Source organism: Hyperolius riggenbachi, chromosome 9 (assembly GCF_040937935.1).
Source record: "Hyperolius riggenbachi isolate aHypRig1 chromosome 9, aHypRig1.pri, whole genome shotgun sequence".
Classification (NCBI taxonomy): Eukaryota; Metazoa; Chordata; class Amphibia; order Anura; family Hyperoliidae; genus Hyperolius; species Hyperolius riggenbachi.
This window is the reverse complement of record NC_090654.1, coordinates 262852748-263102836: the sequence shown is the minus strand read 5'-3', so window position 1 is coordinate 263102836 and position 250089 is coordinate 262852748. Positions and strand designations below refer to the sequence as shown.

The 250089-nt window shown below is 47.3% G+C and overlaps 4 protein-coding genes across 6 annotated transcripts; 1 reads left to right on the top strand and 3 right to left on the bottom strand.

The window, feature by feature from the left end:
• Positions 1–15454: 15454 nt before the first annotated feature.
• STON2 (stonin 2) lies at positions 15455–135572 on the bottom strand. Of its 2 annotated transcripts, none has more exons than XM_068254438.1 (7): positions 134567–135572; positions 106407–106517; positions 101002–101229; positions 92864–93058; positions 25628–27451; positions 21578–21780; positions 15455–19383 (listed from the first exon to the last, which is right to left on the bottom strand). In XM_068254438.1, exons 2-7 carry the CDS (start codon positions 106474–106476, stop codon positions 19300–19302), a joined length of 2604 nt encoding a protein of 867 aa, XP_068110539.1. In that variant the 5' UTR covers positions 106477–106517; positions 134567–135572; the 3' UTR covers positions 15455–19299. The 2 variants fall into 2 exon arrangements, with proteins under 2 accessions (XP_068110539.1, XP_068110540.1); XM_068254439.1 differs by lacking the exon at positions 134567–135572 and adding an exon at positions 110725–110749.
• Positions 135573–142215: 6643 nt separating this feature from the next.
• Positions 142216–167799, bottom strand: LOC137532051 (phospholipase B1, membrane-associated-like). Of its 2 annotated transcripts, XM_068252167.1 has the most exons (16): positions 167652–167799; positions 166413–166477; positions 162482–162572; positions 160333–160391; positions 159634–159701; positions 157166–157209; positions 154445–154565; positions 152676–152727; positions 152217–152297; positions 151274–151339; positions 150729–150820; positions 148079–148160; positions 145457–145564; positions 145184–145279; positions 143868–143939; positions 142216–143679 (listed from the first exon to the last, which is right to left on the bottom strand). In XM_068252167.1, exons 1-16 carry the CDS (start codon positions 167725–167727, stop codon positions 143548–143550), a joined length of 1305 nt encoding a protein of 434 aa, XP_068108268.1. In that variant the 5' UTR covers positions 167728–167799; the 3' UTR covers positions 142216–143547. The 2 variants fall into 2 exon arrangements, with proteins under 2 accessions (XP_068108268.1, XP_068108269.1); XM_068252168.1 differs by lacking the exon at positions 160333–160391 and having other exon boundaries at positions 167652–167675.
• A 4107-nt stretch (positions 167800–171906) lies between these two features.
• On the bottom strand, positions 171907–232933 carry SEL1L (SEL1L adaptor subunit of SYVN1 ubiquitin ligase). The gene is made up of 21 exons (XM_068254436.1): positions 232768–232933; positions 231624–231658; positions 227562–227943; positions 221053–221220; positions 220457–220562; positions 218607–218769; positions 210178–210231; positions 206345–206404; positions 203726–203807; positions 202067–202221; positions 200756–200812; positions 198879–198947; positions 198688–198765; positions 194640–194702; positions 194461–194548; positions 190546–190694; positions 189064–189229; positions 187550–187624; positions 176594–176766; positions 174982–175110; positions 171907–173512 (listed from the first exon to the last, which is right to left on the bottom strand). The coding sequence occupies exons 1-21, from the start codon at positions 232859–232861 to the stop codon at positions 173282–173284; spliced, it is 2577 nt and encodes an 858-aa protein (XP_068110537.1). The 5' UTR covers positions 232862–232933; the 3' UTR covers positions 171907–173281.
• Positions 232934–233243: 310 nt separating this feature from the next.
• Positions 233244–246825, top strand: RPL8 (ribosomal protein L8). The gene is made up of 6 exons (XM_068254437.1): positions 233244–233343; positions 233996–234139; positions 237090–237231; positions 241298–241516; positions 244135–244250; positions 246625–246825. Exons 2-6 carry the CDS (start codon positions 234002–234004, stop codon positions 246781–246783), a joined length of 774 nt encoding a protein of 257 aa, XP_068110538.1. The 5' UTR covers positions 233244–233343; positions 233996–234001; the 3' UTR covers positions 246784–246825.
• The last annotated feature ends 3264 nt before the right edge of the window (positions 246826–250089 follow it).

The following is a 250089-nucleotide window of genomic DNA, read 5'->3' as shown; positions in this document are numbered from 1 at the left end:
CAACACCAGACACAGAACTACATGTCCCAGCATTGCCCAACACCAGACACAGGAGAACTACATGTCCCAGGATTGCCCCTCCCCAACACCAGACACAGAACTACATGTCCCAGCATTGCGCAACACCAGACACAGGAGAACTACATGTCCCAGCATTGCCCCTCCCCAACACCAGACACAGAACTACATGTCCCAGCATTGCCCAACACCAGACACAGGAGAACTACATGTCCCAGCATTGCCCCTCCCCAACACCAGACACAGAACTACATGTCCCAGCATTGCCCAACACCAGACACAGGAGAACTACATGTCCCAGGATTGCCCCTCCCCAACACCAGACACAGAACTACATGTCCCAGCATTGCCCAACACCAGACACAGGAGAACTACATGTCCCAGGATTGCCCCTCTCCAACACCAGACACAGAACTACATGTCCCAGCTTCACTTCTCCCCCACATCAGACACGGGAGCAATACAAGTCCCAGCATCGCCCTTCCCCACACCAGACACAGGAGAACTACAGGTCCAAGCACCACTCCCCCACACCTGAAACAGGAGAACTACAGGACCCAGCATCCCCAACACCAGACACAGGAGAACTACAGGTCCAAACATCACCCCCCTCCCCCACACCTGAAACAGGAGAACTACAGGACCCAGCATCCCCAACACCAGACACAGGAGAACTACAGGTCCAAACATCACCCCCCTCCCCCACACCTGAAACAGGAGAACTACAGGACCCAGCATCCCCCAGACACAGAACTACAGGTCCAAGCATTGCCCACACCACACAGGACAACTACAGGTCCCAGCATCGCCCCAACGCCAGCTACAGGAGAACTACAAGTCTCAGCATCCCCCCCCCCCTTCCTTATCCCTCACCAGACACAGGAGAACTACAAGTCCTAGTATCACCTCTTCCCCACAGGAGAACTACAGATCCCAGCACCCCCCCCCCCCCCCTCCACACACACACACACACATACATATCAATACACAGGAACACTACAAGCCCTAGTATCGCCCTTCTCACACACTAGACACTGGAGAACTACAGGTCCCAGTATCCTCCCTTCCCCCACACCAGACACAGGAGAGCTACACCTAGCATTGCCCCTCCCCCACACTAGACACTGGAGAACTACAGGTCCCAGAGATTCTTCAAAAATTGCGATTTCAATGCAAGTCAACGGGATCAGATTAATAGCTCGGTGGTGTGTCGCTGCCCTTAGAAATTGTTTACAATTACCATGTACTCTTTTCGGACCAACCAGTGGTTTGGTTTATTTTTTCCTTTTTTCACTTCCTGATCACTGTGATTGGCTCTCAGTGTTCAGGAGGACAAGAGCTAATTAAAGTGGCTCCGGACCGATATACAGAAGAAGGCCTGTGCCAGCGGGAGATAGCAGCGTGATGAGTACGCCAGATCAGTCTTATGGTGCCAAATACACAGTAAAAAAAATGGTTCAGTTTTAATGATATTTGTATATTTTGGTTTCCTATATTTGTATAGCGGTTTTCTCCTGTCGGACTCGAAGCGCTTGCGAGGCAGCCATTGGAGCGCACTCAGTAGGCAGTAGCAGTGTTAGGCCTGGAACCCACTACAAATCGCTAGTGCAATCGCTAGCATGTTTTGTAAACGATTTCATGAGCGCTTTTCGGCACTTTTGGGAGCGATTTTAAAAAGTGAAGTGTAAGCTTTTTGCCAGCGATTGTGTAGCGATTTTAATTCTGATTGGTCCTTTCAATGTATCATAATTTTTTTACAGTTTGCAGTTATTAAAATTTGCACTCAAATCGCTATGTGTAGCCATTCATGAGCGAGTTGCCAGCGCTTCAATACTTTACATTCAAGCGCAAACGCTCCCAAAATGCTGCATGTCCTGCGACTGCGATCTTGCTAATCGTAATCACTACTGTGGAATAATCCTTGTCTCATGTCGCTAAGGATGATAGTAACCAAAAAGGTCAGGAGCACCAATGTAGACAATCAGAGCGGTGTGCCAAGGTCCCACCCCAGTGCTCAAGGGGTCACCACAGCTTCCAAATCAAGGACCGGCACCACACTAGCTAGGCAAAGTAAGCTCAATTACTTTATTTCCATATGACAGCAACAACAGACTCTGTTTCGGCCGCAGGGCCTTTCTCAAGTCACAGTGTCTGTTGTTGCTGTCATTATGGAAATAAAGTAATTGAGCTTACTGTGCCTAGCTAGTGTGGTGCCGGTCCTTGATTTGGAAGTCATTTAGGGCCCGTTCACACTTATAATCGCAAAATGCCGGCGGTTGTTTTGCGGGAGTGATTTTTCCCGCGATTAACGCGGAAAAATCACTGGACACTGTGGCGGTTTTGGAGCGATCGGTCTCGTTTAGCGTGCTTTGCACGCTAATAATGATCGCTAATCGTGGAACGCTCGTCGCCGGCAGACTGCTGCATGCAGCGCGGTTGCGGTTATTGCTAACCGGAACCGCGGCAGTGAGAACACCGCCACTTGCTACATTGTGTAGCGGTTTTTGCAAAACCGCTAGCGGTTTGCCATGAGCGGGAATCGCGCGATTCCCGCTCAGGTGAGAACGGGCCCTAAGGATGATATCAGACAGTGATTAGAGGACAGTTAGTGACATAAGGCAGAGATGAGAGATCAGAATTTTTCACCTGGGGGTGTGGCCTGTGTTCAACTTCAGGGGTGGAGTTTAGGGAGCCAGAATGACTGTGTCTACAGGCCTTTGAGTTGTAAATCCGGCATTGCACCTATGATATGATCATCGAGGACCAGAAGTATTGCTACATACCTGGGGATATCACGTGAGAGAGTTGGTGCCAATATCCACAATGAATTGGACATAAGGCAGCCTGCTGCAAAGTGGATCCAAAACATTTGACAACTAAACAAACAATGAAATGTGTGGAGACATCGATGGCTGTTTTGGAACAATTTGCAAGAAATTAGTCAGATTGCCTTAAAGGATTTATCGGGCTAAAATGTCCAAAATGAGCTTTGCTCACCTGGGGCTTTCTCCATCCCATTGCAGCCAACTTTCCCTCGCCGACCGCTCCACTCCCCGCCGCTGTCCCGGTCTCCATGCTCGGTATTTAGGCCGACCGCGGGGTAGGCCTTACTGCAGCTGCGTGAAGCGCCGCTGTCAATCATGCCCACGTGGGCCATGGTGAACTGCGCAGGCGCAGAACTACATTTATCCTGATAACTCCTTTAACCACTTGAGGACAGCGGTGTCAAACCCTCCTAAAGACCAGGCCATTTTTCTTCAGCTTTAAGGGCTCACTACAACTCAGCACACAAGTGGATTCCATCCCCCTTCCCTTTCATCCCCACCAACAGAGCTTTCTGTTGGTGGGGTCTCATCGCTCATCAGCTGTTTGTTTTTTTTATCAACCCCCCCAGGTCCCTCCCTCCCTCTGCCTGCCTATCACATGGCTGTCCCCAGTACGGCGCTCTTAGATCGCAGCGCTGTACAGCCTAATTTCGCCGTTCCAATCGGAGGTGCGCCCGCATCGGCGTGCGATCCCGTGCTAGCCCCATGGGGCTCTCCATAGGCTCAGGAACGCCACCAGCGTACAAAAAAGGCACGCCCCCACTTTGGGCCTCACTTTGGAGAGGGGCCTTGCTTTCCACTGGGGGCCTGCCCCGTGCTCCTCGCGACCCCCATACTGGAGCACCTATAGTTTGCTACCTATACTGGGGGCACCACCTGTATTTGGCTAATCTATACTGGAACACCTACAGCTTGCTAGTCGCTACCTATACTTGGGCATCTATAGCTCGCTACATATACTGGGGCGTATACCTGTACCTGGCTAATTTATACTAGAGCACCTATACCTGTACCTGTCTAATTTATACTAGAGCACCTATAGCTTGCTACCTATACTGGGGGCACCACCTGTACCTGGCAACCTATGCTGGAGCACCTACAGCTTGCTACTATACTGGGGGCACCTGGACCTGGCTCACCTATACTGGGGCACCACCTGTACCTGGCTACCTATACTGGGGCACCACTTGTACCTATACTGGCTACCTATACTGGGGGCACCTATGCCTGGCTACCTATACTGGGGGCACCTATACCAGGGTAGGACAGGGCAGGGGGACAAGAGCTGACACAGAGGGTAATAAGAGGTGACACAAGGGGACATAGAGGGGGACAAAAAGGCACAGGGAGAACAGAGGGGGACAAAAGAGGCACAAACTGAGGTGACACAGAGGGAGATAAAAGAGGCACAGGGAGAACAGAGGGGGACAAAACAGAATGGCCCTAATGTCCCTTTGTCATTTGTTAACCGGGGACTACCTGTATTATTTCGCTAGTATTTGGCTCGACCCATGTCATGGCCACGCCCTGCATGACGCTTTCTTCAGCGGAGGGCCGACACCCTTTATTTGCCACAGCACACTTCACGTGCTGCTCCTTTCGGGGAGGGGGCCCCCAAATTATGAGCTGCTTGGGGCCACCAAAACCTTAGATGCACCCCTGCATCAGGCCAATTCTCCCTAGCAAGAGTCCACTATGAACCAATGAGAATTCTCCCTGTTGCTGAGGATTCCCATTGGTCTTTTGTAGCCCAATGGAGATCCCCATGCTTCTTCCCTGTGTACAGGGAAGACTGGTGATTGGTGGAAGTGCAGTCTGCTTACTGCAACAGATGCCGTAAATCCTAAGCAGCGTGATAAATGTTTGTCTGTTTAGCAATGAGCGGAGCCCGGACAAAAAAATGTCCATTCTTCGCTCTAGTGGGAACAGAGCCCAATGCCTGGTACACACAATGCAATTTTCCATCTGATAGGTCAAATCGATTGTTTCGGACAAGTCCGATCTGATTTCCGATCGTTTTTCTGATCAATTTTCCAATGACTTCGAAGCAAAATCGTCCGGAAATCAGATAAGACCTGTCAGAAATAATCGATTTGATGGGAAATTGTATGGTGTGTACTAGGCATTAGTATTTGTGCAGTATCTGCAGCTAGAGGGAAGCATGGGTCACAACAGACCCATGCTGTGCAGTTACTGCAGGTGGAGGCCTGTCTGGGCCATATCAGATCATGGTGCGAGGTAATTGCAGTTGCAGCAACCACAACAAGAGCCTTTTCTAATACACCCAGGATGGCCTCAAGTTAATTAATAAAGAAAAATCTTATGACTGTGGCACCTGTGTGAGATGGTGGTGGTGATCACATGTCTACCGACTCAGTGGGTTCAGGAGACAAGGACAGAGACTGCAGAAGGTATCCAGGGCCGTAGTTATATGCATGATATCTACATAGTAATGTCTTGTACTACGCTCCTGCTGCTGTGTGTGTCATTGCGTCTTCAGCCTTGGCAGGACTTCTGTGTAGGTACAGGAATGAGATGGCGGAAGGATGTGGAGAGTACAGACTTCTTTTTCTCCTGTCGGACTCAAAGCGCTTGAGAGGCAGCCACTAGGGAGCGCTCAGTAGGCAGTAGCAGTGTTAGGGAGTCGTGCCCAAGAACTCCATACTGAATAGGCTTACTAAACAGGAAGAGTCGATATTCGAATCCAGGTCTCCTGTGTCAAAGCCTGTGTACGCTATGCAGTCACTAGGTAGATTGTCCGTTTTTTGATTTATAGACCCAAGCAATTTTTTTAGAGTTTTTTTTTATAACTGGAGAAAAATCTAACTCGTGTGTGATACATTGTGTTTCAAATGTTGCAAGTTGAAAAGAAATATATTAAAAAATTGTATGGTGTGTGCCCAACTTAAAGGAGGCCACACACTATGCAATAAAAAGATGATCTTTTTTTGGATGTGTGATACAAAAGATCGGTTGTCCAGTAAAATCAAACATTTTATTTTTTTTTACGTGAGAAATGTGTAATCGAATTTCCAGTTTTTTTCTATATAAGTTGATTGGAAGTGCTAGCAAATTCCGATCAATTTTTCTGAAAATATAATGGTATGTGATAGATTGCCAATTTCATGATCTCTAAATCCCCAAGCACATTTTTCAGGGTTTTCAAAAGTCACAATAATTTGGAAAAAATTGTAAACCTTGAATTAAAAAAAAATCATATTGTATTATATTGGTGTACATCATTGTCTGTATTATTATGTACCCCATGCACGTTTCTTACTTTGTACAGCGCCATTGAATATGTTAGCGCTTTATAAATCAATAATAATAATTAAAAAAAAAACATTGTATTGTGTGTTGCCACCTTAAAGGATACCCGAGGTGACATGATGAGATAGACATGTGTATGTACAGTGCCTAGCACACAAATAGCTATGCTGTGCTCCTTTTATTCTTTCTCTGTCTGAAAGAGTTAAATATTATCAGGTATGTAAGTGGCTGACTCAGTCCTGACTCAGACAGGAAGTGACTACAGTGTGACCATCACTGCAAAGAAATTTCCCTTTTTATCTCTTTCCTGCTCTCAGAAGCCATTTTCTGCTAGGAAAGTGTTTTATAGTTGGAATTTCTTATCATTGAGTCGGGACTGAGTCAGCCATTTACATACCTGACATTTAACTGTTTCAGGCAGAGGAAGAAAAAGAGGAACACAGCATAGTTATTTGTGTGCTTGGCACTGTACATACACACGTCTATCTCATGTCACTTTGGGTATCCTTTTACCACTGGGCGACCGCCCCACACCAATGGGCGTGGCCACGGCGGCAGCCCCACACCAATGGGCGTGGCCACGGCGGCAGCCCCAGGACCGCCTAACGCCATTTGGCGTCAAGTCCTGGGGCTGCAGTTTGCAGGAGATCGCGTGCAGGCTGCGCGCGCATCTCCTACTCGGGGGCGGAGTTCCGCCCCGTCTTCAGTCTCCGAGCGCCGATTGCCGCTCGGGAGACTGTTAGACGGCGAAACCGCCGTCTTTAGTTAGTACAGTGCTTCTATCAGCAGCAGTGCTGTACTGGGGACAGCCGTGTGACACGGCTGTCCCCCTGGGGGACAAGAGAGCGATCGGCTCTCATAGGCAGAAGGAAAAAAAAAAAGATAAATAGTAAAATATATGTATGTAGCTACATATTTATAAAAAAGAAACCCGGGGAGGGGGGCATCACTTGTGTGCCGCCCCGCAGTTTGGCCTTAAAGCTGCAGTGGCCAATTAGCAGAAAAAAGGCCGGGTCTTTAGGGGGGTTTACCACTGGGGGAGGGGGGGGGGGCGACTCGGATGAACCTTCCTATCAAAGAGACTGTGGTGGTGTCACAGACCGATCATTGCGTCTTCCTGTGGCGTTCCGATGAGAGATTGCTGAATCGTGACCAGTGGGGGTTCTCCTGGGGAAATAACATCTGCACAATCTGCTCCACAGAATGAGGAAGTGAAACCCATATCTCATTTCTCTTACCTGTCATTGCAGCCTGCAGAGACTGAGTTCCACCACCAGAGGGCAGGAGACTGATACTACATTTATTGCTGACTGAAAGGAAATGGACCTAAACTCAAAACTTCCACTCTGCTGTAAAAGATACACAACAGCATAATAACCTTAAAAGAAAAACATTTCTTTGTTACAGCTGATACAAATCCTGCAATAAATATGCAGTGTGTCTACTTCTTGCTTACATGGAAGCAGGCATATTGCAAATTAGCTGTTCTGTCATGACAGAGGAGATGCCTGAGCTGTGAAACGTCTGAAAAATAAAATTACACTTGTGATTATTGCTCCTTTTACATTGCAGTCCTCTTCAGCATTAATGCCATAGCTGAACCGCTGCATCCCCACGGCACAGCAAGGTTCCCCCCAACTCCCCCGAAATCAGAGACAGAGCTTCAGAGGTGTAGCTAGGGTTTTGAACGTCCGGGGACAAAGACAGTTTTTGCGCCCCCCCCCCTTCCCGGAGAAAATGGGTGTGGTCATATACCAGTATGTGGCCGTGGTCATGGAGGCCACCATGTGTGTAGCCATGAAGCCCACCCTGTAGGTAACCAGAGAGGCCACCTTTAGGTAGCAAGAAAGCCCACCTCCCCTTTAGGTAGCTAGAGTAACACAACTATGTACTCTGTGGCTCAATTGATAAGAAACATCTCACCGTGTATGCCCAGCATAATGGTCCAATAATGCATTTAGATCGATTTCCAATAGATTTCATTCTGAAATCTATTGGAAATCTGTTCCTAGTGTGTGGCACACATCAGATAGATGCCTGTCAGATTCGACTTCACAGGCATCTGCCAGAAATCTATCTGATAGTCGAATCTGCTGCAAATCTATAAGTGTATGGCCACCTTTAGTCGATCTGCCCATACATCGTCTGATGTATGACACCTTAAATGGTTAACATGTTGGTACCGTGCACTAGTACACATGCATTTAGCTTGCTGTGTAATGTGTGTACAGGATGACAGGTATATTACATGACTGTATATGCCCCCCCCCCCCCCCCAAAAAAAAAGAGCGCCAGTAGCAGTAACACTGAAGTCTGACAGGAATGTTGTTTGGTAGGGCTGTTCAAATCCGGATCCGGGAGAAACCCGGATAGTTGCTATCCGGATATCTCCCAGTAAACCTGGGCGGGAGGGGGTCAAGCTTACCTGTCTGACGTCTTCTTCGTCCGTCCCTCGGCGCCTCCCATGATGTGGTCCACGCGCATCACGTGACTACAAACACTTCCTCCTTCAACCCGGAAGGAGGAAGTGTTTGTAATCACGTGACCGCCGCGTAAACCGCATCGTGGGAGGCGCCAGGGACGGACGAAGAAGACGTCAGACAGGTAAGCTTGACCCCCTCCCGCCCAGGTTTACTGGGAGATATCCGGATAGCAACTATCCGGGTTTCTCCCGGATCCGGATTTGAGCAGCCCTACTGTTTGGAGCTCAGCTAGAGCCGAGGGACTGACCCAGGACAAGAGATAGGACTTGGGGGAGAGCATAACAGCAGCAGGTTAGTGTAGAATGCTGGCCTGGCAGCTGAGCTGAGGAAGAGAGGTGCACACAGTGACCGGACAGAAAGAGAGACCCCTTATACATGCTGGTGCAGTTATATACACATATACATCCCACCCCACAGTCCCCCCTCCCAAGTCCCGCATAGCTACCTGTCCATCGACAGCTCACTCCCTTGAATTACCTGGTCTCCTCTGCTCAGCCCTGCCCCTGGAGAGGGGGCGCTCACGAGGAGAGAGAGTGCAGAGACTGGAGGAGAATGACTGTTTGCAGAGACTTGTTATTACAGTCGACTTGTTATTACAGTTGCTCCGCTCCGTCTGTTGCCAGCTCTGCACTTATCAATAAGGATCATGCGCCCTTGCTCTCCTCCTGCCCGGGGGCAAATGTACCCCTCTGACTCCCCCTAGCTACGCGTCTGCAGAGCTTTGCACTGTAGCTCTGCCTCCAGTTGCGTCAATTTCCACCGATCTCCGCCTCTCCCCACCCCTCTCAGTGAAAGAAGAAAGAGAGGGGTGGGAGGAGACGGTGATCCGCAGAAATTGACACGATTAGAGGCAGAGCTACTGCACAAAGCTCTGCCTCTACCCGGAAGGAGCCCCAAATTTTGCCCTGGGGATTTCAGGGTGATTAAGACCTCGTTGTGCCATGGAAAGAGACTCTACTTCCTCCGTCAGCTGAGGAAGTTCGGCATGGCCCCAGAGATCTTGACCAGCTTCTACTCTGCCACCATTGAATCGATTCTCTGCTCCTCCATCCTGGTCTGGTACACTGGAGCCACCGCTAGTGACAGGCTCACACTTCAGAGAGTCATCAGGGCAGCGTAGAGGGTCATTGGGAGACCTCTTCCCCCACTTGACCTCCTACACAAGAGAAGGCTGAAATCGAGGGCACCGAGGATCGCTAACGATTCCACCCACCCGGGCCACCGCTACTTCTGTCAGCTCCCACTGGGACGGAGGCTTCGGGCCATCTCCACAAGGACTTCCAGACACAGACAAGGTGCCCATACACTGGTCGATGTGCCATTAGATCGACCAGCTGACAGATCCCTATCTGATCAGAGAGGGATCGAATGGCTGCCTTTACTGCAAACAGATTGTGAATCGATTTCAGCCTGAAACCGATTCACCATCTGCTGAGCTGCTCCTGCCGCCTGTCCCCCCCCCGTATACATTACCTGATGCTGGCTCCCGGGCATCTTCTCCGCATTGCACGGCTCTGTTCCGGCTCCATTACGGCGCTTCCTGTGTTACTCCGTGACCAGGAAGTTCAAATAGAGCGCCCTCTATTTGAACTTCCTGGTCACTGCAGTGACACAGGAAGCGCCGGGATGGATGGAGCCGGAAAAGAGCCGTGCAGCGCAGAGAAGACGCCCGGGAGCCAGCCTCAGGTAATGTATACTTGATCGGATCGGCCGCCGCTAGCGACGCGCACTTTACCCGCGGGCGATCGAGGGTAATTTCCCGCACGGCGCGATAGACGGACCGATCCGATTTCGGGAGGAAATCGGATCGGCGGCTGCGTTTACCGCAAACGATTGGCAGCAGATTCGATCCCAGGATCAAATCTGCTGTCGAAACGGCCGGGAATCGAGCCAGTGTATGGCCTGCATAACTCTTTCTTTCCCGTGGCAGTCAGCCTCCTCAATTCCCTCCACATACTCCCATCTGCTCACAACAACTAATGATAGGCCACTCTTGTCTTCTTGTCCGGGTATAACTGCTGCTCTTGCATGTAAGGCAAATGTTAGTGTAATATAATGTGAATGTAAATGCTTAGTGTAATGTAATGTGAATGTTAATGCTTGTCCTCTGTGTTATATAGTGTAATACAACTTCTGTTCTATTGCTGCCTCTTCGGAGCTATATGTACCGTGCCAAACCCAATTCCGGGCATGACCCAGTCATGCTTGGCGAAATAAAGTATTCCTGATTCCTGAAATGCCGCGTTTCAGCTATGGCATTATTGCTGAAGACGACTGTAATGTAAAAAGATATAAATAAACAAGAATATTTATAAAACCGGATAAAAATTTTTTTTAAATCCGTCTAAAACAGGGGTCTCAAACTCAATTTACCTGGGGGCCGCAGGATACAGAATCAGGATGAGGCTGGGCCGCGTAAGGAATTTCACAATCGCGGCGCATCGCCGCCTCTGCCCGCCCCTCACTCTTCCTTCACAGAGAGGGGCAGGGAGAGGCGGCGATCCGTGCGGCGATTGACGCCAGGAGGGGCAGAGCTGAAGCTGAAAGCTCTGCCCCTTCCAGGAAATGCCGGCGGATTGCCCCCTGGGCGATTTGGGGGCTCTGCAGGCCTCGTTTAGCGGCGGGGATGCGGCGGATTACTTGGGAGCACTGAAGCAAACTATAAAGAAGCTTTTGCCAGCGAGGGCCACAAAATATTGTATCGAGGGCCGCAAATGGCCCGCGGGCCGCGAATTTGAGACCCCTGGTCTGAAAGGAGGGACATGGGTGGATTCACCTCCCTCAAGTACATAAAATGGCCAGCAATCTCCAAAAATAGCAACATATTTTGGAGATTGCTTTTGAAATAAATACAGTTGTAAATTAACGGCTGAATTTGGCCTGGTCATTTCATGTACTTGAGGGAGGTGAATCCACCCATGTCCCTCCTTTTAGACGGATTTTAATTTTTTTTTATCCTGTTTTGGAGCCTCTATTATTCTTGTTTATTTATATACTTAGTCCACCCTTGATGGGGGGGTGTATCCCCATTTTTTTCCTGTCTATAGAGAGCGACTTTTTAAACCTGAGTGGGGTCAGGTGATAATTCTCCCCACTTGCCGTTTTAGTGGTCGCCTGTGTGGTGACCCGTGTTTGTGAGTATAATCTTAATTACATACATTCTTCAGATTCTGTGAACATACTACACTAGATTGGGCTCTCGGTTTTTTCTTGTTTTTTAAAGTAATGTAAAAAGAGCTATTTTTTATGCTTCAGACTCTCTTTAATTACAAAGCCTGCATGCAGTGAGTTAGAATAGCACAATCCGTTACAGCGCTGTACTGTGAACAGCCTCATAGAATTGTATAGGCAGTGAGTTGGCACGCAGAATTATTCTGCAACGCAACTGAGCACTGTGAACAGGGCCTTACAAACACTGGCTTTAATTTTAAGGATACCCGAGGTGACATGTGACATGATGAGATAGACATGTGTATGTACAGTGCCTAGCACACTAATAACTATGCTGTGTTCCTTTTTTTCTTTCTCTGCCTGAAAGAGTTAAACATCAGGAATGCAAGTGACAGTTTCTGTCCAGGTGAGGACTAGGTCAGACTATAGTGTAACCCTTACTGATAAGGAACTACAGCCATAAAACACTTTCCTGGCACAAAATGGAGTAACCGAGCAGCTCAGGGTGACTCAAAACAACTAGGAAAGTATAGGGGAATAAAAGAGACCAAAACGTCTGCCTACTAAAAAGCAATGCTGTGTGATTTGCCTTCATAAAACAGAAGGTACTTGCGATAATTCAGCTTTAAGTGAACATTTGTAGTTACTTACAATGCACTGCTACTGAATATGCAAATTATCTCTTTATGACCTGAAGCCAGGCTAGCATCCAGAACCGCTGGTGTATAGCAAGCCTATAGCTTTAAATTTTACAGAGTTACATCAACCCAACATGCAGACGGCCTGTTTCAAAACTTGTGGCCAAATAGTAAATTACACCTACATACATTTTTCTTTTTTAATGAAAAGACCTATACATACATTTAAAATTTACCCCTTATCTCTCCCATACTTACCCAAATAAAACATACACACACACACACGCGCGCGCACGCGCACACATACATACATACATATTTTTCTTATTTTTTTTTTAAACAAGTAGTTACCTAAGGGACTGAACATTTTTAATATGTATGTCAAGAGGGTATATTACTATTATTATTTTTTAAATGATGGGCTTATAACTAGTGATGGACGCAAAACTGAAAAAATGCACCAAAAAAATATTTCCAAATAAAATATTGGCGCCATACACTGTACTAGGGAAATATTTTAAATTGGGAAATAAAATGTGTGGACTTTATCCACAGTAAAACGTTTCATTTTAAAACTATAATGGCCGGAAACTGAGAAATAATGATTTTTCCACCTATTTTTTTCTGGTTATTTCCATTAAAATGCAGTTAGAATAAAATAATTCTTAGCAAAAAGTACCACCCAAAGAAAGGCTCATTGGTGGCGAAAAAAAACGATGTATAGATCATTTCAGTGTAGTGATAAAGTTATTGGCAAATGAAGGGACACAGCACTGAAATGTGAAAATTGCTCTGGTTTTTAAAGTGTACCAGAGCTGTGGAAAAACAATCAATACTTGCCTGCTTACGTGAACTACAGCAATGGATGAATGACAACTGGCTGAAACTAAATGCAGACAAAACTGAAGTCCTTCTGATAGGAGGGCAGAGCATGATAACAAAACAACTTAACTTGCAGTCTTCACCACTGGGAATAGGAGGCACGGATCTGCGCAGCTCTGATCATGTGCGTAGCCTGGGAGTTCTAATTGATTGGGATTTAAACTTCAGAACTCAAATCTCTGCTGTGGTGAAATCATCCTATTTTCACCTGAAGAACATTGCAAAAATCAAGCACCTCATACCCCCAGAAGATCTGCCAACCTTAGTCCACGCCTTCATCACATCCCGACTGGACTACTGCAATGCTCTCTACACTGGCCTTCCAAAAAAGGTCTTGTACCGACTACAGCTGATACAGAATACTGCTGCCAGACTGCTAACCAACCAACCCCGTCACTGCCACATAATGCCAGTCCTGCACTCCCTTCACTGGCTACCTATAGAATGGAGGGTCCTATTCAAGATCGGCCTACTGACATTTAAATCCCTGAATAATTTAGGCCCTGGATACATGAAAGATATGTTGCAGCTGCGTAGCAATCCCCGCATTCTCAGATCAACAGGTTCTAATAATCTAGTCATACCCAGAGTCCACTTGGAAACTTTTGGTCCCAGAGCCTTCTGTCATGCTGCCCCTACGTTTTGGAACTCCTTACCTCAACAGATCAGGACAGCTCCATCCCTGGACGTGTTTAAATCCAGACTGAAAACCCACCTGTTCAGTTTGGCATTTGCAGAAATATAACTTTTGTTGTGTGAATACTTCATCCTACTAATTACTGAATCTGAGAGAGCCTAAGCGCTTTGAGTCCTATGGGAGAAAAGCGCTATAGAAATGTTATTGTATTGTATTGTATAATACTTCCTGGGGCTTCCTCCAGCCCCATAAACACTTATGAGTCCCTCGCCCTCCTCCCACGGTCTGCCGTTCAGCTTCGATCAGCCCAAGGAACTGGCTCAGTAGCGTCAGTCATGGTCTTCTGCTCAACCACGTACCTCCTGCGCATGCGCAGAAGACCACTACTGATGTTACTGAGCCAGTCATCAGGGCTGATCGCGGCTGAACGGCAGGAGGACAGCGAGGGACTCACAACTGTTTATGGGGCTGGAGGAGGCGCCGGGTAAGTATTGATTCTTTGTTTTTCCACAGCTCTGCTTTCCTTTGAGGGGAAAAACGCCCTTGGAGGTGAAGTGGTTAACTACAGTATATCAAGCCCAAGTACCCCTGGGCCCATCATACGGGTACCACACCTTGAGAACCTAGAAGACAGAATATCTCGAGACGGCCAGAAATTAAATATCTCTGTTCCAGAATAAATCATTTTACTGAAGAAGCAGACTGCCCCGATGCTGAGAACATCACCTGGGGTAATCACTATAATTCCTGAAATTTGTTAGTTTATTAATTCATAGTTGACAAAGGTTAAAGTTGTGTAAACATATTTACTAGTTCTGTACAGATGGAGCCGAATAATACGGACATTTCCAGCAGGTAAAGAAAAACACACAGGTTCTCTATAGTGCAATAATATCCAGTATACAGACCCAGAGGCGCCCCCCTCCCCAGCACTCTGCAGATCAGGGGTCATCATCCTTCCAGGCACAGAGTGCGATCTAGATCTGCGTAGGCTGTCCAGCTGCTGAGTTCGCGTTTGTGCTCCACCCCCTTGCAGTCTGAATGCTGAGGCTGACTGCAAGAGGGCGGACCTAGATCTGCGTAGGCCGTCCAGCTGCTGAGTTTGTGTTTGTGCCCCGCCCCCTTGCAGTCTGAATGCTAAGGCTGTCTGCAAGAGGGCGGACCTAGATCTGCGTAGGCCGTACAGCTGCTAAATTCGTGTCTGTACTCCGCCCCTTTGCAGTCTTACTGCTGAGAGGATGATTGAAATCTAGACAGCCACACCCAGAGAAAATGGCACTGACTCAATGTACTCAGTGCATCAGATCATGAGATCGACATTTCAAGAAATAATTTTTAGCTGCAGAGCTTCATTTCATAGAAAAATTGTAACTTTTGAGGACTGTGATAAATAAGGTGTTATATGTTATTTTCTGATCTGTGCCTGGGGATGGCCTTAAAATACCAGAACCCCCCATCCCACCCCCCCCCCCCGTGTCTGAAGACTGCAGTGAGGACCCTCTGGAAAAAAAGACACCATTGTGATACAAGTGCAGGAAGTGTCACACAACGTCAGTCCATTTAATGGTTCATAATAATGTGATGGATTCTCCAGCGCAGAACAGACAGTCCAGGCGGATGCGGTGGTCCACTGAAACATTGTGTACGGGGGAAAGGGGGGGGGCATCCATAGCGAGGCCTAGGGCAGAAAATATTTTGGGAATCAAGAGTGGGAGGTCCCTGATTTCATAATTTATATCACATGTATTAGATATGCATGTATTATAGGGCTCTCCCAATACAGTCACTTATGTGTAGCTGAACTCACAGAAGTCACGTGATCAGTTTGATCAGGTGACAGATGTAAGACTCTGATTTGCTGGTCGCATTCAGGTGTCACTTCTGCTTCTATTGCAGGCAAACCTAGGAACTGATCTCAGCCAATCAGAGTCCTAAGGCTTGTACACACATCCAACAAAGTGCAGGACAAACCTGACGACATGGCCAACCGCACGACAACCCGTTGACACGACATGCATTTCCACACCGCTAAACCAACTAAACGACCAACTCATATACGTACTGAACACACAAGCGGAACAACAGAATGCACGATATGGCCACATTCAAAAAAAGTACAACTCGTTCTAAAGTCTTGTAAAAACGTGGACGATATCAGCCCAACAGTCATGTGAGTTCATCCGCCAGTTGGATCTGGCAAACTGCCTGTTATCAGTAGTTCATCTAGTCATTTGCCACGCGTACACACACCCAACTATCGTCCAACAGACCAAGTTTGGACGGAATAGTTGCACGTGTGTACGAGCCTTTCCAAATCTATCACATGATCAGAGTGATCACACGATCTACGCGAGTTCTGCTACACACAAGGCACAAGAGTAGCCCGATATTGAGGGGTGGAGGAGTAGCACTGAAATGAGCGAGAAGTTTCTGATCCAGTGTTGCAGAAGCTGATCTTAGATGAAACTTAGAACAGGAACAAAGTTCTCAGAGAGTCCAAGGGAACATTAAAAGAAACATCATATGAGAGAACTTCAAACACTGTACAAAAAGAGTAAGGAAATAGAAAGGAGAGAAAGGTAACAGGATGTAACAAATGTAACAGGATTGGGTCACCCAACCGTCGCTTGGAGAGCTGGTGGATTTTGGGTACCTGGAGTCAGAGTTGGTGGTTTTATAAACTGAGGAGTCAGAGTTGGATTTGGATGATTTTTGACCAACTCCACAGCCCTGCTTCTGGTTACCCAGCAACTCCTCAGAACTAAACACAGTAGCAGATGTCTACGTTCCACCCCAGAGTGACCCCGATACTATAAGGAGGTGACCATGGCCTGAAGGCACTGCTGTGTAGCTCTCCTGAACTCCAACCCATATCTCCTGGACTTTCATCATTTGTAAAAAGCCTGGTCCTATCTGACCTTTCTGACAACAATTATGGAACTCATGGAAAACACCGGGCCCTGACTTCCTGCAGCAAGTACCACAAGTTAAGCTATTAGCATGACCCACGGTACTCGAGTAGTGCAACTGTTGCTACAGTAACATGCATTACTAACGAGCGTTAACGTGTGTTACCATAGCAACGGTTCTGTTACTTGAGTACCGCAGTTTGCGCTAATGTAACCAATGGCTCAACCATTTCAAGAAAACATTCCTTTTATTCGCTCAAAGCAGAATACAATAAACAAGGCTGGCACAACATTTCAGGGTTCTTCCCCTTTTCAGGTGCCTGAGGAAGAGGGAGAACACCAAAACGTTGTGCCAGCCTCATTTGTTGTATTCTGTTGAGGCACCCGAGGAAGGGGGAGGACCCCGAAACATGGTGCCAGCCTCTGGTATGAGTGAATAAAAGAAATGTTGTCAAGACAAGGTTAAGCAATTGGTCACGTTTGTGGTGGACTTTCATTGCATTAAAAGGAAAAGGTGGTACCCTCTATGTGACTCCCAGCTAAAGAATAGAAAATCCAGGTGACCTGCGGACATCCCTTGCAGCCATGCATCGCGATGGGATTAAAACTCTATCAGTTTTTTAATGTTGTCTATGTCCACTCATGGAGAGAGTCTCTGTACATCCTGTCTCAGAGACACAACAGGAAGCTAGAGGGATCAGGTGGTCATTTAAAGGGAACCAAGCATACTTTTTAGCCCCCACTGCAGCTCAATAGCACATTAAAATGCAAGCTAAAAATGTGTCTCATTAATAAAAGAAAACTTTCATTTTACCTCATCTTTTTACATTTAAGGGCTATTTACAGGTCGTATTCTTCTACAGCCCCCCTCCAACGGTCCTATGCAAGCAGCAGAAATGGAAGGCAGATAAGGACTCTTCTAATTAGACTTAACTGCGCAGTAGCTGAGATTAAACAAACCCATTCAGCATTATGGAGAGGGAACACTGTGCTTTAAACAGATAGGATAAGTCACACTTGATGAACTTCACACCAACCCAGGAAAATAGCAGTGAAAAGGGAGCGGGGGGTTAACTTCTAAAACATAACAGCCCTTTCGGTTCTTTGAAACCACAAGCTGCTAAGATCACTTTCATGATTCATGTCCAAGTACTGATCCATAACAATCATACAAAAACATGTAATTCACCTAATTTTCTGGTGCCATCTGTCACTGGGGAAAGAAAGAACTTTTCCCCAGCGGAGGACACTGACAACAATAAAAAAATTGGCAGAGATTTTAATCCAACCATACACAATGCACAATAAATGTTTGCCTGAAATGACCCGATAAATAACCTGAAGAAATTCCTGACGCTTCGGCCAAGAGGACTAGAGGTCCATTGTTGCAGCACACCTGTGACAGGAGCTCAGAGGAGATCTATGGAGGTGTTTTGTCAGTAAAATCACCCAGTAATCCTTTTGATCTGTTGCCCGGTGACCAGCAGAAAACAGTATGGCCTTGTGCCTGCTGGCAGAACCCGCTCTACAGTTCAGTGTCCACGGTGACACATTGGGCTCAGAAGGAGTGGACTACATGAATGTCCCATGTTGGTGGAACAGATGACTCTGGAAACAGGACAGACACTGATCCATTCACCTCCCCCTCCCAGAGGGTGTCTATAAAGGTCAGAAGATATTCCATTCAGTGATGTCACCCTGCCATGAGGCTACTCTACAATTAATAAACAGCAACAAGCAGCTGCAACTAATGAAGTCTCGTCAGCAGAATGCAGAAGATAGATCTAGAAGGATGTCTTTTTAGCAAGTCCTTGTGCAGAAGAAGAGTTAATTCAGCCCTTTACTGCAAATCCCTAAACATTCCTCAACGGAATATTAAAAACGACTGTGCAAATTGTATCTACAAGAAAAACTAAAAACTTTCCCTGTATAACCCGACTCAGAATCAAGATAGGACGCCTGTGTTGGTAAATTCTCTTTCGTAGCTCGTGTTGCGAGTTTTCGCAGAAGCCAAAGTTCTCACACCAAGTCCTTCTAGTGAAGAGGTTATAAGGAGTTTAAAACCGTATCATCTATAAAATATCGAGAGTCGGAACCCAAAGGGCCAGTGAAATAAAACATCTGGAGTCAGGAGTTGTAGAAGATCCTGCAGAATAGTCTCCGAGTTGCCAGTATGGACCACTGAGTTGTTCCACCTTCCACAGAAGACCCACACATAAATCTGTAACATTGCTTGCGATCAAAACGAGGCGGATGCAGATTTCCAGGAAGTAATCAGAAAAGGCCACCTATAGATTTTCACCCTACCGACCAATCTAGGTGGGACAGCAAGGCAGAGTTTGTCCCCAAGAACATAACTGTCCTGTAGGCCACATCTTTGGCTGTGGCCACGTGATCACAGGTCAGGCGACACTCGGGGTCACCTTCTTCTCTGTCTTCAGTAATTACCATTGTTCCTCAGGAAGGTTACTGAGTGACACATTCAGCAGGGTGGTCCACCTCTTCTCCTTCCTGGTCTGGATTCAGGGTCTTCTTCTGCTCGATCTCCACCTGGACAGAAGAGGAGGAGAAGGTCAATCATAAACTACCGGTCCCATTACTATTAATTCAGTGCATGTTCATTTTCACTTAACCAAGGTTTTTATTGTTAAGTAACAAAACATAAACGGAGCAGAAATCTTAAGACTGTAACGAACGGTGGAGCACAGAGAGGATCTGATTACCGGTGATCTGCAGTATCACTGGGAATACAGATGTATACCAGATTATAAGTGATCTGCAGTATCACCGATAATCCGATATACCAGCTACCCTCTGTACTTGAGTAGAGTGTAGTGTTTGGTGTAACAGTAACACTAAGAGGACTGAGCCTCAGTGCAGTGGGGCGTACTGCACGGCTTCCTTCCGAAGACCTGAACTCTCCAAGGCGGGAGGAGTCAGGCTGCAAGTAGGAAGGTAAGTCTGAGAGTGACACTTAGGGGAAAGTGTCACTAACAGGACGGGGAACCGCCTCCAATAGTGAGGTTGGTTCTCGAGGTCAGACAAGCCAGATCCACGGACAGATAAAGTACAGATTCAGAAGGCAGAGGCGGAGTCTGGGTACAGGCAGAGTTCGGCAACAGGGTATCAGAAATATCGAGGTACAAGATCAAGAGGCAGAAGCAGAGTCAAAGGACGAGCCGGGGTTCGGCAACAGAGTATCAGAATAGCAAGGTACAAGATCAGAATACAAGAGGATGGTCAGGCAGGCAGAAGGTCATAACAGATAATCACAATCAAACTAGTACTTTAAAGAGAACCTGTACTGAGTAAAATTATTTAAAATAAACACATGAGGTAACTTCAAATGAACATGACATAGTTACCTTGCCATCAGTTCCTCTCAGAAGCTCACCATTTTCTTCTTACAGTGATCCCTTCCAGTTCTGACAACATTTTGTCAGAACTGAAATATATCAGTTGCTGTCAGTTATATATCAGTTGCTGTCAGTTACAGCTGAGAGGAGAACTGATGTGTCCATGTTTCCCTATTGCTCAAGTGAGCGATGTTACAGTTTAACAGTGTGCTGACCAGGAAGCTGTTATGGGGTAATAGCCATTTTCAAAACGGAGGACAGAGAATTCCATTGATCACAGTGGAAAAACAGGACGCAGGAGAGGAAAAATAGATTGAGGAGTAGACTACACAGGAGGTAAGTATGACTTGTGTATGTTTATTTTGACTTTTAATGTTCAGTTCAGGTTTTCTTTAAGCTATCAACAGAATCTAGCTAAGTGTAGGATTACAGCTCCAGCTGGTCCCGGCACACTTAAGGATCTGACTACGGGTCTGAGTGCTCCCACGTATGTGTTCGCAACGCCAGACAAAGAGCAAGTGGACAGCCAGCAGTATATATGCACAAGGACCTCTCCAGGACCTCCCTAATTGCTGGACCAATGAGAGTAGTGGAAAATGTCAGCTGACCCGCCTGGTCAGCTGACTCCCTTCTGGCTGTTATTTAAGCTCTGCCTCTGTGCGCGCGCGCATGTCACTCTGAATCTAGGTGGACTATCAGTCCCAGCCACACCAGTACTGTTTTGCAATGTATCCAGTGAACCGAGTGCGGGAGCCGCCTCCAATGCGGATTCCGCCGTTACCAATGTGGATTCCGCCGTTACCAATGCGGATTCCGCCACTCTGCCTATGCGGCATGCGGCGTCTTTTCCGCGTTGTGACGCCATGCTGGACGCGGAAACAGCCGCCTCACCTTGAGAGGCAGCAGCCTTTCCGCGTTTCATCACAAAGACAAGATACACTCTCGACCATGACAAAAGGTGGCATCTGGTAATGGGTGCAGCAGGTGTTCAAAGCTGGGAACTCAGGACTGAAGAGATCTGATCCACCAGAGAGATGGCTGGTACGGTTTGTCCAGCCTTCAGCAAACACCAGCATGTAAAGCATTGATGGGGTGCCACTTTACAGTCACCTAGTGACCAAACTCCTCCTATAACTGTGACATCACTTCTGGGTGGAGTTTAAATAGCATACAGTAACGTCTGGATGTGGTGCCACGACAAAGTCACCCAGAGACAAAGCTCCTCCTATAAGTGACATCACTTCTGGGAGGAGTGTAAATGGCATACAGTAACTTCTGGATGTGGTGCCACTTCAAAGTCACCTAGTGACTAGGCTCCTTCTATTACTGTGACATCACTTGTGGGTGAAGTGTAAATAACATACAGTATCTGCCTGGGGGGGTCTCACCTTGTAGTAGTAATGGGCAGAGTAGTTCACCCATTTCTTGATCTCGGTTCTGTCCTCCACGGAGATGGATCGGACGGCGATCTTGGACGCTGAGGCTGCCGGCATGTGATACTCCACCTCCGCGTATCGGGCGAACGTCTGCGGAACCTCGCGGTCGGACCCCAGCTCCAGGCGGCAGTAGAAGCAGTGGGGGTGACCCCATCCTGAAAGAGGGGACAAGTGTCAGAGATACACAGAGGCATGATGGGAGAACATGCATTCGAAAAGTGGCCATACATCTCTCGAATTGGCGGGCGATTGACCATCTGATTCACTAATTAATCCAACAGCATGCCTGATCGACGTTGCAACCAATTTCGGCCGAGATTGGTCACATGTATCGGCTGGACATGCTGTAAGATGTCAGGCTGGTAGTTATTTGGGTGCGCGGTGGTGATGGCAAGCGATATCAGGTTGAGTGACGAACCCCCCTGGCACTCTTCCCCCTAGTTCACCCTGTTCTGTGCCATGTGCTATACGCTGGCGGAGTGTATACTGCTAATGGAGGAGTAGGATTCCGAAGACAGATGGCCACTGCATGGTGGGTGACACAGGACAGGTAATGTATAAATGTACACACAGGGGGTACATTTATACACTGGGGAAACAGCGGCGAGGTGGCAGTTACGGTGGACTCGGCCAATTCCCGAGAGATCTCAGGCTGAAATTGATTGGTAATCCGGCTGTGGTGTATGGGCAGCCGACAGATCTCTCTCTAATCATATTCCATCAGAGAGAGATTTGCAGACATTTTCATTTTATTATGGATAAAGAACCCATGACAACATTTTAAAGGGAACCTAAACTGAGAAGGATGTGGATTTTTCCTTTTAAAATAATACCAGTTGCCTGACTCTCCTTCTGGTCCTGTGTCTCTAATACTTTTAGCCACTGCCCCTGAACAGGCATGCAGATCAGGTGCTCTGACTGAAGTCAGACTGGATTACCTGCATGCTTGTTTCAGGGTGTGATTCAGCCACTACTGCAGCCAAAGAGATCAGCAGGACTGACAAGCAACTGGTATTGTTTAAAATGAAACATCCATATCCCTCGCAGTTTTTGTTCCCTTTAAGTTACATGGGTTAATATTTTAAATATACGGAAGAAAAAAAGAAGTGAATAGATCATATATACCATTTGTTGCCAGCAGATGGCGCTCCCGAACAGAAACTGCACAACACTGTTAAACTTAACTGCTTGTTAAAAATGGGTACCGCTATAAAAAAAAAAAAAAAAGTCAGATACTCACCTAAGGAGAGTGAAGGCTCGGTCCTAATGAGCCTTCCCTCTCCTCTCCCGGTGCCCTCGGTGCTGCGCTGGCTCCCCCGTTCGCGTCCGCCGCTGCAGGGACTTCGGAGGTCTTCGGGAGCACTCGGGCTTCCGAAGACGGGCCGCTCCATACTACGTACGCGCGAGTGCGTCATAGAGGGCGCTCGCGCATGCGTAGTATGGAGCGGCCCCGTCCTCGGGAGCCCGAGTGCTCCCGAAAGCTCCCTTCGGCATGCGGAAGTGGCAGTATTTGACCGAACTGGTCAAATACTGCCACGGGGGATCCTGCGCGGGACCGGGCACCGGGAGAGGAGAGGGAAGGCTCATTAGGACCGAGCCTTCCCTCTCCTTAGGTGAGTATCTGACTTTTTCTTTTTTGAAACGGTAAACATTCACTTTAAAGTGTACCTGAGACTTATGCTGGTCATACACGGCTCGTTTTTGCTTTTCAATTCTCCCGCTCGATCGTTTCGCTGCTCCATTCTGCAGTCGATTCTCTTATCTTTTTCCATTCACTGCTATCAGGAAACGAGCGGCGAAACAATCGAGCGAGAGATCGGACATGTCGGAAATGATCTATCGAGCCATGTATGCCCAGCATGATGCCTGGTACAACCATGCAATTTTTCCATCAGATAGACGGGTCAAATCAATTATTTCCGACAGATTCGATCTGATTTCTGATTGGAAAATATATCAGAAAACCATCGGAAATCAGATTGAAACTGTAGTAGATAATCATTTAGACCCATTTATTTCCTGGGAAATTGCATGGTGTGTACTAGGCATAAGGGTAAAAGCAGTTTTATACATACCTGGGGCTTCTTCTAGCCTCCTTCAGGCTGATCCGTCCCTCGCCGTCCTCTTCCGCCACCTCGTCCCTCCGCAATCTGGCCAGTTGGCGCAGTATGGCCGTGCGTGGTCCCCCGTCATGCTCCCGCAGCCAGGAGTGCGCACGGCCATACTGCGCCTCTGCCGACTGGCCGAATTACCGGGCCAGGTGGCGGAGAAACGAGGTGGTGGAGGAGCATGGTGAGGGACGGATCAGCCTGAAGGGGGCAAGAGGAAGCCCCATAAAACTGCTTTTATCCATAGTCTCAGGTTTACTTTAAAGTGGCCATACATTAGGCTATTTTGTGGTCCGATCGACCTTCCGATTCAATAATTTTATCAGAGGAAAATCGGTTGCCACAACATGCCTGCTCCATTAACGTTTAAAGCAATTTCAAGCTAAAATTGGTCAAATAGATTGGCATGCGGGAAAATCTTGGTTGCAAGAGCTCAATCAGGTACATGGCGGGGGCGGCACCTTTACACCAGAAGATATCAGAGCCAACCAGCAGCGCCTCAGACTGGCCACTGGAGATGTAAACAAAGAAGCCTGCAGGCTGGACCTACCGGCCAACCAGAACTTAGCCCAAAGCAAACCTTAAAGAATACCCGAAGTGACATGTGACATGATGAGATAGACATGGGTATGTACAGCGCCTAGCACACAAATAACTATGCGGTGTTCCTTTCCTTCTTTCTCTGTCTGAAAGAGTTAAATATCAGGTATATAAGAAATTCCAACTATAAAACCCTTTCCTAGCAGAAAATGGCTTCTGAGAGCAAGAAAGAGATAAAAAGGTGAATTTCTTATCAGTGAGGGTCACACTGTAGTCACTTCCTGTCTGAGTCAGGACTGAGTCAGCCACTTACATACCTGATATTTAACTCTTTCAGGCAGAGAAAGAAGAAAAGGAACACAGCATAGTTATTTGTGTGCTAGGCACTGTACATACACATGTCTATCTCATCATGTCACATGTCACTTCGGGTATCCTTTAATTTGCCAGGAGATGTGAGAAGGGTCTTTATTTGAATGCTGGGCTCCCACCCCGATTCCAGGCTTCAGGGATGAGCAGGTCACAGAGGTGTCTCTACAGGGAAGTAACCACTTGTGGTGCCACAACAACTGTATTTAAACCTCAATTACAGACAGAAACCTAACCAAAATACATGGTGCACATTTGTTGATGTCAATATTAAGTGTTGTCTAATGGTCTTAATAAGAATTTCTCCCTAGTTGCCCCTAAAGCCTGCTATACACATCCAATTTTAATTGTGCTATTATTGGCCAAAACGACCTCCATATAAAGTAGTATGAGAGCTTACCTACCCAATATGCTTATAGTATTCAAAGTCTATTGACCAATCAATCAAAATTGAAGGTGTGTACCAGGCTTCAGTCTAAGCTATTGCCTGGTGTAATCCTCCAGGCTTTTAACACCAGTAATTAACAACAACTGAATTTATTACACAGACTTTCTACTGAAACATTACAAAGCATTAAGGGTAACGGAGGATCCAGAGACCAGTGGGTGGTTCCTTATGATCCAGAGCTCTACAACTCCACTCAGAGGACAATGTTGTGACTGACAGTATGCAGGAGCCTGAAACCTCACCCCACTCTCAGTCTAAAGCAAATACAGGGGCTACCTGATGGCTCCATAACCAGTCCCTCCCACTAGAAGGCATACTTTGAATAAGGAGCACGAGAACTCAATAGTCTGATTGATAGTTATATGTCTATCATTATGTAGCTGCTTTATTAGAGATGCAATGTTTTGCAGTAGATTAAGTAACTGTCAAGGACTTGTTTATTACTTTCCAGGGTTTAACTAACATTATCCAACTCCCCTGACCCACCTACCTTGTTGAGAAAAGTTTCAAACAAACAATAGATTTAGAAGTTCTCACCTGAGTTTTTGTCTGGTAGTTTGTTAATCCTCCACACGATGGCGTTATAAGCAGGTTCATATTTAGCAGTTCCCAGCGTTACCCTCATGGATGGCTCTGCACCAGAGAAGCTCTGAGAGCCAAAACTAGCCTCCCGGTTGACTTTGGCCTTCAGAGACTTTTCCCCTAGTACACTGTCCCTCCTAAAATAGTTCACCCATTCTGGTGGGACTGGGTGTCGTATGGTGATGTTCTCACAGGGGACCTGGGATAAATTGTCTCTATTAGAAGAGAAACCAGAGGACATAACCAGCCAAGTCTGGAGCTCCACCTCAGCACCACGGACACAAGCCAAGATCCTAAGGGTGAAAGGCAAGGTCTTTTCAGAAAACACTGTCCTAAACCTCATGAGTTCAAACCTACAGGCATCCAGCGAGGAGAAGACCACCATCCTGGTGCTGTGAAACACGTCTTCATCCACTGAAGCATGGAACTGGCAATCATGCAGTCTTACCCACTTGGTGGTGGTGGTTGGCATAATGTCCTGTCTTGAGACAACTTCATTGCCTTTTATGAGGACATCGTTAAGCCCTATCCTACAATCCGCAATCCCTGAGATGAATGTAAGAACGTGGATGCGCGTGACCACAGAGTGTTCAAGGATTTGGTTCTCTCCCTTGCCCAGGATTCCATGAAATTCATCTTTAATGTCCACAGTGATCTCCTCCTCCACATAATTTTGGTGCACGGTGCTAAGGTCTACAGTGGCTGGAAGGCGGAAAAGGACATCTTGGACTACGGCAATCATGCTGAAAAAGTCTGAATAGTCTGTTGTTCCCAGCTTGACGACTTGCTCTCTCTCTCCCGTGTGACTTATCAGTGGCATTGGCTGGTACTTGCGCTTCTCCTTGTATACCACCCGATCAATACGGACCGTGTGGATCCTGCCATTATCATCATAGTTTTGAAGTTTTGGATCGGAAATCTCATGGTTGACATCTAGTTTAAATTCTCTAAATGGCTTTTCCAAACCCTTTTCATAAAAGAGTTGCAGGAATCCAGCATCAGAGACTTTGACATAAATGGGGCCCCAGTGCCTAGAGGACATTATATTCTTCTTCTCAGGAATCCTGAGCATCATTGGCCAGCCGTCTTTTGGCTGGGGCTTTGTGAAAGTTAAGCATGGGCCGAGAGGTTCGTCGAATCTTAGAGGGTCATCTGGTAAAGTAGGACTGCCGGGGGAATCAGGATCACCAATCTGAATCTGTTTGAGATGTTCTACAGCATCAGCTTGCAAGGCCTTTTTCCTATAATCTTCAAATTGGTCAGTATCAAGTTCTTCCGCAAGTAGGGAAATTGAATTTCTTTGGCTCGAGTCCTGACCACTGGACACCGAAGAACGTTGGGAACGCCTTTCTTGCTCCTCAAACCAGGTGCTGAATGGGTTGATTGGAGACGGCTGGACATCTTTCAAGGATTCATCTAGAAATGGGTTGGGAGCTTTAGTAGGTGTGGAATTTAATGACAATTGTCTGTGCAAAGATGAGAAGTCAAGCCTCTGGGCCCTGTTGAGGTCAACCAGAGAGCTCTTCGGTCGTTCCCTTTTCTTTAGTGATCCAGCAGGTTTCGAAACCGAGTCCGGGGTTGATGGAGATTTTGGACTCTCCACCGATTTTCGTGGAGAATCCTTTGGGGAAGGTGCATTTGCTTCATCCTCAAATGTCACCCAGCTCGGAAAACGAGAATGGGTAGCTGTTTCGGTGTGGCCATTAACAGGACAAGTGCTGGCTGGCCAACCAACGGTCTCCATGTCTAGCTCATCATCATCTTGGAATGAGGAGTTATCTGGAAAATAAACAACAAAAGAAAGGTGTAAAACACAATAACAGACAGCAAACAACTGACAGGAATTTTAAAACTAAAGCCTGGTACACACTTTCAATTATGATTGGCCACTCAATAACCAATTTTGCCAGCTCCACGTGGTACACAGGTGTCGAACTCCAGGCCTGGAGGGCCAGATCTATACCAGTGTTTAGTATGGACTTAGAAAGAGAGGAATGTGTTCTACCCGGACCGGTTTGACATCCCTCATGTAGCATGAGGGTTTAGCTACACAATCTCAGGGCTGCTATCAGAAATGTCTGGGCCCCATACTGGGCAAACCTACTGAGCCCCCCTGGTCTTCCGGAAAGGTGGGGCCTCCAGAAGCTATCCTTTTTCCTACCCAGGAACTGATTCACAGCTGGGGCTTGTGTGGAGGTGCTGCTGTTCGGGCCCCAGACTCTGCATGGCCCCCATACAGCTGTTCTGTTTGTACCACCGTGAAGGCGGCTGGCACAATCTGCTCATAATATTCAATATCTGTTGATCCTCATACTACACGGAGGTGGTAAAATTGATCAGCGATTGGCCAATCACAATTGAAAGTGTGTACCAGACGTAAGGATTTTAAAAAAAGTACTAAAGAACAAATGTTAGAACTACAAAAACAATTCTCAGCTATCATCTTTGCAAAGTTTTTGTAATATACAAATTTCCGAATACAATTCCCAAATTTTCCTCTTCCCAGGAACACCAGCAGTGCTGACCACAGAGCATCCGCATTCAGGAAAACACTGAGCCGGGACTCTGGCCTGCAGCTCTGAGATAAGAAGGAGGGTCGCGGAGGATGCTCAGCTGGTGAGATACATTAGCTGCAGGAAGGGAGCTGACACTTTAAGCAGCCCATACACTCAGCCGATTTTCTGGCCGACCGATCGATCCCGATCGATCGATCGATCGATCGATTGCAAATCGGTTGGCCAATCGACCGATCGACGGCCGATTTCGATCGATTTCGATGGATTTCCATCGAACTTGCAGGGTGGAAAATTTAGGTCGATCTGATGAGATTGCTTATCAGTTTGCATTGGCCTTAATGGAAATCTGATGGCAAAAAAATGCCATCAGATCGAATTTCAATAGATTTCAAACTGAAATCTATTGGAATTCTATCCTGGTAAAAAATGTTCTAAAAACGCATCAGATAGATCATCAGATGCATTTCTTATCTATCTGCTGCCAATCTGACGAGTGTATGGGCACCTTAACACTCATCCAACTTCTGTTACCCTTTACAGAAAAGCAGAGGAGAAACTAGAACCCACTGCAAACCTTGGCACCATCTCTTGTGTGTGCATAACAACCATGAAAGTGTCCAGTGAGATCACCAACACCAATCGTCAGGGCTACAATTCACATGGAATGATTATAGGTGACCGTGGTGAGGACTTTAGAGTGTAAGCTCCTCAGGTGCAGAGACTGATGGGAATGGATCAGTGATCTCTGTACAGCACTGTGGTATATGTCAGAGCTATATAAATGTATAATAATAGTGTGTGCCTGTGGTGAGGACATTAGAGTGTAAGCTCCTCTGGTGCAGAGACTGATGGGAATGGATCAGTGATCTCTGTACAGTGCTGTGGAATATACCAGAGCTATATAAATGTATAATAATAATAGTGTGCACCTGTGGTGAGGACATTAGAGTGTAAGCTCCTCAGGTGCAGAGACTGATGGGAATGGATCAGTGATCTCTGTACAGCTACAGTATATATTAATCAGTAATATGAATTATTGACAGTGACCTGGCTGATAGATGTCCCAGGAGATGACAGATTATTCTCGTCTGGTGGTTGTATGATGTCCAGGACTGACGTGCAGAAGCAGATCTGGTGACAGTATGGTTGGCGGTGCAGGAAGTACAGATTGTGTTTGTTTACAGATGGGACACATGTGGGAGGGGAAGGGGGGGGGGGGGGGTTTCAGTGCTGATTGAGAGCTGAGACAGCTGCTTCTGTTTATGAACTTGTCCTTGGATCGGATGCGGTCTCCAGTATAAGCAGGCTAGCAGGTGGCAGGTATATAGGCCAGAAGTGTCCCCAGTCACTGGGGAGGTGACAGGATGTAATCTCATAGAAATTAGATGGTAATGGAATATATGAGAGCAACACAACTGGCATATATCTTAAAGGGCACCTGAAATGAGAGGTATATAGTGGCTGCCATGTTTATTTCCTTTTAAATAATACCAGTTGCCTGGCTGTCCTGCTGATCTCTTTGGCTGCAGTTGTGTCTGCATCACACACCTGAAATTAGCATGCAGCCGGATAGTCAGACCTCAATCAGAAAAGTCTCATCTGCAGCATGCTTGTTCAGGGTCTATGGCTGAAAGTATTAGAGGCAGAGGATCAGCAGGGCAGCCAGGAAATCTGTATTGTTTAAAAGGAAATAAATATTCATATATAAGGAAGTAACACCTGTGACCAACAATCTCATGAAATAAATATTTTCCTGTGAATGTAGTCAGCACAATTATGTTAGAGGAAATGGCAGTGACTTATCTGTCCTACCCCAATGCCATAAGGCTATCAGCATGGAGTTTGTATGCTCTCCCCATGTTTGTGTGGGTTTCCTATCAGTTCTCCGGTTTCCTCCGACATTCCAAATACACACCAGTGCGGTACCTGGCCTCCCCGAAATCTAAAGCCCCATCTACACCATACGATTTTTTGTGCGATTCGATTCAATTCAATTTGATTCATTGACTCAATTTGATTCAATCCGACATGTCCAATCTGGATTCGATTCATTTTGTCATTGTTCTGCAATGGCAAAATTAATCAAATCGAATCCCAATCGGACATGTCGGATTGAACTGAATCGAATCAAATCGCACAAAAAATTGTATGGTGTAGATGGGGCTTAATGCCTGGTAGTTTTGGGGTGTCAAATTGTGAGCTCCCTTGTGGGACAATCAGTGGGGTGACTTGTTCTATATCAGTGATGGCTAACCTCGGCACTCCAGCTGTGACAAAACTACAAATCCCATCAGGCCTCTGCCTCCCCGAGTTATGCTTAGAGCTGTCAGAGTATTGCAATGCCTCATGGGACTTGTAGTTCCACCACAGCTGGAGTGCCAAGGTTAGCCATCACTGTTCTATATATTACTCTGTGACGTGTCAGCGCCTTAAACATACATCATTGTTACATGTTAAAGCAAACCTGAAGTGAAAATAAACGTATGAGATAATGAATTGTATGTGTAGTACAGCTAAGAAATAGAACATTAGTAGCAAAAAAAAAGTGTCCTGATGTTTTCCAGTACAGGAAGAGTTAAAAAAAAACTTCACTTGTTATCTATGCAAAAGAGCATCTCTGTGCTCTTCAACCCACTATGTGGAATACAGTCCTGTTCTCTGAAGCACTTAAAGTGTAACTGTCGGGCATAAAATAAAAAAATCAATTATTTATTTGTATCTGGTAAACAAGTAATAAGGATGCTAACCAGGCAATCCAAAAGTTTAAAACGCTCTTTATTTTCTTTGGTAATAAATAATCATTCCCCAGTTTACCCGACTCTTATCTGGTACACACAAAATTTGGTACACAAAAAGGAAGTTGCAGGGCATGCTGGGTTGTCCTTTTTTACTTCTCTACTTCCCCTCAGACTAAACTAATGCAGCCTGATTGGCTGAAAACTCTTTCTCTCCTGTTTTCCCCTCCCACACCTTTGTTCCTCTCTGATTGGCCAATATTTCTCATTCTGAGACAATGCACTTTCTATAGTGAAGGGCGGGCAAATCAGGCAGAGGAGAGTAAGGCAGGAAATGACATAAGGATTGGCTTCAAAATAGCCACACTTAAAATGGGAAATGCTAAGAAGGTTTTTCTCTTTTTTTTACTGTAGAAAAATCACTCTAATCAAAACGTGGACAGTGCAATACATATGTAATTAGAGCAAGTATTTATCTACTTATATACAGTATGTGGGACAGCTTGAGATAAGGTTTTACTGAAAGAAAGTTCAAAGGGTCATTATTTCTGCTGTGTTTTATAGCTTAAAAGATAGATTGTGGTTTTAAAACCGCAAATATGGCAGAATGATGCAATGTTATAAAGCAGCTATCTAACTAAAAATAAAAAAGACTTTTTTTGCTACTAATGTTTTATTCATTATCCGTACTACACTTATAATTTATTATATTATACGTTTTTTTGCATCAGGTTTGCTAAGTAAAGATGAGATGATGTCCTCGAAGCTGACTGACGTCACATCTATCTCGTGACATTATATGATGCGGAAGCCCCCTTTAGTGTGAAGAATTTCAGCGGGTTACAGAGATTGATCTCTGGGAATGGAACGCTCTGTGGTTATCTCCTCTCCCTGCTCATAGCGTGACATGGTCACATGACAAACATGGCCCCCAGATGTGGCACTTTCATATCAGGACCGCGACCGCCGATGTGCGGAAATCATTGCGGTTCCTAAATAAGAAGCAGATTAATTATCAGAAGGCAGATTCAAGTCTGGAAAACTGTTCAGTAGTAATAAGAAGTATATATGTAATATATTCCCTCACGTGTCACAGCCTGCAGAATGTGCGTTAGCCTGCAAAGGGAGATAGAAATATGGGAAGCAGAGGTTGCAGCCGCCCCAGGGCCCCTGGACCAAACAGGCTATCCAGGGGCCCTCCTTCATCCCTTGTATCAGCTCCTCCTTGGAACTATCCTGGTAAAGATCACCTCTTTGTGCTGTGAATAGTAGTAATCATTAATAGTCTGCACCTCTCCCCCTGCTTACACCTCCCTTACACTGCGGCTGTCCCCTCTTCTGCTTACACTTCTCTGACACGGCTGCAGTCCCCTCCCCTGCTTACACCTCCCCTACACTGCGGCTGTCCCCTCTTCTGCTTACACCTCTCTGACACTGCAGCTGTCTCCTCCCCTGCTGATACCACTCTGTAACTGCAGCTGTCTCCTCCCCTGCTTACTCCTCTCTGACACTGCAGCTGCCCCTCCCCTGCTTACACCTCTCTGACACTGCAGCTGTCCCCTCCCCTGCTTACACCTCTCTGACAGTGCAGCTTTCCCCTCCTCTGCTTACACCTCTCTGACACTGCGGCAATTCCTTCCCCCTGCTCACATCTCTCTGGCACTGTGGTTGGCCCCTCCCCTGATGACACTCTGACACTGTGGCTGTTTCCTCCCTCGCTTACACCTCTCTGAGACAGAGGTGGTCTTCTCCCCAATTTACACCTCTCTGACACTGCGGCTGTCCTTGGCAGGTTTTGGACTCCATATCGACTGCAATTTATAGAGTGCTCAAGGGACCTCAATGTAAAACACGGACTAGGGCCCATAGCTTTGCCACCGATTAAAGTGATGATGGCAGATATATACAAAAGGCTGCTTACGTTACTGAGGACAGATGGCGACATGCAGCAGTAATCACTGTTCAGGTATCGCAGTGCTCAGATATAACACTTGCTCTGGGACTGCAATGGTTAATAATGAGATAAGTACAAACTGCCACTAATCAGCACAAAGTACCAAATGACTGACCCTCTCGCTGACACTTGGAAGTGACGCGTCTTCCTGATGAACCTCTTCCCAGCAGATGTCAGCGAGGATTCCGGCCAAACGTTAGGAAATGCCATAAAGTGTGACAAATGTGACTCTGGGAACTGGCAGCATGGCAGACGGTGCAGAGGAGCGTTACCCTCCCTCCCAGAAGCCTTTGCTGCAGCTGCTCCGATTCAGCCAACCAATAGCAGGAAAGTTATGCTCAGCCATCTGCAGATGTGAGACTGTGAGCTATTAACACCATGCTTCTGATTTAACAATACACCAACGGTGATATAATAATACGTCCCTGGGTGATATATTAATATGTCACTGGACGATATAATAACACGTCACTGGATGAAATAATAACACGTCACTGGATGATATAAAAACATGTCACTGGACGATATAATAATACGTCACTGGGTGATATAATAATACGTCACTGGATGATATAATGACACGTTACTGGATGATATAATAATAAGACACTGGATGATATAAGAACACATCACTGGATGATATAAGAACATGTTACTGGATGATATAATAATAAGACACTGGATGATATAATAATAAGACACTGGATGATATAATAACACGTTACTGGATGATATAATAACACGTTACTGGTTGATATAAAAAAAAAGACACTGGATGATATAAGAACACTTCACTGGATGATATAATAACATGTCACTGTATGATATAATAATACTTCATGGGACTATATAATAACACTTCACTGGATGATATAATAATACACCACTGGATGATATTAAATAATACACCACTCACTGGATGATATAATAACACAAAACTGGATCATATAATAACACATCATTGGATGATATAAAAACATGTCACTGGATGATATAACACAACACTGGATGATATAATAACATGTCACACGGTGATACTGAACACATACTAAACTTTGCACAAGACCAAAATAAGGTCTTCTTTTTCTTTTGCATTGTAATTATTAGCAGTATTACGCTATAAGTTGATGTATTTGAGGACATTGGCATCTATAAACCGCAGCAATGATCTCTTGCTGGCCTCATGAAGGATATCACAGCGCTGCCACCACCGCAATACATTCACAGAGTCGCTCATTCTCATCTCATGATCTGGGGCTGATTCACTTGACTAAAGAGACTTTAGAGATTCATTCAGGGAGTGCACCTGCCTGGCCGCTACTAACAAGCCTGGAGCCCCCCAGGCTGTGCCCCCCCCCCCTTCCCATTAACACTGGCTGGGAGCTGCAGAGTGCCCTGAGGGGGCTGCAGACCCCAAGAGCACAATTCGGGTCACTCTCCTGGAATAAAGCACTGGTAACAAGTCCCTCTGGGGGGCCCTGTGTCTGAGGAGGTGTCCCCTGCAGGCCTCTAGCCGTACAATAGAGAGAGACAATGGGGGCTGAGAGAAGAGAAAGCCTTCAGTAGAGCGGAGAGGCGGTGAATGTGGAATAAACAGCATTACAGACATGTTCAGGCATTGAGGGAGCTGCAGGGGAATTACAGCTTCCATTCTGAGACCTCTATGAGCTGGGGGGGGGGGGGGGGGGGGGGGGGGCGACACACAGCGCAGCCCCTATTGTCTGTCCTGCCATCACATAGGAGGGGGCCGAAACTTCTACTAACAACAGTGACACAAAAGGGACAAATGTCACAAAGTATTCAGCCCCCAAGAGATGTCTAATGCAGCCACTCACATCACAATCATATTGTACAGTCCTCTGGCCGCTGTGTGCCTGCAATGCCGGACCTGGATCATCCACCAGGCAAACCTAAGCAGTTGCCTAGGGCCTGGGAAGACTCTAGGGGCTACATGGATGCTAGCCTTCACCAAATCTTACTAAAAAAAAATGCCAGGTGATCATCAGCAGTGGGCAAAAACTGCTATCGTGCCTATGGCCCCATTTCGTCTTAATCCTTTTCTGCCGGGACCCCCTGACTGCACAGGACCCAAGCCCACCCTTAGAGAGGTTACTTGCAGGCATCGCACAGTTCTGGTATCGCCTGGGTCACATTCCAGGATCGGAAAGGCTTTGGGCTTGATTCACTAAGACAAATAGCATGGTTATCAGTTAATACGCCTTATCAGAGTTAACACTCCTTGGCCCACATGCAATTCACTTTTTCTCCTTAGTTTTCTCCAAGTTGACATTTTCACATCTTGTCATAAAATCCCTAATAAGCCACCAGCAAGCAAGAAAATACTTAAAATTATTTTGATAGTACTTTTTCTTTACTTTTTGGTACATTTTAGATTACAAAATGCTGCAAAGTTATTTTAAAAACAAGAAGTTTTAAATCAGGATGATACCATTTATTGGCTAAAAAATGGTATCATCCTGATTTAAAACTTCTTGCTTTTACTGATGGCTAACACGGTACAATACCCTACTGCTACTATTATTTTAAAAAGAAGTAGAAAAAATATCTCCAAGGAGAAAACTCAAGTGAAAAAAAGAATTGCATATGGGCCCTTATCTGCGTTAACACACCTTACAGTAGCATAGCGAGAGCTAGGAACTTATGGCTGCTAATTAACAATGACAAGAGCTCCACTCATCCTGCCCTGACCCCCTGCGGGTCCAATCACTTTAAAGGACATTATCCCCTCACTTTGATTGGCCCAATAGGTTGCCTGTCAAGTGACAAGTGGACCCGCAGGGGCTCAGGGCAAGACGAGTGGAGCTCTTGTTATTGCCAATTAGCAGTCACTATGCTACTCTGATAAGGCGTGTTAACTCTGATAAGGGATGCTATTTGTCTTAGTGAAACAAGCCCTATGTGTGCTAAACGGGGGCAACAGGCCCGGATTTACATCACAAGAGTCTATGGGCACAGATGTTCTGGTACCCTACACATGACCCTCCATTAACCTACAAACCCCCCTCAAACTGCACCACAAGTGTGCTGGCTGGCCCAGCTGTCACTTCTCCCTCACTTCCCCTGCCCAGTGTAGGTAGCCACAGGTGTCCCTTAAAGGGAACCTAAACTGAGAAGGATATGGATTTTTCCTTTTAAAATAATACCAGCTGCCTGACTCCTGCTGATCCTGTGCCTCTAATACTTTTAGCCACAGCCCCTGAACAAGCATGCAGATCAGGTGCTCTGACTGATGTCAGACTGGATTACCTGCATGCTTGTTTCAGGTGTGTGATATAGTCACTACTGCAGCCAAAGTGATCAGCAGGACTGCCAGGCAACTGGTATTGTTTAAAAGGAAACATCCATATCCCTCTCAGTTAAGGTTCCCTTTAAAGTGAACCTTAAGTCAGGGGGAAAAAATTAGTTTAACTCACCTGGGGCTTCCCTCAGCCCTCTGCAGCTGATCGGTGCCCTCGCAGCCCCGCTCCGATGCTCCTGGACCCACCGGCGGCGACTGCCGGTTTCGCCGTTACCGGCCGACAGGCTGGGAACACGAGTGATTCTTCGCATTCCCAGCCACATTAGCACCCCCTATGCTGCTATTGAAGGCTGAGGGAAGCCCCATGTGAGTTAAACTCATTTTTTCCCCCTGACTTAAGGTTCACTTTAACCACCCCAGCGGTATGGACAGAAATGTCCATCCATAAAAACATGTAATGAACAGTATAAACGTGCATACACATCAATACTCTCCTGCACTGTATACTAGACCCTTGCTTGACACATTTTGGCAAGTTACAGGGAAAAAAAGTTTTAAAAATAAATTTTATCACTTTTTGCAATCCTGGGAAAATTGAACGCTGGGGAGGTTAAAGAGAAACCGTAACCAAGAATTGAGCTTCATCCCAATCAGTAGCGGATACCCACTTTTACATGAGAAATATATTCCTTTTCTCAAACGGATCATCAGGGTGCTCTATATGGCTAATATTGTGGTGAAACCCCTCCCACTGGAAACTGTGAGGACCATGATGCTGGCAGTTTCCTGTGTCAACCTTGTTGCATTGTGGGAAATAGTTATTTACAGCTGCCAAAAAAGCAAGCAGCAGCTACTTCCACTGACATCACCTACCAGCAGTAAAAATGTCACCATGTGATAAATTTCAGAATGTAAATCGGGGAGAGGAAAGCTTTTACAATGGGCAAATACTGACTAAACAATTTATGCATACATTTTTTTATTACATTATTTTCACAGGAGTTCCTCTTTAATACTGAGTGTAACTCTGGCTACCTAAGTAGCTAGAAGTGCCCCTGGTATTAGGCAGCTAGAGGTACCCCAAACTGAAGGGAGATCTCATCAGTGGAATGCTGAGACTCAGGTGAGTAACCTCTCATTTATGCTCCACTTGGGACTCTGTATAGGGAAGGAAGGAGAGAGTCACTCGAGGAGGGGAGTGAGATGCCTTTCCATCATTAGGCGCCTGTAGGCCCAAGCCTACAGTGCCTTATGGTAAATCCAGCCCTGGAGGGCAGAGAGATGGTTATGTAGGAGGACGAATGCTGCTGGTCTCTTCAGCAGTCACAGAGGAGGACTATAGGCTGCGGACGAGATGCCCAAGGAGCACCGGCTGCAAGAAAGAGGACAGGACTCTTCAAGCAGCATAGGAGATTCCTGGCAATATGAGATATAACAGAGTAGAGTAAAATAGGTCAGATTGGATGCATTTGGATACAGATACTTCAATCAATTTCCCCCGAGGAAGCGGGATTGCCCGCAAAATGCGTTGCAATTTGGAGTTTGTTTGTTTTATTTTTTAACTAAAAATAAAAGCTGTGTTTTGATATTAGACCAATCGAGTCTGACTTCCTGGAAGTGAGTCCACCACTACCTCCTTTTCAAACTGGTCTTAACCTATTTTACTCTACGATGTTGCCTGTTATATTGTTCATCTCAATCCTTGCTATCCACTGGAAAGGTGTCATCCCTGTTTTCTACACTACAGACAAGTGACTTTCAATGAACTTTTTTTAATTTTTACTATTATTTTGTGCAAAATAAAGTTTGAAGTACCTGCCGGGTCTCCCAATGTCATTTTCTGCCGGCTTCCAGCACTTAGCCCCACCCCCTTGCACAAAAGGTCAGAGGTGGTTCTATGTCTCCTCATAATGATGCACCAATGACCTCTTGTGCTAGGGGGCGGGGCTACGTGGCAGAGGACGGATCTATCTGAGATAGAGTGAGTGTAATAAGCTGAGGCCGGGAGCACACTGGTCTGTCAGTTTTCTGTATGCGTTTTCTGCACACCATGGGCTGGATTCACTAAACCGTGATAACTCATATCACGGCCGCGGTAGCGTTTTTGCATTTCCGCGCGCAATCGCAAATTCCGCGCGCAATTGCAAATTTTATTCCTGATTGCGCGCAAAAATTTGCGATTGCATGCGAAAACGCTGGCATGGCCGTGATATGAGTTATCACAGTTTAGCCCTATGTGTGTCTGTATGTGTGAAAACATGCACGTATTATCACAGGAGCTAATGTAATTGATAGAGAAATTGCATGCAGTGCTTCACTGCTGTCTGTTTTTATCTGCATGAGAAAAACACATATAAGTGTGCACTAGTCAATTAAATAACATTGGTTCTCAGTTTACCTGTGCAAAAGTGAGGGGGGCATCCAAAGTTCCACAGGGTGGCTCAGTGATTTCTAGTTATGCTCCTGTTCAGAGGAATTGTTTGAGGGAGGTTCCCTCCCGGTCACATGGTGCGTTCTACCTTCCCGCCGTCACCTGGATACTGCATATAGGTAGCATTGTCTCTGGTTATGGATTAACCCAACCAGACGTGGACAAGGAGTCATAGTGAATAGGTGGATAAAGGCTCCAGGGAGAGTCTATCAGCTTCTCCACCTTATTAGTCAATACTGAGAAGAATAGAGCAGGTGACGGTACAAGTGCTGAGTTACTGGAACATTCCATGGTTTCCCTTTCGTGACTGGATGTCAGCAGATGGAGAATAAAGGGTTAATTACAGCGGCAATATCCTTATATCTATACATACTCATACATAGTAACTTCAGATATAAATCCACTGCCTCCTAAAGAGAAACCGTGACCAAGAATTGAACTTCATCCCAATCAGTAGCTGATACCCCCTTTCCCATGAGAAATCTTTCCCTTTTCACAAACATATCATCAGGGGGTTCTGTATGGCTGATATTGTGGTGAAGCCCCTCCCACAGTGTGATGTAAACGCCTCACAGCACTGAGATACTGACATCACACTGTGGGAGCCTTGTTGCATTGTGGGAAATAACAGCTGTTTCCAACTGCCAAAAATGCAAGCAGCATCTCCTTCCAGTGAAATCACCTGCCAGCAGTAAAAATGTCACAATGTGATACATGTCAGAATGTAAATCAGAGAGAGAAAAGATTTTACAACGAGTAAACACTGACTAAATCATTTATACATAATAATTGTAAAAACGAAGCACTTTTTTGGATTACATTACGTTCACTTGAGTCCCTCTTAAGTGGGAAACTGAAGATTCAAGTACAACCACTATATGAAGCTCCCACAGGGGTAAACTGTTACATCACTAAACAAGTGGTCGTTGTGGAGACCAACTCCAACCATGCTTGTCACCATGGCAACCACTGTTCCTACACTATTTAATCAATTCAGCCAAAATGCATATAAAATGCAAAATGTATAAAAGATTGTATCTCCGAGCAGTATAGCAGCGTGACCACATCCTACATACAACGTATTACCTCCATATGCAGATGAGGGAGGTTCAGAGTTTCTCCTTTCTTCCTTAAGCATACAACGTATTACGCTATGATGGAATACAGAGACCAGCTACCGTACTAAAACCACTGACTGGCGATGTGAAGAACCCTTATTATCTCGTCACAAAGATCTGGGATAAATTACACAGCAAGTCAGTCCGTTATTGTACCCGACGTGTTGGAAGAAGGAAAAATGGTCAAAATGTACGAATCTGCAGTACTCTGACAAGGGCCAAAGTATGATGTCTTCACAACCAGGTCAAAGCATCTCCAAAACAACCGGTCTGGTGGTCACTACCCACCAAAAGTTCCCCAAGCAAGGGCAACTAGTGACAAAGTTACTGGACCAATCAAATGAACTTCCTGTTGATTTGAATTGGTCCACTTCCAAACTGTGTCCAAACTTGCATTATATTTGCATGAAAGCTAGAAAAATTTGCATCTCATTGTCCCTTACATAGATCTGCTTGAAAATCCTCCACCCACCCTGGTGGGTAAATTATTAAAAAGTAGGTGGCTTACCTCTGAAGACACTGGATTTGCAAATAAAATATTTATTATGCACTGGCAATGCATTTCATGGGTTTACGCCCACCTCCTCAGACCAATTGAAGGTATACACCAGCACTAACTGCAAGGGGTGATACTAGATGTGACGTTATTATATTGGTGACAGGGACTCTTTATGGACTATGAAGTGGGAGGTTAAATAGTGAGAGGGACTCGGGGGTCTGTCCCGCCCTATGCACACAAATATACGATACAATGCCGTGCCCAGGAAGTCCCAGATCAGCACGCTCAGCGGGGATGGGCGGACACCGCGCTCACACTCTGTAATGGGGTGTGGTTTCAGGATTATGGATGAAAAGACAAAGGCAGCCAGATGTGACTGATTAGCAGAAGTTACAGAGAGTAGTAATCGGGTGTGTGCGAGGCGTTAAAACAAATCTGAAGCGAAAATAAACTCATGATATAATGAATTGTACGCATAGAACAGCTAAGGAATATAACATTAGTAGCAAAGATTAGAGTCCCATAATGTTTCCAGCACAGGAAGAGTTAAAAAAAAGTCAGTTATCTATGCAAAAGAGCTTCTTTGAGCTTTTCAACCCACTGGGCCGAATACAGTCCCGGTTTCTGAAGCACTTAAAGGACAACTTAAGTGAGAGGTATACAGAGGCTGCCATATTTATTTCCTTTTAAGTAATACCATTTTCCTGGCAGCCCTGTTATTCCTCTGCCTCTAATACTTTTAGCCATAGGCTCTGAACAAGCATGCAGCAGATCGGGTATGTCTGACATTGGCATCAATTCATCAAGCATTACCGCATTCAGTAATGCTTAAAACTGCTGGTTTAACCGAGCACTTAGGAAAATGTCAAATCATCAAGGCTGTTACCGCATGGAAAGCAGAAATTACCGACTTGTGCTGTAAATACCTCAGCAAATCCCAGTAAATGTCAATTCATCAAGTTACAGCACATGGTAAAACACTGGCAGTTCTCCTCTGTCTAAATCAGTACGGGACTCACAGAACTCACAGAAGCAGAGACGATTACCTATGACTGACAGGAGCAGAAACCAATAGAAACAGCCCCTGTCTCCTGCAAGTCCCGATGCTGCATTTTGATAGGACTCGCAAGCTTCTCCAGAGGGTCTAGGTTTTCTACCCCCCAGGTAGTGAGCAGAGAGATCACGTTAGAAAAGAGGCTGCCCCTGCCTCCCTTTGGCAGTTTAACCTCTTAGGTTCGTGTTTGAAGATGTGGAGGAGCTAGTGGAGAAAACACCTAAGCAGGTGTAAAGTCTCCCGGAAGTTCTTCTAAGCCGTGGCAATTAAATAAAATGTTAAGAAAGACTAATGAACATATTCAAAGCGAGCAGAGGCAGCTCAACAAACAGTATAAAAAACATGTACATCTAAAGGGATGTCGGGATGCCTCTTACTATTGTAATGCTGTCTCTGCACGGAGAACAGATGTAACAGAGACTCTTCTGCTGTTACCGACAATGGGCTTCGGTAAATTACCAAACTTCTACCGTACCTGTGAAAATATTGATGAATTAGCACACAAAAGTCTAAAATACCGAATGCTGTATTTTCCCAACTTGTTTTTTTGTTATCGAACAGCCTTTGATGAATTGACGCCATTATTGTCAGATCTGACAAGTTTAGCTGCATGCAGTAGTGTCTGGTGTTATTCAGACACTACTGCAGCCAAATAGATCAGCAGGTCTGCCAGGCAACTGGTATTGCTTAACAGGAAATAAATATGGCAGCCTCCATATTCTTTTTCACTTTAGTTGTCCTTTAAATGGCCAAAAAGCAGTGAGAGACAGCTTGAGATAAGGCTTTACTGCAGGAAAGTTCAAAGGGTCATTATTTCTTCTTTGTTTTATAGCTTAAAATACAAGCACATTGCCTCCGGTTTGTGAGTAAATGTTCTGAAGTGGATGGATGGCGCGGGCTGCTGCGACATTTGTAGGATAATGGGAGTGGGTCTGAGCGGTGAGCCTCCCACAGATGCTGTGGCTGTACACTGGGTCACTGTGTGTGTACAGAGAGGCGGCACACTGTCCCCTTGTTCTGTCCCCAGAGACTCCAGCAGGCTGAGGATTAGGCCGCAGCACTCGGCAATATGCTGCCGTACGGCACAGAGACAGAGGCTCTCACACCCGTCAGGAATAAAGCGCGTCTGGCCGGGGAACTCATAGCTATTTATACATTTATATGTGTGCGAACCATCTCAAAGCTGCCAAGCTTCAGGATAGAGTTCAGCCACTGAGATCCAATCTGCCGGAGATCGATGTCCCAACATACTTTAAACCGAAATCATTGATTGCTACGAACGGAAGGATCTTGCTTGAATAAGGGCGGGGTGTGCAGGGGTTCATCAGCGAACAGCAGAAAAGTCTCCCAGGTAGTGTCTATCGAAGAAAGGCACAAGGAAATTGGGCGCCCAGTAATCCCAATAGTAAAATATCGGTATATAAAGAGACAGTGAAGCGGAAAAAAAATTATGATATAATGAATTGGTTGTGTAGTATGGATAATTACTAGAAGATTAGTAGCAAAGAAAATATTCTCATATTTTTGTTTTTTATAACATTGCATAATTCTCTAATTTTTATTTTCAATTATATAGTGTTTTTTTTATAACATTGCATCATTCTCCAATATTTGCAGTTTACACACTACTCAGCATTCTAAATGATTTTACAGAGCAGGTGAATGAACTTTTGAACTGTCCTCTGCAGAGAAAAACAAAATACAGTGACAGGCAGTTGAGATAACACGCTTCAGAAGACAGAACTCTCTGCCACTTTGAAAGTCATGGAGCTCAATGACTCTTTTGCATAGATAACAACTGGAGTTTCTTAACTCTTCCTGTACTGGAAACAATATTAGACTTATGTCTCTGCTCCTAATGTTTTATTTCTTAGCTGTGCTACACATCCAAATCATTATAGCCTAATTTTTTTCCACTTCAGTGTCTCTTTATTAAGCCCACTCTTACACAGAACCCCCCCCCCCCCCCCGATGCCTAACCCTTTAACCCCCCCCCCAACACATACTTCCTAGCTGATGCCTAACCCTAATCCCCCTACCTTCCCTGTACAAACAACATAACCCTAAACCTCTCCTCCTACACATAGCCCTTGATTCATTAAGCTGCGCAGCTTAATGTGAGGGAGCGCTCGTCAACATAAAGGAGTGGCTGCTATGCACACCTTACATAGCAGGGCTCGTTGCTATGCAAGGAGCATGCCTTCCTTATTTACGCTCGTTGCTTACATAGCAACTAGCATCACTTAAATGCCAGTGGTCTTGTGAAATATCGTGATCGCGATACTTCAGTAGCAGCCGCTACTATGTCAATTAACATAGTTACTTTATGTAGTACCTATGTTAATTAACATAATAGCGCCTGCTAATGATATATCGCGATAGCAATATTTACGTAGGTGCGTGTGAGGTCACACAGGGTCGGCGAGGCGGCGGATGCAGCATTACAAGGCCGATTGCCAAGAGATCGATCGGGAATCGGCCTGCGGTATATGAGCAGCCGACCGATTTCTCTCTAATCAGATTCGATCAGAGAGAGATTTGTCTTTTGGTTAATCTGCCCATACATCCTCTGGCGTATAAGCACCTTGAAGGTGTGTACACACATCCAATTTTGATTGGCCAATCACTGACCAATTTCACCACCTCCACATAGTATGAGGGCCAGCAGATTCTGAATACTATGTGTAGGTAAGCTCTCATACTACATGGAAGTGGTCAAATTGGCCAATCAAAATTGGATGTGTGAACTTGGCTTGAGCAGCAGATGAGTGAGTGCAATCGGTAACGTTTGTAGGGATAAGCTCTTCATGCAAAGCTGGGGCTGGAATCCTGGGCACGTGGTGACACGGGGACATCACACCGCACCAGACCATGGACGTCTGATCGCTGGGTGTCCTCCAGCGGCCGAAAGTGTAAAAGTGCCAAAACTTGCGTAATCCCCGGAGCCCAGGCTGGATGTACAGAGAGGGGGGCTGTGAGACCCTCCACAGGGGGGTGGGGAAGCTGAACTTATTTACCCCCCAACTATTGTAGCCGTCTCTCCCCCTCCCTCATCTTCTCTTTCCCACACAATTCACAAATACAAAGAACCAGGAAGAATGCCGCCGGTTACTATGACAACCAGGGGACCACTTCCAACCACACACTGGCACAGCCGCGAGATCCAGCCAAGAGACGTCAACAACTCCCAACTGTCCCTTTACTGAAGTCCAACAACTCCAAGCCTTTATATTACCCTGGTAGACTGCAGCCCATCCCCCTCCAACTTCTCCCCTACATCCCATAATACTGTCCCCCATCACTCTAACACCTTCCCTGCACCCCAATACAGTGCCCCGGCCACTCTAACGCCAACTTCTCCCCTACATCCTAATATACTGCCCCCCATCCCTCCAACTCCTTCTCTGCACCCCAATACTCTCCCCCAACCCCTCTAAATTCAACTTCTCCCCTACATCCGATAATACTGTCCCCCATCACTCTCCCTGCACCCCAATATCCTCCCCCACCCCTCTAACTCCAACTTCTCCTCTACATGCCAATACATTGCCCCCCCATCCCTCACATTCCAACTGCTCCCCTACATCCTATAATACTGTCTCCCATCACTCCAACTCCTTCCCTGCACCCCAATACACTGCCCCCATCCCTCCAACTCCTTCTCTGCACCCCAGTACCCTCCCGCACCCCTCTAACGCCAACTTCTCCCCTACATCCCAATACACTGCCCCCACCGCTATAACTCCTCCCCTACAACATGGCCCCCACCCCTCTTACTCCAACTGCTCTCTTACATACCAGTACACTGCCCCCCAGCCCTCCAACTCCTCCCCTGCACCCCAATACACTGCCCCATCACCCCAACTCTTTCTCTGCACCCCAATACACTGCCCCCCCCCACCCTTCCAACTCTTCCACTGACCCCATCTCCTGTCCAGGGGCGTAACTAGAAATCACTGGGCCCCCCTGCAAAGCAGACTCCTCCAGCATCACTACAGTACAGAGCACTTGGGTGGGGTAGAGAGGTTGGAGGCTGGGCGCTATACACAAGCGCCTGCTGCACTCTGAACAGGGACTGTCTACAAATCTTTGTCTACAAAACTTTGCATGATTCCTGATCAGTGGCTGAGCAGATGCAGTCAATAGAACAATTGTGCTGAGAGCAGAAAGCTTTTTCTCTCTGTGCCCTTAGTTGTCAGTCTCTCAGGACAGGGAAAATAAACATATCCCCCCATGGGGCCCCCTGGGGCTTATGGGCCTCCCTGTGCCTATTGTTACGCCCCTGCCCCTCAGTATACCTGTGTGTGTGAGTGGATTAGTGGTTGTATACTTGTGTACAGTGTGTCTCAAAAGTCAGCACACCTCGGACAATTGTGTAAATATTCTATTACCGGTGTATCTTTTCATGGGATAACACTGAAGATTTGATACTGTGATACAATGTACAGGAATTCCGCGTTCTCCCCGAGATGAGGCCTCTGGCAGCGACACGGTTACAGGGAGGCCACCAGCTCAGTGTCTGGGTACAACTTACACTAAGCAGTCCCCAGAGCAGGAAACAGCTGTAACTACACCCTGGTCAAGCCCATGACATCACCGCCTCTATGCTATGATGTCACCCTCGTATGGCCTGCCAGGTACATGACAGAGCTGAAACGGCCTGTGCTCAGAGGCAGACAATCTACACAGTATATACAGGGAACATATCCTACAGAGGGGAGGGCTGTATGCTATTAACCCTCTGCAGAGCATGCCGACGGACTACAACTCCCATCTGTCCAGGAAACACACTGGCGGACATAATAACTTGTCCCCAACTCCTCCAGCACAATAGTTTTTTTTTGCATCTAGCAAGTGGCATGTGGTAGTGTTTATGTTTAGTGAATTAATGGACAACTAAAGTGAGAGGGGATATGGAGGCTGCCATGTTTAGTTCCTTTTATGCAATACACATTGCCTGGCTGTCCTGCTGATCTTCTGCCTCTAATGTTTTAGCCATAGACCCTGAACAAGCATGCAGCAGATCAGGTGTTTATGACATAAAATTATGGTCAGTTCTGACAAGATTAGGGACTGTCCCTCCAAAAGAGGGACAGTTGGGAGCAATGGCCCCCAGGTGCAGAAAATGGGCAGCAATGGCTCCTGCTCTATGCAGCTAATTACACATGTGGCAAGATGGGAATTTCTAGACAGTCCATACTGCAAAGTAGAGCAATTCTGTTGACTCCTAAAAAAATTCTGCTGGCAGCAAACTGAGACAGGAAAGTCATTTTTATTAAGGCTAAATTACAGAAAGGATTTTGCAGGAGTGATAAGTGTTAACAGCAATTATTTCCATGAAAGTGAAACTAAACTTTAAAGGAGAACTGTAGTGAGAGGTACATGGATGCTGCCATATTGATTTCCTTTTAAGCAATACCAGTTGCCTGGCAGCCCTGCTAAGCCATCTGTCTGCAGAATAACACCAGAAACAAGCATGCAGCTAATCTTGTTAGATCTGACAAAAATGTCAAAAACACCTGATCTGCAGCATGCTTATTCAGGTTCTAGGTAGAGTTGGGCGAACAGTTCGGCTGTGTTAGCCGAACTGCAGCCGAACTGTTCGGCTGCCCAACCTGTCATTTTGCTGTGGCTCTTACTACTTCCGGGTCGCAATGACCCGGAGTAGTACGTCTGCGCTGGCCCGGCGGAGCGCTTCCTAGATCGCGCTCCCGTTGCCGGGCACTCTCTGTGCATGTGTGTGACGTCATGAGTGACGTCACACACATGCGCAGAGAGTGCCCGGCAACGGGAGCGCGATCTAGGACGCGCTCCGCCGGGCCAGCGCAGACGTACTACTACGGGTCATTGCGACCCGGAAGTAGTAAGAGCCACAGCAAAATGACAGGTTGGGCAGCCGAACAGTTCGGCTGCAGTTCGGCTAACACAGCCGAACTGTTCGCCCAACTCTAGATCTAGGGCAAAAAGTATTAGAGGCAGAGGAACAGCAGGGCAGCCAGGCAACTGGTATTGCTTAAAAGGAAATAAATATGGCAGCCTCCATATAACTCTCACTACAGTTCTCCTTTAACACTGTTTGTAGTAGTTGTGGCAACTGGGAGGAAGTGCTTGAGCGAGAATGAGGGCTCATTTCCACTATTGCGGTGCGGAATCGCCTAGATTCCACCGCTGATGAAATCGCATGCGGATGCGATTCCCCATGCGTTTTTTGCCGCGAATTCGCATAGGTGAGGATATATGCGATTTTAACCATGTCACTGCCTGTGTGAATTTACATTGGTACCTATGCGAATTCGCGGCAAAAAACGCATATGGAAAACGCATGCGATTTCCCTATTAAATACATTGCATGCGATTTGCATGCATTCCACTCTCAGGCGAATTCGTTGGCTCTTTTGTGCGTTTTTTCACCGCTCAAAAAAACACACATCACCAACGCAACAGTGGAAACAGGCCCATCCACTTGCATACCACGTGCGAATCTGCATGCGTTGGACACATGCGGATTCGCGATAGTGGAAACGAGCCCTGACAGGAGGAGAGGCAAGAATTAACCAGCAGAGGAGGTTATAGGGCTGCACAGATGACAACAGGCAGGCTCTGTGCAAAGACAGGACAACAGGCAGCCTCTGTGTGCAGACATGACAACAGGCAGACTCTGTGCGCAGACATGAAAACAGGCAGACTCTGTGCACAAACACAACACCAGTCAGACTCGGTGCGCAAACACGACAACAGGCAGCCTATGTGCACAGACACGAAAACAGGCAGCATTTGTATGCAGGCACGACAACAGGCAGACTCTGTGAGCAGACATGACAACAGGCAGACTCTGTGCGCAGACACAAGAACAGACAGCCTCTGTGCGCAGACATGACAACAGGCAGCCTCTGTGCGCACACATCACAACAAGCAGCCTCTGTGCACAAACACAACAGGCAGCCTCTGTGCGCACTTCGCAGACACAACAACAGGCAGGTTCTGCACACAGACACAACCGGCAATCACTGTGCGGACACAGACACAATCACTGTGCGCACACAAGCAGGGGCGTAGCAATAGGGGGTGCAGAGGTAGCGACCGCATCGGGGCCCTTGGGCCAGAGGGGCCCCCGAAGTGTCCACCCTCTATCACAGTATTAGCTCTCTGTTGGTCCTGTGCTGGTAATAATCACTTCTATAGATGCTTTGAATAGTAGTAATCATTAACAAACTGTTCCCCATTCCCTTCTTGCAACTCTGACACTATGGTTGTCCTTAGCAGGTTTTGGTGTGCCGTATCAATTGTTATGTATAGAGTGCTTGGGGGGGCCCCATGTAAAACTTGCACCGGGGCCCACAGCTCCTTAGCTACGCCACTGCACACAAGCCTCTGACAATAGGCACGACAATAGGCAGACTCTGTTACACAAGTGAAAAACAAAATCAGATATCAGGAAGAGAGGAAATCATCCAGGTACCGCCTGCACCAAGCTCTCTGTGTGATAAAGAAGAGACAGATTTATATCCATATTATTATTATTCTCTTATCTGTCATATGTTCCCATGTCTCCTTCCACCACTCTATCTGCCAGCAGGAAGGACACGGGGAAAGCATGGAATGCACAAATATTTCCCTCCCAAAACTTACTGCCAAGGACAAGTCACGTTTGGCCGGTGAATGAGGCACAGATCACGGGCGGAATTGAGAAACTTGACACCCAGATTACAGAATATTTGTTATAGGGAGTCAACCAATAAACAGACGACATATGGGACTGATGGGTGTCCCTAAGGGAGGACTCACACTTAGAACCGCAATTATGGCTGGCTGTGCTTTCGCCGGTGCATTCTCCGCCGCGGGAAAATGCGTATTGTGAGGGAGCCCATTGATTTACAGGAGCTGTCAGTTACGCGTTTTCCCGTTGTGTAAAAAATGGCCATGAACAGTGGAAGCTCGATCTGCGGAGGAGGGATCAGGAGCAGCGGGGAGGCGGGACAATGAGCTGAGCGGGGAGAAGGGGCTAAAGATCTGGTATGCTGGATGATCAGGCAGCGGTGAGGGGCTCACAGTGTGAATACATAACGGCCTCACTGAAGTAGAAAACGTTTGTTAAAGGATACCTGAAGTGACATGTGACATGATGATAAAGATATGTGTATGTACAGTGCCAAGCACACAAATAACTATGCTGTGTTCCTTTTTTTCCCTCTGCCTGAAAGAGTTAAATATCAGGTATGTAAGTGGCTGACTCAGCCCTGACTCAGTCAGGAAGTGACTACAGTGTGACCATCACTGATAAGAAATTCCCCTTTCTTGCTCTCAGAAGCCATTTTCTGCACGATAAGTGTTTTATAGTTGGAATTTCTTATCAGTGAGGATCACACTCTAGTCACTTCCTGTCTGAGTCAGGACTGAGTCAGCCACTTACGTACCTGATATTTAACGCTTTCAGGCAGAGAAAGAAAAAAAAGGAACCCCGCATAGCTATTTGTGTGCTAGGCACTGTACATACCCATGTCTATCTCATCATGTCACATGTCACTTTGGGTATCCTTTAAAGTGAACCTGAACTCTTACACAGGACAGAAGGAAAACACTGAGAAATCCACCCTGTATGTATTTAGAGAGTTTAGCCTGTCTAATTCCTCATCATTTGTGACTAATCACAACTGTAATATGATTTGATTTCTCAGCTGTGTCAGCTGGCTGCCTCGGCAGAGCAGCTAATTTGTAAACACAGGATGTTAACCTTATGTCTGCTTCCATGAAAGCAGGAAGTAGACACACTGCAGATTTACTGCAGGATTTGTATCAGTTGTAACAAAGACATGTTTTCTTTAAAATGTTATTATGCTGTTGCTTATCTTTTAGAGCAGAGAGGAAGTTCTAAGTTCAGGTCCGCTTTAAAATTAGCATACACATTGAAAGATAAAAATCACAAAAAGCATACAGCAGTGTGGTGAATGTCCATGAATCTGAGTTGTGTGCTGGGGGCACATCAAGGGGGGAGGCAGGATGGTGCTATGGGCCCCCTTTCAGATCTATGCAGGGCCCCAGGCACCTGTCACAAGCCTGAATACTGATAAAAGCAGCAGATTTGCCCAGGACAGGGGCCCCTCACCCCAGACATGTGATGGCTGCATTGTGTGGAGAGAGAGAGACCTGCGGCGAGCGTAAAGAGGAAGGGAGAGTGTGGGAAAACTCCCAGCCAGCACGAGAGGGACGGGTGACTCCACTGTCATCAGCAGACTGGTCTCAGACAGCTAGAGTTGTCGCAAACCACCGATTTTCGGTTTGCGAACCTCGAACACGCGAAAAACGTTTGCGAACATGGTAACTTTTCGAACCGCCACAGACGTCAATGGGGAGGCAAACTTTCAAAACTACAAACACTAATTGTGGCCACTAAAGTGATGGAAAAGATGTTTCAAGGGGTCTAACACCTGTAGGGGGGCATGGCGGGGTGGGATACACGCCAAAAGTCCCAGGGAAAAATCCGGATTATACACACAGCAGGGTTTAAGGGCAGAAATCACATTTTATTGCTAAATTGGAGGCCTAAAGTGCTTTAAAACATCTTGCATGTGTATACATCAGTCAGGTAGTGTAATTAGTGTACTGCTTCACAGTGACACACCAAACTCACCGTGTAACGCACCGCACACAGCTGTTTGTGCAGTGACAGTCGTGCTGGACTGGTGCGCACCATGGCGAGAGTGCAGGCCATGGCGGTTTTCAAGCCCATATCGTCGGGCTGAGGTTGCTCAATGACAGAACAACAGTGACTGAGTGTCCAACTGATCGAATTTGGTCTGTCCACAATGAAGCAACAACCTTATTATCTTCTTGGGTTAGGTGTGCCCCCCAACCCCAACACACTCATTTAGCCGGTCATTGCTTCATTGTGATACGCAAGCCCCTTCACCGCGGCAAGGTAACAATCACGAAAGGGAATGGGCACATGTACATGTCTGTTGTTGCAGCCGCAGTGCAGCCAGAAAAATTAGGCAGGCATGTACACGCACCAGAAAAATTATTATAGCGGCCGCTGCTAGCAACGGCCTTAAAAATTCAGGAATCCACCTGGAGTCCTGGACCCTGTTGGTGGTGGCGGAGAAGGCAGTCACACGGTGTGCAGGCAGAGATGCTGTGTGGGGACAGACTTAGTCTTGGAGCAGGCAGTCACACGGTGTGCAGGTAGAGATGCTGTGTGTGGGGACTGACTTAGTCTTGGGGCGGGCAGTAGCCCTCCGGGATCCATGCCTCATTCATTTTGATAAAGGTGAGGTACTGAACACTTTTGTGACCTACCTAGGCAACTTCTCTTCTCAGTGACAATGCCTCCAGCTGAGCTGAAGGTCCTTTCTGACAGGACGCTTGAGGCAGGGCAAGACAGAAGTTGGATGGCAAATTGTGACAGCTCTGGCCACAGGTCAAGCCTGCGCACCCAGTAGTCCAGGGGTTCATCGCTGCTCAGAGTGTCTGCATCCACACTTAAGGCCAGATAGTCGGCTACCTGCCGCCGGTCGAGGCGTTGCTGAAGGGTGGATCCGGAATGCCTAAGGCGAGCCGTTGGACTAAAGAATGTCCACATGTCCGACATCACCATGAGATCGTTGGAGCGTCCTGTCCTTGCCTGCGTGGACATGGGAGTAGGAAGATTACTGGCAGTGGTACCTTTATTCCGTTGTGCTGTGACATCACCCTTAAAGTTACTGTAAAGCATAGTTGCCAGCTTGTTCTGCAAGTGCTGCATCCTTTCTGCCTTCTGGTGATTTGGAAACATCTCCGCCACTTTGTGCGTATACCGAGGGTCTAGTAGTGTTGCCACCCAGTACAGGTCATTCCCCTTGAGTTTTTTTTATACGGGGGTCCCTTAACAGGCTGGAAGGCATGAAAGACGCCATCTGCACAAAGGCGGATGCCGCCGTACTAGCCATTTCGTCTTGTTCTTCCTCAGTGATGTCAGGTAAGTTCTCCTCCCCCCAGCCAAGAACAATACGATGGGAAAGGTGAGCAGCACAAGCCCCCTGCGATGCCTGCTGCGGTTGTTCTTCCGCCTCCTCCACCTTCACATTGTATTACACAATACAATGTGCAGCTGTCACACACACAGGTCCAGTGAAAATGAATGCAGTGACTGCTGGTATATAATACAATGTGCGGTCAGTCACAGGTGCAGTTAAAGGTATGCATGGACTGGTATTACACAATACAATGTGCAGCTATCACACACACAGGTCCAGTGAAAATGAATGCAGTGACTGCTGGTATATAATGCAATGTGCGGTCAGTCACAGGTGCAGTTAAAGGTATGCATGGACTGATATTACACAATACAATGTGCAGCTGTCACACACACACAGGTGCAGTGAACAGTTATGCAGTGACTGCTGGTGTATAACACTGCGTGCTGTCACACACGTGCAGTGAACATGAACAGGTATGCACGGTCGGACTGGTATTACAAATGTGCAGCTGTCACACACACAGGTGCAGTGAACAGTTATGCAGTGACTGCTGGGGTATAACACTGCGTGCTGTCACGCAGGTGCAGTGAACACGAACAGGTATGCACGGTCGGACTGGTATTACAAATGTTCAGCTGTCACACAGCTGCACATTTGTTTGCTGCACAGGTGCTGTGAAAAGGTAGGCACTGAATGTGCTGGGCCTGGCACAGTATAGCAATTAGCAAGGGCCAGCTGCGACACACAGGGCTGTATAATGCAGTGTCAGTGGCAAAAAAAAAAGAACATTAGCTCTGAAAATAGCTCTTTTTTTGTGGTGCTTTTCAACAACAAATATCAGCTAGGAGCAAGCTACAAGAGCCTAACTAAGCTTTCCCTATGTCTACAGCAGGTTCTTCTCCCTTCTCTCACTACTGCAGCAACACCGAGTGAGATAATGGTTGACGCAGCTGCCTTATATAAGGGGGGGGGGGCTCCAGGAGGGAGTGCAGCCTGATTGGCTGTCATGTGTCCGCTGACTGTGATGTAGAGGGTCAATGTTTAGCCCAATGAAGTAGTATAGGGGCAGGTCGAACTCGCAATAAAGTTCGCGTTTCGACACGAACGCGAACCACCGATGTTCGCAGCCAAACCGTTCGTGACAACTCTACAGACAGCTTTTCTGCTTCTGACCGACCACCTACTGAGAGTTAAAGCCTCATACACATGCCTGACTTAAAGGGAACCCAAACTAAAACCAAAAAAAGAGTTTCACTTACCTGGGGCTTCTACCAGCCCCCTGCAGCCACCCTGTGCCTGTCATGAAACAATCCTCCCTTTCCTCATAGTGCGCCCCCCCCCCCCCCCCCCCAGCGGTGTAAAATCTCACCTCCTGGCCTCCTCCCATCACCCCCGTGTCTGCCATCACACAGAGCGCCACCACGTGCGACACACTCCTGGTGCACCACGGAGGTGGCGGCGGATGAGGGACAGGTGAGTTTTACACAGCACCGGCATCGGAAGGACATTTACACTTGGGGGCGACAAGCCAGGTGGCGTCAGTCATGTTCGTCTGAGCCCACCAACGCAGTTGTGCGCAAAAGTGTCCGCTTTTCAGCAACACATCAATGTTACAGATGCTGAAAAGCGGACACAACTGCGTTAGTGGGCTCAGGCCCTCATGGCGATATTGAACTACGTTACCACGCCTCGAACTTGATCAAACACTTGCGACTGAGATCTTAAGCCTGAAATCGGTTGACTCGTGCTTGTTGCAGCACCAATTTTCATCCAATTCAATAAAATTATCAAATTGGATGGTGATTTGGGTTTTAAAATTGGTAAATGTATGGCCACCTTTAGATTTGTTTCGCAGCTGCTCGCTGCAGTGTGCGGTGGTTTTATGCCTATAATGTGTGAATTAGCTGCAGATCTTGGTTGTATATATTGCTGTTTATGTATACAGTATTTCTGCCATGGTTTATATAGCTTTGCAGATAAAGCTTCTGGTCTTGCTGTTCAGCAGAGTCGGCCATTTGGCACAATGACTGATCCTCTCTATAGAAACGTCCGAGTCTCATCCTGCTGTGCTTAAGAGGACCTGTCTTCCCTCCTACAGCACAGATGTGAGTCCTGAATATACCACCTGTGTAGTGAAAGGAAGGGCAGTTTATGTAATTTGGGTCCTACAGGAGAAGAGCGATTTACAAATGTTTTGTTATTGAACCTGAGGCGAAAAGGGGGTAAAAAAAAAGACTTACCTAAGAGGGAAGCCTGGATCCTCCGCTGCTGCTTGAAGGATAACTGAAGTGAGAAGTATATGGGGGGCTGCCATATTTATTTCCTTTTAACCAATACTAGTTGCCTAGCAGCCCTGCTGGTCTATTTGGCTGCAGTAGTGTCTGAATCACACCAGAAACAAGCATGCAGCTAATCTTGTCAGTTTTGACAATAATGTCAGAAACACCTGATCTGCTGCATGCTTGTTCAGGGTCTATGGCTAAAAGTATTAGCTGCAGAGGATCAGCAGGACAGCCAGGAAACTGGTATTGCTTAAAAAGAACCTGAAGCGAATGATGTTATTTAAAATAAACACATGACGTAGCTGCAAATGAATATTACATACTAAACTCACCATCAGTTCCTCTCAGAAGCTCACCATTTTCTTCTTACAGTGATCCCTTCCAGTTCTGACAAGATTTTGTCAGAACTGAAATATACCAGTTGCATATCAGCAGCTGTTAGGCCTAGTGCACACCGGAGCGTTTCCGCTGCGGTTTGCGATCCGTTTGCGGGTGCGGATCCGCTTGGGTAATGTATTTCAATGGGCTGGTGCACACCAGAGCGGGAGGCGTTTTGCAGAAACGCATACTCCCGGGCTGCTGCAGATTTTGGATTGCGGATGCGTTTCTGCCTCAATGTTAAGTATAGGAAAAACGCAAACCGCTCTGAAAAACGGCACTTTAGAGCGGTTTGCCAGGCGGTTTTTGTTACAGTAGCTGTTCAGTAACAGCTTTACTGTAACAATACATGAAATCTACTACACCAAAACCGCTACACAAAACCGCAATACGCTAGCTGAAACGCTGCAGAAAAAGAAGAAAAAGCGTTCCAAAATCCGCTAGCGTTTTGCGGATCTGCTAGCGGTTTTTGGTGTGCACCAGGCCTAAGTTACAACTGAATGTGCAAAGTAATGTCCATGTTTCCCTATGGTTCAAGTGGGTGATTTTACAGTTTAAGGGCCCATTCACACCTGAGTGGGAATCGCGCGATTCCCGCTCATGGCAAACCGCTAACTGTTTTGCAAAAACCGCTACACATTGTAGCAAGTGGCAGTGTTCTCACTGCTGCGTTTGCGGTTAGCGATAGCCGCAAACGTGCTGCATGCGATTAGCGATCGTGATTAGCGTGCGAAGCACGCTAATCGCGATCGCTCCAAAACCGCCGCAGTGTCCAGTGATTTTTCCACGTTAATCACAGGAAAATCACTCCTGCAAAATGCCGGCGGTAATCGCTGGTGTTTCGCGATTATAGGTGTGAACGGGGCCTAACAGTGTGTTGACCAGGAAGCTGTTATGGGGTAATGGACATTTTTAAAATGGAGGATGGAAAATTCCATTGATCACAGTGGACAAACAGGACGCAGGAGAGGAGAAAAGATTGATGGGACACAGGAGGTAAGTATGACCTGTGTATGGTTATTTTAACTTTTTATTTTCACTTCAGGTGCTTGTAGTAAGATAATAATTAAACAAAAACAATAAAATTGCTTTTTTTTTTTTTTTTTACAATATTTATTTAAAAGTTATGTAGCCAGTGTTTGCCCAATGTACATTATAATATTTACCAGTAGCGTTTATAAGTCATTTAGTCGTGTTTTTCCATAGTATAATCTTTCCTCTCCCAGATTTACATTCTGAAATGTATCACTGGTGGTGACATCTTTAATGCTGGCAGGAGCGTCACAGCGGAATGTTTGGTTACTGAGTGGTCCAGAATACTTGGGGGAGGGGGGATTCCACATAGCCAATCAGCCTAGGCTAAGCATCAATGAGAGGGCGGAGCTATATTCAATATACAGCAATCTATATATATAAAATCGTGTGTGTGTGTGTGTGTGTGTCTGTGTGTGTGTCTGTGTGTGTATTGCGTTTAAAAGGGGAATATTTAAACTGCTGCCATTCTTACAGTGTTTATGGCAGAGGCTTCAGACTTGCTGCAGTCAGTCATTGGATGACTGGGGTCCAAATTCACTAAAGGGGCAGGGCCACAAACAGCCAATCAGATTTCTTTGCTGGATAAACTGTTACACAAAGTAGGCGGAGCAAAAAACAAATTTTACTGGGAAAATATAAACTGCAGCCATTCTTACACTGTTAATGGCAGGGTTGTCAAACTTTGCACAGTTGGTCATTAGGTGAATGAGATTAAGATTTTGGAAAGTGGGTGGAGCCTACAACAGCCAATCAAAAAATTCAACTTTTGATTTTGAAAGGGAATATTTAAACTGCTACCATTTTTATACTGTGAATAGAAGATGCCTCAACCCTGGTACAGTTGGTTACTGGGTGACTGGGGTTCAAATTCAGAAAGGGGTGGAGCCACGAATAGCCAATCAGATATAAAAAGTATTGATACCAAGGACCCCAAAGCTGATAAACTTGGTAATTGAGTGACTATATGTCAAGGTTACAAAAAGTGGGCGGTGCCAGAAACTTAATTTTTTACATGGCAGGGTTTCCAAACTTGACACAATTGGCCACTGGGTGCCTGGGATTATTATTCAGAAATGTGAGTGGAGCCTACAACAGCCAATCAAAATTCACCTATTGATTTTCAATCGGAATATTTACATTGCTACCATTCTTACACTGTTAATGGCAGAGGCCTTTAACCTGATACAGTCAGTAATTGGGTGACTGGGGACCAAATTCACTAAAGGGGGTGGAGGCACAAACAGCCAATCATATTTGTTAGATTGATTTCAGCCATTCTGTTATTGGCAGGGTTCTCAAACTTGACACAGTTGGCCACTGGGTGACTAGGATTAATATTCAGGAAAGTGGGTGGAGCGTACAGCAGCCAATCAAAATTCATCTTTTGATTTTCAAGGGGAATATTTACATTGCTGCCATTCTTGCACTGTTAATGAAACAGATTATTATACAGATAAGTGGGTGGAGCCTTAAAAAAGCCAATCAGAATTCACCAGTTGATTTTCAAGGAGAATATTAAAATTGCTGCCATTCTTGCACTGTTAATGGCACAAGCCTCAAACATGATACAGTTGGTCATTGGGTCACTGGGGTTCAAATTCAGAAAAGGGGATAGAGCAGGCATGGGCAAACTTGGCCCTCCAGCTGTTGAGGAACTACAAGTCCCACAATGCATTGCAGGAGTCTGACAGCCACAGTCACACTCATAAAGGCAAATTCATTGTGGGATTTGTAGTTCCTTAACAGGGCCAAGGGGAATATTAAAATTGCTGCCATTCTTGCACTGTTAATGGCACAAGCCTCAAACATGATACAGTTGGTCATTGGGTCACTGGGGTTCAAATTCAGAAAAGGGGATAGAGCAGGCATGGGCAAACTTGGCCCTCCAGCTGTTGAGGAACTACAAGTCCCACAATGCATTGCAGGAGTCTGACAGCCACAGTCACACTCATAAAGGCAAATGCATTGTGGGATTTGTAGTTCCTTAACAGGGCCAAGTTTGCCCATGCCTGGGATAGAGCCACAAACCGCCAATCAGATGTGTTTCATTTCACTGGGAAAATACAAATTATTGATGCCAAGGACCCAAAGCTTACAAACATGGTCATTGAGTGACTGTGTGTCCAGGTTACAAAAAGTGGGCGGAGCCAAAAACAAATTTCACTGGGAAAATGTAAACTGCAGCCCTTCTTCACTGTTAATGGCAGGGATCTCAAACTTTGCCAAGATGGTCACTGGGTAACTGAGATAAATATTCAGGGAAGTGGGTGGAGCCTATCATAGCCAATGAAAATTCACCTGTTGATTTTCAAGGGAAATATTTAAATTGCTGCCATTTTTACACTGGTAATAGCAGATGCCTCAAACTTGCTATAGTTGGTCATTGGGTGACTGGGATTCAAATGTTGGAGAGGGGCGCAGCCACAAACAGCCAATCTGATTTGTTTAATTTCTATGGGAATATAGAAATTATTGATGCCAAAGACCCTAAAGCTCACAAACTTGGTCATTGAGTGTTTGTGCGTTAGGGTTAGAAAAAGTGGGCGGAGCCAAAACCAGTCAAATGCATACACGGGCAGGCAGTTCCAGGTCATTAGTGGGCGCAGACAAATACAAATTTCACTGGGAAAATGTATACTGCAGCCATTCTTACACTGTTAATGGCAGGGCTCTCAAACTTTGCACAGTTGGTCACTGGGTGACTGGGTTTAATATTCAGAAAAGTGGGTGGAGCAAACAAAAGTGAATCAAACTTCACCTATTGCTTCTCAAGGGGAATATTTAATTGCTGCCATTTTTGCACTGTTAATGGCACAGGCCTCAAACATGCTACAATTGGTCATTGGGTGACTGGGGTTCAAATTCAGAAAAGGGGGTGGAGCCACAAACAGCCAATCAGATTTTTTTTTTCATTTCAATGCAAATTATTGATTCCAAAGACCGCAAAGCTCACAAACTTGGTGATTGAGTAATTGTGTGTTAGGGTTAGAAAAAGTGGGCAGAGCCAACACTAGCCAAATACATTCCCGGGCAACGCCGGGCAATCAGCTAGTATATAGATATAGGAAGTGTTTCTGATGCTGAAAGCAGGAAAAAAAAAATCAGTAAAAGCAGGTATTCTGAATAATAATTCACTGCATTCTACTATATGTCACTACAGGGCCTCTTTAATCAAAAGTTTCCTCTCCCCCCCTAGTCTGTCGCTAGTCGCACCTCATGTCAGCTGTACGTCCCCTTTAATTTGCACTTGGCTGAGGGTTAAAGTAACACACAGAACAGGTTTTTCCTTGCAGCGCCTCCCCATGCGAGGCCTGTGCAGCACAAGGCTTGGCCGGCCATCAGCCCATCCGATCTCCCATCTGCCCACAATGGCCACATTCAGCTACAGCCAGAATCTCAGGACGGGTTCTGCTGCTGCAGCCGCTCTGATACACGGCAGCAGATTCTACCGAGCTGCACAGAAGCAAACCCAGGTCACCTCTGTAGACACAACAGCCACAACAATTCACAGGCAATCATTGTAGATAGCCGGCTGGAAAAATGACACGTCCCAGCAAGCCCCACTTGGCATCGGCTCCGTGCAGACTAAGGGCTCAAACCCACTAGAGCGATATTGTTTAGGGAGAGATTCAAAACGCTAGCGATTTCTCTAAACGCTCAGCTAATGTTAATAGATGAGACAAATTCCACTGGAGCAATTGTGATTATCAAAATCACAAATGCAGGACATGCAGCATTTTTAGCGTTTAGCGTTTCTGCAATGTAAAGTTTATAAACGCTGGCGTAATCGCTCATCAAATACTACACAGAGCGATTTTGCTAGCGTTTTGAAATTACTACAGACTGTAAAAAAATTTAAATTAAAGCGGACCCAAACTAAACATTTTTTTAATTCAAAATATTTAGTTGCACCACTCTGACACATACAAAGATAAATAAACACTCCTTCAAGCCTATGAACATTTCAGTGCATGCTTTTCACCCTTCTCTTTCCATAACTAGGGTTATACAGGTGGCAGCCATCAGCAATTCCTCCTTTGCTGGACACCACCTACTCCACCAGTCTGCCGGATTCTGTCCCGGCAATATGAAAGGAAGGGATGGGTTCCTCCAATAAATGTAAAATATTATATATTAAGGCTCATACACACATCAGACTATAGTCTTTGGAAAATGAAAGATCACAGACCAATCTTACCACCAGTGGCGGACACAGGCAGCAGTGGGCCCCTGTGCAAAATATCAATTGTGGGCCCAATGGGCGTGGCTATAACCTACGACGCGCGAAGCACGCCGCAGCAAAAAATGGGTGTGGATAGAACCAAATGGGCGTGGCAATGACCGGATAAGGGCGGAGCTAACTGTAATTTAAAGTGATCCCGGGGTGAGAGTGATATGGAGGCTGCCATATTTATTTCCTTTTAAACAATACTAGTTGCCTGGCGGCCCTGCTGATCTATTTGGCTGCAGTAATAAACTGAATTACACCAGCAACAAGCATGCAGCTTAATCTTCTCAGTTCTGACAATATTGTCAGAAACCCCTGACCTGCTGCATGCTTGTTCAGGGTCTATGGTTGAAAGAATAAGAGGCAGAGGACCAGAACGGCAACCAGGCAACTGGTATTGCTTAAAAGGAGAGAAATATGGCAGCCTCAATATTATTCTCACCTCAGGTTCCCTTGAAAAGTGCAACGCAAAGACAGTGGGCCCAGGTTTTGGTGACCCTTTCCCCAGAAAATTCACATAATTGTGCAGGTTTTCTCATGAAAATACACATAATGCGAGCAGATATGCCCAGAAAATACGTGCAATCATGTCGGCAGATATGCCCAGAAAATACGTGCAATCATGTCGGCAGATATGCCCAGAAAATACGTGCAATCATGTCGGCAGATATGCCCAGAAAATACGTGCAATCATGTCGGCAGATATGCCCAGAAAATACGTGCAATCATGACGGCAGATATGCCCAGAAAATACGTGCAATCATGACGGCAGATATGCCCAGAAAATACGTGCAATCATGACGGCAGATATGCCCAGAAAATACGTGCAATCATGTCGGCAGATATGCCCAGAAAATACGTGCAATCATGTCGGCAGATATGCCCAGAAAATACGTGCAATCATGTCGGCAGATATGCCCAGAAAATACGTGCAATCATGTCGGCAGATATGCCCAGAAAATACGTGCAATCATGTCGGCAGATATGCCCAGAAAATACGTGCAATCATGTCGGCAGATATGCCCAGAAAATACGTGCAATCATGTCGGCAGATATGCCCAGAAAATACGTGCAATCATGTCGGCAGATATGCCCAGAAAATACGTGCAATCATGTCGGCAGATATGCCCAGAAAATACGTGCAATCATGTCGGCAGATATGCCCAGAAAATACGTGCAATCATGTCGGCAGATTTGCCCAGAAAACACATGCAATCATGTAGCAAATTTGCCCAGAACATACATGCAATCATGTGGCAGACCTGCCCAGAACATACACGCAATCATGTGGCAGACCTGCCCAGAACATACACCTGCTAAAATAAATAATAAAAAAAACCATTTACTCACCTGCAGCAGCAGACCTCCTGTCCCAGCCTCCATCCAGCGCGCAGCTCCCATGGGTGGTTGGGTGGATAGGTAGCCTGGTGGGTAGGTAGGTAGGCAGCCCTTAGCCGGGTGGGTAAGTAGCCTGGTGGGTGGCTGGGTAGCCGGGTGGGTGGGTAGCCTGGTGGGTAGGTAGCCTGGTGGGTGGGTAGGTGGGTGGTTAGGTAGCTGGGTGGGTGGGTAGGTAGCCTGGTGGGTCTTTAGGTAGGTAGCCTGGTGGGTTGGTAGGTAGCCGGGTGGGTAGGTAGGTAGGTAGCCTGGTGGGTGGGTAGGTAGCCGGGTGGGTGTGTAGGTAGCCGGGTGGGTGGTTAGGTAGCCGGGTAGGTAGCCGGGTGAGTGGTTGGGTAGCCGGGTGGGTGGGTAGCCAGGTGGGTAGGTAGCCGGGTGGGTAGGTAGCCGGGTGGGTAGGTAGCCGGGTGGGTAGGTAGCCGGCAGGGTGGTTAGGTAGCTGGGTGGGTAGGTAGACGGGTGGGTGGTTAGGTAGCCGGGTGGGTAGATGTGTGGGTGGTTAGGTAGCCGGGTGGGTAGCCGGGTGGGTGGTTAGGTAGCCGGGTAGGTAGCTGGGTGGGTAGGTAGCCGGGTGGGTGGGTAGGTATCCGGGTGGGTGGGTAGGTAGCCGGCAGGGTGGTTAGGTAGCTGGGTGGTTAGGTAGCTGGGTGGGTAGGTAGCCGGGTGGGTGGCTAGGTAGCCGGGTGGGTAGGTAGCCGGGTGAGTGCGTAGATGTGTGGGTGGTTAGGTAGCCGGGTGGGTGGGTAGCCGGGTGGGTAGGTAGTCGGGTGGGTGGTTAGGTAGCCGGGTAGGTAGCCGGGTGGGTAGGTAGCCGGGTGGGTGGTTAGGTAGCCGAGTGGGTAGGTAGCCGGGTGGGTGGGTAGGTAGCCGGCAGGGTGGTTAGGTAGCCGGGTAGGTAGCCGGGTGGGTGGGTCGGCAGCCGGCAGGGTGGTTAGGTAGCCGGGTAGGTAGCCGGGTGGGTAGGTAGCCGGGTGGGTGGTTAGGTAGCCGGGTAGGTAGCCGGGTGGGTGTGTGGGTATCCGGGTGGGTAGGTAGCCGGGTGGGTAGGTAGCCAGCAGGGTGGTTAGGTAGCCGGGTAGGTAGCTGGGTGGGTGGTTAGGTAGCCGGGTGGGTGTGTGGGTATCCGGGTGGGTAGGTAGCCGGGTGAGTGTGTGGGTAGCCGGGTGGGTAAGGTAGCCGGGTGGATGGGTGTGTAGCTATCCGGGTGGGGGGCCCGACTCCTATCCTCCCTCACTCACCTCGGGGCCCCCCTCCCGGTATGCGCGGCGGCGGCGGCGGGCGGGAGAGCAGAAAATCCAGGAAGTCTCCGCCGGGGCTGCAGCAGACACTAGAGGCTGCTGCCGCTTGGTCTCCCGTGTCTCCAACTTTGTACACTGCTCGCTACTAAACCAGGAAGTAGCGAGCAGTGTACAAAGTTGGAGACACGGGAGACCAAGCGGCAGCAGCCTCTAGTGTCTGCTGCAGCCCCGGCGGAGACTTCCTGTATTTTCTGCTCTCCCGCCGCATCGCATGAGGGGGAGGGGGGGGGCCGATGTGAGGGGGGAGGACAGGAGTAGGGGCCCCCCAGGTTAAAATAAAAATAAAAGGTAAAATTAAAAAAAAAAACCTGCAATACTTAATGGGCCCCTGAAGCAGCGGAACTTCAGGGGCCCTCGTGCGGCGGCACGGCCTGCACGGCCGTATGTCCGCCACTGCTTACCACCCTTCATGTAGTATGAGAGCCATACCTACACAGTCTATTCTATGGAGCTGAACTCCCCATCAGACAGAAATCTTTGCAAGATGCTGCACACAAAGATGCTGTACAGACACAAAAGATCAGTATCTGCAAAAGATCTGTTCCTGCAAATTGCATTCATAGTCTATAAGATCTGCAGATCATCATACACACCTTGTTTAACTGACATTCATCTGCAGATCAGACGATCATCTGCAGATCCTAGTGGATGCTGATACTGATCTTTTGAATGTCTACAGCATCTTTGTGTGCAGCATCTTGCAAAGATTTCTGTCTGATGGGGAGTTCAGCTCCATAGAATAGACTGTGTAGGTATGGCTCTCAGGGCTCATTTCCACTATAGCGAATCCGCATGCGTTGTCCGCATGCGGATTCGCACAGCCAATACAAGTGGATGGGCCTGTTTCCACTTGTGCGTTGTGCGGAGCGTTTTTGTGTGCGGGGAAAATCTGCACGGCAGAGCCGTCAGAATTCGCTCCCCGCACACCGCTAAGCGAATCGCATACAATGTATCTAATAGAGAAATCGCATGCGGTTTTGGCATGCGTTTTTCCCCGCGATTTCGCATGCGATTTCGCATAGGAGGTAATGTTAATTTACAAAGGCAGTGACATGGTTAAAATCGCCCACCTACTACCCTATGCGAAATCACATGCAAAATCGTGGGAAAAAATGCATGCAAAATCGCACCCGCATGCGATTTCGTCTGCGGTGATTTCCCGGCGATTCCGCACCGCACAAGTGGAAATGCAGCCTCATACTACAAGGAAGGGGGTAAAATTGGTCTGTGATCTTTCATTTTCCAAAGACTATGGTCTGATGTGTGTATGAGCCTTTAGTCATCATGCAGCTGAAAAAAAGGCTGCTATTTATTATTATAATTTAGTAAAAAAAGATTTCATTTCTGAAATCTGGTATTTTTAATTTGGGTCCACTTTAATTGAAAGGACCAATCAGAGTTAAAAACGCTTATCGCTAATCGCTACACAATCGCTGGCAAAACACTTATACTTTATAAAAGCGCTACCAAAATCGTCAGAAAACGCTCATGAAATCACTTACAAAATACTCATACAAATCGCTAGCGATTGCGATTTGTAGTAGGTTCCAGGCCTAAACATGTTTGTGTCAATTTTTATCTCATTCTTATTTGGTAAATAGTTTCTGAAGCCAAAAAGTTTTGGTAATGACGCATTATAGGATAAGCTTGTTTTGCCGCACAAAGTAATGTGTGCTGGGATTATGAGGTTGGTTTTGGTCACAGGCCAGGGTTACAGCTGTGCCAATTACTAGGTTTAGTGTTGAAGAGGGACTGTAGTGACAATAACATAATAAATAAAATTGCTTATTTTTTTCAATATTCATGAACAGATTAGTCAGTGTTTGCCCACCGTAAAATATTTCCTCTTCCTGATTTATATTCTGAAATGTATCATTGGTGGTGACATCTTTAGCCCTGTCAGGTGATCTGTACGGAATGTTTGTTATGCCGGGAATACACGGTTCGATTATGCCGCCGGATCGATTCCCGCTCGTCCCCGCGGACGACTCTCTTATCTTCTGCTCGTTTTCCTTAACTTTTTCCATTGTCCCGCCTGTGGTATCGAGAGCAGAATCGATCCGACAGGTGATCGGACATGTCGGAAATTATCAATCGATCAATGTATTCCCAGCATTACAGAGAGATCTATGCACTTGGCTGTTATTTCCCACAATGCATTGAGGTTCGCAGACAGCAAACTGGCAGGGGCTATGGTCCTGACATCACACTGTGGGAGTGGTTTCCCCACAATATCAGCCATACAGACCCCCCTGATGATCTATTCGAGAAAAGGTAAAGATTTCTCGTGGGAAAGGGGGTATCAGCTAGTAATTGGAAATTAAAAAGACACTGAAGCGAAAAAAAATATGATATAATGATTTGTATGTGTAGTACAGCTAAGAAATAAAACATTAGGAGCAGAGACATAAGTCTAATATTGTTTCCAGTACAGGAAGAATTAAGAAACTCCAGTTGTTATCTATGCAAAAGAGCCATTGAGCTCCATGACTTTCAAAGTTGCAAAGAGCTCTGTCTTCTGAAGCTTATTATCAAGTATCTGCCACTGTATTGTTTTTTGTTTCTGCAGAGGGCAGTTCAAAAGTTCACTTGCCTGCTCTGTAAAATCATTTAGAATGCTGAGTAGTGTGTAAAATGCAAATATTAGAGAATGATGCAATGTAATAAAAAATAAAACTATTTAACTGAAAATAAAAATATGAGAATATTTTCTTTGCTACTAATGTTCTTGTAATTATCCGTACTACACAACCAATTCATTATATCATCATTTTTTTTCGCTTCTTAAATTCTTGGTTTAAGTTCCTCTTTAAGGTGGCCATGTGCTTATCAATTTCTCTTGTCGATTTCTGGCCGATTCAATCACTGTAATCGAATTGGCTAGAAATCAATGCAGCGAATGGCATGAACGATTGATCAATTTTCAGATGAAATCGATCGAATAGACCAGATGCAAAATATAGGTCAAACGGCGTTGTGGGTTGAGAGCGGCGGCAGAATGATGGTCCATAGTGTTGCACTGGGTCAAGCAGATCAGTCGTTTTGTGATTCAACAGACAAGGAGTTTATCCGGTTGTGAAATTAACGATCGTCCATAAGGACAGCATTGTGCGATTTTTATTCTTCTGAAGACAAACGACACATCCATACTCTCGCGATCAATGAATGGCGGTGCGGATGCACATGTGGATTTCACCTGATCACATCGTTAGGCAAAAAAAAACCACAGACACAGCACTGCATAAGCCATGACACACGTATGTCAGCCGTGGAAAGATCATTCGTTCTGCACGTTACTGGATATTCATCTATTGTGTATGGCCTACTGACATATCCTTTGGCACTGCTCACATTGAGGCCGGGTATCAATTTTCCCATGGTGACTTTGGAAACTTTTCCCCCTTATCAAATGGAAGCAGATTGGACGCGTCGGAAATAATCCGTCCGATTCCCGTCAATCGGAACGGGAAATTGCATTGTGTGTATTTAGCGGAATTGTGTGAGTTGATCATGCGATGAAACGACAATATACTACAAACACATACAGTATTCCTATTCTTTACTCTACTGGCCATTTTTCTCTCTTACTCTTATTTGCTGTACTGCTTTTTTTCCTCTTTTAAAAAAAACAAAAACTACAGTATAAGTCGCTCTATAAATATAAAATAATAATAATGTAAAGAAATACAATAGACAGATCGAACTACAAAACATCTGTACATTGTATATCTGTGAGTTGTATTCTGCAATTAAACGATTTGCAGCTCCAGATGCTTCTACCCATAATGACATCGCCCACGTTAAGAAGCTAATAAACCACCAACCAAGCCTGATAGATTTTGACTGGCAGGGCATGCTGGGACATGTAGTCTCTCAACTGGTTTAAGAGGTGCAAGTGACTACCTTTATATTTGGAAAAATCACTTTACTCTTGCTCATACTCCTCCCTCCCCCAATTTTTAGATGCACCACGAAGTTGTATAACTCGCCTGCAGAGCTTGCACTTCAACTGCAATAGAAGTTGATGCGTGGCTTGGTGAGCACAGATATTGAGTGGATTCTAAGCACTGACAACATTTAGGGCGGCAGATGGTAGCATCAATGTATTTTTATACACACCACATGAACATATGTCGCGTTTATAGCAAGGCACTGATATATAGTAGATTTTATATTTATAGACTGAGGAGGAGGAAGGTATGTTTGGAGTCTGAACACAATGCAAAGATTTGGGACGCCATACTGAACTTTAACAATAAGAAAAATGTACAAAGGCCTCAATTTCACGCAGGGCTGGGTGACAGGCTAAGCGAGGCACAGCAACCAATCAGGAGTCACCTGACATTCCTCTGATAGCTCTGCTGTAGGAATGCTAAAATCCGATTGGCCGGTCATTACCAGCCTATCAGAATAAATTCTAGGAAGTTTTCCAAAACATGAGATTCTCCAATCTCAGAGCCAATCCTATCCTGCTACAATGAGCCATCAAATATTTATGTGATCTACATCCTAAATTCACATCCTCCTGGATAAGTGGAACGTTCATAATAAAGACAATCATTCCTTGGCTACTATAATAGAGCATGCTTTCCATATCACACATGTATCTGCTTCATACTCCAATATATACAGGATATATGGGGTGCCTGGGAATGGGGGACACGGGACGGTTCCTCGGAATAGGAGACACGGGACGGTTCCTGGGAATGGGGGACTTGGGACGGTTCCTGGGAATGGGGGACACGGGACGGTTCCTGGGAATGGGGGACACGGGACGGTTCCTGGGAATGGGGGACACAGGACGGTTCCTGGGAATGGGGGACACAGGACGGTTCCTGGGAATGGGGGACACGGGACGGTTCCTGGGAATGGGGGACACGGGACGGTTCCTGGGAATGAGGGACACGGGACGGTTCCTGGGAATGAGAGACACGGGACGGTTCCTGGGAATGGGGGACACGGGACGGTTCCTAGGAATGGGGGACACGGGACGGTTCCTGGGAATGGGGGACATGGGAAGGTTCCTGGGAAAGGGGGACACGGGACGGATCCTGGGAAAGGGGGACACGGGACGGATCCTGGTAAAGGGGGACACGGGACGCATCCAGGTAATGGGGACATGGGACGGCAGGGAATGTGGGACACAGGAAAGTTCCTGGGAATGGGGGACACGGGACAGCAGGGAATTGGGGGCACGGGGCGGCAGAGAATGGGGACATGGGGCGGCAGAGAATGGGGACATGGGGCAGCAGGGAATGGGGGACACGGGACAGTTCCTGGGAATTAGTGACACGGGACAGTTCCTGGGAATGGGTGACACGGGACAATTCCTTGGAATGGGGACATGGGATCATGGGCGTCCGCACATATGGCAAAACCGGGCATCTGCCCAAGCCTGGCCGCCCGCTGCCCCCCCCTGGCCGCGTGCCCGTGCAGCCAGCAGGAGGGGAACACGCAGAGAAGAGAGAGACTGGGACATATACCCTTGCCTACATATACTGGGCACATATACCCCTGGCTACCTGTTCTGGGGACATCTCTACCCCTGGCTACCAGTTCTGGGGACATCTATACCGCTGGCCACCTATTCTGGGGACACCTATAGACCTGGGGCTACCTATTTTTGGGGAACCACTGCTGTCAGATTGAGTGTATTTTGGGGAACTGCTGCCAGGTGAGAGGTGTCTACATATTAAGGGGGCATTCTGCCTATTTATGTGAAAAGCTGTCTATTTATGTGCCTCATGACTGCTGAATTTGTCTTGTTGCGGGCCTCATGGTTACTGACTTTGTCTTGTTGGGGGCCTCATGATTTGTTGGGGCCTCAAGATTGCTGAATTTGTCTTGTTGGGGGCCTCATGATTGCTGAATTTGTCTTGTTGGGGGCCTCATGATTGCTGAATTTGTCTTGTTGGGGGCCTCATGATTGCTGAGTTGGTCATGTTGGGGGCCTCATGATTGCTGAATTTGTCTTGATGGGGGGGCCTCATGATTGCTGAATTTGTCTTGTTGGGGGTCACATGATTGCTAACTGCGAGACTATGGAAAAAGCTGAATCATCATCATATGAGACAATAGCATTAAACCTACTTTTTCTGCTTTTTAAAACAGAAAATGAAACTGGGAGGTTCTAAAAAAAATGAATAATTTTTTTCAGGAGTACGATGGATGAAATTGTTTATCTTCACAGTTTATTTTCAACTTAATTTTCCATAATGTTCATGTATGAGTTAAAACGTTTGTATTTAGTTTAAATTGCTGTTGGCACTTTGTGATAGTAAAGTGACTTTGCAGTTTGGACACTCGACCTCCAAAAGGTTCGCCACCACTGTCCTAATCTAATGTCCCACCATTGCTTAGTTCATGTAAACTTGTCTCCACCCACGACCACACCCACATTCTGGTTCATGACCACACCCATTTTTCGGCGCGGCGCGCGTAGCGCGCCGCATGACATAGCTCCATTTTTTGGCGCGCGTAGCGCGCCACACAACACCAGCCCAAATTTTTAACTCCCCACTTTTTGCCCCCCCCTGGAAAATTTTCTGCGGACGCCCATGCATGGGATGCTTCCTGGCACCAGGGTTACTGCAGGTCGTTGCACTTTGCTCAGAGGAAATCAGCCGCACGCAAAACTCAAGTTTAGCCAGAAGACAGAAAACATGAAGAGGAAGCAGCAGATTCCCAGCAGAAAGTTGCACTCACCTGTGTTCTGCAGTGCAGGACCCCCCTACATCCAGCGCTGCCCCCCGCACCTTGCTGAGCCCCCCGGGGAGCTGGGGAGGGAGGAGAGGGCTGTCTGTGCTGTATGTGTGTGAGAGAGAGGAGAGGTATGCACTGTGCATGTCTGAGCAGAGAGCCTGGCAGCCAGGGGAGGACTCTGAGCTGCGTGTGTGGGAAGGAGCAGCCTGCACTGAATAATCACACAGGGAGGAGGAGGAGGCTTCCAACAAGACAATGCTCTGTAGAGTGCAAGCTCTTGGGCCCACTCACAACAGCACAGCCCTGAGCAGATTTAGCAGGAGATTAGCCCGGCCCTCCGATCCTTCCCTTGACATATAGACAGTTTCCAGAGCTATTCCCCCCACCCCCCAGACACACACGCTAAATAGAAGAAGACTGCCAACTTTAAAAGGACAACTGAAGTGAGAAGAATATGGAGGCTGCCATATTTATTTCCTTTTATACAACACAGATTGCTTGGCAGTCCTGCTAATATGGCAGCCCTCTTAAAGTGGACCTGAACTCAGAACTTCCTCTCTGCACTAAAAGGATAAGCAGCAGCATAATAACCTTTAACGATAAAAAAATTCCTTTGTTACAGCTGATACAGATCCTGCAATAAATCTGCAGTGTGTCTACTTCCTGCTTTCATGGAAGCAGACATAGGGTTAAGATCCTGTGTTTACCAATTAGCTGCTCTGCCATGGCAGAGGAGATTTCTGAGCTGACACAGCTGAGAGATCAAATTACAGTTGTGCTTAGTCATAGATGAGGGGGAATTAAGACAGGCTAAACTCTCTAAATACATACAGGGTGCATTTATCTACGTTTTCCTTCTGCCCTGTGCAAGAGTTCAAGTGCACTTTAATGCCTGTACTACACACCATGCAATTTCCCGTCAGATAGACGGGTTGAATTGTTCATTTCCAGTCTGATCTGATTTCTGAACGATTTTTGGATCACTCCTGTACAAAATTGATCAGAAAAACCATTGGAAATCAGGTCAGATCTGTCATAAATAATTCATTCGACCCGTCAAACTGACAGGAAATTGCATGGTGTGTAGCAGGCAATAGCCACAGACCCTGAACAAGCATGCAGATCAGATGTTGCTGAGAGACAAGATTAGCCACATGCTTGTTTCAGGAGTGTGAGTCACACACTACTGCAGCCAACGAGCTCAGCGGGACAGCCAGGTAACTGGTAGTGTATTAGTTAAAAGGAAACAAATATGGCAGCCTCCACATCCTTCACACTTCATGGGTGCTTTAATAACGTCAGTGTACCTGTGCTTCTTTCCACAACGCTGGTCATATGATGTGTGACTCAGCTTTTCTAGAAATGTATACAAGTGCTATACAGGGGCAGGATGTGCCTTACCGCCGCTCACACTTCCACTGCCAGGTAATAATCAGGGCCAGATAACTCACAAGGCACACTAGGCAAGTACCAAGGACCTGGCAGCTGTTCCCAGGCCTGAGGTCCATCTCCTCTGAGAATCCCCAGTCATAGCTTTTACAGGGGCCACATTTCACTTGACTGGGCTGTGATAATAACTCCCCCCCCCCTACTGCTGTGTCATTTTCACTGTGTGGTAGAATTCCCTCCCCCATCTGCTGTGTCACTCCCGCTGTGTGGTATAATTCCTTCCCCCATCTACTGTGTCACTACCGCTGTGTGATATAATTCCCTCCCCAGCTGCTGTGCCACTCCCCCTGTGTGGTATAATTCCTTCTCCAGCTACTGTGTCACTCTACCTGTGTGTTATAATTTCCTCCCCCAGCTGCTGTGTGACTCCCCCTGTGTGATATAATTTCCTCCCCAGTTGCTCTGTCACTCCCCTTGTGTGGTATAATTCCCTTCCCCAGCCGCTGTGTCACTCCCCCTGTGTGGTACAATTCCCTTCCCCAGCTGCTGTGTCACTCCCCCTGTGTGGTACAATTCCCTTCCCCAGCTGCTGTGTCACTCCCCCTGTGTGGTAGAATTCCCTCCCCCAGTTGCTGTGTCACTTCCCCTGTGTGGTATATTTCCCTTCCCAGGACCAGGACAATGATCTCTCCTGCCAGATTGGTAATGAGGAGACACCTGCTGGTCAGGGGACACCTGCTGACTGTTTTACACTTTACAGGAAATCTAGTGAATGCAGCTTCAGCTTGAAGACTGTATAATATTATTATTATTATTTATTATTTTTATGAAGCACCAACATATTATTATTATTATTGATTTAGAAAACGCCAACCTATTTCGTGGCGCTCTACAAAGTAAGAAATGAGCACGGGGTACATAATAATACAGACAATAGTGTACACACCAATATACAAGATACATATTACGCAGCGCTGGGCAATAAATAGGGATGACATGAATGACAGGCACAGAGCAGTAGCTGTGTGATTTTGTGTGCACTAGGTGCTGAATCCTCATAGAGGTAACACCTCAGAGCAAAGAGAAACGACAGCGTGGCTGCGGCCCAGACCGCCGTCACACCCAGCCGGGGAGTGTCCCGCATTCCGGAGAGGTCAAAGGTCACAGCAGGGAAAGTGGCTCCACCCCAGGCAAACACCTGACAGTGGCAGACAGTTGAGGAGCCCCCTCCGGTGGACAGACTGGTAACCATGAGTCATCAACTCTGTCTGCAGAGAGGGGTGATCCTCACACAACGCCCCCAACCACTACCTCCCCCTCTGTCTGCTGTGTTCAACTAAGCACACAGCCTGCTGGGCCGCCCCTTATCACTGTATTGTCATAAATGTGACAGTGACAAATACAGAGCGCAGAGAGAGTCAAATGGTTTCTGTTTCAGGCCAGTTTTACTCCTGCTTATACCTGATCTGCGAGTCTGAGCGAATCAGGTAGCCGCAAAATGCGCCACTCCCCACAAGCCACAATGGCCCACTTTCACTTTCGGTCACGGCGCTGCACTGAGAGACTGTGTGTCTCTCACAGAGTGCAGGGAGGCGGGGGATAAGCAGGAGGTGTGGCCAGGAGAGAGAGCTGCCCAATGGCAGCTCAGGAAACCCTGCAGGAACGCCTGGCGGGCCTTTTGGACAAGGAACTTCTCTCCACTGTGTTTACCTTCGAGTTAGTGACAAATCTTGTCGCTACAATGGGGGGAGGGGGTAAGAGCGGCGGTGGGGGAGGGAGCAGAGAGCGGCGGTGTGGGGACACCTTGCCTCTGTGTCCCATCTGCCACCCGAAGATCCACCTTGGGTTCTCTTTAAAGTGCGTACACACCTTTGACTGATGTACGTCGGGGATCAGGACCGGATCCACTTGTGGGCCGGGCTGCACACAGGGGTGCCAGCTGTGTAGCTGACGACGCACTGTGTTGCTATGCGAGGGGGACGATGACGGAGGGATAACGACCGGCGCATGCATGATGTCACGCGGTGGGCGTGGGAGTGGCACGAACAATGGGATCACTTTCAGGTTGGGCTTTAGACAAGATTTAATGTGGTCTAATGCTAGCTACACACGATGCAATTTTCTGACAGATTTACTGGCAGATCGATTATTTCCAACATGTCCAATCTGATCTCCAAACGATTTTTCATAGAAGTGAATGGAAAATCTATCGAAAAATCAATTGGACCTGTTGGAAATAGTCAATCTGATAGTAAATATGTCAGAAGATTGTATTGTGTGTACGTAGCATTATGCATCTACTGGTTCACAGTGGTAACCCTGGTAAACAATCATTATCTACCACCAACTCCCTAGTGTATGCCCTGCATTATATGAGGGGAGGAGGGGAGAAAGGTCTATTGTGAGAGGAGGAGGGGCAGGAGGCTCCCTGCTGTGGTGGAATACAATCAGAATGAGCCCAAATAATTGAGCAAAGCCCTGTGCTATTCTTCTGCAGCCAGCAGACTATTGATAGGATCACAAATGAAGTGATCATATTTGGCAACCAACCATTATGTCCTGATTCCTGTAGAATAGAACAGTTGTCTCCCGAATAATTAGCTGTGGTCATTTCTGGTGATAGTCTTTGATCTGTACGGTTATCCCCTGTCCTCTTCCTCTAATGCTAGGTACACACCATACAATTTTCTGGCAGATTTACCTGCCAGATCAATTATCTCCAACATGTCCGATCTGAATTTTGATCTATTTTCTGATCTTTTTTTGAATCGTGTTTTTGATCATTTTTCTAATTGATTTTCATAGAACTGAACGAAAATCGATAAAAAAACATCGAAAAATAATGAAAAAACAGAAAAATAAAAAAATCGATCGAAATTCAGATCGGACATGTTGGAAATAATCGATCTGGAAGGTAAACGTGCCGGAAAATTGTATGGTGTGTACCTAGCATTAGGCCCCTTTCACAATGGGTCGTTTTCATTGCGGTGCATTACCGTTTTTTACCGCAGGGTGACGCTAGAGCAATGAAAGTCTGTGCGGCCTTTCACACTGGATGTGATGGAAGTGGCGCATCTGCCGCAACATGCAGCGGACCGGAAGTCATGTAAGTCTATTGGAGACGCTGTTTTTTTAAATTGTTTTCACATTCGCGGCGCGCATGCGCAGAACCTTTTTTTTTTCAATACCCTTCCGTGCAATCTGTATTTCAGCCACAGGAAGTGGAGAGCCTCACTTCCTGTTTGGCTGTCAGCCAGAAAGGGAATTACTGTGTATTAACGTGGAAATCCCCGAAGGCTGTATTTGGCGGTGCGGTCATCGAATCGCACTGCATCAAAAACGCTGGTTGGCAGTGTGAAACCGTCCTCAGCCTTCAGTAGTTGGAATTTTCTCACCCGATCGCTATTGTACGCCGTACGGTGGGGCTCTTCCTCCCTTGCCAGCTGAGTCTGCACGTGTGTGTGGGGATTGGTGGAACCCGACCACGAGAGATCGTTTTACCGGAGAAGCGCTTGAAGTGTAATCATTGTTTTAGCGACTGCGCCCCTTTATCCTTTCATGATCTGTTTATATCTATAGGCCCTTCATGCCGCAAGAATAAAACTGAAGCTTGCATGCAAACTGATTGAAAATTGTATGCAGACAATCCAGATCTACAGAGATTACGTGAAGTTGGCCTAATTCCAAACTGCATACAATTTGCATTTCATTTGCATGCAGAATGATTATCATTTCATTGACCGTCTCTATACTAGAATATCTGTACCCTCCAAAACGGAGAGAGGGTTAACCACCTTGCCGGTTATCCCGAACACAGTTCGGGGTAACCTGCGCAGGAGGATTTCTCAGGCCCCGCTGGGCCGATTTGCATAATTTTTTTTTTCCTACACGCAGCTAGCACTTTGCTAGCTGCGTGTAGTACGCGATCGCCGCCGCTCACCGCCGATTCGCCGCTACCCGCCGCGCCGAGCCGCCCCCCCCCCGCCCCAGACCCCTGCGCAGCCTGGCCAATCAGTGCCAGGCAGCGCTAAGGGGCGGATCGGGATTCCCTCTGACGTCACGACGTCCATGACGACCGGGGGAAGCCCTGCAGGAAATCCCGTTCTCAACGGGATTCCCTGCATACTCTGATCGCCGAAGGCGATCGGAGTGGGTGGGGGGATGCCGCCGCTCAGCGGCTATCATGTAGCGAGCCCTGGGCTCGCTACATGATTTAAAGAAAAAAAAAATTAAAAAAAAGTGCAGCGCTGCCTCCTTGCCGGATTTTTTAGACCGGCAAGGAGGTTAACCCACAAAATACCTCAATGGTACAAAGAGACAAAATCAGCCCTCTAAGGTGGCCATCCACCATACAATCTGTTCTTTAGAGCTTTCATTATAAATTAGTTTAACCACTTCCTTACCCTGGTTGTTTTCACAGTTCAGCTCACTTTCATCCCTTATAGCTTTATTGTAAACCGTTCTATTGTACATTAAACCCACACATTTTATTTGTCTATCTCTCCTGTTTAGTTAAACAGTTCATTTGTTTTCATAATGTATTAGTAACAGATTGTATACCCTAGTCACTTGTGACATCTGTCTTCTCCTGGAATGTTTACTTTACACTTGTTTACTCATTAGCCCTGTCATTGAAATCCCCGGGGTGGAGAGGGGTTTGCTGTCATTCCTTTTCAACTCTATACCGTTTTTTTTATCAGCTCAGAGATAAATAAACAGTGTTATATAGGATTTTGTAGGGAGGCGTGACTTATTTTCAGATCCTGGGGCAGTAAGTGGTTAAATTCGTATTCAAATCAAACCAATCCACCATACACTATTCAGTTTTTTTCAAAATTGATCACAATTTTCCAACAGGGGCGATAGATCATAAGATCGAAAATTAGAGAAATGATCGCAAAAAAAGTACATATAATTTTTCTATACGAAACATTTGTAAAGCGATTTTATCCCGTAGAGCCCAATGTGCAGAAGCTTGTCTTGGTTCAGTACATAGTGATGTGTGCAGGGATAAAAGTTATGTCTTTATAAATGCCAGACTAAACAGGTTGCTTTTCACTTTCCAGTTTTGATTTAAACGTGTCCAGGGTTGGAGCTGTCTTGGATAAGTTTGGCAAGGCATTCCAAAGGGTAGGGGCAGCATGACAGAAAGCTCTGGCTCCAAAGGTTTTTAGTTAGACTCTGGGGGTGGTTATTGGATCCTTTTGATGTGAGGTTGTGGGAGGTGTGACACTGTTGCAACAAATTCTTCAGGTCATGTAGGGATTTGAAAAAGAGCAACATTTTGGATGAAACATACTTGACCACCATAAGACCGAAGGATATCCTGCTATAGAGTCCCGAGTATCTGGCAGGCATAGTCCTTGTCATGCGCCACCCTCCCGGTATGTCCCCTGCACCCCCTCCCCCATATACAGCGTACACAGGGATTGTATGCCCGGGAGAGGGGACACTGTGTGCTCTGTACACAACACGGCACTGTCACCTCCCTGACCCACAGCCGCCAGCCAGGAATCCGACATCCATCCACAATATACAATTATCAGACAATGTCTGCAGAATACGGCCAGAGGGTATATCATTACTGTATGATTCAATGTATACACGTGTGTACGCCAAACATGTATCTACTCGCACAATAACACGCCAGCCGCGCACAATAACACGCCAGCCGCGCACAATAACACGCCAGCCAAGCAGAATTATACACAATCAGCACAGAGTCAAATACAGGCAACCCACGCTGTGCAATGTGTCTGCAGGGCAGTGATGTCACTGCTATAAATTATATCAGGACAGCGATGATGTTATTTCTGACATATATAACATACGATAGCATTGCTACAAAATCTATAACTGGAGAGCTGTGATGTTATATATATATATAATACTAGCTGGTGGCGTGTGCTAGGTTGCGCGGGGCAGGATTATGCAAGTCATGCCACTGGACAGGTAGCATCTGCCGCAGAAGCGCAGGCTAATCAGATCGGCTTGTGTGATTGGGCCAATCAAATGGGGTTGCAGAATTGAGCCAGTCAGATTGCACCAATTTCATTGCATGAATAAGCCAATCAAATTGAATGATGGGTCCAACAGATTAGGCCAATTGAATTGCTCTATTGGACCAATCACATTGCTTGACTAGACCAATCAGATTGGATTAATCATATTAAATGAGTGGACCAATCATATTGAACCAAGGGGTTGGACCAATCACATAGCTGAAGTACGAGCTCAACCTCTCTGGATGTCATGCACGTGCCATGTTATATTGCATGATTTGACCAATCGAATTGCATGATTGAGCCAATCAGACTGAACTAATGGAATTGCGAGACTAGATCAATCAGATTGGGCCAACTGAATTGCTCAATGGGACCCATCACATCGCAAGACTGGACCAATATGATTGGTCAACCGACTGGACCCCAGTCACCCTGTAACTGGCTGTGACAAGTTTGAGGACCATTACAGTCTAAGAAGTAGGGCGGGGCAGGAGGGCGGAAGGACACACGAACCTACACTGGACAGGCGTGGAAATTATTATTATTAAAGATAACTTATATCGGGAGAGCGGTGATGTCACTCCAGTAACATGCAGTATATGCGGTTAGCAGTGATGTCACGAGGCGCAGGGGGTAACATTACTGGGGGTTTGCAGCCCCATGCCTCTGTATAATGTACAGAGCTGATAATTTGCCAGTCATCACTGGATTAGCTAAGGAGCTGTGGGCCCCGATGCAGGTTTTACAATGGGGCCCCCCAAGCACTCTATACATAACAATTGATACGGCGCACCAAAATCTGCCAATGGCAACTACAGTGTCAGAGGTGCAAGAAGGGGATGGGGAGCAGTGTGATAATGATTACTACTAATAAAAGCACCTATAGAAGTGAATATTACCAGCATAGGACCAATAGAGAGCTAATTTTGTGGTTGAGGTTGGGCCCCTCAGGGCCCTTCTGGCCCAAGGGCCCCGATGCGGTCGCTACCTCTGCACCCCCTATTGCTACGCCACTGCCAGTCATCATATACATTACTCTGCCCCTATACACATCTATACATTGCATACCGCTCTCTATGCCAGTCCCCAGGGCTGCCTGTGCCTCTGTAGAGCGGGCACTGGGGACGTGTGTATATACAGCTGGTGAGGTGCCACTAATCGAGGCATGCTACAACCCCATCTGAGCATGCTCAGTAGAGTCCTTCTCATATCTCTCCACCCACTTGTCGATGTTTATCCCCACAGGAGCAGGTGCAGGTTGGTGTTAGGAGAGATAGGGCCTGTAGCCGTAGCCAGAGAAGTGCGGAGGGCCCGGGCATGATGGGGTAGCTGTCTCCCCGGTTAGTGCAGGGTTAATTGGGTTAGTGGGCGGATGTCAAGGGGCGGGCACTTCCGGTTTAGAGCAGCGTAGGTGAAGAAGCTGCTTGCCGGACGCCCGCTGCTACTGTCAGGCATGGAAAGTTTGGAGCTTCTGGTAGCCCGGATCCGGGCAGAGGCTGAATCCAGGGGCCCCTCATGGGTGAACGTGCAGCTGGCGGCCATGGGAGCGGGCACTTCGGTGGAGGCTGCGGCGGCCAGCGCGCCAGTGGCGGCGGCGGCTCCCAGCGCTCCACACACGGATGCAGGCCACCAGGCAGGTGAGCCGAGGGGAGAAGAGAGGAGACAGTCCAGGCCTCCGGAGAGGCTTAGCCCAGAGCCCCATGATGGAGCGCGGCGTCGCTCAGGGAGCCCCCTACGGGACCCTCCGACCTCCCCCAGCAAAGCACCCTCCCAAAACCCGGGGGTCCGGCAGGAGGAATCCCAGTCAACAGCGGGAGTCAGCAGGAGAAGGGCCATCCAGCGCGGCCAGCTCCTCCCACCAGCAAGCAGCCGGAGTGGATGCGGCCCTTAGTCCCCGCGTGGCGCGCCAGACTAAGCGGGCCCAGCGCAAGGACCATCACCCCACGGGTGCCGCCCCTCCTTCCGCGGCGACAGCCCACCGGACTCAGGGGGAGAACAGGAGCTCTGCAGGCAGAAGCAAGTCGGGGGGATCTGCAAAGAAGAAGCGCAAGTCGGACAGCGGCACGCAGCGGCAACAGACACGGCAAGACCAGCGAGGCAGGGGCCTTGCATCCGGGGGCGGCTCTGCTTCCGAAGGTGACTCAGCAGCAGATGAGGATGGTACCACAGCGAGTGGACCCGGCATGACGGCTGGCAGGGACATGCGTCCGGAGCAGCCAGGTGAGGCCAATTTAGCTGCAGTTAATGCTCTAGCCACGTTATTGTTGGGGATTTGTGGGGGACGTCAAGGGAGGGCTGGCGGTTTGACAGCAGGATTAGGGTCGCAGTTAGCACAGGCGCAGCCTCCACCTTCCGGGGCGGGGGCGTCGGTTTCGTTACCACTCGGGTCACCCCTGTCACCGGTGGGAGTGTGGGCACCCGCACCCCCAGTGGTGGCGTCACCAGCATCGCACGCGGGGTTGACACCGTTTGGGGCTCCCGTGCCCCAGACGGTAGGACAGGCCACGCAGGGGGTGGTTCAGGTGGCCCAACCTATTATGCCAGGCTTGGTTAGTGTTCAGTCGGAGGTGGCGGTGCAGACTGAGGGTACAGGGGGCGATTCTTCCTTATCTAGTGGGGCGGGCCAGGTGCGCTTAGCTGATGCATCGCACGCGGAGCTTTACGTTTGCTTCAATGGCCTTCTGGGTTCCCACTTGAAGCAAGAAGTGAAAGAAAGAATCTGGAAGGGCGAATATATCGAGATATTTTCGCTCCTTCAGCTGGAAAAATTTAATTTAGATAAGGGCAAGCCGGACGAAAAAAAGAGGGAGGAGGAAAGGCGTTACAGGTTGATTCCCCGCACGTTCCAGAACTGGTTCCAGGCCTTTTCAATCATGGCAAGCGTGATTGGGGAGAAACAGCCTGAGCATTGCTCGGCGCTGTTTGGTTACATGGACTCAATCGGGGAGGCTCATCGGTCGTACGGCGGGAAAGCTTGGCTGCGGTATGACGAGCAGTTCAGGCAGGAGAAGGCGGTAAGGCCTGTGATCCGCTGGGATCACAAGGATATTACCTTGTGGATGCGGCTGATGATCCCAGCCAGAACCACTCAGTCCTTTCCCGCGGTTGCCGGCGGGTCGGCCCCTGCTGGCCAGCTGGCTACCCGAGGAAAGGGCATCTGCTGGCAATATAACGACGGATCCTGTCGTTTCGGTCAGTCCTGCCGCTTTAAGCACGAGTGCTCCAATTGCGGAGGCTCACATGCGGCTTCCAGGTGTTACAAGCAGCGAAGGGCAAAGTCTGGAGATTCTACACGTAAGAGGGACGACGCCGGTGAAGGGGTTAGAGATGGCGCGCTTCCTAAACAGGTATCCTGAGCGGGAGGTGGCCGAATTTTTGAGGGCAGGTTTCGAGGAGGGTTTCCGGATCCCAAGCAGTTGTTTGTTGCGGTTGGAGCCCCCCTTTCGGAATTTGAAGTCTGCCTATGAGTTCCCAGGTGTCGTGGATTTGAAGCTTGCGAAGGAAGTGGCGGCGGGTCGTTTGGCTGGTCCGTTCACTTCTCGGCCCTTAGTTGATTTAATCGTGTCCCCGTTAGGCGTGGTTCCTAAAAAAGAACCGGGGTCTTTTCGACTAATACATCATTTGTCGTTTCCTCGTGGTTCGTCGGTTAACGATGGTTTGTTAGACGATGATACGTCAGTGGTGTACACTTCATTCGACGCGGCTCTATGCTGGGTCAGGCGTTTGGGACAAGGGTCGTGGTAGGCAAAAACCGATATTGAATCGGCTTTTCGGCTGCTGCCCGTTCATCCTTCCAGTTTTCGTTTGTTGGGTTGTTTTTGGAAAGGTGAGTATTTCGTGGACCGGTGCCTACCCATGGGGTGCTCCATTTCTTGCGCGTATTTTGAGCGGTTTAGCACGTTTTTGGAGTGGGTCGTAAAGGATATGTCGAGCGTGTCATCGATTATCCATTATCTCGACGATTTTTTGTTTATGGGAGCAGCAGGTTCCCCTGATTGTGCATATGCGTTGGCCAACATGCGGCACGTCTGCGAACGCTTCAGGGTCCCACTCGCGGAAGATAAGACGGAGGGCCCGGTCACGTCGCTAAAATTCTTAGGCATTACCATAGACACCGTTGCTATGGAATGTAGTTTGCCGACTGACAAGGTGGAGAACCTAAAGGATACCATTTTGGCCGCGATTCGTAGCAAGAAAATGACTTTGCGGGAGATACAGTCCATGCTAGGTAAGTTAAATTTCGCCTGCAGAATAATGCCCATGGGGCGGATCGTCTGCAGGCGTCTGGCTATGGCGACCGCGGGGATATCAGCGCCACACCACCGCATTCGGTTAACGGCGGATCTCAAGGCGGACCTGCAGGTGTGGTTGATTTTCTTGGCAGATTTCAATTGCAAGTCTCTGTGGATGCAGGAAACGGTGAGTAACTCGGAGTTAGAGCTGTTCACGGATGCGTCGGGCGCCCATGGTTTCGGTGCATTTTTCGCGGGTCGATGGTGCGCGGTTCCTTGGGACAGGTCCTGGGTGGAGGCGGGATATACTTCCAATCTGGTTTTGTTGGAACTGTTCCCCATAGTGGTGGCGGTTCAGATTTGGGGACGGCAGCTCGCCAATAGGCGAGTCAAGATCAACTGTGACAACATGGGGGTGGTCTTGGCGATCAACAGCTGTTCGGCGTCCTCTCCCCCGGTGATAAGTCTGATGCGGCAATTGGTCTTGGACTGCTTGCGTTTTAATATTTATTTGTTTGCTGTACATCTGCCAGGGGTTGATAACGTTGTCGCTGACGCACTTTCTCGATTCCAGTGGGACAGATTCCGGGCGGCGGTTCCCACGGCGGAAGAACGTGGGGTTCCTTGCCCGTCAGCGGCGTGGAAGATTCCTTTCGAGCGGTATCCTGTATGATCGGGAGATCCTTGTCTGAGTCGTCTACGGCAGCGTACACGCTGGTATGGAACGCGTGGGACGCTTTGATGGTACAAGTGGGCGGCTGCGCGTCAGATGAGGAGCGGTTGTGTTTGTTGTTATATTTCCTGGGTACCAATTTTGTGGAAGGCATTTCGGCGTCAGCGGTGGTTAAGAAATTGTCAGCTTTGGCTTTCTGGTTTAAGGTTAGGGGATTCTTAGATGTCACTAAAGATTTTCGGGTGAGACAGGCACTAAAGGGGTACCGGGTGGGAGCAATTCGCAGGGAGGCTAGGCGCCCGGTCACGTTTGAATTGTTGGGCAGGCTGGCGGAGGTGCTGCCAGACTTATGTTCCTCAAGCTATGAGTGCGGCCTGTTTCAGACCGCATTTGTGTTAGCCTTTTTTGGTGCTTTTAGAATCGGGGAATTAGTGAGCAGGAATAAATTGGGAGTGGGAGGCATCCTTGCGGAACATGTTAAGGTCCTCGCTGATACGGTGGTCATTTATTTACCACGTTCAAAAACCGACCAACGGGGCAGGGGCCGGACCATTACTCTGTTCCAGATTGGCGGCCCGTTATGCCCTCTGTTAAACGTGCAGAGTTTGATGTCGGCACGCCCCTCACAGGCGCCGGTATTTTTGGTTCATTTGGACAGCACGGCTATGTCCCGTTTTCAGTTTACCGCGGTATTTCGGAAATGTTTGGGCCAGCTCGGCCTCCCTTTCCTGGAGTTTGCCTCCCACTCTTTCCGTATTGGGGCAGCCACTGAGGCGTCAAGGTGGGGGTTGAGTGAGGGGGTTATAAAGCAGATTGGACGTTGGGAGTCAGTTCGGTATAGGTCTTATATTAGACCCCATCTAATCTAGGGTGGTAGTGGTTTCGGGGCCCGGGGCAATTGTTGTCAGTTTTGTTTCTGTTGTTGCAGGTCCGCAGGTTGTGGTCTGGATCGTGGGGCACTCCTACGTCAGCAGAGGAGCGAGAAGGGCCGATGTCAGGCCTGAAGGCCGACAGCTCGGCTTCCCCAGGGATCAGGTGCGTATCCGGTGGATAGGTTTCCCTGGGATGGTGTGGCCCAGCCTTTTGCCGGAGCTGCATAAGTTAGCACGTATGGATAGGGCCCCTGATATCCTCATCTTGCATGTTGGGGGCAACGACCTGGCCGCTAGGTCCACCAGATTGGTCATAAAGGAGATTAAGTTCGACTTTTTGAGAGTCCGTTCCCTATTTTCAGAGACCATCGTGGTGTGGTCAGACATAGTGGCCCGGGGTTACTGGAGGCTAGCGAATTCGGTTCAAAAAATCAATAAGGCCAGAATTAAGCTAAATAAGGAGGTGGCGAGGTTCTTTATTAGGAATGGGGGGTTGGCCATACGACACTTTGAATTAGAGGAAGAGATCGGACTGTTCTTAAGAAAAGACGGGGTTCATCTTAATGATATAGGGATGGACTTATGGGCCCTGGGCATCGAAGATGGGATCCAGAGAGCTTTGAGGTTGGGGGCCTCAAGGGCATAAGGGGTCACGCCCTTGTCGTGGTGGAGGGGTAAAAAGGGGGCTCCGGAGGTCAGTGCCTTGGGAAGGAGATCTGTCACGGGACAAATCCGGTGCGTTAAAGGGAATCAAGAGAGAGACGACTTTGGGGCATGCAGCTGTCCCCGAGCCGAGCTACGCGGCTGGGGGCCGGTTCAAGGCTGCATGTCACACGGGTGTTTTGGATTTCGAGTTTCGGTGCCTCCAGACCCTTTTACCCCAGCTCTTGGTGGATATCGTTTTTGGTTATGTTGTGGTTATCTATTTTGTTTTTGGAAAATTGTTAATAGGCTAAATAAAGAAGGGGCTGCTATGGCCTTAAATTAATCCAATGCCTAGTAGTCCGTGTCTATTATTTATAAGCTTTAAGTTGAGTGGGGAATGCTGGGGCATTTGGGTGGGTAAGGGGAGGTAGGCTCTACCCTTATCATGCAGAGAGTTAAGGTGTCTATACATCAGAATCTAATGTATGTATGTATGTATGGAATCTGATGGGATAGAGATCAGTTGCCTACCCAACCGCAGGCTGATTCCTAATCGATTTCAGCATGTAATCTCTCAGGAATTGGCCTTGTGACGCCACATCTGCTGCTGTTCCTGCAGTGTATAAATACACATGTATGTGTACATTTATGCATTATCTGTCCTGTGTTGCGGTGGGCATCCGTCTTCCGAGTCTGCTGCTGGCATGGCGCGCCTGTGACGTCACACACGAGCCCGCGTGCTATGCGCTGGCAGCATGTATAGGCAAGGGCGTTGCTATGGTCTGAAGAGATCCGGAGCACTTTTAGGCACCCCAGCTGGAAAATGGGTGTGGCCATGCACCAGAATGTGAGTGTGGTCATGGATGGAGCCAAAATTACATGACCTTAACAGTGGTCTAAGTAGGCCTGCTCAGCAAAATGCTTTCATAGAAGAACCACTGATCCCTGCATGCCGCCATAAACGCATCACAGTTCCCAGTATGCCCATACCGTGCGGTATTGTCACCATAAAAATCAAATTTCAACAGCAACTGGTCTGAGTGTATTAAGTGATAAACATACTAATCCTACATTCAAAACTTGCTAAACTTTTTCTGCTGTTATGGTTTGTAGTTATCACATACTTTAGGAGCACTGGCGCTAGTGCCAAACAGTGCCAAATAGTTGAATGCAGGGAGTTCTTTTTATCTATAATATATTCCTCCTCTTCCATTTATTTCCCTGCCTAGCTGCTTATCAGAAACACCCTCTGATTACTTGTGTTTACAAGCAAGGCTAAGGTGACTAAAGCTGGCCATACACTGGCCCGATTTACCGCCGTTTCGACAGCAGATTCGATTCATTTCGTCCGATCCCGTCGATCGCGCCGTGCGGAAAATTACTGTCGATCGCCCGCGGGTAAAGAGCGCATCGCTAGAGGCGTTCGAGTGCCCGACGACCGACGCAATAGAGCCCGCATACATTACCTGCTCCGCCGGCGCGACTGCCCCCGCTCGTCTCCTCTTTTCTCCGCTCTGGTCTCCGGCATGCCTTCACTTATTCCTGCCCGGCAGGAAGTTTAAACAGTAGAGGGCGCTCTACTGTTTAAACTTCCTGCCGGGCAGGAAGAAGTGAAGCATGCTGGAGCCGGAGACCAGAGCAGAGAAGAAGAGCGGAGAGAGACCCGGGAGTCGCGCCGGCGGAGCAGGTAATGTATGTGGCGGCGGGGGGATTGGCGGCAGCAGCACCACCACCACAACAGATTGTGATCGGTTTCAGGCTGAAATCGGTTCACAATCTGTTTGCAGTAAAGGTAGCCATACGATCCCTCTCTGATCAGATAGGGATCTGTCTGTTGGTCGAATCTGATGGCAAATCGACCAGTGTATGGCCACCTTAAGTGATTGGATGTGTAAATAAAAAAAGACAGTGCAGTTGTTAGTATACACCTCAGTGGAAGTGTCTGAAGACTCTGGGAGGAGGGCAGATAATGAATACACAATAAGCAAGAGAAGGGAGGAAAGAAAACAAGAGTCAGGGAGGATAGGATGTCAGCATTAGCTTGGCAAGATGGTCACTGCCTAGAATAGGATTTTCTGCTTTTCCTTTATAAAATTCACAGGAATCATTACGTGGATAGTACAATACATCTGTTACGTAAGTAGAAGTAAAATGTATCTATTTCTATGTGTTTTTTATTTCTAGGTTAGCATGGGTGTCGCTTGTTCTTTAAGGCACCACTGCTGACTCTTCCTGGGGACAACCGGGGCACCCCAGAATAGATCCGGGCACGTGCCACTGATCTTTGGGGCTAGCAAGGCCCCTGTGTATAATGCTAATAAAAGAGCAGCGGATTCGGAAGAGGGATGGGCACCGCGACACAGGACAGATGGGCACCGCGACACAGGACAGGTAATGTATAAATGCACACACGGGGGCACATCTATATACTGGGGAAACAGCACCAGGGGTTTTGTCATGTTCCTCGTTTATCCAGATATCGCGCGCAATTACTGCGGTGCAACCGATGGACCCCAACGCCCCAACATCTTGCAGCATGTCTGATCGACATGCTCGGCCCGAAATTGGTCACATCATCGACTGGGCATGCACTTGGCGGCACCAATTTTCATGCAATTCTATAATAATTATCGCTAGATTAATGAATACCTTTAAAGAGACACTGAAGTGAAAAAAAAAAATTATATAATGAATTGGTTGTGTACTATGAATAATTACTAGAAGATTAGCAGCAAAGAAAATATTCTCATACTTTTATTTTCAGGTATATAGGGTTTTTTCTAACATTGCATTATTCTATATGTGCAGATTACACAACACTCAGCATTCAAAATGAGTCTTTCAGAGCAGTCTTTGAAGTAATGACCTCTACTCTAGCAGAGAAAAAGTAAACCGTTAACTTACAGTTGAGATAATAAAAGTCAGATAACAGCCCTCTCCACGACTAACTTAGTCGGAGAGCTTAATGGCTTGTTTGCATAGAGATAACAACTGGAGTTTCTCAACTCTTCCTGTACTGGAAACAATTACACTGATGTATCTGATCTTAATGTTGTATTTCTTAGCTGTACTACACATACAAATCATAATATCATCATTTTTTTCCGCTTCAGTCTCTCTTTAAGGTGGCCATTAACGGTCCAATTTCTAGCGAAAAATCGTTTGAGTGATCAGATAATTCTGATCAGATTGGTTGTAAATAATCTCCGTTGATGGCCACAATAGATTACGAACAATTATAAAAACAGTTGTGCAATTGGATTTTTCGTCAAACCAAAATTTGGATTTTGTTGTAACTTGTGATAGATAGGAAGCAAAGATTGGTTCGCTGATGGTGTAATGAACGATGCATTACGATATTTCACTTCCAATCAGAATTATCTGATTGCGCAAATGATTTTTCGGTAGAAATTGGATTGTTAGTTGCCACCTTTAGTGTCAGCAGTGCGGAGGTTAGTTTAGGAGTTGAGAAGGGGGAGGAGAGGTTATCAAAAGGCTCATACACACGGGGCACAACTGTCGCCACAAACACGTGGTACGCGCATGTCTGGGCGACAGTTGCCCCGTGTGTATGAGGCGCGCACCCCGAACTGTCGCCGGAGATAGCAATTGCCGTGCGATTGAAAAGTTCAATCGTCGGCAACTTCTGTCTCCGCAACTGTCGCTAGTCCGCCACGCGTACTGTGTGTGTATGTGCGGACTAGCAACAGCTACCCACAGCCAGAAGGGAGCTTCCGGCGGGGGGGGGGGGGGGGGCGAAACTTTCGGTGACAGCTTCCGCCGCGTGTAGACAGCTGTCGCCGAGCTGTCGCGCACACATCTCCTGTGTGCTAGCAACAGCAACAACGGTAGCCCATGTGTATGAAGCTTTATTAGACAAAGGTTGGGGGTAAATTGGTGCGAGTGAGACCACTAGACCACCAAGCTATTCCCCTCACTTCATCTATCTAGTAGTACAACCCGATTAAGTATAAACCAGCACAACTCGACAAAGAAGCAGAACTCGACACATCACCAGTAACCACAGCAACCAAATCCCACCCATATCTGCACCACCACAGTCTGTACAAGTTTAGCCATGCAGTCTGTGTATTGGCTTTCTCAGTTTCCCCGCAGTTTCTTTTAGTTGGATTATTGGTTGTTCCTGGAGACACAGTGTTAGTAAATAAGCCTTGCCTATAGGAAATTGTGTGATATACAGCAATGTAGGAAATACATACATGTTATCCAATGTGAGAGGTCAGGATTTCCTGGCTGGAGCTTCATGTCTGGTCAGTGTAGGGTGACAGTGTGGTCACTGTACAAAGGACTGCAGACCCCTATCTCCCACCCCCACCCTGCCCGTCCCCTCCCCCATACCACCTGCCCCTCATCTGCCCCCACAGCTGTATTATCACTTTCCTGGAAACCACAGAGCACTTCCATTCACAACACATGACACTCCCCTGGGAAGATACAACACAGGTCCTCAGAATCTGGTCATAGCTCCTCACACACTCCTAGGAGTTCTGGTTCACCAGGAGCTTGCTGGGTAATCTGTAACTCTGGGTGTTTCATGTCCTACTCCATAGAGCCACATGAATCCATGCCAGGCACTGACGAGGATCAGCCAATCCGAAACGTCTGTATGCATGTTGGATCAGGGCATAGCGTTTTCCCAAGCGCTTTAATGAATAATTTATTCATTTCCGGGTCTGGTTACACTCGGGTTCTTGTCACACTTGTGGTCTGGTCACACTCGGGGTCTGGTCACACTCGGGGTCTGGGGTCCGGTCACACTCGGGGTCCGGTCACACTCGGGGTCCGGTCACACTCGGGGTCTGGTCACACTTGGGCTCTGGTTACACTTGTGGTCTGGTCACACTCGGGGTCTGGGGTCTGGTCACACTCGGGGTCTGGCCACACTCGGTATCTGGCGTCTGGTCACACTCGGGGTCTGGTCACACTCGGGGTCTGGTCACACTCGTGGTCTGGTCACGCTCGGGATCTGGTCACACTCGGGGTCTGGTCACACTCGGGGTCTGGTCACACTCGGGGTCTGGTCACACTTGGGATCTGGTCAGACTCGGAGTATGGTCACACTCGGGGCCTGGTCACACTCGGGGTCTGGTCACACTCGGGGTCTGGTCACACTCGGGGTTTGGTCACATGGTCACACTCGGGGTCTGGTCACACTCGGGGTCTAGTCAAACACACTCGGAGCCTGGTCACACTAGGGGTCTGGTCACACTCGGGGTCTGGTCACACGCGGAGTTTGGTCACACTCAGAGTCTGGTCACATTCGGGGTCTAGTCACACACACTCGAAGCCTCGTCACACTTGGGATCTGGTCACACTCGGGGTCTGGTCACACTCGGGGTCTGGTTACACTCGGGGTCTGGGGTCCGGTCACAGTCGGGGTCTGGTCACACTCGGGGTCTGGTCACACTCGGAGTCTGGTCACACTCGGAGTCTGGTCACACTTGGAGTCTGGTCACACTCGGGGTCTGGTCACACTCGGGGTCTGGTCACACTCGGGGTCTGGTCACACTCGGGGTCTGGTCATACTTGGGATCTGGTCACACTCGGGGTCTGGTCACACTTGGGATCTGGTCACACTCGGAGTCTGGTTACACTTGGGGTCTGATCACACTCGGGGTCTGGGGTCCGGTCACACTCGGAGTCTGGTCACACTTGGAGTCTGGTCACACTTGGAGTCTGGTCACACTCGGGGTCTGGTCACACTCGGGGTCTGGTCACACTCGGGGTCTGGTCACACTCGGGGTCTGGTCACACTTGGAGTCTGGTCACACTTGGAGTCTGGTCACACTCGGGGTCTGGTCACACTCGGGGTCTGGTCACACTCGGGGTCTGGTCACACGGTATACTGCTAGACGGGTAAGTCACATTTCTTGAATGTTCATAAATTACATTAAGAACGGAAAGCACATTGTATTGAATGCATTGCGGCGCACAGCGCCTGTACCATGGAAAGTCGATGTAGGCACAGGTAGTGGTGTATTTCAGGTGGTAAGCAGCAATATATCCTCAGCTATAACAGAAGCTGGTACATCTCTCTTTAATAAAAATGATGGCAGAGCCCCCCCCCCCAGCAATATCTTCCAGCATGCTCCGCTCTGACTGGCCATCCTGGCGGCGGCCCACCCAGCACGGGAGGATTCCAGGCCCATCCAGCTGGGCACCTCTTTGTTGTCCTGACATAACACATTGCTGGCAGGATGGAGCCGTCACCCAGGAAACTCCCCCCCACCCCTGCAACACACAGCGTCCCCACACCATGACACTGGGAAAGGGGGGTTACTATCTTATGTAGGGGAAACACTTACTGATCTTTCCCAAAAATAAACTCAGCTTTTTCTTTTACACATTGCTGAACAGGATTATAGACGAGGCAGGCTAGGCAGGTGCCTGGGGCCTAATGGGCATCAAGGGGCCCAACTGCCACCTTTTTTGACCCTTCTCCTACCTTAGCTTACTAGACAGACTATAAAGTGGAACCAAAGCTACTATATTGGCTTGGGCCCCATTTCATCTTCACCCTTCTTTGATGAGATACCTTGCAGCCACCTTCAGTGATAAAACCAATGGCTGCTTAGCTGTAGGGCTTATTATGGGAACGCAGTGCATGCTGGTACTTGCAGTTCTTGCATCACCTCGGGATCCCCAGGAACTGGACTACCAATTTCCCCTTAGCCGTCAGAGAAATCACAGTTTCACACCTCCCAACTTTTCCAGATCAGAAAGAGGGACACTTAAGCCACACCCTGCCACACATCTAACCACGCCCCTGACACACCCCTAGTCGTGCATACTATAAAAATTTCATAAGAAAAATATGTTGTTTTGCAATTCAAACCACACCGGTCCTTTCTCCCCTGGTTTATTTTCCTTCATATTAACATTTGAGAATAAGAAAAATATAAATTTAAAGGATGGGAATAAAGTTTAGAGCCAATTACGCACATTTTAAGAAGAAAATGCATATATTTACATAGACCTGAACATCAGTCCTGAAGGCGGGGCAGATGAGAGAGAAAGAGGGACAGAGGGGCAGGGGTCCCAAAGAGGGACAGTTGGGAGCAATGCTGTTTGGAGGGGGGGGGGGGGGGGGTCATGTTTCATAACAAAAGACACGTTCAGCAGAGACAAGCTGGAGACGGGATTTCCTGAAGAGGGAGCCGTCAGGCAGGACTTAAAACTGCTGCCAGGCGACTGAAGCTAATTCAGTTCTCCTACAGGTTGAAATAGGAATCAGAAATGAGAAATACAGCCTGATCAACTACTAGGCAAAATAGGCAGACGCTTGGGGCCTGGCTGATGTCTCCAATGAGTTCCTACCCCACCTCACTTTATAAAAAAAAAAAAGGAAAAGTGACAAGCAGGGGGAGTCAAAATTGCTAGTCTGAATAGGGGATTATTATTATTATTTAGTATTTATATAGCGCCGACATATTATGCAGCGCTGTACATTGTATATATATATCTTGTCACTAACTGTCCCTCAAAGGAGCTCACAATCTAATCCCTACTATTGCCATATGTCTATATTATGTAGTGTAAGTACTGTAGTCTAGGGCCAATTTTAGGAGGAGCCAATTAACTTATCTGTATGTTTTTGGAATGTGGGAGGAAACCGGAGTGCCCGGAGGAAACCCACGCAGACACGGAGAGAACATACAAACTCTTTGCAGATAGTGCCCTGGCTGGGATTCGAACCAGGGACCCAGCACTGCAAGGCGAGAGAGCTAACCACTACGCCACATTTCACTCTGGTGACAGGATCACGTGATCACACTAAACCTGAAATCAGACCTCATCCCAACCTCAGTAAATCAGACCTCATCCCAACCCAAGTAAATCAGACCTCATTCCCATCTCAGTAAATCAGACCTCATCCCAACCTCAGTAAACCAGACCTCATCCCAACCTCAGTAAATCAGACCTCATCCCGACCTCAGTAAATCAAACCTCATCCCAACCTCAGTAAATCAGAGCTCATCCCAACATCAGTAAATCACACCTCATTCCGATCTCAGTAAATCAGACCTCATTCCCATCTCAGTAAATCAGAACTCATCCCAACCTCAGTAAATAAGACCTCATCCCAACCTCAGTAAATCAGACCTCATCCCAAACTCAGTAAATCAGACCTCATCCCAACCTCAGTAAATCAAACCTCATCCCAACCTCAGTAAATGAGTCTTCATCCCAACCTCAGTAAATCAGACCTCATCCCAACCTCAGTAAATCAGACCTCATCCCAACCTCAGTAAATCAGACCTCATCCCAACCTCAGTAAATCAGACCTCATCCCAACCTCAGTAAATCAAACCTCATCCCAACCTCAGTAAATCAGACCTCATCCCAACCTCAGTAAATCCGACCACATCCCAACCTCAGTAAATCAGACCTCTTCCCAACCTCAGTAAATCACACCTCATCCCAACCTCAGTAATTCAGACCTCATCCCAACCTCAGTAAATAAGACCACATCCCAACCTCAGTAATTCAGACCTCATCCCAACCTCAGTAAATCACACCTCATCCCAACCTCAGTAAATCCGACCACATCCCAACCTCAGTAATTCAGACCTCTTCCCAACCTCAGTAAATCACACCTCATCCCAACCTCAGTAATTCAGACCTCATCCCAACCTCAGTAAATAAGACCACATCCCAACCTCAGTAATTCAGACCTCTTCCCAACCTCAGTAAATCACACCTCATCCCAACCTCAGTAATTCAGACCTCATCCCAACCTCAGTAAATAAGACCACATCCCAACCTCAGTAATTCAGACCTCATCCCAACCTCAGTAAATAAGACCACATCCCAACCTCAGTAATTCAGACCTCTGCCCAACCTTAATAAATCACACCTCATCCCAACCTCAGTAAATCACACATCATCCCAACCTCAGTAAATCAGACCTCACCCCAATCCCCGTAAATCAGACCTCATCCCAACCTTAATAAATCACAAAAAAAACAAAAAGAGTTAACTGTGGCGAGTGCACTGCATGCATATGCCATAAACCACATACAGTAGGTGGTGCAACATCCGGAATCAATATGTGAACGTTCATTCAATAATGCAAAGAGAAAAAAAGCAATTCCAGGAGCAGCTCATCCAGTGTAAGAAGTTCAACTTTTAATCATCTTCATTTAAAAGGCAAGACAATGGCATAAAATATTGCATGTGAGAAACAATGGTACTTATCAGATCACTGCAGCAGCATGGAGGTGCGGAGGTATAGTCGACGGCCGTTTCGCCCCAAATCAGGGCTTTCTCGAGACCTCTTCCCAACCTCAGTAAATCACACCTCATCCCAACCTCAGTAAATCAGACCTCATCCTAACCTCAGTAAATCAGACCTCATCCCAACCTCAGCTAATCAGGCTTACTTCTGAAAATAAGGCAAAGATATGCCTCATACAGATGGATTTGCACGTGACGTGTTTCGTGAATTAGGGCCACTTCATCAGGTTATTGCTTATATTCACAATACATCTATATGTATATTCAGTGGAGGTTATTACCTGCGGAGCCGGTGCCCGAAGCATTGTCACTGGTGATGTCATCGGTGGGGCCGGTGGACATGTCGGTGTAGGAGGGGCCAATACTCGTGCTGCTGTCTTCATAATTGGCCTCTGAGCTGCTTTGTGACGGCAGCGGCGGACGTCTGTGTGGGCTGTGGCTTGATGAACGCCAATCTACCGCTCTGGGGGCAGGGTCTGATTTACCGGCAATACCACACGGTAAAGAAAAACACAAATGGAATAATCATAACCTTTAGGTCACATCAGTTTTCCTTCAAAACACCTAAAATCATTAATTATTATTATTCATTTTATCTTCATACAACACACTAACTGAATGCCAAGATCAGGCTTGCATTGGGAGTGGCTGCTCAGTATGAGTAGGAGGGGCTAGGCTGAGGTTAAAGGACATGGAGAGCTCTGGATGGGTGGTGATGGTCTGGTGATGTCACCATCAGCAGAGATGAGCAAGAATTCTGCTCCCTCAGGAAGTGCAAGCCGGGCTAGCAAATAAAAACCACTAGCTGCTTCTCAATTGGCCAGTAGCCAGCTGGCTAGCGACTTTTATTTGCTAGCGCAGGCAGCTTCAACTTCTTTAATAAGCAGAGAAGCCAATGAAAGAAGGTGGGAATAAATGTTTGTTTACATAGTAATAAGCCTGATAAAGTCCCCACAGTACTGTCTTTGGCCCCTGGTATCAGTGAAAGGTCAGAGTGGTTTATCTAGCACAGATAGGTCCGAGGAATATATCCTGTTTCGGTAATTTGCCTTTATATCTTGGCGGTGAGAAGGTTACGGAGGGACTGTATGATTTACCAGCGATTTTCCCCGCAGAGAAATGTTAATAATAATCTGCGATAGGTCAGGAGAGGCGGGAGGGTGTATGAGCTCTGCACAGAGCGGATATATGAAATCTCCAGCTGCGATTAGATCTTACAGAATGTAATAACGCCTCGGAATAGGGGATATCAATATGTCTCGCCGCCTTAGAAAGGCGAGAGGCCCGCAAACCACGAATATAATTTCCTGGCCAAGTCTCCGACAGCGCTGACACGGCCAGGCGTCCTAATGAGATTACATGGTGGAGGTATTAAACTGAACACGAGGTGAGAGTTATATGGAGGCTGCCATATTTATTTAATTTTAAGCAATACCAGTTGCCTGGCTATTCTGCTGATCCTCCGCCGCTTATACTTTTAGCCATAGACCCTGAACAAGCATGCAGCATATTAGGCGTTTCTGACATTATTGTCAGATCTGACAAGATTAGCTGCATGCTTGTTTTCGATGTTACTCATACACTACTGCAGCCAAATGGATCAGCAGGGCTTTGTTTAAAATGAAACAAATATGGCAGCCTCCATATTCTTCTCACCTCACTTTAAAGGGGAGCTCCACTACTAAAGCTGGCCATACACTATACAACTGTGTTTTCCATCGGCACCATGATCAACCTACGATCTGTTAGAGATTTAACAATATTATTACTTTAAATTGCAGTCTAGTAAACTCCCCCAAGATGTCACTGGGCTCGATTCACAAAGCGGTGCTAACCCAGTTAGAGACTTTAGCCGTGATAACCATTGCACCATGCTTGTGAAAAGCCAGTTTAGGCGTGATGAGTTTAGGCGTGATAAGTTTAGGCGTTGTGACCGAGTGTCACAGGCTCTTATAGGAAAGGTTATGGATGGTGTGTATATAGCACCTCGTTTAAGGTGCTTGGTCAAATAAAGCTCCAGGAAAAAAAAAAAATGTGTGTGCTAATTTGGCTTTTTCAAAAGCCGGTTAAGGGTCCTGGAGCTGGCCAGGGAAGTGTGGGTGGGTTCCCTGGCAACCTGGCCCAGTCCAGGTATTACACCTGTGCAGGGTGGAGCACAGGTGCTGAATAAAGGTCAGCCAGTCTGACCAGGAAGGAGCTCACTTGGTTCCTGTACTCTGGAGGGAACAGAGCTCTCACATGGGAGAAAAGGCTAAACTCTGCATGTACAATGTAAGTTGCCATGTTGTTTGTAGGTTTTGCTACAATACTGTTTATGTATAGTCAGTCAGGGACTGCAGTGAGACAGGTAGTTGCTCAGCCGAGCTAGGTTTTGTTTTGTTTGATGGAGTGTTTGTATTCACTGGCAACTGTTTAATTTTCATAAATAAACCAGGCAGGAGCCTGACTTTTACACTATTGGAAGCATGCTGTCTCTTCTATGAACTGTCTTAACCCTGTTGCTATGGGTAACCGCTACAGCGTGATAAGTTTAGATCGCACGCAAAGCAGCGCCATTAAACTCTATGCGAAGTGCACCAGACTTTGCTAGCGCAAAACTTTTGATGAGCAGTGCACTGCAGTGCTAACCCAGTTGGTGCTATAGTTATCACGCCTAAAATTATCACACCTAAATGTATCACGCCTAAACTTATCATGCCTAAACTGAGTTTAGGCGTGATAAAGGGCTTTTCACCAGCGTGCTAACTGTTAGCACCGCTTTGTGAATCAAGCCCATTGTGTGTAAAATGTGATGATTATCTTTATTTAACCCGTTACTCTCCCAACCCCCCCCCCCCCCCCCTCATTCCAGAACCTGTATGAGCCAAAACCAATTCTGGGTACCAGCCCCCCCCCCCCCCCCCAAACCCCCCACCCACCTACTTTTGTACTTGGCGAAATAAATTATTTTCATTCTAATCTATATGGGATTGTTATTTCCTGTATTCTCTGTGATCATCTCTGTTCTAAGTAAGCTGCATTTCTTGATGGTGGTGTATGATAAATCTCTAACTTGTTATACTGGGTGCCTATCTGCGTGTACAGAACACTTATCAATATCACGATCAACATCACCAAGAACGAACATTGCCGTTTTCCTTATGCTGATCGAAATGTTGATGATCACAGGTTGATGGCGGGAATGATGGAGAATTCCATTTTTGCCCAGTTACAGTAGGGTCCCGGTGATCCAGAAATCATCTAGCCAGCTCAAAACCGCTGGCAGTGCTCACAAAAGTGAAGGCCAACTTCTTAAGCTGGGTACACACGGTACAATTTTCCGTCAGATAGATGGATCTATTAGATAATTTCTAACCTATCTGATCAGATTCCGATCGATTTTTGGGTACTTAATGCAAAATCGATCAGAAACAATTTGGACATCTGCACGGGATGCAATTTCTTATCAGATCACTGGTCGATCCCATGGAAAATTGTACCGTGTGTATGAAGCTTTATGCCTGGTGCACACGTGCAATTTCCAGTCAGAAAGATGGGTCGAATAGATCATTTCTGACAGGTCTTATCTGACTTCCGATCATTCTTCTGATAGATTCTCAGATCACTATTATACAAAATCGATTGGAAAAATGATCAAAAATAGATTGGACCTGTCGAAAACATATGTTATGTAAGTACATCAAGTAGTTATCTACTTATATGTGTGGGGTGTTTTTGCCTGGGATAGTATGGCTGTCCCTGAGATGAAAAACTAACTATAACAAGTACCGTACCTTGTCTATATACAGTGGGATGCGAAATTTTGAGCAACGTTTTTAATCATCATGATTTTCCTGTATAAATCGCTAGTTGTTACGATAACAAAATATCAGTTAAATATATCATATAGGAGACGCACACAGTGATATTTGAGAAGTGAAATGAAGTTTATCGGATTTACAGAAAGTGCGCAGTAAATGTTTAAACAAAATTAGGCAGGAGCATAAATTTGGGCACCACAAAAAAGAAATGAAATCAATATTTAGTAGATCCTACTTTTGCAGAACTTACAGCCTCTAAACGCTTCCTGTAGGTTCCAATGAAAGTCTGGATTCTGGTTGAAGGTATTTTGGACCACTCCTCTTTACAAAACATCTCTAGTTCATTCAGGTTTGATGGCTTCCAAGCATGGACAGCTATATTTAACTCACACCACAGATTTTCAATTATCATGGGCGTCCGCACGTTGGGCAAAATGGGGCATGCACCCCCCTTGGCCAGCTGCTGCTGCTCCCGCCCCCCCCCAGCCACCCGAACCCGCAGGAGGGGGAAGCAACACAATTGGAGGGGCAGCAGGGACAGCGGCGGAGAGGGGGCCAGACCACCCACCTCCCTCACCTGGGTCTCCTCCTTCTGGCACTTCCCCCCCCCCCCCCCCCCCCCTCCAAATTAGCAGCGGCAAACAGAAGCGGGCATCAGCGGGTGGAGAGGTATTACTCACCTTCTTCCTGCATTCCGGGCGATGGCACGCAGTGTCATCGTCACGTGACACTGGTCACCACCGCTCTGTGCTTCCTGATTAGCGGAAGCACAGTGAGTGGAGGAGAAGTCGGAGACCAGTGTTACGTGACGATGACGCTGCGCGCCGTCGCCTAGAACGCAGGAAGAAGGTGAGTAATTCCCCTCTGCCCGCTGATGCTCGAATCTGTTTGCCGCTGCTAATTTGGAGGGGGAAGCGCCAGAAGGAGGGGACCCAGGTGAGGGAGGTGGGGGGTCTGGTCCCCCTCCCTGCCGCTGTCCCTCCTTCCAGGATTCCCCCATACCGTGGGCAACTATGCTATACTGGGGGCTACTCTCTCTGCCTTTTTGATGTCCCTTTTTGCTGTCACTCTCTCTCTGCCTTTCTGGTGTCTCTTTCCTTCTGCTGTCTCTTTCTCTCTGCCTCTCAACTCTCTCTCTCTGCTGTCTCTCTCTCTGCTGTCTCTCTCTCTCTCTCTCTCTGCTGTCTCTCTCTGCTGTCTCTCTCTCTCTCTCTCTCTCTGCTGTCTCTCTCTCTCCCTTTCTGCTCTCTCTCTCAGGCATCCGCCTGTGAAAACGCTTGGCTAATGTATTTCAAAGGGATGGTGCACACCAGCGGTTTGAGGTTTTTAGCAAACCGCAAACGTACCTCCTGCAGCACATTTGCGGTTTGTAGAAGCGTTTCTGCCTCAATGTAAAGTATAGGAAATGCAAACCGCTCTGGAAAACGCTACATCAGAGCGGTTTTCCAGGCATTTTTGTTACAGAAGCTGTTCAGTAACAGCTTTTACTGTAACAATATTTGTAATCTGCTACACAAAAACACTCCAGAAAACGCTAGGCATGTTTAGAAAACGGCTCTAAACATGCCTAGAATCCCTCTGAAATCTGCTCCAAAAAACGCTAGCATTTTGAAGATCTGCTAGCGGTTCTGGTGTGCACTGGGCCTCTCTCTGTTTTTCTGCTGTCTCTTTCTCTCTCTTGCTCTCTCTATCTGCCTCCCTGCTGTCCCTCTCTGCCTTTCTGCTCTCTCTCTCTTTTGCTGTTTCTCTCTCTGCCTCTCAGCTGTCACTCTCCCTCTCAGCTGTGTCTCTCTGCAGTCTCTCTCTCTCTCTGCCTTTCTGCTGTCTCTTTCTCTCTCTGCCTCCCTGCTGTCCCTCTGCCTTTCTGCTCTCTCTCTCTCTTTGCTGTTTTTCTCTCTCTGCCTCTCAGCTGTCACTCTCCCTCTCAGCTGTCAGCTGGCACCCCCCTCCCGCCGATTGTTACCCTCTCCCACCCACTGGCACCCTCCTGCAAAATCTGGGGTGTGGCTTAATGCCACACAGGGGGAATGGCTTAAGTTTCCCTGTCACTACCTAAACTGGGGGGCACCTGTGCCGGAGGCACTCGCAATCTAATCCCTACCTTAGCCCTAGTCTAATGACCCACCATTGCTAAGTTCATGTAAATTTGGCTCCACCTGTGACCACACCCACATTGTGGTTCATGGCCACGCCCGTTTTTCAGCACGGCGCGCTCTCACCCATTTTTGCCAACCCCCCCCCCTTCCTGGAAAAGATTTCTGTGGATGCCCATGTCAATTATAATCAGGTCTGGGGACCGAGATGGCCATTCTAGTACTAGTTCCGCTGCATGAATGCCTTAGTGGATTTTGAGCAGTGTTTAGGGTCATTGTCTTGTTGAAAGATCCAGCCCCGGCGCAGCTTCAGCTTTGTCACTGGTCTCCAAAATCTGCTGATACTGAGTGGAATCCATGCATCCCTCAACTTTGACAAGATTCCCAGTCCCTGCAATGGCCACACAGTCCCACAGCATGATGGAACCACCACCATATTTTACTGTAGGTAGCAGGTGTCCAAATGTGTTTTAGCATACCTCAAGCGGCCCTGTTTGTGCTGTGGGCGGAGAAAAGGCTTCCTCTGCATACAGCATCTCCTTGTGTAAAGTGCGCCGAATGATTGAACGATGCACAGTGACTCCATCTGCAGCAAGATGATGTCTGTGGGTTGACTCTGACTGTTCTCACCATTCGTCGCTTCTGTTTATCCGAGATTTTTCTTGCTCTGCCACTTTGAGCCTTAAATTGAACTGAGCCTGTGGTCTTCCATTTCCTCAATATGTTCCTAACTGTGGAAACAGACAGCTGAAATCTCTGAGACAGCTTTCTGTATCCTTCCCCTAAACCATGATGGTGAACAATCTTTGTCTTCAGGTCATTTGAGAGTTGTTTTGAGACCCCCATGTTGTTACTCTTCAGAGAAATTTAAAAGAGCAGGGAAACTTACAATTGACCCCCTTAAAGACTCTTTCTCATAATTGGATTCACCTGTGTATGTAGGTCAGGGGTCGCTGAGCTTACCAAGCCAATTTGAGTTCCAATAATTAGTCCTAAAGGTTTTGGAATCAATAAAATTACAACAGTGCCCAAATTTATGCACCTGCCTAATTTTATTTAAACAATTATTGCGCACTTTCTGTAAATGCAATAAACTTCATTTCACTTCTCAAATATCACTGTGTGTGTCAAGAGGACAACGCAGGGCTCTACAACCACAAAGGGGCAACAGAGCTCTATAACCACAAGTGGGCAACACAGGGCTCTACAACCACAAGGGGGCAACGCAGCGCTCTACAACCACAAGGGGGCAACGCAGGGCTCTACAACTACAAAGGGGCAACGCAGGGCTCTACAACTACAAAGGGGCAACGCAGGGCTCTACAACTACAAAGGGGCAACGCAGGGCTCTACAACTACAAAGGGGCAACGCAGGGCTCTACAACCACAGAGGGGCAACGCAGGGCTCTACAACCACAGAGGGGCAACACAGGGCTCTTCAACCACAGGGGGGCAACGCAGGGCTCTACAACCACAAGAGGGCAACTCCCCTCTCCTCCTCCTTCCTCCCCTCTGCCTCTGAAATCTCTGGCTAGTAACCTTCTCCTTCTCCTGCCCAGACTGAGCTCCCATAAGCCCTTGCTACTAAGGCTCAGAGTGCCAAGGCTCTATGGAGAAGCTGTGGGAGAGACTTGTTTAGTTTATAGGAAATTAAAAAAAAAAGGATTTGGCTTGAGGAATGCCCTATAAACTATATGTAAGGGGCACAATTATGCAATGAGTAAAAGTTTATCTCGGATCCACTTTAAAAGGAAATAAATATGGCAACCTCCATATTCTTCTCACTTCAGTTGACCTTTAAAGAGACACTGAAGCGAGAATAAATCTCGCTTCAGTGCTTAAATTCGACAGGGGCATGTGTGCCCCTGCTAAAACGCCGCTATCCCGCGGCTAAATGGGGGTCTCTTACCTCCCCAATCCCCTCGTGGAGTCCCGGGCAGCGCTTCCGCATTGACGCAGGGCTAACCGCTGCAGCCCTGCCTCAAGCGCGTCTGTCAGTGCGTATCTCCGCCTCTCCCCCGCCCCTCTCAGTCTTCCTTCGCTGAGAGGGGCGGGGAGAGGCGGAGATGCGCCGCTGATAGACGGTGCTGAGAGGCGGGGCTGCAGCCATTAGCCCTGCCTCAACGGCAGCAAAATCTACGACCAAGTTGGTCGTAGATTTTGCAGGGGGGGGTTTGGGGGGTAAGGGACCCCCGTTTAGCCGCGGGATAGCGGCGTTTTAGCAGGGGCACACATGCCCCTGCTGAATATAAGCACTGAAGCGAGATTTATTCTCGCTTCAGTGTCTCTTTAAGCGTAGCGCAGCATTGGGGACAGAGATAGATTAAGGTAAAATGGTCCCCTAGGCAAGTAACAATGGCGCACACCATACGTGCTGCCAAAGTGCGCATGGCAGCTTGTATGATGTGAACGAGGCCTTAAAACGCATGCATTTTTATAAATGCAGCAGTGCACTCAGGCCCTAAGTGATGACATGACAACCTGAAGCAATACATGAACCCAGAGATGATGATATATAATGGTTACCTGGCTGGCCAGTGGTGGGGGGAGGGGAGTGCTGTGTCTCTTCAAACTGCACCCAGGAGGAGATGTTGGATTTCAGGTTCCTCGGAGAGCCATCTGTGGGATCACTCCAGGATTTGTTGGGGTGGGAGTGGCTCTGACCTGCAGATGTAATTCTCTGTTCCTCCAGAAAGTTATTCTCATCTGCGGAGGGAGCAGGAAGTGGGTGCAAGGACTCCCCCTTGTGGTCATCTAGAAATAGATAAAATTTACACCTCAAGTCAAAGGGGAACTTCAGCCTAAACAAACATACTGTTATTAAGTTACATTAGTTATGTTAATTAAACTAGATAGGTAATATAATCTCTTACCCGCCCTGTTTTAAAAGAACAGGCAAATGTTTGTGATTTCATGGGGGCAGCCATCTTTTTGGTTGAAAGGAGGTGGCAGGGAGCATGAGACACAGTTCCAACTGGCCTGTGTCCTGATCACCCCTCCCGAGTCCCAGCTGCGCTCCCCTAGGCTTCAAATCTCAAATTCAAAATGTAAAAAAACAAATGTGCGCCAAAACAGCAGAAGGAGAATAACAACATCAGAAATCCCTTCATGCTTTGCACAGCATCAGGGGAAAAATGCCCGGGCAGTTTTCTTCTGTGCAGCTACAAATGAGGCTTGAGTAAGAAAAACAAAGTTCTGATGCTGTGAAACTGTTAAAGAAACATCAAGCCTTTTCAGTGCTGCTGAGTAGATTTTTAGTCTGGAGGTTCACTTTAAAACTGCAGCTCTTTGAAGTACATTTTGTAATAAAAAGAGCCCCTGGACGGTACATACCTCAGGAGGGGGAAGCCGCTGGATCCTAAAGAGGCTTCCCCCATCCTCTTCCGACACTCCGTTTAAACGCTGTCAGACGTAAATCGGCAGTGCTGGGCTCCAGGATATACACGATTCTGTGAAAGCCTTGCACAGGCACTGTAAGTGCTTTCCTACGGGCTCAGATGGAAATAGCTGAGCCAGATCAGATCCGCTCTACTGTGCAGGCACATGGTGTCTGCACCTGTATAGTAGAGCGGATCCGATCTGTCTGAGACCGAAGGTCTCTGAGGAAGTGGAAGTGCCGCGAAACGGCTGTTAGGCCGCCACCCTTGAGCTTTGTGCTTATGTCGGTGCTGGTTGCTAAATAAATGTTCCGAAGCAAAGTGGATTGGTGCCCCGGCTGCTACTCTTCCTGGTAAACCCGAAGGAAAGCCGTTATTGTGCCTGCGCTAGGCTCTCACAGGATTGTTTTGATCCTGGAGCCTGATTTTCGACATCTGACACCGTTGAAAAGGAGTGACGAAAAGAAGACCGGAGAAGCCTCTTAAGGATCCAGCGTCTTCCCCTTCCCGAGGTAAGTACCCCCCAGGGCAGGAACGTAACAATAGACCCTGCAAGGGATGCAGCCCCAGGGGGGCCCAGAAGCTGCAGGGGGCCCCCTAGGGGGAGAAGTTTTGTTTTTCCTGTCCTGAAAGACTGACAACTAAGGGCACAGAGAGAAAAAAACTTTCTGCTTTCTGCACAATCGTTCTAATGACTGCATCTGTTCAGCCACTAATAATGTATCATACAAAGTGTTGCAGACAAAGATTTGTAGACAGTCCCTATTCAGTGTTAAAGCCTGTCTAACACCCAGCATTTCAACTTTGCTTTAAAAGATTGCTTACAGCTTAGTAACTATTATGCCAGATTTTTTTTAAGCAGAAATTCACTGAATGGGTTAAACATGACATTTTAGTGTTGCATTTAGCTAGAAATCCGCATTTGTGCTGAGGTTTAGATACAAATGTATCTTTGTTTAGAATGCAAATAGACCTCTGAAAAGCCTGTCTGGAAAGCCCTCTGTGCTCTCTCAGAGAGGCGTTTGTTTATTTACATTGTAAATAGATACATTTGTATCTAAACCTTAGCACAGATTTCTAGCTAAATGCAACACTGAAATGTCATGTTTAACCCATTCAGTGAATTTCTGCAAAAAAAAAAATCTGGCATAATAGTTTCTAAGCTGTAAGCAATCTTTTAAAGCAAAGTTAAAATGCTGGGTGTTAGACCACTTTAAGCAGGGTCTTGTGTACAGCGCTGCTCTACCCCCAGCCTCTCCACCCCCTTCCCAAGTGCTCTGTACTGTAGTGATGCTGGAGAAGGGCGGGGTAGACAGGGCCTCATCCAAAGTTTTGCAGGGCCCAGTGATTTCTAGTTACGCCCCTGCCTCAGGCAGGGCCGGGCCGAGGCATAGGCTGGAGAGGCTCCAGCCTCAGGGCGCAGTGTAGGAGGGGGCGCAGAATTCATTCAGCTGTCATCCCTAATTGTGTTTGAAGCAGAAAGAAATAAGAAAAGGGGATACATAGCAGTGACTGCTACCCAGATAACTAGATATTAAGGTGTTGGGGAGGTTGTGGGCCCTGTGGCCCTCTTAGTCTAATAGCAATCAGTGTGTGACGGCTGGGGTGGGAGGGATGGAGGGGCGCACTTTGGTGTCTCAGCCTTGGGTGCTGGAGGACCTTGTCCCGGCTCTGGGGCCTCAGGGGCTTTTTTTTTTTTACAGAGTCGGTACACACCATGCAATTTTTCCTTCAGATTCTATTTCCAATCAAGAAAAACATCACATCCGGCAAACAAAAATTGGACAGCCTACTAATTGGCAGCGACCTATTCTAGCTTGAAATCAATTTGTTTCTCGATCAGAATCTGATCCACATACTGGAAAATATCGATGAAAATACTGGCTATCATTCTGTGTGTACGTCATTTCGATCAGAGATCTGATCGTTATTTGGACAAATGGCATAGTGTGTATGCTAGCTTTCTTCTATAGCTGATCGATGTCAGATATGAATATCAATCTGATCAATCGCTCGCATAGAATCTGAAGTAGAAATTGTGTGTACTCAGCTATATAAGGCTGGAGTCCCCCACTGAACTATGGACGACCTAAAGACTTCTTGCTGCTGCAGTTATTAGATGCACATAGCAGGAGCCCTTGTTACTCATTTTCAACACCTGGACTTATCTATTGACTAGCAGAAAACGTTGGCGCTCCCATATCAAAGTCTCTGTTAAGAACCCTATGGAATAACTGTGTTTTACATGGACATGTTTACTTGCTTGCACCTGAACTAAAAAATATGATACCAATTACATAAGACATGATAAATATCAATACTAATGAGAATAAAGGAATCAATGTACTATTGTACTTTTCAGATGTTGTCATTTTTTTGTCTGCTGTGTGGTGGAGTGTTCTGCCATATGCTGGTTGGCAGGTGTCAATTGCCAGCCAGCTCCTCCTCCAGTCCTTCCCTCCTTAATATGCTTATTAGCTGTGGGAGTGTACAATGTCTAGCCAGCTCCTCCTCCAGTCCCTGCCTCCTAAATATGCATATTAGCTGTGGGTGTATACAATGTCTGGCCAGCTCCTCCTCCAGTCCCTCCCTCCTGAATATGGTTATTAGCAGTGGGAGTGTACAGTGTCTGGCCAGCTCCTCCTCCAGCCCCTCCCTCCTGAATATGCTTATTAGCTGTGGGAGTGTACAATGTCTGTCCAGCTCCTTCCTCCAGCCCCTCCCTCCTGAATATGGTTATTAGCAGTGGGAGTGTACAGTGTCTGTCCAGCTCCTCCTCCAGCCCCTCCCTCCTGAATATGGTTATTAGCAGTGGGAGTGTACAGTGTCTGGCCAGCTCCTCCTCCAGTTCCTCCCTCCTGAATATGGTTATTAGCAGTGGGAGTGTACAATGTCTGTCCAGATCCTCCTCAAGCCTCTCCCTCCTGAATATGCTTATTAGCTGTGGAAGTGTACACCTACACAAGTATTTACCCCCATGTGTCACTGTGTGACCCTAAGGGACCTTTCACACTGGGGCAGAGCGGTGGGTCATTTTACCACACCTCACTGCTATGCTAATGAAAGCCTATGGGTACTTTCATACAGCATGTGGTGCGGTACAGTGCGCATACCGACGTTACAGCACAACCTCTGCGACGACTTGCGGAGATGTGCAGCGGACCAAAAGTCATGTAAGTCTATGGCGGCGCAGGGTTTGCCAAAGTGTTTACGTTGCGGTGCGCATGGGAGGAAACAAATTTTTACAATACGCTTCTGCACACTTCTGTATCTCCAAAACAGGAAGTGATTGCAAGCAAGCGTCACTTCCTGTTTGGATCCCGGCCAGAAGGGGATTACCGCATACTAACACGGTAATCCCTGAAGGCCTGTCTTTGGCGGTGCGTGCAGCCCTGGGGCAACGATGCCACCAATACACAGTCTGAAGCTGGTCTGAGCATTCTTATCTTTTAGAAAAAGAAAGATCAAGGAGGAGGGCTCCAGGGGGGTATGTGAATACCACAGTGAGCTGTCCACGGCACTGCTACATGAGTTCTTGCTGCCTCCCCTTGGAAACCTTTCCTTTCAGGAGAGTCTTGCAGAGAGAGTGAGAGAGGGGGGCTTCCAGCTCCCAGCATTACTAGCACTGCACCTGGTTCCTTGCGGCTCCCAGCATGACTAGCAATGCACCTTGTTCCTTGGGGCTCCCAGCATTACTAGCACTGCACCTGGTTCCTTGGGGCTCCCAGCATGAATAGCACTGCACCTGGTTCCTTGCAGTTCCCACCATGAATAGCACTGCATCTGGTTCCTTGCGGCTCCCAGCATTACTAGCCGTGCACCTGGTTCCTTGCAGCTCCTTGCATGACTAGCACTGCACCTGGTTCCTCGCAGATAGAGAAAACTGACAATTTATGCAGAATTATCCTTGTCTCGCAGAAAATGTGCATGAAAACAGTTAAGTGTGTCCCCTGCCTTACTATAAGGCTTGCCACTACTTCCAGCACGGCACAGAGCTGGACTGAAGGGGTTTCCTTTTTCCTCAGTAATAGGGCTATTTGTAAGGCTATTTGTAAGCAACACAAGAAAAATCTAGCATTGACGAGGAAATAAGGTTGCACTCTAGAACCAGAATAACATTTTGCCAGCTTGTTCTTGTTCTCCGCCTCCATACTGTCCATTAGCTCCACCCATCTATGTGAAGCCCTGCCCCCTATATGCACCAGTCTCCCACTTTTGTGTAAGGTGAATGTCCCACATGTGCATGTTTTATCTTTCATGGTCCCCTGCCCCTTCTTGTAATGGCTGACCTGAAGTGCAGAGACGACCCTCTTCATTGTTCTGCCCTCCTAGGAGCTACCTTCTCATTCCATTTCCAACACCCCCCACCCCCCTCTCCCCCAACCTTGTGCAGCAGTCTCTCTTTTTGTAGATGGATTTCTACTGTAGTACAGAGATGTTGGGAAATGTAAAGACTGCAATCAAATACAATTCTTTATCTTACTCTGCAGTAAGTGACTTCTGATTGGTTGGTGGATGTGTTGCTGCAAGTCTTCAAGAACCTTCGGATCTTACCTTGCAAATCATCATTGAACGACACCCACTGAGATTTTTGGGTGGCAACAGCTCTGTCCAGTGACGTCATGATGTCATCTTGTTTCCTCACTTATGGCAGGAGGGCAAAATCTGAAAAAAAAGGGAGATGCATGAGATAAAAATACCATCAAAGAGGCTGAATGAAATAAAAAAAAATTGTGAAAACAAATAATAGACTTCTTCTGAGCTAGTAGAGCTGATTATGCACCTGAGCAGAAAGTGATAACCGTGTGTACAGACTGTTGTCGACCTGTTCAAATTGTACACAGAAAGAGTGTGGGATGTCTGCAATAAAAGTGGTCAGACTGTACGCACAGAGAGTGTGGAGTGTGGAGTATCTGCAGTAAAAGTGGTCAGAATGTGCGCACAGGGAGTGTGGAGTATCTGCAGAAAAATTTGCAATGCAGTGGTTAGACTGTGCGCCCTCCGTCAGGGCTTGTTCACACTAGGGGCATTTTTGTCCTTTTTTTTCAAGCACCAGCGATTCTGAAAATCGCCCTAAAAAGCTTGTGCAATGATTCCCTATGAGAGTGTTCATATTTGAGCAGTTTGTTTCCGATCTGCTCAGTAAAGCGCTGTTTGTACCGTTTTCTTAGCGTTTTTGCTCAAGGGAAGGTATAGGGAAATCGCAAAGCGATTGAAAAAGCGCCTTGTACAGCAATTTCCCCAGCACTTTTAAGAATAAATACATTGTATTTTGTATTTATTCTTTTACGGGTCAAAGAGTTCACTTCCTGACTTGCGTCAGGAAGTGAAAAAACAAATCGCTCTGCTAAAGCGCCTTGAAAAGCGCTTTATACAAAATCACAGCGCGCAGCTAAGTGCTGGGAGGAGAACAAAAAATGCACAAAAAATAGAAAATCACTGCCATCAGCGATTTCGATTTTAGATGTGAACAAAGCCTCAGAGTGTGGGATGTGGTGTGTCTGCACATGAAGTGGTCAGACTGAGGGGCCGAGCGGGGTGTGATTGAAAATGAAGTAGTTAGATTGTGCGCATAGAGAGTGTGGGTGGTGGTATGTCTGCAGATGAAGTGGTCAGAATGTGCACACTGACAGTGCTGTAGGCACTGTAGTAGATTTGGGGCCCCCTTGTGGTCCTTTTGGTAAGTTGAAGTGGAGAGAGGACAAAGAAGGTGGCAGGTGGGTTCCTTGCCACCCACTGGGCCCCAAGCACCTGCCTAGGTTGCCTGGTGGATGGTCCTGCTCTGGTGTCAGTTATGTAATGTTTGCAGATGAAGAGGTCCAGACTGTGCGCACAGAGAGTGTCGTTTGTGGTGTGTCTGCAAATTAAGTGGTCAGATCATGTGCAAAGAGAGTGTGGGCTGTCTGCAGATGAAGAGGTCAGAATGAGCGCACAGAGAGTGTGGGGTTTGGTGTGTCTGCAGATGAAGAGGTCAGACTGTGCGCACAGAGAGTGTGAGGTGTGGGGTGTCTGCAGATAAAGAAGTCAGACTGTGCGCACAGAGAGTGTGAGGTGTGGTGTGTCTGCAGATGAAGAGGTCCAGACTGTGTGCACAGAGAGTGTGGGTGTGGTGTGTCTGCAGATGAAGAGGTCCAGACTGTGCGCACAGAGAGTGTGGGGTGTGGTGTGTCTGCAGATGAAGAGGTCCAGACTGTGCGCACAGAGAGTGTGGGGTGTGGTGTGTCTGCAGATGAAGAGGTCCAGACTGTGCGCACAGAGAGTGTGGGGTGTGGTGTGTCTGCAGAAGAAGTGGTCAGACTGTGCACACAGAGAGTGTCGTTTGTGGTGTGTCTGCAAATTAAGTGGTCAGATCATGTGCACAGAGAGTGTCGTTTGTGGTGTGTCTGCAAATTAAGTGGTCAGATCATGTGCACAGAGAGTGTTGCCGTGGGTGGTGTGTCTGCAGATGAAGAGGTCAGATCATGCGCTCAGAGAGTGTGGGGTGTGGTGTGTCTGCAGATGAAGAGGTCCAGACTGTGCGCACAGAGAGTGTGGGGTGTGGTGTGTTTGCAGATGAAGAGGTCAGACTGTGCGCACAGAGAGTGTGGGGTGTGGTGTGTTTGCAGATGAAGAGGTCAGACTGTGCGCACAGAGAGTGTGGGGTGTGGTGTGTCTGCAGATGAAGAGGTCAGACTGTGTGCACAGAGAGTGTGAGGTGTGGTGTGTCTGTATATGAAAAGGTCCAGATTGTGCGCACAGAGAGTGTGAGGTGTGGTGTGTCTGCAGATGAAGTGGTCAGACTGTGCGCAAAAAGTTTTGCACACAGACATTTTTGGTGTGGTGCTCTCTATGGATAGTATGCTCATTTTTTGATATACAGTATCCATCATGTCTGGAAAACCATAGTTGGTCATAGTTAAAAGTGACATCATTTTACAGTAATGGCTAAGGAACACACTAGGTAGAATCGCATATGCGTTTTCCACTATGTGCTATAGAAAACGCATATACGATTTTGCTTAGTGTGTTCCTACCCTAAAAGTAAGACTAAAATAGAGACAGGCACTGATGCCAGCGTATCTAGTAACCTAGCAACATCAAATCTGTCAGTGCCGAATACTATAGTAGTAGCTTGGCATCATTCTAGGGTAGTAGAGTAATACAAGACACTGCTGTAGGGTAGTTTGCAGGCTGGCACTGCTGTAGGGTAATAGTGTGCAGTCTGGCACTGCTGTAGGGTAACAGTGTGCAGGTTGGCACTGCTGTAGGGTAATAGTGTGCAGGCTGGCACTGCTGTAGGGTAATAGTGTGCAGGCTGGCACTGCTGTAGGGTAATAGCGTGCAGGTTGGCACTGCTGTAGGGTAATAGTGTGCAGGCTGGCACTGCTGTAGGGTAGTAATGTTCAGGCCATCACTGCTGTAGGGTAATAGTGTGCAGGCTGGCACTGCTGTCAGGTAATAGTGTGCAGGTCAGCACTGCGTTAGGGTAATAGTGTGCAGGCTGGCACTGCTGTAGGGTAATAACTGTGTGCAGTCTGGCACTGCTGTAGGGTAATAGTGTGCAGGTTGGGACTGCTGTAGGGTAATAGTGTGCAGGCTGGCACTGCTGTAGGGTAATAGTGTGCAGGCTGGCACTGCTGTAGGGTAATAGTGTGCAGGCTGGCACTGCTGTAGGGTAAAAGTGTGCAGGTTGGCACTGCTGTAGGGTAATAGTCTGCAGGCTGGCACTGCTGGATGGTAATAGTGTGCAGGCTGGCACTGCTGTAGGGTAATAGTGTGCAGGCTGGCACTGCTGTAGGGTAGTAATGTTCAGGCCATCACTGCTGTAGGGTAATAGTGTGCAGGCTGGCACTGCTGTCAGGTAATAGTGTGCAGGTCAGCACTGCGTTAGGGTAATAGTGTGCAGGCTGGCACTATTGTAGGGTAATCCTGTGCGGGCTGGCACTACTGTAGGACAATAGTGTGCAGGCTGGCAGTGCTGTAAGGTAATAGTGTGCAGGCTGGCAATACTGTAGAGCAATAGTGTGCAGGCTGGCAGTGCTGGAGGGTAATAGTATGCAGGCTGGCACTACTGTAGGGCAATAGTGTGCAGACTGGCACTGCTGTAGGGCAATAGTGTGCAGGCTGGCACTATTGTAGGGCAATAGTGTGCAGGCTGGCACTGCTGTAGGGTAATAGTGTGCAGGCTGGCACTATTGTAGGGTAATAGTGTGCAGACTGGCACTGCTGTAGGGTAATAGTGTGCAGTCTGGCACTGCTGTAGGGTAATAGTGTGCAGGCTGGCACTGCTGTAGGGTAATAGTGTGCAGGTTGGCACTGCTGTAGGATAATATTGTGCAGACTGGCACTGCTGGAGGGTAATAGTGTGCTGGTCAGCACTGCGTTAGGGTAATAGTGTGCAGGCTGGCACTATTGTAGGGTAATCCTGTGCGGGCTGGCACTACTGTAGGACCATGGCCGGATTTCTGGCAAGGCCACATAGGCCATGGCCTAGGGCACCAGATAAACAAGGGGCGGCCTACAGACAGTGGGCATTATTTGCATGGTATTATTTGCAAGTGTCCAAACAAATGAAAGGGGTCAGGATAACTGCACTATTAGTACTAGCTGGAATCTGCCTGTGCTGTGCTACAGGCAGCTGCAGTCCGTTAACCAAACGTTTGTGAACAGTGTGTGACTAGCAAAAAGCCAGACCTTGTCCAATGACATAGCAGCAGCTCCAGGCAGTTACGGAAGGCCGGGTCTCACACACTTGGTGTGGGGGATGAAAGGACCAGGGGCAGCACCTGCAAATAGTACAGAATACAGAAGGCAGCCTCTCACAGTACCCATTTCTTAATTATTGATTGGCCAGCGCTGTTACCCTGGAGACAGAAGTGGGTACAGGACTCACTTTTACGTGTTGCTGACCCCACCCAATGTCCAATTGTGAGCCATTTTTTGACTATGTGTGTGTGGTGGACGGCTTCCACCACACCCATCACCTGTAGATCGCTTGATTGACCAGTTCCCCCGTGTGACATGATTGATTCACTTCACGTTGCCATGGAGACCTCGGCACTAGCTCCAATAGTGGACACCATCGGCTCAAAAAATTTTGGATTGGTGTGTGTGTGGAGAGAGGTGGTAGGATACGGTTTCGGTTGGGGCGGCTGGTAATAGTCGGCCTTGGGCGGTAAGAAGTACAAATCCGGCCCTGTGTAGGACAATAGTGTGCAGGCTGGCAGTGCTGTAAGGTAATAGTGTGCAGGCTGGCAATACTGTAGAGCAACAGTGTGCAGGCTGGCAGTGCTGGAGGGTAATAGTATGCAGGCTGGCACTACTGTAGGGCAATAGTGTGCAGACTGGCACTGCTGTAGGGCAATAGTGTGCAGGCTGGCACTATTGTAGGGCAATAGTGTGCAGGCTGGCACTGCTGTAGGGCAATAGTGTGCAGACTGCTCTGCTGTAGGGTAATAGTGTGCAGTCTGGCACTGCTGTAGGGTAATAGTGTGCAGGCTGGCACTGCTGTAGGGTAATAGTGTGCAGATTGGCACTGCTGTAGGGTAATAGTGTGCAGGTTGGCACTGCTGTAGGATAATATTGTGCAGACTGGCACTGCTGGAGGGTAATAGTGTGCAGGCTGGCACTGCTGTAGGGTAACAGTGTGCAGGCTGGCACTGCTGTAGGATAATAGTTTGCAGGCTGGCACTGCTGTAGGGTAATAGTGTGCAGGCTGGCACTGCTGTAGGGTAATAGTGTGCAGGCTGGCACTGCTGTAGGGTAATAGTGTGCAGATTGGCACTGCTGTAGGGTAATAGTGTGCAGGTTGGCACTGCCGTAGGATAATATTGTGCAGACTGGCACTGCTGGAGGGTAATAGTGTGCAGGCTGGCACTGCTGTAGGGTAACAGTGTGCAGGCTGGCACTGCTGTAGGATAATAGTTTGCAGGTTGGCACGGCTGTAGAGTAATAATGTGCAGGCTGGCACTGCTGTAGGGTAATAGTGTGCAGGCTGGCACTGCTGTAGATTAACCTCCCTGGCGGTAAGCCCGTGCTGAGCACGGGCTATGCCGCCGGAAGGCACCGCCCAGGCCCAGCTGGGCCGATTTGCATAATTTTTTTTTTTGCTACACGCAGCTAGCACTTTGCTAGCTGCGTGTGCAATGCGATCGCTGCCGCTACCCGCCGATCCGCCGCGCCGCGGCCATCCCCCCCCCCCCTCAGACCCCGTGTGCTGCCTGGTCAATAAGTGCCAGGCAGCGCTGTGGGGTGGATCGGAGTCCCCTTTGACGTCATGACGTCGGTGACGTCATCCTGCCCGTCGCCATGGCCTTGTCTCGCTACATGAAAAAGAAAAAATTTAAAAAAAAAAACGGATTTGCTGCCCCCTGGCGGATTTTTAGCAAACCGCCAGGAGGGTTAATAGTGTGCAGGCAGTGGCGTAGCTAAGGAGCTATGGGCCCCGGGGCAAGTTTTACATGGGCCCCCCCAAGCACTCTATTCATAGCAATTGATGCAGCGCACCAAAACCTGCCAAGGATTTCCACTGCGTCAGAGGTGCAAAAAGAGGATGGGAAACAGTTTGTTAATGATCATTACTATTTAAAGCATCTTTAGAAGTGATTATTACCAGCACAGGACCAATAGAGAGCTAATATCGTGCTTGAAGAAGGGCCCCTTGGGGCCCCTCTGGCCCAAGGGCCCCGATGCGGTCGCTACCTCTGCATCCTCTATTGCTAGGCCATTGTGTGCAGGCTGGCACTGCTGTAGAGTAATAATGTGCAGGTTGGCACTGCTGTACCGTTATAATGTGCAGGCTGGCACTGCTGTAGGGTAATAGTGTGCAGGCTGGCACTGCTGTAGATTAATAGTGTGCAGGCTGGCACTGCTGTAGAGTAATAATGTGCAGGTTGGCACTGCTGTAGCGTTATAATGTGCAGGCTGGCACTGCTGTAGGGTAATAGTGTATCAGGTTGGTATCACTATAGAGCAGCGGACTGGCATGAGCATAGGGTAAGACTGACTTGGCATGGCACTTGGGTGGCACACTGCAGCAGGCACAGTATATCTTTGCAGAGGAGATGTAAGTGGTTGGTGAAGCTATAAGCCTGGCAGTGACAATAGAGGAAATATTACTAGCCTAAGATTTACAGCTATTTATTTACACTGACGCTGGCAGGATGCCCCCAGAGACTGTCATAACGTCAGCTGTGAGGCTGGGTAGCTGTCTAACCTCTCCAGCTCTGCCTGTGATTAGTGTGCGGAGGGGGAAGGAGCCCCCCTGGTGCCCTGTGTAGCGCCAGTCCAGCCTCAGCGCTCCGCTCCACTGCCTCGTACTGACACAGCGAATATTACAGATGCCAAACCTCTGCTGAAAGCACGAAACAGAGAGAATAAATATTTACTGAGAAACAATACCCTGCACTGCTGAGAGTCTGGTGTACCTACAACTGCCAATCATCTCTCCCGACAACACAACCACAAGAACTGAACAGACCCGAAAATGAGCTAACATGCTGGGAATCAGGAAATTTGGCTGCATGGGGCTAATAGACAATTTGGGCACCCCATAGGTTCTAATTTAAAAAATCGTCTATTGGGCGCCAAAGAAGAAATTTGGGCGTTTTTTGTATTAACATTATTTGCAGAGGAGAAAGGGTGTTCTCAGGGTTAGGAGTCAGGAAAGGGTGTCTTAGAGTTAGGCACTACCAGGGGGTCTTGTAGTTAGGCACCACTGGGGGGGGGGGTCTTAGGGTTAGGCCCCACCAAGGGGTTCTTAGGGTTAAGCACCACCAGGGGGGTCTTAGGGTTAGGCACCACCAGGGGGGCTTTGGGTTAGGCACCACCAGGGGGGTCTTAGGGTTAGGCACCACCAGGAGGGGTCTTAGGGTTAGGCACCACCAGGGGGGTTTAAGGTTAGCACCACCAGGGAGGTCTTAGGGTTAGGCACCACCAGGTGGGGGGTCTTAGGGTTAGGCACCACCAGGGGGGGGTCTTAGGGTTAGGCACCACCAGGGGAGTCTTAGGTTTAGGCACCACCAGAGGGGTCTTAGGGTTAAGCAGGGAAGTTGTGTGAGAGTAGGATTAGGTTTAGTTGTAGTAAGATAAGTAAAACTTACAAATGTTTTACTATGCTCATTACGACTGTAAATTATATTTTCGTTTTCATTGTTATAGACAATATTTTGCCCTCTTTAATACCGTTATTTTAACGTATTTATTATTCTGATAAAGAAACATCGTGTACTCTGGCAACCACGTGGGACGTGTGTTTGGACGGAGGACAGGGCCCGGAGCCAGCGCCAGACATGAGCAGGTAAAGTATAGTACACCAGGCACCACATCTGACACTGGGGGGGGGGGGGCTGTGTCGGGGGTTTTGTTGCATTCGTGGCTTGTCCCGATACAGCTTGGTGTTACCGCCATGTACCCAATCGACCACAACCGCCTGACTTCTTGCAGCATTTCCGATCGATGTATGTGACCAATTTTGGCCTGAAATTGGTCACATCGTCAATTGTGCATGCTCTTGTTGGGACAGATTTTCATCTGATTCGATAATAATTATCGAATTGGATGGTCGATTGGCTGCCAAGCCGCTAGATGTATGGGGCCCTTAAAGAGAACAAGAGATGAAGCACCCTCTTGTATTTTACCTTATAAATCAGTGGGAATATGACACCTAATCTGCTCTTTGTTTCATTGTTCTCTGTTTAATCTGACTGTTATCACCTCTGATAAGAATCCCGACTGAGCACTCAGTCTAGCTTTGCTACGGAAAGATTATAGCTGAGTCTGTCTTCTCTGGTGTCTTTTCAAGCCCAAGCCTGCCCCCTTGTGGCTCTGCTATAATGACTCAGCTATAATTATTCCCTGCAAAGCCAGACTGAATGCTCAGTCTGGGATTCTTATCACAGCTGATAACGGACACTTTTAGCAGTGAGGATGAAACAGAGAGCAGGGTAAGTGTTTTCTCTAATGTTCTTACTGATATATATGGTAAAATACACAAGGGTGCTTCATCTCTGGTTCCCTTTAACAGATAGCCCAACTGATGTTTAAAGGATACCCGAAGTGACATGTGACAGGATGAGATAGACATGGGTATGTACAGTGCCTAGCACACAAATAAGTATGCTGTGATCCTTTTCTTTCTCTCTCTGCCTGAAAGAGTTAAATATCAGGTATGTAAGTGGCTGACTCAGTCCTGACTCAGACAGGAAGTGACTACAGTGTGACCCTCACTGATAAGAAATTCCCCTTTTTATCTCTTTTCCACTCTCAGAAGCCATTTTCTGTCAGGAAAGTGTTTTATAGTTGGAATTTCTTATCAGTGAGGGTCACATTGTAGTCACTTCCTGTCTACGTCAGGCCTGAGTCAGCAACTTACATACCTGATATTTAACTCTTTCAGGCAGAGAAAAAAAAAAAAGGAAGACAGCATAGTTACTTGTGTGCTAGGCACTGTACATACACATGTCTATCTCATCATGTCACATGTCACCTCAGGTATCCTTTAATCAACAAAACTGGGCACTCGTTATGCAGTGGAATACAGAGAAATACCATCCACCAGTGCTGTGCACTCATCATACTATGCAATACAGGGTTGTAGTGTGGAATACTGAATGAGGGAAGTAGTACTGTACTGCAGAGATGGGATATGATAATCCTGAGGCTGCCGGATGGGCTCAGAGCTCAGGGATGAGGAGTCTGATCCTTCTGCTCCTTTCATTCTCTTCTATTCCATCTCATTGCACTCAGGTCATCTCCGGCCAGGCGGCTGACATATTATGCTCCACAGCCCTCCTCCCTCCCGACACCCCCTGAGAGACAGAGCTGAAGCTTCCTATTCACACACACAACCGCGCCACCTTTCTTATGGAGAGCAGACTCACACAACACGTTACTATGCTTATGTATTTATATAGCACTGATATCTTCTGCAGCACTTTACAGAATACAGAGTCATGTCACTGACTGTCCTCAGAGGAGCTTACACTCTAATCCTAAAATATTATTATTATGTATTTATATAGCACTGACATCTTCTGTAGCACTTTACAGAGTACATAGTCAATGTCACTGACTGTTGTCAGGGAGCGCACAATTAAATCCTATCCTAGTCATAGTTTAATGTCCTCCCACATTATTATTATTATGTATTTATATGACTCTAACATTTTCTGCAGCAGTTTACACCTTATGTGTCACTGACTGTCCTCCAAAAAAAATCACAATTTAATCCCTGTCATAGCCAATTTATAGTCTAATGTCTTACCATATTATTATTACATTTGTATATAGCGCTGACATATTCTGCAGCACTTTACAGAGTACATAGCAATGCCACTGTCCTCAGAAGAGCTCACAATCTAATCACTGCCATTGTCATAGTCTAATGTCCTACCATATTATTATTACATGCCATATTTATATAGCACTGACATCTTCTAAAGAACTTTACAGAGTACATAGTCATGTCACTGACTGTCCTCAGAGGAGCTCACAATCTAATCCTACCATAGTCATAATATAAGGTTCTACCATATTATTATTATATATTTATATAGCACTGACATCTTCTGCAGCACTTTACAGAGGACAGAGCCATGTCACTGACTGTCCTCAGTGGAGCTCATAATCTAATCCTACTATAGTCATCGTCTAATGTCCTACCATATTATTATTATGTATTTGTATAGCATATTATTATTACATACTGTATAAAGCGCTGACAACTTCTAAAGCACTTTACAGAGTACATAGTCATGTTACTGACTGTCCTCAGAGGAGCTCACAATCTAATCCCTGAAATCGTTATAGTCTATTGTACTAACATATTATTATTATGTATTTATATAGAACTGATATTTCTCTAGAGAGGTCAGTAATGGGATAATGTGCAGAATATATACCGTAGTATTATCCTTGATATAAACTATACTGTGCAGTGACACGACTCTCTGGGGAAGGGGGAAAAGGAAGGGGACATCTTAGAGGCTATTCACAATTAAAAGTCGCAAAACAGTAGTTCTTAGCGCTACAGTTTTGCGCAGGTGATTTTACCGCGATTAGCTCTGTAAAATCACTGTACACTCTCGCGATTCAGAGCGATCACGATCTACGCTTTTATAAGGACTGTATCGTGATCGCTCCTGAATTGCAAGAAAATGCTGCAGGCAGCAGGTTTTGTGATTGCCGTTAATCGCGAAACGCCCGCATTCGCGGCATTGAGATCATTGCCACAGGGTTACAATTGCGCTAGGGCTTCGGTGATTAGCGGGAATCACTCGCTAATCACCCTACTGTGAATGGACACTTAGGGTCCAGGATGTGGGTAGAACTAATACAGGCTGGGTAGGCAGCCCACCCAGGGCTGCCTTCAGGGCATTACAGGGGGAACTGCTGTAGAGGGCCCTAGTGAATCATGGGGCCTGGCAAACAGTGCCACACATGGGCTGCCCATTAATGTGATGAGTAGGGATGATTAATGATATGCAAACACCTCTGGGTTTATGCAAAGTTATGCAAATGTCTATGCAAATATATTCAGCTTGAAAATGGACCAATCGAGTCCCACCTAGGTTTAAATCGATTGGTCCATTTTCAAGCTGCGTATATTTGCATAGACATTCACATAAACTCGGAAATCTTTGCACCTCATTGATCATCCCTAGTGATAAAAGGTGTAGTGAGGCTCATCGAGGAGTTACCTTAGTAAATTAGTGATTGAAGTAAACCTGCAACGAATGGGAGAAAAGGGTTTCCACTTACCTAGGGCTCCTTCCAGCCCCCTGTAGCTGCCTCGATATTCTTCCAGTCTAATCTGTTGTACTGCTATGAAGTCCACACAATCCGGCTGAGTTGCAGGGCACTGCACTTGCACTGTTCCGGGCTGCCTACTCCATCATGCTCCCATAGCTGGGAGCGCTCTGTGCAAGCGCAGTTATAGTCTTAAGGAACTGAGCTTACGTAGAACGCTTCCAAGCATGGAAGCACATGAAAAGCAGTCACACGGATGTTAGTGTGTTCATACCTTCAAAGACTGTGATATTCCATGTGGGGGCAGAGGGGAGTGTGGAGGGCCCAGTAGATTTTCCTAGTATGGGGCCCAAACATTTCTGATGGCAGCCCTGAGCCCACCCCTCCTCCAGCATGGTTGGGGTCTTCTCACCTTGGCTGTTACAGCAGAGGGTCTGCAGGTTCCACATCTGTCGGTTATGACAGCCGGGAGGAAGCGGGGTGGGTGAGATGACAGGAATTGGATGTGTGTGGGCGGATGACAGATAGCAGAATATTCTCTGTTCCAAACTTCAGCTGTTATGCTGAGAAATGCAGGAGCCGAGCACGTTATCAAGAAGCGATCTGTCAGGGAACCACAAGGTTTTTCAATGCACAACCCTGATAGATTAAATACACAGGGGTAACCTTCCCAGAGGAGACTGAAAGCTAAAACTAAACTACTAATAGTAGCAAAAGCTAAAACAATGATAGCATGGTTCAAAACAGTTCTGAAGGGACAAAATACTACAGTGGTTTGGGGTTTAAAGGAAACCAGAGATGAACGCTTTGGCACAAAATAAACATACCTCCCGATAGATTTTCCAAAATAAATACTATACTTGGTATTTTTGCTGCTCTGGTGTGCCGTTGTTTGTGGTTTTTTTACTAAAACTCCACGCAAAACACAGTTCATCAGAAAAGCATATTATTTAGTTGGCTGTGTGCAAAATGAAATGACCATTTCTGAAAACCTCTTCTGACTAACAAATATAGATTAAAAAAAACAAAACCTGTTTTTCACTATACCCTTACAATAGCAGCTCCTCCCATCTCATCACAGCTCTCTGTGATGCTGCAAATATACAGAACAGGAAAGAAGAGCCAGAAGGGGGCAGGCTTGGGCTTGAAAAGACATCAGAGAAGACAGACTCAGCTGTTCCTGAGCAAAGCCAGACTGAATGCTCAGTCGGGGATTTTATCAGGGCTGATAACAAGCAGGCTGAGCAGTGAAAGATGAAGCAGAGAGCAGGGTAGGTGTTTTCTCTAATGTTCCCACTGATATATGTGGTGAAATACATGATAGTGCTTCGTCTCTGGTTCACTTTAATTTGCATCAAAATGACCCCAGATCAATGGCAATAGGGGTCTGTATACCCCCCTTCCCCATGGACTGTATACCAGCATCTCATACTATCCCTTATATCCTCTACACCGCTATGTACTGTATACCCCTACACCCTATCTTATAATCCCACAACTACCCCCTGTCATGCAAATGCACAGATAGCAGATTAGTTTTTACTGGTTCAGTTTTTTATCCAATACTGTTATAAACCAGTTTATTCAGCCTTCCTCTGCGGCTGCTGGTAGCATTAGGCCTCTGCCTTGGGGCCCCTAGAGAAGGGGCTCCAGCAAGGCAGAATACAGGAAGAGACATGGCAGCGCTCATATCCTTTCCGTTTATGACTTCCTTGAAGGCGGAGACCTGAGATGCACAATGAGATTCAAACTATTCAGGCTTGTATGCAAATTTATGGTAAATTGTATGCGGCTTATAAGTGATCCAATCATACACACTTTCTCGCCAATTTATTGGCCTCATTGTAGAGAGAGCACATGCAATTTACAATATATTTTAATGAAAGGTGTAAATATTAGCTTCTCGTTGGCCACCTGAGGTGATCACCTACTGGCCTGTCTGTGTTTCTGTATGGGCCAGCCCCGGGCAGCAGATAAGGCTGTTCAGGTACCCATATATTAATCCATTTTCCCCCTGGTGGTGGATTATCTTTATAGGGAACCAGAGGTGAGGTGGATATGGAGGCTGCCATATTTATTTCCCTTTAAACAATACCAGTTGCCTGGCTGCGCACGAGAGATAACGGCACCGGAGACTTGGGCGCAGGATACAGCCTGTATATGGCTGATCCTGCTGCTGCTGAAGTCCGGGCCGTGTTAATTACTATTCCCCCTCCAGGCCGCCATGGATAGAATGAAATAATTTGGCTTCCGGCAATTGCTGGAAGCTGAATTATTGTGTTTTAAAAGTAACTTCAGCTTCGTCTTCTGACGGCACCGAAGTTACTCACTGTGCACTGCTATAGCTGTAATTCCTATTACGGCCTATGGTGGCGCCGGCTGCGCCCAAATCTCCAGCGCTGGATTCACCGTGTTTGGCCTGGCAGTCCTCCTGATCCAGTGTCTCTTAAGGTAGCCATATATCTAGCGATTCTGAGTCAATCGACTTTAATAAGGAATCGACTTCAGTTTGGTTGATCGAAAGACGATCGACTAGTGACCCACACATTACAAATGATATCCTATGCTCTTCACCTTCACATTCGATCTGACTGGTGTTGTGTCTCTATGCTCTGAATGCAAAAATTGATTCAGTCGATCGAATGACATGTGAACAGTAGCCGATTCCTGTGCGATTGACCGATATTTTTGCAAGTGCAACCTGCTCGATCGACTAAGCTCGATTCGACATGAAACCAGCCACTTTTCATCGATTGGGAATTCTGGAACACACTCGATTCTATAAAATGATCGAATCGAATGATCGATCGTACAGCCAAATGGCTAGATGTATGGCCACCTTAATACTTTTAGCCATAGACCCTGAATAAGCATGCATCAGATCAGGTACTCTGACTCAGCTGACTTTTACTGGATTAGCCATATGCTTGTTTCAGGGTTTTGACTCTAATTACGCCAGAAGATCAACAGGGCTGCCAGGAAACTAGTATTGTTTACAAAGAAATAAATATGGCAGCCTCCATATCCCTTTCACTTCGGGTTCCCTTTAACTTCCACCCCAGTGCTGCCTAACCCTTAACCTGAAACCTGCTATGCAAACAGGGGCGTAGCAATAGGTGTTGCAGAGGTAGCGACCGCATAGGGGCCCTTGGGCCAGAGGGGCCTTCCTCAATTACAGCATTAGCTCTCTATTGGACCTGTGCTCATAATAATCACTTCTATAGATACTTTGAATAGTGGTAATCATTAACAAGCTGTTCCCCATCCCCTTCTTGCACCTCTGACACTGTAGTTGCCATTGGCAGGTTTTGGTGCGCCGTATCAATTGTTATGTATAGAGTGATTGGGGGGCCCCAAAGTAAAACTTGCATCGGGGCCCACAGCTCCTTAGCTACGCCACTGCATGCAAATTGCAGCTATGAATAGTAAGTGCTCCGCCCCTGGGCACCCCAATTCCCCTGCAATGCCGCTAATCGCGGATGTTCTCATTGCCGCAGCTTTTGGGCGTCCACCATTGCGCCTAATCGCGACTTTGGGATCACAAATTTCCCTATACTGCTGCTAATCATAGCTTATATCATTGGTGAATATGGGTGTGTCCTTTCTTCCACAGCGCTTCTGGCACCCAAGTTTCCTGACATGATATATAAATTGCTGTAGACCGCTATGAGGCCGTGCGGGGGCGGCACAGCGGGTATCGTTGGCGCCGGTAGCGGCTCAGCGGTGTACCTGCGCCAGGTGTCGGTGACGGGCGCGCACAATGCTTTCTTTTCCCTGCTGGTTCTCTTTTCACGGCTTCAAACAGACGCTTTCTCTTCTCGCTTTCCTCCGCTGGCGGCCCCCGTAAGAGTGAAAGTGGTTACCATGGCGCCCAATAGATCCGGCTGCCTCGCAAATCCAAACATCTTTCATCCCGTCTCTAATTGGAAAGTTTACTGAGCCGCAGGGTGGATGTCGAGGTGCCATCATTAACCTATTCTCTGCTGGAGAAAAACTCGATGTAACGAGGCTACTGACCTGCGTAATGTGCCGGCATTGCCCGTATAACAAAAGCACGGAATGGAGGGTACGCCTGTGTTAGGAGGAGGACAAACGCTGGAGGCACGTTGTGCAGTTGTTTGGGAGTTGTTTTTCGGCATATATGAGGATAACGCAAAACGTAACGGTCATTTGAAATAAACACGGTAACCAGGCCAGAGAGACGCTGATGCTGTACAAATAGTACAGCACATTCACAGCGGATTTTGGGTAGGTAAAAAAACGCACTCTATCAAGGACCAATGAGAATGATACGGGAGGTAACATGATGAGATTTTAGCTCTGGCATATTTCAAGGAATGTGTCATTGAGCAGAGACAATGAAATAGTAAAAACTTAAAAAGTAGATTTAAAATTAAACCGTGGGATATCTAATGCTGGGAATACACAATGAGTTGTTTTTTCTTTGGCAGATAGATGGCTCGAGAGATAATTTCCAGCAAGATCTGATTTTGATCGTTTTTCAACCGCTAAGGACGAGCCTGATCCATCCTAAAAAAATAGCTGGAATCGTTATAGAGGAACTGTCACAAAAATCTTAAAATGTAAAACACATACAAATAAGAAGTACGGTTCTCCCAGAGTAAAATGAGCCATAAATTACTTTTCTCCTATATTGCTGTCACTCAGTAGGGAGTAGAAATCTGACATTATCAACAGGTTTTGGGCTAGTCCATCTCTCCATAGGGGATACTCAGCATGGCCTTTATTCTTTATAAAGACACTCCCTGAAAAAGATTTATGCAAAGTTGCTGGCCAGCCTCCCTGCTTATGATATACTTTTTTGGCAGTTGGACGGAGCAACTGTGAATAACTAAGTGCTTTTTGAAAATAGAGAAATCCCTGTGAACCCCCATGAGGTGATGGGCTAGTCCAAAACCTGTCGCTTCTCTCAGATTTCTACTACCTACTGTAAATGACAGCAACATAGGAGAAAAGTAATTTATGGCTCATCTTACTCTTGAAGAACTTTACTTCTTATTTGTATGTGTTTACACATATTTTAAATTTTAAAGGGACCCCGAGCAGTAATTAAAAATCAAAAATTTTACTTACTTGGGGCCTCCTCCAGCCCACCGTAGGCTGCGAGGTCCCCCGCCGTCCTCCTGACTCTTCTGCGGGTCCCGCTGGCGGCTCCGGTGCCGTTCTAACTCTGAACCACAGTACTGTCACGCCGGCCGCCGTGATGATGCTGAGCGGCCGGCGCGATGATGCGTAGAGGGCGCCAAGGATTCAAAACTAGGAAGTGTCGGCCAGACACCCGGCCCGGGTATCGCCGGCAACGGAGCCACCAGCGAGACCTGCAAAAGAATCAGGAGGACGGCGGGGGACCTCGCAGCCTACGGTGGGCTGGAGGCAGCCCCAGGTAAGTGAAAGTTTTGATTTTAATTACTGCTCGGGGTCCCTTTAAGATTTTCGCAACAGAGGTCCTTTAAGGAGGAGTCAGACTCGTCCATTAATACCTATTACTCACCTAAAGTGTCATTGGCGTGAAGGATCCATCGCCAGCACCTTGCGGCTTTGCTGCACGCGGATTCCCTTCTTCTCAGTGTCGATCCCGTCACCGATCTCCTCCTCTTATTCTCCTCCTCCTACTTTTCATCTGCTTCCTGTCCCCCACCCAAAACGTCAAATTTTGTGGATTGGATCCAATACAAACATCTGTATTGTAAAAAATTGTAAGTTAAAAAAAAAAAAAAAAACTATGGGCAGCACTACCGCCCATAACAGCAAATAATACAGTAAAAAAAAAATTAATAAAAATTTTAAAAAGGAAAAAAAGTGCTTTTTTATATTGTACGCATGCTTGCAGAAAGCTTGCATGACCGCAACTTGCAAGCGGTCTGCATAAATGCTTACAATATAAATAAGTGCTTAAAAAAAATTGTACTGCTTTTGGTACAAATATTGCAGGGAAATTAAACGTCGGGGGAGGGGATAAGGGCCAGTTCACAAGGGCTTCTAGTGGCGATATGTATAATCGATGCTAAACGATTTTCTGCAACCATCCTATTATTCCATTGTCTAGTCGCACTTTGAGCCACATGCAGGGGCAAACCCAGGATTTTCAAGGTGGGGATTCCTGAAAGGTCTCCCTCAGCCACGCACAATACAGTATAATAATATGGTAGGACATCATGCTGGGTACACAGAATGCAATTTCCCGTCTGACTGACAGGATCTGACAATTATTTCCTAAATGGCCGATCTTCTCCTGATCGACAATGGGATCGATCAGGAGAAGTTTGGATACAGATAATGAGTACAGCCAATACTGCTAATGAGGGGGAAAGTGTAGCATTCACACAGCAGGGCACAGGACTGTGCTCATACCTGGCTGGCTCTGTTAAGTTCCCCAAAGTCAACTGTAGCAGGGAAAGAAAGGGGGCAGTGCTGTGAACTCCAGAACACTTGCAGATATTCTGGTGTCTCAACTTGTGCCTGTCCTCAGACACTGCACCGACCCTGATCTGAGGGGGGATTCTGGGCAGCTGTAATCCCCACCTGCGTTTGCCTATGACATGGGGGACACAGAACCACTGGCCACAACTGCCGCAGGACACAATCTTCAGCATTGCAGGAACTTAGATCGAATACGAAGTTTGCGCAATCACCGGCAAACACATTGAGATGAACGCTCCTATTTGTCTCATTGTGGACATCAGTCAATCCTGGCGGTAAACTATGCCCCTGAACACTGGTAGTCCCCTGTGTGAACCATCTCTAAAGCTACATACATACTTCAGATTTTACTCAACCAATACGAATGTTTGATCATCTCGGGTGAAAATCTGGAGTTTTTGTAGGTGTTGACGGTTGGTAAGAAATGATCGACCAACGACCGACCTCTATTGTACTTTCAGAAACTTCCTCCCTTTCCCTCCCCATAGAACAGATCAGGTTGCTCTGCACACCCTTCAGCTTGTCTGTACAGTGATTTTGTTTCATAAACCGTAAACCAAAATGATCACTGACTGTCCTTCCAGACAGTGGCTATTACTATATTACTGAACATTGTGCAAGAGTTCAGAGGTCTGCAGCAGGACCACCACCACAGATGGTTCACCAGTATTGGGTTCATGAAGGCCAGGGGCAGACCTACCATGAAGCCATCTGAATCAAGTGAGTCAGTTGGCAAAATCTAGAGGGCAGCGTTTGGACAAGAAGGTTGGGCCACCTGACGCCTGCCTTCTCTCTGTTCTCCCGCCCGCCTTTCTAGCACACACACTACACTCCTCATCCACGCATGCCCGTCCTCATACGACCAGTGGCACCTGCCGCCCTTCCCTATGACATCACAAGCAGGTGAGGTGTCGATATATTCCTCTTATCGAAGCATGTTACAACTCCATCACCTGGCGAGAGGTCACCATGGCCAGTCAGAGGGGAAGCTTTGGCACGCGATCAATCAGGCGGCAGTGCTGACACCAGACTGGCCAATCACAGCCGCCCGCTGCTCCTTTTGCTTACTGGTGCCGATGTTCTCATGGGCAGGACCACGGCATCATCAGATATTACTGCTACTGATTAAGTGCAGGGATGGGTCCAATCACGCTGCATCCTCCAAAGTTTGCTTCAGGCAGCAGTTTAGAACTGGCTCTGCATGAGGTGAAGGTAGGCGTACCTTGCAGAAGGAAATTTACTAAGTTTTTCGGGATTCTGATGGTGACGGCCTGTCCTTGAAAACTCTTCAAGTTCTAAAGATGGAATGAACTACATATAAAAAACCATGAACAGACATTCCGAAATGCTTTCACCACTACTGTACACATTACTCATACCTGAAGAGCACTTATAGTGTATGGAGAGTTACTAAGTGTCTACGCACAACCCCTCTCTCCACTCACACAAGTTACGCAGCCCATATCTTCAGAAATAATGGCCACGTATCTTCATGCAGACCCCACAAAGTGGGCCGCACAGCCTGAGTGAGGAAATATGATGGTTGTGGCAAGTGTTCTTCAACAAAGAGTCATGGTCAGACTTCAGTCATCTACTGTAAACATTTCTGGAACTGAAGTCTTGGTGCCACCACTTGGCTAAACCACTCACTTCAGCTATGCATTGGCGTATTGGCTGCTGGAAGGAGATTACGACACGGATGGACTAACACGATGAAAGGTGTGTTTTGATTAGGGTTGATTAGGTGAGCATTATGACGTTCTGGGTTTTTCACTGATAGTGATTTGTAGGGATTGGGCATGTAGTTGGGGGAGCTCCATAAATTATGGTTAGTAATTTGAGGTCAGACACCAGGCGGGAAGGATAGTTACGATTAGGGGATTATTTAATTCATTATGGTTTGAAGGCTAAGGTTAGGCATCAAGATGGGTATTCTTGCGAAGGAGGAAGGCTTAGAGACCAAAACCCCACACAATCTCAAACCATGTAGCTGAAAAATCGTACTGGCTTACAAGACCATGTTACCAAATCCACATGTACACTTTGGATTTTCTTCCAATGAAGTTACAAAAGCCATTTCCAAAACGTTCTCAGTTCACCAAAAAGGCCTTCAGAAAACTCTTCAGCTACGATGAAGGCAACATGTGGCTTAACGGTCAGACCCGCAAGATCTGTATATATTACCTCCGAGGGCAGTCTCTTCCCACAACTCAGTCACCTCCTGATAGGTCAAACTGACCCTGACGCAGGCATAAGTGTGGTGGTAGATTGTAAGCTCCTCAGGGGACAGCAATAGATCTGAATGAAATGCGTATTTTATTGTGCTGGCACCATATTTACACACAGTGGATATAATCTAGGTGGATTATTGAATAATAATAAACATGGTTCTTGTTTTCCCCTCCTGTTCAGACGCGTCAGTCCTGCGGTTTTCACCGTGACTCACCTCATCCTGTAACCAGTGATTACAGAAAATGTTTGCGTCCTGACTAAGCGTGAACACGCATAAATGTGTTTGTTTTGTGTGATCTGGCAAGGGCACGCTCAACTTGCAAATTAACTCTTCCATGAGCCAAAGTGACGGGAGAGGTAAAGAACGGGCGTGACTCAATTCTGAGGAAAAGAATTGTGGCGCCGCCATAACTGGGTGTCTCTCCACAGAAAGAAAAGATAATAACCAGAATAAATGGCCTGGAGGACTGAAGATGTCCCATCTGGAGGAATCCCCCAAACCCCACTGCCAGTTCCATGTCTACCTCAAGGGGTACCTGTGGGGTTGGGAGGAGGAGGCCTAGCTAATTGTCTAATGAAACCCAAAATTCAACAAGGCAAATTCTGAAGGCAATTTGTTGACCAGTTCTGAAGTACCGTAAATACTTCAGTGACCAGACGTCCCAGTTTACCTGGGATATGTCCCAGAATTAGGGTCCCCGTCCCAGGTACAAATATGTCTCAGACAATGTCCCAGGTGAAACGCTGAATGTTCCAGCCGCAGGACTCCCGTGCTTCTCTCCTGACAACATTGGCCCACCCACAGATCAGAGACAAGGGGGACGAGGGGCCACTCTGACTAATTGTCTACCTTCTTTTGTGTCCCCCACTTAGCTGTTTCTGGGCAGCTTACTTAAAGGGAACCTGAACTGAGTAAAATTATTTAAAATAAACACATGACGTAGCTGCAAATGAATATTACGAACTTATCTCCCCATCAGTTCCTCTCAGAAGCTCTCCATTTTCGTCTTACAGTGATCCCTTTCAGTTCTGACAAGATTTTGTCAGAACTGAAATATACCAGTTGCTGTCAGTTATATATCAGCAGCTGTCAGTTGCAACTGAATGTGCAAGGTAATGTCCATGTTTTCCTATGGCTCAAGTGGGTGATATTACAGTTTAACAGTGTGCAGACCAGGAAACTGTTTTGGTGTAATGGCCATTTTTAAAATGGAGGACGGAGAATTTAATTGATCACAGTGGACAAATAGGATGCAGAAGAGGAGATTGAGTAGTAGACTACACAGGAGGTAAGTATGACCTGTATATGGTTATTTTGACTTTTTATTTTCAGTTCAGGATGGTGGGCTGTGTGAGCTTACACGTGGGGAGATTCTTGCCTAATTATATTTTGGGTTGGGGGTTTAATGCTTAAAGTGAACCTGTAAGGTGAAATGAGGTAAAAGTGACTTACCTCAGTAAGGGAATAATTTGAATCATTGTCGAGCCCATCGGTCCAGTACATGGGCCTTCTAAACATATCAGACAAGCGCTTGTCATTGTTGTTGTGGCCACACTCCCACCCCTGTACAAGCAATTTATTGCGCATGCAGAGGCATAGCTAAGTTTTTCAGCTCCTAGGGACAGAGACAGTTTTGCGACCTCCTCTGGACAGTCCTGTGGTGCAAAAAGCACAAAAAAGATGAGTATGGCCACGCCACATAATGAGGGTGTGATCATTGGCGGAAACAAATGTAAAAATGCGAGATGTTCCCCCTTCCGCCCCTATAGCCAGATATGCCCTTCCTTTAGATAATGATAGATAGCCGCAGGCCCGTTTTTACTTCAGAGGAGCCTATAGGCACAGATGTTCTGGCACTGTAGACTTTGCCCTCTAGGAATCTACAAACCCCCACTGAACCGCACTGCAAGTGTGCTGGCTGCCCCAGCTGTCACTTCTCCCTTACTTCCCTTGCTCATCATAGGTAGCTACAGGTGCCCCCTAGTATTAGGTAGCCAAGCGTACCCTCAACATTAATTAGCTAGAGTTGCCCTCAAGTATTAATTAGCTAAAGGAACCTCAATATTAAGTAGTTAGAGGTGTCCCCAAGTATTAGGTAGCTAGAGGTGCCCCTGACTGAAGGGAGATCTCGTCAGTTGAATGCCGAGAGCAGGTTGCGTAATCTCTTATGTACTATCCCATCAGGACTCTGCATAGGGAAGGAAGGAGGGAAGGAGGCACTCGGGGAGGGGAGTGACCTACCTTTCCATCATCAGGCGCCTGTAGGCCCGTGCCTACAGTGCCTTATGGTAAATCCGGCCCTGGATAGCCGTCAAGTGACAAGAGAGTCTTCTGCTGTCACTAACATCCACACTCCTCTGCGGAGGGAGGAAGGGAGAGAAGCAGGGGGTCTCCTCTCAAGCACATAGGGGTGCGGCGGCCATGCTGAGCGCCCTCACAGTGCTGCGTCCCGAGACATATGTCCCCCTTTGTCAGGGCTGTGCAATCTGAGTCGAGGAGTCTGAGCAAATTTGGGAACCTAGATTCTAAGTCGGTGGTTTCATAAACTAAGGAGTTGGAGTCTGAAGATGATTTCTGTACCCACTTCATAGCCCTGCAAAAAGTTTGTAGCCACTCTTTCTTTTACAGATAGCATCTCTTGCAAAATAAATCCCCACTAGTCTACTACCGGCCATTATTTTCCTGTTACCAAAGAGGATGTTGTAGAACTCCTCACATTTGATTTCTGCAGGGCTGGTTCCCGCAGGGCCCTAGGGCAAAATTAGCCTGGGGGGCCCCCAACAGACACCTCCCGAACAAAAAGCTTCATTAGAAGCCCTTTGTTGCAGCCAAATTTCCCTCCTGGGCCCCTGAGCTGGCTGCTGACCCTCCCCCAATCACCTCCCAACTTAAGACTCTGCAGAGTCCCTGGGAAACAACAGTTAAGATGGGGAGGGACACCTTGGGGGCCCCTACAGGCTCTGGGGCCCTGGGGCAATTGCCTATTTTTTCCTATGGTAGCTCCGGCCCTGGATTCCTGAGAGCTCCACTCTCCCGCCTCCTCATGCAGACACATGGATTCTGGGAAATAAAGTTCGCATAACCTACTACATAGCTCCCAAATGCCCCTTTCTCAGAGGGACAGTAGTACCCGTTTGGGAGCTACAGTAAATTCCTCTGTCTCTCCTTATCCCAGGACTGACATACAGAATCTGATATGTTAATATATGATTTTTCTACTGAGAACAGGCCCAGATTTACATCACTGGAGCCTTTAGGCACAGATGTCCTGGCACCCTAGACTTTGCTTTCCTTGTACCTACAAACCTCCACCGAACTGCACCACAACTGTGCTGGCTGACTCAGCTGTCACTTTTCCCTTACTTCCCTTGCTCATCATAAGTAGCTACAGGTGTCCCTTAGCTGTACGGTAGCCAGAGGAACGCTCAGTATTAAGTAGTTAGAGGTGCCCCCGGCTAACAGGAAATCTCGTCAGTAAAATGCTGAGAGCTGGGTGAGTAATTTATCATTTGCATTTGCTCTGGACTCTGCATAGGGAAGGAAGTACTGAGGGAAGGGAGTGAGCCACCTTTCTATCATCAGGCGCCTGTAGGCACATGCCTACAGTGCCTTATAGTAAATCCAGCCCTGACTGAAAAATGGGTTGAATTCACCCTCAACTTTATTCCCATAATTTAAATTGCTATATTTCTTATTTTAAAGTGTTAAAATGAAGGAAAACTACATATTTTAGAAATGCCCCGTGAAGTTTGATTGATAAAAACATATTTTGCAATTCTTTGCGATGGCAGGGGCATTTCTTAAAGTGTGCCTCTTTTTTATCTCAAAATGTTAGGAGGCATGTACATTGGGGGTCACATGGTCAAATCTGACTACCTACCCAACAGCTGAATCCAGAGAGGAGAGGAAGAAAGCTGTACTGCAGTAACTAGCAGATCTGACAGAAGAGAAGTAGTTTCTCCAGCACTTTCCCTCTGTACACTGTTTATGTTCATTTATCATCCTGATTGCTGTTAGAAACTGACTGCTTTAGTTGAACTACAAAAGTAGATCTCTGGGCAAAATTCATACTCTTTGATCACAGAGAAGAGACTATAAAAAAATAAAAACTGTTCAAGGTATACTCCTACTATTGGTACTATTCACTATTGTATTGCGCTAAATCTGATATCAGTCACGGCTATATTACAATCTGCTTCTAATAAAGTGTGTGCTTAAAGGACACCCGAGGCGAAAATAAACTAATGAAATAAACAATTGTACCTATCTGCCTTCTCCTAAAAATGACTTTTTAAGATATTTCACAGTTTTATTTTATGTTTAAATCTGCTTTTTAAGTTTTAACTGTTTTATTGTTTTTGCTCAATGACACATTCATTGAAGTGTGCCAGAGCTAAAAATCTATGAACTATTGACCCTTTTTATCTCTTTCCTGCTCTCAGAAGCCATTTTCTGCTAGGAAAGTGTTTTATAGTTGGAATTTCTTATCAGTGAGGGTGACACTGTTGTCACTTCCTGTCTGAGTCAGGACTGAGTCAGCCACTTACAAACCTGATATTTCACTCTTTCAGACAGAGAAAGGAAAAAAAGGAACACAGCATGGTTATTTGTGTGCTAGGCACTGTATATACCCATACATATCTCATCGTGTCACATGTCGCTTCGGGTATCCTTTAAAGAATAATCCTTGCCGAGTGTAGCAGGCGTGAAAGGTCCAGGCGACAATACTCACCTCCTCCCTGCCTGTACATCCCCTGCTGGCAGCTCCCTGGCTGCTGAGAGCCATGATATCCTATATAGACTATATAGATCACATTGTGGCAGCCTGGCAGTTCCCTCTAGTGGGGGCTGACTAGAAGCTGTAGCAAGCATAGCTGTTAGCACTATGGGCCACGGCCTCCTGCGATCTGCTAGGGAGGAGGAGAGCATTGTCTGTTCCCTGCACTAAGGTCTAGTTCACAGCGCAAAATGCAATCGCTAAACGCTTAGCAATTCGATTTTCAGAGCAAATTTTTGAAGGAATGTGCGTTAAAAGTCTTTAGTAAGGTTGATGCATCTAAATTTTATTGCAAGTGGATCTCTTTTAAGAGTTTAACCTACATGGATGTCGTTTAACGTTTTAACGCCACATTTATACATCCCTAAAATGCTTATATGTGAAATCGCCATATGAGAGAGAGAGAGCGCCAGTACAAATAGGGAGGGGTTGCTTTTGATGGCGTCCAAGTAAACGTCCAAGTAAACGCGGCAGTACAGGGGCTGTTTATTCGAAAGGAAAAAAGCCCAAGCACAAATTAACATGGAAAACCGCGTGGAAGCGATGGAGACCGCCAGGCAGCTGATGCGCTGAAATGGGGTGGAAAACGCTTTAAAAATGCAGAAATGATTATGTATAAAGGAAGCATGTGACTTTCCAGGCATTTTATATCATGTAAAGGAAGTGAAAAGGTGTCCATACATCAGAGACTGTATGGGCAGATCGACCAAAAGACAGATCTCTCTCTGATCAAATCTGATCGGAGATCTGTCAGCTGCAGATCTATGAATTCTCCGCCGGGAGACTTGGGCGCAGGATGCAGACGATATGTGGCTAACCCTGCTCCTGCACAAGTCCTGGCGGCGTTAATTACTATTCTCCCTCCAGGTCCACGTGGATGGAAAGGAATGATGTAATTCGGCTTCCAGCTATTGCTGGCGGCCAAAATACAGTGTTTTATAAGTAACTTCAGCTCCGACTTCTGACGGCGCCGAAGTTACTCACTGTACGCTGCTATAGCCGTAATGCCTATTATGGCCTATGGTGGTACCAGCAGTGCCCAAATCTCCTGCGCTGTTATTACAGCACTCGCTGTCAGCTTCCTATACTCCACAGGCCGATTCCTAATTGATTTTTGCTTGAAACCTCTCGGGAATCGGCCTGGTGACACCGCATCCTTAAACTCCCGCGCTGTCCCCCCTAATGTAAAATGTCCCTTCCACCCTTCCTAGTGCAGTATACTTTACCTGTCTGTATCCGTCCACATACACGCACCCCGCTTGGATGGCGGCATATACCTGGGCGTGTATGTGACGTCACGGAACCCGGAGCCAGCAGCGGGCAAGAACAGGTAAATGATATTGCATCGGGAGGGCCCTTTTACATTAGTAGGGACAGCGCCGGGGGTTCTGTCGTATTCGCTGCTCGTCCCGATTTCACATGCCGTTACCGCCGCGCATCCGTTCGAACATGTCTGCCCTACATATTCCAGCATGTACGATGGATACCTACAGATGCCTCGTCCATCAGGCAAGCTCTTGGTGGCACCAGTTTGCATCCGATCCGATTATGATAATTAAATCGGATGGTAGGTTGACCACCAAGACGCCTGATGTATGACCTGAGAAGGTGGAAACGTGCGGAGTGCCTCGGCTCAGGTTACTGACACCTGGAATCCTCACATTTCCCCTTCCCAGATTATATATATATATGTAGGCGTATCACAGCTCTTCATCTAATTTTAGCCTCCAAGACGGGTGATAAAACGGCGAAGTGTAAAGATGCATCTCCGATATACAAGAGATGCATGGAGGTTGGCGGGGATGACATTTTTTCATTTATTTTAGTATTTATTTAGCGCCAACATTACGCAGCGCTGTACAGAGTATATTGTCTTGTCACTAACTGTCCCTCAGAGGGTCTCACAATCTAAATGGACAATTTGGGTGGGGCGGGGCCGGGGAAACTTGGAAGCGCCATGGGGCCTATGAAAATACAGGCTACTGATGGAGATTTAGGAGCGGAGGGCACCCGAAAAATACCGGCAGCAGAGTTCCGCTACACTCTGAAGGCAATGCAGAGGGAATGCTGGGAGCAGTAGTTCAGCTACATGGAAACGATCATTTGGGTCCCCTTATGGAGGGGAAAATGATAAGCAATCCAATCAGACTAATTGGAGCGATCTGTAGAACCATTGTTCAACCTTAACCGACACCATTGATTGATCTTCATTGATTGATTAATCAGTCGATTGTTGGGTAAATTGGATTGTTAATGGGCACCTTTAGGTTTGTGTGAGAGTCGGGGTACAGAGGGGCATAGCTGAATATCGGTAAAATTACATTCTACTACCGCTATTTCGCACCTGACAAACATACAGCCGGGTGTGGAAGATAGGGGAGTAAGGGCCCTTTTCCACTGCTGCTTTCGCTCCCGCCCGTGATTGAGCTGCAGCGCAAGCAGCAATTTCCGCTAGCCGCAATTGCACCGTTTATTCATCAGGAACAGAGCGCGATCACGTTGCAACACGCCCTAGTGGTAAATGGGCACCTCAGTGTTCTAGTGATTTTGAAGCGGATCGCAACTAGTGGAAAAGGGCCCTAAAGGGAGCAGAAAGTGCAGGGGGCAGGATAAGGAGTAGGAAGTGTAGGAGGAGATAAAGGAGAAGGTGGAGAAGGAAGTGGGGGGAGAAGGGAAGGCGGAGTAGAAAGTGGAGGCAAATCAGTTAACGTCGGCGTTTGGTGCCAAGGGCAGAAGCTGGGAAACATCATAGCAGCAATGCTATGCTGCGGGCCCCGCGTAAGAATAAATTGAGGCTCTGGCCATTGCCAGTCCCCATATTACATCTTCCTGTGAGTTGCTACAACTCGGAGGGGGAATAGTATTTAACGCTGCCAGGTAGTTTAGCTGCAGCAGGGTGAGCCGTCATTCAGCTCTCCCTGCGCCCAACTGCCCAGCGCCTATATAATATGTACGCAGTGGAGGTGCAGGAGGGAGGATGAGGAGTAGGAAGTGTAGGAGAAGATAAAGGAGCAGGAGGAGGAGGTGGAGGGAGAAGGGAAGGAGGAGTGGGACGTAGGGGTGGAAGGATGGGAAGTAGGAAGTGGAGAGGAAGGATTTGTATGAAGCAGAGAGGAAGTAGGAAATGGAGGGGGAAGGGGAGAAGGAAGTGGAGGGGGAAGGAAAGGAGGGGGATTAGGAAGTGGAGGGGGAAGGGAAGGGAGGAGAGTATGAAGCGGAGGGGGTGTAGGAAGTGGAGGGGAAAGGGAGGAGGGGGTGTAGGAAATGGAGGGGGGAGGAGGGAGAGTAGGAGGTGGAAAGGGCAAGGGAAGGAGGAGGAGTAGGAAGTGGATGAGATGTTTTTGGCTCATCACTAGTAAAAAGTTTGGCACTTGGTGGGTTAAGCTACATGCTAATGTTTGTGATTTCGCAGACTCTGGTGGGAGCGTAGTGAGAGCCCACACCCTTACACATTATACTCTATATACTGCAGCAGCGTAACAATACTGTATAAACACAGCAAACACACACTTTACACTGACACTAGTGGCAACTTACCTGTTCTGTGCGCTGGGCTGACACTCCCCACAGGGCTGGCTGCACACCCCAGAGGTAGCAGGAGGTAAGGATTGGGGCAGGCAGAGATCTGCAGGTCCTGGAGACACAGTGGAGGGGTGAGAATAGGGGCGGGCGGTCAGAAATCAGTGGTACAGTTCAGAGTATGGACGAGGGATCCAGCGGGCAGCAGAGCTGGGGCATCGGTGAAGGGGGTACTGGGCTCATTTGGGGTTTGTGTTGTTTGGAAAAGGTGGATGTGGGGAACAGGGTGCAGGAATGCCAAATGCAGGAAGGAGATGTTTGGGGTGCTGAAAGTTGATGTTCAGGGAGCAGGGGAGGTGGGACAGGTGGTTGTGGTGTCAGGAGAGGAGGTTGGGGTGCAGAGAGCAGGTGTTAAGGGTGCAGGAAGTAGTATTGGGGGATGGAGGCAGGTTTCTGGGATACAGGGAGCAGGAAGTTGAGGGCAGAAAGCAGGTCAAGAGGGAACAGTGGGTGAAGGTAGCAGGAGAGTCAGAAGCCGAGGTGGGCAATAATTGGGGGTTGCAAGTGGCAGGAAATGCAGCAATCTAGAGATGGGGTGCAGGGCATCCAGAGATGAAGGGGTGCAGGGGATCCAGAAAAAAGGGGGTGCAGGGGATGCAAAGATGGGGGGTGAAGAGAATCCTTAAATCGGGGGTTCAGGGGATCCAGATAATAGGGGGTGCAGGGGATCCAGAGATGAGAGGTGCAGGGTACCATGGAATTAAGGGGTGCAGGGGATCCAGAGATCAGGAGGTGCAGGGGATCCAGCGATCAGGAGGTGCAGGGGATCCAGAGATCAGGAGGTGCAGGGTACCCTGGAATTAAGGGGTGCAGGAGATCCAGAGAGCAGGGGATCCAGAGATGAGAGGTGCAGGGGACCCTGGAATTAAGAGGTGCAGGGGACCCTGGAATTAAGGGGTGCAAGGGATCCAAAGGAGTAGGGGTGCAGGGGACGCAGAGCTCGGGGGTCCAGGGAATCCTCAGGTTCAGGATAACCAGCGATCAGAAGATCTTCAGAACTGCAGATCTAGGGACAGCTGGCTTCTCAGTGAGCTAGGAGCATTTAAGCCACACCCACTCCTCCAGACTGCCTCCTGATTGGCTGCTTTACAACATCTGCACATCAATTAACCCTGAGCAGTCCGTGTGTGAGCGGAGAGTGACGGAACTTTGAGTAAAGTTCACTGGTTTGTCTTGAGGAGTTGTCTGCGTCTAGAAATATAGAAATACAGTGTATATGTGTGTGTGTAAAGATTGTGTTGAGATACAAATGTACTGTACAGTGAAGGAGAAAAGTATTTGATCCCCTGCTGATGTTGCTCGTTTGCCATCTGACCAAGAAATGAGCAGTCTAATTGTAATGATTGGTTTATTGTACCCATGAATACGTGCAGCTAACAGGCGGCAAATTCACAGCCCGTTAGCTGCTCTCTTGCTCTGGCCGGGCAGGGGGCGTAGCAATAGCCATAGCAGCTGTTATGGGGCCCCCTGGAGCATGTATTCATCATTAAAGGGATGGTCAGAACATAAAAAAATACAAAATTAACTTACCTGGGGCTTCCTCCAGCCCCCTGCATCCGCCCTGTGCCCTTTCTGCAGCTCCGGTGGCTCCCGGTCCCCTCCGGTGGAAATGCCAACCTCGCCAGGTCAGCTTCCTCTGCGCTCCAGCATGCGGCTTACTGAGAGCTACTGTGCCTGTGCAGTACAGTCCAGGCGATGTCAGTGCGACTCTGAGAGCCGCTCGCGCAGGTGCAGTGGACATCCTGCGCCGGAGGGGACGCGGGCCACCAGCGTGGAGTGGAGCTGCGGAGAGGGCACAGGATGGCTGGCAGGGGCTGGAGAAAGCCCCAGGTAAGTGCATTTTTTTTTCACTTGCTCGGATAAGTCCTTTAAAAGGAGATATCAGACTTTTTAAATGAAAATAAGTGCTACTTACCCGGGGCTTCGTCCAGCCCCAAGCTCCCAGCATGTCCCTCGCCGCTGCTCTGCCGTCAGCCATTCGCTGGCGCCACTGCCTCCCGGTCCCCGATGATGTACTGCCTCTGCAAAGTCTTTGGCAGAGTAGCGTCATCTGTGCTGGCGGGCAGGTGAGACACTGCACTGCCAAAGACTCTGCAGAGGCCCCAGGAAGCACAGGTAAGTTGGGAGGAGATTGGAAGGAAGTGTCAGCAGCAGCCAGCTCAGGGGCCAGGAGGGAAATTTAGCGGCAACAAAGGGACCCTAATGCCGATTTTTGGTTGGGGTTGTCTGTTGGGGAAGCTCCCGGGTTAATTTTGCCCTGGGGCCCCATTGGTACTAGAACCGGCCCTGCTGTTGTATACTCCTTCCCTTTTTTATTGATGAAGCGGGGATTTGCCCGTGAAACGCATTGCAAATTACAATCGGAGTATGCGAATACATTTATTGTCTTGAATTTGACACTCTATGTGTCTGCTTCAAGGAGGTAAGTCAACCACTTCCACCTTAGCTTTTTAAAACTTTTATCGATTTTTATTCTGCTAGCGCCTCTGTTCACTGTATATTGTACCTTATCCAAGAGACTTGGATACTGTAAAATAAAAAAAATAAATAAAAAAAATCTGTGTGTATTGCACTGTCCACATTTCGATTTTAGTGACTTTTCTACAATAAAAAAAAGAGAAAATCCTTCTTAGCATTACCCATCTTAACTGTGATTATTTTGAAGCCAATCCTGATGTAATTTCCTCCCTTACTCTCCTCTGCATGATTTGCCTGCCCTTTACTATGGAAAGTGCATTGTCTCAGTATGAGAAATATTGGCCAATCAGAGAGGAACAGAGGTGTGGGAGGGGAAAACGGGGGAAAGAGGCTTCAGCCAATCAAGCTGCATTGATTGCCAAGATGCCAATCAAGCTGCACTGAGGGTAAGTATAGAAGCAAAAAAAAAGGACAACCCAGCATGCCCTGCAACTTCCTTTTTGTGTACCAAATTTTGTGTGCACCAAATAAGAGTCAGGTGAACTGGGGTATGACCATTTTTCAACAAGAAATGTAATAGAGATTTTAACTTTTGGATTGCCTGGCTAGTATCCTTATTACTTGTTTACCAGAAAAAATAAAGAATTGATTTTATGCCCAACAGTTACTCTTTAAGCTGTGTCTGGAAGCAGGAAAAAAATTATGCACACTCCTGCACAAAGTTTTTGTGAGCGAACAGGGAGGGTTTTAAGGATGCCAGGGACAAGAGTGTAGACCTGCACAAGGCTGGACTGAGCACAAGACTATCGCCAAGCAGCTTGCTGAGAAGGTGATGATGGTTGCTGCGATAATTCACAAATGGGAGAAACACAAAATAACTGTGAATCTCCCTCGATCTGGGGCTCCATGCAAGATCTCACCTCCTGGAGTTGCATCCCAGAACTATACAGGGAGAACTTGTCAATGATCTCAGGGCAGCTGGGACCATAGTCACCAAAAATATACTGTACTTTTTAAACTTCTCCTGCAATGTCTTCTGTACCATGTCACCATCTAGTGGCCAATTTCCTGAACTGCACCCTCTTTCCCTAAACTAAAGACCAGACAGACTATTTAAAGTAAATCCTTGGATTGCGAGTAACTTGGTTTAACCTTTTTCGGACGAGCATAGTTGAAATCTATGTCTTGTTTATGTCCACCTAAGCCTTCCAGAGCATAGATTTCAACTTCTGCATTCTGCATGGACACGCCGCTTCTGGAGATCGCATCGCTCTCCTGCCGCTACAGCTCACTTGTCATGTGTCGGTATGACAACAGTGCTCCAGGAGCCGATTCCATTGGCTTCTGTCCCTGTGATCACTGTGAGCCAATCAATAAATAAGCATTGTAAAAAAAAGTAACTATCCATTGTTATTTTCACTACAGTCCCTCTTGAATATCATAGATTGACTATGAGAAGTTCAAGTACCCTTTGCACTAAACTAAAGTACTCCCTGGCCCTGGGTATGAACAGCATGTGTTGAGAACTAAGTCCTATTCCAGGGGTGTCAAACTCAAATACAAAGTGGGCCGAAACTGAACACTGGGACCTAGGCACAGGCCAACTTCAATGTCTAGTGGCCACCTCCCTCCCCTATAAAGTTCGCTGGAGTCTACTGCCCCCCTTCTCTATACAGTTCCCTGGTGTCTACTGCCCCCCCACCCCTTATACAGTTCCTTGGTGTCTAGGAGCTCCTGCCCTTTTCTCTGCAGTTCCCTAGTGTTTAGTTCTTTCCCCTCATATGGCTTCCCTGGAGTTTTAGGACTTTACCTTCAATATATCTTCCTTGGTGGTCTAGAGTGGGCCAAATATAATGCAAATTGAATGGCTCTGAGCACCAGATTTGGCCTGCAGGCCGGAGTTTGACAAGCATGTCATGTGCTTTGATTAGTTATAAACATTAATATACTCTTCTCCTCCCCATCTTACACCTCTCTGACACTGCAACAGTCCCCTCCCTTGCTTACACCTCTCTGACACTGCGGCTGTCCCCTCCCCTGCTTACACCTCTCTGACACTGCGGCTATCCCCTCCCCTGCTAACACCTCTCTAACACTGCAGCAGTCCCCTCCCTTGCTTACCCCTCTCTGACACTGTGGCTGTCCTCTCCCCTGCTTACACCTCTCTGACACTGCGGCTATCCCCTCCCCTGCTTACACCTCTCTGACACTGCAGCTGTTCCCTCCCCTGCTTACACCTCTCTGACACTGCAGCAGTCCCCTCCCCTGCTTACCCCTCTCTGACACTGTGGCTGTCCCCTCCCCTGCTTACACCTCTGACACTGCGGCTATCCCCTCCCCTGCTTACACCTCTCTGACACTGCGGCTATCCCCTCCCCTGCTTACACCTCTCTGACACTGCGGCTATCCCCTCCCCTGCTAACACCTCTCTGACACTGCAGCAGTCCCCTCCCTTGCTTACCCCTCTCTGACACTGTGGCTGTCCCCTCCCCTGCTTACACCTCTCTGACACTGCGGCTATCCCCTCCCCTGCTTACACCTCTCTGACACTGCGGCTATCCCCTCCCCTGCTTACACCTCTCTGACACTGCAGCAGTCCCCTCCCCTGCTTACCCCTCTCTGACACTGTGGCTGTCCCCTCCCCTGCTTACACCTCTCTGACACTGCGGCTATCCCCTCCCCTGCTTACCCCTCTCTGACACTGTGGCTGTCCCCTCCCCTGCTTACACCTCTCTGACACTGCAGCTGTCCCCTCCCCTGCTTACACCTCTCTGACACCGCAGCTGTCCCCTCCCCTGCTTACACCTCTCTGACACTGCAGCAGTCCCCTCCCCTGCTTACACCTCTCTGACACTGCGGTTGTCCTTGGAAGGTTTTGGTGCTCCATAACAATTGTCATGTATAGAGCTCTTGAAGGGGCCCAGATAAAACTCACACTTGGGCCCAGAGCTCCTAAGCTACGCTACTGGTCTGAGCACTATAGTTGAGAGGGAATATATATAATTCCAGGCTCCAGTAAGATCATCTCTGATTTCCTATAAGCAATATACATCTACCTGTCTCACTTCATCCCATGTGTCCTCACTGGTGATGCACCCCATCCCATCTAATTGCTAAAATCCTCCTCCAGTGTGTCATAATCCTCTCCCGTCAAGAAGTGCTGGGAATCCTCAGTAATTGTTCTTTTCGCAGAGTCTTAAGCCACATTCGACGATGACAGCAATTTGCAGGAATGTAACACTGGATTAAACTCAGCATAGGCGGGCCGGGCAACAGTGCTTGTAGGTGTATACGAGGCCTAAGCGTTGTAATCAGACGGTATAAAGTGTGGATTAGTGGTCTGAGGACAAGATCCACCTTCAAAACACATCACTAAAAACGTAACAATTGTGCAGAGAGCAGAAAGTTTTTTCTCTCTATGCCCTTATTTGTCAGTATCTCAGGATCGGGAAAAGAATCTTCTCACCCACAGGACCCCCTGCGGCTGCATCCCTTGCAGGGTCTATGGTAGTGTTAGACACTGCACTCAATAGACAATAAGGCTTGGTTCAGGAGAGGCCATGGACCAATGGACAGCGCGGGAGCGTGATCAGGGTGGATGCAGCTTGGGGCCCGCGCATGCGCAATAACCGCTGACTTCTGGCAGCCAGACAGCTCTGCAGGGGTCACTGCTGCTGGCCGGAGGGGACCAGGAGGATGTCGTGAGCACAGTACGAGTCCAGGGGGCTGGAAACAATCCCAGGTAAGTTCAAATCATTTATTTTTTCACTTTTAAGCCATGACACATTCCCAGTCATGCAAACCATAACGATTTCATAGGGGAAAAAATAGGTTTTATTATTCAAACCACACTGGTCCTTTCTATCCTGGTTCATTTTCCTTCATACAGTATTAACATTTGAAAATAAGAATTATATCAATTTAAAGGATGGGAACAAAGCTACGGGCCCGTATCCACTAGAGTGAATCTGCATGCGTTTTCTGTATGCAGATTCGCATAACCCCTTATAGTTAATGGGCCTGTTGATGCGCGGTTTGCTGTGCAGGAAAAATCTGCACAGCAGAACCATCAGAAGAACTCGCTGATTCGCCGGTAATGTAATAGAAAAATCGCAAGCATTTTAGTCTTGCAGTTTTCCATACGTTTTCGCGTGTGTTTTCTTTAAAAACCCATGTTAATGCATACCGGTGGTTAAAATCGCTTACCGCAAACAGCGAGCGTTTCCACGTGAAAATCTGCATACAAACGAGAACGAATCCGCAACTGCATGCGGATTCGTTTACACGTTTTCCACATTGGAATCGAGCCACTCAAGTGGAAACGTAGCCTTAGAGTCAACTAAAGACATTTATCAGTAGATAAAATACATGCAGTATATTCCTGAATACAAATATAAGTGGACTCCAATATTCAACCCTCTTAAAGGGAATCTGAAGTGAAAATAAACTTATGATATAATGATTTGTATGTGTAGTACAGCTAAGAAATAAAACATTAGCAGCAGAGATATGAGTCTGATATTGTTTCCAGTGCAGGAAGAGTTAAGAAACTCCAGTTATCTATGCAAAAGAGCCACTGAGCTCCACGACTTTCAAAGTCGCAGAGAGCTCTGTCTTCTGAAGCTTGTTATCTCAAGTGTCAGTCACTGTATTTTCTTTTTCTCTGCAGAGGACAGTTCAAAAGTTCACTGGCCTGCTCTGTAAAAATCTTTAAAGAGAACCCGAGGTGGGTTTGAAGAATATTATCTGCATACAGAGGCTGGATCTGCCTATACAGCCCAGCCTCTGTTGCTATCCCAAACCCCCCTAAGTTCCCCCTGCACTCTGCAATCCCTCATAAATCACAGCCACGCTGCTGACAAACAGCTTGTCAGAGCTGGCTGTGTTTATCTCTATAGTGTCAGTCTGCTGCTCTCCCCGCCTCCTGCAGAACTCCGGTCCCCGCCTGCATCCCTTCCCTCCCTGCTGATTGGAGGGAAGGGACGGGGGCAGGGACCGGAGCTATGCAGGAGACGGGGGAGCAGCTGAGACTGACACTACAGATGTAAACAGAGCCTCACAGCACGGCTGTGATTTATGGGGGATTGCAGAGTGCAGGGGGACCTTAGTGGGGTTTGGGATAGCAACAGAGGCTGGGCTGTATAGGCAAATCCAGCCTCACTATGCAGATCACATTCTTTAAACACACCTCGGGTTCTCTTTAAGAATGCTGAGTAGTGTGTAAACTACAAATATTAGAGAATGCAATGTTATAAAAAAAACACTATATAACTGAAAATAAACATATGAGAATATTTTGTTTGCTACTAATGTTCTAGTAATTATCCGTACACAACCAATTCATTATATCAAATTTTTTTCCCGCTTCAGTGTCTCTTTAAGCTGCAATTTTTTATTGACTCAAGTATAAGTCTACCCAACGAAGTTAATGACTGCACTTGGGGCTCAGGAGGGGTTAATGACTGCACTGCATACAGAATTGCAGGCATTAACCCCTCCTGTCCCTTAAGTATAGCCAATACCTCATCCAGGCCCCCAAGTGATGCAATTATTCACTCCCTTTTATGCAGCCCAGTATCCTTGCCCCTTTCCTTGTTAATTGTTGTGGTCAGGAGTTTCAGACCTGTGTTTTCTTGGCATTTACGTTCCTCAAAGTATCACTTATCACTGTGTAAATTGCTGCAAATGGGAATGTCACTAACAACACACATTGTGCAGTGTTGCCTGTGACTCTTGTATAAGTCGACCCCTATACTTTCTGAAGTGAACCAGACCTAAATTTCTAGACTTATACTCGAGTATATACAGTATATTTACATAGATCTGTACATCAGTCCTGAAAGAGGGACAAATGGGAAAGAAAGAGAGACTGGGTTACCAAAGAGGGACTGTCGCTCCAAAAGAGGGACAGTAGGAAGCTATTCCCCACAGTCTTGCTGTGATTCCAGAGTGTCACTGCAGATTCTCTCCAATGGTGACCAAGGCATTGACAAGACCATGATGGCCCCAAACACCTTTAAAGCCAGGTACACACCTTCAACTTTGATTGGCCAATCGATGACCAATTTTACCACTTCCATGTTCTATGAGAGCTTACCTACACAATCTGCTCATAGTATTCGAATCTGTCGGCCTTCATACTGCACAGAGGTGGTAAATTGAAGGTGTGTACCAGGCTTTAAACAAAATAAAAATCAAACTAACAACGACGAGATGGAAAAAAAAAACAAAATAAAGCTTCTGTGGATTTCAGTCTTAAGAAATCGCAGGAAAGTCATTTACTGGAAGCTGCCAGATGAAGGGAATTCTCGGCGACGGGAACGAGATTGGCTGTCGGATTGTAGAGAAGATCCTGTCTCGGGATGGTTGTGACTTGCCGTCTGCCACAGATACAATCACCGTTTTATAAGATTACATGATAGTGTCAGTAGTCCACCTTCACTTCCGGGACTCCAGCAGTGGGGAGCCCAGCCACTCGCTTGTCATGCCTACCACAGGAAGGTGATCTTCAGTCACACCGATCAGCTGGAGGTGCCGAGCAGGGCAGTGACAACAAGCATGCACAGGGCGGTGAGAGACCCGGAGCCTCCGAGGACATCATCAGACGCATCATAGGTGTACTCCGGGGTCCTGGTGTAAATATACGGATGTTCCTGTAATAATAAACAAGGCTGTTGTGGATAAAGTGTGTGCTGCTGGAGGCCTCTGCTCCTTCCTCTATCTAACTCTCTTCTCCTGATATACTCTGTGCTGCTGGAGGATTCCACATAAATCTATAAGAAATATCACTGTGTGTGTGTGTATGGCCATCCTCCTGATATAGTCTGAGCGTTGTTCTCACCTGAGAGGGACACAGCAGCTGAACGTCCTCAGAAAACGAGTTCAGTAGAGACTTCTCTCCCCGCGGCTGCAGCTGGACACAGACAGGCAATCACAGGAAGAGGATTATTTATAATGATACTGTATTTCCTACAACAACAAGTCTCTGAGGCTTAAAGGGAAACTAAAGTGAACATAAAAAAAAAGAGTTTTACTTACCTGGGGCTTCTATCATCCCCCTGGGGCCGGCGACTGGCTCTGTCAGGGGACCAGAGGATCGTTCCGTGGTGGCGCACGCACAGAGCAGCTGCAGGGGGCTGGTAGAAGCCCCAGGTAAGTGATATTCTTTTTTTATGTTCACTTTAGTTTCCCTTTAAGATTATTGAATAACATAAATTAGCAAAACTCAGCTGGAGTTTCTAAATTTGTCAGCCAAGAGGTGGGACACTGCCAACTCAAGTCAGCTGTGAGCAGCTTATTTGTCAAAACTATTGTAGAGAAAAGTGACCCAGGACAACTAATCAGAATTTGAGCTCCGTTCAACAGGTTTCCGTTCTCGATTGGGAGAGGGCTGCTGTACCTGTATGTCACAAATGGAAGAAGGGATGCACATGGAATGGGAGGGGGGCTGCTGTAAATGGATGTTACACATGGAAGAGGGGGCTGCACATGGAATGGGAGGGGCTGCTGTACATGGATGTTACACATGGAAGAGGGGATGCACATGGAATGGGAGGGGGGCTGCTGTAAATGCGTGTTGAACATGGAATAGGGCGCTGCACATGGAATGAGAGGGGGCTGCTGTACATGGATGTTACACATGGAAGGGGGGGGGGCTGCACATGGAATGGGAGGGGCTGCAGTACATGGATGATACACATGGAAGAGGGGGCTGCACATGGAATGGGAGAGGCTGCTGTACATGGATGTCACACATGGAAGAGGGGGCTGCACATGGAATGGGAGGGGCTGCTGTACATGGATGATACACATGGAAGAGGGGGCTGCACATGGAATGGGAGGGGCTGCTGTACATGGATGTCACACATGGAAGAGGGGGCTGCACATGGAATGGGAGAGGCTGCTGTACATGGATGTCACACATGGAAGAGGGGGCTGCACATGGAATGAGAGGGGGCTGCTGTACATGGAAGTTACACATGGAAGAGGGGATGCACATGGAATGGGAGGGGGGCCGCTGTACATGAATGTTACACATGGAATAGGGGGCTGAACATGGAATGGGAGGGGGGCCACTGTACATGGGTGTTGAACATAGAATAGGGGGCTGCACATGGAGAGGAAGGATATGATGTCTCAGAAATCTGCCCAGATTACCATATTGTTCCAGAGAGCCTTGGCCATCTGCTCGTGGGCCTTCATGGTGGGGTGGAAACAGTCCGGAGTGAAGAAAGAATAATCGATACCTCCTTCCTGTATGAGACATGAGAGAGACACAGACAAGAATGTGAGGAAACGAGACTGTCTGTGGGACCCACAGAAGCCAATCAGACTTCTGGCTTGCATTTAAAGCTGCAGTACAGAGAATACTAGCTGGACTCTGATTGGTTACATTGGGTCAGTTTCTGCAGGGAGCGTGGGGTCACTTACCGGGTCGGTGGGCGGCTGCATGTTCTGCAGGAAGGGCTGGAGGACCACAGCAAAGTCTCTCTTCCCATCATATCTGCCCGACTTCTCAATCACATCCTCCAGCATGTTCTGCAACACACACACCAATCTTTACATTATACCGTGTGACATATCCCTCTCTCCCACACCAGTCTATGGGCTTGTTTCACAAAGCGGTGCTAAATGTTAGCACACTTGTGAAAAGCCCCTCAGCACGCCTTACGTGTCTGTGCGCACGCTAAGAAGCGTGCAAAACTTAGCGCGAGCAAACAATTACCAATTGCGTGCTGCGCAGTGTGCCAAAAACGCATCGCACCGTTCGCGTGGAAATTCGCCTTCGCTTATGCAACGCTCTATGTGCAAAGGTGAATTTTCACGCCAACGGTGTGACGTTAACGGCGCACCGCGCATCATTTTCGCCGCGCAGCGCGCAATTGATAATAGCTTTGGGCATTCAATCTACTTAGCACCCTAGTTTGCACGCCCAAAGCCTTTAGGCGGGCTAACTAGGTTAGCAACGCTTTGTGCATCGAGGCCTATATGTTATACTATGCAACTAATCCTCCCCACACAATGAGCATTTTAGGAAGATTAAGATTAGGAGCACTGCAGCACTGAGTCTCTGGTTCGAATCCCAGCCAGGGCACTAGCTGCACAGAGTTTGTATGTTCTTCCCGTGTCTGTGTGGGTTTCCTCAGGGCACTCTGGTTTCCTCCCACATCCCGAAAACCGAGATAAGTTAATTGGCTTCCCCTAAATTGGCTGTAGACTAAGATAAATACACTACACGATACATACTTAGACACATGACTATGGTAGGGATTAGATTGTGAGCTCCTCCGAGAGACAGTTAAGTGACAAGACAATATACTCTGTACAGCGCTGCGTAATAGGTCAGCGCTATATAAATATTAATAATAAGAATCATTTACGTTGGACTATAGCATCTGGACATTTTATTGATTAGCTAGTGTATACCGTGTTCCAAATGAATGAATGAATACCGTATTTAAGCCGATCTGCGTATAGCGGATATATAAGCCGATCTGCATATATACAAATCCACGTATATGCCGAGGTACCCACTTTTCCCTCAGAAACCAGGAAAAAGTGATTGACTTGCATTTAAGCCCCCTCCCCAGTATAGCCCATGCCAAAGTAGCCAGATGTGCCCCTCAGTACAAGTCAGCACCCCTCCCCATAGCCAGATGTGCCACGAGAATGATAGTTGTATCTCAAGACGTCACTAAATGGGGTCATAGAAATGAGACAGCGATTGCCACACAGGAAGAATCCCTGATCATTGTACTGCTGACACATTGCTTGCACACTCTGCTCCACAAGCCAGGGGACACAGGTAGTCTTGAGCAATGCACTCTGTTGCACACCATGTTGCAGGGGATATGGGCACGGACACAGCAGGGCGCAAGCTGGCAAGAGCAGAATTACTAGTGCACAATCCTTACACGCCTCTGCCATTAACAGAACCTGCTCCACCATCCATTCTGCTCCACTAATTCGCATATAAGCCGACGGGGTAACTTTTCAGCACATTTTTGCTTGTGACAAGACATTACTTGACATGACGGGCGCGAATGGGAAGTCAAGCGATCGCAGTACTTTCAGCAGAATTGCCGGGGATCTTAAAAGGAAGGTCCGAGATGTATAAAAATAAAAAAATTACTTACTTGGGGCTTCCTCCAGCCGCTGGCAGCCGTCCTGTGGCCTCACCGTAGCTCCGTTGGCTCTCTGTCCTCTCCGATGCAGATGCCGACCTCGCAAGGTCGGCATCCTTACTGCACTCCAGCATGCGGCTCCCGGAGTCACACTGACGTCATCCGGGCTGTACTGCGCAGGAGCAGAACTAATGCGCCTGAGCTGTACAGTCCGGATGAAGTCAGTACGACTCCGTGAGTTGCATGCTGGAGCGCAGGACGCATTTTGTGACCCCAGGCCACCGGTGGGGAGCGGAGCTGCGTCGAGGGCACAGGACAGCTGCAAAGGGCTGGAGGAAGCCCAAGGTAAGTAGATTTGTGATTTTTAATCATCCTGGACTTTCACCTTAGAAATCCGATCCGCTGTGGCGGTCGTTACTGGTGTGTCGCTAAACGTCATTTGCATGATCATGCGCCTGTACCTATGTCTTGAGATCGCAGGAATGCCTGCACATCACTCATAGCAACAAGCACTGCTATCAGGGGCGTAGCAATAGGGGTTGCAGAGGTTGCGACCGCATCAGGGCCCTTGGGCCAGAGGGGCCCCGAAGGACCCCCCTCAACTGCAGTATTATCTCTCTATTGGACCTTTGCTGGTAATAATCACTTCTATAGATGCTTTGATTAGTGGTAATCATTAACAAACTGCTCCCCATCCCCTTCTTGCACCTGACACTGTAGTTGCCATTGGCAGGTTTTGGTGCACCTTATCAATTGTTATGTATAGAGTGCTTGAGGGGCCTCAATGTAAAACTTGCATCAGGGCCCACAGCTCCTTAGCTACACCACTAGCTGCTATGCAAGCCATGGATAGTGTCTGCTCCTTCACATTAAGGTGCGCTGCTTTAGTAGAATTGTAACCCCAAGTTCTGATGGCAGGAAGACATACCTGGAACTTGCGGTTCTGATCCAGGACTTCCAGCAGCTCCGGGGAATCGTCTTTCGGTTGCACCACACAGGAACAGAATATCCTGAGAGGAGAAAAAGGCGAGCGATTAGGAAAAAACAACACCAGTACTACCTACACACGCTAGACGATTGTTCGAGATGTGGATTCATCTCAAATCGGGGAACCACTCAGATTGATTGCCTGGCTGTGGATCAGGGCTGGATATAGCTATAATGGGGGCCTCCTAGCGCCCAACCCTCCCACCCACCCCACCTCCAAGCAGACTCACAGGACCCATCCCACTGCACTCCAAGCCACAAAAAAATCTATAGGTGTACATCATATGTCCCCAAAAGCATTGTTGGGGACCCCATTATTCCCCTTCTCCTTTCCTTTGCAAATCCAGAATGTACACACATTGGGGTCTTACCTAATCCAGGCAGGACACAGGGAGCAGCACCATGCTCCAGACTTCTCCCCATCTCTTCCTCATTCCCTGCAGGCATCTATCAGGTCCCCATAGCTGGAGAGGAGGGGACACACACCTTTGGGTCTTACCTAATCCAGGCAGGACACATCTTTGGGGCCCCTACAGGCTCTGGGGCAATTGCCCCCTTTGCCTCTATGGAAGCACCGGCCCTGCTGTGGATCTGCCCGTGTGTACTAGGAGTAAAGCTGCACACACGCGCAATTTCCACTCATTGTGTGTCTCCCACCAGGATTGAACGTGACACAGCATGGCTTCAATGCTGTATAGTCAGGCTCAGGCCCGGCCCGCTCATGAGGCGGGGTGAAACTTTTGCCTCAGGCGGCAAATTTCCAGGGGCGGCACCCGCCCGTCCGTGGGTGCGGGGAGCCGGCCGGCAAGCTGGAGGGGTAGCTGGCAGGACGGGGGTATTGGGCCTAGCGGCGGGGAGGGGGGTCGGACCCCCCCCTCCCTCCCTCGCCTGGGTCCCCCAATCTGCGCTCCCCTCCAGCCTTAAATCGAAGCAGCCGCTATTTGTAAGAGGCACGGGCGGGGAGGACTCACCTCTTACTCGTTCCAGCGTGCGCTCCACTGACGTCACTTCCTGCAACGCTGCAGGAAGTACCGTCAGTGGAGCGCACGCTGGGAAGAGGTGAGTCCTGAGTCCTCCCCGCCCGTGCCTACTAATAGCGGCTGCTTCGATTTAAGGCTGGAGGGGAGCGCAGATCGGGGGACCCAGGCGAGGGAGGGGGGGGTCCGACCCCCCTCCCCGCCGCTAGGCCCAATACCCCCGTCCTGCCAGCTACCCCTCCAGCTCGGCGGCCCCCCAGAGCGCCCCCCCGGGGGGGAGGGGGGGGCGGCGGGGGCGGCAATTTTATCAAAATTTGCCTCAGGCGGCAAAAAGTCTAGGGCCGGCCCTGGTCAGGCTGCTAAACAACCACAAGATGCGTTCTCTCTGTACGAAGATGGGATAACGCCGGGAACTATGGAAGGGGGAGGAGGATGGGCGGGGCCGCTTATTGATGCTTAAAGGGAACCTGAAGCGAGTAAAATTATTTAAAATATACACGTTGTAGCTGCCAATGAATATTATTACATACTTACCTCACCGTCAGTTCCTCTCTAAAGCTCACCATTTTCTCCTTACAGTGATCCCTTCCAGTTCTGACAATATTTTGTCAGAACTGAAATATACCAGTTGCTGTCAGTTATACTGTATATCAGCAGCTGTCAGTTACAACTGAATCTTCAAAGTAATGTCCATGTTTCCCTATGGCTCAAGTGGGTGATATTACAGTTTAACAGTGTGCTGACCAGGAAGCTGTTATGGGGTAATGGCCATTTTTAAAGTGGAGGACGGAGAATTCCGTTTAGGGATGATCGGAAAGAGCAAATTCTGTTCCGCCGGAATTCGCGGATTCCGCCAGCGCTGAATTCCGTCACTATGAAAATTCCGCCGGATTTTTGCGAAATTCCGGATTCTGGCGGAAAAATTAAAATAATCGCAAATGTAACCTTATTTATGCTAAATGGTAGCCCATAGAACCTATTGACTGTTCCCTTAGTCCTTTTTCTCTTTCTCCCCTTCCTCCCTTCCTCCTCCCTCTCTTGTCTTCCAGGGAATTGTAGGATTTTAAAAGCCAGCTTACATACCTTGGCCAGGAATTGAACCCAGGTCTAGTGCTTGGTAAACAGCTCTCTTCACCACTATACCACCACCACCAACACTACATGCTGAAGCCAGCCTAGCATGTACCATTATGATATATCCAAGAGAAAAATGAGCTTGCTTAGGGAATTGTAGGATTTCAAAAGCCAACTCCCATACATTGGCCAGGAATCAAACCCAGGCCTACCGCTCTGTAGGCTGCTATTCCTAACCATTATACCACCAACACAACACACTACAATGCTACAGCACCGTCTGAAGGTGCCCACTAATGATACAATATTGATTGTACAATTTTACCAAATCCATGTTGTACACTCTTACCAGATCTATGTAGAAGAAGAATAAACCGAGTTTTACTTTGAATGCAATAAAAAATGTATAAACAATAAATGGATACTTTAGGTTGTCCCCCATATTACATAGAAGTGGTAAGATTGTACAATCAGGATTGTCTCATTAGTGGGCACCTTAGCGTGTGTACGAGGCTAATGATTGGGCGTAGCGGCTCTCACCTCTGCAGGACGCAACTCACGGTCCTGTCGTTGATCTGTCGGAGTTGGCTGATCTCGAAGAGCTGCACGACATTGACGATGGATCGGGGGAGCTGGGGAGGGAACAAGAAGATGGTTTTCCTGCAGCATTTGCACAGCATATGCAATTGTAACAGTAAACAGGAGCTCTGTGAGAGCAGAGCAATCTCTGCTCTCCCAAGTTCCCAGCTCTGCACACATGCTAAATTCATCTTGTTTTCCTTTCTTGAACAGGTTGGTGAGATTTCAACAATCCTCAAATCCCCCCCCCCCCCCCCCCCGTACCCCAGATTCTTACATCTCTTACCAGGGCTCCTATGTTAATAATTATGCAGAATGTCACCTGGGGACAGGAGGGTGGGGCAGCCCAAGCTGCAGGTACTAAACGCTCTCCCACCACCTGCCTCAGCATCGGAGGTGCACATTCTGCCATTCTGATTCGCCCAGTTCTAAGCCTAATTTGCATGCCAGCAGTAATCCTCATCTTATTGATAATGTGACACGACAATGGCCCCCACATTACATACCTCATTCTGCAGCATATCCAGAGACTCTGTGACACTGAGGATGAAGCTCTCCGCAGAATACAACGTCTGGAAGAGATAAGGGGAGTCAGTAAGCTGTATATAAGATAGAGCTGCGCGTCTACCAAGATACAATAGGAGAGAGAGCTCTGCCCATACCAGATTACAGTGTAAGCGGGTTAATGGGGGGACACAGGTAAGGGGAGTCAGTAAACTGTAGTGGTGATCATAATCTGTTAATTAAAAATACGCAAAATTTCACATAATTTTTCTCAAATACGGCCATACGTAATTACGGTTTGGACATGCAACCGATTTTGCATAATCCATCCGTAATTTCATGTAATTACAATATTCTGTGCCGACTTTAGCGGATAATAAGCTATAAAAAGCCCCCATACATGTTATCATTACCACTGAGATAATCGATTTTGAAAATGCAAATAAAAACCGTTTTTTAAACTTTAATTTTTCTGAGTTTAAAAACCATTCTTCCTTTGCATTTTCAAAATCAGTTATCTCAAAAACTACAAGGTCTTTTTGATTTTTTGTTCTACTTGTTCCCATTATTCCCCATAACATATGTAACAATGTTGGTGATGATATCAGGTGCGTTGCTATGCTGACAACCACTAAAGTCGCCACTAAATTACGCGGAATGTCACGTAATAATGCAAAATTAGGGATGGATTATCGTACGTTTACATGCAAAATTAATTACACATTTTTGCCACATTTTGCATTACAATTTTGCATTTGCTCAGCACCAGTAAGCTGTATATAAGCTGTGTGTCTACAAGATACTATAGGAGAGAGATCTCTGCCCATACTGGGTTATATTATACTTTCATGTGAGCAGCTTTACGCTGGATCTTCTATATGTTTTCTTGTATTTCCAACAATAGCTCAGAATGTTTGTGGAATGTGCAGCGGAGGAATTTCACACCTTATTCTTGCAGAAGTCACAGAGGTCGTTGCCACCGATGAATATGGTGATCACTTTCCAGTCTTCCTTATAATTTACATCCTAACAAGAGAAAATCACAGTGAGAGAGTCTCCAGCAGGGGGCGCCGCAGTCTTCAGACTGGACCTTGATACTGAGGTGAAATCTCTTTTTCTATCTTTCCTTCTTGTTTTGCTACTAGTCCTCATCATTACGTTGCAGATGCTGAGCTGTGTATAAATGAACACGTGCAAATATACCTGTTTTGATATTATTGTATTGCTTTAAACATGATATATGACCCTGTTACAGACAGTATGAGCCTGAATTTCCTTGTATTGCCCAAAGTAGCACTGTGTGGCTAGACACTGTAGCTCTGAGTTTCTGTTCATCTTTATCTGTTTTATAAAACATTAAAAATAGATTTGTTAAAAATAAATAAATAATAGAAATATACTTACTGGAAGAGTTTTCAGGGTATCAATGAGGTGTCTGGCCTGCTGGGGTAACAATCTGGAATTACAACAGAAGTTATATATTACAGGAGTGACATCGCTGCTGTACACATATAAGTTATATATACAGTGTTAGAGGAATGACCTCACCGTTCTCAAGATATGTTACATATTACAGGAGTGACATCACCACTCTCCAGATATAAGTTAAAGTTATATATTACAGGAGTGACATCATCGCTCTCCAGATATAAGTTATATATTACAGGAGTGACATCACTGCTGGCCAAATGTTATATATTACAGGAGTGGCATCACCGTTCTCCAGATATGTCATATATTACAGCAGTGACGTCATCGCTCTCCAGATATGTAATATATTACAGCAGTGACATCATCGCTCTCCAGATATAAGTTATATATTACAGGAGTGACATCACTGCTGGCCAAATGTTATATATTACAGGAGTGGCATCACCGTTCTCCAGATATGTCATATATTACAGCAGTGACGTCATCGCTCTCCAGATATATGGCATATATTACAGGAGTGACATCACCACTCTCCAATTATAAGTCATATATTACAGGCATGATATCACCACTCTCCAGATATAAGCTACATATTACTGGACTGACATCACCTCATTGCTTCATGAGTTTGAGTGATGACATCATAGTTTTAATCAGTCAAGACAAATATCTTGCTGCACTGTTGGGGATTATCCTGAGTGACGGTTTCTGAATGATCGCTTTACAGACACACTGCATAGCTACTGCCTGGCAGCCTGTCGAGTTCTATGGAGAGGAGAGAGAGAATGAAGAAGCACTGATTGTGGGTGCAGTGATATACAGTGCTGCCCATAATTATTCATACCCCCTGGCAAATTTTGACTTAAAACTTTGAGACATTGCCACCAGCAGAGCCCAGATTCACCAGGATGGCCTTGGTGGTGATCCTTGGATTCTTTTTCACCTCTCTCACTATCCTCCTGGCCAGCACAGATGTCAGTTTTGGCTTCCGACCACGTCCTCTGAGATTTTTCACAGTGCGGAAGATCTTGTATTTTTTAATAATACTTTGCACTATAGTCACTGGAACTTGAAAACAACTAGAAATGGCCTTGTAGCCGTTTCCTGACTTGTGAGCAGCCACAATGCACAGCCGCAGGACCTCACTGAGCTCCTTTGTCTTAGCCATTACTGTCCACAACTCAACTGCAAAGAGCTGCTGTTTTTCACCTGTTTAGTTGATTAAAACAGCTGTTCCCAACTAGTCAGGGTAATTAGGATGTTTTTGAACAGCTTGGACTATTTGGAATGGTATAAAACTTTGGATTTTCCCACAGACTGTGACAGTTTGTGAAGGGTATGAATAATTTTGGACTGGACACTTTTTGCTCAAATGTAAATAAAAGCTGAGAAAAGTTTTGTTTTCCTTGTACATCGTCTTCTTATCTTTTGGGAGACACCTATGTAATTTCCGTCAAAACAGTTACTTTTATTCAACCAGCAAGTCATTAAGTCAAAATTTGCCATGGGTATGAATAATTATGGGCAGCACTGTGCATATTGTTTCAGGTGGAAGATGCGTTTATATGCAATAAAAGGGTTTTACATAGAAATGCATCCTTGTGCTGATCACATTTGTACAAAGATTTATTGGAGTCTCGCCATGGTATCTAGGCGGAGTGATGTCTGCACACAAAATGTTCACAGGAGTGCACCCAATCCCGTTACGTCAATGTGTGGACACAAGTGTAATTCATCCTTACATGGAGTTGGCTCCGGTTATGGCAAGGTTAAGTCCTGCATCTTCCAGCTCAGCCGGCCGGTAGCTCACGGTGCTCCTCTTAGCAAAGCCAACAATATTGGGGTTAAAAGTCTTCAGAATATCTGCAGGAGGAATGTGACATACTTATTTGAACATTAGGGATGACCACATCAGGGCCGGCCCGCTCATGAGGCGGGGTGAAACTTTTGCCTCAGGCGGCAAAATTCCAGGGGCGGCACCCGCCCGTCCGTGGGTGCGGGGACCCGGCCGCCGAGCTGGAGGGGTAGCTGGCAGGACGGGGGTATTGGGCCTAGCGGCGGGGAGGGGGGTCGGACCCCCCCCTCCCTCGCCTGGGTCCCCCATGCTCCGCTCCCCTCAGCCGCTATGTGTAAGAGGCACGGGCGGGTAGGACTCACCTCTTCCTCGTTCCAAGCGTGCGTTCCACTGACGTCACTTCCTGCAGCGTTGCAGGAAGTGATGTCAGTGGAGCGCACGCTGGGAAGAGGTGAGTCCTCCCCGCCCGTGCGTCTTACACATATCGGCTGAGGGGAGCGGAGCACGGGGGACCCAGGCGAGGGAGGGGGGGTACGACCCCCTCCCCGCCGCTAGGCCCAATACCCCCGTCCTGCCAGCTACCCCTCCAGCTCGGCGGCCCCCCAGAGCGCGCCCCCCACCGGGGGGGGGGGGGTCGGAAATTTTTTTTTGCCTCAGGCGGCAAATAGTCTAGGGCCGGCCCTGGACCACATGTCCCAACACAAGCCACCCCTTGAGTCCGCAAGGAGAAAAGCGCAATATAAATGTTATTTGTCTTGTCTTGTCTTGTCTATCTACGCCGTCCCCTAACCACATCTAACACCAGCCCTTCCTATCTATTTCCTCCACCAACCATATGTCCTAACACCGGCCCTTCTTATCTATGTCCTCCACCAACCATATCTCCTAACACCGGCCCTGCCTATCTACGCCCACCACCAACCATATCTCCTAAAATCGGCCTTTGCTTTCTACGCTGCCCCCCCCCCCCCTGCAACCATATCTCCTAACATTAGACCTTCCTACCTATGCCCTCCGCCAATCATAACTCCTAACACCGGACCTTAACATCTTCGACCTCCGCCGACCATATGTCCTAATACTAGCCCTTCTTGTCCACGCCCTCGGCTAACCATATCTCTTAACACTGGCCCTTTACATCTTCGACCTCTGCTGGCCATATCTCCTAACAATGGCCCTTCCCTTGTACAACCTCCGCTGAACATATCTCCTAACATCAGCCACTTCCAACCTATGCACTCCACCAACCATATCTCCTTACACCGGACCTTCACATTTTCGACCCCCGCGACCGTACCTCCTAACACTGTTCCCTCACATCTTCAACCTCCGCCAACCATATCTCCTAACACCGAACCTTCACATCTTTAACCTCCGCCAACCATATCTCCTAACACCGAACCTTCACATCTTTAACCTCCGCCAACCATATCTCCTAACACCGAACCTTCACATCTTCAACCTCCTCCAACCATATCTCCTAACACTGGACCTTCCCATGTACGACCACCTCCGAACATATCTCCTAATACCGGCCCTTCCTATCCACATCCAAGCTGGACTGGTCTTCACTCTAGGAGGTCAATTCAAGTACCATAATTTAAAATATTCACGTCCATTGCTTTTTAATATACGAACAGCAATTCCTATAGCAGTCCCACATTAGCCAAACGACTCACTCAAGCAAGTTACGTCAAACACTTATGCCCAAATTAAGCCCTGTATGCCAAAAATCAGGCGTAGGACTTCAGTAATATATAGCCATCATATTCAATAGACACCTGAACCAAACCCACATGCACACACACCAGGGCTGATTCTAGACTTTTTGCTGCCTGAAGGAATACAATGTGAGGACGCGCATCCTTTAACATCACCCCGACATGTGTGCTGAGCTGGACCGGAGAGACACATCGGGCTGTGCATTGCAGGCACTGGCACTACGCTTACCTCCCTCTGCTTCCTCCAAGACAGCATCTCCTCCCTGCTGGCCCAAAGCATCTGATCCCCAGGATGCCGGGTATGTGCTGAACCATAACTCACCCGCTCTCAGCAGATTAGTAATGGGATCACCAACCACACGTGAAGTCCTGCTTCCTCTCTGACTTCACCGGCGCCTCATGTGACCCCGTAACAGGTTACATGAGGCACCGCTGTAGCCATGGATACAGGACGCTGGACAGGCGGATAGAGATCCCACCACTGGAATGCTGAGAGCACGTGAGTGAAGCAGCGCCTTGCACCTAGGGACAGGAGATGGGGAGTGTGAGAAGGGGGACAATTGGGGAGGGGAGCCAGCTCTTTCCGCCCTCTAATTGTTGCCGCCCTGAAGAACGCGATTCACGTTGCTTCATGGAAGAACCGCTCCTGACACACATACCTTTCCCTAGGATCCATCCTGTATTTCCTTATATACAAAGTTTCCTGTATATACTGCATTGGGCTGGACATAAAATATGAATGATTAATGATGGATTAAGTCAGGCTGAGTGTAATTATACTGCAGAGATGTTCTTTCTTAGCCTATTAGTACCGTAAGTGTGGGTTACATCATGTTGAAAATCAGGTGACTCCATTGTCAGGTTGATTAGAGCTTATGTGGGATTAAAATTCACAATGCTAAAGTCACTGTTTGTGTGTTTTCATTAGAGGAAAATAAAATACTTACTGGGGAGGGTGATGATGTCCGCCAAGCTCCCGTGGCCACCGATACTGGAAAAAGCAGAATAGAGTTTCATCATAACACTACACAATGTATACCGAAGCTGTAGCAAGTATGACTTTATAAAGTCTAGCCAGGAAGTGAGACTTTCCAAGGCTTCCTAAAGCTGCACAAGAGGTCTTCTAAAAAAAGGAAGACTTCTGACTTCCTAGAGTACCAGGGGTAGATATAGGCACACCTCAATAAAACAAGGGGTCTCCTAGCTTCCTAGAACACTGGAGTGGATATAGAAGCTCCACAATAAAACAAGGGGTCTCCTGGCTTCCTACAGCACCAAGGGTAGATGTAGGAGATCCTCAATAACACAAGGATCTACTGAATTCCTAGAACCCTGAGGTGGATTTAGAAGCTCCTCAATAAAACAAGGGGTCTTCTGATTTCCTAGAACACTGGGTGGATATAGGAGCTCCACAATAAAACAAGAGGTCTCCTGACTTCCTAGAGCCCAAGGGTAGATGAAAGAGATCCTCAATAAAACTAGGGGTTCTCTAACTTCCTAGAGCACCAGGGTATTTGTAGGATCTCCTCAATAAAACAAGGATTCCCCTGACTTCCTAGAGCTCCAGTCCAGGGGTAGATATAACAGCTCATTAGTAAAACAAGGAGTCTCCTGACTTCCTAGAGAGCTCCAGGGGTAGATAGAGGATGGATCTCTTGACTTCCTAGGGCAGAAACAAGTGAGATATGAGCTCCTCTGTAGAAAAAGTATTCTGAACTAGTCCACCTCCAAATGGGGGAATTTGTTTTCAAAAGCATTTCCTGAACAGCAGTTTAGTTGCCAAAGTAGAACGATACCAGGCAGCCTATCTACTCACTCGCACACTATTTTGGCAGTTAGACTTAACAACTGCCGTTCAGGAAATGCTTTTAAAAACAAAGAAAACCCGAGGATCCTCCATGAGGAGGATAGACTAGTCCAAAACTTGTAAGTTCTGGAGTGGTCCTTTAAAGGACAACTGAAGAGAGAGGTATATGGAGACTGCCATTTTTATTTCCTTTTAAGCAATGCAAGTTGCCTGGCAATCCTGCTGACCCTCTGCCTCTAATACTTTCAGCCATAGACCCTGAACAAGCATGCAGCAGATCAGGTGTTTCTGACATTATTGTCAGATCTGACAGATTAGCGGCATGCTTGTTTCTGGTGTTATTCAGACACTACTGCAGCCAAATAGACCAGCAGGGCTGCCAGGCAACTGGTATTGTTTAAAAGGGAATAAACAAGGCAGGCAGCCTCCATAATGTTCTCACTTCAGTTGTCCTTTAAGTTTTGTAACCATGCTACATAACTCTTGGCTAGTGCAGAAATCATTTAGCACCATCAAGGCTGTGAACCTAGCGTGTGTATAGCTGCCCCCACATTATTGTTTAGCTATCTATCTCAGAGGATGAGCAGAATGAACTCATACCTACTCATCCCACCGGACACCACTCCTGCACACCTTCCAACTTTTTGAAAGAGGGACACTTAAGCCACGCCCCTGCCACACCCCTGATCACGCCCCTGGCACACCCCTGATCACGCCCCTGGCACACCCCTAGTCACGCATACCATAAAGATTTCATAAGAAAAATATGATGTTTTATAATTTAATCCACACTGGTGCATTCTATCCTGTTCATTTTCCTTCATATTAACATTTTAAAATTAGTAATATATCAATTTAAAGAGACACTGAAGCGAGAATAAATCTCGCTTCAGTGCTTATATTCAGCAGGGGCATGTGTGCCCCTGCGAAAACGCCGCTATCCCGCGGCTAAACGGGGGTCCCTTACCCCCCAAATCCCCCCCTGCAAAATGTACGACCAACTTGGTCGAAGATTTTGCTGCCATTGAGGCAGGGCTAACGGCCGCAGCCCTGCCTCTCAGCACCGTCTATCAGCGGCGCATCGCCGCCTCTCCCCCGCCCCTCTCAGTGTAGGAAGACTGAGAGGGGCGGGGAAGAGGCGGAGATATGCGCTGACAGACGCGCGTGAGACAGGGCGGCGGCCATTAGCCCTGCCTCAATGCGGAAGAGATTCCCCGCTGCACGGAGGGGATTTGGGGGGTAAGGGACCCCCGTTTAGCCGCGGGATAGCGGCGGTTTAGCAGGGGCACACATGCCCCTGCTGAATATAAGCACTGAAGCGAGATTTATTCTCGCTTCAGAGTCTCTTTAAAGGATGGGAATAAAGTTTAGAGTCAAACATTTTTTAGTAGAGAAATATATATATTTACATAGAAAGAGGGACAAAGTCCTGAAAGAGGGACAAATGAGGAGGAAAGAGGGACAGTTGGGAGCTATGCTCCTGCATCGCCCTCCATCACCCCCTCTTCTTTCCATGAAGGGTGGAGGGTTCCAGTTTTTTCACACCATGAAAGATAGAGGCATTTTGTCTGTGTTTAGTCTATAAGTACGTTATGTTTGCACACCTACCTCCAGGCAAAATGTCGATATTCGGTTGGGATTTGCAGGACATTTGTAGCATTGGCTCCTATGGCCGCCTAATAAACACATAAAGGCCATTACTCAGGATACTGCATAACACAGCTAAAGCCCAAAACACACTGTACACACACACACATACACACACACACACACACTGTACACACACACACTGTACACACACACTGTACACACACTGTACACACACACACACTGTACACACACACACACTGTACACACACACACACTGTACACACACACACACACACTGTACACACACACTGTACACACACTGTACACACACACACACACTGTACACACACACACACTGTACACACACACACACTGTACACACACACTGTACACACACACACACACTGTACACACACACACACACACTGTACACACACACACTGTACACACACACACACACACTGTACACACACACACTGTACACACACACACACACACTGTACACACACACACTGTACACACACACACACACTGTACACACACACACTGTACACACACACTGTACACACACACTGTACACACACACTGTACACACACACTGTACACACACACACTGTACACACACACACACACTGTACACACACACACACACTGTACACACACACACACTGTACACACACACACTCTGTACACACACTTTATCCAGCATTCTCATACCGTCACTGAGTCTCCCAAGGCGGCTACAATCCTCACATCAGCAGGCTTTACCCGATCAGCTGCAAGGAACGGAGTTTAGTTAGTGGCCTAAACCCTAAACTACTTTTAAGTGGCTCTGAACTCTTGCACAGGACACAAGGAAAACAGAGAGAAATAGACCACAAGTGTGCTGGCTGGCCCCACCGTCACCTCTCCCTTACTTACCTTGCCCGGCATAGGTAGCTATAGGTGTCCCCTAGCATTATGTAGCCAGAAGTACCCTTAGTATTGAGTAGCTAGAGATGCACCCAAGTATTAGGTAGCGGTAGAAGAACCTGAATATTAAGTAGCTAGAGGTGCCCCTGACTGAAGGGAGATCTCATCAGTGGAATGCTGAAAGCTGGGTGAGTAACCTCTCATTTACACTCTGCTCAGGACTCTGCATAAGGAAGGAGGCGCTCACGGAGGGGAGTGAGACGCCTTTCCATCTTCAGGCGTCTGTAGGCACATGCCTACAGTGCCTTATGGTAAATCCGGCCCTGTGCGGTGCCCAAATGTATGCACCTGCCTAATTTTGTTTAAACAATTATTGCACACTTTCTGTAAATCCAATAAATTTAATTTCACGTCTCAAATATCACTGTGTGTGTCGCCTATATGATATATTTAACTGACATTTTTTTATCGTAACAACCAACGATTTATACAGGAAAATCATGACGATTAACAAGGTTGCCCAAACTTTCGCATCCCACTGTACCTTTTCAGCTCTTCTGCAATAGAATAAGCACCAAAATGTAGGTGAAAAAGTGCTGTCAAAATAATTGAATATTTGGAGGAGATTTCGGGGCTATTCTGCAACTCGCCACAAACAAAGGAGTTCTGCAATAAATGGGTGGCACTATAGATAATACACAAGTAAGATCAGAGCTTCATGTCTGGTACACACCATGCAATTTCCCCATCAGATAGATGGGTCGAATCGATTCTTTGCGACAAGTTCGATCTGATTTCCGATCATTTTTCTGATTTATTTTTTAATAAAAGTGATCAGAAAATGGATCAAAAAAACGATCGGAAATCAGATCGGACTAGTCGGGGAAAAAAACCAAATCGATTTGACCTGTCTATCTGATGAAAAATTGCATGATGTGTACCAGGCATAAGTGGAACAATGGGGCAGATTTATCAAAAACAGCAGCGTTCCTCTTTATAAAAACATTTCTGCTTCAATTGTAAGCTGGTTTGGACAGCGTGTCCTCCACACCAACCACTCCCCCCCCCCCCCCCTCCCATGCCAAGTCTGACTTTCTCAAGTTCAGTAAAAAATCTGCTTTCTTTATATAGTGTTGCATAGTTTGTTAGTGCATAATAATACTACTAATAATAATAACTGAAAGAGTACAGAGTTCAGGCACTGTAAATTGCGAATAGGTATCTTTAATCAACAGTGTACAGACATCGGGGTATGCAGTGGTGGTGATGGAGGCCTGACAGCCGTTTCGCTTGACAACAAGCTTCCTCAGAGGCCAGTTGTCAAGCAAAACGGCTGTCAGGCCTCCATCACCACCACTGCATACCCCGATGTCTGTACACTGTTGATTAAAGGTACCTATGCACAATTTACAGTGCCTGAACTCTGTACTCTTTTGATTGCATGTCCTTGGTATGAGCGCACGGAATTGTTGGTACCCAGTACAGTGAATGGCCAGTCAGCCTCCAACTAGCATCTAGTGCCAGCCTTTTTTCTACATTTTTTGTTAATAATAATTGACTGAATGGAAAAAATCCTGTCATTTAAAATACATAAAAAAATGATTCTTCATTTCGGTCTTCATTGTCTCCCTGTCCTATCCAGAGCCGGGACCTCCAGCACCCAAGGCTGAGACACCAAAGTGCGCCCCACCCACACACTGATTGCTATTAGACTAAGAGGCGCCCCAGGGCCCCCAACACCTTAATCTCTAGGTATCTGGCTTGCAGTCACTGCCATGTATTTCTTTCTGCTTCAAACACAATAGGGGACTGATAGCTGAGTGAGTTGTGCGCCCCTCTTACACTGTGCCCTGAGGCTGGAGCCTCTCTCGCCTCGGCCCTGGTCCTATCAGTCCATACTGGACACCTTTCATGTTGGAATGCTATAGCCGGAGAATGACTGACTGTAACATACCTGTGGCGGGTATCTGAGGAGAGGGTGACATGTCGGGACACGTAAATCCTTGCGGGAGTCCGGTCTGCCCTGAGGCCTTTTCTGGAAATTGCTGAAATAATGCAAGTATAATAAATAATGCAGAATGAGGAGGAGGATGTCACAGCTCAGTTATTTCAGGGGGCAAGTAAACCCAGGCAGACCAGCATGTGCGTAACAATAGACCCTGCAAGGGATGCATCTGCAGGGGGCGCCAGAAGCAGCAGGGGCCCCCGAGGGGGGGGGGGGGAGAAGTTTCCTTTCCCTGTCCTGTGAGACTGACTAAGGGCACGGACAGAACAAAACTTTCTGTTCTCTGCACAATTGTTCTAACGACTGCATCTGCTCAGCCACTGATAAGGAATCAGGGAAAAAAACTATTCAGTGTGCAGCAGGGTCTTGTGTACAGCGCCCAACCTCTCTACCCCTCCCCAAGTGCTGTGTACTGTAGTGATGCTGGAGAAGGCTGCAGAGCCAGCTCTGCTCCATCAGAGATGGACAGAGTGAGTGTAATAAGAAGTTGAGGCTGGGAGCACACTCGTCTGTCAGTTTTCTGTATGCGTTTTCTGCACAGCACATGTGTCTGTATGTGTGAAAACATTCACATTGTATCACTGAAGCTAATGTAACTAATAGATAAATGCCGGTAGTGCCTCACTTCTATCTGTTTTTATCTGCATGGTGAAAACACATTCAAGTGTGTACTAGCCAATTGAATAACATTGGTTCTCAGTTTACCTGAGCAGAAAGCATGGGGGGGGGGGGGGGGGGGGGGTAGGGGACTCGGGCCCATCCATACTTTCACAGGGGGTCCAGTAGCTACGCCCCTCTGGACCAAAAGGGGTGCACAGTATAAGTAGGAATGGGGGAAGGAGTACAGGGGTGCATATTTTTTAATCAGGGTTATTTCAGTGTGAGGCTAGGAGTGCACTAGGCAGAATCGCTAGCATTGTGGAAAACACATGCATCTTTGCCTACAATGAAAGTCTATGGGCCACATAAACCCTGCATACATCTGCATTTTACAATGGGAGTTTTTCAAAATACACATCTTGCTGCATATTTCTCAAAAAGGCATGTAGCAAAAAACAAAAGTCCAGGAGCACCACAGGAAGCAGTTCAAAAATGGTGTGCCTGGTCCCCACTTCTGTACCTAGGGGTCAACACAATGAGAACCTCCAAGGACCAGCACCACACAAGGTATTAGTAGCTCAGTGAATCTTTATTGCAGCATCTGGCAATAAAAGGCAACCTGTTAGAGGTTCTTATTAAAAAAAAAACGCACTTAATGTATTTCAATGGAGAGGCAGAGAACAGTGTTCTTACATGCGTTTTTCGTGCATTTTTTAATTAAATAAATTTGATACTGTATTTTACTCCATTGAAATAAAAAAAAAAAAGCAACGCAGCAAAAACAAAAATGTAGAAACCGCATGTTTTTCTGCACATTGCTAGTGTGCTCTGAGCCTTAAAGGACCACTATTGCGGAAAAAAAGTAGGCAGTTGAAATCTGACAGGACAGACAGGTTTTGGGCCAGTCCATCGCCTCATGGGGATTCTCAGGGTTTTCTTTGTTTTCAACAGCATTTCCTGAACAGCAGTTTAACTGCCAAAATAGTAAGATACCAGCCAGCCTCCCTACTCACTTGCATACTATTTTGTCAGTTAGACTTTGCAACTGCTTGTTAGGAAATGCTGTTGAAAACAAAGAAAACCCTGAGAATCCCCCATGAGGAGATGGACTGGCCCAAAACCTGTCGGTTCTGTTAGATTTTAACTGACTACTTTTTTTGCGATATTGGTCCTTTAAGCCTCTTTCACAGTAGGACGTTGTGTTTTGATGCAACGGTAAAGTTGCAACGCAAATTACAACGCAACTTAATGCCCCGTTATCGTCGCATACAGGCAATGAAAAGTATGCTTCCAGGTCATTACTGAGCATGTGCAAACAGTCCAACACAGCTAATAACGTGTATAACGCACAGCATGCAGCACCTTCTAATAATGCTACACGTTACACACAAACACAATGTGTGCACTGTGAATGTCGCACAGACTTAGTATTGCTGTGCGACTTTTTTGGGGGCATTGCGTTGTAACTTGCGTTGCGACATCAAACAGCAACGTCCTACTGTGAAAGAGGCCTTAAGGTGGCCATACACTGGCCCGATTTGCGGCCGTTTCGACAGCAGATTCGATCCTGGGATCGAATCTGCTGCCAATCGTTCGCGCTAAACGCACCCGCCGATCAGATTTCCTCCCGAAATCGGATCGGTCCGTCGATCGCGCCGTGCGGGAAATTACCCTCGATCGCCCGCGGGTAGGGAGCGCGTCGCTAGCGGCGGCCGATCCGATCAGGTATACATTACCTGTCGCTGGCTCCCGGGCATCTTCTCCGCATCTTCTCCGCGCTGCACCCGCTCCATCCCGGCGCTTCCTGTCACTGCAGTGACCAGAAAGTTCAAATAGAGGGCGCTCTATTTGAACTTCCTGGTCACGGAGTGACACAGGAAGTGCCGGGATGGAGCGGGTGCAGCGTGGAGAAGATGCGGAGAAGATGCCCGGGAGCCAGCGTCAGGTAATGTATGCGCGGGGGGGGGAGACAGGCGGCAGCGGCGGCTTCACAGATTGTGATCGGTTTCAGGCTGAAATCAATTCACAATCTGTTTGCAGTAAAGGCAGCCATACGATCCCTCTCTGATCAGATTCGATCAGATAGGGATCTGTCAGCTGGTCGATCTAATGGCAAATCGACCAGTGTATGGCTACCTTTAAGGGGGATGTTAGCAGCAGGGTTACTGTAGTCTGGGGCTGTTAGAAGAAGGGCAGAGGTCAGGATTTGACCGCACAGGTAGAGCTGCCAGCAGGACATGCACCAAAGGGTTAAAGAGGAACCGTGTGAACTCCATCCCAATCAGTAGCTGACACCCCCTTTCCCATGAGAGATCTACTCCTTTTCTCAAACGGATCATCAGGGGCCTCTGTATGGCTGATATTGTGGTGGAACCCCTCCCACAGTGTGATATCATGACCATGGTCCTGACAGTTTGCGATCTGTGAAACTCTTTGCATGGTAAAAAATAACACCTTTTTACAGCAGCCAAGCAAGCCATATCTCCCTGTGTGCATATAACTCTGAATAATGAACATTCCGTACAGATCACCTGGCAGAACTAAAGATATTTCACAATGTAAACCAGGGAGAGGAAACATTTTACAATGGGCAAACACTGACTAAATAATCTATACATTAATATTACTGTATAATCAATAAGCAATTTTATTCCTTGTTATTTTCACTACAGTTCCTCTTTAGTACTATTTATGACCTCGCTATATTTTCAAGTTTTCTGATAACAGGCTAGAGATCTGGTACCTCTAAAGAGGAGGATACCCTCACTGGACATCTTAAGTGGCCATACACTGATAGATTTGCAGCAGATTCGACCATCAGATAGATTCCTGTCAGACGCCTGTGAAGTGGAATCTGACAGGAATCTGATGTGTGCCACACACTGGGAACAGATTTCCAATAGATTTCAGAATGAAATCTTTTGGAATTCAATCTGAATGCATTATTGGACCATTAGATCCAATGCAACTCTATGGGCCATAGGTCGATCTGCTGCCATATGCTGGCAGCAGCAGATCGACCTAGATTTTCCACCCTGTCAGATAGATAAATTGATCAAAATCGGCTGCAAATCAATCGATAGATAGATTTAATAGAATCGATTTCCAATGGCTGAAATCGACCAGTGTATGGGCCCCTTTAAGGCGTACCTCCTTATCATGACAGGCACCATCTTATTGTCATGACAGGTTCTGTTATTTTAACCGGTATAGAATGAATGAGATTAAGACTGGAATAATATTTGTTATGCACAGAGGTCACACGTCACACAGAAAGTACCTGCAGCTCATGGAGTGAGACTTCCTCTCTTATAAAATCCATATATCTCTCCATCCAATCCGAACCTGCAGAACACAACACCAGAGCAACATCATGCTAAAGGAGTATTCAGTAACCCAGTGCTATCAACATTACTAATTTGCTGCATGAACAATGTTCTGCAGGTGCCTAGAGAGGTCAGTGATGGGATAATCTGCAGAATATACACAATATGTATCTGTCAGGAGGGGAGGGGCGGAGCAATGTTCTGCAGGTGCCTAGAGAGGTCAGTGATGGGATAATCTGCAGAATATACACAATATGTATCTGTCAGGCGGGGAGGGGCGGAGCAATGTTCTGCAGGTGCCTAGAGAGGTCAGTGATGGGATAATCTGCAGAATATACACAATATGTATCTGTCAGGAGGGGAGGGGTGGAGCAATGTTCTGCAGATCTCTAGAGAGGTCAGTGATTGGATAATCTGCAGAATATATACAATATGTATCTGTCAGGAGGGGAGGGTCAGAGCAATGTTCTGCAGGTGCCTAGAGAGGTCAGTGATGGGATAATCTGCAGAATATATACAATATGTATCTGTTGGGAGGGGAGGGGCAGAGCAATGTTCTGCAGGTGCCTAGAGAGGTCAGTGATGGGATAATCTGCAGAATATACACAATATGTATCTGTCAGGAGGGGAGGGGCAGAGCAATGTTCTGCAGATCTCTAGAGAGGGCAGTGATGGGATAATCTGCAGAATATATACAATATGTATCTGTCAGGAGGGGAGGGGTGGGGCAATGTTCTGCAGATCTCTAGAAAGGTCAGTGATGGGATAATCTGCAGAATATCTACAATATGTATCTGCCAGGAGGAGAGGGGCGGAGCAATGTTCTGCAGATCTCTAGAGGGGTCAGTGATATGATAATCTGCAGAATATATACAATATGTATCTGTCAGGAAGGGGAGGGGCAGAGCAATGTTCTGCAGATCTCTAGAGAGGTCAGTGATGGGATAATCAGCAGAATATATACATTATGTATCTGTCAGAAGGGGAGGGGCGGAGCAATGTTCTGCAGATCTCTAGAGAGGTCGGTGATGGGATAATCTGCAGAATATATACAATATGTATCTGTCAGGAGGGGAGGGGCAGAGCGATGTTCTGCAGATCTCTAGAGGGGTCAGTGATGGGATAATCTGCAGAATATACAATATGTATCTGTCAGGAGGGGAGGGGCAGAGGTCATAAGTTGGAACACTCACCACATGCACAATGCAAGAACGCTGTGCAGAGAATTAGAGATACCCGCAGTGACATCCTCTCCATCTTCTTTCCCATCTCATACAGGGGGCATCCAAGTGGGGTCGATCGGGGCTGCTGGTAGCAGGATACGAGTGTGGAGTGTGTGGTTGGCTGGGCAGCACTGACTGGCATTACCCCAGTGGGGGTAGATATGGCAGCGGTCTGATTGTCCTATCAAAGTCCAGCGTCAGGGACAGATAAGTACGAAGAGAGGTTAACTGGGTTAACCAGATAGCGAGATCATAAATAAAGTGTTTTCACAGAGACTCTATTGATTATTTCTTCTATCCAGCGTTGTAGGATTGGCGCAGGCAAACATAAAGATGTGATTTGATTCCTTAGAAATGTACTGAGGGAATCTTGGCTCGGGGACGGTGCAAATAGTAAACTACGGAGAGATAATCTGTAAACCGGTTTCCGTAAATCTGCTGGAAACGCGATACTTCCCTTGCTACTGGGAAGCATTTGGATAGTCGGGAGACCTCCTTGTCTTCTTATAACCCTCTGTTCCAGTACTGTATCACAAAGGTTAAAGAGAACCTGGGGTGAGAAGGCTGCCATATTTATGTCCTTTTAAACAATACCAGTCGCCTGGCAGCCCTGCTGATCTATTTGGCTGCAGTAGTGTCTGAATTACACCAGAAACAAGCATGCAGCTAATCTTGTCAGAACTGACAATGATGTCAGAAACATCTTATCTACATATGCTTGTTCAGGGGCTGTGGCTAAAAGGATCAGAGGCAGAGGATCGGATTCTGATTCTTCTGAGGATCAGCAGGACTGCCAGGCAACTGGTATTGTTTAAAACAAGGAAATTATTATGGCAGCCTCCATATCCCTCTCGGTTTAGTTGTCCTTTAGACTCGGTTCACATTGAGCCGGGGGAAAACTGACCGTTCACAGCTGAGTGGGCAGTTCAGCCGCTCTGATCGTTTTTTAGGTCCAATTCGCTTCCAGAGACGATGCTTGCATACGTTATCCTGAAAAATTGTGCAAGTCGTGACTTTGCATTTAAAGAGAAACCGTAACCAAGAATAGAACTTCATCCCAATCAGTAGCGGATACCCCCTTTTCCTTTTCACAAACAGATCATCAGGGGGCTCTGTATGGCAGATATTGTGGTGAAACTCCTCCCACAGTGTGATGTCAGGACCATGGTTCTGCCATCACACTGTGGGAGCCTTGTTGCATTGTGGGAAATAACATCTGTTTACAACTGCCAAAAAGCAAGCAGCATCTCCTTCCAGTGACATCACCTGCCAGCAGTAAAAATGTCACCAGGTGGTAAATGTCAGAATGTAAATCAGGGAGAGAAATTTTTTTTACAATGGGCAAACACTGACTAAATCATTACCGTATATACTCGTGTATGAGCCGAGGTACCAAACTCTCCACCCGAAACCAGGGGAAAAAAAAAGTGATTGACTCGCATATAAGCCCCCTACCCAGTATAGCCCCCCCTCCACAGTAGCCTGGTGTGCCACCAGTGCAAGTCAGCCCCTCTCCCCATAGCCAGATCTCCACGTAGCACCAAGGATGATACAGCTGCGTCCCCGATCACTGCACCGCTGACACATTGCTTGTACGCTCCGCTCCACAGGTCAGGTGACACGGTGTGCAGAGTGTGCTGCTCAAGACTACCTATGTTGCAGGGGATGGGGGTTACAGACACAGCAGGGAGCCAGCTGGCAAGAGCAGGATCACTAGTGCACAATCCGTAAGCTCCTTTGCCAGTAGCAAAACCTGCTCCACTATCCGTTCTGCCCCACTGACCCGCATATAAGCCGAGGTAACTTTTCAACTCATTTTTTGTCTGATTTACCTGGTATACCGATATGGGACATAATAATAATAATAATACTACTATGCAGAAAACGTATCAGAGGATCAATCACTTACCCCTAACCTAGAAAGCTCTCCACAGTCTCTCTCCCCTGTACATCTTCTCACTAGTTTCCAGATAACACACCACCGCAATCTCCGCTCTTTTTCTGTCCGTCTCTATAAATGAGCTCCTTGCATTCACCTATACAAGATTCCTCATGCGCTTCACACCTCCTCTGGAATCCTTTCCAAAACACACCCGACACTATTTAAACTTTGAAATCTGTAAGTGCCCCCGCAAAACTCACTTTTTCTAACAAGCATACACTGTAACTTAGGCCATTCCCCATTCAGCCTATAGCCAAGTTAAGCTCCTTGCTAAATATCATCTAAAAATCAGGTACGATTATTGTATACTACTCCACCTCGTTTTCCCCCCTACTCCTTTAGATTGTAAGCCTGCAAGGGCAGAGCCCTCTCACCCTTTTGTGTCTTGGAATTTCTTATACAATTAGAGGGAAGTCTTAGGGTTAGGCATCGGTAGGGGGAGGTCTTAGAGTTAGGCATCAGTAAGGGGAGGTCTTAGGGTTAGCCATCGGTAGGGGGAGGCCTTAAGGTTAGCCATCGGTAGGGGGAGGTCTTAGGGCTAGGCATCGGTAAGGGGAGGTCTTAGGGTTAGGCATCGGTAGGGGGAGGACTTAGGGTTAGGCATCGGTAGAGGGAGGTCTTAGGGTTAGGCATCGGTAGAGGGAGGTCTTAGGGTTAGGCATCGGTAGGGGGAGGTCTTAGGGTTGGGTATCGGTAGGGGGAGGTCTTAGGGTTAGCCATCGGTAGGGGGAGGTCTTAGGGTTAGCCATCGGTAGGGGGAGGCCTTAAGGTTAGCCATCGGTAGGGGGAGGTCTTAGGGTTAGGCATCGGTGAGGGGAGGTCTTAGGGTTAGGCATCGGTAGGGGGAGGACTTAGGGTTAGGCATCGGTAGAGGGAGGTCTTAGGGTTAGGCATCGGTAGAGGGAGGTCTTAGGGTTAGGCATCGGTAGGGGGAGGTCTTAGGGTTGGGTATCGGTAGGGGGAGGTCTTAGGGTTAGCCATCGGTAGGGGGAGGTCTTAGGGTTAGCCATCGGTAGGGGAAGGTCTTAGGGTTAGCCATCGGTAGGGGGAGGTCTTAGGGTAAGCCATCGGTAGGGGGAGGTCTTAGGGTTAGCCATCGGTAGGGGGAGGTCTTAGGGTTAGGCATTGTTAGAGGGAGGTCTTAGGGTTAGCCATCGGTAGGGGGAGGTCTTAGGGTTAGCCACCGGTAGGGGGAGGTCTTAGGGTTAGGTATCGGTAGGGGGAGGTCTTAGGGTTAGGCATCGGTAGGGGGAGGTCTTAGGGTTAGGCATCGGTAGGGGGAGGTCTTAGGGTTAGGCATCGTTAGAGGGAGGTCTTAGGGTTAGCCATCGGTAGGGGGAGGTCTTAGGGTTAGCCACCGGTAGGGGGAGGTCTTAGGGTTAGGTATCGGTAGGGGGAGGTCTTAGGGTTAGGCATCGGTAGGGGGAGGTCTTAGGGTTAGGCATCGGTAGGGGGAGGTCTTAGGGTTAGGCATAGGTAGGGGGAGGTAATTAGGGTTAGGCATCACTAGAGGGAGATCATAGCACTAGGCATTGGTAGAAGAAGGTCTTAGGGTTAGGCATCAATAGTGGGAGGGTTTTTCGGAGAGTAGGGTTAGGTTAAAACATAGTAAAATATCAGTAATTTTACAAATAATTTTTCTATTAGAAGTAAGTAGTAGCATATCAGTAATTTTACCGATATTCTACTAGCAGCAATCCCCCATGCTACTCCACCTCGTTTCCCCTTTATTCCTTTGGATTGTAAGCTCGCATGGACAGGGCTTTCTTACCATTTTGTGTCTTGGAATTTGTTATACATTTAGAGGTAGGTCTTAGGGTTAGTGTTAAATGTTGGCGGATTTTGCGGCAGTGGGGTCGGCTAGGGCTAGGCATCGGTTGGGGGAGGTCTTAGGGTTCGGCATCGGTAGAGAAAACAAAGCAGAGAACTTACCTGAATGACTGATGTAAGAACTAGGACTGCACTGATCCTAAGCAGCAGAATGCCATTTCCTCTCACATACACCTCCCTACGGCTGAACAGGATATGAGGTAACAATCATTGGCTGTGACAATGGGGAAATTGTGACTTTTACAAAGATGACATTACCTTGGGACAAAGGCAGGAAGGACAACTTTACGGGCAAATACAAGTTGGAAGATTTGTCTTGCATGTCAGACTGTTGCTCCGGTTTACGTTTTTTTTCCTCTCCGGCACAGATCTACTGCTCTCTGGACAGACTGGCGCAGCATGACACACACCACCCATTTTTCGTAAAACCAGAAAGACAAGTGCAGTCAGGAGTTTTCTTTTTCAAATTTTATTACTTAAATAAAACTCACAAGTCGAGGAGATCCTCTGCAGCTTTCTGCTGCTCCCCGAATTCACACTGTAGAAACACAGCAGCGATATTTCCCATGTTGGTAAAGAGTACCTGTCAGGTCTACATTCTGAAGGTTGCCATTTTAAACGCTGCCAATGCAGGTCCTGAGGAAACCGCCTAGAGAAGGGACCTCATGTGCGTCATAGAGCGACCTCTATTAATGTACAAGTGACAGGTAGACTTGTGACAGCACAGCAGAGAGCGCTGGATATGGGAGCGTTTATCCCAGCGAACATGGAGAAGAATATGCACTTCCATAAGATGTACACACATAAGGAAGTCCACGTTCCAGTAAAGACACAATTTATTCCGTAATCAGTTTCAAGACCAATTGGATCCCTTCCTCAAGGCAACAACAACGAACAATGAATATCTAGCCATGAATAAACCAGTTTATATATTTACTGATTGTTTGCCATGATGAAGGGGCCTGGTTGAACCCGAAACATCGACAGTGACTTATTGTGGATAAAATAATCTCTCTACTGGAACATGGTCGTCTTGTTGAACTTGCTGTGACTGCTGTATGGTGGTGCCGCCCACCTATGCAATTTCAGCACTCGCCTCATGCTCCATATTCTATATGCCGTGCTAAGTATTCCTTCACTTCACATACAATATTGTCATCTTTTCAGATGGAGAGGAGACAAAAGTAGTAGCGGGGGTTTCTGAAATGTGCCTGATTGAGAAGGAAGGAGTCTTTTATATAAAAAACCAAATAGTAAATCGGTATACCCAGAAAGTTTACTGATCAAGAAAAATGTCTGTCACCTGCCTCTGGTGCCTCAGCAGTGGCAAGCAGGGAAACAGAACTGGAGTCCGAGCACGGAGGACAGATATGCAATGTCTAGTTGAGTGAAGGCTAGGCTGACGGTAGGACAAAGGGACGGTTAGACGCGGATCAGGCAGACCTGCAACGCCGGACAAGAGAGGAATCCTTCAGTGTGAACGTGAGATAAAATCCAGCTCTCCAGGTCTACGTAAAACAAAGTATTCGTACAGTGCAGCCTTCCCTCTAAAGTTCTGCAAGTCTCAGAGTCTTCAATAAATAGTGGAATCACTGCGGACTGTAAAATAGAATGATTTTTTTTTCTCTTGGAAAAGCAAATGGACAATGACAGATAAGAAAGCAAAAACTGAGATGTGGCATCCCGCTCCGTTCTGGAGGCCGCTGGGTGGGGCCAAGTGATCCTGCTCAGTTTTGGAGGCCGCTGGGTGGGGCCAAGTGGTTGCATATGCTCAGAGCGGACGCCGGCTCCTGGTAGCCTTGGGGACAGTCCTGAGAACGTCACGTCGTCACTGCCCTGCCTGGCCTTCCTGTTCGGGTTCCTGTGGCTGCTCCTGCTGGGGAGGCGGAGGGTTCTGGGGGACGGGCCTAGGAGCTGGAGGTCTTGGTACCACTTGGGGCTGTCGCTGCCGGTAAGCAATGACTGTTCCCAGCAGTAAAGCGATGATGGTCATGAGATAGAGGTCCCATTCCGGTCCCAGTAACTGGTCCATATCCACACGAGACAACACCTCCTTCACCTGCGTCAGAAAAGAGGACAGACTGATCATGTGACACAGAACCAGCCTGGTATCACAGGTGACGTCACAGAGCTACGATTCCCTAATGCTTCTATTGTGAGGACTTTAACTCAGGACTGAACTTCTTCCCAATCAGTAACCAATACCCCCTTTAACCCTCCTTTTTTTTTTTTTCATGTAGTGAGACGAGGTCTCGCTACATGATAGCCGCTGCTCAGCGGCATCCCCCCAGCCCCTCCGATCGCCGCCGGCGATCGGAGATCCCGTTCCAAGAACGGGATCTCCTGGAGGGCTTCCCCCGTCGCCATGGCGATGGGGCGGGATGACGTCACCGACGTCGTGATGTCAAAGGGGACTCCGATCCACCCCACAGCGCTGCCTGGCACTGATTGGCCAGGCAGCGCACGGGGTCTGGGGGTGGGGGCAGCTGCAGCGACGCGTATAGCGGATCGGCGGCGATCGGGCGCTGCACGCAGCTAGCAAAGTGCTAGCTGCGTGCAGCAAAAAAAAAAAAAAATTATGCAAAACGGCCCAGCGGGGCCTGAGCGGTGCCTCCCGGCGGCATAGCCCGTGCTCAGCACGGGCTTACCGCCAGGAAGGTTAACCTTTTCTCGCATTGATCATTAGAGAGGTCTGTGTGGCTGATATTGTGGCATCAATCATTTCTTTATCTATTATTTATTAAAGCGGACCTGAACTCAGAACTTCCTCTCTGCTCTAAAAGATAAGCAACAGCATAATAACCTTCAAAGAAAAACATTTCTTTGTTACAGCTGATACAAATCCTAAAATAAATCTGCACCGTTTCTACTTCCTGCTTTCATGGAATCAGACATATTGTTATGCTGGGAATACATGGGTAGATTCTGGCGCTCGATTCTGCGCCAGATCGTTTCGCTTCTTTCTTTTTTTTCAACTTCAATGGTGAAACGAGCAGCAAAACAATTGAACGGTGATCGGAAATTATCTATCGAGCCATCTTAATGGCTCAGAATCGAGCCGTGTATTCCCAGCATTACCATCATGTCATTGTAAATGATCTTATCTGCCATAACTGTCAGGTGACACAGGGGAGAGATCAAATTACAGATGTGATTAGTTACAGATGAGGGGGAATTAGACAGGATAAACTCTCTAAATACATACAGGGTGCGTTTCTGTATGTTTTCCCTCTGTCCTGTGCAAGAGTTCAGGTACAGTTTAAACTTCTAGACACTAGATAACTGTGTAGGGGAGGGAGGGGAAGCCATTGACAGCAGGGAACTATAGGGGAGGGGGGTACTAAACACCAGGTGACAGTATAGGGGAAGGAAGGAGGGCCACTAGACACCAGGGAACTGTGTAGGGTAGGAAGTAGGAGCCATTGAACACTAGGGAATTTTATAAGGGGGGGGGGGGGGGGGTTCTAATCTAGTTCATGCCCTGTGGCTCCCCGACCTGTAGGAACCCCAATATTATGTATAACTTACATTCATCTCATTCAGGTACTGCGTGGCGTAGAGGAACCCCAGCTTACACAGCGCCAGGAATACCGGGACCTGCGCATCCGGACTGGCCTCAGCTGCCATGTCATAGAACCGCTTGGCCAGATGGATGTCCTGCGGAGAGGATACAGAGGATAAACACAACAGCCATGATAGCAGCACTCGTATGCACACCTTCATCACAGCCTATGGACAGGTTCACATGTTTTCTACCACTTTCAGCTGTCTGTGTTTGATAAATACAGAATATAGGAGATGAAAAAACAGAACTCAATACTGAATTCTGACACTAAAAATAATATTTCAATAATAAATAATTAAAAAAAAGCAAACAATTTAGTGTGGTAGTGTCTGAAAACTCTCCTCGCTGCTTATCTGTTTACCAATCCTATTCACAGTCTACACAGGAGAATACTCTGGATTTATCAGACACAGGTGAACAGTGATCCATCTATCAAGAGATTTCCAGTATTACTTTGTATTAATCTTGAGCCTGTTGTCCTTTAAATGACCAAGCATCCGCTAATGAGATCCCAGAAATGGACAGCTGAAGTGAGAGGGATATGGAGGCTGCCATATTTATTTCCTTTTAAGCAGTGCCAGTTGCCTTGCATTGCTGCTGAACACCTGCCTCTAATACTTTAAGCCATAAACCCTGAACAAGCATGCAGCAAATCAGGCGTTTTCGTTTCGTGATTATTGTCAGATCTGACAAGATTAGCTGCACGCTTGTTTCTGGTGTTATTTGGACACTACTGCAGCCAAATAGACCAGCAGGGCTGCCAGGCAACTGGTATTGTTTAAAGGATATAAACATGGTAGCCTCCATATATCTCTCACTACAGTTATCCTTGAATAACTAATGCTGGGAATACACAATGAGATTTTTTAGTCGATTTACTGTTCGATCTTATTTTCAATCAATTTTCTGATCGATTTTCCGATTGACTTTCTTATCAATTTCCATTCACTTCTATGAGAAATCGATCAGAAAAACGATCAAAAATAAGATCAGACATGTCGGAAATTATTTATCGAACCATCTATCTGCTGAAAAAACTTATAGTGTATTCCCAGCATAAAGTTGTACTGCTGACTCATCTACATGTTTTATCGATCTTGACTGCGGGTTTTCCTACAGACATCACTGAGGTTTGACGCCCTGCAGACATCACTGAGGGTTGGTGGCCTACAGACATCACTGAGGGTTGGTGGCCTACAGACATCACTGAGGTTTGGTGGTCTACAGACATCACCAAGGTCTGGTGCCTTACAGACGCCACTGAGGTTTGGTGTCCTACAAGCATCACTTAGGTTTGCCCCCCAACAGACATCACTAAGGTTCATTTCTCTACTGACACCACTGAACTGAGGTTTGGTCCCCTCAGACACCACTGATGATCAGTGCCCTATAGACATCACTGAGGTTCGGTGCCCTATAGACATCAGCCTGCAGATACTAACCCACCTTTCCTGATCCTGACCTGTGTAAGCCCTGAGTAACAGCAGATATCAGTGGAGAAGTCACAGAAGCCCACCATACTCCACACCACATCAGTGAAGACTCCCCCCCAGGTTTGCTCAGCAAAGCACTGACCTGTTTGATGCCCAGTCCCTTCTCATGCATGTAGCCCAGGTTGAACATGGCCTGAGCGCTGTGCTGCTGCTCCGATGCCAGGCGGTAATGGATAAACGCCGTCTCGTAGTCCACGTCTGTCCCATAACCATAGTAATGATAGTCACCGAGCTTCAGACGGGCAAGTGTGTACCCTGCAACACAACCACAGACAATTCACAGAAGGGGAAGCCAGGCAGGTAACAATGATTTATAGCACTATAGCACATTCATTAAAGTGAATCTGAAGGCAATTTAGAAACAACCAACCAGATACTTACCTAAGGAGGTGGAAGGCTCTGGGTCCTAATAAGCCTTCCTATTTCCTCTCATGGTGCCCACATTCCAGCGCTGGAGCCCCGGTTCAAATCTCCTGCCATGGAAGGCTTCGGAAGTCTTCAGGAGCCCGACTGCTCACAAAGACGGGCGGCTCCATACTGCGCATGCGCAAGACAGCGTGCTCGCGCATGAGCAGTACGGAGTGGCTCGTCTTCGGGAGCACTTAGGCCCCATAAGACTTCTGAAGCCTCGGGCAGCGGCAGAGAGGGGTCTCCAACCAATCGGTCGGAGACTGTTAATGGGGAAGCAAGTGCTGGAACTCTGGGACCGTAGGAGGAACGGGAAGGCCCAAAAGGACTCAGAGCCTTCCCTCTCTTTAGGTAAGTATGGTTTTTTTGTTTTTTAAATTGGCTTCAGAGTCACTTTAAATTGTTATTAACTGCTGGTACAGGACTCGCATTTTGTATATTCATGTATTAACCACTTCAGCCTAACTGGACCAGTTAGGCTGCGCGCACTCCCGCGGGTCGCGCGCGCTCCCGCGGTCCCCCCCCCCCCCCCCGTGCGCACCCCCGCTGCTGGCCGTTAGCCCACCGATCAGTGAAAGGGATTATAAATCCCTTTCGCTGATCGGACCCCCCCCCGGAGAAAAGCCGACAGCGTCTCTTCAGACGCAGTGGCTTTTCTGAGCTCTGGTCTCCTTTCTTCTGCCTGGGAGCGAGATCGATCGCTCCCAGGACTTTTTGACTGTGGCCATCTTGTGGCCAAATGGCAAATTACACCAAAAACACACTTTGTGTTAAATAAATACATTTTAATACATTAAAAAACCCCCGTTTACCTCCCACACCAAAAAATACCCACATACAAGTTTAAATTAAAAAAAAATTACAATAATAAAAAACAAAACAAAACAAAACATAAATAGTTACGTAAGGGTCTGAACTTTTTAAATATGCATGTCAAAGGAGTATATCAATATGATTTATTAAATTATGGGCTTCTAAATAGTGATGGACGCAAATTGAAAAAAATGCACCTTTATTTCCAAATTGAATATCGGGACATAATTTAAATGGTGTAATAAGGGGACAAATTGGTAAATGAAGTACATAGGTTTTAATTATGGTAGCATGTATTAATTTCAAACTATAATGGCCAAAAGCTGAGGAATAATGATTTTTTTCCATTTCTTTCTTATATTCCTGTTAAAATGGATTTACAATAAATTAATTATCAGCAAAATGTATCACCCACAGAAAGCCTAATTGGTGGCGAAAAAAACAAGATATAGATCCATTCATTGTGCCGAGTAGTGATAAAGTTATTAGCAAATGAATGGGAGGTGAAAGTTGCTCAGATGCAAAAAAATTTCAACCCTGTAGGCTGAAGTGGTTAATTACACCTACCGATTTATTATACATAAAATGATAATTATTATTAGGCTACAGTACACTGGAATTACACAGGAAATACGTGTGGCAACATTTTCTGGCCAAAAAGTAAAAATGCACCAACTTACACTATTCTATATAAAAAAAAAAATACCGTATTTCGCGCCGTATAAGACGCTCCGGAATATAAGACGCACCCAGGTTTAGAGGGCAAAAACCAGGAAAAAAAAATAAAACCTAAACCTGGTCCACCTATATTCCAGGAGCTCTTGTACATGTTCGCCCCCAAATGGTGTCCTCCTGTGTCCCCACCATTGTGTTTCCCATGTCTGCCCTAAGTGTCCTCTGTGTTCCCATGTGTCCTCTGTGTCCCCTATGCCTGCCCCATGTGTCCTCTGTGTCCCCTATGCCTGCCCCATGTGTCCTCTGTGTCACCCATGCCTGCCCCATGTGACCCCCATACCTGCCCTGTGTGTCCTCTATGTGACCCCCATACCTGCCTCATGTGTCTTCTGTGTCCTCCACCTGTGTGTGTATACTGTGCCTGCTGATACCTGTATGTGCCGCTGCCCTCTCCTCATAGCTGCTCTAAGTGTCCAGCCGCATGTCCCCCGCTAGTGTATAGGATGCCCGATCCCCCGTGTTCCTCATCTTCCTTCCCCTGGCAATTGCTGGCCCCCCCGGGTGTTAATCTGTAGCGGGCTTACCTCTCCGCTAGTGTATAAGATGCCCGATCCCCCGTGTTCCTCATCTTCCTCCCCCTGGCGACTTTTTGCACCATAGTTTGTAAATGCTATAACTTTTACCCAAACCAATAAATATAGGCTGAATGGGTTTTTTTTTCATCAAAAACATGTTTGTCCACATTTTTCGCGCTGCATGTATACAGAAATTTTACTTTATTTGAAAAATGTCAGCACAGAAAGTTAAAAAAAATCTTTTTTTTTGCCAAAATTCATGTCTTTTTTGATGAATATAATAAAAAGTAAAAAAATGGCAGCAGCAATCAAATAGCACCAAAAGAAAGCTTTATTAGTGACAAGAAAAGGAGGTAAAATTCATTTAGGTGGTAGGTTGTATGAGCGAGCAATAAACCGTGAAAGCTGCAGTGGTCTGAATGGAAAAAAAGTGCCTGGTCCTTAAGGGGGTTAAAGCCCACGGTCCTCAAGTGGTTAAAAAGTCCTTAAAGGGACTCCGAACAGTGCAGAAACTATGGAAAGATGCATATCATTTTAAAGCTCTCTTTCTCCTCTTTCCAATGATATATAAAACGCCGCCCTACGCCTTTTAGTTTTCACTATTTTTGCGATTGAAATTGCAGCGGCCGCGATTTTAAAAATAGAAAAAACTAAAAGGCGTAGAGTGACGATTTAGGTGTCGTCAGAAAGAGGAGAAAGAGAGCTTTATGCTGGATACACACGTCACATGACGATCACTAGAGCAAGATGCGCGACGATCACTAGAGCAAGATGCGCGGCTGTGAGGCAGGTCTCCAATCCTAACGGGCATGGCGGAAAGGGAAGCCCGCTACAGATTAACACCCGGGGGGGGCAGCAATCGCCAGGAGGAGGAAGATGAGGAACACAGGGGGATCGGGCATCTTCTACACTAGCGGAGAGGTAAGCCCGCTACAGATTAACACCCGGGGGGGGGGGGGCCAGCAATCGCCAGGGGGAGGAAGATGAGGAACACGGGGGATCGGGCATCCTATACGCTAGCGGGAGACATGCGGCTGGACACTTAGAGCAGCTATGGGGAGAGGGCAGCGGCACATGTCAGCAGGCACAGTGTACACACACAGGCAGGGAATTCCTGATGTGCCGGCGGGTCGCGTTTCGTATCGGCGGGCGTTCGTAAGTCGGGGATTCTCTGCCTTTGCCGTATAAGACGCAGGGACTTTTTCTCCCCATTTTTTGGGGAGAAAAAGTGCGTCTTATACGGCGAAAAGTACGGTACATTTGCATCCGTTTTTAACCCCTTTCACCACTACCCCAAAGTTACCAAAATAAAACACTTATAAAGAATTTAAAAAAAAGACATTTAAAAAACAAAAATTAAACAAAAACATAAATAGTTATCTTAAAGGGACTGAGCAGTGCAGAAACTATGGAAAGATGCATATCATTTTAAAGCTCTCTTTCTCCTCTTTCCAAAGATATATAAACCGCCACCCTACGCCTTTTAGTTTTCGCTATTTTCGCAATTGAAATTGCCGCGGCCGCAATTTCGATCGCAAAATAAAGAAAACTAAAAGGCGTAGGGCGACGATTTAGGTGTCGTCAGAAAGAGGAGAAAAAGAGCTTTAAAATGATATCCATCTTTCCATAATTACATTGTATTACACAGGGCGCCTTTTTCTCAAAGTCAGCAGCTCTATTCAGCAGAATGGAGCTGCTGACTTTAGGAAAAAGTCGCCCTGTGTAATACAATGTAATTATGGAAAGATGGATATCATTTTAATGCTGGATACACACGTTGAGACTTCCCGTTCGATTCCCGGGATCGAACGGATCGAATTGATTATTTCCAACATGCTAGATTCGGATTTCGATCGTTTCTGCCGTCGATTTGCATGTTTAAGAGAACCCAATGTGGGATTTATTTATGTTACTGGGGCACAGAGGCTGGTTGTGCACACCAAGACCAGCCTCCGTTGCCTCCGACGGGTAGCGCCGAAGCGTAGGAGGCGGGGGAGCGGCGCTGACTGACAGCGCATAGGTAAACATTGTGCTGGCGACGCGCTGCGTGTCGCCAGCACTGCGGGGGTATAGCGGCGCGCAGGGGGGTCCTGGAGGCACACCATGGGGCAACGGAGGCTGGTCTTAGTGTGCACAACCAGCCTCTGTGCCTCAGTAACATAATTAAATCCCACATCGGGTTCTCTTTAAGTATGCCAAATCGACGGCAGAAACGATCGAGATCCAAATCGAGCATGTTGGAAATAATCGATTCGATCCGTTCGATCCCGGGAATCGACCAGGAAATCTCAACGTGTGTATCCAGCATAAAGCTCTCTTTCTCCTCTTTCTGACGACACCTAAATCGTCACTCTACGCCTTTTAGTTTTTTCTATTTTCAAAATCGCGGCCGCTGCAATTTCAATCGCAAAAATAGTGAAAACTAAAAGGCGTAGGGCGGTGTTTTATATATCATTGGAAAGAGGAGAAAGAGAGCTTTAAAATGATATGCATCTTTCCATAGTTTCTGCACTGTTCGGAGTCCCTTTAAGGACTTTTTAACCACTTGAGGACCGTGGGCTTTAACCCCCTTAAGGACCAGGCACTTTTTTTCCATTCAGACCACTGCAGCTTTCACGGTTTATTGCTCGCTCATACAACCTACCACCTAAATGAATTTTACCTCCTTTTCTTGTCACTAATAAAGCTTTCTTTTGGTGCTATTTGATTGCTGCTGCGATTTTTACTTTTTATTATATTCATCAAAAAAGACATGAATTTTGGCAAAAAAAAATGATTTTTTTAACTTTCTGTGCTGACATTTTTCAAATAAAGTAAAATTTCTGTATACATGCAGCGCGAAAAATGTGGACAAACATGTTTTTGATGAAAAAAAACCCATTCAGTGTATATTTATTGGTTTGGGTAAAAGTTATAGCATTTACAAACTATGGTGCAAAAAGTGAATTTTCCCATTTTCAAGCATCTATGACTTTTCTGACCCCCTGTCATGTTTCATGAGGGGCTAGAATTCCAGGATAGTATAAATACCCCCCAAATGACCCCATTTTGGAAAGAAGACATCCCAAAGTATTCACTGAGAGGCATAGTGAGTTCATAGAAGATATTATTTTTTGTCACAAGTAAGCGGAAAATGACACTTTGTGAAAAAAAAAAAAAAGTTTCCATTTCTTCTAACTTGCGAAAAAAAAAAATGAAATCTGCCACGGACTCACCATGCCGCTCTCTGAATACCTTGAAGTGTCTACTTTCCAAAATGGGGTCATTTGTGGGGTGTGTTTACTGTCCTGGCATTTTGGGAGGTGCCGAATTGTAAGCACCCCTGTAAAGCCTAAAGGTGCTCATTGGACTTTGGACCCCTTAGCGCAGTTAGGCTGCAAAAAATTGCCACACATGTGGTATTGCCGTACTCAGGAGAAGTAGTATAATGTGTTTTGAGGTGTATTTTTACACATACTCATGCTGGGTGGGAGAAATATCTCTAAATGACAATTTCTTGATTTTATTTTTACACACAATTGTCCATTTACAGAGAGATTTCTCCCACCCAGCATGGGTATGTGTAAAAATACACCCCAAAACACATTGTACTACTTCTCCCGAGTACGGCGATACCACATGTGTGGCACTTTTTTGCACCCTAACTGTGCTAAGGGGCCCAAAGTCCAATGAGTACCTTTAGGATTTCACAGGTCATTTTGCGGAATTTGATTTCCAGACTACTCCTCACGGTTTAGGGCCCCTAAAATGTCAGGGCAGTGTAGGAACCCTGCAAATGACCCCATTTTAGAAAGAAGACACCCCAAGGTATTCCGTTAGGAGTATGGTGAGTTCATAGAAGATTTTATTTTTTGTCACAAGTTAGCGGAAATTGATTTGTATTGTTTTTTTTTCACAAAGTGTCACTTTCCGCTAACTTGTGACAAAAAATAAAATCTATGAACTCACCATAGTCCTAACAGAATACCTTGGGGTGTCTTCTTTCTAAAATGGGGTCATTTGTGGGGTTCCTATACTGCCCTGGCATTTTAGGGGCCCTAAACCATGAGGAGTAGTCTGGAAATCAAATGCCGCAAAATGACCTGTGAAATCCTAAAGGTACTCATTGGACTTTGGGCCCCTTAGCACAGTTAGGGTGCAAAAAAGTGCCACACATGTGGTATCGCCGTACTCGGGAGAAGTAGTATAATGTGTTTTGGGGTGTATTTTTACACATACCCATGCTGGGTGGGAGAAATCTCTCTGTAAATGACATTCTTTTGATTTTTTTTTTTTTTTTTTTTTTTTTACACACAATTGTCCATTTACAGAGAGATTTCTCCCACCCAGCATGGGTATGTGTAAAAATACACCCCAAAACACATTGTACTACTTCTCCCGAGTACGGCGATACCACATGTGTGGCACTTTTTTGCACCCTAACTGCGCTAAGGGGCCCAAAGTCCAATGAGTACCTTTAGGATTTCACAGGTCATTTTTGTTTCAAGACTACTCCTCACGGTTTAGGACCCCTAAAATGCCAGGGCAGTATAAGAACCCCACTAATGACCCCATTTTAGAAAGATGACACCCCAAGGTATTCCGCTAGGAGTATGGTGAGTTCATAGAAGATTTTATTTTTGTCACAAGTTAGCGGAAATTGATTTTAATTGGTTTTTTTTTTCACAAAGTGTCATTTTCCGCTAACTTGTGACAAAAAATAAAATCTTCTATGAACTCGTCATACACCTAACAGAATACCTTGGGGTGTCTTTTTTTCTAAAATGGGGTCACTTGTGGGGTTCCTATACCGCCCTGGCATTTTACGGGCCCAAAACCGTGAGTAGTCTGGAAACCAAATGTCTCAAAATGACTGTTCAGGGGTATAAGCATCTGAAAATTTTGATGACAGGTGGTCTATGAGGGGGCGAATTTTGTGGAACCGGTCATAAGCAGGGTGGCCTTTTAGATGACAGGTTGTATTGGGCCTGATCTGATGGATAGGAGTGCTAGGGGGTGACAGGAGGTGATTGATGGGTGTCTCAAGGTGTGATTAGAGGGGGGAATAGATGCAAGCAATGCACTGGCGAGGTGATCAGGGCTGGGGTCTGAGGGCGTTCTGAGGGTATGGGCGGGTGATTGAGTGCCCTAGGGGCAGATAGGGGTCTAATCTGATGGGTAGCAGTGACAGGGGGCGATTGATGGGTAATTAGTGGGTGTTTGGAGGAGAGAACAGATGTAAACACTGCACTTGGGAGGTGATCGGATGTCGGATCACTGGGCGATCTATTGGTGTGGGTGGGTGATCAGATTGCCCGCAAGGGGCAGGTTAGGGGCTGATTGATGGGTGGCAGTGACAGGGGCTGATTGATGGGTGGCAGTGATAGGGGGTGATTGATGGGTGATTGATGGGTGATTGATGGGTGATTGACAGGTGATTGACAGGGGATTAGTGGGTTATTACAGGGAAGCACAGATGTAAATATTGCACTGGTGAATTGATAAGGGGGGGTCTGAGGGCAATCTGAGCGTGTAGGCGGGTGATTGGGTGCCCGCAAGGGGCAGATTAGGGTCTGATCTGATAGGTAACAGTGACAGGTGGTGATAGGGGGTGATTGATGGGTAATTAGTGGGTGTTTAGAGGAGAGAATAGATGTAAACACTGCGCTTGGGTGGTGATCTGATGTCGGATCTGCGGGCGATCTATTGGTGTGGGTGGGTGATCAGATTGCCCGCAAGGGGCAGGTTAGGGGCTGATTGATGGGTGGCAGTGACAGGGGGTGATTGATGGGTGATTGACAGGTGATCAGGGGGGATAGATGCATACAGTACACAGGGGGGGGGGGGGTCTGGGTAGAATCTGAGGGGTGGGGGGGGGTGATCAGGAGGGGGCAGGGGGGGGGGATAAAAAAATAAAAAAAAAATAGTGTTGACAGATAGTGACAGGGAGTGATTGATGGGTGATTAGGGGGGTGATTGGGTGCAAACAGGGGTCTGGGGGGTGGGCAGGGGGGGGTCTGAGGGGTGCTGTGGGCGATCTGGGGCAGGGGGGGAGAAATCAGTGTGCTTGGGTGCGACATAGGGTGGCTGCAGCCTGCCCTGGTGGTCCCTCGGACACTGGGACCACCAGGGCAGGAGGCAGCCTGTATAATACGCTTTGTAAACATTACAAAGTGTATTATACACTTTGTATGCGGCGATCGTCGGGTAACATCCCGCCGGCGCTTCCGTATGGCCGGCGGGATGTTGCGGCGGGTGAGCGGAGACAGGCGCCGGCGGAGGATCGCGCCACGGATGACTCGATCGCTCCGCCCATGCCCCTACAAGGACCGCCGCCATTTGTCAATACGGCGGTCCTTGCGGGGTCCACTTCCCGGCCGCCAATTGTCAATACGGCGGTCGGGAAGTGGTTAATATGTATGTCATGAGGGTATACTGTTATTTTTGTAAATAAAGGCTTGTAATTATTGATATAGTATTAAAAAAAAAAAAAAACGCTAAACAGAAAAAATACACCTTTTTTTACCCCGGCAAAATATCACCATACACCGTACTAAGGAAACAATTTAAATGTTGTAACAACCGCGCGGTTTTATCTATCTTTGGTTTTTGTTTTTTTTTTTGTTGTTTTTTTTTTTACTATAATGACTAAAAACTAATAACCATTTTTTTTTTCATTTTTTTTTTATTATTCCCTATAAAATGCATATATATTTAAAAAAATTGATTCTTAGCAACAAGGACCACCCAAAAAAGCCTAATTTGTGACGAAAAAAACCCCGAACAAACAATATATAGATCATTTCCATGTGATAAGTTACAATAAAGTTATTGGTGAATGAATGGGAGGAGCATGATGTGAAAAATGCTCTGGTTTTTAGGGCTCAATCCCACTGAAGGCATTTTTGCCTTTTTTTTCAAGCGCAGGCAATTTTCGAAAATCGCCCTAAAAATGCTTGTGCAATGACTCCCTATGAGAGAGTTCTCATCTGAGCGGTTCTTTTCTGATCCGCTCAGCAAAGCGCTGCCTGTACCATTTTTGAGGTGATTTTGCCTCAATGGAAGGTATAGGAAAAACACAAAACGCTCACAAAAGCGCTTTGTGCAGCAATTGCGTTCGCGTTTTTAAGAATAAATACATTGTATTCATTCTTTTCCTGGTCAAAGAGTTCACTTCCTGATTTGTGCCAGGGAGTGAATTTAAAAACCGCACTGGAAAAACGCTTAGAACAGCGCTTTTACCAAAAAAAGCAGTGAGCAGCGGAGTGCCAGGAGGGGAAAAAACCCCACCGCACAAAATCGCAAAACGCTTGCGTTTGCAATTACGATTTTAGATGTGAACGAGGCCTCAAGGGGGAAAAAAAAAAACTGTGGTTGGGAAGTGGTTAATATTATTTGAGGCTGATCGCACACTGAATATGGGTGATTGGTGCAGGTCTATTTGTCTTATCATCGATGATGAGGGATAGCAAAGGAGCCAAAACATGACTCAAGCCATGCAAAATTTACTCTGTGCCAAAACTCTATACTTGTTTACAACTCTCCACTTCTGAAAAACAAACTATCTGCAGTAATTACATTTCAGACTTTATCCCGCTTTGGCATCCTTCTACAGTACAACTGCTGATGTAGTCCTCACTGCCAACACACTGCCTTACCTGGGCTCTCTGCATCTACCTCCACTGAGACCTTTAAAGGGCAGAGATTTACCTGCAGCAAGCTGGCAGCTACAGATATGCCAAATCATTACTAAGTTTAGTTCTGGGCACCACATTAGAGGGACAGTGCGGTTTTGGAGCAGGTGCAGAGACGAGAAACAAAACTGACTAAAGGAAGAATGGAAGGTCTGACAAGGAAAGGTTAAAGCGGATCCGAGATGAAAAACTAACTAGAACAAGTAACATATATATCTTCTCTAAAGTTTAGATAGCAAATCTAGCTGCAAACAGCTTCAACAGTATATGATTATTTCTTCCTGTGATACAATGAGGGCAGCCATGTTCCGTTTGTCACATTACACACAGGCAAGCTGCTCTGCATCTCCAGCCCTCAGTCTGAAAACTTCACTCCTCTCTCCTCCCCTCTGCCTCTGAAATCTCTGGCTAGTAACACCTCCTCCTCCTGCCCAGACTGAGCTCCCAAAGGCCCTTGCTAAATGGATCTGAGAGTGCCAAGGCACTGGAAAAGCTGTGGGCGAGGCTTGTTTAGTTAATACGTTATTAGAGTATTAAAACAAAACAAAAAAAGTATTGGGCTTGAGGAATGCCCTACAAACTATATCAAAGGAACACAATCATGCAATGAGCAAAAAGTTTATCTCTGATCCACTTTAAATAAACTGGGCCTATTTTGTCTGGAAAAAAGACACCTAATGCCAGGTACACACAATACAATTTCCTGGCAGATTTAGCTGCCAGATCGATTTTTTTTCTAATATGTCCGATCTAAATTTCGAAGAACCATAGAAGTGAACGGAAATCGATCGGAAGAAAATGCTTTGGTCAGTTTAGTGTTACCCAAAAGGAAATCACTGGAGCCAGAAGCCAGACGAAAAACAATGACAAGAAACAAGGGTGACATGTACTAACCTTGTGCGGCCGCCCGGTTCCAGTGTAGGAGGGCCCGGGGGAAGGTCTCGCTCTCATTCACCAGAGAGGCCTCCTCTGTAGGGAAACACAGAACGGTAATTATCACTAAAGGCTGTTTATAAAAACTGGAAAATCACCACTGTCCACCCTGCCCTTCTGTGAGTAGCAAACTGACCCCACTCATGCACTGTGCCGATCCTGTACTCCGAGACCTGCCACACTCGGTACCCCTAGGCCTACCGCACCCTGTATCTGGAGATCTACCCTGCCCCTGTACACCTCCCTAAGATCTGGCCTGCCCTGTACTCCGAAACCTGCCCCAGCCCATACCCCGAGACCTGCCCCACCCCATAGCCCTGCCACGCCCTGTACCCCGAGACCTGGCCCAATCTATACCTCGAGACCTGCCCCAGCCCATACCCCGAGACCTGCCCCAGCCCATACCCGGAGACCTGCCCCACCCCATAGCCCTAGACCTGCCATGCCCTGTACCCCGAGACTTGGCCCAATCCATACCTCGAAACCTGCCACACTCCTTACCCTTAGACCTGCTGCACCCTGTACCCCAAGACCTGTCATACCACGAGACCCTGAGACCTGCCCCACCCCTTACCTTGAGAACTACTATAACCCGTACCCTGACCCTGTCCTGCCCCGTACTCTGCCCCACCCCATACCCATAAACCTGCCCAATCCCGTACCCCGAGACCTACCCCACTGCTTCCTGACCGAGCTCCATAGTTATATGGACTGTATTTTATCACTCTCCTTCTGACACAGAGTTACCCCGCTTAGTCTACATCCTCCCCTCCCCCATTCTTCATGACTCTGTACGTTCATTTATTGGCAGCGTGTTGTATGCGGCACAGATTCTCAGTAACTGTAATAGACTGGAGAGCAGTAAATAAACACGGGTCAGTATCAGAGGGCAAAGGGGAGAATAATGTCACAGAAAGCAAGATGAAGGAGTTGTGAAATGCTTATCAAACTCCACAAATTGTGAACTTTAACTCCCTGAGAGGTGCCAACAGGCTTTTCACATGGCGCAGTGCACGGCTGATGTAACGTCAGTGACATTAAAGGGGAACTCTGCTTTTTATATTATGGTTATAAAATCAAATTTACAATTAACCCATTCCCAGCTTCAAAGGAATTATCTCATTTGAGATAGTGAACTGCTTCCTCAGCCGGCAGAACTCGTTGTGCTGTAAATTCTTGCAATGCTTTGATGTCTCTCTGCTAGCAGAAAACAGACTGACAGCAGAAGTCCTCTGTTATTGTCTCATACTGCCCCCTAGTGACAAGTGGCCATGAATACACATTACAGTAGTAAAAGAATGTCCTAAAATAAATTGGCCTGGAACACTTGCAAGCCGCTAAACAATTTGGCTGCTAAAGGGTTAAACCTTTACATTTCAGACCCTGGCCAGCTATCATTTATAAGTTGTACTTAAAGATACAGCTAGTGCTTGTTTGACGCAGCGAGGAAGACCCGCTAGGTCAGCAATGCTCACTCTGGTCCAGGATGAAGGCTGCGTTGCTCTGTGCCACCTCGTAGCCCTGCTCGGCCAGCAGCAAGTACTGCACCACCGCCGTGTTGGTGTTCCCGTTCTTGTAACTGTTATACGCCGTCATCAGCCTCTCGGACCAGCGTCCGCGCTCACATACGTTCTTGAAGAGCTGTGCAAAGAGAAGCGAGAGCGTTACATGAAAGAAGCTCCTCAATAGGGATGATCAATCATATGCAAATACTTCTGAGTTTATGCAAATATATGCAGCTTGAAATTGGACCAATCAATTTAACCATTTAACGACCGCCTAACGCCCATAGGCGTCGGCGGGTCGTTAGTGGTATAGCATGGAAACGGCCGCTCGGTCCAGCGGCCTTTCCATGCTAGTTCACGGAGACTGTCTCGGCTCGGATCACGGCTCGCACGCATAATGTAAACATGCGGGGAAGAAATCCCCGCTGTTTACATCACACGGCGCTGCTGCGCAGCAGCGCCGTGACGTAGATCGGCGATCCCCGGCCTCAGATTGGCCGGGGATCGCCGGCATCTGATAGGCAGAAGCCTATCCTATCAGGCGCAGGACGGATATCCGTCCTGCGCCGCTCACAGGGTTAGGGAGAATGAGGGAAAGCCGGGGAGGGCGGAAAGCGATGCGGAGGGGGGCTTTGAAGAGCCCCCTCCCCGGAAAGTGCGGGTAGCCGGCGGCGATCAGACCCCCCCAGCAGGACATCTCCCTAGTGGGGAAAAAAAGGGGGGGGGGGAGTCTGATCGCCCTGGCTATTTCCTGATCGGTGCTGCGGGCTGGAGAGTCCACGCAGCACCGATCAGAAGAAAATCCCGTGGTCCTTAAGTGGACCTGGGTGGGACTTGATTGGTCCATTTTCAAACTGCATACAGTTGCATAAAATTTACATAAACGCGGAAGTGTTTGCATATCATTGATCATCCCTAATCCTCAACCCTTTCAAACCCAATTTCTGGATCTCCCATGTCTGCCCCCAGCAAGCACTTTTTCCAGGTATGCAGGTGTGTGTGTTTTGAATGTGGTGATCCAGGGAGTGCAGCCGCGGGATTTGGAGGGCCACCCGGCATAAGGGGGAGGAGGCAACTTGGCATAAGGGGAGGGGGTGGGGTCGGTGACAACTCATGCACTGTTGCCGCGCCCCCTACATATGCAAAAGCTTTATTACATGCTGCCGGAGGGGATCAAAGGGTCAGACTTAGTCTAATACTTCGAACCACATAGTGCGATGCAGTGCTGGACTAGATCAAGCAACAGCGCCCCTAGTGACAGCCCAAATGTGCCCTTGTAATATCTAAATGACATGGCGCAGCCAGGGAGGATGGGGCTGGCAACGATCAACGTGCCAAACTTAGTCCTTAGACTTATGTCTGTCATTGAACTTACTCTGGAAAAGGTCAATGTCAGACATAGGTCTAAAATATGATTGGAAAGGGTTACACGCCTTTCAGATCCTCACTCACCTCCACGGCGGTCTGGCAGGATCGGAGGACGCCGGTGCCGGTAGCGTGCATCTGGGCCAGGTTGTAGAACGCCAGAATGTGGCCACCCTGGGACGCCAGATTGAAATATTTCAGAGCTTGCTTGTAATCTCGCTTCACTCCAACGCCATCTGAAAGGAAAAACAACATGGGGTGGAGGCTGCTTCTGTTATACCGCTTACTATGCTGCATCAATACCATCTGCCGCAAGGCCGGTTCTGGACTTTCTGCTGCCTGAAGCGAAATTTGGAGGATGATGAGTCACTGCTACTGATCGAGTGCAGTGATTGGCCCAATGAGGTCACTGCTACTGATCGAGTGCAGCGATTGGCCTAATAATGGTGCCGTGGTCCCGCCACCGATACCATTGGCACCAGTTAGCAAAACGAGGAGCCAGCAGCTGTGATTGGCCGGTCTGGTGTTAACAACCCCTTCTGATTGGTTGCATGCCAAAACCTCCCCCCCGAGTAGCCATGGCGATCTCTCGCCAGTAATGGGGTTTTGCTATGCCTCGTTAAGAGGCATTTATCGACACCTCACCTGCTTATGTTATAGGTAAGTGTGGCAGAAATGAGTCTAGGGGCTTGATTCACTAAGACAATATTAGAGTTAAGGGGCCGTATCGGTGCCTTATATAACATAACATAACTTATTATGTTATAATAAGTGCCTTATTAATATAACTATGAAATGTGCAATCTCTCAAGACCACATTGCAAAAACCGGAAAAAAATATAAAAATATTTTCAGTGAAGCATACAATAAAAATGCAGAAAAAAAATATACATAGATCTGCGCATAATGCAACAGAAAGTATCAATAAGAAGTATTATAGAGGAAATACCACATCTGCAGTGAATAGGAGCTGGAACCAAAGTGAAGTGATGAGAGACGCAGAGTAGCGAGAGTCTTACCCAGTATCGGTAGCTCCGTCATAGGCAGCTTCTCTGACTGAGCTTTCGGGTTAAACTAGTTAGGCTAGTGCGCCCAGCGCCAGCGTGGTCCGGCCATCCAACTTGCTACAGGGTAAGACTCAAGGATTTTTTTGCATGATATTCTTGGTGGATACGCTGTATAGGATCGCACTGGCACTTTTTGCCTATATTGGCCATCTTTATGCACTAGCACTTTCATTGGTATGCTTCAATCTGAATACATTTTCCACTTTTTTGGCATTTTGTTTATGGTGTTATCTCCCTTACACCAGCACAATGTGATATCTATGAATATTAACAATATTGCACAGATCTATGCATATTTTTTTCTGCATTTTTATTGTATGCTTCACTGAAAATATTTTTATTTTTTTCTGTTTTTGCAATTTACTCTTGAGAGATCACACATTGAGGTATGTCACTGGGATTCCTGTTTGACTATGCAGGCTCGCCGCACTGCGCTACCAACATGCACGCTTGCTGTGTCGCCCATTCAAATTTGCTCATTCAAATTGCATTTCTGCATAATCCATGCGGTAGACACGGATCATGCGGACAGCACTGCAGATTTTGTGACGGCATTGCAGCCGTTTGGATACTTCCCGCACACTGTATCGCGTGAACTGTGCAAGTCACAACAGACCTGGATTGACCTTGCGCTGGGGGAAGCCTACCGTGGAGCGACGCAGCGCACAAGTGTGCAAGGGGCCTCGCAGATGCACGCAAACAATTCTCGGCAAAACAAAAGGACAACTGTTATATAACCGTCAGAAGTACCCCCTGGGGTACGCGTACCATATGTTGAGAACCTAGTATATAACGTGTTTACTTGAGAGAGTGGCCACCTCCCTTCTACACAGCGGTGCCATCTAGTGGACAGAGGGAGTAAGGGGAGGGTACTGCGGATCACTGGACTTTAGAAGTTCTAGAAGATTATACTTTGTCATATCATGAGATGTTCATAAACAGCAAACACTTTCCTATTGCCCAGCAGATTTATGTCCAAATGCACTATTTTAGAATGATCCACTCAGATTTTGGCATTTCTCCCCCTTTTTGTTATTTGTTGGTACACTACTATGCTACCAAATTCATACCTCCCAAGTTTTTGAAATGAGAAAAAAAGGACACTTAAGCCACGCCCATGCCACACCCCTGATCACGCCCCTGTCACACCTCTAGTCACGCAAACCATAAAGATTTCATAAGAAAAATATGTCGTTTTATAATTCAAAACCACACTGGTCCTTTCGATCCTGGTTCATTTTCCTTCAGATTAACACTTTAAAATTAGTAATATAACAATTTAAAAGGATGGGAATACAATTTAGAGTCAATTAAACACATTTTTTAGTATAGAAATATATATATCTACATAGAAAGAGGGACAAAGTCCTGAAAGAGGGACAAATGAGGAGAAAAGAGGGACAGAGGGACTGGCCCTCCGAAAGAGGGACAAATGAGGAGAAAAGAGGGACTGGCCCTCCGAAAGAGGGACAGTTGGGAGCTATGCAAATTATTTCTCAATGCTTCAGCAGTTTATGGGGTCTAGCTTATCTATCTTTCCCTAAAAATCCAGTTTTTTCTAAACTGCATTGCACAGAAAAGCCGCCACCACACCCATAAACTTCACCATTCCACCCAGCGTACAGCCAATAATGATGTCCCCCAGGTCACACTCCACCCAACAAGGATTTCCCCCGGTCACGCTCCACCCAGCGTACAGCCAATAATGATGTCCCCCAGGTCACACTCCACCCAACAAGGATTTCCCCCGGTCACGCTCCACCCAGCGTACAGCCAATAATGATGTCCCCCAGGTCACACTCCACCCAACGTGCAACCAACAAGGATTTCCCCCGGTCACGCTCCACCCAGCGTACAGCCAATAATGATGTCCCCCAGGTCACACTCCACCCAACGTGCAACCAACAAGGATTTCCCCCAGTCACGCTCCATCCAGCGTGCAGCCAATAATGATGTCACCAGGTCACACTCCACCCAACGTGCAACCAACAAGGTTTTCCCCCGGTCACTCTCCATCCAGCGTGCAGCCAATAATGATGTCCCCAGGTCACACTCCACCCAACAAGGATTTCCCCCGGTCACGCTCCACCCAGCGTACAGCCAATAATGATGTCCCCCAGGTCACACTCCACCCAACGTGCAACCAACAAGGATTTCCCCCGGTCACGCTCCACCCAGCGTACAGCCAATAATGATGTCCCCCAGGTCACACTCCACCCAACGTGCAACCAACAAGGATTTCCCCCGGTCACGCTCCACCCAGCGTACAGCCAATAATGATGTCCCCCAGGTCACACTCCACCCAACGTGCAACCAACAAGGTTTTCCCCCGGTCACGCTCCACCCAGCGTGCAGCCAATAATGATGTCCCCCAGGTCACACTCCACCCAACATGCAACCAACAAGGATTTCCCCCGGTCACGCTCCATCCAGCGTGCAGCCAATAATGATGTCACCAGGTCACACTCCACCCAACGTGCAACTAACAAGGATTTCCCCCGGTCACTCTCCATCCAGCGTGCAGCCAATAATGATGTCCCCAGGTCACACTCCACCCAACTTGCAACCAACAAGGATTTCCCCCGGTCACTCTCCATCCAGCGTGCAGCCAATAATGATGTCCCCAGGTCACACTCCACCCAACGTGCAACCAACAAGGTTTTCCCCCGGTCACTCTCCATCCAGCGTGCAGCCAATAATGATGTCCCCAGGTCACACTCCACCCAGCGTGCAGCCAATTATGATGTCCCCAATCACACTCCACCCAGCATACAGCCAATAATGACGTCGTCCTGGTCACACTCCACCCAGCATGCAACCAACAATGATTTCCCCCTAGTCACACTCCACCCAGCATGCAGCCAATAATGATGCCCCCCCAGGTCACACTCTACCCAGCGTGCAGCCAACAATGACATCCTCTGATCACACTCACTGTAGTACATGGAGCCAAGCTGAAGCTGCCCATCCACCCAGCCCTGCTCAGCCGCCTTCTGGAAATACTTCAGCGCCAGGTCGTAGTTCTGTGAAGAGAAAGAGGTGGAGATGTAGAGAGCAGAGCATTATCAGTTGGGGGGGGGGGGGGGGGGAATGCTACCCACACTTAATACTCACCACAGGAACACCCCTCCCGTACAGGTACGCCATGCCCAGGCCACTCTGTCCCACCGGGTTACCCTGTTGTGGAACAATAAAGCTGCGTGAGTCATGTGATCGCAGGCTGCCACCTAGTGGTCACCTCCAATGCCATTTATAATAGTTTTTTCTTTATTTTTATTTCCAACACATTTTCAGCTCTTTCCTGTACACACTGAACAATTCATTCACACAGCTCTTGGTGAGGCACATAGACTATCACCCCCAAGTCTAGGGCCAGGATTGGTGGAAAGTCAATTAAACTAGAATTTGGGGAAACTGGGGCATCCAGGGGAAACCCACACAAATATACACAAACTGGTGAGAATTGTAATATGCTAATTACGTTTATGTGAAATGACATGTAAAATTCCACAATTACGGCTAAACGTAATCACCACTTGGAAATTCAAATTATTTCGCATAGCCTGTTTGTAATTTCATACTGACTTTAGCGGTTAGTAGCAAAGCCCCTCCCACAAGCCATCATCACCAAAATTGCTACGTATATTAAGGGGAATAGTGAGACATTTTTCAAAAAGATCTTGCAGTTTTACCTCCGTATTTTTAAAATTGATTTTCTCAAAAACAATTTTTTTTTTATTTTTCTTTTAATTATTCCCCTAAACATACGTTGCACTCAGGGCTGGATTTTCCATAAGGCACTGTAGGCACGCGCCTACAGGCGCCTGAGGATGGAAAGGCGGCACACACCCCTCCATGAGCGCCTCTTTCTCTCCTTCCCTATGCAGAGCCCTGATGAGAGTGTAAATGAGAGGTTACTCACCGGACTGTCAGCATTCCACTGACCAGATCTCCCTTCAGTCAGGGGCACATCTAGCTACTTAATACTGAGGTTCCTCTAGCTACTGAATGTACTTCTGGCTACCTAATACTAAGTGGCACCTGTAGCTACCGATGACAGGCAAAGGAAGTAAGGGTGAAGTGACAGTTGGCCAGCCAGCACACTTGCAGTGCAGTTTGATGGGGTTTGTAGGTTCATGGAGGGCTAAGTTAGGGTGCCAGGACATCTGTGCCTATAGGCTCCTGTGAGGTAAATCAGGGCCTGGTTGCAATGTTAGCATGTATGTGGGCTTTACTATTAATCGCTAAAGGCACGAAATTACGCATTTTTACGGTAACAGAATAAGTTAAACAAAATTACATTTTTCCCTGACATTTCAAGGTACGATTTTGCATTGTAATTGCGAATTATGATGCAAAATTAATACAATCTCCACGTCCTGGCTGGGAAGTGACCCAGGGGCTTGAGCACTGCAAGTCCACATTACAAACCACTTAGACTGGGAGCACACTTATCTATCAGTTTGGCCCATATGCAATTCACTTTTTCTCCTAAGTTTTCTCTTAGGAGATCATTTTTAATCTTCTATTCAACTACTTAAAGGAATACCATCAATGCCCAAGTGTTCTAAAATGACAATGTACAAATAATGTCTAAGTAGCTGTGTAAACATTTTCCTACGTTTCATGTTAAATATCAGAGGCAAAAGCTTTAATTTATTGAGGGTAAGATTTAGCTATATTGGGACAAATCAATTGCAGAAGGGGTGTCTGCTTCAATGCACAGCCAGAGTTGCATATCAGACTACAGAGTATTTTTCTCAGAAAGCAAAAACAGTATGAAAAGCTGTGACCATTACAAATGTTCATAACAAGTTTCCTCTGCTCTCTTCAGACACTTCAGTCAGAAACACAGGACACAGGAGCTGCAGCTGTTGGGAGCTTTCTCTCGCTCTCTGTCACACACAGAGCTGCACATAGAGTTAACCGATCAAATATGAGGGGAATTTCCCCTCCCCTCATGGCTCAGTATGCATCAGTTTTGGCATCAGTAAAGTTTGAAAGTATTTTGATAACAGTAAACAAAGAGGTTGATAGTGAAATGTATACACCAGTACTTAGCAGCACTTCCCAAACAATTCCTATCTCAATTGAAAAAAATATGTAGATCAATAGTGTTCCTTTAAGTACCACAGTGATTTAAATCTACGTCATGTTTTGGTGGGCTCCTGGTTGGCCCGACGTAGATTTCAATCACAGTCCGCAGCTCGCATTCACCGTTTCCGTCGCTCCCCGCCGATCGCGTCGCTCAAACACGACGTTTCTCGCCGTAACTCACAGGCTCTGCCTGTCTCTATGACGGCAGAGCCATGTGAGCTGGTCAGGAGCCGATTTTATTGGCTCCTTGCCATGTCTATGAATGTAAGCCACTCCTATTGGATTACATTGATAGACACAGTCAGGAGCCAATGAAAGCAGCTCCTGACCTGCTCACATGACTCTGCCATCACAGAGACGGCAAAGTCTATGTCCTTAGGATCCCGGCGAGTATGTGCGGCGATTCGTCGGGATTCCATCGTTCTTGTACCAGCTGGTCCTTAAGGGGGCAGAGACAGCTGGTATTTAAAGAGACTCTGAAGCGAGAATAAATCTCGCTTCAGAGCTCATAGTTAGCAGGGGCATGTGTGCCCCTGCTAAAACGCCGCTATCGCACGGCTTAACTGGGGTCCCTTACCCCCCGAAATCCCCTCCGTGCAGCCGGGGATCTCTTCCTGGTTGAAGCAGGGCTAACCGCCGCAGCCTCCCCCAAGCGCGTCTGTCAGCACGTATCTCCGCCTCTCCCCCGCCCCTCTCAGTCTTCCTTCACTGAGAGGGGCGGGGGAGAGGCGGCGATGCGCCGCTGATAGACGCGCTGTAAGGCAGGGCTGCAGCCGTTAGCCCTGCCTTAACAGCAGCAAAATCTACGACCAATTTGGTTGTTGATTTTGCAGGGGGGGGGGGGGGGGTGTTTGGGGGTGAAGGGAGCCCCGTTTAGCCGCGGAATAACGGAGTTTTAGCAGGGGCACACATGCCCCTGCTAACTATGAGCTCTGAAGCGAAAATTATTCTTGCTTCAGTGTCTCTAAGTGGTTAAAATAATTTTTCCTCACTTTTCAATTGAAAAAGCACAAAAAAAGTAGGTGAAAAAGTACTATTAAAATTATTCTGAGTATTTTCTTGGTTGCTGGCGATTTAAAAAGCATTTAATTGGCAAGTTGTGAAAATATCACTTAGGAGAAAAGTCAGGAAACAAAGTTAATTGCATATGGGCCTGTGTATCTGTATGTGGGAAAACGCATGTAACTTTTCATAGAAGCTTATGTACTTGATACAGAAAATTCATCACTGCAGTCAGATTTTTTTCTGCATGGGAAAAACTCATTCAAGTGTGTAGTAAGTAGCCCATTGATTAACTTTGGTTCTCAGTTTTCCTGTGCAGAGAATGCGCACATAAACAGACAAGTGTGGTCACTGCGTAAGCTGCCAGCTACTCTGCCCATAAATGATAGCTCTTACCATCCAATGAATGTGAAGTCTTTGACGGTACAGCTATGTACACATGCCAGATTAGGGAGATCATTCATGTTGGACAGAAATCTAAAAACCAGCACAGTGGTCTCATGAAGTCATTTGGTGGTCTTCCACAAGGGACCATCAAACAACAAACAAATGCTATAGTCCTTCCTGCCACCAGTTCAGTCTCTGCTGCCCCACCCAGCAGACAAGGCCATAGCCCTGCAACATCTCTGTACAGTGCGTGTTCAGAAACCTGTCGCCTGGGTGAGAAAGGGTTAAATGATAATTCTCGTTTTGGGCCCAATGTTACCCATCTGCTGGATTACCTACCAAACAAGCAGAGCACTATGCTCCTTTGTTCCTATGCTGCAGGATGCCAATTGCCTGTTCTCTCCCTGTCGCCCCTGCACCCCTATCCTTTAGATAGCATACAATGCTTTGTTATAACCAAACAGTGAGTCTGTACATCGCTCACTCCTTGAGTGGTCACCCTAATTAACGAAGGTGACAGTACTGAGTGTGTGTCTGGGGCTTGAAGGTCAGATTGACCAAAGTTTCCCAGAAGACCCGGCCTGTCTGTCTGTGGAGTTAGGGAGAGATTCGACTGGCGGACAAACAAAATCTCCCCAGATATCGGTAACCAGGTCATCTGGGCGTCGGTCATTACCATGTCAGCGGCTTTCTTGAAGTATTGGAGGGCTGTCTCATTGCTTTGCAGGACCGTATCGCTGCCTTCAGAATACATCTACAATACAGGACAGAAAACAGCAAATCACCCAAATACCTCAGACAACAAGAAGATGTGCAATAAACAGCCAATCAATGGAGAGCATCTCGCCCACCAATCACAGCTCATACCTTGCCCAGGAATGCCATGGCGTGAGAATTCCCCGCATTCGCAGCTTGATTGAAGTATTCAAATGCTCTCTGTGAAGAATATATTGCAATGTTAAAGTGGACCTGAACTCTTGCACAGGACAGAAGGAAAACAGAGAAATGTACCCTGTATGTATTTAGAGAGTTTAGCCTGTCTAATTCCCCCTTATCTGTGACGTATTACAAATGTAATTTGATCTCTCAGCTGTGTCAGCTGGCTGCCTTGGCAGATAAGCTAATTTGTAAACAGGATGTTAACAATGTGTCTGCTTCCATGAAAGCAGGCAGTAGACACTGCAGATTTTTGCAGGATTTGTACTAGCTGTAACAAAAGAAAGGTTTTTCTTTAACCTCCTTAGCGGTATGTCCGACACTATGTCGGGCTTACTGCTTGCTGTCCCCAGGAGTCCCCCAGTATAAATTTAACAGATTCCATGCCTGTAAAAGCTTTAGCTAGCACTAGGCTATCTAGTACAGGTGCTGGCACCCTCTAATCGCTCCCGCTAATACATTACCCAGCCTGCATCCAGCGATGGTGCAGCCTCCTCGCACAGCTCCGGTCTCTCTATGGGGAGGAGTGGGTTTGCGCATGACATCGGCGACGTCATGTACGATCCTCCCCATAGAGAGACCGGAGCTGTGCGAGGAGGCTGCACCATCGCTGGATGCAGGCTGGGTAATGTATTAGCGGGAGCGATCAGAGAGTGCCAGCACCTGTACTAGATAGCCTAGTGCTAGTTAAAGTTTTTACAGGCATGGGATCTGTTAAATTTATACTGAGGGACTCTAGGCTGCAAAACCTCCTGAGTGGCGTAACGCTGGCAATTTTAGAAATCGCTCTAAAAGCGCTTGTGCAATGATTTCCTATGACAGTGTTGACATGTGAGCATTTCGATTTTATTAAAATCGCAAACCCACTACAGGTACCATTTTGAGCGTTTTGGCTCAATAGAAGGTATAGGGGAAAAAAAGCGCTTAGAAAAACACTTATAAAGCGCTTTTCTAAGCCGAAAGCTCTTGTAACAGCTCTTTCAAAATCACCCTATAAACCGCCAGTGCTTGCGATAGGGCTGGCGATTTATAATGTGAAAAAGGCCTATTATGCTAAAAGGTTATTATGCTATTGCGTATCATAGAGAGCAGGGTGGAAGTTCTGAGTTCAGGTCTGCTTTAAAGAACCTCTCTGCTTTCCCTAGGAGCATTGTATTGTATTTGTTTTGTGTCGCTCTATACATCAGGATGGTCAGTGAGATTCTCATCCACAAAGCAACCTAGGCAGGTGCCTGGGGCCTAGAGGGTGTCATGGGGCCCAACTGCCACCCTTTTCCCACCTCACACTGCCAAAAGGATCATCAGGATGAGCCAAAGCTACTACCTTGTCTAGGACCCCATTTCATCTTAATCCATCATTGGTGAGATGCTAATTATCCCAAGTTGACACAAAGCTTATGCAAACATATGTAGCGGAGAAACTGACCAATCAGATGCAGCAGCAGACATGCTGCATAAAATTAGCATATATTTACATCAACTTGGAATTATTAGCATGTCACTGACCTCTGCTGTTTATAAGCCAATGCGGTACTGGAGAATTCTGGGCAGTTGTTACCCCGAGCTATATATTGCCGGGGTTTCTGGCAGGTTTCCTAAAAAACAAAAACCTTTTTAGCAGCTGCAGACTAAAGTGAGGAGGTAAAATTTAGTAGCATTTAGTTATTAAGTGACCTGTATAGTGATGGGTGTTGTTTAGACTGTCGTACTAAAACCTTGTCACGGAATTCTAGGACACATTGCTGAACTCCTCATCTAGTCGCTTCATCTGTTTTAGAGAGCTCATAGATTCAGGTCAGCTGACATACCTGATGGTTCTGCTCTACTCCGCGGCCTCCATGTAGGTGAAGCTGCCCCAGTCCGACCTGCAGAACAAACACCGTCCTTCATTACACAGGATTTGTACAGAAGACTCAGAAGAGTTGATAAAGTGTCTCCAAACCCTGGGGGAAGGGGGGGGGGGGGGGGGGGCGGGAGAAGCAGGGACCCTGATTATACCTCAAAAATCGAACTTACCTGGGGCTTTCTCCAGCATCCTGTACTAAGTTGTGCTCAACTGCGCATGCAAGGCTTGTCTGTGCACCTGCCTCGAACACGCACCCGTCACTGTGAGCATTCTGTGCATGCATGCTTCTCATAAAAATGAACTGAACGTGTAGAACGCTCACAGCAGCAGGCATGCAGACGAGGCCACGCCCAACACCTGCCGCCGTAGCTAATGCAGCCTCCAGCAGAAAACCGGAGGGGACCCAGAAGACGACAAGGGACCTTACAAGCTACGGGGGGCAGGAGAAAGCCCCAGGATAAGTTCAGTGTTACATTTCTGAGGTATGTGCAGGGATCAAGGATCACACAAAACAAAACAAAAAACAACTTGTAAAATGTAAAATACAGGTGTATAAGTAGTGCCTTTCTCCAAGAGTAAAATGCACTATAAAATTACATTTTTCCAATGTTGCCGTCGCTTACAGTAGGCAGTAAACATTTGACAGGTTTTTGGACTAGTCCATCTCCTCTTGGGGGATACCAAGTGTTTCCTTTATCCTTACATTTATGTAAAGTTCATGATCTCTCGTGGGCCCCATCCTGGTCACTGGGGAGAGGTGGAAGATGATGTCAGAGGGGGTGTGGCAGAAGTGAGGGGAGTCTCAAGTCCTCCAAATCAACCCATCCTGGGCTCTTTTTTTGTTAAGCTGGGCTGTGCAAGCTTTTCAGCCTCCTGCACAGCCCAGCTATGGAGCCAAGCGATAGGACCTTTATTGTCCCTAAGGGGACATGCCGCCGGAGGCGTCCGATTGCTGTGGCGTTTTTTTTTTCTAAGCCCCTATGAGGTTGTTTCTCCCTCCCTCCTCCCCTTCGTGATTTTTATGGAACAGAACGGCGATCCGTCCTGTTCCACCTCTCATAGGCATCAGCCTATGAGAAGACAGCGGTCCCCGGCTAATCAGAGGCTGGGGATCGCTGATCTCGTACAGCGCTGCGTTTGAAGCTTTGGTACAAATTGGAGGATGCTCATTCCTGCCTGTATGTGGATAAACTCTCAGGATGTTTGGAAGTATAGTTTGACTAGCGTAGGGCCGGAGTTCACCTTTAATACCAGAGACTACCGTTGCACTGACCTGTGCCTGGACGTCTCCCTTCTCTGCCAGGAACTGGTAATACTGGATCAGGTCTTCCTCCAGCATGCCGCTGGCCATGCCAGGGTTCTCCACTTCATCTGCCAGGCGTATCCGCTGTACCACTGTGCCACCCGTCAGCGAGATGTCACTGGCCACTGAGTGTGAGAGAAAGATAAACACATTGCATGTTATACCAGAAGAGCCTTTAAATCCATTCCCCTCTCCAAAGCTCATTTCTGCAGCACAGTATGTAAGCGGTCATAAAGCTCTTGCTGGCACAGATGATGGCTCCTGATAAGGGTCGTCCTATAGTAGCTCTTTAATAGTGAGAGCATGTTTAACCGAGCACTATAATAACAGCGCAGGAGATTTGGGCGCAGCCAGCGCCACCTAGGGCATAATAGGAATTACGGCTATAGCAGGCACAGGGAGTAACTTCAGCGCCGTCAGAAGACGGTGCTGAAGTTACTTTTTAAACACTGTAATTCGGCCGCCAGCAATAGCTGGAAGCTGAATTACATCATTCCCCCACTATCCACGTAGACCTGGAGGGGGAATAGTAATTAATGCCCCCAGGACTTGTGCAGGAGCAGGGGGAGCCGTATATCGGCTGTATCCTGCGCCCAAGTCTACCAGCAGCGAGTTCCCTCGTACGCCGTTTAACCACTTCACATTCCTGGGTTTTTACCATCAAACACTTTTTTGCCATCAAATACTATCTATAGTCTAAAACATTGAAAGCAGCATATAATTAACATCTAAAACCATCTGACCGGTTTTCTAGGGTTAAGACTCATGCTTTAGGCTCGGTGCCCATATGTGTAGTGCCCGCTCCGATGGTCTGCTGTGGTCTGGCTGGAACCCGGGCAGATAAGTTACCCTCATAGGCTATACGGTGACCGCATCCGCCTGCCCGGGATTATCGTAGACTGCACACCTGTTCTCACGGATCCGTTACAAAGTGGCAAGTGTGAACGGCTCTTATTTATAGAATAGGAAACATTTATTGCCATTTTTGCAATGAGCCGGGACAGCTCAAGTTACGGTTTCAAGGTGACCATTCATCTAGCGATTTTGGAGGCCGATCAAGCAAGAGACAGATCATTCTCTGATCAGAGATCTGTTGGCCGCCATAAACCACAGGCAGATTTCCGATTGATTTCAGAAAAATGGTATCGACAAGAGGATCAGCGTCGCTGAGGTTGAGTAGATCCATCTTGTGGATAGCTCACGGGTTGGGCGTCGGGTACCACACACACGCCTGATTGTTGGCTGCAGCGGTCGTTATCGGCAGCCTCAGACAATAACGTTCATGTTATTGCTGCTGAACAAACAGTTAGTGGCATTCTGCAGTCACGTGACAACAGTTCCAGCGGTCTGCAGTCATATGACAAGTGGCGCAGGGAGAGAGGAGGCTACCCTGACAATGCAAGCTACATCACACAGAAAAATCACCTTGTGTGGAAGATAAAAGCAAACGGAGGTCTGCAACTTTGACGACCCTTGTATTTCCTCTAGAACTGTCACAGTTATAGCTAGGCTTACCAGCGCTGCGAAGAGTCAGTATAGCTTGTTCAGACATAACTCTGTACCCTTAGAAACGTAATATCTGTGCTTTGTAAACAGACAAAACTACAGTTGATCTCTAATTAGTCATACCATGGTTGGCCACCAGGCGGTAGTGTGTGAGCGCAGATTCACAGCTCTGCAGTACTCCGATGCCAGCCCAGTAGCGATAACCCTGCAGGAGACAGGAATACACATCAAACACACAATCTACATTTACTATGTAAATATTGCTTTGGTATAATCTACAACATTTTTAACAGAATGTAATTATGGTGTGCACTCTTTGTTAAAAAGACTAAAAAGACAACATTATCAGCCTTATTTCTTCTATCCTATAAGTTCTAATACCTGTTCTAATGTGGTCTGGATTACTGCAGCCTTTTCTAGTTGCACTGTCTCAGTAATATATCTAATCTTCTTTTCTTTGTCAAGCTTTGCTGACCCAGGGAGGAATGTGCTGCCTCTGCTGTGATAGGGAGAAGTTATGCATGCCCCTCTCTGCTCTCCTGTGTGCTGTGTGTATGAGTCACAGGCAAGGTCTCTGCTCACAGCCAGCGTGTCTGCCTCACAGAGCTGTGACCTCATGAACAGCTGTGAGTGCAGAAAGATCAGTTCAAATCCCAGACAAGCAGCTAAGGCAAGTGAGAGTAACATTCCAGCAGTCAATTCAGGCTTGAGAGGAGCCAAAGTGAAGAAAGAAGGGTCCGCACTTGTCACGAGAAGTGAACTTTATTGAAGGACGTATCCATAAACAGCCAAGGCAACATCTATGTAGCTGACTATATACAGGAAGGAACACGCACACCATATAGTTTCTGATGCAAAAAGATGTATTAAAAACATGGGCTGACAAAGTGCAAACAAACACATGAAAAAGATTCACTATAGAAAATGGTATATGCAAAACTATACAACAGTAGTCAGTAGTCATGACAGATGCAGCATACAGGCAATATACAGACAATAGATTCGGTGCAAAACAAATGCACACTAAAGAGCAAAATGTACAATCATGAACTGTAGCGCTGGCTGACAATATCGAGTACTAACTGATACTGGTATCTAGAGCAATTACTAATCAATAGATAACAAGCAGCACAATGTAAGTCCAATATATACAAAGTGAGGAAGCGAGGCACAGAGCACTGCTGCATTACCCAGACGCAGCGTTTCGGAAAAGTTCCTTTGTCAATGGGACAGGCAGGTAAGCAACTGGAGCAAGGCGGCAGAGCGGTGATGTATATATTGTTTAACATCTATGTAGCTAACATGTTTTGGACAGTCTTGAGAGGAGCCACTGCAAACAGGCACCTGCTCTGATGATGTCTTTCCTGTTTGGCGGCCATCTTCATTGTTTACAAAAACAATGAGTAAGAGAGTAATTTTATCACCAAGAAAGCAGCGGGGAGCGCCAAAAATGTCACAGACTAGGAGAAGACAACAACCAGGATGGTACATTTATGTAAGATTTTCACAGTACAGATTCTCTTTAAAGAGGCCCTGTAGTGACATAGTAGAATCCAGTAAATGATTCAGGATACCCACTTTTACGGTCATTTTACCTGGTTTCAGCATCAGAAACACTTCCTATAGCTATATAATGCTGTTCGTGATGGTCAAGTAGATGCAAATAACTTTGAGATGATGCACATTTTTATGCAAATTTATGCAGCTTGAAAATTAACCAATCAAATCCTGCTGAGGTCAAATTTGATTGGTTCGTTTTCAAGCTGCATAAATTTGCATCAACTCGAGGTTATTTGCATCTACTTGATCATCACTAACTGCTGTATATTGGTATGTAACCCCACCCTCCCAGTGATGCTTAGCCTAGGCTGATTAAATATGCTGAATTCTCCCCCAGAGAATTCTGGGAGACCAGGTATTATTTCTACTGGCTGCAGAACACTCAGTAACGAACATTCTGTACAGATCACCTGTCTGGACTAAAGATGTCGCCACCTGTGATAGATTTCATGCAGTAAATCAGGGTGAGGAAAGATAAAATGGGCAAACACTGACAAAATAATTTATAAACAAAAATAAATAAGCAATTTTATTCATTAGATTATTTTCACTACAGTTCCTCATTAAATAAAACAAATAAAAAAATACATTTAGCAGAATTGTATGACTGAAGTCTTGGTAACGAACTATGATGAAATGCTTTGTACACAACCTTTCCGCCTTCCTTCTGAGAAAACAATGACCGAGTTATGAAACGATAAAACCGATGCAGAAGCCGTTAGTACAGGGATGTCAAATACAAAGTGGGCAGAAATTGAGCACTGGGACCAAGTCACAGGCCAACTTCAATGTCTACTGGTCCCCTCCTCCCTTATAAAAGTTCCCTGGTGGTTAATAGCCCCCACCATCCCCTATACAGTTTCCTGGCCCTCCCTCCCTCATCTATACAGCTCCCTGGTTTCTATTGGCTCCCTCATTTCCCTGGTTTCTAGTGCTCCTGCCCCCCCCCCCCCCCCCTACAGTTCCCTGGTGTCTAGTGCTTTCCCCCTCCCCATATGCTTTCCCTGGTGATCTAGGGCTTACCCTCCAAAATAGCTTCTCTGGTGGTCTAGAGTGGGACAAACATAATGCAAAGTGGGGAAACCACCTAAGGGCCAAATCCGATGGCCCTGAGGGCCAGATTTGGCCGACGGGCCGGAGTTTGACATGTATGCGTTAGAAGATTTTGTGCGCTCCGCTTACCAGAACCATGTGTGCCAGGAGGTTCCCGCCCAACGCTCCGAACGTGTAATAGACCAGAGCCTGGAAGAGAGGAGAGACCACAGTGACACGCCTGCTGACCACACTCCATGCAGAGACCACAGTGACATGCCTGCTGACCACACTCCATGCAGAGACCACAGTGACACACCTGCTGACCACACTCCATGCAGAGACCACAGTGACACCCATGCTGACCACACTCCATGCAGAGACCACAGTGACACGTCTGCTGACCGCACTCCATGCAGAGACCACAGTGACACACCTGCTGACCACACTCCATGCAGAGACCACAGTGACACACCCGCTGACCACACTCCATGCAGAGACCACAGTGACACACCCGCTGACCACACTCCATGCAGAGACCACAGTGACACGCCTGCTGACCACACTCCATGCAGAGACCACAGTGACATGCCTGCTGACCACACTCCATGCAGAGACCACAGTGACACACCTGCTGACCACACTCCATGCAGAGACCACAGTGACACCCATGCTGACCACACTCCATGCAGAGACCACAGTGACACGTCTGCTGACCGCACTCCATGCAGAGACCACAGTGACACACCTGCTGACCACACTCCATGCAGAGACCACAGTGACACACCTGCTGACCGCACTCCATGCAGAGACCACAGTGACACGCCTGCTGACCACACTCCATGCAGAGACCACAGTGACACCCATGCTGACCACACTCCATGCAGAGACCACAGTGACACGTCTGCTGACCGCACTCCATGCAGAGACCACAGTGACACACCTGCTGACCACACTCCATGCAGAGACCACAGTGACACACCTGCTGACCGCACTCCATGCAGAGACCACAGTGACACGCCTGCTATCCACACTCCATGCAGAGACCACAGTGACACCCATGCTGACCACACTCCATGCAGAGACCACAGTGACATGCCTGCTGACCACACTCCATGCATAGAGACCACAGTGACACACCTGCTGACCACACTCCATGCAGAGACCACAGTGACACGCCTGCTATCCACACTCCATGCAGAGACCACAGTGACACGCCTGCTATCCACACTCCATGCAGAGACCACAGTGACACGCCTGCTATCCACACTCCATGCAGAGACCACAGTGACACGTCTGCTGACCGCACTCCATGCAGAGACCACAGTGACACACCTGCTGACCACACAGCGATACACCTGCTGACCACACAGTGACACACCTGCTGACCACACAGTGACACACCTGCGGACCACACAGTGACACACCTGCGGACCACACAGTGACACACCTGCGGACCACACTCCATGCAGAGACCACAGTGACACGCCTGCTGACCACACTCCATGCAGAGACCACAGTGACACATCTGCTGCCCGCACTCCATGCAGAGACCACAGTGACACACCTGCTGACCACACAGTGACACACCTGCTGACCACACAGTGATACACCTGCTGACCACACAGTGATACACCTGCTGACCACACTCCATGCAGAGACCACAGTGACACGCATGCTATCCACACTCCATGCAGAGACCACAGTGACACACCTGCTGACCACACAGTGACACACCTGCTGACCACACAGTGATACACCTGCTGACCACACAGTGACACACCTGCTGACCACACTCCATGCACAGACCACAGTGACACGCATGCTATCCACACTCCATGCAGAGACCACAGTGACACGCCTGCTATCCACACTCCATGCAGAGACCACAGTGACACGCCTGCTGACCACACTCCATGCAGAGACCACAGTGACACCCCTGCTGACCACACTCCATGCAGAGACCACAGTGACACACCTGCTGACCACACAGTGACACACCTGCTGACCACACAGTGACACACCTGCTGACCACACAGCGATACACCTGCTGACCACACAGCGATACACCTGCTGACCACACAGCGACACACCTGCTGACCACATTCCATGCAGAGACCACAGTGACACGCCTGCTGACCACACTCCATGCAGAGACCACAGTGACATGTCTGCTGACCGCACTCCATGCAGAGACCACAGTGACACACCTGCTGACCACACAGTGACACACCTGCTGACCACACAGTGACACACCTGCTGACCACACAGTGACACACCTGCTGACCACACAGTGACACACCTGCTGACCACACAGTGACATACCTGCTGACCACACAGCGATACACCTGCTGACCACACAGTGACACACCTGCTGACCACACTCCATGCAGAGACCACAGTGACACCCCTGCTGACCACACTCCATGCAGAGACCACAGTGACACCCCTGCTGACCACACTCCATGCAGAGACCACAGTGACATGCCTGCTGACCACACTCCATGCATAGAGACCACAGTGACACACCTGCTGACCACACTCCATGCAGAGACCACAGTGACACCCCTGCTGACCACACTCCATGCAGAGACCACAGTGACATGCCTGCTGACCACACTCCATGCATAGAGACCACAGTGACACACCTGCGGACCACACTCCATGCAGAGACCACAGTGACACGCCTGCTGACCACACTCCATGCAGAGACCACAGTGACACGTCTGCTGACCGCACTCCATGCAGAGACCACAGTGACACACCTGCTGACCACACAGCGATACACCTGCTGACCACACAGTGACACACCTGCTGACCACACAGTGACACACCTGCTGACCACACAGTGACACACCTGCGGACCACACAGTGACACACCTGCGGACCACACAGTGACACACCTGCGGACCACACAGTGACACACCTGCGGACCACACTCCATGCAGAGACTACAGTGACACCCCTGCTGACCACACTCCATGCAGAGACCACAGTGACACGCCTGCTGACCACACTCCATGCAGAGACCACAGTGACACATCTGCTGCCCGCACTCCATGCAGAGACCACAGTGACACACCTGCTGACCAACAGTGACACACCTGCTGACCACACTCCATGCAGAGACCACAGCGACACGCCTGCTGACCACACTCCATGCAGAGACCACAGTGACACACCTGCTGACCACACAGTGATACACCTGCTGACCACACAGTGATACACCTGCTGACCACACAGTGATACACCTGCTGACCACACAGTGACACACCTGCTGACCACACTCCATGCAGAGACCACAGTGACACCCCTGCTGACCACACTCCATGCAGAGACCACAGTGACACATCTGCTGCCCGCACTCCATGCAGAGACCACAGTGACACACCTGCTGACCACACAGTGATACACCTGCTGACCACACAGTGATACACCTGCTGACCACACAGTGACACACCTGCTGACCACACTCCATGCAGAGACCACAGTGACATGTCTGCTGACCGCACTCCATGCAGAGACCACAGTGACACACCTGCTGACCACACTCCATGCAGAGAGACCACAGTGACACACCTGCTGACCGCACTACATGCAGAGAGACCACAGTGACACACCTGCTGACCGCACTACATGCAGAGACCACAGTGACACATCTGCTGACCACACTCCATGCAGAGACCACAGTGACACATCTGCTGACCACACTCCATGCAGAGACCACAGTGACACACCTGCTGACTGCACTACATGCAGAGACCACAGTGACACACCTGCTGACTGCACTACATGCAGAGACCACAGTGACACACCTGCTGACCGCACTACATGCAGAGAGACCACAGTGACACACCTGCTGACCGCACTACATGCAGAGAGACCACAGTGACACCTGCTGACCACACTCCATACAGAGACCACAGTGACACACCCGCTGACCACACTCCATACATAGCGGGGCGACATTGAGGACACCTTACCTTTGCCTGACTGCTGTTCAGTCCCAGACCCGAGGCGTACAGAAAACCCAGAGCCTATAGATAGACGACACAAAGAGGACCTGTCACTAAAGTCACATGTCATAACAACTATAACGCACAACAATCCTATTATTATGGAGTGTAGGAACATTTGACGCTGATCTCATCTAGGCTAATGGAGGAGGCATCACTCATGCCTAGCAGCTCCCAAGTCCTGGATTTAAAGAGTAACTGTCGGGCATAAATTCAAAAATCAAGTCATTATTTTTATCTGGTAAACAAGTAATACGGATGCTAACCAGGCAATCCAAAAGGTAAAATCACTATTACTTTTCTTGTTGATAAATGATCATTCCCCAGTCTCCTGGATTCTTATTTAGTACACACAAAAAGGAAGTTGCAGGGCATGGTGGGTGTGTTCTTTTTTGCTTCTCTACTTTCCCTCAGGCTTAACTAATGCAGCCTGGTTGGCTAAAGCCTCTTTCCCTCCTGTTTTCTCCTCCCACACCTCTGTTCCTCTCCGATTGGCCAATATTTCTCATGCTGAGACAATGCACTTTCTATAGTGGAGGGCAGTCAATGCATACACAATCAGGCAGAGGAGAGTAAGGGAGGAAATTACATCAGGATTGGCTTCAAAATAGCCACAGTTCAAATGAGAAATGCTGAGAAGGATTTTCTCTTTATTTACTGTAGAAAAATCACTAAAATCAAAATGTGGACAGTGCAATACATGTAATGTAAGTAGAGCAAGTATTTATCTACTTATATATGTGGGATTCTTTTTCTGAGATAACGTGGCTGACGGCTCCTCTTTAAAGGGCACCCGAAGTGAGAGGGATATGGAGGCTGCCATATTGCCTGGCTGTCCTGCGGATCTTCTACATCTAATACTCTTAAGGGGCCCATACACTCAGCCGATTTTCTGGCCGATCGATCGATCCCGATCGATCGTTTGAAAAATCGGTTGGCCAATCGACCGATCGATGACCGATTTCGATCGATTTCGATGGATTTCCATCGACCAGGCAGGATGGAAAATTTAGGTCGATCTGATGAGATTGCTTATCAGTTTGCATTGGCCTTAATGGAAATCTGATGGCAAAAAAATGCCATCAGATCGAATTCCAATAGATTTCAAACTGAAATCTATTGGAATTCTTTCCTGGTAAAAAATGTTCTAAAAACGCATCAGATAGATCATCAGATGCATTTCTTATCTATCTGCTGCCAATCTGACGAGTGTATGGGCACCTTTAGCCACAGCACCTGAACAAGCATGCAGGTCAGGTGTTTGACTTACAGGACAACTGAAGTGAAAAGAAGGTGGCTTCCACATTTATTAACTTAAACAATACGAGTTGCCTGGCAGCCCTGCTGATCTATTTGGCTTATAGTGTCTGAATAACACCAGAAACAAACATGCAGCTAAACTTGTCTGATCTGACAATAATGTCTTTTGCTGAATGCTTGTTCAGGGTCTACGGCTGAAAGTATTAGAGGCAGAGGATCAGCAGGATAACCAGTGTACTGGTATTGCTTAAAAGGAAATAAATATGGCAGCCTCCATATTCCTCTCGCTTCGGTTGTCCTTTAAGTCTAAGAAGGAAAGAAAATCAGGAAAGACAGAAGTAGAACATTCAGTACAGATCTGGCAGCCACAGCATCACTTCAGGAAGTAAACAGGAGGAAGCTGTCTCAGCAGGAGGCAACGTCGCACCTCCAGAAAGTAAAAAAACAAAAACAAACAAAAAGGAAGGAGAACATGTCACATAAATCTCTAGCTGAGCTGCTGTTATTGTGACCGAACGGAGCTGCTGATAACCCACACTTCAGCAGCAACTTGTAGCTCCACAGACATACTTTGTACTCCTACCGCGACAGATCGTCCAAAAAAGCAGTGCTATAAATCAGGACTGTGGAGTCGGAGTCGGAGTCGTGGAGTCGGAGTCGTGGAAAAGGAGTCGTGGAGTCGGGCAATTTTGGGTGCCTGGAGTCGGAGTCGGGAAAAAATGCACCGACTCCGACTCCTAATGAATTTTTAACTGTAATTAAAATAGAAAATATGATAAAATGTTCTATTTCTCAGATAAGTCATTAAAAATAATGTATATATACAGTAATAGCTGTGCTTAGTCTACAAAAATGAAATAAACCAATCAAAATTAGTTACTTGTGCTGCTTCAATAAAGCAGTCCCCGTTTTTTAAAGTCAGATATACATATCTGATTGTGACTGTATATATGATGTGTACACAGGAATCTCTTATATACACTAAATAACATCTATGCTGTAAGTATAAAGCCTGATGTGTAGCTGTGTCACTAATAGAGATGGTCAACGAGATGGAAATAATTCTGCACTGATGCTGATTTATGCAAATGTATGCACTCCCTTTGCTGATGAAATCAAATAATTTGATATGTTATTAAAATTTTGTTTGGTGACTACAAATTAAAGGGAAACTGAGACGGATGAAAAGTAAAGTTTTATACATACCTGGGGCTTCCTCCAGCCCCCTTCAGGCTCATCAGTCCCTCACTGTCTTCCACCACCCGGATCTTCTGCTATGAGTCCTGGTAATTCAGCCAGTCAGCGCTGTCCGGCCGCATGTCGCTCCCACAGCCAGGAACATTCTGCACCTGCGCAATAGTGCTGCACAGGTGTAGTATGCTCCTGGCGGCGGAGTGTGTGCATGCGCACTACGCCTGACTGGCTCAAGTACCTGGACTCATAGCAGAAGATCCAGGTGGTGGAGGAGGACAACGAGGGACTGATTATCCTGAAGGCGGCTGGAGGAAGCCCCAGGTATGTATAAAACTTTAATTTCATCTGTCTCAGGTTTACTTTGTTACACAGTAGTACTATACTCTACATATGCACTCCCCACAGAGCTGCAGGGAATCCACTGAGAATGCTGTGCACATTGAACACAGAGGTGTTGTCTGTTTACAATCTCCTCATTCCCCTGCAGAGTACCTGCACATCATTCTTACATGTACCCACACTTACATTGCCTAGGGCCTGATAGATGTTCTTTGTTCCGGTTTGTACCTTTTACAAGTACTCTTACCAAGGACTAGTTTTAGTCTAAAGGGAATAAATATAGAAGTCTACATATCCTTCTCACTTCAGTTGTCTTGTAAAATTCCTAAGCGTTGGCAGTTAAGAGACGAATTTCATGTTACATACTTTTAATCAACAAAATTGTAATATGCAAATTAGAGGAGTCGGAGTCGTGGAGTCGGAGTCGGTGGAATCCTAAACTGAGGAGTCGGAGTCGGTGGATTTTTGGACCGACTCCACAGCCCTGCTATAAATAGGCAACCACCCGCCATCACATCTGCTCTATGGACCAATCAGCAGGTGGCAGAACACAGCAGGTACAACACTCCTGATGGGCTGAAGACAACAATAAAAATGAGAACAGCACACCACACACATGCAATGAATTTTCTGTATTGGGAGCTATGGGATTCCAGTCCTCATCAGGGCTCTTTCACAATGGCTGACAGCAGTGCACTTAAAGTGGAACGAAACTCAGAACTAACTCTCTGCTCTAAAAGATATAAAAGATACGCCAAAGGTAAAAGAATAATAACCTGTAGGGGAAAACATTTATTACAATTGGTTGAAATCCTAAAAAACAAACAAACAAACCCTGGAGTGCTAACTTCCTGCACATTCCTGGTAGCACAGAAAGGTTACATTTCTGGGTTTACATATTAGCACAGCTCACAGCCAATTCACACTTGACAGGCTGACCTTCCTAAACAGACACGGAGTGAATTTCTTACCAACTACATGTGTTTTCATTGTGTGCTGAGCAAGAGTTTGGGTGCACTTTATTGGCTTGTCAGGCGCTCCGCTTTACGTAGAAAGTCACACAAACACTTTCACAAAATCTTTCCTTTGGCTATATGTCAAGCACTGCGCTGCTCCAGTGTAGGGGAAATCGGAGGTTATGTAAAAGAAGAAGGAGCGCTTCATGGTGCATTAACATAAAAAAGGCTTTATTTAATGGGGCACTCACAGGATGGACAATCAAACTCGCATGTCAGCGGTAGGGCCAACCGCTTCTCAACCGGGCAGTGTGTGCGCACACGCTGAGGCCAGCAGTGCGGTCTCCGATGGTAGAGGAGCTCGTCTTGCCGGGAGTGGGTGGGGCCAAGGTTCCGCATGCGTGTGACATGACGCGTTTCGGCGCTCTGCGCCTTCGTCAGTGTGAGTTTGATTGTCCATCCTGTGAGTACCCCATTTTTTTGTGAATAAAGTTTTTTTTTTTATGTTAATGCGCCATGGACTGCTCCTCTTTACGTGCAGGGCGCTGCAAGCATCCAGAAATGGCAGCAATCTTTGCATGTACATCAGAGCGGGTAGCAACCACCCCTGGACGCTACATGCTGTGCTTTTTATACTGGGCAGTATCTGCACAGCATGTCCACTGTTTACACGCTTGCGGTTACAAACGCCACTATTCGGTTGGAGTATTTTGCAACCAGAAGGATCTTAAGCCCAACAATCAGACGGCTAAATGGCGTGTTTAAAGAGACTCCGTAACAAAAATTGCACCCTATTTTTTATCATCCTACAAGTTCCAAAAGCTATTCTAATGTGTTCTGGCTTACAGCAGCACTTTCTGCTAACACAGTCTCTGTAATAAATCAATGTATCTTTCCCCTGTCAGACTTGTCGGCCTGTGTCTGGAAGGCTGTCAAGTTCTTTAGTGTTGTGGTTCTGCTATGAACTCCCCCTTTCAGGCCCCTCTCTGCACACTGCCTGTGTGATATTTAGATTAGTGCAGCTTCTCTCTGCTCTCGTATCTTTTACAAGCTGGATAAAGTGTCCTCTGAGCTGGCTGGGCTTTCACATACTGAGGAAATTCAGACAAGGGCAAAGCTGTTTGCAGGAAGAAAAGAACAGCCTGAAACTTCAGTGCATGAGAGCAGAAGGGGGAAAGAAACACACAAATGATCTCTTGAGATTCAAAAGGAAGGCTGTATACAGCCTGCTTGTGTATGGATGTATTTTCTATGTGTGGACATACTGTACATCAACCTACTTCCTGTTTTGGTGGCCATTTTGTTTGTTTATAAACAAACTTTTTAAAACTGTTTTTAACCACTTTTAATGCGGCGGGGAGCGGCGAAATTGTGACAGAGGGTAATAGGAGATGTCCCCTAACGCACTGGTATGTTTACTTTTGTGCGATTTTAACAATACAGATTCTCTTTAACGTGTTGTGTAGCAGTCTGTGTAAAAAAGCCCTGATATCAAAACCTTACTGCAAGTGTGTGTGTGTGTGGTGTGTGTGTACAGTGTGTATAGTGTGTGTGTGTGTATATAGTGTGTGTGTGTATATAGTGTGTGTGTGTGTATAGTGTGTGTGTGTGTGTATAGTGTGTGTGTTTGTATAGTGTGTGTGTGTGTGTGTGTGTGTGTGTGTGTGTGTGTGTGTGTGTGTGTGTGTGTGTGTGTGTGTGTGTGTGTGTGTGTGTGTGTGTGTGTGTGTGTGTGTGTGTGTGTGTGTGTGTGTGTGTATAGTGTGTGTGTATAGTGTGTGTGTATAGTGTGTGTGTATAGTGTGTGTGTATAGTGTGTGTGTGTGTGTGTGTGTGCGCGTGTGTGTGCGCGTGTGTGTGCGTGTGTGTGCGTGCGTGTCTACAGGGAGTGCAGAATTATTAGGCAAATGAGTATTTTGACCACATCATCCTCTTTATGCATGTTGTCTTACTCCAAGCTGTATAGGCTCGAAATCCTACTAACAATTAAGCATATTAGGTGATGTGCATCTCTGTAATGAGAAGGGGTGTGGTCTAATGACATCAACACCCTATATCAGGTGTGCATAATTATTAGGCAACTTCCTTTCCTTTGGCAAAATGGGTCAAAAGAAGGACTTGACAGGCTCAGAAAAGTCAAAAATAGTGAGATATCTTGCAGAGGGATGCAGCACTCTTAAAATTGCAAAGCTTCTGAAGCGTGATCATCGAACAATCAAGCGTTTCATTCAAAATAGTCAACAGGGTCGCTAGAAGCGTGTGGAAAAACCAAAGCGCAAAATAACTGCCCATGAACTGAGAAAAGTCAAGCGTGCAGCTGCCAAGATGCCACTTGCCACCAGTTTTGCCATATTTCAGAGCTGCAACATCACTGGAGTGCCCAAAAGCACAAGGTGTGCAATACTCAGAGACATGGCCAAGGTAAGAAAGGCTGAAAGACGACCACCACTGAACAAGACACACAAGCTGAAACGTCAAGACTGGGCCAAGAAATATCTCAAGACTGATTTTTCTAAGGTCTTATGGACTGATGAAATGAGAGTGAGTCTTGATGGGCCAGATGGATGGGCCCGTGGCTGGATTGGTAAAGGGCAGAGAGCTCCAGTCCGACTCAGACGCCAGCAAGGTGGAGGTGGAGCACTGGTTTGGGCTGGTATCATCAAAGATGAGCTTGTGGGGCCTTTTTGGGTTGAGGATGGAGTCAAGCTCAACTCCCAGTCCTACTGCCAGTTTCTGGAAGACACCTTCTTCAAGCAGTGGTACAGGAAGAAGTCTGCATCCTTCAAGAAAAACATGATTTTCATGCAGGACAATGCTCCATCACACGCGTCCAAGTACTCCACAGCGTGGCTGGCAAGAAAGGGTATAAAAGAAGAAAAACTAATCACATGGTCTCCTTGTTCACCTGATCTGAACCCCATTGAGAACCTGTGGTCCATAATAAAATGTGAGATTTACAAGGAGGGAAAACAGTACACCTCTCTGGACAGTGTCTGGGAGGCTGTGGTTGCTGCTGCACGCAATGTTGATGGTGAACAGATCAAAACACTGACAGAATCCATGGATGGCAGACTTTGAGTGTCCTTGCAAAGAAAGGTGGCTATATTGGTCACTGATTTGTTTTTGTTTTGTTTTTGAATGTTAGAAATGTATATTTGTGAATGTTGAGATGTTATATTGGTTTCACTGGCAAAAATAAATAATTGGAATGGATATATATTTGTTTTTGTTAAGTTGCCTAATAATTATGCACAGTAATAGTCACCTGCACACACAGATATCCCCCTAAAATAGCTAAAACTAAAAACAAACTAAAAACTACTTTCAAAAATATTCAGCTTTGATATTAATGAGTTTTTGGGGTTCATTGAGAGCATGGTTGTTGTTCAATAATAAAATTATTTCTCAAAAATACAACTTGCCTAATAATTCTGCACTCCCTGTACAGTGTGTGTTTACAGTGTGTACAGTGTGCGTGTACAGTGTGTGTGTATACAGTGTGCGCGCGTGTGTGTGTGTGTGTGTGTACACAGTGTGTGTGTGTGTGTACACATTGTGTACACAGTGTGTGTGTGTGTGTGTGTGTGTGTGTGTGTGTGTGTGTGTGTGTGTGTGTGTGTGTGTGTGTGTAGACAGTGTGTGTGAGTGTGTGTGTGTGTGTGTGTGTGTGTGTGTGTGTGTGTGTGTGTGTGTGTGTGTGTGTGTGTGTGCACGTGTGTGTGTGTGTGTGCACGTGTGTTTGTGTGCACGTGTGTGTGCACGTGTGTGTGTGTGCACGTGTGTTTGTGTGCACGTGTGTTTGTGTGCACGTGTGTTTGTGTGCATGTGTGTGTGTGTGTACAGAGTGTGTGTACAGAGTGTGTGTGTACACATATGTATGAGCGTGTGTACACATACGTACGAGTGTGTGTGTACACATATGTATGAGTGTGTGTACACATATGTATGAGTGTGTGTACATATATGTATGAGTGTGTGTACATATGTATGAGTGTGTGTACATATGTATGAGTGTGTGTACATATGTATGAGTGTGTGTACATATGTATGAGTGTGTGTACACATATGTATGAGTGTGTGTACACATATGTATGAGTGTGTGTACACATATGTATGAGTGTGTGTACACATATGTATGAGTGTGTGTACACATATGTATGAGTGTGTGTACATATGTATGAGTGTGTGTACATATGTATGAGTGTGTGTACATATGTATGAGTGTGTGTACACATACGTACGAGTGTGTGTGTACACATACGTACGAGTGTGTGTACACATATGTATGAGTGTGTGTACACATATGTATGAGTGTGTGTACACATATGTATGAGTGTGTGTACACATATGTATGAGTGTGTGTACATATGTATGAGTGTGTGTACATATGTATGAGTGTGTGTACATATGTATGAGTGTGTGTACACATATGTATGAGTGTGTGTACACATATGTATGAGTGTGTGTACACATATGTATGAGTGTGTTTACACATATGTATGAGTGTGTGTACATATGTATGAGTGTGTGTACACATATGTAGGAGTGTGTGTACATATGTATGAGTGTGTGTACATATGTATGAGTGTGTGTAAATATGTATGAGTGTGTGCGCTCGTGCGTCATTACTCAGGATGATTTCCTTACGGTTTGCCCTCTGGGAGAGCCCTGCTCCGCCAGCTTCTCTAAGAGATCTTTGGCAGCGGGGATATCCTGCCTCAGGGGGTCCCCAAACAGCAAGGCGTAGGCCACCTTCTCCATGGCTTTCACGTGGTTCATGTCTGATGCTTTGAGGAAGTACTGGAAGGCCCTGCGGGGAGAGGAGAGGGGTTAGCAGAAGGTCTCACAGGCTTTCTCCCCATCAGCTGCCAGGAAAACCGATGGAATAGATTGAAAGCAATGCTAGCAAAGACTGAGTGATATCTTAAAGGGAGCCTGAAGTGAGAGGAACATGAAGGCTGCCATATTTACTTCATTTTAAACAATGCTAGTTGCTTGGCAGTAGTGTCTGAATCACACACCTGAAACAAGCATGCAGCTAATCCAGTCAGACTTCAGATAGACCATCTGATCTGCATGCTTGTTCAGGGTCTATGGCTAAAAGTACTAGAAGCAGAGGATCAGCAGGACAGCCAGGCAATCTGTATTCTTTAAAATGAAAAGGTCAGCCTCCATCGACCCTCTCATGTCAGGTGTGCTTTAATCTAGGAAATTATTTAGGTTTTGGTAACATTCAATATGATCAGCTTGTTATAAAAAATAAAAACAAAACAAACAAAAAAAACGAATCCCCCCCCCCCCCCCCCCCCTTAAACACACAGAGCTATGTTCGCTCGCTCAAATCTAAACTGAAAATAATTTCAAGCAAAGAGGGAGTGCAGGCTATACGGGGGACACTAAAGAAAAAGATGAATTGAATTGAGAAAAGTATGGTTGCTATGTAGGTTCCAGCACTGGTAAGTTAACCACAAAAAATAATACAGGGGATACACAGGCTATAAGGGGAGGTACAGGCTATAGTGGTGGTGGTGGGGGGGTACACAGGCTACAGGGGGATACACAGGCTATCGTGAGGGGTACACAGGCTACAGGGGGATCCAAAACAGAAGAAGGGAGGAGCGCTCCATAGTGTGTTAACCTTTAACCTCCCTGGCGGTAAGCCCGAGCTGAGCTCGGGCTATGCCGCGCAGGGAGATATCTCAGCCCCTGGTGGGGCGATTTTCACCATGTAAAGTGCTGTGCGCGCTCTGTGAGCATTGTACTATGGAACGGCTGGGACTCCCTGAAATCAAACGGACGTGACGGCACCTTGTGAGGTCTACTCCGTTCCTAGGTGACGTTGCAGCATCTTCCTGGTGCCCTTCCCGGTGCGTCTGTTGCCGTTGTCTGGGCAACGCGGTTGCGTCTGCCCAGTAGTGCGCTGATTGGGGGGAGATGGAGCTATATTAAAGGTTAACACACTACAGAGCGCTCCTCCCTTCTTCTGTTTTGTTTTACACTCTAGTCAGCTGTGCAACCCAGCTTGGAGGAGCTGCTAGAGTGTGTCACCTGTTGGCGGACAATTGTCTGCAGCGCAAGATTGACCATCTTTTACAGGGGGATCCACAGGCTACAGGAGGATACACAGGCTATAGTTGGGGGGGGGGGGGGGGGGTACAGGTTATAGTGGTGGTGGGGGGGGGGTACACAGGCTATAGGGGGAGGTACAGGCTATAGTGGGGGGGGGGGGGGGGGTACACAGGCTACAAGAGGATACACAGGCTATAGTGGGGGGGGGGGGGGTACACAGGCTATAGGGGGAGGTACAGGTTATAGTGGTGGGGGGTACACAGGCTATCGGAGGGGATGCACAGGCTATAGTGGGGGGGGGTACACAGGCTAACAGAGGGGATGCACATGCTATAAGGGGAGGTACAGGCTATAGTGGGTTGGATACACAGACTATGGGGGGTAGGGGGAATACACAGGCTATAGGGGAGGTACAGGACACTACATACTCTTTCCTCTGGGATCTCTTTGTGCTGCCGTTCAGGATCTTCATTCCCTGCAGGTAGAGGTCATCTGCTTCCTGCATCTGGCGCCTCCCGCTGGCCTGCTCCTCCGCTGCAGGGATAATACACACACGTTACTATTACTATAGACAGACACCCCATCCAACACACACATAGGCAGAGAGCTGCACTCATCCGGCCGTACGCCACACTGAGCAGCCCCATCCCAAAATACAGACAGTTCCCCTACTTACAAACCACTCAAATGCCAACGTTTCAGACATACAAACTACGTTGTCTTCATGTACAAATTATACAATACTGTTTTTTATTACATATTTTTGTTGTTATATGTTACAGTATTGTATAAACTGCTATAAGTAGTTTAAAACACTTTAAAAGCATGTTAAATACAACCCAAAAAAAAAAAAAATACATAGTTTATCCTATATGTTCAATGAAGGTCTAAATATATGGTCTGAAAGTAAATCATTTATCCACGTTTCACCACATATAACACAACTTAACTTATACAATCTCCCGCAACGGTACCTGTCTGTAAGTAGAGGACCCCCTGTAGTGGATTTTACCCCAACACTCACTTTCACAAAATCCCCACTTGAGGTCGCTCTTGTAGTCGTAGGTGGTGGCGCACCAGAGCCTGCCGTCCTCTCGCCCGTCCGCCGTGCACTCGCTGTACTCCTTCTCCATGAACAGGAAGGGGAATTGGCAGGGTTCTCCGTCCGCCGTCCCTCCGATGGCAGCAAGAACTGAGGCAGAGGAGAGAGACCTCATTTGTAATATGCCAGACAAGACAAATAACATTTATATTGTGCTTTTCCTGCTGGACTTTAAAGCCTTATTTCTCCCATCCTACAAGTTCCTATACCTGTTCTAATGTGCTCTGGATTACTGCAGCATTTTCTATTTGCCCTGTCTCTGTAATATATCTAATCTTCTTTTCTTTGTCAAGCTTTGTCGACCCAGGAAGGAATGGGCTGCCTCTGTTGTAATGGGGACAAGTTATGTACTCCCCTTGCATGCCCCCCTCCAGGCTCACTCCTTTGTGCTTTGTTGATTTCTCACTTACAGACAGGTCCCTGCTCTCAGTCTCAGTGTGTCTGTAAGGGTACATACACACATCAGACTAAAATGAAAGATCACAGACCAATCTTACCACCCTTCATGTAGTATGAGAGCCATACTCTACACAGTCTTTTCTATGGAGCTGAACTCCACATCAGATAGAAATCTTTGCAAGATGCTGCACACACAGATGCTGTACAGACACAAAAGATCAGTATCTGCAAAAGATCTGTTCCTGCCAAAAATCCATTCCTGCAAATTGCAATGATAGTCTATGAGATCTGCAGATCATCATACACACATGATTTAACTGACATTCATCTGCAGATCAGATCCACCAGGATGGATTTTCAGATTGCTTGATCTGCAGATGAATGTCAGTTAAATCATGTATGTATGATGATCTGCAGATCTCATAGACTATCATTGCAATTTGCAGAAATGGATTTTTGGCAGGAACAGATCTTTTGCAGATACTGATCTTTTGTGTCTGTACAGCATCTGTGTGTGCAGCATCTTGCAAAGATTTTTTTCTGATGTTGAGTTCAGCTCCATAGAAAAGACTGTGTAGAGTATGGCTCTCATACTACATGAAGGGTGGTAAGATTGGTCTGTGATCTTTCATTTTAGTCTGATGTGTGTATGTACCCTAAGGCTGTGGTAGGAGGGAGCTGCCCGTCACATGCTGACAATTTGTTACCCAGACACAAGTGCAGAGCCCAGACTCCTGGCTCAGAAGAAACAGCTTTGTTTATAAAGGAGTCTGAGGATACTTATCACGCTTCAGTGGCACAGAGCTGCAGAGGCAGAAGGTAAAACTTTTTCTAAACTTGCACATAACTTCTAAAGGCTGCATTCACTGTGTAATAATAAAAAACTTGCCCTGCAAACATAAGACAGTATACATCATGTTTTTTTGTTTTTTTTAATATTCTGTTTAATCATGTCAGGTTTTCATGACAGCGTCAAAGATATCAACAGGTACCTAAATATAACATTGTATCTGAAAAGCAATGGCAGGTTATAAACAGCGTGACCATATAACATTTACTTCTGGAAGTGGCTTAACAGATATGGAGCCTGGATTTTCTGCACTGTATAAAATTATCCATAACCATCTATCTGCGTTTATTACATCTAGTAGATATAGTCACCTGCTAGTCAATAGCTAAGTAGTTGCTATACGAGGCCTAATTAACATCCTGTTTCTTTTCAGTATACTTCCTGTTTCAGTGGCCATCTTTACGGTTTATAAAACAGTTATTTTATCACCAATATTGCGGCAGAGAGTGGTGAAAATGTCACAGAGGGGGCTAGAAGATGTCCCCGAACAGGCTGATATGTTTATTTATATAACATTTATTCAATACAAATTCTCTTTAAATGCTTGAGCTGCAGCCACTAAGACGTGCTCTATAGGGAGTAGCAGTGTAAGGGAGTCTTGCCCAAGGTCTCCTACTGAACAGGTGCTGGGTTACTGAACAGGAAGAATTGAGATTCAAACCCAGGACTCCCGTGTCAGAGGCGGGTAAATCTGCATGTAGACAGACTGATAACTCCCCCTCACTGCAGTATATCCTGTGTGCCCCAACACCATTCTGTGATTGTCAGAGATAAACATGGACATTATTATGGCTTAGCAATTAAATAAGTTTATTTATTTTAATATAACCATAGAACAAAATAAAAACACATTAGAAACACGTTTCCAGCAAACCTTGAAAAGGAAATAAATGACCAACCACTGAAAACCTCAGTTACTGACATGAAATAACTCCCCTCAGCTCTGTCACCCCTTGCATCACTTCCTGACTGTGTCATGTCAACTGCGCAACATGCAGTCAATCACCAAGTAAAAATCATAATTATATGGGGGGAGGGGGGGTTGCACGGAATGCCAGGAGAAAAAACTGCCCCCCCCCCCCCTTTTTTCTAGAGTAGCAATGTGGATCAGTTTCAGGGGCAAACGCAGGATTTTTAAGGGGGGGGGGGATTCCTGAAAGGTCCAGAAGCACTTATGTCCTCGAGTGCTTCCGAATACAGGTGGCTCCATACTGCCCACAAAAGTGCGCTGGCGTATTACAGAGGTGCCTATCTTTGGAAGCACGGAACGGGGTACAGCGCCGGAACAACTGCCCGAGAGAGGAACGGGAGATAGACTTAGTTTGGACAATTCAGTGGAATATGCCACATAGTGTCACATAGCGCAAGCGATACCCATATGATGCAGGGATATATGCATCTGCGGAAGAGCTTTCCTGTATGACAAGAAGACACAGACAGCCAGCACTAGGGGAAGAGGGAAACAAAGGTGAATGAAGGAGACTGGTGCACACCAAGAGGGCTTCTGAGCGGTTTTCAAATCAACAGTGATTTGAAAAGCGCTTGGCTAATGTTACCCTTTAACAGTGTTCTCACAGCAGCGTTGTGACTTTTTCAAAATCGCACGTATACTGCATGTAGCATGCTTTTGAGCGATTCATTCAAAATTCGCTCTGAAAATCGCTTCACAAAATCACACTCACAAATTGCTAGCGATTGCTATTGTCATTTTGGTGTTGCACTAGCCCAGAGAGAGGAGTGGAGAAATTGAGAATAGCCTGAGATGGAGCAGAGAACTTATCTGTATTGCAGTCCCACATCAGACAGGTTACTTGCCTGTAATCGGACTCCTGTCCCTGCCAATCTCCCACACAAGTCAGAAAGAAGCCCTCCTGGAGTCTAGGGACTGTCAAAAACTTTTCAACTTGTTTAACACCTTATCCACACATGCAGTCATTATAACAATGAGGAGAGACCAGACAGATGTTTGCCTGCGGACCCTGAGTCCAGGCAAGCTCTGCATCATGCTGTGCATATTTACCAGCTTGCCTGCCCTCTAATTGCATCATGTCTGACACTTCTGTGCTGTGGAGAGTCCGGGACTCCAGAATCAACATTCTCTCACTGCAGGCTGCATCTTCTTGTGGGGGAAGCTCGGCTGCCTCTCATTCTATTAGCTGGAGGGAGGCACCAGAAGTAAGAAGGGAGGGAAAATGAGGCTGTTTATATTATGCGGGCTTCCCTGGCTGAATACACAGCTCAGTGCAGGGGGGGGGGGTGTTCCAGACACCCGGAATAGCCCCCTCCGTTCGCCAGTGAGTTTAATATGCAGGTCTGTTCTGTTCTTGCTAACAGCTACACGCTCTATGCTGCTTACCTCTGCCTCACCATGCATGTCACGTGACCGGGAGAAGGAGGTATGCAGCCAGGAAGAACAGAAGGGATCTGACGAAGCGCTGGAGCAGAAAAAACGTCACACTACTACTCCGCAATGTGTGTGTGGGGGGGAATATGTAGCGAGTGAGTGAGTGAGTGAGTGTGTGCGTTTTGTTGGCCACACAAGGGTTTAGATCCCAGGAGAAGGCTGAGGACAGTGTGTGATCACATACACCCTCCAGTACAGCACTTCTGTGCATCATCCTGTGCAGCTCCTACACCAGCACATCTGCCTGTGAACATCACAAGTCTTGGGAAACAAGTTTTGCTTTCTAATCTCAGCTTCAGCACTGGTTATAAGAAAGAGTGTCGTGGGCCAATGAGAGTGCGGGGAAATGATGACTTCTCCGCACCTGTGGTCACAGCAGGCGGCCAGGTGTGACAGATGCTGCTTTCACATGAGTGCGCCAGCTGATAAAACTCCAGCACTAAGCAAGTGTTAGAATAGAAAAACACAATACAGCTTTAGGGGCCTAGACCGAAGTGGCAGTGATTTGGAAGCTCTTGTTAATATAATGCTAGGGATGCGATTCCACTTGAGGGATGTGATTTATTTATTTTTTAAATCCCCCATAGCATTGCATAGCAAGAGGTTTACAAATTACAAGTGCTCAGAAAAGCGCTACTAGTGGATTCCAGGCCTGAGGTCTAGCCCAGCGCTAGTACGGCCCGCGGGCGAACTGATAACACTCTTTCCCCTCCTCCCTCCCTGTAAAATTGTGAACCGGCTGCAGGGGATTTGAAACTCACCGATGTCCCGCGCCGTGTCTCCGTAGCAACAGGACGTCATGTGATGTCAGAACGCACCAGCATATTACAGGCTGGCAGCCAGTGTGTAATACACTGGCACGTCCTGATGTCACGTCACGTGACATCCTGTTACGGAGACAACGCGGGACATCGGTGAGCGATATGCGTTTCAAATCCCCCACTGCCTGCTTGCAACTTTACAGGAGGAAGAGAGGATGGATGGGGGGGGGGGGGGGGGGGGGGGGGTTAAGAATGCCCAGGCCTGGACGAGCCCCAGTAAAGCGTTTTCAACAGTACTTTGGTATTGCAGGCGATTCCAAAAACCACTATGCCAATGAAAGTAGTTGGAGGTGAGCCCACTGGAGAGATTGTGTTTCAGTCAAATCCCAAGCGCGGTGCCTGCAACATTTTGCTAGCGATAGCCAAAAGTTCGCCGCAAAATCCCTTTTCAACCGATATACAGAGCGAGTTCAAAGCAATTTTGCAGTTCTTGTGCAATCCAGAAAACGTCAGCTTACCCGAAATCCCTTGCAGCACTTGAAAACTTAAAAATCACTCATCACAATCGCTAGAACTGAAATAAAATCGCTAGAAAACCTGCCAATAACCGCTTTACAAAACGCCAGCAAAAGCTCTAAGTGATTGCGATCTGTAACAGCTCAGGTCAGAGAAACCTCGGCCGTGCTCTGTGGATTCTGAGACAAGATAATGATTATCCAACCGTTCACAGAGCGGCAGATTCTCAGAACTTAGTAAGCAGAAAGCCTGCGGCACTACATAACAAGGCCGAGCAAACAATCATCTCCAGTGCCCACCTGACACAGCGCCGTACACACTGACACAGCAGCGCACACCGACAGCGCCACACACATTGACACAGCGCCGCGCACACCGACACGCAGTGACACAGCGCCGCGCACACTGAGAGCGCTGCACACACTGACACGCAGTGAAAAAGTGCTGCGCACACTGACAACGCTGCACACACTGACACGCAGTGAAAAAGTGCTGCGCACACTGACAACGATGCGCACACTGACAACGCTGCGCACACTGACATAGCGCTTGGGTCTATATTTCAAGAAATTGACAATTTTCTGAAAGGCTCTGATCTGCTGGTGATGATCATGTGCTAAACCATGAAGTCATAACAGCAAATCAGAACCTTACTAATCTATCAGCTGATCAAACTGATCACATGCTTCTCCACGAGTTCTCCTAAGGGCCCTTTCACACTAGAGGGCTTTTTCGGCGTTTTAACGCCACGGCCAAAGTGGGCGTTTTCCAAGGTAAAATGAAAGTCCATAGACTTTCATTTTACCTTTCACATCTAACGCCGCGTTTTGGAGCGTTGCGTTTCAACGTTCCCAGGCGCTTTTTCTGGGCCTACCGCAGCGTTTCTTATTACAATTGATAGTGATGTATTGGCGTTAAAACGCCTTGAAAATGCCTGCAGCCAAAACGTAGCGTTTTAGCCTTTTTACCGCTGCCTGTAGTGTGAAAGAGCCCTAAGCGTTGCCACGCCTATGCCGATTGCCTGGCTGTCCAGCTGATCTTTCCGTCTGAGTCTACCTTTGGGCATCAGCTTGTGGCTACTGTCGTTAGGCTTAAAGGTACATACACAAGATAAAAGTCACACCTGGGACAAGCATGCAGCCGGTGGAGTCGCACCTGGGACAAGCATGCAGCCGGTGGAGTCGCACCTGGGACAAGCATGCAGCCGGTGGAGTCGCACCAGGGTCACAGCATCTGATCTGCATGCTCAGTCTGGGTCAGTGACTTATAATATTAGAGGCAGGGCTTCAGCACAGAAGTCAGGCAACTGGCATTGTTTATTAGAGAATGAAGATGGCAGCATCCGTTTTCCTCTCACTTCAGGTTCCCTTTAATTTGGAGTTCCGCCCACTTCACCTCCTGTCCACAAATCAATCAGACCACTGTTGTCGGCATGTAAGCTGCTCTCATTGGTTTACGGAGTACAGAGATTCTATACTGAGAGATACAGACACGCCATTACCTGCTTTCTGGGGCTGTTTGGTGTCCTCACCCATCATCTCCACCTCTGTACTATCCATACTCTTCTCTACAGATTCCCCATCCTCAGTGCCAGAATCCTCCAGGAAGGTGACAGTCTGTGTGGCTTCTGATATTGGCTCCTCATGGGATGGCACTAGATCTGGGTCTCCAGATTCCAGCGTTCGGAAGTCCACCCCCGCATCCCCATCAATCTCTATACTGTCCGTACTCTCAGTCCACCACTCCGACTTCTCATGCTCCTGCTCCTCAGATTCAGCTATGAGCTCCTCATCCTCCTTCGGCTCCACCCCCGCGGAGTACTCTCGCCTTGCCCCCGTGGGGTACTCTGACACCTCCTCTTCTGCTCCAGGTACTGAGACTTGCTGGGTAGAGGAGAGACATCCCATGTGAGTATACAAGCATGGATTAAGTCAACAACAATTGTTCTGATGAGTAAACATAAGTAACACGCTTGATGAATTGCACACAAAGTATCAAATGTCATATATACCCCTCATTCACCTAATCCCCATGGTGTAAAATTCCCCATTCCGTCACAGACCATCTACCAGCATTATTCCCTGACAACCCCATCATGTAATAAACAGACACCCCTCCGGGCTCCTTAACATTACATGGCCCAAATCTGCACTATTAAATGGACCTGAACTCTTGCCCAGGACAGAAGGAAACCAGAGAGAAATGCACCCTGTATGTATTTAGAGAGTTTAGCCCATCTAATTCCCCCTCAACTGTGACTAAGCACAAGTTGTAATTTAATTCTTCAGCTGAGTCACCTGACTGCCTCAGCAGAACAGATAATTTGTAACTACAGGATGTTAACATTATGTCTGCTTCCATGAAAGCAGGAAGTAGACACTGCAGATTTACTGCAGGATTTGTATCAGCTGTAACAAAATGTTTTTCTTTAAAGGTTATTATGCTAATGCTTATCTTTTATGGCAGAGAGGAAGTTCTGTGTTCAGGTCCGCTTTAACGAGAAACAAAGTGAGGACATTCAGAGGCCAAAAAATTGGAAACCCGCCTTCATAAAGAACATTAACCCTCTCTGTAATCCCTTATGGAAAAACTGAGACGCCCAACAACACCTCCATTGTTACACTGACTCTAATGAGATTATATAACCTTACAAAGCGTGGAAATTGTGATACTGCGTGAGCCAGGAAATGTATACACAACTACTTCCTCTTTTTTAATTTTTCACCTCAGCTGTCACTGTTATAGGACACGTCACTGGCCACACAGCCACCATTCATACAGGGACACGTCACTGGCCACACAGAGCCGCCATTCACACAGGGACACGTCACTGGTCACACAGCCACCATTCATACAGGGACACGTCACTGGCCACACAGCCACCATTCATACAGGGACACGTCACTGGCCACACAGCCACCATTCATACAGGAACACGTCACTGGCCACACAGCCACCATTCATACAGTGACACGTCACTGGCCACACAGCCACCAGTCATACAGGGACACGTCACTGGCCACACAGAGCCGCCATTCACACAGGGACACATCACTGGCCACACAGCCACCATTCATACAGGGACACGTCACTGGCCACACAGAGCCGCCATTCACACAGGGACACGTCACTGGTCACACAGCCACAATTCACACAGGGACACGTCACTGGCCACACAGAGCCGCCATTCACACAGGGACACATCACTGGCCACACAGCCACTATTCATACAGGGACACGTCACTGGCCACACAGAGCCGCCATTCACACAGGGACACATCACTGGCCACACAGCCACCAATCATACAGGGACACGTCACTGGCCACACAGAGCCGCCATTCACACAGGGACACGTCACTGGTCACACAGCCACAATTCACACAGGGACACGTCACTGGCCACACAGAGCCGCCATTCACACAGGGACACGTCACTGGCCGCACAGCCGCCATTCACACAGGGACACGTCACTGGTCACACAGCCACCATTCACACAGGGACACGTCACTGGTCACACAGCCACCATTCACACAGGGACACGTCACTGGTCACACAGCCACCATTCACACAGGGACACGTCACTGGCCGCACAGCCACCATTCATACAGGGACACGTCACTGGCCGCACAGCCACCATTCATACAGGGACACGTCACTGGCCACACAGCCACCAGTCATACAGGGACACGTCACTGGCCACACAGCCACCATTCATACATGGACAAGTCATTGGCCGCACAGCCACCAGTCATACAGTGACACGTCACTGGCCACACAGGCACCATTCATACAGGGACACGTCACTGGCCACACAGCCACCATTCATACATGGACAAGTCATTGGCCACACAGCCACCAGTCATACAGGGACACGTCACTGGCCACACAGCCACCAGTCATACAGGGACACGTCACTGGTCACACAGCCACCATTCATACATGGACAAGTCATTGGCCGCACAGCCACCAGTCATACAGTGACACGTCACTGGCCACACAGCCACCATTCATACAGGGACACGTCACTGGCCACACAGCCACCATTCATACATGGACAAGTCATTGGCCACACAGCCACCAGTCATACAGTGACACGTCACTGGTCACACAGCCACCAGTCATACAGGGACACGTAACTGGCCACACAGCCACCATTCACACAGGGACACGTCACTGGTCACACAGCCACCATTCACACAGGGACACGTCACTGGTCACACAGCCACCATTCACACAGGGACACGTCACTGGCCGCACAGCCACCATTCACACAGGGACACGTCACTGGCCGCACAGCCACCATTCATACAGGGACACGTCACTGGCCACACAGCCACCAGTCATACAGGGACACGTCACTGGCCACACAGCCACCATTCATACATGGACAAGTCATTGGCCGCACAGCCACCAGTCATACAGTGACACGTCACTGGCCACACAGGCACCATTCATACAGGGACACGTCACTGGCCACACAGCCACCATTCATACATGGACAAGTCATTGGCCACACAGCCACCAGTCATACAGGGACACGTCACTGGCCACACAGCCACCAGTCATACAGGGACACGTCACTGGTCACACAGCCACCATTCATACATGGACAAGTCATTGGCCGCACAGCCACCAGTCATACAGTGACACGTCACTGGCCACACAGCCACCATTCATACAGGGACACGTCACTGGCCACACAGCCACCATTCATACATGGACAAGTCATTGGCCACACAGCCACCAGTCATACAGTGACACGTCACTGGTCACACAGCCACCAGTCATACAGGGATACGTCACTGGCCACACAGCCACCATTCATACAGGGACACGTAACTGGCCACACAGCCACCATTCACACAGGGACGTGTCACTGGCCACACAGCCACCATTCACACAGGGACACATCACTGGCCACACAGCCACCGATAGCACGCCCCTCCCCAGTATAGGTAGCCAGATGTACCCTCTAGTATTAGAAAGACACAGGTAGCCCGAAGTGCTCCCTAGTATAGGTAGACAAAGGGTATTGAGAAGCCAGGGGGTATAGGTGGCTAGACGTACCCTTCCCTCAGTATAGGTAGCTCCCTCAGTATAGGTAGCCACATGGTCCTTCCCATATAGGTAGCCCCCTCAGCATGTGTAGTCAGAGGCTCCCCCAGTAAAGGTAGCCAGATGTGACCCGCTCCCATGCAGAGTAGCACAAGTGGAGTGCACTTCTCCAGGCTCCACCAACAAGCTACCTTCTACAGGTGTCCCTGTCTCCAAGATCGGAGCACCCTCTCTGGTCACGTAATGAAAAAGGGCGATGTAGGCATGGGAATGGAGATGCTAGAAGATGTTAGATCTCGCCAGTGGAGCCTGGAGAGGAGAGTCTCTCATGTGCTCTGCTTGCGATCGATGCTCTACACTTCAAGCATGTGCCCCCTTTATTGCCACTCACACTAGGCACCTGCTGCTATAATGATCCCTACACAGATGATTGGCATGCCTGCTCCCATGTCAGCACCCCTGAAGTAGCAATAAGAACCAGAGAAACATTAACAGTCAAATCCTTACCGGGATTTCCCTTGTATCCTGATCATTCTGATTATCTGAAAGAGAAGAGCAAAATGGGTCAAGACCCTGCAGAGATCATGAGAGAGGGAAATAAAATGTGTGTGTGCGTGTGTGTTTTCAGAGGTGTTGTTAGTGGCATTGGTGCTGAGGTGTTCGTGTTGTGGCAGGAAAGGATATCAGTAGCAGAGCTCTCATTCAGTGTCAAGAGCGCATATCAGTGTTAGAGCTGTCAGTCAGTACTGGGTGATATCCGTGCCAAGCCTGTCAGTGTCGGGTGATATCCGTGTCAAGCCTGTCAGTGTCAGGTGATATCCGTGTCAGGGTTGTCAGTCAGTGTCTGGTGATATCAGTGTTTGGTAATGCCAGTTTCAGGGCTGTTAGTGCATGGTGACACCAGGGCTGTCCGGCCATGGTGACGCCAGTGCATAGTGATGCCCGTGCCAGGGCTGCCCCTGCATGGTGACGCCAGGGCTGCCCCTGCATGGTGACGCCAGGGCTGCCCCTGCATGGTGACGCCAGGGCTGCCCCTGCATGGTGACGCCAGGGCTGCCCCTGCATGGTGACGCCAGGGCTGCCCCTGCATGGTGACGCCAGGGCTGCCCGTGCATGGTGACGCCAGGGCTGCTCGTGCATGGTGATGCCAGGGCTGCCTGTGCATGGTGACGCCAGGGCTGCCCGTGCAAGGTGACGCCAGGGCTGCCCGTGCAAGGTGACGCCAGGGCTGCCCGTGCAAGGTGACACCAGGGCATAGCGATGACAGTGCCAGTGCATGTGGCCACCAGGGTTGCATGGTGACACCAGGCTGTCAGTACATAGTGATACCAGTGCCAGGGCTGCGAATGCATGGTGTACACAAGTGCTGGGGCTGTCAGTGTCAGGAAAGAATATCAGTGTCAGCACAGTCAGTGTATGATGATATCAGTGTCAGGAGAGAATATCAGTGTCAGTGTATGATATCAGTGCACTGTCAGGAGAGAATATCAGTGTGAGTGTATGATGATATCAGTGTCAGGAGAGAATATCAGTGTCAGTACAGTCAGTGTATGGTGATATCGCGGTCAGTTAGTGTCAGTACAGTCAGTGTATGATGTCAGTCAGTATCTGGAGATGTCAGTGGTGTGGGATGACGTCACGCTGCACTCACCTCCCTCCCCCATGCAGCGCCCTCCTAGCAGCAGTATTAGCAGCAATAGTAACAGCTGGGAACCCCCCACACTCCGCACTCTTCTCTCCCCCATTCTCCCGTCTGTCAGTCCCGGGCTCCAGCCGCGGCCTAAACCAGCCAGCCGCTCCTCCCCGCCAGCCAATCAGCGGCCTCAGCTCTTCCACCTGGACCAATCACACTGCGACTTTCGCCTCTCCGCCAACCAGCAGCGAGAGGAGAGACTTCCGGCTCAGGCGTGCAGTGACCGCCCCCCGCTACATGGCCCTCTCTGGTTGGCTCCTAGTCAGGATTAGTAAACAAACTACAATTCCCGGCATGCCGCGCTGCTCCACATAGCGGGCTGACACTGCGGACAGCGTGAATGGTCGCCATCTTTCCGGAGACCGAAAAGCTACGGCGCCATTACTTGTCTGACTTGCCCAATTCCGATATGTCTGCCGAGGTTTCATCACCGTAACGCGATACTTCCTGGCGCGCAGCGTGACTTTTTTTTCCTCCGGAAGAAGTTCCCGGCCGCAGCTGAGAACTTCCTCTTCGCGGACAGCCCAGGCCGAGGTAGGAGCCTTTAGTCGGTGCTCTGCTGTCTGATCCGGTTACAATCCGGCCTTTATCGCTGCCATCCTGCCTCCTCGGTAGCCGAGCTTCTCGGGGGTGATTACTGTGCTGTGTCTGCTCACTGTCCGCTCTGTATGGGGGGACTCCGAGGCGTTATTTCCATTACTAGTGTCTGGGACTGGAGTGATGTCTTATGGATGGCCATACATCACTCCACGTATGGGCAGACCGACTATTAAGTTAGATTCCTCTGAGATCGAATCTGATCCATTTCCTGCCCACACACACTGCATAGTAATTTCCAATAGATATCTGCATGAAACCTATTGTAAATCGTCCTACCCTAGCCTGTCAGGCTGCTCCAAGTTTGAAGTGCAACCCCTGTGCACATGTGCAGAGTTTTTAAAGTGTACCAAAGATGGTATGCTGGCCCATATTTACCTGGGGCTTCCTCTTCGGCCCCTCCGTCCTGTGTGTCTGTATAAATATACAAAGTATGACTAATTCTGATATAGTTAACTTCTTTTCCTGGACACTTTGTGTTTACTATAACAGGAATCTACTGCAATTATTCTCAGCTTAATTGTTAGTAAACGTAATCAGTATACCATATATATGCAGTGCTAATTAAATTGTAATGTGTTTTGTTTAGTGCACGATGGGACGTGTGATCAGAGGCCAGAGAAAAGGTGCGGGTTCTGTTTTCAGAGCTCATGTAAAGCACAGAAAAGGTGCGGCAAAGCTGCGGGCTGTTGACTTCGCTGAAAGGCACGGATATATCAAGGGGATTGTAAAAGTGAGTACCGTCTATATATACACATCCTACTGGGACTTCATTTTATAGAGGAATTCCAGTGAAAATAATCTTTCCTCTCGCTGATTTACATTCTGACATTTATCACATGGTGACATTTTTACTGCTGGCAGGTGATGACATTAGGAGATGCGGCTTGCTTTTTTGGCAGTTGAAATCCTGTTATTTCCCACAATGCAACAAGGCTCCCACAGTGTAATGTCAGAACCGTGGTCCTGACATCACACTGTGGGAGCAGTTTCATCACAATAGCAGCCATACAGAGCCCCCTGATGATCCGTTTGTGAAAAGGAAAAGATTTCTCATGGGAAAGGGGGTATCGGCTACTGATTGGGATGAAGTTCAATTCTTGGTTTCGGGTTCTCTTTAATGAATCACTCTTGTTTGATTCAGGTTGTCTATTTTTTTATCTGTCGCCCCAAAATTATTATTGAGATTAATTTTTAGTTTTGCAGCAAGCACGTGTTGTCAAGCCGCATATTCTGTGGTGTGGTGGGCAGCACGGTGGCCTAGTGGTGGTTAGCACTCATGCCTTGTAGTGCTGGGTTGCCTGTGCGAATCCCAGCCAGGTCCGCATCTGCAAGGAGTTAGGGTACTTTTCCGTTAGCTGGGCGCATCCACTGGGTGGCGATAAAACTCCACCATAATTACATCTTTCCCTACTATCCATGGTGTCCTGGAGGGGGAATAGTAATTAACGCTACCTAGTGGATGCGCCCGGCTAACGGAAAAGTACCGGAGTTGGTATGTTCTCCCCGTGTCTGCATGGGTTTTCTCCGGACACTGCTGTTTCACATTACAAAATCCATACAGATAAGTTTATTGGTTTCCTCCTAAAATTTGCCCTAGAGGTGAAACACACGCTACACAGTGCATACATAGATCTATGACTATGGTAGGATTAGATTGTGAGCTCCCCCTGAGGGACAGTTAAGGGACGAGATAATATACTTTTTGTACAGCACTGTGCAATGTGTAGACGCTATATAATAATCCGAACATTTATATAGCGCCTTTCTCCTGATGGACTCAAAGCGCTCGAGCTGCAGCCACCGGGACGCGCTCAGGAGGCCATCCTGCAGTGTTAGGGAGTCTTGCCTCGAACTCCTTACTGAATAGGTACTGAGCCTAGCCAGGATTCGAACCCTGGTCTCCCATGTCAAAGGCAGAGCCCTTAATACTCTATTCAGCTAAATAAGAATAAAATACACAAACTAGATATTCAGCTAAACTATCATTTCTTCCAATCAAAATGTAACGTTTGTATGCGTTGTTGATCCAGGGATTCTATCTATTGCTATATCTGCAGTGTGGAACATTTTCTCTCCCTTTTTTAGGGAATGGACATTTGGCGGAGATCACCAATCCATCTGGCCAATGGGTACATGGCTTAAAGAGAGTCTGAAGCGAGAATAAATCTCGCTTCAGACCTCAGAGTTAGCAGGGGCATGTGTGCCCCTGCTAAACCGCCGCTAAACGGGGGTCCCTTCACCCCCAAATCCCCTCGGTGCAGTGGGGGAGCGCTTCCTGGTTGGGGCAGGGCTAACCGCCGCAGCCCTGCCCCACGCGCGTCTGTCAACGCGTATCTCCGCCTCTCCCCCACCCCTCTCAGTCTTCCTTCACTGAGAGGGGCGGGGGAGAGGCGGCGATGCGCCGCTGATAGACGCGACTGGAGGCAGGGCTGCAGCCGTTAGCCCTGCCTCCAGGAGCGACCAAGTGTTGCAGTGGGGGGTTTGGGGTGAAGGGACCCCCGTTTAGCTGCGCTGTAGCGGCGGTTTAGCAGGGGCACACATGCCCCTGCTAACTATGAGCTCTGAAGCGAGATTTATTCTCGCTTCAGAGTCTCTTTAAAGAGAAACTGTAACCAATAATTGAACTTCATCCCAATCAGTAGCTGATATCCTCTTTACCATGAGAAATATTTACCTCTTCTCAAATGGATCATCGGGGGAGGGGGCTGTATGGCTAATATTGTGGTAAAACCCCTCCCACAGTGTGATGGCAGGACTATGGTCCTGACCGTTTCCTTTCTGTGAACCTCATTGCATTGTGGGAAATAGCTGTTTATAGCTGATTCCAACTGCGAAAAAGCAGGCAGCCTCTCCTTCCACTGACATCACCTGCCAGCAGTAAAAATGTCACCATGTGATAAATGTCAAAATGTAAATCAAGGAGAGGAAAGGGTTTACAATGGGCAAACACTGACTAAATCATTTATACATAATTATTGAAAAAATGAAGCTTTTTTTTTTCACTGGAGTTCCTCTTTAAAGTGAACCAAAGGTGGGTTCTAAGAATCTAATTAGCATACAGAGGCTGGTTCTGCATACAATGACAGCCTCTGTTGCCATACTGTTTCCCTCCAGCCCCCCTCTGCGCTCTGCTGTCCCCCATAAATCAATCGCCGTGCTGGCGACACGCAGTGTGTCGCCAGCCGGCTTTTTACATGTGAAGTGTCAGTATGCCGCTCCCCCACCTTCTCCATAGCGCCGATCCCCACCCAAGTCCTTTCCCTCCAATCAGCGGCGAGGGAAGGGATGCGGGCGGGGACCGGCGCTATGGAGGAGGCGGGGTAGCGGCAGTCTGACACTTCACATGTAAACAGCCATCGCCAGCACGGCGATTGATTTATGGGGAAGAGCAGAGGGGGGCTGGGGGGAAAACAGTATAGTAACAGAGGCTGGGTATTATATGCAGACCCAGCCTCTGTATGCTAATTGGATTCTTAGAACCCACCTCAGGTTCTCTTTGTCTTTATTTCATCCCAACTAACTATGTATCACTTGTACGTCACTACAGAGCATGGTAGTGCTATGTAAATTAAACACCCCTTTTTTTCTCTGAAATCCTTAATGTAATTATCTGTACATTAGTTCTGATTAGATTTATTTTTTAATAAGTGTACTTTTTTTGTATTCCTTTTTTGCTGCAGGATATTATTCATGATCCTGGCCGTGGCGCACCACTTGCCAAAGTTGCCTTCCGGGATCCTTACAGGTTCAAGAAGAGGACCGAACTCTTCATTGCAGCTGAGGGTATCCACACTGGGCAGTTCGTGTACTGCGGCAAGAAAGGTAAAACTACACTTCTATCCTGAGAACCACAAAATAAAAGAGAAAATCTGCAAATTTTGCAAAAACTTATTAGTAGATATGAAGACAATAACCAATGCTGCCTAAGTTTAGTTATGTTACACAGCAGCACAAATACAGCATCCAACAACCAGAGAGGTAAACATTGCTTTAAAGAGACACTGAAGTGAGAATAAATCTCGCTTCAGAGCTTATATTCAGCAGCGGCATGGGTGCCCCTGCTAAGACGCCGCTATCCCGTGGCTAAATGGGGGTCCCTTACCTCCCAAACCCCCCCCCCCCCTTACACTATTTCAGTTTACCTAATGACAACCTGATAATAAAGATTAAATATTTTTGACAAGGGACCCCTGTTCAGCCGCGGGATAGCGGCGGTTTAGCAGGGGCACACATGCCCCTGCTGAATATAAGCTCTGAAGCGAGATTTATTCTCGCTTCAGAGTCTCTTTAAAGTGGGTTTCCAACGTACAACGCACACTCTACGGATCCTCTTCTTTTACAGGAGAAGAGATCTGTTGAATATTTGTTATATGCTGGATATCTGCTTTATGGGCTTGTTCACACTAAGGGCATTTTTGCGCAAGTGATTTTCAAAATCGCCTTAAAAACGCTTGTGCAATGATTCCCTATAAGAGAGTTTACAGCTGAGCGGTTTGTTTCCGATCCACTCAGCAAAGGGTTGCATGTCTTTGAGGTGATTCTGCCTCAATGGAAGGTATAGGAAAAATGCTTACAAAATCACTTTGTGCAGCGATTGTTTGTGTTTTTAAGAATAAATACATTGTATTTATTCTTTTCCGGGTCAAAGAGTTCACTTCCTGACTTGCGTCAGGGAGTGAATTACAAAACTGCTCTGGAAAAGCGCTTTTACCAGAAACGCAGCCCACAGTAGAGCGCCAGGAGGGGGGAAAAAGGGCACACAAACGATTGCGTTTTCGGGTGTGAATGAGGTCTAAGGGCCCGCTTCCGCCAGTTACAGATTTGCAGGGTTTCCCTGCTTGCAAGCTGCACGCTGCCTATGTATCATGGCTTGCCATCCTGAACGTACTTCAGGACGAGTCTGGAGGGCATGCTTCAGATTGATGCAGCTCACAGCCAAATCCCTGTTGCCGTGTATGGCACAGCTTAGCAATTCTGGCTGCAGCTAAACAGGAGCCGCGGCAGAATCTGAAACGGGCGCGGCTCCCAGTGGAGGTAGGCCCTCATTGTTATGCCAGTCTTGCATAATCCTGTACAGTAAAGCAGGAGCTGAGGGCTTTTTCACTCTTGTTTTGTTTCAAGTTTTCCTCATTTTAAAAAGCTAATGCAAAATGTTGATATTCTTCCCCTGTTGTTTTTCATGTTATAACTGCAGGGAACATCAATTGCATACTGAAAGCTATGTAGAAACTGCATGGCTGTCAGTTCTTGGCCACAGCATCTTTTATATACAGCTTTGGTACTGGAAGTGCTGCCAAGCAAGGTGCATGGGGTAGTGAATTCACACATGCAGATCTTGACATGTGTTCACAAGCAGAACATCCACATGACCTTTCCAGAAGGCAGCTATAAGGGCTGGTTAACACGCGGGAGCTTTTCAGCGCTTTGCTGATCGGTGGCAATTGGCAAAGTACTGTGACAAATGTATCCCTATGTTATCCTTCTCACTACAGCATTTGTATAACTCTCAAACTCGCTGCAGCATTTTGGGGGTGATTGCGCTGTGATTATCGTTCTATTAAACAGGAATCGCAAATCGATGTGAGAATGCAAAATTTTGCGCCACAAAATATTGTTGCCTCCAGATTGAACTAGCCCTTAGGGACTTCCTTAGTCTAGCTTTAGGAGAAATCGCCTCCTGTTCAGCAACATGATAAAGGTTGTTTTTAAGCGGACCTGAACTCAGAACTCTCTGCTCTAAACGATAAGTAACAGCTTAATAGCGTCTAAAGAAAAATGTTTCTTTTTTTACAGCTGATACAAATCCTGCAATAAATCTGCAGTGTTACGGTACATGTCTCGCGTACATCACTGTATATATGTTTGATTACGCCTCTGATATAATTTGTAACCCTTCTAATTGATGTGAGGGGTGAGCGAATCACAAAAGGGCATTTGGTCTGTCAGTCAGTAGTCTGACTCCATCTTGTGACAATCATCGCCTTCCTGCTCGACCTCACATCAGTACGTGTGTGTGGGGTTTTTAGTGATCACAGCAGGGGGATAGCTACACCCCACTCGATGAGAAGCTACTAAGTGGAGGGGGATAAGCGAAGAAGACTCTAAGCCCCCCCCCCCCCAGCAGATAGTGATCATATGTGCTGCCAAAACTCACACAGGAATACTCCCAACGCTGTGTCTTACTAATAGACTCTCTTTTATAAGAGAAGCCAATTGCTTCCATTTGTACCGACAGTGCTGTCCATTAGTACTGTAGTGTTGCATGTATTGTTTTCCTGGTACCTTACATTCGGATAGTGTGCAATAAATCTGCAGTGTTTGCTCCCTTCTTTCACAGTTAATTGGCCTCAATTCTGGTAGCTATGTGAGGTAAATATTTTTTTTTTTTAGGTAAAATACCTCATGAGGTATTTTCCTCTTTTTTTTTTTTTTTTTTTTTTTTTTTTTTTTAGCAATTCTGAAAATTTTTTCTCCATTTCCAAACATGAGGTGAAACATGAGGTAAAACGCATAAAGTGAGGTCAAACATGAGGTATTTCAGCGGTAAGCGTAAATAAATATTAGTCGTTGTCTTCCATAAGTTAGGATAGTCTTTAGAAGACTTTTTTTTTTTTTTTTTCTTCAGGGTGGAAGGTGTATTTGATTATGTAGCAAACTATGAAAAGTATATTAATGGGCATCCCTTATTTTAAAAAAATCCAGAAAATATTTGGCGTTTTATTTCTACTATTCTTTTCTATTGCACAGCCTGAATAGCAACTCCACTAAAAACTGCAAAATGCATACAAATTGACTTTACCTCCAGGTACAGACAGGTCTTAACCACCCTGGCGTTCTATTAAGATCGCCAGGGCGGCTGCGGGTGGGTTTTTTTTTTTTAATTAAAAAAAAACTTCCATGCAGCCAACTGAAAGTTGGCTGCATGAAATGGCTGCATGAAAGCCCACTAGAGGGCGCTCCGGACGCGTCATTCTGATCGCCTCCGGCGATCAGAATTAACAAGGATGACCGCAATGAGCGGCCTTCCTTGTTTTGCTTACCTCGCGACGAGCGGAGTGACGTCATGAACGTCAGCTGACGTCAGCCGCCTCCGATCCAGCCCTTAGCGCTGGCCCGGAACTGTTTGTTCCGGCTATGCTGGGCTCAGGCGGCTGGGGGGACCCTCTTTCGCCGCTGCACGTGGCGGATCACCGTAGCACACGCGGCTGGCAAAGTGCCGGCTGCGTGTGCACCTTTTTTATTTCATGTAAATCGGCCCAGCAGGGCCTGAGCGGCAGCCTCCGGCGGTGATGGAGGAGCTGGGCTCGTCCATACCGCCCGGCTGGTTAAACTGATCGATGAATTATGTGCTAACATGCCCCCTAATTTCCATGACCATAGCTGTTTTCGGTAAATTACTTCATGAATTACCTCCTCATTTATCTCATGAGGTAAAACATGACTAAAACCTACCAGAATTGCTAAATGTCATTACCTCATGAGGGAAATTCTCACATGAGGTAATTTGTTTGATAACCCTACAAGAACTGAGGCCATTGTGTTTACAAATTAGCTGCTTTGCCAAGCCAGTTGACACAACTGAGATCAGATTACAGTTGTGATTGGTCACAAATAAGGAGGAATTACAGACTAAACTCTAATTACATATAGGGTGGATTTCTCTGGGTTTTCCTTCTGCCCCGTGCAAGAGTTCAGGTCCACTTTTTATTGGTTGCTCTCTTTACTGGTGTGCCAGAAATAAAGCTAGATTTATCAGCGGGAAAATCCTTCCTCTTGCCACTGGTTTGCGTAGTTTGTGATGTTCCTGTAATTCCTGGTTTTGTAATGTTGCTTTTTTCCCTTAATGCTAAAAGCCTGTGCTGAAACGTTATTGTGTCTCTTCCTCCAGCCCAGCTGAACATCGGCAATGTGCTCCCAGTGGGCACTATGCCTGAAGGAACCATCGTGTGCTGTGTAGAGGAGAAGCCAGGTGATCGTGGCAAGCTGGCCCGTGCATCCGGTAACTATGCCACCGTCATCTCACACAACCCTGAAACCAAGAAAACAAGAGTCAAGCTCCCCTCTGGCTCCAAGAAAGTCATCGCTTCTGCAAACAGAGCAATTGTCGGTGAGTGAGAGAGTGATTGCAGGAAACTACCTTCCTCTTCTTGCAGGCCACAGACTAGGAAACAGTGCAGGGCTGACGCTGGCTGTGCAGATGCATGATAGTGATGCATTGTGTGTGCGGATAATAAATAGAACATTAGTAGCAAAGAAAAGTCTCATTTTTATTATCAGTTTAAAGGGATCCTTAATCGTGGATAAAAAAAGAAAAGTTTCACTTACCTGGGGCTTTCCCAAGCCTTCTGCAGTCGTCCTGTGACCGCTCAGCTCCTCCAGTGTCCTCCGGTGACCCTCCCCCGCGGTTTAGTTTCATTTTCGGCCGACTGCCAGTCGTCGTCCTGCAACGCATCCTACTCTTCTGCATTCGCCGACGTAAAGTGCCGTAAAGCGCGTCCGAATGATGCGCTTAACGTCACTTTACGTCGGGGAATGCGGAAGAATAGGATGCGTTGCCGGAGGACGACTGGCAGTCGGCCGAAAATGAAACTAAGCCGCGGCGGGGGACCGGAGGGCACTGGAGGAGCTGAGCGGTCACAGGACGGCTGCAGGAGGCTTGGGGAAGCCCCAGGTAAGTGAAACTTTTCTTTTTATCCACAGTTAAGGTTCCCTTTAATTATAACCTTGCATCAGACTGTTGCAGTTTAGAATCCACTCTTTTAAGATGCAGTGCGTGCCAGATGTACTGGGTGGATGCACACAACACAACACCTCTTCCGGCATGCGACTCCCCACGCCGGGAAAATGAGGCACTGTGCAGGCTCTACATGGAGGATATAGCGGCCTCCATACAGGCGAAAGGCCACAGGAGAAGGCCTCCCCCCCCCCCAATGTACCTTTTGTGTGCACTTAACTTAAAGTAAACCAGAGATCTTGTAAACTAAAGATTTGATACTTACCCGGGGCTTCTTCCCACCCCAAAAACACGTCTGTGTCCCACGCCGTGGTCTGCCGTTCAGCCGTGGTCTGCCCCGGTAACTGGCTCAGTCACGTCAGTCTGGGTCTACTGCGCATGTGTGGGGGGGGGGGTCTGTGCTTGCACAGGAGACCCAGACTGGACCTGACTGAGCCTATTACTGGCGCTGGACGGCAGACAGTGGGAGGACGGCGTGGGGCAGACGTGTTTATGGAGCGGGAGGAAGCCCTGTGTAAATATCAAAACTTTCGTTTAGAAGATCTCTGGTACAGTTTAAGCTGCATACACACTGAAAGATAGATTGTGTGAATCGACCAAAGAATGATCAGTCCATGATCTGCCTTTCATGATATCTGTGATTTGGCGGGTGATATTACTGATCCTTAACTGATACGGAACATGCGACAAGTGCCGTAGACTTAGCGGCCACATTGTTTAACAATCGTTCATAGCTCTGTACACACTGCTGACTTTGTAAAGGATTATCGGCCCATGTGATCTGTCATGACGGTCATGTCAAACGAATGAAAATCGTCGTAGATCATTCCCGCCGATATTTGCATGAGGCTTAGTTTTTGCGCTATTTATTTTTTAGCGGCATGTACCAGCCTTTAGATCATCACGTTTGTCTACCTAATTGTTGATCGCAGGAGAATATTCCTGAAACTTCAATTCCCGACCACCCCCTCCCCCCCCCCCCCCCCCCCCCCCTCGCTCACAGCTGCTTTTGTGCTCTGTGATTACATGTTTGAATATGTGGCTTTGGATGCTTTTATAAATAGGAACCATTCACACTGATCACTCTGCAATGGATCTGTGGGATCCGTTGCGGTAAGCAAGCCGCACTTCTGTGCAGTCTGCAATAATCCTGGGCAGGTGGATGCATTCCCCAAATAGCCTGTAGGGGGTAAAGCGTCTGACCTGGGCTAACTGTTCTGCTATCGCTTGCTTCCTGTACACAGAGCGGTTGCCGGGAAAAGCATGGGGATCTCCATTGGGCTGCAAAAGACCAATGGGATTCCTCAGCAACAGGGAGAATTCTTATTGGTTCATGGTAAACCCATGAAAATTCTCCCTGTTGCTATGGAGAATTGGTCTAATGCAGTCTAAGGAGAGCCCCATGCTCCTGCCGGCCTCTGGGCTGAGTTCAGAAGGACCGAGTGGCAGTGATTGGTGACGGGATACACTGATGGCGCAGGGCAGATGCAAACGTTACTGTGCCTGTTTTGCATCCTGGGGCGAACCAAGCCTTAAGTCTAGTACACACTAGCAATTTTGATTGGCCAATGATTGGTCAATTTTACCACCTCCATGTAGTATGAGGGCCAAACAGATTTTCAATTCTATGCAGATTATATAGGTAAATGGTCATACTACACGGAGGTGGTAAAATTGACCAATGATTGGCCTATCAAAATTGCTAGTGTGTACTAGGCTTTAGTGTCTTAGTCTTTCCGATGTCATTAGGTAGCTTCATGTGAAAGCTGGTGGTGGTATTCCGCACAGAAGATGCCATACAATATTGTTGCCTCACATTTTTAGAAATGACACAACTGCATTTTTTTTTTTTTTTTATTATTATTTTTTTTTTAAATTTAGGTTTCCAAAAAAATCTTAATGTTTGTTGATCTGAAAACACATCTCTGCAGTGGTATTCAATTTTATTTTTCAGACTAGACCGTTAACTAGTTGTCGTTTACCACATACAGGTGTTGTTGCTGGTGGTGGCAGAATTGACAAACCCATCCTGAAGGCCGGGCGTGCGTACCACAAATACAAGGCCAAGAGAAACTGCTGGCCACGTGTCCGTGGTGTGGCTATGAACGTAAGTATTCATGTGACATCACAGTTGATGTGTCAAGGCCTTTGTTTTATTTATGACTACAGGATAACCCATTTATATATAGTTCTTAGATACTTGCTAGTTGTTAAACCATTGCGAGTATAGAATCTTCTTAGAGAACCCGAGGCGGTTCCTTGGGGGGCAGGTTGGACACCGAGGCATGCTCTCTGCCTAATGACATGTCTCTGTGTCCCCCCCCCCCCCCCCCCTCCACCGCCGCGCTAAGGCCCCCCAAGCTTAGTGACGAGATTTGTTGCTATCTGGGAGGTAAACTCGGGAGAGGAATTCCCTGTTCAAAACTGCCAGGGAAGGTTTCTGGGCAGTTTCATCCCTGGCCATGCCCCCTGCCACTCCCCCGCCCCCCTGCACACTGAGACACACAGCCGCTTCTTGCAACGTCCTGACCTATAGGTCACAGAAGTGAAAGTGAGCCACTGCGGCCCGCGGGAGCGGCGTTTTTTGCGGCTACCTGATCCGCTTAGCCACAGTGCACACAGCTGTGCATTCTTAGACCAAGTGGCATCTAAACGGGGTTGGGGCAGAGACACATTGTGCCTGTGAAGTAGAGCAGACTCGATTGGGCTCTATTTCCGACTGCTGGTACTGGTTCCCAAAGGTAAATATCGCTGCGCTGCAAACCTCTGTGGCCAATGTAATGGTGAATGGTAGTTGGCCAACTTTTTTTTTTTTCAGCCAAATGTTATTGTTGTTTTGCACTTTTTTTTTTTCTCTTTAGCACAGAAGGCATTGGCACATTGTCTCTCAAAATTACCACGAATAGTGATAAATGTGACAAAGCATAGTTTCTGTATGGCCTTGTATTTGCATCCACCCACTGGGATTCCCCCAGCTGAGTTAGAGGACCTCTGTCACGAAAATCTTAAAATTTAAAATCTATGAAAACAGAGACAAATAAGAAGCATGTTTCTTCCTGAGTAAAATGAGCCATAAATTACTTTCCTCCTATGTTGCTTTCATTTACAGTAAGTAGTAGAAATCTGACATTACCGACAGATTTTGGGCTATTCAATCTCTCCATAGGGGATTCTCAGCATGGCTTTTGTTTATAAAGACACTCCTTGAAACATTTATAAAAAGATGCTGTCCAGCCTCCCTGCTCACTGCACACTTTGACATTTGGATGGAGCAACTGCCATTCACTTAATGCTTTTGAAAATAAAGAAAACCTGAGAATCCCCCATGAGGAGATGGGCTAATCCAAAACCAGTGTCCAAAGTCAGATTTTAACAACTTACTATAAGTGACAGCAACATAGGAGAAAAGTAATTTATGGCTCACTTTACTCCGGAAGAAACGTACTTCTTATCTGTATATGTATACATATATTTTAGATTTTTGCAACATTGGCCATACATCTGTTGATTTCGCAGCTGATCGACCATCCATTTAGATTATTGAAACAGTTGAAAATCGTCACAACAAGCATGCCTGATCAAAGATTCGAGTAATTTGGGGCCAGAATTGGTTGAATATATCAGACATGCTGAGAAGTCTCGGGTTGATTGAGATTGCGGCGATAATGATGTTCGATATCTTAGCGAACACGTTGGAAACTGCAGTGGCCGTCTCCTCGAATGTTAGATGTCTCCCCCCCCCCCCCCCCCTCCCAAGGTGGATGTAAATACGTTATCTGCCCCCGGCAGCTATGTGGAGCACCAGTGCAGTACAACGGATATTTGGGTGCAGCAAACATTTTCATGCACAGACGCCGGCGGCCATCTAACATTTGGAGGGGGGGCGTCATCACGAGGCAGATTCCTGAAAGATTGTGTCGCTATTGATCGGGAATCAGCTCGTGGAGTAGCAGTCAATCAGATTCAATAGCTAGATCTATGGGCACCTTTAGGCCTGAAACCCACTACAAATCGTAAGCTTTTTGCCAGCGATTAGCGATCTTAGTAGTGATTAGTCCCTTAAATGTAGTATTTTTTTACAATTTGCAGTAATTTAAAATTGCACACAAATCGCTATGTGTAGCCATTCATGAGCGATTTGCCAAAGCTTTGATACTTTACATTGAAGCGCAAACGCTCCCAAAATGCTGCATGTCCTGTGATTTCAATTTTATTAATCGCAATCGCTACTGTAGTATTAGTCTCATTTACATTGGCAGAGCGTTAGGGAAAGCGCTAGCGATTTAAAGCGCTCCCCAAACGCTCAAAAAAGCACTCTAGTGGGTTCCAGCCCTGACTCTAGGCCACTACCTGTGAGTGGCCATAGGACAGTCTCCCCTTTGCACATCAAAAAGCAAGAAGCTGGTTCTATAGTAAGAGATTTGCTCGTAATGTAAATACATTGATTACCTCACATTATCTTCTCTTCCTCTCCTCCGCAGCCCGTAGAACATCCCTTCGGTGGTGGAAACCATCAACACATTGGTAAACCCTCAACTATCAGGAGAGACGCTCCAGCCGGTCGCAAAGTCGGTCTTATTGCTGCTCGTCGTACCGGACGTCTGCGCGGCACAAAGACCGTACAAGAAAAGGAGAACTAAACATGTCCTGTCTCGTTTACTTAATAAACTCTCAAAAAAGTCTTCAGATTTCACGTGTATTCTGTATATTTCAGTTATATGGTTCTATGAGACGGGTACCTTTTTGTGTTTGGGATTTTCACCTCTTTAAATTCCTGACAATTTTGACACTCGGTTGTGTCACTATTGATGCAGCAATAACTTTTCAATTACTCTTGACATCCAAATGATATATATGTACACACGTTTTATAGCAGTGGCATTTGTTACGTGAAAAAAAAATGTGAAACAAAAGTAGATTTTGGTGTGGTTTATTTTCCCCTGTAAAATGGCTGTAGAATACAAATTTAGGGTGAAAAACTGCTATTCAAAAAAAGCCTGGGATTGGATGTCCTGCAAAAAAAAATTATACTTTACTATACGACCCCATACCCTCATTTATTTGACGCAGACTCTTCGTGACCATATGAACGTAAGCATGCCAGATAAAATTACACTATTTCATATGCCTCGCATAAAACTCGCTTCTCTTATGCCCCTGCTAAACCGCCGCTATCGCGCCGCATAACAGGGGTCCCTTACCCCCCAAATCCCCTCCGTCCTCGCCGGGGATCTCTTCCGCATTGAGGCAGGGCTAACCGCTGCAGCCCTGCCTCACGTGCGTCTGTCAGCGTGTATCTCTGCCTCTCCCCTGCTCCTCTCAGTCTTCCTACACTGAGAGAGGCGGAGATCCGCCGCTGATGGACTCGCTGAGAGGCAGGGCTGCAGCCGTTAGCCCTGCCTCTAGGAGCAGCAAAATCTATGACCAAGTTGGTCGTAGATTTTGCAGGGGGGGAATTGGGAGGTAAGGGACCCCCGTTGTGCGGCGATTTAGCAGGGGCACACATGCCCCTGCTGAATATAAGAGAAGAAGCAAGTTTTTTACTCGCTTCAGTGTCTCTTTAAAGCAGTGTTCCCCAACCCTGTCCTCAAGGCCGACCAATGGTACATGTTTTGTGGAAATCCAGAGTTGGTTAATCAGCTATGCTGAGAAACTAATTACCCCACCTGTGAATGCTTGTGGTTTCCTGCAAAACGTACTGTTGGTAGGCCTTGAGGACAGGGTTAGGGAGCTCTGCCTTAAAGGACTTACGAGGCCAAAATCTACCCCCAAAACGTAAAAAAAGTTAACTACCTGCATGACTTTGTAAGGCACGGAGGATGCCCTCCGTGCCGTTCCGCCTGGTCCCCTCTGCTCAATAGCCCCCCGAAAGGCTGCGACCCCGCGGTCCGGATCGGTATCTGCAGCCTGCATAAAGATGGCCGCCGGAGCTGGCCACGGCTGCGCAGTCCGCATAGCCGCTACTGCGGCTGCGCAGCTCTAGGGCCAACCCTCCGATCCACGCTGCCTGGTACGTGGATCGGAGGGTTGGCCCTAGAGCTGCGCAGCCGCAGTAGCGGCTATGCGGACTGCGCAGCCGTGGCCAGCTCCGGCGGCCATCTTTATGCAGGCTGCAGATACCGACTCGGACCGTGGGGTCGCAGCCTTTCGGGGGGCTATTGAGCAGAGGGGGACAGCGTCCTCCATTCCTTACAAAGTCATGCAGGTAGTTAACATTTTTTACGTTTTGGGGGCAGATTTTGGCCTCGTAAGTCCTTTAAAGGATACCCGAGGTGACGTGACATGAGGTAGACGTGTATGCACGGTGCCTAGCACATCAATAACTAAGCTGTGTTCCTTTTTTTTTCTTTCTCTGCCTGAAATAATTATCAGGCATGCAAGTGACAGTTTTTGTCTGGGTGAGACTATTGCATAACCCTCACAGATAAGCAATTACAGCCATAAAACACTTTCCCATCACTAAATGGCTTTTGAAAGCAGAAAAGAGATTAAAAAAAGGGTCAATAACACAGATTTGGGCTCTCGCATATTTCAATGAAGGTACAATTGAGCAGAGTAAAAACGTAACCACCCTGGCGTTCTATTAAGATCACCAGGGCGGCTGCGGGAGAGTTTTTTTTTTATTAAAAAAAAACTATTTCATGCAGCCAACTGAAAGTTGGCTGCATGAAAGCCCACTAGAGGGCGCTCCGGATGCGTTCTTCTGATCGCCTCCGGCGACCAGAAGTAACAAGGAAGGCTGCAATGAGCAGCCTTCCTTGTTTCGCTTACCTCGTCGCCATGGCGACGAGCGGAGTGACGTCATGGCCAGCCGCCTCCGATCCAGCCCTTAGCGCTGGCTGGAACTGTTCCGGCTACGCTGTACGCTGGGCTCAGGCGGCTGCACGGCGATCAGGTAGCACACGCGGCTGGCAAAGTGCCGGCTGCGTGTGTGCTGCTTTTTATTTCATGCAAATCGGCCCAGCAGGGCCTGAGCGGCAGCCTCCGGCGGTAATGGACGAGCTGAACTCGTCCATACCGCCCGGCTGGTTAAACTAGATTTAAATATAAAATAAAACTGGGATAGCATAAAAAGTCATTTTTAGAAGAATAGATACAATTGTTTTTCTCATCTGTTTATTTTGACCTTGGATGTCCTTTAATTGACTACTAGTTGGGCATGTAGTGGCCCAATATCCCCAGACTGCCCCGCTGTAACAATCTGATGTGATCGCTAGTTGGAGGGGGGGGGGGGGGGGGAAGATTCTGTACTGACAGATCGCTAGGTAACGGCAGAGCAATTCATTAGTACAGCATTGGGGCCCAACACATCCGATTGCTACAGGTAGCATTTGTTAGGTGTGCACACGTTGTAAGGCCAAGTACAGGTGACGCATGGGGCTACCCAAGGCGATATGTGACGAGATAAATGTGTATGTACAATACAAAACATTAACAACCAGGCTGTTTTACCTGTTTTATTTTGCTGCCTGGAAGAGTTAATTTCTAGGCATGGAAGTGACAGCTGTGATCAAGGAGTGAAAGGTTGCCGGCACTACAAGGCCTGTCGCCGTGTCACTGGGAATGAGGATGGAAAGATGTTCTAAAAGCCACCTTGATAATGCAACAGTTACTGCGTGCTCATGACTGATTAGCGAAACATACACATAGGATCAGCATCAGAAAAGGAAAGCAGTTGAATCAGGCACTGCAGTGATTGCTGTTTTAATGGTGTTTCAGATTGTGAATAAAATCACCATTGTTATTTCAAAAATTATGACATTCAAAAAGGTAGGTACAAAAGATCATCTGAATGCACAAGATGTTTGCACATGACGATTTTTTTTACAAACCGTTGCAAGAGGAGGATGTCCTACCATATCAAAAGATGGTGGGTGCAGGGCAAAAACCGGTAGCCTAACGGCTGCTTCGCACGGCGGTGCTTCTTCCGAGGCTGATCCACCTAA

Excerpts from the sequence above, each read along its gene's own strand:
- STON2 (XM_068254438.1), bottom strand. The coding sequence starts at position 106,476 with ATGACGTCACTGGACAGAGCTGTTGCCACCCAAAAATCTCAGTGGGTG. Across the intron at positions 21,781-25,627 it reads ACTACCAGACAAAAACTCAG|GATGGGGTCACCCCCACTGC; the intron begins GTGAGAACTTCT and ends CCCCTCTTTCAG. Across the intron at positions 19,384-21,577 it reads CTGCCCATTACTACTACAAG|GTGGAGATCGAGCAGAAGAA; the intron begins GTGAGACCCCCC and ends TCTTCTGTCCAG.
- SEL1L (XM_068254436.1), bottom strand. The coding sequence starts at position 232,861 with ATGGGGGAGAGAAGAGTGCGGAGTGTGGGGGGTTCCCAGCTGTTACTA. Across the intron at positions 220,563-221,052 it reads CAAGTGGGGATTTTGTGAAA|CGGAGGAGCAGGCCAGCGGG; the intron begins GTGAGTGTTGGG and ends TTATCCCTGCAG. Across the intron at positions 190,695-194,460 it reads GCTTGGCTCCATGTACTACA|ATGGCGTTGGAGTGAAGCGA; the intron begins GTGAGTGTGATC and ends TTTTCCTTTCAG.
- RPL8 (XM_068254437.1), top strand. The coding sequence starts at position 234,002 with ATGGGACGTGTGATCAGAGGCCAGAGAAAAGGTGCGGGTTCTGTTTTC. Across the intron at positions 237,232-241,297 it reads CGTGTACTGCGGCAAGAAAG|CCCAGCTGAACATCGGCAAT; the intron begins GTAAAACTACAC and ends CTCTTCCTCCAG. Across the intron at positions 241,517-244,134 it reads TGCAAACAGAGCAATTGTCG|GTGTTGTTGCTGGTGGTGGC; the intron begins GTGAGTGAGAGA and ends TACCACATACAG.
- LOC137532051 (XM_068252167.1), bottom strand. The coding sequence starts at position 167,727 with ATGGGAAAGAAGATGGAGAGGATGTCACTGCGGGTATCTCTAATTCTC. Across the intron at positions 157,210-159,633 it reads TATCGACATTTTGCCTGGAG|TATCGGTGGCCACGGGAGCT; the intron begins GTAGGTGTGCAA and ends TGCTTTTTCCAG. Across the intron at positions 148,161-150,728 it reads GTGAGTTGCGTCCTGCAGAG|GATATTCTGTTCCTGTGTGG; the intron begins GTGAGAGCCGCT and ends TTCTCCTCTCAG.